The following is a 288358-nucleotide window of genomic DNA, read 5'->3' as shown; positions in this document are numbered from 1 at the left end:
ACCTGCCAGGAGGAGAACCACCGCAGCCGTCTCTGGGACCCGTCCATCCAGCCGTTTGTTTGACCAGAGACTCTGTGTGGAATACTGGCTGAGTGAGTACGACCGTGCCGTGCGGCAAAGCGCTGCCCCGCGACCCTGCACCTCACCAGGCCCCGTAACCCGCCTGCATCCCTACCCCTCACCAGGCCCCGGGACAACCAATCCCCCTACCCACGAAGGGGAGAACCAATATCCAAGCTGCTCCCTGTCATCGCTCCCGGGATCCCCGTCCAGAGGAGCGGTGGTGTCACAACCTCACTACAACCGTGGGTGGCGTCACGGACAATACATCCCTTAAAACCATTCCCCTTTTCACTCACGGGCGAGGAACGCCGCTCGAGTCCCCGGGATCCGGCCCACCGCTCGAGCCACCACCGAGCAGCAGCAGCAGCCGGACCTGAGCAGTGGGTGAGCGCAGCGTCCCCTCCTCCGCCTGCGACAACTTGGCGTCATGAACAGGATCTTACCACTCTGCCGTCTGGAAGAGGTGTGCCTTGTGACCACCGGAGGTGTCCGGCTGAAAATTTGGAGAAGCCGCCATTTTGGGCGCGAAAAGTCCCCGCTCGAGCGTCTACCCGAGTAGTAGAGGCACGAAAGCTGAAACCCCGCCCCGATAGAGGAGGAGTCGGAAAAAGACTAAGGGGGACAGATGGCGTCTGGCCGCATGTAGCCCGAGGCTATAAAAGCAGGGACGCCAGGACCCTGCGGCCATCTTTTTGTTCCTGGAAAAGGCCGCTGCAGCGATGCACCAACCGTCTCGCAGCACCGTAGCCCCCGCACCCGTGACCGCGGCGTGGGTGGAGGTCCGGACCGCCCAGCTACAACAACGGCTGCAGATCCGCGTGCAGCTCCTCCTGGAGGAGTGGGAGGCCAACATGGCGGAGGTGGTGGCGGCTATAAGGAGACGTGAGGTGGAGGAAGATTTGGAGGAGCGGGTAAGAGACCCACGCCCCTGTATTCCGGAAGGATCGGCCACTGCGGCTGAGGGGCCCGGCCCGCGCCCGCTCACCCTGCTGCCTCCCCCGCTATCCGCGTTAGTCACTACCGCCCCGCAACTAGGCCCGCTACCCGCCCAACCGGTAGCGGTACCCCGCCTGTCCACCCAAGCGGACCGATCTGCAACCGAGGCCCGTGACCGTGCAGCACCGCTCCCTTGGAAGACACCAAAGGCCGAGCCTGTCGGTGAAGCTGTACCGGAGGCACCGGTGACCGTGCCTGGCCCCGTACCGGCCCCGGCAGCCCATCTCGTGCAGGAGGAGGCGGAGGCTCAGCGGGAGAGGATCCCTGTGCCCGTTCCCCACACCTCGGCTGAGGTTGCGCCGGGTCGCCGCTGTAAGGCAGCACCCCAGGCCAAGTCACCGCGGGACCTTCCACCCAGATTGCCAGTGGTGGGCAGCGAAAAGGAGGTCTCGCGGGGCCCGACCCGTGCGCAGGGGCCCGCAGCAGCCCCGTATTGGGACAGGGAACCGACACCGCTGGGCCTGGAGATTGCCGAGAGGGAAAGGAGGAAGGTGGAGCTGGTGGCCCGCACTATTGAAAAGAAAGAGCGTCTCCGAAGAGCCACCTTCCGGGTACGGGGCCCGAGGTATGAAGGACAGGTGCGGAGATTTGATACCCGAAGGGGGTATGGCTTCATTTACGAACCGGGCCTGGAGGCCGAAGTTTTCATGGCCCGGAGAGATGTGAATGATCACTTACCGGAAGACCATCACAGCCGCAACCTGCTCCCCGATGACCTCGTTAACTACACCCGACATTGTGGGGAGAGGGGATGGTACGCCCTGGGTGTCCGGCTGAGAATAGGCCAGGGGCTTCAAGCGCCCGCTCAGCCCTCTACCCCGGTCGGTGAGGTGGACCTAAAGTGAAGCCGGCGGTCCCCCGCCAAAAAGTTGTCCCCGTTGGGACCATCAGCACCGTTGTTGTTAGAAAAGTTTGAAAGTTCGAATGATAAGTGAAGAACAAATCAACCGAAGAAGTTCACCTGATTGCACCGTGATTGAACCGGCTGTTGCCGGCAACTGTTGTCCCCGAAGGGACTGTTTGCAAACCGTTGCATAAGGAACTGCTTACGGACAAGCCCGAGAACTTGCAGGGCAACCACAAACTTAGTGGAATGTAAATAAAAATGTTGATGGCTTGACACCGTTACCGCCTCTGGAGAGGCTGATTTGGGAGGATGGGCCTGGAGGAAAGGGATGGCCCAGGCCCGCCACTACCGTAACAGGTGGCAATCCTCCGGGGGTTCAGGGGTCCCCTTGTACGCGGGTCCCCTGAAAGAGACAGAACCCGCTCGGGCAACTTGGTGCTGGACTGGGGTCAAGGGGTGCTGCCCGCTTCTTAGGGGTAGCATCAGGGCCAGGTTGTTTCGGTGGGAGAAGAGCGGAATCCGCACAGTTGAAAATTGTTTATGATGTTTTTACATGTTTTTACTCTTTTGCAGTTAAACAAAAATAAAACCGGTGATGGACGGGCAGCCCGCGGACCGTCTGCATTTTACTAAGGGGGAATGTGGCGCCCTGGACAAGCCAGGTCATCACAGGTACTACACCAACACACCCCACACCCCGGCTAGGCACACCTAAGTCAAACAAAAATCCTTGTTGCCTTCATCCAGGGGCTGATGTCCACACCAGGGGGTGGGCCAGGCGGTTGGTCCCGCCCACCGAGGAGTTCACAGTCCTGGAGGCGGGAAAAGTAGGCAGTTGAGTTTTGGAGTGAAGTGGAAGAGGAGCAGCCTGACTGTGTCCGGGTGTGTGGCCCGGGCACATACAGCAAGGTTGGCAGACGGTGGTGACCGTCTGCAGGAGAGGCTGATTGAAGTGAACCGTAAGGAGCGGGGATGGGCGGTGGCCCGCCGGTACCGGATCGGGGAGTGAAGAGAAACCAGCACCATTCGGCAGGGCCTACGGACCCCGACCAGGCTAGGAGTCGCCGTAAAACTGGTCAAATCCGTTAGCGAAGGGAACCTCCGGGGTTTCCCAGCAGCCAAGACCCGATTGAAGGCAACAGCTCACACCGTGAGGGGAAACACAGTCACCGCCAAGGCTACAGTTCCCAGGGCCAGAGCCTGCAGGCAAAAGGGGCTCCCTCAGCATCCATCCAAGCTGGGGCGCGGGTTACCGGTGGGAAGCCATTGGAACCGTAAACACAACACAGGTGCAGGGAAAGACAGTCACCATCAACCTGCCGGGAGGAGAACCACCGCAGCCATCTGTGGGACCCGTCCATCCAGCCGTTTGTTTGACCAGAGACTCTGTGTGGATTACTGGCTGAGTGAGTACCACCGTGCCGTGCGGCACAGCGCTGCCCCCGCGACCCTGCACCTCACCAGGCCCCGTAACCCGCCTGCATCCCTACCCCTCACCAGGCCCCGGGACAACCAATCCCCCTACCCACGGAGGGGAGAACCAACATCCAAGCTGCTCCCTGTCATCGCTCCCGAGATCCCCGTCCAGAGCAGCGGTGGTGTCACAACCTCACCACAACCGTGGGTAGTGTCACGGACAATACATCCCCCAAAACCATTCCCCTTTTCACTCACGGGCGAGGAACGCCGCTCGAGTCCCCGGCATCCGGCCCACCGCTCGAGCCACCACCGAGCAGCAGCAGCCGGACCCGAGCAGTGGATGAGCGCAGCGTCCCCTCCTCCGCCCACGACATAAGCCCCTGCATAAAACCAATCCCACGAAGGGTTAAATCAGCCAACCTGAAACCCTAGTCACGCCCCCTCAGGAGGACGGACATACCAGTGGGCGGGACCAGGTGGTTGGGACACGCCCACCTAGGGGTCTGGAGAGCCCGGGGCGGGAAAGCAGTGAGATAAGATCAGGTTGAGTTCAAGTGTGGAGGTGAAGTCTGGCAGGTGCCAGGGTCGGAGCCCTGACACCTTGGCTAGGTGGCAGACGGTAGCCAGAGTCTGTAGGAGACGGGAAGACGGCTGCCGGAGATCCGAGGTGGACCGGGATAGGGTTTGAGCCCACCGGTACCGACACCGGAGAAAAGACCCGGAAACTGTGTGCACAGAGGGGGTACTTGGACCCTGAAGCCAGGACCGGCACCGACGGCCTAGCTAATTAACCAATTGAGGGCAGGATTTTAGGTCCTTTCCCAATCTAAGTCCCGAAAAGTAGACAACCACCGACAGAGAGGGATAGGGCCACCGCCTGGGCCTGTAGATCCCAAGAGTCAGCCTTAGACGGACACGGCTCCCAACCAAAGGACCGGGAGCAATCTCCCGCGTTTCACACCGGGAAGTCCTCCCTACAAAACACTGAGTGCAGAGAAGAGAGACTTTGACTACCATCCCTGGTGTGGGATCAGATACACCCGTCTGCGGTAGCCGGCCACCATCACCTTGGTTTACCACAGAACTTGTGTGCTTTCTTCGACCGTAACACCCCCAGCCTGGCCGGGTGCGCCGGCTCCTGCACTCACGATCCTCATCATAGAGACACTGGGCCCCGGGACATCCATCCCTACCCACGGAGGGGTTAACATACAGCTGGCAGCCCAACGTCCCCGGGAGCCCCGCAACGGCAGCGGTGGTGCTGCATCTCACCACACACCGTGGGTGGCATCACAGACATCTTATAAACAATCCCGTATAAATATGTCCCCCTTTTTTTCGGAGTGTCTGCGCGACCCCTGGGTCCGGAGAACCCCTCGAGCCGCACCGTAGATCCGGATCCGAGCAGCACTGACTGCTGGCGCGGGGCGGCACACCCCGAAACCTGGTGTCACAAACAGGATTCTTACCCATTCACCTACCTGGTGAAAGTGCGCCTTGTTCTGGACTGTCAGTGGTGCTCCGCTGCAAAAATTGATGAAAACCGCCATCTTTGCCGCCATTTTTGGGTGCGAAAACAACAATAACCCAGCGTCTTCATCCCCGAGAAGGGGGGTGAAGCTGAAGCCCCGCCCCCTGGGAACAAGGCCGGAAGGTAAACCCTGAGGCCGAAATCGAAACTAGCAAGCCGCATCAGAGGACTGCTCCCGAAAAACCAGGGGGGTGGGCGAGAATAGTGCCATGTGATCCGAGGAAATAAGAGGCAGGGACACCAGGACTCTGCCATCTTCCGTTCCTGGACACCACCTTGAGAGGATGTCTGACCAGTCCGGCAACCCGAAGATGGAAGCATTTGCCCCCGGGACTGCCGACTTGGTGGAAGCCCAGACAGAACGGATGTGCCGAAGAATCCAGGCCCAGGCCAACTTTCTACTGAAAAGATTGATGGCTGAGATGCAGGAACTGGCTGCAGCTGTCCGAGCCCGTGAAGTGGAGATGACCTTGGAGGAGCGGGTAAGCGACCCATGCCCCTATGTCCCATCGGGACCGGCCCAACAGGCTGAGGAGCTCGGACTGCCCCCGTCCGCCATGCTGCCTCCCTCGCTGCCTGTACCTGTAGCTGGCGCCTCGCTCGGTCCGCTGCCACAAGCCACGGCAGCGGTACCCGTTCCATCTGCCTGCAAGGACCCGGCAACGGGGTCCTCGGGCTACGAACACACCACCACTCCGGCACCTGTAACAGCCCCGCGAAAGACCAAAGCCTGGAAGACATCCCCTTTGGCCCCGAGCTCGGCCGTACCAAAGATGACATCATCCCCGATCCTGGAGAAGGCCGCTCACTCAATAACGTCTGCCCCGGCAATCCACCCGGTCGCAGCAGGGGCGATGCCCGACCGGAAGTCAGCAAGGACGCCGGCCGCTCCCCAGTACCCGGTCCGGCTGAAGCGCAGCCGGGATGCTCCTGCAGGACGGCAGAGCAGGCCACGGATCAACGGAGCCCTCTTCCACTTCACGTGAGCCTGGTCGTAGCCGGCAGTGAGGGCATCCGGATGGTCCAAGCCCCTGAGCAGGAAGCAGCAGGGTGGAAAACCCGTACTCCGTATTGGCAGCGGCAGCAGCTGAAGACGGAGATCGCGGCCAGGGAGAAGCGGAAGGCCGAAGTAAATTTGTGTAAATTTGTCTTTTCTACTTTTTCAGTTCCCATTAAAAAAATAAATGGTGGTGGTCGGACAGCCCGCGGACGGTCTGTATTCAACCAAGGGGAAATGTAGCACCCTGGAAAACCAAGTAGTTGAACATGTAAGCCCCCGCATAACACCAATCCCACAAACGGTTAAATCAGCCGACCTGAAACCCTAGTCACCCCCCCCCCTCAGGGAAGGACGGACACACCAGTGGGCGGAACCAGGCAGTTGGGACACGCCCACCTAGGGGTCTGGAGAGCCCGGGGCGGGAAAGCAGTGAGATAAGATCAGGTTGAGTTCAAGTGTGGAGGTGAAGTCTGGCAGGTGCCAGGGTCGGAGCCCTGACACCTTGGCTAGGTGACAGACGGTAGCCAGAGTCTGCAGGAGATGAGAAGACGGCTGCCGGAGATCCGAGGTGGACCGGGACAGGGTTGGAGCCCACCGGTACTGACACCGAAGAACCAACCCGGAAACTGTGTGCACAGAGGGGGTACTTGGACCCTGAATCCAGCACCGGCACCGACGGCCTAGCTAATTAACCAATTGAGGGCAGGATTTTAGGTCCTGTCCCAACCTAAGTCTCGAAAAGTAGACAACCACCCACAGAGAGGGATAGGGCCACCGCCAGGGCCTGTAGATCCCAAGGGTCAGCGTCAGACGGGCATGGCTCCCAACCAAAGGACCGGGAGTGCACTCCCGCGTTTCACACCGAGAAGTCTGCCCTACTAAACACTGAGTGCAGAGGACTGAGACTTTAACTACCAACCCGGGTGTGGGATCAGATACACCCGTCTGCGGCAGCTGGCCACCATCACCTTGGTTTACCACAGGACTTGTGTGCTTTCTTCGACCGTAACACCCCCAGTCTGGCCGGGTGCGCCGGCCCCTGCACTCACCATCCTCAACATAGAGACACTGGGCCCCGGGACATTCATCCCTACCCATGGAGGGGTTAACATCCAGCTGCCAGCCCAACGTCCCCGGGCACCCCGCAACGGCAGCGGTGGTGCTGCATCTCACCACACACCGTGGGTGGCGTCACAGACATCTTAGAAACAATCCCGTATAAATATGTCCCCCTTTTATTCGGAGTGTCCTCGCGACCCCCGGGTCCGGAGAACCCCTCGAGCCCCACTGTAGATCCGTATCTGAGCAGCACCAGCTGCTGGCACGGGGCAGCACACTCCTATTCCCCTAGCACTTCTATCAACATTCTTAATCTTATATGAGGACCGAATACCGGACCGAAAACGGATTTTTTTAAAAAAAAAAAGAGAACAGGGACCTGTCGATCCCGGTTATCTGCGAGTCCGCTCATCTCTACTGCCTAACCATGGGAAGACAGTTGTCAATCAGCATGATTGATGCCAGCAGTCATTCCCCATTGACTCAGCAGCCCAGAAGAAGAAGAGCTGCTGTGCTGACATGGAGCAGCTGAATTGCTGGCAAGAGTGGTCAGCGACCGATCTGTGCTGGCGCCGGATACAACAGGCAGGTAGTTGCCTATGTTATTGTGACGCCCCTGACCCTATCAGGGTGTCACAGGGAACTGCACTCCTTTCTCTTATGGTGCAGAACTCATCCTCCATGGTTCTGGGATCCTAACTCTGGTATTGTTTCCCATGAGCACTCAAATCCTAACCACACCTCACACCGCACCCTGTCAGGCACACCGGTGGGTGGTCTAGCTGGAAAAGGGCCAAATGCCTAGGGGTCAGGCAGACTGGTGAGAGGGACATAGTCAGTTTTAGTAGTATCCCTCAGAGAGTGAGGAGCTGAGGGAGTTGTAGCTCCCTGAGAGACTTTGGTTAGGTCGCAGGGTATTGGAGAAGGGTGCCCAGACTTAGTTTTGGAGAACGGTTGGCACCGTAAAGTCCAGTAACCGGACTGGTACCGAGCACGGCGGGGTACAGGACCCTAGATCAGGGAGTGACTTCACGCAACCTGGTAATTCACCTGTGGAGGATAGTCTCTTTATGAACTTTCCCCAAGAGCTCAGAGATCAAAGGCACCAACACAATGAGGGGCATAGGGCTTTCCAGCTTATGCGGCCCACTGAAATCCCAAGTGTCAGCCATCAAGAGCACAACTTCCCTATTTAAATATAGGGATCAGGACCCCGACCGCTTCAAGCCGAGGGGTCACTCAGAAACATCTATCTACATGTGCATGGAAGCAGGCTCCAGACCACTAAACAATATCAGCCGGGACGGATTCCCGGACGAGCTCCCCCGAGTGGCAGTGACACCCAGAGACTTGGTTTACTTCTGTGTCAGATCCTGCTTAATGGTCGCACCAACATCCACACAGCCTGAGTGAGTACACTGTACACCCTGCGTCCTGCCCGCACCACGCCATCCTCCACCTACTTTCTAGAGTCCTGGGGTCTCCCCTACCCGTGGAGGGAACATCATCTGGCTGCCCCGCTCCATCTCCCCCGGGTACTCCCATCGGCAGCGGCGGTACTCCCCTTACCGCGAACCACAGGTGGCGTCACGAACTCTCCCTTGTAAATATTCCCCCCCTTTACACTTTGAAGTGGCCACAAGCCCCTGGGTCCGGAGACCCTCGAGCCACAGCAACCCCGGATCTGAGCAGTTCGACTGCTGCGGGGGCGGCAAATTATCATCTACCTGCCTTTTAGTTTTTATGCACATAGCAAAAAAAGAAAGTCCAGGATCACCCCTTTAAGGACTGCATGCTGATATTACTTATATTATTGGACAGTGTAGGCATAATAGCATCTATCAGATATGCAAAAGGACAGTAGTGTCATTAGTTACCGTTAGCATATTTCCCATTATTTGCCTACAAGAACATAGCTGCTTGCACTGTGTGTTTAGACTTCAAAGACATAAAAGAAAAATCTGGTTGTCATAGATCCTGTAAACATAAGGACAAAAGAAAGTATTCTGCTTCCCCCTCCCTCGCTGTGCTCCAATCTACTGAGCTAGAACCTATTATGCATTAGGCAGGCTCACAATCACGTCAACTTTGTTAATGGTTGTGACAGGCTTCTTGACTAATGCCTTTATGTGTATGAAATACAAATTGCTTCTTACAATGTAAAATGATGTTATTAATAAAATGCTATAGGTGACTACATTGAAATGCTATTGACTGAAAATCTGAGTTAGCAATATATTAAAGAAATACAAATAAAAAAGTACAAAATAAATAAAATAATAATAAAAATCACTATTATAGTGTATTGGGTTTTAATAACTCAAAACTGTTTTTGCTTATTTTTCCTAAAGCCATAAGATGCCTTTATTTAATCCTGCACATGAAAACTAGATTTATTATGCAGTGCTGTAATTACATTTCTATAGAAAGACTTGTAGAGTTTTCTTACAAAAATACTATTAATTGAGAAGCTTTGCATGGCCAATAAGTCTCCTTACACTGGCAGGTCAGGCCTGTCGCTCTTCACGTAGAAACATACCCACTTAGGCTCTCACCTAGCCAAATCAGATCGTCTGCTTTGCATTGAGGAAAGGCAACACCCTGAAACACGTGTCTGCAAAAGGAGTTTCGGGTTTTAGTTTTTATTCTAAATCAGGCCTGCACAATATATTCAGCTGTATTTGCACCTTTCAGACACCAATACAGTTGAATAGTTGAGTGTCGGGACTATGGCAGGAGAGAGGAGCAGTCATTAGACCATGCCCCGGCATGCAGAGGTGATGTCATCATCCTGTGATCTCATCACACCGCTTCTCAGGCAACACAGCGCAGATAGAGCAAAGATGTGGCCAGAAACATTAAGCTTCAGGAGGAGCTAAATATTATATATAGAGAGGGAAAGGAAGGGGGTTGGTATTCCTCTGAGGACACCTTGTGGGGCACCAGGGGTTTTTGAAGGAACAGTATGTTGAGGGGCAATGTGGGACATATTTTGAAGAGGTGCAAGGTGTGGGTGAACATTATTGAGCAGTGCAGGGTGTGGGTGAACATTATGGAGCGGCACAGGGTGTGGCAGAACATTGTGGAGTGGCGCAGGGTGTGGCAGAACATTGTGGAGTGGCGCAGAGTGTGGGGGAACATTATGGAGCAGTGCAGGGTTTGGATGAACATTATGGAGAGGCACATGGTGTGGTGGAACATTGTGGAGCCACGCACAATGTAGGGGAACCTTAAGGAGCCATGCAAAGTATGGAGAAACATTATGGAGCAGTGCAGGGTGGTGGGGAACATTAGGGAGCGGTGCAGGGTGTTAGATATTATGGAGAAGTTCAGTGAAGGGGGGCTATTATAGACAGGGGCAGTGTGGGTGGGGGGATATTTTGTGCAGGTTGCACAGTGAGGGTTAATTATTTATTTAGGGGTGCAGTATGAGAGATATTTTTTTTATGGGGCAGTATAAGGATACTTTTATTTTTAAAGGCACCATGTCGGGATGTGCTGTAGAAGAGAAGAGATGAAGCTGTGGATGTGACACATCATGGTGTCGGTACTGTTACAAAAGGGTTGGAAACAAAAAAGATGAGAACAGCTCCAATCAGAGATAACGTCACCTTTAAGGTACATGGATGTAAATGTTTGTTTGTGATACTGACCTTATCTCATCAGTACTGTGATTCCTGCAGTCTGATGACAAAAAAACCCAACTCCCAGTATCTCCTTACTATTGTTAAGGACATAAAGGAAGTTGAAGGTTCATATGATACAAGTGTATCATTGAACTGGCATGGAACTGCAATTGATCACTGTACTTAGCTAGACAATGTACAGTATTCCTGTACTGACAGTGGTTCTGATCATGTAGCAATTCATAACATGCTTCATGTTACGCTGAAAAATCTTCAAAACTTGGTTTTGAGATTATGAAGAGGCTTAAGTTGAGTTTCTGCACAAAAAAATCTTACTGTAATTTGGATGTGTTCACACTGATTTTTTTTATTTATTTTTTTATCATAAACTCTCCATATCCTTCTCAAATGCTCAAAACGTTGTTCGGCTGATGTATTAACATAAGTACCCCTTTAAATTTTTTTGTAGGATTTCGGATTAGTTCAGTATGACAATGTAGCCCTTGGACCAAGAAATGTTGTGCACCCCTGTCCCAAGTTATGTGGCAAGGCGCATTAAGATATTGAATTTTAGGATTGCTACATCCATTAGGTGGCACCAGAGATCAAGTTCTCATCCTTTTGAAGAGGCTATTTGCATAAATAATTAATAGTCATTATTAATGTATGATGCATGATATTCAATGTCAAAATATAGCTAAAGTATATGTAATTACAAATTAGCGTACTTCTCAGTAAATGTATGCAATGGGCTGAATCTGTTCTTGGTCTTTCTACTTCATTTCATCTAGTTGTCAGCTTCATAAGAAATCATTTTCAGATGTCATGTTGTCGCACGCTTAGGAACACTGTTGCAATGGTTTGCTTGCGTCTAATAAACAAGCACAGGATTCTGTGATCAATTTTCTAGGTCATGGTTCTATATCTATGCAATTTGTCTTGAGAGCTAGCAGCTTGTTTGCAGTTCCCTCCCTATTCCACAGAGACGCAGCAGCAAAAGGGTATTTAAGACATTAGAAACTAAATCTTACATTAAAAAGATGCACAGTGATTATTGAAGGGCGGATGTGGACTGTAAAAGTTCAAGGGTACCAGAGTGCTGTGCCCGGAATTCTCAGGGAATTCCAGGTATTGACCAGATCTGGCACTCAGGTAATAGAAAAAATAAAGGAAAAATAAAGAAAAATATAATAAAGCAAGCGGGCTGTACTTACTGAGTCACCGGCGCGGCTGTAACTGCTCCCATGGTGGCTCATTCACTTCCAGGGCCACTCATTACCTTTATTGCATATGCATTGCTTTCCCTGCCCACCGGCGTCTGTGATTGGTTGCAGTCAGACGCACCCCCACGCTGAGTGTTGGACTGTCTGACGCTTCCAATCGCAGACACTGTCTGTGTGTCACTATCATACAGTAAAAATAAATACATAAAATATTTGGTCCCCCCATATTATGATACCCAGCATAGAAAAAGCATATGGCTAGAGGTTGCAGCCCCCAGACGTGCGCTTATTTTGGCTGTGTATCAAAATAAAATGAACTGAATGCAGTTTTTTTTACAATTTTTAAATGAATAATTTTTTAAAAAATGGCGTGCAGTCCCCTTCAGGGCCGACATAATCTACATGCAGTAACGTCACCGGTGATATCACTCAGGTAAGTTGCAGGCACAGCTGGAGGTTCCCACTGTCCTCCATCTGTGACTGCAGGTCACTTGACCTCAGGTGACTTCATTAAACTCAGTAACTCCATCTGAGGTGGGGTCACTGAGTTCTCTGAGATCCCCTGAAGTCAAGTTACCTGTGGTCACAGGTGGAGGGCCATAGGAACCTCCAGCTGTGTCTGCAACAGTAAACAGTATGGAAGTTATAGTTCATAAGGGGTGATGGTGTGGTGCCAATATTTTATAGCAAAATACAGTGTGAATACCATGTACCATAAGATGGACAATGTAGGTGTTATATTTTGTCCAGGGTTGACAGCGAGGGGCAATTATTTTTTCAGGGGCAAAGCATAGGCCAGATATTTCTATTTAGGGACATTATAATGATACCTATTTTTAAGGCACTGTGTTAGTATGTGCTGCTGAAAACGAGAGAAGAGGGAAAGCTACAAAGGCGCAAAGTCAATGTGAAAAGTCTCCATTGCATCAGGACCAGATGAAGAAAATAAGAATGAAGAAGGACTCATTGACTAGAGAAGAAGAACTAGCATGATGATTGCTAGTAATAACAACTTCTAGTATCACCTAGGGAACTTATCAGGTGCAATATGCACCCAGAACTACGAGCAGTTCTGGGTGCATATTGCTAATCCCTGCCTAGCAGTCCCAGCCTATAGTAGCACAGATAAAGAGATATTTAGAAAAAGTATTTCTAAAGATCTTTTATCATATGCTAATGAAGTCGCAATGGCGTTAGTTCCCTTGGCTAGTCGGCCCCCTTAGCATGTAAGCACACCCCTGTGGGCGTACTAACCTGCTAATGCAGTGTCAGAGGCATGGTTGCACTCACCTCTCAGCTGCCACCACTGGTTTTCGGCTCAGTGCGCATGATTAGAAGTGCCAAACTTCCAGTCATGCTTACTATCAAGCCGAGTGTACGCTTCCTGGCTTCAAACTGGTGTACTGTGCATGATCGGAAGTGCCATGGACGTTCTGATCTTGCTCACTGAGCTGAAAAACAGTGGTGGCAGCAGAGGTGAGAGCAACCATGCCTCTGACACTACGAATTCATTAGCATGTTAACACGCACACAGGGGTGTACTAAAATGTTAAGGGGGTCAACTAGCCAAGGGAACTAACACCGTTGCGACTAGTTCCTGGCCTCATTAGCATATGATAAAAGATCTTTAGAAATACTTTTTCTAAAGATCTCTTTCTGTATGCTACTAGATTTAGGGACAGTTAGTCAGGGATTAGCAATATGCACCCAGAACTGCTCATGGTCCTGGGTGCATATTACACCTGACAGGTTCCCTTTAAGGACATAATTGGAGTTGTAGGTTTATGAGATACAAAGGGATATGACAGGGACTGGCTTGACACTGCCATCACTATATTAAAGGAGTAGTCCCCTATCAGAAAATTCTGGTTCCAAAGACCAGTTGGTTATTATAAAAAAAAACAAAAAAAAACAACAAATAACTACACTGCCAAATGAAAATTTTAATAGTGCCCCTTCTTAGATTGCAATAAAAATATGTAGTGAATGAATGTATTTCCTCCATTGATTTTTTTGGGGAGAGTATATTGACATTTTTTCCTTAGTGTTCAGAAAAAAATCAGGAGTTAAAAAAATATATGTTTGTGTCAACCATTTTCTGAGACCCATTAAGTTTCTACTTTTCCATTGATGGAGATGAGTAAAAGCTTGTATTTTTATGTGGAGAGCTAATATACTGTATTGATATCATTTTGGAGTACATAAAATCTTTTGATCACTTTTTATTGAATTTGTTTTAGGGCAGTGTAGTGACTGCAGACCAACAATTCTGGCGTTTCAATAATTTTTCTCTTTAAGGCCTTGTGCACACGCTGCGTTTTTTATGCGTTTTTTCCAAAATCTGCACCCAAAAACTGCATGCTTCTCCTGAAGCCAGCAGAGTGTATGAGATTTCTGAAGCTACGCTTTTTTCTCCTTGCAGATTTGGGGCAGATTTTTATTCAGAAAAAATCTGCAGCATGTCAATTATTAGTCCGGATTTCTAGCATTTTTTCACCCATTGACTTCAAGGTTTATGCGGTTTTGCTGCATTTTTGAACACGAGAAATGCATGGCTAAAAAAGGATGTGACGTCAGCAGGAGCAGGACAATGAAAATGTTTGAATGTTTCTTTTTTATTAACCTAGCTTTTTTGACAGTCTTTTCCTTGTTACTTGCAAAAAAAAGCGGTGTTCTACTGCAGCTCCTGTCACCTTCATGTAGCAGAGCTGAGAGCGTCGCGGGACCTCCATGGATTACGCCGGAGCTGGAGGGGTGAACGAGGGTGTTTTTTTTTCTTTATTATTTCAAAAAAAGGATTTTTCATTGTGTGTGCTTATTTTCTTTAACTTACAGGTTAATTATTGGAAGGTGTCTCGGGGAGACGCCTGTCATGATTAATCTTGGACTTAGTGGCAGCTATGGGCTTACCCCCGATTGCCAACGCACCAGGACAAATCGGGATGAGCCGGGTACAGTCCCGGGACTGTCGCATCTAATGGATGCGGCAATTCCGGGCAACTGCTGGCTAATATTGTTAGGCTGGGAGACTCCCCATAACGTGGAGCTCCCCATCCTGAGAATACCAGCCTTTAGCCATTTGGCTTTACCCTGGCTGGTATCAAAATTGGGGGGAACCGCACATCGTTTTTTTTAATTATTTATTTTTTTTACTGCTCGATATTGACACGCTCACCGGCGGCTGTGATTGTTTGCAGTGAGACAGCTGTCACTCAGCATGGGGGCGTGTCTCACTGCAACCAATCATAGGCGCCGGTGGGCAGGGAAAGCAGGGAATACGAGATTAAATAATGAGCGGCCGGCTTTTTCAAAATAGTAAAAGCCGCCGTAGTTTTTTTTAACAGCTGCGTAGCACCGCGGCAGTGATCGGGGAATGGTGAGTATGAGAGAGGGGGAGAGACTGACCAACAGACTGAGAGAGGGACAGACAGAGAGAGAGAGACCGACCGACGGACTGAGCGAGATTGACTGACATACACAGAAAAAAAAAGATTGACCAACATCGCTTCAAAAAAGCACAAAACGTACACGGACCACACGGAGATGCATCCGTGTCACGTACGTGTGCTCACAGACCCATAGACTTTTATTGGGTGCGTGTGTGCATGTTCCGTGCAGAAAACGGACATGCACGGACATGCATCCGTGTATTACGGACAAACAAACGAATCACGCACACGGACACACGCACCTTATGGAAAAACGCACGTGTAACTCCATACATTGAATAACATTGGAGTACGTGTGTCGGTGTCTCCGGTACATACGGAAACGGACCTAACACGTACCGGAGACACAGATGTGTGAAGGGGGCCTAAAGCTGAACCTCTTCCACTGCCCTTTCCAGACACAGGAGTTGGATTGATCTTTCTGGAAAATAATTGCAGCATATTAGGCAGAGATTTTAGCATGGAATGCAATCAGATGTCACCCTGTAATCCACATCTACATTTCAAAGCCTGAACATTTTGAAATCCATTAAAGATGTACGAGTTGGTCCCCTCCCCTTTCATTGTGTAGTTATGTCCCCCTTCCTGGGCCACTTCCTGATAAACATGTCCCCCATAATAATACATATTTCCTACATTCTGGTATATTTGTCTCCATCATGGCCCTATACTGCTAAATGTACCCCATCCCGGCATATTCCCCATCCTGGTAAATATTCCTCATCCTGGTAAATGTTCCCGCATCCCAGCATGTATCTCATCCTGGTAAATGAACCCATTTCTGCTAAATGTTCCCCAATCCTGGTAAATGTACCCTATCCAGGTAAATGTACCCCCATCCTGGTAAATGTCCCCCTTACTTGCATGTTCCACTTTCTGGTAAATGTTCCCCTTCCTGGTAAATGAATCCTATCCTGGCATGATTTCCCCATCCTGGCATGCATGTTTTTCCCATCCTGCTATGCATGTTTTCACCATCCAGGCATGCATGTTTTCCCCATCCTACCATACATGTTTTTCTCATCCTGCCATGCATCTTTTCACCATCCTGCCATGCATGTTTCCCCCATCCTGACATGCATGTTTTCCCCATCCTGCTATGTATGTTTCCCCCATCCTGCTATACATGTTTTCCCCATCCTGGCATGCATGTTTTCCCATCCTGGCATGCATGTTTCCCCATCCTGGCATGCATGTTTTCCCATCCTGGCATGCATGTTTCCCCATCCTGGCATGCATGTTTTCCCATCCTGGCATGCATGTTTCCCCATCCTGCTATACATGTTTTCCCCATCCTGCTATGCATGCTTCCCCATCCTGCTTTTCATGTTTTCCCCATCCAGGCATGCATGTTTTCCCCATCCTGCTTTTCATGTTTTCCCCATCCTGGCATGCATGTTTCCCCATCCTGGCATGCATGTTTCCCCATCCTGGCATGCATGTTTTTCCCATCCTGGCATGCATGTTTCCTCCATCCTGGCATGCTTGTTTTCCCCATCCTGCCATGCATGTTTCCCCCATCCTGACATGCATGTTTTCCCCATCCTGCTATGTATGTTTCCCCGATCCTGCTATACATGTTTTCCCCATCCTGGCATGCATGTTTCCCCATCCTGCTATACATGTTTCCCCATCCTGCTTTTCATGTTTTCCCCATCCAGGTATGCATGTTTTCTGCATCCAGGCATGCATGTTTTCCCCATCCTGGCATGCATGTTTTCCCCATCCTGCCATGCATGTTTCCCCATCCTGCCATGCATGTTTTCCCATCCTGCCATGCATGTTTTCCCCATCCTGCCATGTATGTTTCCCCCATCCTGGTATGCATGTTTTTCCCATCCTGACATGCATGTTCCCCCCATCCTGGCATGCATATTTCCCCCATCCTGCTATGCATGTTTCCCCATCCAGGCATGCATGTTTTCGCCATCCTGCCATGCATGTTTTCACTATCCTGCCATGCAAGTTTTTCCCATCTGCTATGCATGTTTTCGCCATCCTACCATGCATGTTTCCCCATCCTGCTATACATGTTTCCCCATCCTGCTTTTCATGTTTTCCCCATCCTGTTATGCATTTTTTCCCCATCCTGCTATGCATGTTTTCCCCATCCTGCTATGCATGTTTCCCCATCCTGCTTTTCATGTTTTCCCCATCCTGCCATGTATGTTTCCCCCATCCTGGTATGCATGTTTTTCCCATCCTGACATGCATGTTTCCCCCATCCTGGCATGCATATTTCCCCCATCCTGGCATGCATGTTTTCCCCATCCTGCCATGTATGTTTCCCCCATCCTGGCATTCATGTTTTTCCCATACCTGGCATGCATGTTTACCTCATCCTGCTATGCATGTTTTCCCCATCCTGCCATGCATGTTTTTCCCATCCTGCCATGCATGTTTTCCCCATCCTGCCATGCATGTTTCCCCATCCTGCCATGCACGTTTTCACTATCCTGCCATGCATGTTTTCCCCATCCTGCCATGTATGTTTCCCCATCCTTGCATGCATGTTTTTCCCATACCTGGCATGCATTTTACCTCATCCTGGCATGCATGTTTCTCCCATCCTGCTCTGCATGTTTTCGCCATCCTGCCATGCATGTTTTCACTATCCTGCCATGCATGTTTTTCCCATCCTGCCATGCATGTTTCCCCCATCCTGGCATGCATGTTTTCCCCATCCAGGCATGCATGTTTTCCCCATCCTGCCATGTATGTTTCCGCCTTCCTGGTATGCATGTTTTTCCCATCCTGACATGCATGTTTCCCCCATCCTAGCATGCATATTTCCCCCATCCTGGCATGCATGTTTTCCCCATCTTGCCATGTATGTTTCCCCCATCCTGGCATTCATGTTTTTCCCATACTGTACCTGGCATGCATGTTTACCTCATCCTGGCATGCATGTTTTCCCCATCCTGCCATGCATGTTTTCACTATCCTGCCATACATGTTTTTCCATCCTGCCATGCATGTTTCCCCCATCCTGGCATGCATGTTTTCCCCATCCTGCTATGCATGCTTCCCCATCCAGGCATGCATGTTTTCGCCATCCTACCATGCATGTCTCCCCATCCTTGCATGCATGTTTTCCCCATCCTGGCATGCATGTTTTCCCCATCCTGCTATGCATGTTTCTCCCATCCTGCTATGCATGTTTTCCCCATCCAGGCGTGCATGTTTTCCCCATCCTGCCATGCATGTTTTCCCCATCCTGCCATGTATGTTTCCCCATCCTTGCATGCATATTTACCCCATTCTGGCATGCATGTTTTTCCCATCCTGCTATGCATGTTTCCCCATCCAGGCATACATGTTTCCCCCATCCTGGCATGCATATTTCCCACATCCTGCCATGCATGTTTCCCCCATCCTGGCATTCATGTTTTCCCATACCTGGCATGCATGTTTACCCCATCCTGCTATGCATGTTTTCCCCATCCTGCCATGCATGTTTTTTCCATCCTGCCATGCATGTTTCCCCCATTCTGGCATGCATGTTTTCCTCCATCCTGGCATGCATGTTTTCCTCATCCTGTTATGCATTTTTTCCCCATCCTGCCATGCATGTTTTCCCCATCCTGGCATGAATGTTTCCCCCATCCTGGCATGCATGTTTCCCCCATCCTGCCATGTATGTTTCCCCCATCCTGACATGCATGTTTCCATCATCCTGCCATGCATGTTTCCCCATCCTGCCATGCATGTTTTCCCCATCCTGGCATGCATGTTTCCCCCATCTTGCCATGTATGTTTCCCCCATCCTGACATGCATGTTTTCCCCATCCTAGCATGCATGTTTCCCCCATCCTGCTATGCATATTTTCCCCCATCCAGGCATGCATGTTTTTCCCATCCTGCCATGCATGTTTTTCCCATCCTGACATGCATGTTTTCCCCATCCAGGCATGCATATTTTCCCCATCCAGGCATGCATGTTTCCCCATCCTGCCAAGCATGTTTCCCCATCCTGCCATGCATGTTTCCCCCATCCTGCTATGCATGTTTTCCCCATCCAGGCATGCATGTTTCCCCATCCTGCCAAGCATGTTTCCCCATCCTGCCATGCATGTTTTCACCATCCTGCCATGCATGTTTTCCCCATCCTAGCATGCATGTTTTCCCCATCCTGCCAAGCATGTTTCCCCATCCTGCCATGCATGTTTTCACCATCCTGCCATGCATGTTTTCCCCATCCTGGCATGCATGTTTTCCCCATACTGCTATGCATGTTTTTCCCATCCTGGCATGCATGTTTTCCCCATCCTGGCATGCATGTTTTCCCCATACTGCTATGCATGTTTACCCCATCCTAGCATGCATGTTTTCCCCATCCTGGCATGCATGTTTACCCCATCCTAGCTTGCATGTTTTCCCCATCCTGCTATGCATGTTTACCCCATCCTAGCATGCATGTTTTCCCCATCCTGGCATGCATGTTTACCCCATCCTAGCTTGCATGTTTCCCCCATCCTGCTATGCATATTTTTCCCATCCTGCCATGCATGTTTTCCTATCCTGCCATGCATGTTTTCCCCATCCTGCCATGCATGTTTTCCCCATCCTGCCATGTATGTTTCCCCCATCCTGGCATGCATGTTTTCACCATCCTGCCATGAATGTTTCCCCCATCCTGCTTTTCATGTTTTCCTCATCCTGCCATACAAGTTTCCCCCATCCTGACATGAATGTTTTCCCCATCCTGCTATGTATGTTTTCCCCATCCTGGCATGCATGTTTTTCCCATCCTGGCATGCATGTTTTTCCCATCCTGGCATGCATGTTTCCCCATCCTGCCATGCATGTTTCCCCATCATGCCATGCATGTTTTACCCATCCTGCCATGCATGTTTCCCCCATCCTAGCATGCACGTTTTTCCCATCCTGACATGCATGTTTCCCCCATCCTGGCATCCATGTTTTCCCCATCCTGCCATGTGTGTTTCCCCATCCTGGCATGCATGTTTTTCCCATCCTGGCATGCATATTTACCCCATCCTGGCATGCATGTTTTCCCATACCTGGCATGCATGTTTACCCGATCCTGGCATGCATGTTTCCCCCATCCTGCTGTGCATGTTTTCCCCATCCAGGCATGCATGTTTCCTCCATCCTGCGATGCATGTTTTCCCCATCTTGCGATGCATGATTTCCCCATCCAGGCATGCATGTTTCCCCCATCCAGGCATGCATGTTTCCCCATCCTGCTTTTCATGTTTTCCTCATCCTGCCATACAAGTTTTCCCCATCCTGCTATGCATGTTTCCCCCATCCTGACATGAATGTTTTCCCCATCCTGCTATGTATGTTTTCCCCATCCTGGCATGCATGTTTTTCCCATTCTGGCATGCATGTTTTTCCCATCCTGGCATGCATGTTTCCCCAATCCTGCTATGCATGCTTTCCCCATCCAGGCATGCATGTTTCCCCCATCCTGGCATGCATATTTACCCCATCCTGGCATGCATGTTTTCCCATACCTGGCATGCATGTTTACCTGATCCTGGCATGCATGTTTTCCCCATCCTGCCATGCATGTTTTCCCCATCCTGCTAAGCATGTTTCCCCCATCCTCCTGTGCATGTATTCCCCATCCAGGCATGCATGTTTCCTCCATCCTGCGATGCATGTTTTCCCCATCTTGCGATGCATGTTTTCCCCATCCTGCCACACATGTTTTCCCCATCTTGCCATGCATGTTTCCCCATCCTGCCATGCATGTTTCCCCCATCCTGCTATGCATGTTTTCCGCATTCTGGCATGCATGTTTACCCCATCCTGGCATGCATGTTTCCCCATCCTGCTATGCATGTTTCCCCCATTCTGCTATGCATGTTTTTCCCTATCCAGGCATGCATGTTTCTCCCATCTTGCTATGCATGTTTTCCCCATCCTGCCATGCATGTTTTTCCCATCCTGCCATGCATGTTTTTCCCATCCTGCCATGCATGTTTTCCCCATCCTGCCATGTATGTTTCCCCGATCCTGGCATGCATGTTTTTCCCATCCTGGCATGCATATTTTCCCCCTGGCACGCATGTTTTCCAATACCTGGCATTCATGTTTACCCCATCCTCGAATGCATGTTTTTCCCATCCTGGCATGCATGTTTTCCCCATCCTGGCATGTTTCCCCCCCATCCTTGCCATGTTTCCCGCCATCCTTGCCATGTTTCCCCCCATCCTTGCCATGTTTCCCCCGTGCTGGCACTGTTTCCCCCGTGCTGGCACTGTTTCCCCTGTGCTGGCACTGTCTCCCCCGTGCTGGCACTGTCTCCCCTGTGCTGGCACTGTTTCCCCCGTGCTGGCACTGTCTCCCGCATGCTGGCATGGCCTCCCCTCACCTTGATACAGCCGCATACAAGTTAGAAAAAAAACAAACCACAACTCACCTCCTAGCACCCGCTTCACCGCTGCGCGCTGCTTGGTCCTCAGTTCCCGCACGGCCACAAGACGTCACGCCGGCGCCACTTAAGGCCACTTTACACGCTGCGATATCGGTACCGATATCGCTAGCGTGGGTACTTGCCCCCATCGGTTGTGCAACATGGGCAAATCGCTGCCCGTGGCGCACAACATCGCCCAGACCCGTCACACTACTTACCTGCCCTGTGACGTCGCTGTGACTGGCGAACCCGGTTCGTTCAGCGTCACAGCAACGTCACAGCTGCGTCACTGAACCGCCGCCCAATAGAAGCGGAGGGGCGGAGATGAGCGGGACGAACATCCCGCCCACCTCCTTCCTTCCGCATTGCGTGCGGGAGGCAGGTAAGGAGAGGTTCCTCATTCCTGCGTTGTCACACGTACCGATGAGTGCTGCCGAAGGAACGAGGAACAACTTCGTTACTGCTGCAGCAACAGTATTAGAGAATGGCCCCCCATGTCACCGATGAGCGATTTTGCACGTTTTTGCAACGATGCAAAATCGCTTATAGGTGTCAAACGCAACGTGACCCCAACGAGATCACTTGAGCTATGTCGCAGCATGTAAAGCGGCCTTTAGGCTAGGTTCACATTTCCGTTGTTTATTATCAGTTACAATCCGCCGCTCTGATAAACAACGCAATCCGTTTGGCGGATTCCGTTGTTTCCCATATACTTATATGAGTGGCGGATTGTGACTTTTGTGTTTCATCCGCCGCCCGACTTATCAGTCATGGAACGACTGACCGTCGGGCAGCAGGAACGCAGCTTGTAACATTTTTTAGAGCAGCGGAATCCTTTTGATTTCGCTGCGCATGCTCTCTCTTGGCGGCCGAACGATCAGCTGTTCGCCCTGCGGCCGCCTTCTGTGAGCGATCAGCTGATCTCCCGGCCGCCGACTTTTGAGAGCGATCAGCCACTCTCAAAAGTCGGCGGCCAGGAGATCATCTGATCGCTCACAGAAGGCGGCTTATGAGATCGATCAGCTGATCTCCCGGTCACCGGCTCTTGAGAGCGATCAGTCGCTCTCAAAAGCCGGCGGCCAGGAGATCAGCTGATCGTTCACAGAAGCCATTGGGAATGATCACTCGTTTTACAACGGAATCCCCTTTCTAGTGACAATGAATTCCAATTCTTGTCACCCGTTGTACAACGCATCAGTCACAAGCGTCAAGCAACGCATGTGACTGATGCAAAACAACGGAAATGTGAACCTAGCCTTACTGACGCTCCTCCGTCTCCTAGGCAACAGACCTGCGACCTAGGAGGAGGAGTGTCAGAGCTCCAACACAACTTTGAACTGCAAGCGCGACCACGCCAGCAGATCAAAGCGGCAGGATAAGGCGACAGCGCGCGTGCCAGCAGAAAGGGCTCCATGTGCCCAGTCTGGCACGCGTGCCATAGGTTTGCCATCACTGCCCTAGGGCATTTTCTGTAAGGGTTAATTAGCTTTAGATTTTCATACACCTGACTTTCACAGATGTGACGATACCAACTATGTTCATTCTTTTAATTGCTTTACTTTTAATGGGTGAGAAGGTAATTTGATGCATCAATTTTTTTCTCATGCCGTATCAGCATGAAAGGTGGGCACTTAATATAACATTAGTCCAAGTGCTATCCAATAACACACCGGATAGCACTCGTCCAATGTATACGCCAGTATGAGTGAGCGCTAACGCTCAATGAGGCCCCCTTCACACGTCCGTGAAAAACACGCACGTGTGTTACGGGCCGTTTTTCGGGTCTGTGTCCCGTTTTTGTGTCCGTTTTTTTGGTCCGTGTGGCACCTGTGTGAATTGCGTATGCTAGCCGTGTTTGTGTGCAGAACGTCCGTGTGTGCGTGTGGAATTAACGTGTATGTGTACGTGGAATGTCCGTGTGGAATGTCCGTGTGTGTGATGCACAATGTCGTTTATAAATGTCGGCTGACAGCAGACAGAGTTGCGCGATGAGAATGAACTCGGGTGAACTTCACCCGACTTCATCCTCATACTGCGGCTCTGTCTGTGTCGACTACTGATTAGCGGTCACCTGTGAAGGATTCACCGGTGACCGCTAATCCCCCGAGTGACTGAAGTTTCCCCCCCTCTCTCATACTCACCGTTCCTCGATCCCCGGCGCGGCCCTGCACGGCATTCACACTGCTGCGGCGGCTTTTACTATTTTGAAAAAGCCGGCCGCTCATTAAACAATCTCCTATTCCCTGCTTTCCCCGCCCACCGGCGCCTATGATTGGTTGCAGTGAGACACGCCCCCACGCTGAGTGACAGGTGTCACACTGCACCCAATCACAGCAGCCGGTGGGCGTGTCTATACTGTGCAGTAAAATAAATAAGTGAGCTGTCACTGAGGTTACCCGCGGCCACCGCTGCATCCACCGCTGGATCCAGTGACAGCGGGTATCCTCAGTGACAGCTCAGCTGATCGCCGGCTGTCTTCATTAGCTGCGTGGAGGTGACCGGAGCGGCTGTGTCTGCTGCAGCTCCTGTCACCTCCATGCAGCAGCGCTGGAAGCGACGCTGGACCATCCTGGATTACGCCGGACATGGAGGGCTTTTTGGGGCTGATTAAAGTGGTGAACCAGGGTATATGTTTGTGTTTTTTATTTCTAATAAAGGATTTTTTCTGGTGTGTGTGTGTTTATTTACTGTAATTTACAGATTAATCATGGAGGGTGTCTCATAGACGCCTGACATGATTAATCTAGGACTTATTGGCAGCTATGGGCTGCCAATAACTCCTTATTACCCCGATTTGCCAAAGCACCAGGGCAAATCGGGAAGAGCCGGGTACAGCCCCAGAACTGTCGCATCTAATGTATGCGGCAATTCTGGGCGGCTGCTGACTGATATTGTTAGGCTGGGGGGCTCCCCATAACGTGGAGCTCCCCATCCTGAGAATACCAGCCTTCAGCCGTATGGCTTTATCTGGCTGGCATTAAAATTGGGGGGAACCGCACGCCGTTTTTTTTTAATTATTTATTTATTTATTTTACTGCACAGTATAGACACGCCCACCGGCTGCTGTGATTGGGTGCAGTGTGACACCTGTCACTCAGCGTGGGGGCGTGTCTCACTGCAACCAATCATAGGCGCCGGTGGGCGGGGAAAGCAGGGAATAGGAGATTGTTTAATGAGCGGCCGGCTTTTTCAAAATAGTAAAAGCCGCCGCAGCAGTGTGACTGCCGTGCAGCGCTGCGCCGGGGATCGAGGAACGGTGAGTATGAGAGAGGGGGGGAAACTGACCGACAGACTGTGAGAGAGGGACAGACAGACAGAGAGACCGACAGAGAGACAGAGAGACCGACCGACGGACTCAGGGAGATTGACCGACATACACAGAAATAGAAAGAATAGCCGACATCACTAGAAATAAAAACACCAAACGGACACGGACTATAGGTAGATGCATACGTGTTTACTAACGTGTGTGCACATACCCATAGACTTTCATTGTGTCCACGTGTGCGTGCTCCGTGCAGATAACGGACATGCATCCGTGCAAAACGCAAACACATACGGATCACGGACACGCACACACGGACATAATGAAATAACGCACGTGTGACCACAATCCTAGATTAACATGGGTGCACGTTTGGCCGTGTCTCCGGTATATACGGAAACGGACCAAACACGCACGTGTTTCACGGACGTGTGAAGGGGGCCTAAAACAAAGAGGTAAGTGCTCCTATGTCAATTTGTAGCATAAGGTGTGAGGTGCAGCGGTAATTCCACTCACCTCCTCCATTGTGCTGGCAAGCACAACTCTGGAGCAAAGTGCGATAGTTGTTTCTTTTCACCTCCATTCCTCTACGTGGTCAGTCCAGTGGAGCAAAGTCCCCAGGAATCATCACATTCACCACTGCTGCTCACCAAATAGCGCGGCGTGAGGACCTATGTCCAACCAGTAGTCTCCAGATCGTGCTACCGCACCAGCCGCCCTCTCCCTGACCCAGAATCAATAGGTAATGTACCAGAAAGAAGGACGGTATTCTTGGCGCGGCACTAATCCAGCACAAACCACAGAGAGGAGTTTAACTCTTTATTTCACAACGTGTTTTTGATCTGTCCCCTTCCCGGAAATGCGTTGTGCAATCAAGGGTTAAACTCCTCTCTGCGGTTTGTGCCGGATTAGTGCAGCGCCCAGAATACTGCCCTTCTTTCTCGTACATTACCTAACTCTCAATAAGACTTTTGCACCTATCCACAGGTATGTTGGCCCACAACTCGTGAAAAAATTGGACCAGTTGTCTCGGGTGTGAAGGTGCCATCTCCAAAATGCAGGTTTCCACATATATTCAATGTATAATTTCCTCCTTTTTCATTGTCTTTCTTTTTTAAGTCTTTTTTTTGTTTCCTTGACAACTTTGCATATCCAGGTGATTTAGACTGAGTAATTAAATGTGACTTTTACCAAGTGTCACATTTTATTTGTGCTTCTCACTCCAGTCCTCTCCAGCTGTAAGGTTTCTGGTGGAGTTTTCAATTTGGAGTATTTTAGGAAAATGTGTAACTTTTTAATGTGCTTGCGACTTATGGTACTGAAAGGTCACCAAAATAAATACCTGTTAAATGCAAAAATAAAGAGTATATTTTATTTTGTGCCAAATTCATGAAGCACATGCGCTTCTTCATGAAGACTCTGGCTGAAAAAATAACATTAAATACCCTAAGACAAAAAAGAAGAATTATTTTAAGAAATCACAAATGATGAATTAGGACCTATGAGTTCAATAGGAAAATAATACAGTTAGGCGGGCTTTGCACACTACGACATCGCAGGTGCGATGTCGGTGGGGTCAAATCGAAAGTGACGCACATCCGGCGTCACTTGCGATGTCGTAGTGTGTAAATCCTAGATGATACGATGAACGAGCGCAAAATCGTCGTCATCGTATCATCGCTGCAGCCTACGACATTTCCATAATGCCGGGGGAGCGACAGGTACGATGTTGTTCCTCGCTCCTGCGGCCGCACACATCGCTGTGTGTGAAGCCTCAGGAGCGAGGAACTTCACCTTACCTGCCTCCCGGCTGCAATGAGAAGGACGGAGGTGGGCGGGATGTTTACATCCTGCTCATCTCCGCCCCTCCACTTCAATTGGCCGCCTGCCGTGTGACGTCACTGTGACGCCGCACGACCCGCCCCCTAAGGAAGGAGGCGGGTCGCCGGCCAGAGGGACGTCGCACGGCAGGTATGTGCGTGTAAAGCTGCCGTAGCGATAATAATCGCTACGGCAGCTTTCACTAGATATCGCCCGTGCGACGGGGGCGGGACTATCGCTGCAGCATCGGTAACACATTGTTACCGATGTTGCAACGTGCAAAGCCCGCCTTAGGTCCAGAAATATTTGGACAGTGACACAAGTTTTGTTATTTTAGCTGTTTACAAAACATGTTCAGAAATACAATTAAATATATAATATGGGCTGAAAGTGCACACTCCCAGCTGCAATATGAGAGTTTTCACATCCAAATCGGAGAAAGGGTTTAGGAATCATAGCTCTGTAATGCATAGCCTCCTCTTTTTCAAGGGACCAAAAGTAATTGGACAAGGGACTCTAAGGGCTGCAATTAACTCTGAAGGCGTCTCCCTCATTAACCTGTAATCAATGAAGTAGTTAAAAGGTCTGGGGTTGATTACAGGTGTGTGGTTTTGCATTTGGAAGCTGTTGCTGTGACCAGACAACATGCGGTCTAAGGAACTCTCAATTGAGGTGAAGCAGAACATCCTGAGGCTGAAAAAAAAGAAAAAATCCATCAGAGAGATAGCAGACATGCTTGGAGTAGCAAAATCAACAGTCGGGTACATTCTGAGAAAAAAGGAATTGACTGGTGAGCTTGGGAACTCAAAAAGGCCTGAGCGTCCACGGATGACAACAGTGGTGGATGATCGCCGCATACTTTCTTTGGTGAAGAAGAACCCGTTCACAACATCAACTGAAGTCCAGAACACTCTCAGTGAAGTAGGTGTATCTGTCTCTAAGTCAACAGTAAAGAGAAGACTCCATGAAAGTAAATACAAAGGGTTCACATCTAGATGCAAACCATTCATCAATTCCAAAAATAGACAGGCCAGAGTTAAATTTGCTGAAAAACACCTCATGAAGCCAGCTCAGTTCTGGAAAAGTATTCTATGGACAGATGAGACAAAGATCAACCTGTACCAGAATGATGGGAAGAAAAAAGTTTGGAGAAGAAAGGGAACGGCACATGATCCAAGGCACACCACATCCTCTTTAAAACATGGTGGAGGCAACGTGATGGCATGGGCATGCATGGCTTTCAATGGCACTGGGTCACTTGTGTTTATTGATGACATAACAGCAGACAAGAGTAGCTGGATGAATTCTGAAGTGTACCGGGATATACTTTCAGCCCAGATTCAGCCAAATGCCGCAAAGTTGATCGGACGGCGCTTCATTGTACAGATGGACAATGACCCCAAGCATACAGCCAAAGCTACCCAGGAGTTCATGAGTGCAAAAAAGTGTAACATTCTGCAATGGCCAAGTCAATCACCAGATCTTAACCCAATTGAGCATGCATTTCACTTGCTCAAATCCAGACTTAAGACGGAAAGACCCACAAACAAGCAAGACCTAAAGGCTGCGGCTGTAAAGGCCTGGCAAAGCATTAAGAAGGAGGAAACCCAGCGTTTGGTGATGTCCATGGGTTCCAGACTTAAGGCAGTGATTGCCTCCAAAGGATTCGCAACAAAATATTGAAAATAAAAATATTTTGTTTGGGTTTGGTTTATTTGTCCAATTACTTTTGACCTCCTAAAATGTGGAGTGTTTGTAAAGAAATGTGTACAATTCCTACAATTTCTATCAGATATTTTTGTTCAAACCTTCAAATTAAACGTTACAATCTGCACTTGAATTCTGTTGTAGAGGTTTCATTTCAAATCCAATGTGGTGGCATGCAGAGCCCAACTCGCGAAAATTGTGTCACTGTCCAAATATTTCTGGACCTAACTGTATATTTGTTTAGTCATTGAAAATTTCATTCTAAAATATTATCCAGTTAAATACACAGAACAAAAATATAAAACACACTTGTTTTTGCTCTTATTTTTCATGAACTGAACTCTAAGATCTATGACTTTTTCTATGTTCACAAAAAGCCTTTTTTTCTCAAATATTGGTCACAAATTTGTCTAAATCTGTGTTAGTGAGCACTTTATATTTGCGGAGATAATCCATCCACCTCACAGGAGTGGCTTATCAAGGTGCTGATTAGACCGCATGATTATTGCACAGGTATGCCTTAAGGTCCAGTCACACTAAGCAACTTACCAGCGATCCCAACAACGATAGGGATCGCTGGTAAGTTGCTAGGAGGTTGCTGGTGAGATGTCACACTGCGACGCTCCAGCGATCCCACCAGCAACCTGACCTGGCAGGGATCGCTGGAGCGTCGCTACACGAGTTGCTGGTGAGCTCACCAGCAACCAGTGACCAGCCCCCAGCGCCGCGTGGAAGATGCTGCGCTTGGTAACTAAGGTAAATATTGGGTAACCAACCCGATATTTACCTTGGTTACCAGCGCACGGAGCTACACGTGCAGAGAGCAGGGAGCAGCGCACACTGAGCGCTGGCTCCCTGCTCTCCTAGTTACAGCACACATCGGGTTAATTACTCGATGTGTGCTGCAGCTACATATGCACAGAGCAGGGAGCAGCGCACACTGAGCGCTGGCTCCCTGCTCTCCTAGTTACAGCACAGATCGGGTTAATTACCCGATGTGTGCTGCAGCTAAATGTGCACAGAGCAGGGAGCAGCGCACAATGCTTAGCGCTGGCTCCCTGCTCTCCTAGCTACAGCACACATCGGGTTAATCAACCCGATGTGTCCTGCAGCTACATGTGCACAGAGCAGGAGCCAGCACTGACAGTGAGAGTGGCGGAGGCTGGTAACAAAGGTAAATATCGGGTAACCAAGGACAGGGCTTCTTGGTTACCCGATGTTTACATTGGTTACCAGCCTCCGCAGAAGCCGGCTCCTGCTGCCTGCACATTTAGTTGTTGCTGTCTCGCTGTCACACACAGCGATCTGTGCTTCACAGCGGGACAGCAACAACTAAAAAATGGCCCAGGACATTCAGCAACAACCAACGACCTCACAGCAGGGGCCAGGTTGTTGCTGGATGTCACACACAGCAACATCGCTAGCAACGTCACAAAAGTTGTTCGTTAGCAGCGATGTTGCTAGCGATGTTGCTTAGTGTGACGGGGCCTTTAGGCCAGGGTTCCCCAACTCCAGTCCTCAAGGGCCACCATCAGTGCTTGTTTTCAGGATTACCTTAGTATTGCACAGGTGATAATTTATTCACCTTCACAGGTGATGATTCCAACAGCTGTGTAATGCTAAGGAAATCCTGAAAACATGCACTGTTGGTGGCCCTTGAGGACTGGAGTTGGGGAACCCTGCCTTAGGCTGACCACAATAATAGGCCACTGTAAAATGTGCAGTTTTACCAAACAGCATAATTCCACAGATGTCACAAGTTTTGAGGGACAGATTTAGACATATGTGTTTGTGTCTTAGGCCAAAGACACACTTTCAAGTGACTCGAACGAGTCTCGCATCGGCATCACCCGACACGGCCTGCAGCTGTCAGGACTGGAGCGTCTCAGTTGCATAGAAATACATGCAGCTGACCTGCTTCTGTCAGGAGAGTGTGCGGCCGTGCCGGGTGATGCCGATGCGAGACTCGCCAAGTCACTCGCAAGTGTGACTTCGGCCTTAGTGAGCACTTCTGCTTACTAACAGATTTAGACACATTTGTGAACAATATTTGAGAGCAAAGGCCTTTTGTGCCAATGAAAAACACTTTAATCTTTGAGTTCAGCTCCTGAAAAATGGGAGCCGAGCCAAAACTAAAGTGTTGCTTTTATATTTTTGCTCAGTGTAGATTACTCTTCTATATTGCGCAGTTAATGTGTACATAACATAGATTAGATAGACTGTTATTTTGCATGCAGTAGGCAACCTTTTAAATCATGGTATACACTCCTCAACACTGAATGTTCAACGTCAAGTAGAAAGGTCATGGAATTATGGAAATCATAAAATAAATAGACATGTTAATGATATTCAAATAATGAAAAAAATATTTAAAAAATTCAAAATATCTGTATTGAGTATGAGCGCCATGTGCACTTACATGCTTTGGCATGGTATTAGCAAGGTTAGTAATGGTTATCTGAGGAATATTCTGCCATACTGAATGTATGTGGTCATACAATCAACAAGACCTGCTGCAGCAAGCTCACTTTGCAATTGTCGGCCAATGAAGGCCCAGATTTGCCCGATGGATGCCCAATAGGAGATAAAGTTGGAGACACTGTTGAGCTTAGTAGTATATTTAGCCCACACAGCCTTGAAGCAGTAACATGGTCATGTTGAAAAATGGCTTATTTGACACTTTCACATTACCTCGTGTAGGCCTCTTCTGGCATTGCCCACATCACCGTCAGACTGACTGTCATTGCATCCAAAATAAAAGCATGACTTATCGTTAAAGAGTATAAACCTTCATTACATCGTGCTGTACACCATGATAGTTAGGATTGTCTACTTCCCGTATGTTTAATTTCACTTGCAGCACAAATTGGATGACTATGCATTATTCTCCGAATATGACAAGACCTCTTTGGCAACACCAAAACCTTCACCATGGAACACTACAGCCATCTTACCCTCGTGGATATGGTATGTGATGGAATAATGTACAATAGCTGGATCTCTTTAGTCTTCAATCTTGGTACACCAACAGCTCAGCGCTATGCTGAATTGGTGGAACCAGTGGTATGACCACTTCTCCAAAGTGTCCATGGACAACACCATGCTGTAGGTATAGGTATACTCCTCAACAATGAAATTGCAAAACCAAGTTGTGGAATTATGTAAATTACAGGATCGATAGATATGTTAATGATATGAAAATGATGAAAAAATGAAACAAAATTTCAAAACATCTTGATTTATTCATCATCCAGTATGAGTGCCACCTGCAGAAATACCGCACTTACATGCCTTGGCTGCTATTAATAAGGTTATTAATGCTTGTCTGAGGAATGTTCTGCTACGCTAAACGCATTTGGGTACACACATTAACAAGATCAGTTGCTGGCAGCTCTCTCTAAAATTACCAACCAACGATGTCCCAGATGTGATGACAGATAAGTATGGAGACACTTCGCGAAGTAAGGAGGCTGCTCACAGTGGCACAAGCAACATGCAGCTTGCCGATCTCATGTTGAAAAGGAGCTCATGGGAAACTTTAGAGAAATTACCATACAACAGAAGTATGTAAAAACACAAACATTTTTTGCTTTGTGTTGGCATTTTCAGAGACCTGTATCATTTATAACATTGTTTTTTGCAGTGGAAACTCCAATTTGTAGTACATATGATGTTTTGATCACTTATTTATTTTTTTTTTAGGGGGGGAGGAGTGATGGCCGGAAAAAATTGCAATGCTGAAGTTTTATTTTTTTTTCTTCTTAATAAAGTTATTACTGTATGGGTTCATTAATTTTATATTTAGAATTGATTTTTATGTTTATTTTTTTATCTTCTTTATTTTTAATGAGGGAAAAAAGAGAGCAATTCATTTCTTAAGGTTTAAAAAAACAAAAAAAACAAGAAAAACAAAAAACTATTTTTTAACCCCATTATGGGACCTGAACCTGCAATCATCTGATTGGTATTGTAATACATACTAAAAGTAAAGTATTGCAGTATAAACTGATAAGCAAAAGGGTAACAATGTTTTGAACTTTTGACTTCCAGACTCCATATTTCCCCACCCACTACAGTTTTGAGCGTGAGACTACCATCATTTTATACACAATAATCTTGGTAATCTCATACATAAATTTAATTTCCAACTATTTAGCATATGATTAATTATGCAATTCTTGTCATGTCACTGGATTGTTACTGTTTTGCTCTTGGTAGTGGAAAAATATTTTCCTTCCTGTATACTGCAAATAGCAACCCAATAGCTCAGTGTGTTATTAGGTTTATTCCCAAGCAATAGGTCATTGGTTTGAATCAAGGAGAAGCCATGAAGAAGATTTCCAAAGAAAAGAGAAACAGCATCAAGCTCCTCAATAGCAGTCTCTCAGCCAAGAAAATTGCCAAACTACATCACGTGGGTGCCATGACAGGTGGAATACGAAATTACGGCCATCCAGCCATTCAAAAAATGCCAAAAGATGCATGTCCAGGCAAAATATCAGAGTCAACTCATCAAAAGGTCCATCAGTTAGGCGGACTTCACATCAGCGGTATTCTGCCGCAATGCCGGATCCGGCACAAATGCAGTACAGTTCAATGAAATCACGGAAAGATAATTTCACATGCGGTCACATGCAGTGGACATGGATCGTATGTGTCGTAATAGTGGGATCACAGATGTCCATGCAATCAGCGTGTGACCTACATTACACAAGATTAGAATGGTGGCCTGAAAAAAGGTGAAGAAGCCTCAACATCAATACTGTTATAAGAATAGTTAGCTTAAGTTTGCAAAGAAGTGCGAAAAGTGGACAGTAGAAGATGGGAAATGGGTGATTTGGAGCAATGACTAGGCTCTGATGGGTGCAAATAGGTCTCGAAGAAACAAGGGAAAAAAAGGCTAACTGATCAGGAAATTGAAGAGCTGTCAATTTCAGTGGAGGAAGCCTGATGATATGGGGTTGTTTCAGTCAAAGGCATTGGATACTTGACCATTGATTGAGGTCTCAGTACTTAGCTGTATGTGAATATCCTACACGACGAGTTACTTCATACTATGGGTATACTATGAGAACTATGTGTATAATAAGTATAACTGTGTTATAAGTGTAATAAATATAATATACTATGAGTACTTCATACTATAGATATACTATGAGTACTATGGGTATAATAAGTATAACTGGGTTATAAGTATAAAAAATGTAATATACTATGAGTTCTTCATACTATAGGTATACTAATGAATACTATGGGTATAAAACGTTTTCCAGCAATACAATGACCTGAAGAATATGTCGAGCTTGCCAAAGAAATGGTTCAATGACAATGAAGTTGAGGTACTCAATTGACCCACATGGTCCCCAGACCTCAATGCAAATGAATACTTTTGGGTATAGTTGAAGAAAAAGTTGTATTCATACCAAAATGAGTCGACCAGTATGCACCAACATTGGAACGTACAGAAGAGACGTCGTATCAGATTTGGGTCGAGACTTGCTTGATTTTGATAGCGAGCATGCCCAGAAGGATTCAGGCAGTATTGAAAGCCAAAAGTGGATTTACAAAATACCAACAAAATAATAAAAATAAAAATGTTGCCTTTTAAGAGCAAAAGAGTAACAATACAGTGACATGACAACAATCTGCATAATCACAGGCTAAATAGTTGCAATAATGATTGTCTATAATATTAAGGTAGACCCATGCTGAAAGCTGTAGTGGTTGTGAGATGTAGAGCCTGAAAGTCAAAAATTGAACACATTGTTACCCTTTTGCTCATCAGTCTATAGTGAAAATCGTGGACTCATATGAGGTTATTCCTGTGGCTGAGTTTCACAGGAGCACCAAGATAGCAGCAATAGACTTCTTCAGTACTCCTGCAGCTGCCATGGTTCCACATCAATGCTCAGCAATCACATTGTGGGGGGGGGGGGGGGGCGTGATGGGAACCAGTGCTTGCAAGCATTGGCAATTGCTCCATTTAAACATCTCAGAGATAGATATGAGCATTTAGATTGTGAATAGCAGCAATCAGAGCTCAGCACTGCTCGCTGCTGTGAGACAGCTGGTGGCAATGTAATATGGCTAGTATCTTCTATGTGGACATTCAGCTCCATAGCAGTCTTCACACATGGGTTCTCCAGCAGTCATATACGGTTACATCATATTGCTTTAAGGGTTAAAAATTTTGTTTCTAGGAAACTATAGTTCTAGTGACGTTGGGATTATAGTTGTGCAACTTGTGCCTTTCACCACACCAGTGTTGAGAACTGAAGAGAGATGTTCAAAATGTAGCCCACATGAAATCTGGAGGGGATCTTCAAGTGAACCTGCTGAGAACTACAGAGAACGGTTTTAAGAAACTGCAGGGAATTTTAAGAATCACTTGCTAAGGTGATAACCACACAGTGTGAAGCTTTAACTGTATATTCCCTGTAGACATTTGGCGAGTGACCTCTACCTGTATATACTCAGTGTCACATCTTAATATTTTCAGATCTAGTGCAGTGCTACTTCCAAAATAAAAGACCAAACTACGGGATATTCTAAGTCATTTTTATCAGTAGAAATATCATATTATGGCTTTTTAGGGGCATTGCAGCTATAAGTCCCCTTACCTGGCAGCCAGACTGGCTTGCAAAGTCTCCTTAAGGAGAATAGTGTTCCCCCGTGGTCCCCACATAGCTTTCTCATGAGCCAGATCAGACACCCCCATACTTTGCACTGACGAGGGGCAAGCACCCCGAAACACCGTGTCTGCAAATTGGGATTCTGATCTGGCTTATATATCCTGAGTCATATTGCAAAGGATTGTCGAAAATCCACTTGTGACTTTTAGGATCGCTACTTCCAATAGGTGGCGCTGTGCTAGAGTTTGTCTCCTTTACTGGAGAGACAATTTGCATATTATGGCTGTAAGCCTTGATGACTAGTGCGATTACATAGTGGGAGATTTAAGGATTTTCATTGGCTTTTATTATAAGACATGAATCAGTAAGATTCCTGAACATATGTGCCACGCACCGTTATAACATGTGGAGAATGTGTGAAACAAAACCATGCATCGATTTTAGTTTTGGGTGAAATAGAAGGTACATTTTAAAAGACATATAAGAGATGAATTGACATTTCCCGGAAATACTTTGTTGCACGCTTTAGCAACATATTTCATAACAGTTTTACATAATCTTATTTCCTTTTTAAGTAAAGGTTATGATATACTTGTTTGATTTTTCAGGAAGTTTCTAAACACACTGTACAAATTATATTACTACCAAAAGGCAAAACAAGACTTGTGTCGGGCGCCCTGTTAGGAAGGAGCCAGAAACAGTATTTAATATTCAGGTTAAGTGTGCCCTCTCCCTTTGGGTCCTATACCTGTTGGGAACCATAGTTTTATCTAAATCTTTACATCTATTTTTTTCAATTACAGTTGCTTTTATATTTAAAAAAAAATCCCTTGCCATACACTGTGTGCAGAATTATTAGGCAAATGAGTATTTTGATCACATGATCTCTGTAATGAGGAGAGGTGTGGTGTAATCACATCAACACCCTATATAAGATGTGCTTAATTATTAGGCAACTTTCTTTCCTTTGGCAAAATAGGCCAGAAGAGAGATTTGACGGGCTCTGAAAAGTCCAAAATTGCGAGATGTCTTGCAGAGGGATGCAGCAGTATTGCCAAACTTTTGAAGCGTGATCACCGAACAATCAAACGTTTCATGGTAAATAGCCAACAGGGTCGCAAGATGCGTGTTGGGGAAAAAATGCGCAAAATAACTGCCCATGAATTGAGGAAAATCAAGCATGACGCTGCCAAGATGCCATTTGCCATATTTCAGAGCTGCAATGTTACTGGAGTATCAAAAAGCACAAGGTGTGCCATACTAAGGGACATGGCCAAGGTAATAAAGGCTGAAAAACGACCACCTTTGAACAAGAAACAAGATAAAACGTCAAGACTGGGCCAAGAAATATCTTAAGACTGATTTTTCAAAGGTTTTATGGATTGATGAAATGAGTGACTCTTGATGGGCCAGATGGATGGGCCAGATGGATGGGCCAGAGGCTAGATCAGTAAAGGGCAGAGAGCTCCACTCCGACTCAGACGCCAGCAAGGTGGAGGTGGAGTACTGGTATGGGCTGGTATCATCAAAGAAGAACTTGTGGGACCTTTTTAGGTTGAGGATGGAGTGAAGCTCAACTCCCAGATCTACTGCCAGTTTCTGGAAGACAACTTCTTCAAGCAGTGGTACAGGAAGAAGTCAGTATCATTCAAGAAAAACATGATTTTTATGCAGGACAATGCTCCATCACATGCATCCAACTACTCCACAGCATGGCTGGCCAGTAAAGGTCTAAAAGATGAAAAAATAATGAACCCCATAGATAACCTGTGGTGCCTCATAAAATGTAAGATCTACAGGGAGGGAAAACAGTACACCTCTCGGAACAGTGTCTGGGAGGCTGTGGTGGCTGCTGCATGCAATGTTGATTGTAAACAGATCAAGCAACTGACAGAATCTATGGATGCTAGGCTGTTGAGTGTCATCATAAAGAAAACTGACTATTGGTCACTAATTTTTTGGGGTTTTGTTTTTGCATGTCAGAAATATTTATTTCTACATTTTGTGCAGTTATATTGGTTTACCTGGTGAAAATAAACAAGTGAGATGGGAATATATTTGGTTTTTATTAAGTTGCCTAATAATTCTACACAGTAAGTTACCTGCTCAAACAGATATCCTCCTAAGATAGACAAATCTAGAAAACAACCACTCCAACTTCTAAAAATACCGTATTAAGCTTTGATATTTATGACTCTTTTGGGTTGATTGAGAACATAGTTGTTGATCAATAATAAAAAAAATCCTCTAAAATACAACTAATTCTGCACACGGTGTACATTTACTGTAGTATTTATAGAATAGGTCATTGGGTGGCACAGTGGCTCTGGTTAGCGCTGGGGTCTTGGGTTCAAATCCCACCAAGGACAACATCTGTAAGAGTTTGTATGTTCTCCTGCGTTTATGTGGGTTTTCTTTGTGTTCTCTGCTTTCCTCCCACACTCCAAAGACATACAGATAGGAACTTTAGATTGTGAGCACCAATGGGACCACTGTTACTGATGTACAGTGGGTACGGACGGAAAGTATTCAGACCCCTTTACATTTTTCACTCTTTGTTTCAATGCAGCCATTTGGTAAATTCAAAAAAGTTATTTTTTTTCTCATTAATGTACATTCTGCATCCCATGTCAGAAAAGAACAGAAATGTAGACATTTTTGCAAATTTATTAAAGAAGTTAAACTGAAATATCACATGGTCATAAGTATTCAGGCCGTTTGCTCAGACACTCATATTTAAAGCTGGTGTCACACACAGCGACAACGACAACGACGTCGCTGCTACGTCACCATTTTCTGTGACGTTGCAGCGACGTCCCGTCGCTGTCGCTGTGTGTGACATTCAGCAACGACCTGGCCCCTGCTGTGAGGTCGCCGGTCGTTGCTGAATGTCCAGCTTCATTTTTTGGTCGTCACTCTCCCGCTGTGACACACACATCGCTGTGTGTGACAGCGAGAGAGCGACGAAATGAAGCGAGCAGGAGCCGGCACTGGCAGCTGCGGTAAGCTGTAACCAGCGTAAACATCGGGTAACCAAGGGAAGACCTTTCCCTGGTTACCCGATGTTTACGCTGGTTACCAGCCTCCGCCGCTCTTGCTGCCAGTGCCGGCTCCTGCACTGTGACATGTGGCTGCAGTATGCATCGGGTAATTAACCCGATGTATACTGTAGCAAGGAGAGCAAGGAGCCAGCGCTAAGCAGTGCGCGCGGCTCCTTGCTCTCTACACTGTGACATGTAGCTGCAGCACACATCGGGTTAATTAACCCGATGTGTGCTGCAGGAGAGCAAGGAGCCAGCGCTAAGCGCGGCTCCCTGCTCTATGCACATGTAGCACAGCGACGTTATGATCGCTGCTTCTGCTGTGTTTGACAGCTAAGCAGCGATCATAACAGCGACTTACAAGGTCGCTGTTACGTCACCGAAAATGGTGACGTAACAGCGACGTCGTTGTCGCTGTCGTTTAGTGTGAACCCAGCTTAAGTCACATGCTGTCCATTTCCTTGTGATCCTCCTTGAGATGGTTCTACACCTTCATTGGAGTCCAGCTGTGTTTAATTAACCTGATAGGTATGTGCCTTTCCAAATCAAGTCCTGTCTAATTAAGACCTCATAGCTCACAGTGCATGTCAGACCAAATGAGAATCATGACGTAAAAGGAACTGCCCAAGGAGCTCAGAGACAGAATTGTGACAAGGCACAGATCTGGCCAAGGTTACAGAAGAGTTTCTGCAGTACTCAAGGTTCCTAAGAGCACAGTGGCCTCCATAATCCTTGAAGGGAAGGGGTCTTCCAAAAAAAAATTTCAATAACTGAAAAAAATTATTAAAAGGTATAATAAAGGTATTAATGTTTTGTTTAATTATTATTATTTGTTTTTAGTTGAGCAAAATATAAAAAAAAATAAAAAGTTTGATATTTTCCTCTCTTAAACACTAGGGGGAGCAGCTGCTAAAATCCTACAGAAACCCTACTGTAGAAATATCTCACAATACAGCTGCAGTAAAAGTTGTCAGAATCTGCTCTCCTGTGTGTGATGTCACCTCCCCCTCCCAAGCTGGGTGTTTCCAACAGAATAAGGGAAGGTGAAGTGTAGGGACACAGTGCGGAGCCATTTTGTTGGAGACCACAAATGTCTAAAGTGTCACCAAGGACAGCTGCATAGTGCTCCCCACATAGCGCTCTGCATGCCCCAGTCCAGCAATGCTCTGCCGCATGCATGACCACCCAAAATGTTCTGCCACATGCGCGCTCACAATGCTCTGCCATGTGCACGCCCGCAATGCTCTGCCACATGCATGCTCGCAATGCTCTACCAGGCGCACGCCCGCAATGCTCTGCCAGGTGCACGCCCGCAATGTTCTGCCCCACGCACGCCCGCAGTGCTCTGCCACACACAATGCTCTGTCAGACGCCCGCCAATAATGCTCTGCCTGCCTCTCTGCTGTAATTGGAGATGGTAGCAGCAGTGGCGGCGGGGGGAGGGACGCCAGTACTCACACAGGCTGACAGGTGACAGGCTGGGGGTAGGGAGTGGGGGATGTCATTGGAGATGGTAGCGGCAGGAGAGGGGCACCGGTACTCACGCAGGCCGACAGGTGACAGGCCGGAGGGGGGGAGCTGGTGGTGTCATTGGAGACGGTAGCAGCGGCGGAGGGGTGTCGGTACTCACACATCCCGAGCAGGTGATGGGGGAAAGTGCAGCTCATAGTATTCGCTGTCTGTGAACGCTCCACAAAGATGGTGCCGATCTCCTCCCTCTGCTGTGATCTGGATAGCCCAGGGGGCGCGTCCAGGTCACAGTAGGTAGCTGTCCTGTATTAAGTATAGGGGTCAGAGCCCAAATATCAGAGTCTATGCCCTGTTGGCTGCCATAAAGGAGGTGAGTAACTGTCATTACAAACACCAAATCCATGATGGCAGCCCCCAGTGCTTCAGTAACACTAGACTTAAATAAAAACTAAATAAATAGTGAGTTTAATTTTGTATTAAAAATATTTGATTTCATAATCACTATTATTAATACAAAAATAAAAAACGCGGCACCTTCCCTTTAAATGGAGGAAGTTTGGGGCCACCAGAACTCTTCATAGATCTGGCCTTCCAGCCAAACTAAGCAATCGTGGTTGAAGAGCCGTGGTAAGAGAGGTAAAGAAGAACCCCAACATTACTGTGGCTGAGCTCCAGAGATGCAGTAGGGAGATGGGATAAAGTTCCACAAAGTCAATGATCACTGCAGCCCTCCACCATTCAGGCTTTTATGGTAGAATGGCCCGATTGAAGCCTATCCTCAGTGCAAGACATATGAAAAAAAACAAAAAGCCAGCACCAAATGTGCACTACAGCACTAAACATTCCAAACTGTACTTATTATAAAAATTTTTTTGAGATTTTTGGCAAAAAATTGCAATTTCTTGAGCTGCTTCGCCACGTCACGGCAAATCTCATTTGAAGCAGTCCTACACTAAAATATTTTTATAAAATGTGCCATACGGCCTCACATATGAATAGTAGAACTGCTCTTAGCAGCACTCACCTGGTCTATTTCAATCCCGTACCCATGACTGAGTCATGGCTGTGGGCGGGACAGGTCCAAGCAAATGCTGCATGAAGTAAATAGCCTGTGGACAAAGCCTGATGACTTAATGTGAACAGTCACCAACCGCCAAAATCCAGACAGATGGAATACATCCCAAATTGGGGTGCATAGCAAGGTGGAGGTCAACCACCGACCAATTCAATGAAGAAAAAACAAAAAGCCAGCACCAAATGTGCACTACAGCACTAAACATTCCAAACTGTACTTATTATAAAAAATTTTTTGAGATTTTTGGCAAAAAATTGCAATTTCTTGAGCTGCTTCGCCACGTCACGGCAAATCTCATTTGAAGCAGTCCTACACTAAAATATTTTTATAAAATGTGCCATACGGCCTCACATGTGAATAGTAGAACTGCTCTTAGCAGCACTCACCTGGTCTATTTCAATCCCGTACCCATGACTGAGTCATGGCTGTGGGCGGGACAGGTCCAAGCAAATGCTGCATGAAGTAAATAGCCTGTGGACAAAGCCTGATGACTTAATGTGAACAGTCACCAACCGCCAAAATCCAGACAGATGGAATACATCCCAAATTGGGGTGCATAGCAAGGTGGAGGTCAACCACCGACCAATTCAATGAAGAAAAAACAAAAAGCCAGCACCAAATGTGCACTACAGCACTAAACATTCCAAACTGTACTTATTATAAAAAATTTTTTGAGATTTTTGGCAAAAAATTGCAATTCCTTGAGCTGCTTCGCCACGTCACGGCAAATCTCATTTGAAGCAGTCCTACACTAAAATATTTTTATAAAATGTGCCATACGGCCTCACATATGAATAGTAGAACTGCTCTTAGCAGCACTCACCTGGTCTATTTCAATCCCGTACCCATGACTGAGTCATGGCTGTGGGCGGGACAGGTCCAAGCAAATGCTGCATGAAGTAAATAGCCTGTGGACAAAGCCTGATGACTTAATGTGAACAGTCACCAACCGCCAAAATCCAGACAGATGGAATACATCCCAAATTGGGGTGCATAGCAAGGTGGAGGTCAACCACCGACCAATTCAATGAAGAAAAAACAAAAAGCCAGCACCAAATGTGCACTACAGCACTAAACATTCCAAACTGTACTTATTATAAAAAAATTTTTGAGATTTTTGGCAAAAAATTGCAATTTCTTGAGCTGCTTCGCCACGTCACGGCAAATCTCATTTGAAGCAGTCCTACACTAAAATATTTTTATAAAATGTGCCATACGGCCTCACATATGAATAGTAGAACTGCTCTTAGCAGCACTCACCTGGTCTATTTCAATCCCGTACCCATGACTGAGTCATGGCTGTGGGCGGGACAGGTCCAAGCAAATGCTGCATGAAGTAAATAGCCTGTGGACAAAGCCTGATGACTTAATGTGAACAGTCACCAACCGCCAAAATCCAGACAGATGGAATACATCCCAAATTGGGGTGCATAGCAAGGTGGAGGTCAACCACCGACCAATTCAATGAAGAAAAAACAAAAAGCCAGCACCAAATGTGCACTACAGCACTAAACATTCCAAACTGTACTTATTATAAAAAATTTTTTTTTTTTTGAGATTTTTGGCAAAAAATTGCAATTTCTTGAGCTGCTTCGCCACGTCACGGCAAATCTCATTTGAAGCAGTCCTACACTAAAATATTTTTATAAAATGTGCCATACGGCCTCACATATGAATAGTAGAACTGCTCTTAGCAGCACTCACCTGGTCTATTTCAATCCCGTACCCATGACTGAGTCATGGCTGTGGGCGGGACAGGTCCAAGCAAATGCTGCATGAAGTAAATAGCCTGTGGACAAAGCCTGATGACTTAATGTGAACAGTCACCAACCGCCAAAATCCAGACAGATGGAATACATCCCAAATTGGGGTGCATAGCAAGGTGGAGGTCAACCACCGACCAATTCAATGAAGAAAAAACAAAAAGCCAGCACCAAATGTGCACTACAGCACTAAACATTCCAAACTGTACTTATTATAAAAATTTTTTGGAGATTTTTGGCAAAAAATTGCAATTTCTTGAGCTGCTTCGCCACGTCACGGCAAATCTCATTTGAAGCAGTCCTACACTAAAATATTTTTATAAAATGTGCCATACGGCCTCACATGTGAATAGTAGAACTGCTCTTAGCAGCACTCACCTGGTCTATTTCAATCCCGTACCCATGACTGAGTCATGGCTGTGGGTGGGACAGGTCCAAGCAAATGCTGCATGAAGTAAATAGCCTGTGGACAAAGCCTGATGACTTAATGTGAACAGTCACCAACCGCCAAAATCCAGACAGATGGAATACATCCCAAATTGGGGTGCATAGCAAGGTGGAGGTCAACCACCGACCAATTCAATGAAGAAAAAACAAAAAGCCAGCACCAAATGTGCACTACAGCACTAAACATTCCAAACTGTACTTATTATAAAAAAATTTTTGAGATTTTTGGCAAAAAATTGCAATTTCTTGAGCTGCTTCGCCTCGTCACGGCAAATCTCATTTGAAGCAGTCCTACACTAAAATATTTTTATAAAATGTGCCATACGGCCTCACATATGAATAGTAGAACTGCTCTTAGCAGCACTCACCTGGTCTATTTCAATCCCGTACCCATGACTGAGTCATGGCTGTGGGCGGGACAGGTCCAAGCAAATGCTGCATGAAGTAAATAGCCTGTGGACAAAGCCTGATGACTTAATGTCAACAGTCACCAACCGCCAAAATCCAGACAGATGGAATACATCCCAAATTGGGGTGCATAGCAAGGTGGAGGTCAACCACCGACCAATTCAATGAAGAAAAAACAAAAAGCCAGCACCAAATGTGCACTACAGCACTAAACATTCCAAACTGTACTTATTATAAAAAATTTTTTGAGATTTTTGGCAAAAAATTGCAATTTCTTGAGCTGCTTCGCCACGTCACGGCAAATCTCATTTGAAGCAGTCCTACACTAAAATATTTTTATAAAATGTGCCATACGGCCTCACATATGAATAGTAGAACTGCTCTTAGCAGCACTCACCTGGTCTATTTCAATCCCGTACCCATGACTGAGTCATGGCTGTGGGCGGGACAGGTCCAAGCAAATGCTGCATGAAGTAAATAGCCTGTGGACAAAGCCTGATGACTTAATGTGAACAGTCACCAACCGCCAAAATCCAGACAGATGGAATACATCCCAAATTGGGGTGCATAGCAAGGTGGAGGTCAACCACCGACCAATTCAATGAAGAAAAAACAAAAAGCCAGCACCAAATGTGCACTACAGCACTAAACATTCCAAACTGTACTTATTATAAAATTTTTTTTTTTTTTTTTGAGATTTTTGGCAAAAAATTGCAATTTCTTGAGCTGCTTCGCCACGTCACGGCAAATCTCATTTGAAGCAGTCCTACACTAAAATATTTTTATAAAATGTGCCATACGGCCTCACATATGAATAGTAGAACTGCTCTTAGCAGCACTCACCTGGTCTATTTCAATCCCGTACCCATGACTGAGTCATGGCTGTGGGCGGGACAGGTCCAAGCAAATGCTGCATGAAGTAAATAGCCTGTGGACAAAGCCTGATGACTTAATGTGAACAGTCACCAACCGCCAAAATCCAGACAGATGGAATACATCCCAAATTGGGGTGCATAGCAAGGTGGAGGTCAACCACCGACCAATTCAATGAAGAAAAAACAAAAAGCCAGCACCAAATGTGCACTACAGCACTAAACATTCCAAACTGTACTTATTATAAAAATTTTTTGGAGATTTTTGGCAAAAATTGCAATTTCTTGAGCTGCTTCGCCACGTCACGGCAAATCTCATTTGAAGCAGTCCTACACTAAAATATTTTTATAAAATGTGCCATACGGCCTCACATGTGAATAGTAGAACTGCTCTTAGCAGCACTCACCTGGTCTATTTCAATCCCGTACCCATGACTGAGTCATGGCTGTGGGCGGGACAGGTCCAAGCAAATGCTGCATGAAGTAAATAGCCTGTGGACAAAGCCTGATGACTTAATGTGAACAGTCACCAACCGCCAAAATCCAGACAGATGGAATACATCCCAAATTGGGGTGCATAGCAAGGTGGAGGTCAACCACCGACCAATTCAATGAAGAAAAAACAAAAAGCCAGCACCAAATGTGCACTACAGCACTAAACATTCCAAACTGTACTTATTATAAAAAAATTTTTGAGATTTTTGGCAAAAAATTGCAATTTCTTGAGCTGCTTCGCCTCGTCACGGCAAATCTCATTTGAAGCAGTCCTACACTAAAATATTTTTATAAAATGTGCCATACGGCCTCACATATGAATAGTAGAACTGCTCTTAGCAGCACTCACCTGGTCTATTTCAATCCCGTACCCATGACTCAGTCATGGCTGTGGGCGGGACAGGTCCAAGCAAATGCTGCATGAAGTAAATAGCCTGTGGACAAAGCCTGATGACTTAATGTGAACAGTCACCAACCGCCAAAATCCAGACAGATGGAATACATCCCAAATTGGGGTGCATAGCAAGGTGGAGGTCAACCACCGACCAATTCAATGAAGAAAAAACAAAAAGCCAGCACCAAATGTGCACTACAGCACTAAACATTCCAAACTGTACTTATTATAAAAAATTTTTTGAGATTTTTGGCAAAAAATTGCAATTTCTTGAGCTGCTTCGCCACGTCACGGCAAATCTCATTTGAAGCAGTCCTACACTAAAATATTTTTATAAAATGTGCCATACGGCCTCACATATGAATAGTAGAACTGCTCTTAGCAGCACTCACCTGGTCTATTTCAATCCCGTACCCATGACTGAGTCATGGCTGTGGGCGGGACAGGTCCAAGCAAATGCTGCATGAAGTAAATAGCCTGTGGACAAAGCCTGATGACTTAATGTGAACAGTCACCAACCGCCAAAATCCAGACAGATGGAATACATCCCAAATTGGGGTGCATAGCAAGGTGGAGGTCAACCACCGACCAATTCAATGAAGAAAAAACAAAAAGCCAGCACCAAATGTGCACTACAGCACTAAACATTCCAAACTGTACTTATTATAAAAAAATTTTTGAGATTTTTGGCAAAAAATTGCAATTTCTTGAGCTGCTTCGCCACGTCACGGCAAATCTCATTTGAAGCAGTCCTACACTAAAATATTTTTATAAAATGTGCCATACGGCCTCACATATGAATAGTAGAACTGCTCTTAGCAGCACTCACCTGGTCTATTTCAATCCTGTACCCATGACTGAGTCATGGCTGTGGGCGGGACAGGTCCAAGCAAATGCTGCATGAAGTAAATAGCCTGTGGACAAAGCCTGATGACTTAATGTGAACAGTCACCAACCGCCAAAATCCAGACAGATGGAATACATCCCAAATTGGGGTGCATAGCAAGGTGGAGGTCAACCACCGACCAATTCAATGAAGAAAAAACAAAAAGCCAGCACCAAATGTGCACTACAGCACTAAACATTCCAAACTGTACTTATTATAAAAAATTTTTTGAGATTTTTGGCAAAAAATTGCAATTTCTTGAGCTGCTTCGCCACGTCACGGCAAATCTCATTTGAAGCAGTCCTACACTAAAATATTTTTATAAAATGTGCCATACGGCCTCACATATGAATAGTAGAACTGCTCTTAGCAGCACTCACCTGGTCTATTTCAATCCCGTACCCATGACTGAGTCATGGCTGTGGGCGGGACAGGTCCAAGCAAATGCTGCATGAAGTAAATAGCCTGTGGACAAAGCCTGATGACTTAATGTGAACAGTCACCAACCGCCAAAATCCAGACAGATGGAATACATCCCAAATTGGGGTGCATAGCAAGGTGGAGGTCAACCACCGACCAATTCAATGAAGAAAAAACAAAAAGCCAGCACCAAATGTGCACTACAGCACTAAACATTCCAAACTGTACTTATTATAAAAATTTTTTTTTTTTTTGAGATTTTTGGCAAAAAATTGCAATTTCTTGAGCTGCTTCGCCACGTCACGGCAAATCTCATTTGAAGCAGTCCTACACTAAAATATTTTTATAAAATGTGCCATACGGCCTCACATATGAATAGTAGAACTGCTCTTAGCAGCACTCACCTGGTCTATTTCAATCCCGTACCCATGACTGAGTCATGGCTGTGGGCGGGACAGGTCCAAGCAAATGCTGCATGAAGTAAATAGCCTGTGGACAAAGCCTGATGACTTAATGTGAACAGTCACCAACCGCCAAAATCCAGACAGATGGAATACATCCCAAATTGGGGTGCATAGCAAGGTGGAGGTCAACCACCGACCAATTCAATGAAGAAAAAACAAAAAGCCAGCACCAAATGTGCACTACAGCACTAAACATTCCAAACTGTACTTATTATAAAAATTTTTTGGAGATTTTTGGCAAAAAATTGCAATTTCTTGAGCTGCTTCGCCACGTCACGGCAAATCTCATTTGAAGCAGTCCTACACTAAAATATTTTTATAAAATGTGCCATACGGCCTCACATGTGAATAGTAGAACTGCTCTTAGCAGCACTCACCTGGTCTATTTCAATCCCGTACCCATGACTGAGTCATGGCTGTGGGCGGGACAGGTCCAAGCAAATGCTGCATGAAGTAAATAGCCTGTGGACAAAGCCTGATGACTTAATGTGAACAGTCACCAACCGCCAAAATCCAGACAGATGGAATACATCCCAAATTGGGGTGCATAGCAAGGTGGAGGTCAACCACCGACCAATTCAATGAAGAAAAAACAAAAAGCCAGCACCAAATGTGCACTACAGCACTAAACATTCCAAACTGTACTTATTATAAAAAAATTTTTGAGATTTTTGGCAAAAAATTGCAATTTCTTGAGCTGCTTCGCCTCGTCACGGCAAATCTCATTTGAAGCAGTCCTACACTAAAATATTTTTATAAAATATGCCATACGGCCTCACATATGAATAGTAGAACTGCTCTTAGCAGCACTCACCTGGTCTATTTCAATCCCGTACCCATGACTCAGTCATGGCTGTGGGCGGGACAGGTCCAAGCAAATGCTGCATGAAGTAAATAGCCTGTGGACAAAGCCTGATGACTTAATGTGAACAGTCACCAACCGCCAAAATCCAGACAGATGGAATACATCCCAAATTGGGGTGCATAGCAAGGTGGAGGTCAACCACCGACCAATTCAATGAAGAAAAAACAAAAAGCCAGCACCAAATGTGCACTACAGCACTAAACATTCCAAACTGTACTTATTATAAAAAATTTTTTGAGATTTTTGGCAAAAAATTGCAATTTCTTGAGCTGCTTCGCCACGTCACGGCAAATCTCATTTGAAGCAGTCCTACACTAAAATATTTTTATAAAATGTGCCATACGGCCTCACATATGAATAGTAGAACTGCTCTTAGCAGCACTCACCTGGTCTATTTCAATCCCGTACCCATGACTGAGTCATGGCTGTGGGCGGGACAGGTCCAAGCAAATGCTGCATGAAGTAAATAGCCTGTGGACAAAGCCTGATGACTTAATGTGAACAGTCACCAACCGCCAAAATCCAGACAGATGGAATACATTCCAAATTGGGGTGCATAGCAAGGTGGAGGTCAACCACCGACCAATTCAATGAAGAAAAAACAAAAAGCCAGCACCAAATGTGCACTACAGCACTAAACATTCCAAACTGTACTTATTATAAAAAATTTTTTGAGATTTTTGGCAAAAAATTGCAATTTCTTGAGCTGTTTCGCCACGTCACGGCAAATCTCATTTGAAGCAGTCCTACACTAAAATATTTTTATAAAATGTGCCATACGGCCTCACATATGAATAGTAGAACTGCTCTTAGCAGCACTCACCTGGTCTATTTCAATCCCGTACCCATGACTGAGTCATGGCTGTGGGCGGGACAGGTCCAAGCAAATGCTGCATGAAGTAAATAGCCTGTGGACAAAGCCTGATGACTTAATGTGAACAGTCACCAACCGCCAAAATCCAGACAGATGGAATACATCCCAAATTGGGGTGCATAGCAAGTTGGAGGTCAACCACCGACCAATTCAATGAAGAAAAAACAAAAAGCCAGCACAAAATGTGCACTACAGCACTAAACATTCCAAACTGTACTTATTATAAAAAAATTTTTGAGATTTTTGGCAAAAAATTGCAATTTCTTGAGCTGCTTCGCCACGTCACGGCAAATCTCATTTGAAGCAGTCCTACACTAAAATATTTTTATAAAATGTGCCATACGGCCTCACATATGAATAGTAGAACTGCTCTTAGCAGCACTCACCTGGTCTATTTCAATCCCGTACCCATGACTGAGTCATGGCTGTGGGCGGGACAGGTCCAAGCAAATGCTGCATGAAGTAAATAGCCTGTGGACAAAGCCTGATGACTTAATGTGAACAGTCACCAACCGCCAAAATCCAGACAGATGGAATACATCCCAAATTGGGGTGCATAGCAAGGTGGAGGTCAACCACCGACCAATTCAATGAAGAAAAAACAAAAAGCCAGCACCAAATGTGCACTACAGCACTAAACATTCCAAACTGTACTTATTATAAAAAAATTTTGAGATTTTTGGCAAAAAATTGCAATTTCTTGAGCTGCTTCGCCACGTCACGGCAAATCTCATTTGAAGCAGTCCTACACTAAAATATTTTTATAAAATGTGCCATACGGCCTCACATATGAATAGTAGAACTGCTCTTAGCAACACTCACGGGTACGGGATTGAAATAGACCAGGTGAGTGCTGCTAAGTGCAGTTCTACTATTCATATGTGAGGCCGTATGGCACATTTTATAAAAATATTTTAGTGTAGGACTGCTTCAAATGAGATTTGCCGTGACGTGGCGAAGCAGCTCAAGAAATTGCAATTTTTGCCAAAAATCTCAAAAAAATGTTTATAATAAGTACAGTTTGGAATGTTTAGTGCTGTAGTGCACATTTGGTGCTGGCTTTTTTGTTTTTTCTTCATTGAATTGGTCGGTGGTTGACCTCCACCTTGCTATGCACCCCAATTTGGGATGTATTCCATCTGTCTGGATTTTGGCGGTTGATGACTGTTCACATTAAGTCATCAGGCTTTGTCCACAGGCTATTTACTTCATGCAGCATTTGCTTGGACCTGTCCCGCCCACAGCCATGACTCAGTCATGGGTACGGGATTGAAATAGACCAGGTGAGTGCTGCTAAGAGCAGTTCTACTATTCATATGTGAGGCCGTATGGCACATTTTATAAAAATATTTTAGTGTAGGACTGCTTCAAATGAGATTTGCCGTGACGTGGCGAAGCAGCTCAAGAAATTGCAATTTTTTGCCAAAAATCTCAAAAATTTTTTTATAATAAGTACAGTTTGGAATGTTTAGTGCTGTAGTGCACATTTGGTGCTGGCTTTTTTGTTTTTTCTTCATTGAATTGGTCGGTGGTTGACCTCCACCTTGCTATGCACCCCAATTTGGGATGTATTCCATCTGTCTGGATTTTGGCGGTTGGTGACTGTTCACATTAAGTCATCAGGCTTTGTCCACAGGCTATTTACTTCATGCAGCATTTGCTTGGACCTGTCCCGCCCACAGCCATGACTCAGTCATGGGTACGGGATTGAAATAGACCAGGTGAGTGCTGCTAAGAGCAGTTCTACTATTCATATGTGAGGCCGTATGGCACATTTTATAAAAATATTTTAGTGTAGGACTGCTTCAAATGAGATTTGCCGTGACGTGGCGAAGCAGCTCAAGAAAGTGCAATTTTTTGCCAAAAATCTCAAAAATTTTTTTATAATAAGTACAGTTTGGAATGTTTAGTGCTGTAGTGCACATTTGGTGCTGGCTTTTTTGTTTTTTCTTCATTGAATTGGTCGGTGGTTGACCTCCACCTTGCTATGCACCCCAATTTGGGATGTATTCCATCTGTCTGGATTTTGGCGGTTGGTGACTGTTCACATTAAGTCATCAGGCTTTGTCCACAGGCTATTTACTTCATGCAGCATTTGCTTGGACCTGTCCCGCCCACAGCCATGACTCAGTCATGGGTACGGGATTGAAATAGACCAGGTGAGTGCTGCTAAGAGCAGTTCTACTATTCATATGTGAGGCCGTATGGCACATTTTATAAAAATATTTTAGTGTAGGACTGCTTCAAATGAGATTTGCCGTGACGTGGCGAAGCAGCTCAAGAAATTGCAATTTTTTGCCAAAAATCTCAAAATTTTTTTTATAATAAGTACAGTTTGGAATGTTTAGTGCTGTAGTGCACATTTGGTGCTGGCTTATTTGTTTTTTCTTCATTGAATTGGTCGGTGGTTGACCTCCACCTTGCTATGCACCCCAATTTGGGATGTATTCCATCTGTCTGGATTTTGGCGGTTGGTGACTGTTCACATTAAGTCATCAGGCTTTGTCCACAGGCTATTTACTTCATGCAGCATTTGCTTGGACCTGTCCCGCCCACAGCCATGACTCAGTCATGGGTACGGGATTGAAATAGACCAGGTGAGTGCTGCTAAGAGCAGTTCTACTATTCATATGTGAGGCCGTATGGCACATTTTATAAAAATATTTTAGTGTAGGACTGCTTCAAATGAGATTTGCCGTGACGTGGCGAAGCAGCTCAAGAAATTGCAATTTTTTGCCAAAAATCTCAAATTTTTTTTTATAATAAGTACAGTTTGGAATGTTTAGTGCTGTAGTGCACATTTGGTGCTGGCTTTTTTGTTTTTTCTTCATTGAATTGGTCGGTGGTTGACCTCCACCTTGCTATGCACCCCAATTTGGGATGTATTCCATCTGTCTGGATTTTGGCGGTTGGTGACTGCTCACATTAAGTCATCAGGCTTTGTCCACAGGCTATTTACTTCATGCAGCATTTGCTTGGACCTGTCCCGCCCACAGCCATGACTCAGTCATGGGTACGGGATTGAAATAGACCAGGTGAGTGCTGCTAAGAGCAGTTCTACTATTCATATGTGAGGCCGTATGGCACATTTTATAAAAATATTTTAGTGTAGGACTGCTTCAAATGAGATTTGCCGTGACGTGGCGAAGCAGCTCAAGAAATTGCAATTTTTTGCCAAAAATCTCAAAATTTTTTTTATAATAAGTACAGTTTGGAATGTTTAGTGCTGTAGTGCACATTTGGTGCTGGCTTTTTTGTTTTTTCTTCATTGAATTGGTCGGTGGTTGACCTCCACCTTGCTATGCACCCCAATTTGGGATGTATTCCATCTGTCTGGATTTTGGCGGTTGGTGACTGTTCACATTAAGTCATCAGGCTTTGTCCACAGGCTATTTACTTCATGCAGCATTTGCTTGGACCTGTCCCGCCCACAGCCATGACTCAGTCATGGGTACGGGATTGAAATAGACCAGGTGAGTGCTGCTAAGAGCAGTTCTACTATTCATATGTGAGGCCGTATGGCACATTTTATAAAAATATTTTAGTGTAGGACTGCTTCAAATGAGATTTGCCGTGACGTGGCGAAGCAGCTCAAGAAATTGCAATTTTTTGCCAAAAATCTCAAAATTTTTTTTATAATAAGTACAGTTTGGAATGTTTAGTGCTGTAGTGCACATTTGGTGCTGGATTTTTGTTTTTTCTTCATTGAATTGGTCGGTGGTTGACCTCCACCTTGCTATGCACCCCAATTTGGGATGTATTCCATCTGTCTGGATTTTGGCGGTTGGTGACTGTTCACATTAAGTCATCAGGCTTTGTCCACAGGCTATTTACTTCATGCAGCATTTGCTTGGACCTGTCCCGCCCACAGCCATGACTCAGTCATGGGTACGGGATTGAAATAGACCAGGTGAGTGCTGCTAAGAGCAGTTCTACTATTCATATGTGAGGCCGTATGGCACATTTTATAAAAATATTTTAGTGTAGGACTGCTTCAAATGAGATTTGCCGTGACGTGGCGAAGCAGCTCAAGAAATTGCAATTTTTTGCCAAAAATCTCAAAATTTTTTTTATAATAAGTACAGTTTGGAATGTTTAGTGCTGTAGTGCACATTTGGTGCTGGCTTTTTTGTTTTTTCTTCATTGAATTGGTCGGTGGTTGACCTCCACCTTGCTATGCACTCCAATTTGGGATGTATTCCATCTGTCTGGATTTTGGCGGTTGGTGACTGTTCACATTAAGTCATCAGGCTTTGTCCACAGGCTATTTACTTCATGCAGCATTTGCTTGGACCTGTCCCGCCCACAGCCATGACTCAGTCATGGGTACGGGATTGAAATAGACCAGGTGAGTGCTGCTAAGAGCAGTTCTACTATTCATATGTGAGGCCGTATGGCACATTTTATAAAAATATTTTAGTGTAGGACTGCTTCAAATGAGATTTGCCGTGACGTGGCGAAGCAGCTCAAGAAATTGCAATTTTTTGCCAAAAATCTCAAAATTTTTTTTATTATAAGTACAGTTTGGAATGTTTAGTGCTGTAGTGCACATTTGGTGCTGGCTTTTTTGTTTTTTCTTCATTGAATTGGTCGGTGGTTGACCTCCACCTTGCTATGCACCCCAATTTGGGATGTATTCCTGTATTCCATCTGTCTGGATTTTGGCGGTTGGTGACTGTTCACATTAAGTCATCAGGCTTTGTCCACAGGCTATTTACTTCATGCAGCATTTGCTTGGACCTGTCCCGCCCACAGCCATGACTCAGTCATGGGTACGGGATTGAAATAGACCAGGTGAGTGCTGCTAAGAGCAGTTCTACTATTCATATGTGAGGCCGTATGGCACATTTTATAAAAATATTTTAGTGTAGGACTGCTTCAAATGAGATTTGCCGTGACGAGGCGAAGCAGCTCAAGAAATTGCAATTTTTTGCCAAAAATCTCAAAATTTTTTTTATAATAAGTACAGTTTGGAATGTTTAGTGCTGTAGTGCACATTTGGTGCTGGCTTTTTGTTTTTTCTTCATTGAATTGGTCGGTGGTTGACCTCCACCTTGCTATGCACCCCAATTTGGGATGTATTCCATCTGTCTGGATTTTGGCGGTTGGTGACTGTTCACATTAAGTCATCAGGCTTTGTCCACAGGCTATTTACTTCATGCAGCATTTGCTTGGACCTGTCCCGCCCACAGCCATGACTCAGTCATGGGTACGGGATTGAAATAGACCAGGTGAGTGCTGCTAAGAGCAGTTCTACTATTCATATGTGAGGCCGTATGGCACATTTTATAAAAATATTTTAGTGTAGGACTGCTTCAAATGAGATTTGCCGTGATGTGGCGAAGCAGCTCAAGAAATTGCAATTTTTTGCCAAAAATCTCAAAAATTTTTTTATAATAAGTACAGTTTGGAATGTTTAGTGCTGTAGTGCACATTTGGTGCTGGCTTTTTTGTTTTTTCTTCATTGAATTGGTCGGTGGTTGACCTCCACCTTGCTATGCACCCCAATTTGGGATGTATTCCATCTGTCTGGATTTTGGCGGTTGGTGACTGTTCACATTAAGTCATCAGGCTTTGTCCACAGGCTATTTACTTCATGCAGCATTTGCTTGGACCTGTCCCGCCCACAGCATGACTCAGTCATGGGTACGGGATTGAAATAGACCAGGTGAGTGCTGCTAAGAGCAGTTCTACTATTCATATGTGAGGCCGTATGGCACATTTTATAAAAATATTTTAGTGTAGGACTGCTTCAAATGAGATTTGCCGTGACGTGGCGAACCAGCTCAAGAAATTGCAATTTTTTGCCAAAAATCTCAAAATTTTTTTTATAATAAGTACAGTTTGGAATGTTTAGTGCTGTAGTGCACATTTGGTGCTGGCTTTTTTGTTTTTTCTTCAAGACATATGAAAGCCTGCATAGAGGTTGCAAATAAACACACGAAGGACTCCCAGACTATGAGAAATAAGATTCTCTGGTCTGATGAAACGAAGATAGAATTATCACCAAAAAGTTCTAAGAGGTATGTGTGGAGAAAACCAAGCACTGCTCATCATCTGCCCAATACAATCCCAACAGTGAAACATGGTGATGTTTTTGAGCTGCATTGACAGGACGATTGGTTGCAATTGAAGGAAAGATAAATGTGGCCAAGTACAGAGATATCCTGGAAGAAAACCTCTTAGAGTGCTCTGGACCTCAGACTTGGCCAAAGGTTCACCTTCCAACAAGACAATGACCCTAAGCACACAGCTCAAATAACAAAGGAGTGGCTTCAGATCAACTCTGTGACCATTCTTGACTGGCCCAGCAAGGGCCCTGATCTAAACCCAATTAGGCATCTCTGGAGAGACCTGAAAATGGCTGTCCACCAACGTTCACCAATCAACCTGACAGAACTGGAGAGGATCTGCAAGGAAGAATGTTAGAGGAGCCAAATCCAGGTGTGAAAAACTTGTTGCATCATTCCCAAGAAGACTCATGGCTGTACTAGCTCAAAAGGGTGCTTCTACTCAATACTGAGCAAAGGGTCTGAATACTTATGACCATGTCATACTTCAGTTTTTCTTGTTCAATAAATTTGCAAACATTTCTTCATTTCTGTTTTTTTTCTGACAAGATGGGGTGCAGAGTGTACATTACTGAGAAAAAAATGAACTTTTTTGAATTTACCAAATGGCTGCAATGAACAAAGAGTGAAAAATTTAAAGGGGTCTGAATACTTTCTGCACCCACTGTACGTAAAGCGCTGCGGATTGTTAGCGCTATATAAAAATATAGATTATTATTATTATAACACACATGAAATTGGTATGAATGGAATCCCTTTAGATAAACAGTTAACACTATGTCATCTCACTGTTCCCTTACTACACAATAGCAGGGTGCCCATGTAAAGCCATTGCAGCTAGGTGCTTAAAGAGAGCCCCGGTGTACCACCGGCAATGTTATCATGCCTATTAAGAGAACTTAATAGGAGGGCACTTGTAGAATATTTTGCAAGTGAATGATCAGTCTCAAACCCACATGGAGACAAAAAAAACTATTGAATATAGTTTACAAATGTTTCACGTATTTAATAAAAAAAAAAAAAAATAGTTTAATTAAAATTTGCTTCCCCAAAACTATAACGCCATGAAAAAAACCAAACCTGTTTCACGGAGCAAAAATCTACCGAATAAATGACAACTCACCACACAGAAAACACAAGCCCTCAAAAATAATAAAAACACATACAACTATACAGTATATCACAAAAGAAAGTACATCCCTCACATTTTTGTAAATATATCGTTTCATGGGACAACACTGAAGATATGACACTTTGATACAATCCTTGATACAATCTAAAGTAGTCAGTGTACAGTTTATAACAGTGTAAATTTGGTGTCATCTAAATAATTCAGTATACAGCCATTATTGTCAAAACCACTGGCAACAAAAGTGAGTACACCCATGTGAAAATGGCTACATTGTGCCCAATTAGCCACTTTTCCTCTGCAGTGTCATGTGACTCATTAGTGTTACAAAGGTGTCCGGTGTGAATGGTGAGTGTTAAATTTGGTGTTATCACTCACACACTTTCTCATACTGGTCACTTGATGTTCAACATGGCATACAATTCTCTGAGGATCTGAAGAAAAAAAAGTATTGTTGCTCTACATAAAGATGGCTTAGGCTCTAAGAAGATTGTCAGCACCCTGAAATTGAGCTACAGCATGGTGGCAAAGACCATACAGAGGTTTAACAAAACTGGTTTCACTCAGAACAGGCCTCACCATGGTCGACCAAAGATGATAAGTGCACATGCTCAGCGTGGTTGTCTTTACAAAATAGAAGTACGAGTGCGGCCAGCATTGCTGCAGAGGATACAGAAGTGGGGAGAAGGGGTTAGCCTATCAGTATTTTCACAATATGCGGCACACTGTAACAAATTGGTCTGCATGGCTGTGATGCCACAAGGAATCCTCTTCTAAAGATGATGCCGAAGAAAGACTGCAAACAGTATAATAAACACAAGCAGACAAAGGACATGGATTACTGGAGCCATGTTATATAGTATCGAGACCAAACTAATCTTATCTTGTTCAGATGTTGTCAAGCGTGTGTGTGGTGACAACCAGATGAGGAGTATAAAGACAAGCGTGTTTTGCCTATAGTCAAGCATAAAGGTGGAAATGTCAAGTTTTGGAGCTGCATGAGTGATGCCGGCTGTGGGGAGCTACAGTTAATTGAGGAAACCATGAATGCCGACATGTACAGTGACATACTGGAGCGGAGCATGATCCCCTCCTTTCAGAAACTGGGCTGGAGGGTAGTATTTCAACATGGTAATGACCCCAAACACCTCCAAGACTACCACTGGTAAAGAAACTGAGGGTAAAGGTGCTGGACTGACCAAGCATGTCTCCAGACCTAAACCCTACTGAGCACATATGGGGCATGCTCAAACGGAATGTGAAGATGTGTGAGGTCGCAGCTCCACCAGCTCAGTGATGCCATCATGGAGAAGTGGAAAAGGCCTCCAGTGGCTCCTGTGAAGCTCTAGTGACCTCCATGCCCAAGAGAGTTAGGCAGTGCTTGTAAATAATGGTGGCCACACAAAATATTGACACTTTGGGCACAATTTGGCCATTTTTACTTAGGGGTGTACTCACTTTTATTGCCAGTGGTCTACACATTAGTGGTTGTGTGTTCAGTTATTTAGAGGACACCAAATTTACACTGTTATACTAGCTGTACACTTTACATTGTATCAAGTTGTCATATCTTCAGTGTTGTCCGATGAACAGATAAAATATTTATGTGAGAGGTGTACTTCTTGTGACAAACTGTATATATTAGAAAATATAGAAAATGGAACTAATTCAGCAAAAAAAACCCCTTCATACTAAAGTTAAAGTGGTTGTCCGATACCTAAAACGCCATTAATAAATATCTATTTTTAACTCTTAACCACTTTTGTACCTTGCTTTATTTAGAATGACCCTACTCTTCATCCTATATGTGCTTTTTGACTTATTGCAAAGTTCTTTTTTGAGGGATCAGGGTGCAGCGCTGCAGTCACTTACCATAGTTTCTATTATCGCCGCTCTCTGATGATACAAACACTCCTCTCGGAAGAAGGGGATATTGTACCGCAAAGTGGCCGTCGGTCATCCTACCTGGTCCCCCTCAATCTCTTTTCTGTGCTGGGGTAAGTTATCTCTCAAGGCCTTGTGTTTCTTTATGTTACGCGGTATTGACACTGGTCACTATTTTGATTGCATTTTTATGCATATTGGCACTTTATCCTCACCCCACTGAGTTAGGTGTTTTTCCTAGCAGTGGTTTAATGGCCCTCTAAGATACCTGATACCTTTACCCCCTGTTGTGTCCCAGACAATTATAAATTCTATTTGGTCTATTATTGTAGAGACACTCACATTGGCACATTACCGATATTTTAATATACTCATATGTTGTAATTTCTCTTGGTGATTCGTGGGATCATTGTGTCCTTTATCCTATGCAATTTTTATGTCCCTATATGATGTCGTTATTATACTAAATAAAATATATTTCTTATTGCATTTTAAACTCCTCTTCTCAGTGTGGTTTCGCTTTTTGATGATGTCTGGAATCAATAGCGCTGAAAGGCTGTGGTAAAGGTGACACAAAACTGGCCAACAGCTTGATTGACAAACAGGACACCATCAATAGGCAGTGAACAAAATAATGTGAGTGGCACCAGGGCTGCCCCGGATGAAGATTCATTTCAGGGAGGCGATAGTAGAAGCTGTGGAGCAATGCTGCTGTCACTAACACTGAAGAAGCACGCAATCATGGCTCTCATAAATACTAGGTTTACATGATCTTGGGTCTCTTTTTCTAGTTACTAGGGCTGAGCGGTTCCAGACTGTAAAAGTCCAGATCCGCGCGGCTGCAGGCTGAGAATAACAGCCCCCAGCTGGCTTTACCTTGGCTGGGGAAAAAAAAACCCGCATGCAGTCTCTCTTAGGCCAGAGTCACACTTGCGAGGGATTGCATGAGTCTGACATCGCATCACCGGCACAGCCGCACAGACAGACAGAAGCGTGCATGTGTTTCTAGGTTTTTATGCAGGCTCATTTTCGGAGAGTGGCAGGCCATGCCGGGTGATGTCATGCCAGACTTGTACGAGTCTGACATCGCATCACCGGCACTGCCGTACACTCTTCTGACAGGAGCATGCATGTGTTTCTGTCTACATGTATGCTCACCATACTGATTCACAGACACTTGCACTGCTTTCCCCACCCACCGGCCGTTCTGGCGCCTGTGATTGGTTGCAGTCAGTTGACACGCTGACACTGAGGGTGGGGCGTGTCTAACTGCAACCAATTACACGTGCCGGTGGGCGGGCAAAACAGTGAATATTGAATTGTCGGCTCCGGAAGGGAAAAGCGTGATCTGGAAGAGTTTGCCGCCATGACACAGCCTGGGTGAGTACAGCGCGCGCGCTCCTACCCTCCTATCCTTCCACCAACGTTTTTAATCTCCGGATTCTGGTACCCATTGATTTATATGGGCACCGATTCCGGAGCGGATGGATTTTTTTTGTTTTCTTTTTAAATTGAGCAGTGATCTGCCGGTCCCAGTTTTTTGCCAGTCCGATCAGCTATACTAGTTACATATTTAATTAACTCAAAACTGAATACATCTAGAAAAAAAAAGAAAGAAAAAAAAGCTTTTGATTTCAATGACCGCCATGAGAATAAAAACATCTTATTGTACCGCCCAAGGAGCAGGCAAACTACTCGGATCCGGGGTTTGCCGTGGCTCGAGGGTCCCCGGACCCGGGGCTCAGCGGCCACTCAATTAAAAGGGGAAATATTTACAAGGTAGAGTTCGTGACGCCACCCATGGTTCGCGGTAAGGGGAGTACAGTCGCTGCCGATGGGAGTTCCCGGGGGAGACTGAGTGGGGCAGCCAGATGGTGATCCCTCCATGGGTAGGGGAGGCTCCGGGACTCTGGATGGTAGTTGGTGGATAGTGTTGTGCAGGCTATGCAGGACACAGGGAGGAGCAGTGTACTCACTCAGGCTGTGAAGATGTTGTTGAAATCATTAAGCAGACTCTGACACAGGAGTAAACCAAGTCTCTGGGTGCCGCTGCCACTCTGGGGAGCCCGTCCGGGTGTCCGTCCCCACTGGTATTGCTTAGTGGTCCGGAGCCTGCCTCCATGCACAATTGTGTAGGTGTTCCTGGGTGACCCTTCGGCCTTAAGCTATCAGGGTCCTGCTCCCTATATTGAAATAGTGGAGCTGTGCTCTCGATGGCTGACACTTGAGATTTTAGTGGGCTGCATAAGCTGGAAAACCCTATCCCCCTCGTTGTGTTGATGCCTTTGACTTAGTTTTTGGGAACTTAGTCTTAGGGAAAGTTCATAAAGAGACTATACTCCACAGGTGAATTATCAGGTTGCGTGAAGCTACTCCCTGATCTAGAGTTCTGTACCCCGCCATGCTCGATACCGGTGCAGTTACTGGACTTTCTGGTGCCGACCGTTCTGCAAAACTAAGTCAGTATACCCATTTCCAATAACTTTCAACCAAGTCGCCAACTCACCTGGTCCCGGACCACCGTCTGCGACCCAACCAAGGTCACACAAGGAGCTATAAGTCCCCCAGCTCCTCACTCTCTGAGGGTTACTACTCAACTGACTTCCTCCCTCCCACCAGTCTGCCTGACCCCTAGGCAGGTGGACCTTTTCCAGCTAGACCACCCACTGGTGTGCCTGACAGGGTGTGGTGTGAAGTGTGATTAGGATTTGAGGACTGATGGAAGCAATACCAGCAGTTAGGATCGCAGAACCATGGAGGGCGAGTTCTGCACCATAAGAAACAGGGGTGCAGTTCCCTGTGACACCCTGATAGAAAAATACACCTAACCCCTAGATATACAGTTTATATTTCATTTTACTAACATTTCTTAATCAGAGATTGTCACTGTCTTGTGCTTGCTGGTCCAAGCTCGCTGATTAGCAGCTCTCTGTCAAAGTACTTTGTGTACAGAGAGCTAACAATCAGGTCTCAACAGATTAGGGTACCCACACATCAGCGTTTTTCTGCCGCACTCGCAGAACCGGCATAAGGGCAGTACAGTACATTAAAGTTCACTGGCAAGCTCCGGGCACATAGGGTCATGTGACAGCATGTGACCGGGGCTTGCCGCACTGTCTGTGAACTGTAAAGTACTGTACTGCCCTTATGCCGGATCTGCGAGTGCGGCAGAAAAACGCTGATGTGTGAGTACTCTTAGCTCTGCTAAAATCTGAAGCAGAGAGAACTTTGGATCTGTCACAACTACTGCAACTGATTCCAACTAGGTGATACCTCATTGGAATCAGGGTCTCACCCCCTATATCATGCTGATATCATATGCATAGCAAAAGTCTTCTGACAGATTCCCTTTAAGGGCTCTTTTCCATCTGCGATTTTCTGCCGCAAGTGCGATCTGAGAGAAAAAAATAGTATTGCACTCGCACCAGTGTTAATCAATGAAGCAGTTTCATTTGTCTGTTTTTTCTCCACACAAATCGTTCTCTCGGTACAAACGCAGCATGCTGCGTTTTGTACCGAGTCTCAGTTCTCGCACCCCCATGCAAGCCAATAGGAGCGAAAAACCCCCCCAAAAACAAATGCACTACAAATGGCATACGCATGTCATACAGATGGCATACGCATGTCACACGGATCCTTGGTGTTAAAAACTATAGACTTAAATAGCACTCACATGACACTCATGTCATACGAATGCTAGGTGAGGAAAAAAAACAAACCGCACACCATATACATGACACTCACTCCACTTTACTGGGCGAGTATCGCGTATCGCAGTGCTTATTTAATCGCAGATGGAAAAGAGCCCTAAAGCTTTGTCTAGCAACATTTCTAATATTCGTATAAAAAACAAAAACTGAAATTTTTTTTACACATACTACAAAAGCACACAGTATATGAACTTTTAGATTTTATTTTTCAGTTTCCTTTTTTTTTTCATGGTATAAAATAAAATATGCCTTTTAATACATATATGTATCACACAATTTCAGAATTGCTGTATGTTAGATATTCTGCTATACTTTACAATATTCAGATTATTTTCAGTATCTTTCAAAAATATCCACTCAGCAGCCCATATATGTGCCTACGCAGGTACACATATACAAATCTTAACATTTAGTTGTGAGCAGGATTTTCCTGAAACACTATACAGAGTTTGTGCTGGTTCATGATCAGTGCAAGCTGCTTTATGGCACAATTCGACATACAATATTATCTACAGATTGACCGATACTCACACGGCAATTAGAAAGAATGCACACAGTACAAATGAGATTTTAGGCAAACTAAGTCAGTGTGCTCATTATATGACATCGCATCCAATGACAAAAACAAAAAAGTGGCAAGAAGGGCTTTTAGATTGTGTTGATATGCTACACATAGGCATTCGCGGCTTAGAATAAAATCTTGGAAGATAAGTTTACGTTTACAAAATGTAATGGACATAAAAGTGCATTTTATAACCACCCAATCTGGATGGGCTCTGTTCTACCATGCCCCCCCCCTCTATATTCAGGATAGCTCCGAAAATACAAATGCTAAATGTGTCCATATGCGCAAAGGCCAAAAGTATGAGTATAGCTGATAGGTAAAGAAAAAAAAAAGTGGGAGGGAAAATAGGATTTGAAGACTATGCTATTCTATGCAGCAAACACTTTATTTTTACATCGAAGTCTATAGTTGACAGATGCGGTTTGGTGTCCGAGATGTTTTTTGTTTTTCATTTCCTCCTCCTTGTCTTCCAAGACTAATACGCATTTAATTTTTCCATCAACATTGCGGTATGAGAACTTTTTTTTTTTGTGGGAGGAGCTTTAGTTTTGAATTACAATTACAATTGGTCATATAATATATTAAAACAAATTTAAATTGTGAGAAAAAAAAAAAAAGAAAACAGCAATTTGGTTGTTCTTTTAAGGTATGGGGTGTTGTCTTTACACCATTTAATTTGTGGCATAAAATACCTGGTCAATTTTTTTGTTATGCTACTTTATAATAAAAAACAAAAAAAACAAAAAAAAACCCCAAGAAAACAAAAATTGCCAAACTATATTTTAATTGATACAGCTTTATCATGCCATCTTTTTTTAGGCGTAAGGCGAGAATAACACTTGCGCAAGACTCGGCAAGTCTCGCATCTGCATCACTCGACATGGCCGCACACTTGCTGGACAGGAGCGGGTCAGCTGCACAGAAATACATGCAGCTGACCTGCTCCTGTCCAGCAAGTGTGCGGCCATGTTGGGTGATGCCGATGTGAGACTTGCAGAGTCTTACGTAAGTGTGATTCTGGCCTAAGCTGTAGAGTTTTTTTACGTTCTCTCTCTACCATTTTGAGTCTATGCGACTGATCTTTATTTCCATTTTTGGGGGGGGAAGTGAAGACAAAAGACCCCAAAATAATTCTGCCATTTAGATTTTCTTACAGTTTCAACGGACAATGTAATTAAAATTTGTGATATTTTATTAGTTCTCATAAAACATACAGCAATACTAAATGTTAATTTTTCTATATTTAGGTTTATCCTATGAAAAGGAGCAGTGAGGTGGGGTTGGGATGATGGCTGGTCCCCCGTCCTATTTTAACCTCTTAAATGCTGTTGCAACATCTGAAAAGGGTAAAAACTGTTGCGTTTGGAGCTAGCACTGATTGCTGCAGTTACTCAAGTGCTGCCTGTATTACACTACGAACCAGCTCCATGCGCTAAATCCGCAAATTAGATTTTGCCAAAGGGTTAAAGGCCATGTTAAAAAATTGTGAACAATGTATCTGTTAAATGGATCCCTCCCATATTAGTCTATTGGTGATGATTACCACACTAAAGCCTGCTTTACACGCTGCAATGTATCTTACGATGTGTCGGCGGGGTCACGTCGTAAGTGACGCACATCCGGCATCGTAAGGTACATTGCAGTGTGTGACAGGTACGTGCAATTGCGATTGAACATTAAAACGTGCATCACATACACATCGTACCTTTCTCTAGAATTGCACGTCAGATTGTTCGTACCCGGGGTAGCACACATTGCAGTGTGTGACACCCCGGGAACGATGAACAGATCTTACCTACGTCCTGCGACTCCCGGCCCACACTGCGGAAGGAAGGAGGTGGGCGGGATGTTTACGTCCCGCTCAGCTCCGCCCCTCCACTTCTATTGGCCGGCTGCCTCGTGACATCGATGTTACGCCAAACGTCCCTCCCACTCCAGGAAGTGGACGTTCGCCGCCCACATCGAGGTCGTATGGAAGGTAAGTACGTGTGACGGGGGTTAATCGTTTGTGCGGCACGTTCAACAAATTGAACATGCCACACATACGATGGGGGCGTTGCAAATCGCATACGATATCGTATACGAAATTGCAACGTGTAAAGCAGGCTTTAGGCATCTGTCACATCGAAGTTTTACAGGGTGTGTGTTAAAGGCAAAACAAAAAACATTGTAAACCCAACCTTTCATGTATTGTGAAGCAACAAGCTTAAACTTTTATTTAGAATATTTTTCACCAGTGTTAGCATCAGAATATGAGAATGCATTACACTTTTAAAAAAAAAGTTAACAAAAACAAAACAAAAAAGCAGCAAGACGTACCAAGTAAATTTCTAATGAGGAGAAAAAGGTTGATAGCAGCAAACCAACATTTATACGAAGTTGTATATATAACTTTAATATGAAAGACTGCTCCAAAATATCAGTGACATAGATAGGACAGCTCCAGTCACATCAGCACATACCTACTTGGACAAATACATGATCGGAAGGAATTTTTCACATGTTAAAGAGAATCTGTCATCAGGATCAGGCATGATAAAATAAAGGCGCTGTTATGCTGATTTATTATGTACCTTCACTGTAGAAATCCACAGCCTAGTTATTCCTTAATTACCATTAGATGTTTACGTGCAATGGGCTGTTCATGCATTGGGGCAGGACTGTGTGTGGGGTCTTCATCTCTGCTACAGCCTCTCAGCTGCCTCTGGTCTAAGTATCTTCATGCAGCCTTAAATTTTGGCCCGATGCAGTCCTTACCCGTGGGCGGAGCTTGCGCAGATCGATCTAGTTGCAGGAATCAGTAAAATTGCACTGTGGCGGCGCATGCGCACAATAATCTCCCAGCAGGCTTCAGGAGAAAGGCACTTGCGCAGAATGAGATCTGGGCTCATTATTGAGCCCAGATCTCAATCTGCGCATGTGGCACCATTAACCTGAAGCCTGCTGGGAGATTAATCTGTGCATGTGCCACCAGAGAGCCATTTTACCGACACCTGCAACTAGATCGATGAGAAAGCGTTGCCCATGGCGCCGAGGCACAGTTTTAAACAGCATGAAGATACTTAGACCAGAAGCTAAAAACACTAAAAACACAACACACTCAGTGACATATACATGTGCAGTTTGCCATATTATGCCTATCCGCCCTATGCTCATTGGTATCTGTGGGCCATGCATTTATACAATTTCTTTTATATGCTGCCCCATTTGTTGTTTTCCTTTTTTCCCTTTCACCTCCTTGTTATGCACTTTTTTTCACTCCCCCTTTTATATTTGACTTATTTTTTGTCCCCATGTTTGTTACATTTGTTATTTCTCCTTCTTTATCTCTATCTTGAATTATGGTCTATTTTCCATATATAAGTCTATTTTTCCTCTGTTATTTATGCATGTGACCTGCACTTATGCGCGTCTTTTTGTAACATCTCGCCTGTTCATCCACTATGCGAGTGTGGTCTCTTTAAGCTGGCACATCTTCTATACTGCATGTGCTACGTTCTCTAAGATGGTGATAAGCCTATTTCGGACTTTCCACGCATGCGCGGAATTTCCACGCATGCGCGGACTTTCCAAGATGGCTGCGCCCATCTTTCATTATTACAGCTGCTGTAATACGCACTTCTCCAGCTTCTTAGCCGGTCCGGACCACCATCTACTCTCCGCACAGGTTATTTACTTTTACTTCATTGTATTAGGCATATATACTTCACTTTCTTGTTCCCTTTCTGGTTAGCTGAGCCCACACTTGCCCTAAGGAAGCTGCCGTTGCGGCGATACGTGTGGGTCTCTCCCACGGGATCCTTGTTCCCACTTCCTCCCCCCGTCTTGCCTGCTGCAATTTTGTCTGCTCCGGCTCATCTATGGAGAATTGTCATTACAGACTCATTTGAGTATGCTGAGAACTCTTCTCTTCTTATTTCTGGTGGCTTTCATCAGTACACATTAGATTCTATAGGATCTTTTGTATTATTTCGACCTATAGCCATCTAAGTTTTACATATGCACAGTATATTACCTTGTTGATGGGTGTTGGTTATTAATTTAATTGGTGCATATAGACACCAGATTGCAATAGCGCCGATTACTGTTATTTACGTATATTATAACTATGTGCTTTTTTCATGTAATTTTATTGCACAATTGTTTTTGCTTATATTGCCTAATTATGGGCTGTGTAGGGGGTATCTTGCCGTGTCACTGAGTGTGTTGTGTTTTTAACCTTTTTTTGCTACAATAAAGGATTGCCTTTTATATTTTATTATATTGTGGTTATGCTCCCCATTCTTTATGCAGTTCTATACTACATTGTTCTTGCAGTTGTTTGATGCATGGGTGAGCACCCATCCATTATAAATATCTTTGGTGGTACACCCGCTCTTGTCTTTTGTACTTAGACTAGCAGCAACTGAGAGGCTGTGACAGAGTTGAAGAACCTACCGACAGTCCTGCCCTGATGCATGAACAGCTCATTGCACCAAAAGTTCTAATGGTCATTAAAGAATTACCAGGCTGCGGATTTATACAGTGAAGGAACCTAATAAAACAGCAGAACAGAGATTTTACGCCCATACCTTTAAATTATCGTGCCTGATCATGATGACAGGTTCTCTTTAAGGCAGCTGACTAGAGACATAACATCAGCAGCTTCACTCGCCTCCACATGCAGAGGTGAGTGGTGCCGGATAATCCTTTTACAAGCTACATACCATTCTACTGAAGCTATCCATTATTCCAACCACCCTCCCCTTGAAATGTTCTGTTATTTATGAAAAATTCTTTAAAAAATATTTTTAAAGCACACAAAGGATGTTGTATGTATAAAAATAGAGTATAAAATTGTCAAGGATGCAATCTTTAGAGAGAACAACTGATATGTAACAACAAAACACAGCTTTTACAGGAATTACAAGTTTGTATTTTGCAGAGCAACTAAGATTAGCGAGCACTGAGCCTACTGCTGAGCAGATTTCCTCTTCCAACACCGCGGAAGGCTAAAAGAGGAAGAAATGCAGAACACGGAAGGGCTAAGGCTTGTGTGAAATGTGAATATTCAAATGGCAGTCTACTCAGGAGATATATTTAAAATGTAAGAATCAGTGGCAAGAACATTTAGATCAATGACATAACATTTTCATATTAACTTCTCAGTCTACATATCCTTTAGGCTTTTGACTTCATTGGCTCAATTCCAATGCATGCTCACGGTCATTAGCGACCTTATTCATTAATGCATTTGCACTTTTTTGTTAAGTTTTTAGTGTTTTACACTTTTCGTTTTTTTGTTGCACCAAATTCACCTCTCCACTTACACTTTTTCCAAAGTTTACTTTACGGGTTTAAGGAGTTTAAGGATTGCAGATTGTGACATTTCAAAAGGTTTTGAATAATGAATGGGGTGAAAACAAAGTTTGTCATAAATGTACTTTGGTTCCCTCTGGAGTGATGTTATGTACAACATAGTTTGGTGCATTTTTAACACTAAAAAGAACCAAAAAAAATATAAGACAAATATAAAGGCCATTTTTAACTATGTTCAAAATGTAAAAACCACTTGCGCCATTTTGAAAAATTTGGCATAAAAAAACCCTAATGAAAACAAGACAAAAAACAAGACAAAAAAAAAAGGGACTTAAAAAATGCCAGTAGTAAATCGTGGCCTTCTTAATTGCAAGAAAGGTCCAAGACTGGGTTCATGTGTGGAGCAGTAGTATGCCATGTGGCCAAAACCTCAATATTTAATGAGTTTTTTCAGCAGATACATGTAAAGCACATAAAAATATGCTTCACCTGTACTTGCCATGGATGGGTGGCATTTTGCAATACACACCATGCACTTGCATAGCACACTACCACAACCTTTCAACACAGCCCAACTGGATTATAACCCGTTGACCCTCTCCTAATGCCTCAAAGATGGATTAAATTTAAAGACATTTATTTGATCTTAAAAAGAAGTAGTCTCACTGTTACATATGCTCCATTAGGGCAGACCGATGTCATATGGGGCTCCATTTATGAGCCAAAGTGAAATTCCAGTGACTCCTACCATCTCAGGCGCAGCCCCACATTATTAAATGTGCAGCCACTTATTAGAATAGTTGTAATACTAAGTTGCTTCAAAGTAATGGTAACTTATTCCTGTGACATAAGTTCTTTTCTGAAGCCAAACCTCCGTTGATCTGCAGATAGCCCGGCCAGCCTATTGGCGATATTAAACCACCCCTTTAAAGCAACCCAAGCTCTTAAGTGGTTTTGCATCAATAAGAAAATAATGAATGTGACTGAAAAAAAAAGGTTAAGAGCTTTAGTAAATTTTTGGAACAGCAAGAGATGGGTAAAGTACTTAATAATACCTGGCCCTAAAGATAAAGCTTAGCACAGCTGTGTTACTAAGAACATGTAGACCGACACAAAGCAATCCACTACAGGCAGATATGGCAATCATGTCTGGGTTTCTCAACTCCAGTCCTCAAGTACCATCAATGCTAGTAAAAAGTTTCTTTTAAGGTGCTTGTCTAGTTTAGAAAACCAACACAACCAGTTAGGGAAGTCTAAATTTTTAAAGAATGCTGTAAAAGTTTACATGCCGTTTACAGCCAGCTGTCTCTTATTTCAAAGTATGTTTTTTGTTTTGAAATGTTAGTTTAAGCGCTTAGCTTTATCATTAGTGTGTCTGAGGAGGACATGAACTGTAGTCCGATGAATAGTGATCTTTATTTTTCTACGCATTTCGGGAAAAATGTCTTCAGGATATATCAGATTTTTTTTTATCCTGAAGGAGACAGTCTACGAAACGCATAGAAGAAGAAAAAAAAAAAATCACTATTCATTTATCCTGTCTGGTCTATTGCTGTGGCAGCGCGGTGCTTAACCCCTTCAGCTGTTCATCTACGATTAATTATGAACAATTTGTCATATAGAGACTGATTATGTAAGGGCAGATAATTATGATAAGGTCTTGATGGGCCTGTTTTAGTTGTAAGAATAATGCATTGCATAGAGAGTTCAGCGAGTACCTAACTATTCGTACTCGCTATACTCATAACAAATACTGTCTAATACTCGTATATTCATTCCGAATAGTGTGTGCAATGCAAGTCAATGGGGAAAACTCGCAATGTAACGAGTAACCCAAATGCCGTATTATTCGCACTAAAAGTACGGCATTCGGGTTACTCATAACTTTGCCAATTTTGCATTGCACATGCTATTTGGAATGAATAGGCGAGTATTAGACAGTATTCGTTATGAGTATAGCGAGTACGAATAGTTAGGTACTCGCTCATCTCTAATTGCATATATCAGTTCTCATTTTTTTACCACTGAGGGGGAGGGGGCATAGTTGGGTGTACCTACCAATAGACCTCAGGTATGAAACAAATAGAAGACTATTCCCTTTGTGGAAATATCCCTGTGAACATAACGGTTTGATGCTACGATGGTGAAAATACACAACATCAATCTTTACAATGCTAGATAAGTAATACGATGTGATTGCATTCTTTCTAAGTTTTGACCAAAATGCTGTTCAGATTAGTGACCTGTAATGAAGGTCACCGGTGCCTCCTTTGTGGCAAGATCCAATAACTTGACCTATCGAAGGTTTTTGAGAACTGTAGTTGAGAAAAAAAAATAAATAAAAATAAAATAAACTTCTAAAAACAGATATATGCATAACCAGTGAACGTCAGCAGTTCCATACATCCGTGCTGTTCTACGCACATTCATAGAGCTTCATTAAAGCACAAAACGCAATGGTTTCTGAAGGCTTGGACAAGTCGTGGACTGACACACAAGTGTGACTACACTCGCCAGGAACAGCCTACCTTCTTTGGTACTCTACTACACTTTATTTTTTATTAAAACACATGAAAAAGAGAAATGTGCCAATGAAAATAAGCAAATGTATTTACAAATGTAAAATTATAATACATTAAAATCTACCTATTGGGTGCGACCTTTTTTTTTTTTCTTCCATAAAGTATTATGCACATCTTTTTGTATATTTGTTCCAGACTTCTTTAAATTCAATCAGAACCCTGCTTATCTTTACAAAATGTATAATTCCACTCCCCTACCTCGCTTATCACTTACAGTATATATATCAAGTAGACGTGGGTATATTTGATAATTTATACTAGTTTTTTCTTTTTTTTTTTGAATATTAAAAAAAAGCAACCTCACAAAAATAATACATTATGTACAGCTTTTATCTAGATATAAAAGGCTATGCAATTACTCCCATCCCAAATTATAATGCTCTGGTAGTGTAACCTACTATACGCATATATATATATTTATTTAAATATAAGTAATAAGCCACATCTCACCATATCACCAATTTGACATACATTATATACAGCAAAATTATTACATCAAGATGATGATGCGTTGATAAGTAGAAGGGCTTGTTATTTTCCACATTGTTGGTAAAGCGGGCGGCTTGTAATATTGCTGTAGCTTTGTGTGGTTTCCAGTAAGGGTTTTTCTATAGGATTTTGCCTTAGTCAGAGGTTATATGATCAAACATAGGGTAGGATGCCGTACTGAAGGATGGCCATCACTCCAGCGCTAAAGAGCCCAGCCACGGGCACCGTCACAAACCAGGCCAGGAAGATGTTCCTAAAGAGGCGCCAGTCTACAGCTTTACGGGAGCGGATCCAGCCCACTGACACCACCGATCCAACCTTTTGTTATTGGACGTGAAAGAAAAAAAATAAAAACAATACTTAGGATATTCATGTAAAAGAACACAAACAGATCCAGAATGTTAAATGTTGGTAGTACAATTACAGTTGTTTTCTCAATGAATAGTTAAAATAACCGCGGTTTCTTCTACAGCTTTAATACCAATGGGTATGCAAATGAAAATCAAATTCTGAAATAAAGTGATGTTCAGCATCTATTAGGCTAATGATTGGATGTTGAGAGCATTGGTGCTAACTAATGACGAGCCTACAAGAAACATTGGAGGTTTATGTTAAGCATTGGTTAGATATTAATAATGGAAAAGGAGAAGAAGCAGTTATGGAATGAATTAGTGACCAGTGAGAAGCATCAATATAGCGATCGGAGGAGAACTACACATTGGATCACTTTGACTTCAGTCGATTATACATGACATGTAATGAGCATGCTCAGAAATTAAGATTTGGGATCTCTGCTCAAGCCACAGCCACTTCTAGCCTTGTAAAAATAAAAAAAAAAAAAAAAAACCAAAAATATACCGTATGAAAAAAATCAGAAAATATTTAAAACAGGTGGTTCACTACCATGTTTCCCCGATAGTAAGACACCCCCGATAGTAAGACGTAGTGGGGGTTTGGGGGGGGGGGGGGTCGGCTAATGTAAGACGTACCCCGAAAGTAAGACGTAGTAAAAATGTATTTATTTTTTTTCCCTCTTTACAGTACAGTTACAGCGGCCGAGCGCTCAGCTGAGCGCCCTAACATGCCGGCGGCCGAGCGCTCAGCTGAGCACCCTGACATGCCGCCGGCATGTGACAGCTCTCAGCTGAGAGCCCTGACATGCCGGCGGCAAAGCGCTCAGCTGAGCGCCCTGACATGCCGCCGGCAAAGCACTCAGCTGAGCGCCCTAACATGCCGGCGGCCGAGCGCTCAGCTGAGCACCCTAACATGCCGCCGGCATGTGACAGCTCTCAGCTGAGAGCCCTGACATGCCGCCGGCAAAGCGCTCAGCTGAGAGCTGACACATGCCGGCGGTCGGGCGCTCAGCTGAGCGCTCGGCTACCGAGAAATGTTGAAATGTTGCAGTAATGTTGTCCGTGGTCCATCAGGACCATGGACAACATACAAAATCACACAGCCTCAGTGCCCTCATGTGTAGCCGCTGGTGGTTAACTTTCCTTAACTTGCGGTACACTTAGGGTGCAATCGCGGCAAGTCCCCATACGGTACATTGCATGGAGACTTGCTGCGATTGCTGTGGGATTTTTTCCAATATAAGACATACCCCGAAAGTAAGACATAGTGGCACTTTTGGGGGTAAAAAGAAAGTAAGACACTGTGTTACTTTCGGGGAAACACGGTACTCAGCATTAGTGGCCACATCGCTGTAAAACTCATAGGGAAGGCTTTTGTCAAATACCTTGTGTAGTACATTCTGCCTCTAAGCAGTGCTATTGCGGTCCACTCATCCACATCAAGTGATCCCCAGGCTCCGTGACCTCTGGGATCTAGTGATGTCGGGTCATCTTTCAGTTGACCCGACATGCCTGAGGCGGGCCCCAGTGTACCCGAGCGACTGGTCTCTGGGCAGAGTTTTGCCGCTCGTCACAGCCCTGCATTGCTCCTGCTTGCAACGTTCTGCAGCGGAGAGCGTGCATGAGATGCTGGGCTGTGACGAGCGGTGAAACTCCGCTCACAGCTCAGTCGCTCAGGCTGAAGCCAGGCTCGGGGTAATGTCAGGTCAACTGGAAGTTGACGTGATACCATTGGATCTCAGAGGTCACGGAGCCCAGGGGTCACAAGAAGGGGGTGAGTGGACCGCAATAGCACCGCTCAGAGGTAGAATGTACTACCAAAGGTATATGACAAAAGCCTTCCCTATGAGTTTTTTACAGCGATGTGGCCACTAAGGCTGAGTAGCGAACCACCTCTTTAAAGTTGTATATTGTGTGCTGCACGTCATCTCTGCAGCTCAGTGTTCTAAAACCAGCAGGACAAATACACTGCGGGACAGAGACTGAACTTCGTGGCAGTGTTATTTATTAGTATACACATGTCAAAGTAAAGTTTCCTAAAAGGTCAGGAACCCCCTGAATTTGGCATGTTGTCACAAATAACTATTAACCAAATGTACGGTAAATTGCAGATTAATGTGCATCACCGCAAGGCCCTTGATATTAAAGCGTTAGCCTTCACAAAAAAAAATGTCCCTTCATGACCTTCACTTGCAAACAAGATTTTAGGAAGCTAAAAGAAGCAAATATAACATTTACACTCAAGATTTTACTAAAGGTAGTTGGTTCCATTGAATTTCTAGTAAATTTATGGAGGGTCCCCAAAGTACCCAAAGTCATCTACCAAGGCACGTTAAAGGGTCGATATTGACTTTTAGGAATGCTACATTTAATAGACAGCAAAAGAGTTAGGTAATGTGCACACACTGCAAATTTTATGCGTTTTTTTTGGTGCAGATGTCACAAAATTGCATGTCTATCCCTATGCCAGCAAAGTCAATGGGAATTCTTAAGTGTAATGCACATTGCTTATTTTTCCGCTTACAGATTTGGTGCAGAAAAAAAAAAATGTAGCATGTCAATTACAGCAGTTTTTCCACTCCAAATGCATGAAAAATGCATTGAAAAAGCGCATCAAAACCAAGTCAAATGTGCATTTTTTTTCTGCCATGAGATGCAGATTTGATGCACAAATGTCTGCAACCAAATACTCAGCGTGTGCACATAGAGTTAGTCTTATTCCTCTCTGTGTGCATATATGTTTATTTAAAATTCCAGAGGATCATTGCATGGCCTAATTGTCTCCTTACAAGAACTTGGCACTCTGCGTAAAGGAAAAATGTTCTCCCTTAGAACCCTTGTTAGAGGCCTCTCACCTAGACAAATTAGATCTCTACGCCTTGCAATGATAAGAGGCAAATGTCCCACAAAACATTTGTCAGAAATGGGCGAATAGTGAAATATTTAGGTTTGGCTTATACTATCTGAATAGAGAGTACTATTCCAGTATTCATCACTGTGACAGAATAATCCTTCTTCGATATCACACAATCAACAGAGCGAGAGATGAGTGAACAATCCAAAGCATATTTATTCCATGCAGTACAGAATGACCATCAAATAATCCACCACACAGAGGGTAAAATATTTTAGTAATGGCCTAAATGTCCTGGGGATGAGTCACAATCCTCCAGCAGTCCTTTTCCAGGGAAATCAGGGTGTCTCAGACTCTCTGGGGTGTCAGCCTCTCCTCAGAGGATCAATCTTGCTTCTCTTTTGTAAGTCTGACCCAGAATCACTAATCCCCCCCGGTAAGTAGAGTTTAGGTGGATTCCCGGCCCCCTCCTCAACACCTAGGGAAAGAAGCGCTTCAAGAAGCTATAACCCTGCAGATAGGATAAACAGTACATCGAATAGGCAGACCACTATGCCCAAAACATGAAAACACATAAAATGGTACATGACCCACAATATCCCACCATCACAATCACTAATAACGAACCTAATGCAAGTCAATGGGGAACCTCAGCATTTTTCTGGGAAATCTTTAAGAAAAATGCTCGGGTTCCCCTTTGACTTGCATGAGATTAGTTATTTAAGACAAATACTAGAATAGTACTAAGTATTCGGATCGCATAAACTGAACTCGAATATTTCACTAATCGCCCATCTCTAGTATCTGCAAATAAAGTGTCTGGTTTGGCTTCTTTTCCTAAAGCTGGGTTCATACATAGCGACAGCGACAACGACGTAGCTGTTACGTCACCATTTTCTGTGACGTAACAGCGACCTTGTAAGTCGCTGTTATGATCGCTGCTTAGCTGTCAAACACAGCAGACGCAGCAGCGATCATAACGGCACTTGTCGTTGTGGAAGCGATGCTGCGCTTGGTAACTAAGGTAAATATTGGGTAACCAACCAAAGTGCTTCTCTGGTTACCCGATATTTACCTTGGTTACAAGCGCACAACGCTTAGCGCTGGCTCCCTGCACTCATAGACACAGTACACATCGGGTTAATAAGCAAACCTTTGCTTATTTCCCGATGTGTACTCTGGCTGTGTGCAGGAAGCCGGCACTGGCAGCGTGAGAGCGGCGGACGCTGTAACTAAAGTAAATATCGGGTAACCAAGGAAAGGGCTTCTTGGTTACCCGATGTTTACCGTGGTTACAGCTTACCGCAGGCTTCCAGATGCCGGCTCCCTGCTCGCTTCAGTTCGTCGCTCTCTCGCTGTCACACATAGCGATGTGTGCTTCACAGCGGGAGAGCAACGAGCAAAAAATGAAGCAGGACATTCAGCAACGAGCGGCGACCTCACAGCAGGGGCCAGGTCGTTGCTGGATGCCACACACGGCGACAGCGACGGGACATCGCTGCTACGTCACAGAAAATGGTGACGTAACAGCAACGTCGTTGTCGCTATGTGTGAACCCAGCTTAAGTCATGTGGCAAGGTCTGTTAAAGGGTTGATGTTGACTTTTAGGATTGATATATCCAATAGGTGGCATTAAAGTTCAAGTTCTTTTGCTCTCTGAAGAGGCTATTTGCATAGGGTAATTTATGAAACGATAGTGACACAAACCCTTTTTTCACAGTTAAGTGGAATAAATAGTAATTTGGTTTATGCTTTAGTATCAATAGCTTTCAAATTAATGCCAAGTGGGAGATATTGTCAATATTCTATCACAGATTTATCGAGCAAGCAATATCAATGTAACAACACTGAAGTCAAAAGATAATGTGACTATTGTATCATATTCTGATTGTGGCACAGAAAGACAAATTTTCGATTGTACCACTGCAAACCCAATACCTTGCAATGAGTGGAGCTTATGGGTATACCAACATTAGAGGCAAATAATACAGTTAGCCCAGACATTACTTCAACGCAAAATCCACTGTGGGGAAAGAACAACAGAAGACAGTTTGAAGGGTGAAAAACTTGCATGAAACCACAAGCCGTGCACAGAGGAGAGTGGATGGTAGATGGCGGGATAGGATGAGGCTTTGTGAGTGACTTGCTTTAGATCAATTTTTAGTGGCACTAGTGGACCTATCTATAGAAGGCATAAGGCTCCAAGTATTATTCAAACCTGTTAGTATACCATAACAAAGGCATATTTTATATAGCAGATCACAGGGTTCTCAGAACATAGGTTTCCTAATGGGAACGATGGGAAAACAATTTCCCATATGGAGTAGTGAGCATGTCTTTAGTAGACACATAGCGTAATCTGTGCCAGTAAACATTGATCTGAACCAAAGGTAAAGCAACTGGATAGCCTTGACTACCCCAAATGCAGTCACGTGCAAAGGGCATACCTTGCAGTGTGTGGTACTGATAGGGAGTCCAATATTGGAAGCTACCACAACTGTGAACGCCGAAGCCAACTCAATAGTGAATCCACTGCGGGAAGTATAAGAAAACACTTGATAGTCACAATTGTAACACTGTCACCCAGCGTGCAGGGCAACACAAAATCTTACCAGAAAAGCCTTCATCGTCTGCTCCAGTGACCGGCAGACAGCATGCAATCATATACTTCATGAAAGATAAGACTGAGAAACAGCGACTTCATGCTTTTCACTTACAAGGCTATTACATTTTACTAGTATTTCATGAGAACATACTTAAATATTGAGCTCTATGAGAAATAAAACATTTTACCGAACCTCATCCTTTTGTATTAAACCTAACCGTTAGGGGTTTGATTGCTTTGGTATTGTAAAGATTTGGAGACTGCTAATGTTAACCCAGAGATCTTGTGCGTATAATCATTAATAATGATAGTTGTCCGCTCTACGGAGTCAACTAAAAATGTTCTATTTTGCAGGGGACTATAAGGCCTAAGCCACACGGCGAGAAAAACAGTGCGAGTGGAGTGCGATAAAACATCGCATTCCCCTCGGACCAATTCTAGCCTGTGTGTCAGCACACATGAGCGATTATTTTCACAGCCCTAATCGGACTGAGAAAACAATCGCAGCATGCATGCAATGCGATTGTAATGCGAGACTCTTTCTCTCGCACCCATTCAAGTGAATAGGGCGAGAGAAAAAAAAAAAAAAAAAAAAAAAAAAAAAAAAAAAAAAATCGCACTGCACTCGCGGTACACCGGTGTACCGCTAGTGCAGTGCGAGAATGGCAATAGCCGGCTACGCAGGAGAGAAGGAGAGAAATCCCTCCCTCCCCTCCTGAGTGCCAGCCCGCCCCCCGCAGCTGAGGTCTGCTCGCACGAACGGACCTCAGTTGCAAGGACACACGCATGACACTCGGCTCTGCTGTACTGCCAGCACGAGCAGAGTGTCATGCAAGTGGATCGCAGTAGTCCCAGTGTGGCCCCAGCCCAAGACTCACTAGCTTTCCTGGGTCGCTCTGAACTTAGTTGCTGGAAACTAATTACGATTGTGATCAGAAGTTGGGGATAATTCAAACACTATAAAAAACTACATTACTTTTTGATGTCCATTCTGTCAACTTCTTAGACTGTGGGCTTAAGAGAAGGACAGGGTCCAGTACAACTGACCACAAAAGTGTCAAACATTGAGACGGGAAGGTACTCCAATCCATGACTGAAGAGCAATTCTTACACTTGTGCACGGCAGCTGAAAGATGCCTCAATTTCATTAGGTCATGTGCACATGTTGCGTATTTGGTGCGTTCTTTTTTGCTTAACCCCTTCACCCTGGGGCGATTTTCCATTTGTTTCCTCCCCTTCTTCCAAGAGCAACAACTTTTTTATTTTTCCATCAATATAGCCATATGAGGGCTGTTTTTTTGTGGGACGAGTTGTACTTTTGAACTACACCATTCATTCAGCCATATATTGTACAGGAAAACAAGGGGAAAAAAATTCCAAGTGTGGTGAAATTGCAAAAAAATAAATAAATAAATAAATAAATAAATAATTGCAGGATTTTTTTTGTTTGTTTTTTATTTACCATGTAGACTGTGTGGTAAAACTGACTGGCAGTATGAATCCTCAGGTCATTATGAGTTCATAGGCACCAAACATGTGTAGTTTTACTTTGATGTAAGGGTGGAAAAAAATGCTGAAGTTTGGATATAATAAAAAAAAAAAAAAAAGTGCTTTTGTCGCCATTTTCCGAGACCCTCAGCGACTTTAATTTTTTGGGATCTGGGGTTTGCATCTTGAGCTGTCATTTTTAATTACACCATTCTTGCAGAGATACGAGGTTTTCTTCGCCTGTTATTGCATTTAATGCAATCTCGTGGCGACCAAAAAAACAATTCTGAAGTTTTTATTTTTTTTCTTGCTACACTGTTTGCCGATCAGATTAATTGATTTTATATTTTGATAGATCGGGCATTTCTGAAGCCGGCAATACCAAATATGTTTATTTATTACTGCTTTAGTTACAGTGGCGCATGATTTGAACTTTTAGGTTTTGTTTCTTTTCATGCATCTTTTAAAACTTTATTTTTTTACATTTTTTTAAATAATTTTACCAGTCTCCCTAGTGGACTTTATGCCTACACAGTCTGATAGTTTCTCTTGATCAGAGCAGTGCTTCAGCATTGTGCCCTGTGATTGTGTCATGGGTCCGCCTATGGCGGCGGGGAACAGCGCGATCCCCCCAGAGGGCGTTTGAGCTAAGGCTTGACCCGCGCCTGATACCTGAGCATGTCTGCTGATCAGATCAGCAGATGTGCGCGGAATAATGCGGGCTCACCGGGCAAACAAGCATTTAAAAAGGGACAGACAACCAAGGATGAATCAATACATCCTTTGTCGTAAAATGGTTAAGTATGTGTAAGCAAAATCCAGGAGTGGGTAAAAAAATGCAGAAGTGGTGCCTGAGTTTCTATTATACTTTTCCTCTGATTGTTCCACTCCTGGGTTTTGGCTTACAAATACTTAGCTACTAAAGCTAAAAATCTCACCAAATACTCAATGTGTGCACGTGGCCTTAAAATGCTCCTGTCTCAATGAACTCAGTATCTTACACCAATGATGTTTGGAGTACAAAATGCCAGTCTTGTTGTATCCGCACCTTTTTGATTTTTGGAGGCACGAGAAGCCTCGAGTACACTTCTGTCATGTCTTTTTTTTTTTTTTAGCTCTACTGGTGGCCAACATATAGTCATTAGTACAGTACCCACAATATTGAACAATATTAAATCTTTGTGATACAGCTTTGAGGCATCGTGGCAATAATGGTATGGGCTCTGTTACTATAGGATCTACTGCCTGTGGTTTCCAATATGGTTGTGTTCTTACACATTCCCAGGCAGTAGGGCATACTGTGGATTTCCATTTCTCGAACACATCCTAAAACCAGTACAGATCTTTGCCATAGCATCCCAACAGGATTACAAAAAAAACCCAACAACTTGAACATAACTTGCAATATGGAGAAAAGTCTCATTTCTTCTCTATACCCCAATAATGGCACATCTGTCCTTAGATCTGAAGACCTGACTAGTTTGAGACTGGCATCTACAAACAAGCAATCTGACAACCTCACATCAAAGACTGGTTAGTAGAGATACTTGGGCTAACAACCACAGCTGACAGATGAAAGCTGGATTGTCCCTATGCTGTGACGGAGAAGAAAGGCTCGTCAGTAGTCACACTGCGCCATGTATTACCTCATTTCACAGGGTTAGTTAGAGATTTCTAAAATAATTAAAGGCTGGTTAAGTACTCTTTTAAAGGGGTCTTCCATCTAATGAACATGAGTTAGATATATTGGCGTTGGTCTGACCAGCAGAACCCTCACCGACCTCCAGATGGGACAAGGTTTCCATTCCTGGTGCATAGCTGGCCATGTATTAGGTTGCTCATCAGTGAATTCTATGATCTGGGGTCTAGGCCTCACATATTTTCTGAATTTTATTGATCTGACTAAAGCTTTCATGTGGGAAAACCTCTTTATTATGCAACTAAGTGAAATGTAAGCTGTTAGAAATGGAAGGAGGAAACATTATCCACTGCTGGATTGTCTTGAGAAGACTACAGAGCACACTTTGCACTTATGATTTCCAGAAAGGTTATAGTCAGATGCCAGAATCTAAATATCTACCATATACATTGTTAATATCAAAGGGGTTTTCCAAGAATTAACTTATTTCCTCCAAAAGCTCTCACTGGGTGATATAAGCTAAGCATTACCTACCCTCCCGCTCTTCTCTTCACCACAGCCTCCAGATATTATTCACTAGCTGCAGTGGTGATGTCACCATTACAGCGCACATCACTGCTGGGTTCAGCGGCTCATACAGGAGGCCGAGTATAAGAGTTGGCGTAGGAGCAGGGGTGGATAAGAGATGCTCGGTTATTTTCATCCAGTAAGATACATTGCAAGGAGGACAAAAAAAAAAAAAAAGTTAATTCTTAAAAATCTGGCATCATAAATGCAAAATGGCTTGTTATTAATCAATACCATTCAAAAATACATAACAATTACATTACCTGGATGGGGTAATTGGGGTTAGGTCTTTTCCCATTGTCTGGATTACTCGTCGACCCCATACCCAAAGGCCAGCACAGATACCCACTCCTCCGTACAAAAGCAACCACACTGGTGTTGACGCATCTTGCATGACTCCTCCTTGCTGGTAAATCAACCACAGAGCAACAAGAGGACCAATGGCATTGCTGTGTGAGGGAAAGAAATCAGAATAATAAAGATTGACAATACTGGAACCGGTCACTAGAGTCAGAGAAAACGGTTTATAAAGCTAGCCGGGGACGATAGAGCGAGTCCTGACTAATTTGGCCTGGTCCCCTGCGCAAATAGGACGATACCTGTCAACCAACTGGAGTAAGACTGGGCAAAGCCAGTCGGGGACTATCGGGAGACTCAAGACTATTTTTTTTTTTTTTTTTTCATATTTGGACGTGCATACCACCCTATACTGTCATTTAGTTCCGTACATGCGCCATCTGGTGAGCGCCTTACCGCACATATCTTTTTACACACTACACATTCTTTTGACAGCAAGCACATCTACGCCACTATGCGTTTCACCTACTCCTTGGATTATATATTGACCCCTTATATTTCAGTTTTTTGCTATATTTCTGGATATTACTTATCATAACCTCATTGTACTTAGTGGATGATGATCTTCCCTTACATATATCCATACTGTTCATTGTATACAATAATTGTTGCATTATTACATATGTTTTGATTTATCATTAATTGGGTGTCTTTGTTTATGTTTTATATATTACTCTGTATTTAGATGGTCCGATCTGATGAAGGCCAATAGGCCGAAACATCACTTGTGGTGAACTATGACAAATGTACAGCACCTCTCACTGATTTTTTTTTAAACCAACTGGAGCAGGGCTGGGCAAAGCCAGCCGGTAACTATAGGGAGAGTCCTGACTAGTTTGGCCTGGTCCCCTGCGCAAATGGGGAGATACCTGTCAACCAACTGGAGCAGTGCAGGGCAAAACCAAATGGGAACTAAATGGGGACCATGCTGGACTAGTAAGGTATCGGTATAGTCCTTGGCTGGCTTTCTCTGAAACGCCATGGAATTTCAGAATAAAATGTACATGGCAGCAATCGCTAGCCAAGCTCTGGTCTATGCGGGCTTGTGATTCGGGCAGAATCTATTGAGTGACAGATTCCTTTTCAGATAAAAAGAACAGCAAATTAAATGACAACCATTAAAAGAAAATACAGGTAAACTAGGCTGTAATTTGTAACCTTTTTGCACAGAACATTTACAATCTACAGCCCACCAGGCCATTCTAAAGAAAGCCTCAGCAGGAGGAAGAGTTATTGTGCACGCTGTCAAGGGAAAATTCCAGGTTTATACTGCTCCCCTCCCACCCCAAAAAATATATATGTGCTTAATCACTATGTAATGAGGTCTTGCAGCTTTCTAATATGCTTTGTGTATTAATCCTACACAGTTTGCAAAATCTGTTTGCGTCATTCATGGTTTATACCGAGAGGCTGAAAACGTGTGTACCAAACTGCACGGTGTCCAGACATTCCTCTGACCGGATGGTTACAATGTGACATTGTAAATAGCATGTATTAGGGGTACTTTGCACGTTGCGACATCGCTACTGCGATCTCGTCAAGGTCAAATCAAAAGTGACGCACATCCGATGCCGGTAACGACGTCGCAACGTGTAAAGCCTAGAAGCACCGATAAACGATCGCAAAAGCGTCGAAAATCGGTGATCTGTGTAGTGTCGGTCATTTCCATAATTTCGCTGCAGCGACAGGTACGATGTTGTTCCTCGTTCCTGTGGCAGCACACATCGCTGTGTATGAAGCCGCAGGAGCGAGGAACATCTTACCTGCGTCCCGCCTGCAATGAGGAAGGAAGGAGGGGGGCGGGATGTTTACGTCCCACTCATCTCCGCCCCTCCGCTTCTATTGGCCGCCTGCCGTCGCTGTGATGCCGCACGACCCGCCCCCTTAGGAAGGAGGTGGGTCGCTGGCCAGAGCATCGTCGCAGGGCAGGTAATTGCGTGTGAAGCTGCCGTAGAGATAGTGTTCGCTACGGCAGCTATCACAAGATATTGCATCTGTGACGGGGGCGGGGACTATCGCGCTCGGCATCGCTACAATCGGCTAGCGATGTTGCAGCGTGCAAAGTACCCCTTAGTCTATTCCAGGTTGGTGATTGTCTAGACTGGACAAAGTACAGCTGTACCCACTACTCAGCTGTGAGCACCAGTATGAGCAAAGCCTCTGGTTGGAATAACAAACACTCATTAAATGACAATTTTTTGCATAGAAATGATAATCAATATGGAACAGGTGTATTGTATATGACCTAGGAATATTCTGTGACCTCCCCATCTCTAACCAAAAGGTAAAGATCTACTGGGCAAGAGGGGACTAGGCCTTAAAGGGGGTGTCCACTACTTTTACATTGAAGGCCTATCCTTAGGACAGGTCAATGGCCAACATCCTGCCTATCAGCTGTTCTCGGTCCTGGCGACGGCAGCTGGAAATGCTCAGGTTTGGAGCTGCTCTGCCTTCAGATAGCGGCCATGGCCAGGTACTGCACATCCGCCTCCCATGCTAAACAATAGCAGAAATCACAGTTTCCTATGAACGCCAGCTCGCAGCCAGAGACGCAAAGACACTGGGGTCATCAGCTAATCCCTGGCTGTTATGACAACCCATTGGTGTGCTGTGATCATGTCACGGGAGAACCAAAGAGAGCAAGGAATGATGGACTCCCCACCGGCGAGTATTAACCCCTTCACCCCCGGCCGATTTTCCTTTTTTTGCTCCTCTACTTCCGAAAGCCGTAACTTTTTTTAAATTTTTCAGTCAATCATGACATGCGAGGGCTTGTTTTTTGAGGAACAAATTGTACTTTTAAATGAAACCATATGCTTTACCATCTAGTGTACTGGGAAACGGTAATAAAATTTCAAGTGTGGAAAAATTGCAATAAAAATAGATTGTTTGAGGTATTTTATTCACTTTATGGTAAAAACTGATGTGTTGGTGTTATTTCAAAGATCAGTACGAGTTTGTACCAATCAGATTAATTGATATTATATATTGATAGAGATATATATATATATATATATTTGATAATATATTATAATTTTGATAATATATATTATATTTTGATAGATCGGGCATTTCCAAATGCGGCGATACCAAACGTGTGTATATTTTTTTTTTAACCCTTTAATTTTCAATGGACGAGAGGGGGGTAATTTGAACTTAGGTTTTTTTTTTTAAAAAAAAACTTTTTTTTTTTTTTTTTTTATACTAGTCCCCCTAGGTGGCTATAAAGATCAGCTCTCTGATCGCTCATTCATTTCTCCCGATCAGAGCAGCACCACTTAGACCGGGAGAAATGCTGATCTCTTGTAACCTGCAGTACTCGGCTGCTTGTTACAGGACCTGAGTCATGTGAGCTACAGTACAGGAGTCATCACGTGACCCTGTGCTACAATGACAACCATCAGATCCACGTGATCACGTCATGTGACTTCCGGTGGAGGCCAGTGAGTATGCGATTACCGCAATCACATTTTGACAGCGCCATTAAAGGGGTTAACAGGTACGGGTGGATAGCGATTCCACTTGTGACTGTAAGGCACACGTCAGCTGTACAAATCAGCTGACATGTGCGTTGATCCACCCTGGCTGCCCGTGGGGATTAACACTGACCGCAGGGGTGTAATATTACTGCCCGTGGTCGTTAAGGGGCTAAGTCCTGCTGTCAAGAGATTGACAGCAGGATTTAACTGATCAACAGCCGCAGGCAGATCTCTGATCCACTCGCGTCTCTGAGACACATGTCAGCTGATCAGATAATGACCCACTGCTTATCTGACTGGCTGCAGCGGTCTCATGCCAGCATCAGAGTCATTACTACTGGAGCCAAAAAATGGACACTAAAACAGCATTGGATGGAGTATGCTTTCTATAACATTTTTGCTTGTTTGGATATCCTTTTAACGTGGCAGCTGCTGGTGTATATAAACTACAGCTATATGGTGAAATGTATGGCATATGGACTTAAGAGGATAGTATTTTTTTTTCTCAAACTTACCCTACATATATTATAGGCAAATAAAAAAGGTTACTCAGTCTGTTCATTATAGTCAATTGTCGATCATGTGACAGCCCTAAAAGAGTTAAACCTATAAAAGACAAAAGTGGTTTCATACCAATGTATGGGACAAACCATTAAAGGAACGTTCGGTCTTCTAAGTAACGTCACCGTGACTGCAGCCTTTCAAAATCCTTACAGCATGCATGATGCACAAGGTCAGGATTCTCTAGTGCTGGCGACAAGAGCGGACAGTCATGTGACTGCAAGTATACTATTTGCGTACTTATGGCTATATTCTGACCTGACGAACGCGGCCTTATTAATTCACTTGTAGTCAGCAAAGCCAAGCACTGTCTAGTCAGCAGTCAACATTTGACCACATGCATGTAAATACCATACTAGTGTTCACGTGACCGCTCGCTCTTCCAGTCAACACCGGAGAATCCCAACAGTGTGCGATGCGCGTGCTGTAAATATTCAAAAGGCTGCAGTCACAAAGGGTGACGGCAGACTTTCATTAGAAAGCCAGACAAGTAATGCATTCTTTACTGGCTTCCGCTTTGTTCTATGGATTCACACATTCCCGTTTCATGTCCTGAATGTGCTCCGCATTGCAAGGATTGATTGATCGAAAGCTTTATATATGCCTGTAAGGTTGGCGACCTGGACAACGGACACCTTTTACCAGTCTGTATTTGGACCATGAAACACGGATGAATGAATATGGCCTTACTGCTATGTAGACATCGTCCTTAGATGCACTATAACACATCATAGTATCTCCAAAATAAAGAAAGGAAAACACAATAATAATGCTAACAATAATCGCTCACCTGACGTCGTTTCCTCCGTGAGCAAATGATCCAAAGCAAGCCGTTAAAATCTGGAGGAAGTGGAAAAGTAAGTGGACTTCTGACTTGTCCTTCTCTTCTTTGTCTTCTTCCAGCGAGTCATCCTGGGGGGGATTGGGATCCGCTAGTTCGGTGGCAAGTTTCATCTCTACACCCCCTTCTTCTGCCTCAATTTCTGCTTCTGCTACCGCATTGCAGTAGCTGGAGTAACTGTCGTACCGTATACGTTTTTTGGAGTAGGCCACAGTATCGCCAACTAACTTTTCGCTGTCCTCTGGAGTTGCAGTGTCAGTGGCTTTGAACATGCTGTGCACAGGCATACCGCAAATAGCAGCAGTATAGCATGTGTAGCTGTTATTGCGTCTCAGCACTCGGTAGTTGTTTTCATGAGGGCGATCATCGGTCACTCGATCTAGATGGATTTTGTGCAACAAGTCCTTGTACAGCCCTGAGTCCTTGTGTACTGTATGATACACATGAACATCACTTTTCATGCTATGGCCTTCGAAACTAAATGTACCATTTGAAATTGGAGATCTAATGGAGCCATTGGTCATTGAAGCCGCTCTTCCTATAAAAAGATCATCCACAGTAGATTAAAGTCACAAAACGCAAAGAAATCTATTTTATACACATTTTATATAAGAAACCAATCAAAGTGAATCTGTCACCAGGTTTTATTTTTACCTAATCTGAGAGCAGCAAAATGTAGAGACCCTGTTTCCAGTGATGTAACTTACTGGGCTGCTTGCTGTAGTTTTGGTAATCTTCTGCTGTGAAAACATTGATATCATAAAACTATCTGCTTTGTAGTCCTTGATATTCAGGAGCCCAATATAACCCCGCCCACATCACTGATTGGCAGTTTCCTGCTTATGCACAGTGTACAAGGCTGCCAGTGTGGTGGGCGGGGTTACATAAAGCTCAGCCTTTAGAGAACTGGTAGATCTGCAGCAGATAAAGCAGTAATTTTATCAAAACTACAAGAAAATAAGTCCACACAATGATAATCACTGGAATGAGGATCTCGGTCTCTAAATTATGCCACTTTCAGATTGGACAGCAAAAAATGGGTGACAGACTCCCTTAACAATATTATAGCACATTAGTATATAGGAATATAAACTGCTAAGTGTAATTTAAATATTTTTATTAGCCTAAATGAGTCTCTCCTATGAATGTCAGCTAGTGGTCTTAAAGAAATGCTTAAACATATACATGGCTGCAAATTGATTTAGCAACCTAGAGAAAAATCAGCTTGGTGTAAATGACCTGGCGAGCTCCTAGACTGCCTCCAATTTTAAAAATGACCAAATGAGTTGGCAAGCTTCCAAAGTTGATTTTCTATATGTACCAAATCAATTTTAGCCATCTGTAGATGGTTCAGTAGGTATAACTTATGTCAGGCTCCCATTAATGTAATGAAAAGTAATAACTCAGAAGTGCTAGAGAAGGAAACTGCTGAACGTCTAATGCACACTATATGAGGTGTACCTAGTTTCCTAAGGGTAAGTGCACACGGAAAGTATTTGGTGCAGAAGTTTCTGCATCATTTCTGAATCTCTTGGCAGGAAAAACGCGTTTTTGCCGCAGATTCTTTCCCATTCATTAGTATAGGTGAAATCTTTAAGCAAAACCGCTTAAAGAACTGACATGCTGCAGAATAAAAATCTGCAAGGAAGAAATACTCAATACTTCAGGATTCTCATTCACTTTGCTGACATCAGAAAATACTTACAAAATAATCTGACAGATTCATTTTTAGTACAATACTAATGTTATCTTTAAATAGAGCTTAAGGAGACCTTTCATGATCAGTAAGTTTTATTGCTCTACCTTATCCTAATATCTTGTAGTAAGCTCAGGAGAATTTAAGAAACTGTTACACTTTAGCGACGCTCCAGCGATCCCACCAGCGATCTGACCTGACCAGCCGGCTCCTGCTCATTCAGATCGTTGCTCTCTCGCTGTCAAACACAGCGATGTGTGCTTCACAGCAGGAGAGCAACGTCCAAAAAATGAACCAGAGCAGTGTGTAACGAGCAATGATCTCACAGCAGGGGCCAGATCGCTACTCAGTGTCACACACAGCGAGATCGCTAATGAGGTCACTGGTGAGTCACAAAAACCGTGACTCAGCAGCGATCTCGCTATGTGAGAAGTACCCCTTAGTGTGACCTAGTAACTAGTCAAGCATATGTAAATACAAAGTGTATATGCACTGCTTCCACCTCCCATCTCTCAGCGTTGGCATCAGTGAAAGTAAATATGAACTGCATTTGCACTGCTGCCTCCATCCATACTCCCTGCCACCTCTCAGCAGTGATAGTGAATGCACTGGGAGGTGGGGGGAGGGGGGAGCAGTGAACATGCAAACTTTATTTACATACACTTGACTGGTGTGCAAGAGACACTGAATTCTATGGAGCTTACAGAAATATAACAGGATAAAGTAGAACAATAAAACTTACTGATACTGAAATGTCTCTGTAAGCCCTATTTAAAGAGAACATTAGTATTGTACTACAAAATAACTTTCAATTTTGAATAATTTATATATAAAAACAGGACTAATTTATCAAAACTGTGTAACAAAAAATGTAGCCTTAAATATTAGAGGTTTTTATTGCCAGGAAAAAAACAAAAAACATCCTATACACACACCAAAAAAAATCCCCTTAGTTGGAAGCTAGCTTTTAAGAAGCAAAAAACATAATTTTGTCGTTTGGATTTTTTTTTTTTGCCGCTATGCAGTTTACTGATCAGATTGATTGATTTTATATTTTGATAAATCGTGCATTTTTGAATGTGGCGATACCAAATGTGTATATATTTTTTTAACCCTTTAATTTTCAATGGGGCGAATGGGGAATGATTTGAACTTTCAGGTATTTTTTATTCATTTATTTTTTTACTAGTCCCCCTAGGGCACTGTAAGGATCGGCAGCCCGATCGCTTGTTCTTTTAGGTAGATCAGAACAGCATTACTCTGATCTGCAGAAAAGCTGCTTTACTCTCACACACGGCGCTCTGCTGGCTGTGAGAGGAACTGACTCATGATAGCTACAGGAGTTATCACAGGACCCTGTGCTACCATGACAACCATCGGAAGTCACGTGATCACGTCATGTGACTTCCGATGGCGCCGGGTAAATGAATGTTTACCGCGGCCGACATGTATAGCGCGCTGTGACATCTGTACAGCGCACTGTGATATTCCACAGCGCGCTGTAAGGGGTTAGCAGGCACGAGTGGATAGCGAATCCACTTATGCCTGATAGCCGCACATGTCAGCTGTTCAAATCAGCTGACATGTGCGAGGATTGCTGCCAGCTGCACGTGGCAGGCGGCAGGGATTAACCTGACACAATCCATGACATACTCAATATGTCATGTGTGGTGAAGAGGTTATATTTTACATATTTAAATTGAAATCCTGCCATTTCTATTGTGGCCACGGATTCTTGTTGTGATCTCAATATCATCACAAGCAGAATTACAATTAAAAAATAGTTACGCTGAGGAATGGGAGAGGCGCAGAAAATCACAAGGTCATGCAAAGCTTGTAGTTTCTAAGTTGACCATTAAAAAGACCCTTTTAATTGGCTGTTGAATGATGAACGCTGGGCGGTTACAGCAAAGCAATTATCAAACATCAATTAACAATGACTTAATACCAGATAGGAAAAAATGGCAGCTCAGACTAGAGCGCTACCACCACAATCATGTACAAAAATAAAAATTTATATATATATATATATTATTTTGTGCGTATATATAATATATATACACACATATATATATATACATATATATCTCTATCTTTACAATCTTTGCCTTTATACATTTTGCTGCAGCATCAATTAAAATAAAATATGCAGGGCTTTTGTAAAAATGTAGAGATTTAATAAATGTTGCAGATTAAGCTGTAAATTGTATAGTAGTTGCATGAAAAAATCCTACCAAACAAACGGCTACCACTGCACCCGACTTTCTTCTTGGTCTTTGAAATCTAGTATTAATCAAGAATAAGTACATAACCCACATACCATATGGTATCCTTGTGCTTCCATTTGCTACAGACTCCGATCCAACAGCAGCTTCAGTAGTAGCGCTAGTTAGAGGCACCACGCTTTCATCATTGCCCTTAGCACCAGGCAACTCTTTAAAGACAGCACTGTCCTCATCTGGAATTTTATCAAGGCTTTCCTCCGATATCCGCGACAAAGCATCTTTCTTTAACCGACCTATAGAAACATCAAAAAGGAAATCCTTCATAATCACGAGAACGTTTGTTCATACAAAGGATTCTGGTTAATACATTTTTAAATTGAAATAAATCATAACATTTTTCTTATACAGAAGCAGGATTTAGGGACAGCAATATCCATAAATATGTTGCCTTGGTTAATAATACCTGCACCCGATTAGGGGATACAGATGCTCAGAGTAGCATCGAATAACAAATCCACAGATGGTAGCCTATATTTACAGTCTAAACTCACAATGGTATGGTGATATTCATTAATACTCTTCTTGTGATGGTATTGCTGAAGCAAACCATATACACTAGATGGCTGTCGTTTGGCAAGCAACCATTCCAGCCAGCTCTTTTATACACAGGAGCGCTCATTTGGCCATGTGTTAACCTGTGTACTCCATGATAGAGCCATTGCAAGACAAGTCTAGTGGCTTGTCTTCGGGAGAAGCGGTTAACAGTCCGAAATTAGACATGTCCAATCAACATCTCCCTTGACAATGAGTTGCCCAGGGACATCATACACATTAGAACATTGGCTCAACCCATCAGTATATGGGGGTAAGGACAAACCTAATTCAATGTATATGGGGGCTCAAAGAGTGTTTTGACAACATCTGGCACTATAAATTTGCTGTATGAGTCGGATAAGCTATCTGATGAAGGCCAAGAGTGTCTTCAGTTTTAGTCAGGTCAATATACATTAGTATACACTAGTGGTGCCCCATTTCATGTTCAGGCCTTTAAAGAAGTACTCCCATCCCTCCAAAAAATTATCCTCTTTAAATACGGCAGTCATATTACAGTATATAGCGTTGTGTACTTACAACTGCTTATTGTGCCCTTCTTCGTTCTTTTCCATTAGGTCTATGATATAGCGTGATTAAAAACAGAGCTTAGAAGGATTCAGCTACTCTATGTAGAAACAAGAAGACTCTTTTCCCTTTAGAAGTCATCACTGCAAAAGTCAAAAGCAGGGATGAGCAGAGGAGCAGCTGGGTCAAGAGGTGAAGGGGATGACTTATGAAGGGAAGAGAGACTTCCTGTTTCAACGCAGAGCAGAGAAAAGAGAAGAATTAACTGGGTAGAAAGTCAAAATGAGCAATTGTAAGAACATAATGCTATATAATATAGTCTTTGCAATATATTAAGACGATAACATTTTTGATGGAGTGCTTCATAAAAAAAAACAAAAAAAAACAAAACACCATACAGCGAGGGTATAGGGTTTGTTTTTAAAATAAGAGCCTATGGGCATGATGCAATGTCATCTATTGGAGGTGTACGTTGGGAAATCATGAAATATACCTCTTATGGACTCTGCAAAATGCAGCATTAAAGACATTTAATTTTTTGAAAATGTGCAATTTGCTAAAGTACAATATTTAGTCTTCTTTCATAGTTTATTGAAATACTTATGATTACAAAGGATACTGAGGAATTCTGGAATTTGAGGTGTAGACATTTACATACAGAAATATCTTAAATATTTTCTGTAAAAACACAACCAAGAAAAAACAAAAACATACTTGCTATTTTCTTTCTCATCCATGGGCAAACAAAAAACCACACTAACAAAGCAAATAAAATGGCAACGCCTATTGATAATAACGCGGTGGCCCACACAGGAAAGGTCTGAAGTCCTAGCACTGAAGATAGAAGGAGAAAAAAAAAAAAGGAAATGAAAATATTAAAATGATTGCCGACAGATTGCTAGAACAACATAGTGTACCTTCTGCATACACATTCGAAGCGGACAGAACAAGGAAATAAACATTGGTTACACAATTATACCAAAGTAGGTAGACTATCGGAACTTCTAAAAAGACAAGTTAAATATAAATCATATAAAATAAATAGATTTGTGTGTTTTATTGACTATGTACACTGATGCAAGGCTGTACAAAATGCAGTGGGTAGGGTCAAATTAATGGAGCTCAATACTGGATGTAGTTTTCCTGTCCTAATCAGCCATTGTTACGATATTAAAGGGGTTGTCCACTACTTGGACAACCTCTTCTCATCCCCTGTTTGCCCGCTGTAAAAATAAATAAGTCTATACTCAGCTCTGGTGCCAGCAATGTCTGAAGCTGCGTTACCAGGGCCCACTTGACACTTTTGACACATAAGCACTGCGAACAATCACCGCTGGCTTCCTTCACCCCTCCGTTGGACGTTTGAGCAGAAGTCAGCACAGTGCTCACATCCTGCTAAAACAAAATCGAAGGCGGGGAGACAGATGCCAGGCCTGATGGGTCGCGGGGCCTGCAGGTCATAATGTCACAAGGGCCCCAGGAACGTGGCTTCAAACATTGCTCGAACAGCAGCAGCAGCACCGGAGGAGAGTATAGTCTTATTTATTTGTATAGGGGGATGAGTAGGGATTGTCCAAGTAATGGACAACCCCTTTAATGGTACAGGATTATTAAATGTGCAACCATTACTTACATGGGGCCCCAGTGAATAAAATGGAAAATACATTAATGGCAATTGTAGCAGCATAAAATATCGGTAGTGCCCGTAGTCCATTGGGAACTGGATCCTCCTGCAAGAGCAAAAAATACAATTTTACTGTGTAAATAAAGCAAATATTAAATCAGAAAAGGCACACAAAGTAAACATTAGTCAAGCTAGTGGAACATGGGGTGATCCTCATCATACACATAAGGGCAATTCTATATGTTCCATATATTATATGACACACAATGTTGCAATAGGGATCTAATGTGTCACGAAGCCAACATGGTGCAGCAAGGCAGAGACGTTATTATGGTTTCACCATGCATTTTTTTGACAGGACAATTTGGTTTTCAATGTGCTTCATCTGTATACGTTGTGAGAATGCAAATTGGGACAAAACAATGTTTTGCATGCCTAGGAAACACACTATCACATGATTGCCTATGACGAACATCCGAGTATCCAAATAATAGATGTTTACTGGAGTAGATTGTTCCTAGGCTGACGGAAACCTATAGAGAGCCTGTCAGGTGTAATATGCACCCAGCACCATGAGCAGTTCTGGGTGCATACTGCTAATCCCTGCCTAACCATCCCTGTATACACTAGAACCACGAGCAGTTCTGGGTGCATACTGCTAATCCCTGCCTAACCATCCCTGTATACACTAGAACCACGAGCAGTTCTGGGTGCATACTGCTAATCCCTGCCTGACCGTCCCTGTATACACTAGAACCACGAGCAGTTCTGGGTGCATACTGCTAATCCCTGCCTGACCGTCCCTGTATACACTAGAACCACGAGCAGTTCTGGGTGCATACTGCTAATCCCTGCCTAACCATCCCTGTATACACTAGAACCACGAGCAGTTCTGGGTGCATACTGCTAATCCCTGCCTAACCGTCCCTGTATACACTAGAACCACGAGCAGTTCTGGGTGCATACTGCTAATCCCTGCCTGACCGTCCCTGTATACACTAGAACCACGAGCAGTTCTGGGTGCATATTGCTAATCCCTGCCTAAATGTCCCTGTATACACTAGAACCACAAGCAGTTCTGGGTGCATACTGCTAATCCCTGCCTAACTGTCCCTGTATACACTAGAACCACGAGCAGTTCTGGGTGCATACTGCTAATCCCTGCCTAACCGTCCTGTATACACTAGAACCATGAGCAGTTCTGGGTGCATACTGCTAATCCCTGCCTGACCATCCCTGTACACACTAGAACCACGAGCAGTTCTGGGTGCATATTGCTAATCCCTGCCTAACCGTCCTGTATACACTAGAACCACGAGCAGTTCTGGGTGCATACTGCTAATCCCTGCCCAACCATCCCTGTATACACTAGAACCACGAGCAGTTCTGGGAGCATACTGCTAATCCCTGCCTAACCATCCCTGTATACACTAGAACCACGAGCAGTTCTGGGTGCATACTGCTAATCCCTGCCTAACCGTCCCTGTATACACTAGAACCACGAGCAGTTCTGGGTACATACTGCTAATCCCTGCCTAACCGTCCCTGTATACACTAGAACCACGAGCAGTTCTGGGTACATACTGCTAATCCCTGCCTAACCGTCCCTGTATACACTAGAACCACGAGCAGTTCTGGGTACATACTGCTAATCCCTGCCTAACCGTCCCTGTATACACTAGAACCACGAGCAGTTCTGGGTACATACTGCTAATCCCTGCCTAACCGTCCTGTATACACTAGAACCACAAGCAGTTCTGGGTACATACTGCTAATCCCTGCCTAACCGTCCCTGTATACACTAGAACCACGAGCAGTTCTGGGTGCATATTGCTAATCCCTGCCTAACCGTCCCTGTATACACTAGAACCACGAGCAGTTCTGGGTACATACTGCTAATCCCTGCCTAACCGTCCCTGTATATACTAGCATAGATAAAGAGATCTTTAGAAAAAGTATTTATAAAGATTTTTTTATCATATGCTAAGGAGGCTAGTGAATAGTCGCAAGGGTGTTCGTTCCCTTAGTTAGTCAGCCCCCTTATGTTGTGGGCGTGCTTACATGCTAAGAAACTGGATTTTGGCTCAGTGTGCATAATTAGAAGTCCTGAACTTCCAGTCATGTGTACTATGATGCTGGGTGTATGGGTCCCGGCTTCAAACTGATGTAGTACGCATGACCGGAAGTCTGGGGACATTCTGATCATGCGCACTGAGCCGAAAACTAGCGGTGGCAGCAGAGGTGAGACTGACCATCCTCTGACGCTGAGCATTCACAAGCATGTTAGCACGCCCACAGGGGTGCGCTAACACGCTAAGAGGGCCAACTAGCCAAGGGAACTAACACTCTTGCGACTAGACCCTGGCCTCATTAGCATATTATAAAGAATCTTTAGAAACACTTTTAGATCTCTTTATCTATGCTAGTGTATACAGGGACGGTTAAGCAGGGATTAGCGATATGCACCCAGAACTGCTCGTGGTTCTAGTGTGTACAGGGACGGTTAGGCAGGGATTAGCAATATGCACCCAGAACTGCTCGTGGTCCTAGTGTATACAGGGACGGTTAGGCAGGGATTAGCAGTATGCACCCAGAACTGCTCGTGGTTCTAGTGTATACAGGGACGGTTAGGCAGGGATTAGCAGTATGCACCCAGAACTGCTCATTGTCCTGGGTGCATATTGCATCTGACAGGTTACCTTAAACTCTTGTCTATGTTAATGCTACTCTATGGGAAAACAATGTCTTACTACAGACTATGGCCCAGCTTCACCATTGCCATTTCGCCAATTTTCTGGAGTCATTCTCTCTATTTCAATGGCTTTAGTATTTGTGCCTTATTCTCTATATGTGCAACTTTACAAAAGGATTTGCAGCATTTGGTGCTGAAAAGTCGCAAAAATCAGCTAAAGACAAAAAATTAAGAACATTTTTTTTTTCTAATTTTGTGCCAAAAGTGACTTCGTGAAACCGTAAAGGATGAATCATGCCCATTGTGTATTGCTAACACTACTTTGGTCGCTTAGTCACAATGCTGCAGAAAATAGAAAGCCGTGAAGAGGGGAAATGTAATCTGTATCCCGAAACACCATTTAAACCATTCCGGTTAGCAATTTTGTTTTTTAATATGCCATAACTGATACAAAAGTAGAAGGACCACAGACGATCGCACATGTATGAGGTAGGGGAGGACATCCCAAATAAACACCATGTTTGCATAATCTGTCAAACTGGGGAATGATTCCTCACTCCAGAGAACAGGCTTTCCCTGCTCAGTGGCAGCGTGGTATTCTAGGCTGCTTGGGGTAACTGCTCGGTCACGAGGACCCATTCACAAACGCAGCTTACCCCCTATATCACTACCGCAGGCAGTTTGGAACTTGTAAGTGATGCAACATAAATACGGAGATTTTTTTTAAAGGGGTTGATCCATGAATAAAGTACATTATAAATCAATAAATAATAAGTTTCACAATTTGATGCATTAAAAAAATGATTCTGTGCTGAGAAAACCTCATACATAAGCTCCGGCTATGTACTGTGTAATGGCGGGTCTAATTATAGGAACATTGGGTCTGATCATACTGCATCTCCTGGGCCGCGGCGGGGAGGAAGCAAGAGTATATAGATAGGACAACATAGGATCGTAGCTCCTGCTTTCTGTGAGGTAAAACATTTCCTGGTTTGTCTTAAACAATGTTTTACCTCATAGAAAAAAGAAAAAAAAAATTATCAGCTGCGACTCCATGCTGCCCTGTCAGTAAATTCTTTTGTATTCTTCTCTGGTCAGCAACTATATGTTCCTGCCCAATCGGACACAACAGCCATTACACAGAACATAGCAGGGGCACCTTTATAACCTTTATAAGATCTATCACAGATTTTATTTTTTTTTTTTTAAACTCAAACAATAGTGGAACTTATGATTCCAAGATCTAATGATTAAATGATAAATGAAGAAAGAAAGGGGTTAACACCGCACTGCCAAATTGAGTGAAGCTGGAGGTTGTTGAAGAAATGATAGTGATTTTATTCTTCTACACATTTCATAGCTCCTTCTTCAGGACAAATCACTGATGTACCTTCTCAAGCCTGAAGAAGGAGCTGTGAGTCTGAAACACGTAGAAGAGTAAAATCACTATAATTTCATCAATGAATTCCATCTTCATTCAATCTGGCAGCACGGTGTTAACCCCTTTATCAGTTATCACATCATTGACAGTCATTATTCACACAGTAAGCTTTCTATAGTGGTTCTGGCTTTTCACAACTACATCAGGTGAGCAATTCCCTGTATTCTACTTATCCGTCCCCACCGAGATAAGACCCTTTTCTGCTCCTTTGTCTTTCTGGCATCTGCACTTAAAATCTATTGATTTATATGTACTTTGTATGTGGGCCAACCCTTTAAAGCGCCACACTCGAGGGCTCTACGGCCATGCTTTGATAAGATACATCTAGGCAAAAAAATGAAATTACAGCTTGCATTATAGACTGGAGCTATGATTAGTTTTACCGTTGGCATTGAAAACTGCTGAAAAATCCCCTACGGCTCAGGTGTTTATAGCAGTGTCATTGACATTTCAGATTCTGTCATGTTAAGTGGTCCCCATGCCAGAAGCCAACAGATTTCAAGTCAAAAGATACAGCGGATCCTGCAGTGTTTTGTGGCCACGGATTATAGCAGAAACCACAAAGCAAGTATGAACAGTCTGAGTTCCATTATAGTCATTACAGAAATGCTAAACTTATAAATGAATGATGAACGTAAACATAACCACACGGATCAGTCTGCTGGATTTTCTGCAGAACTGATGAAATGGATGGAACCAACAATATTGTAAATGCAGTTCTGTGCTCAAATTTGGGCAATAACTCAACATCAGTGCTCAATTTTTTAAAGGAGATAATTATATTTCTAAAGGGTAAAATGGTGTCAACAACAGTTTGAAGTGCAAAAAGAACTGGGTGGTCAAAAATGTAAACAAATATATTTCTGGAGGCCAATAAATTCAGCTGATCCAACAGAGTCCAAAAATGCAGCAGTGACCTGGTTCACATGTCATGACATCTTAAAGTGGGGCAATTCGCAGAATTAAACAATTTAGTATGTCTGCCATATATCACATAAAAAGATTTATATGTGGTTATTTAGATATTGTAAAAATACGGAAGTTCATACCTTACTTAATAGATCTTAGACCTGAAGAGACTGAAGGGTACCTTTGAAAATCTATGCAGGAATAGTAGTATAATTGTTATTTAAGGTTTTCCTGTCAGCAGGGGTGTCCATAGAAATCATGGGGCCCCATAGCAGAGGTTCTAATTGCCCATATAGTATGCTGCACAGCCCATAGTCCTCCATATAGTATAATGCACAGCCCATAGTCCTCCATATAGTATACTGCACAGCCCATAGTCCTCCATATAGTATACTGCACAGCCCATAGTCCTCCATATAGTATAATGCACAGCCCATAGTCCTCCATATAGTATACTGCACAGCCCATAGTCCTCCATATAGTATACTGCACAGCCCATAGTCCTCCATATAGTATAATGCACAGCCCATAGTCCTCCATATAGTATAAGGCACACCCCATAGTCCTCCATATAGTATACTGCACAGCCCATAGTCCTCCATATAGTATACTGCACAGCCCATAGTCCTCCATATAGTATACTGCACAGCCCATAGTCCTCCATATAGTATACTGCACAGCCCATAGTCCTCCATATAGTATACTGCACAGCCCATAGTACTCCATATAATAGAATGCACAGCCCATAGTCCTCCATATAGTATACTGCACAGCCCATAGTCCTCCATATAGTATACTGCACAGCCCATAGTCCTCCATATAGTATACTGCACAGCCCATAGTCCTCCATATAGTATACTGCACAGCCCATAGTCCTCCATATAGTATACTGCACAGCCCATAGTCCTCCATATAGTATACTGCACAGCCCATAGTCCTCCATATAGTATACTGCACAGCCCGTAGTCCTCCATATAGTATAAGGCACAGCCCATAGTCCTCCATATAGTATAAGGCACACCCCATAGTCCTCCATATAGTATAAGGCACACCCCATAGTCCTCCATATAGTATGCTGCACAGCCCATAGTCCTCCATATAGTATACTGCACAGCCCATAGTCCTCCATATAGTATACTGCACAGCCCATAGTCCTCCATATAGTATAATGCACAGCCCATAGTCCTCCATATAGTATAAGGCACACCCCATAGTCCTCCATATAGTATACTGCACAGCCCATAGTCCTCCATATAGTATACTGCACAGCCCATAGTCCTCCATATAGTATAATGCACAGCCCATAGTCCTCCATATAGTATAAGGCACACCCCATAGTCCTCCATATAGTATAAGGCACACCCCATAGTCCTCCATATAATGTAATGCACAGCCAGTAGTACTCCATATAATAGAATGCACAGCCAGTAGTACTCCATATAATAGAATGCACAGCCCATAGTCCTCCATATAGTATACTGCACAGCCCATAGTCCTCCATATAGTATACTGCACAGCCCATAGTCCTCCATATAGTATACTGCACAGCCCATAGTCCTCCATATAGTATACTGCACAGCCCATAGTCCTCCATATAGTATACTGCACAGCCCATAGTCCTCCATATAGTATACTGCACAGCCCGTAGTCCTCCATATAGTATAATGCACAGCCCATAGTCCTCCATATAGTATAAGGCACACCCCATAGTCCTCCATATAGTATAAGGCACACCCCATAGTCCTCCATATAGTATGCTGCACAGCCCATAGTCCTCCATATAGTATACTGCACAGCCCATAGTCCTCCATATAGTATACTGCACACCCCATAGTCCTCCTTATAGTATAAGGCACACCCCATAGTCCTCCATATAGTATACTGCACACCCCATAGTCCTCCTTATAGTATAAGGCACACCCCATAGTCCTCCATATAGTATACTGCACAGCCCATAGTCCTCCATATAGTATAATGCACAGCCCATAGTCCTCCATATAGTATAAGGCACACCCCATAGTCCTCCATATAGTATACTGCACAGCCCATAGTCCTCCATATAGTATACTGCACAGCCCATAGTCCTCCATATAGTATAAGGCACAGCCCATAGTCCTCCATATAGTATACTGCACAGCCCATAGTCCTCCATATAGTATAAGGCACAGCCCATAGTCCTCCATATAGTATACTGCACAGCCCATAGTCCTCCATATAGTATACTGCACAGCCCATAGTCCTCCATATAGTATAAGGCACACCCCATAGTCCTCCATATAGTATAATGTACAGCCCATAGTCCTCCATATAGTATACTGCACAGCCCATAGTCCTCCATATAGTATACTGCACAGCCCATAGTCCTCCATATAGTATACTGCACAGCCCATAGTCCTCCATATAGTATACTGCACAGCCCATAGTCCTCCATATAGTATACTGCACAGCCCATAGTCCTCCATATAGTATACTGCACAGCCCATAGTCCTCCATATAGTATAAGGCACACCCCATAGTCCTCCATATAGTATACTGCACAGCCCATAGTCCTCCATATAGTATACTGCACAGCCCATAGTCCTCCATATAGTATACTGCACAGCCCATAGTCCTCCATATAGTATAAGGCACACCCCATAGTCCTCCATATAGTATACTGCACAGCCCATAGTCCTCCATATAGTATAAGGCACAGCCCATAGTCCTCCATATAGTATACTGCACAGCCCATAGTCCTCCATATAGTATACTGCACAGCCCATAGTCCTCCATATAGTATAAGGCACAGCCCATAGTCCTCCATATAGTATAAGGCACAGCCCATAGTCCTCCATATAGTATACTGCACAGCCCATAGTTCTCCATATAGTATACTGCACAGCCCATAGTCCTCCATATAGTATAAGGCACACCCCATAGTCCTCCATATAGTATAATGTACAGCCCATAGTCCTCCATATAGTATACTGCACAGCCCATAGTCCTCCATATAGTATACTGCACAGCCCATAGTCCTCCATATAGTATACTGCACAGCCCATAGTCCTCCATATAGTATACTGCACAGCCCATAGTCCTCCATATAGTATACTGCACAGCCCATAGTCCTCCATATAGTATACTGCACAGCCCATAGTCCTCCATATAGTATAAGGCACACCCCATAGTCCTCCATATAGTATACTGCACAGCCCATAGTCCTCCATATAGTATAAGGCACAGCCCATAGTCCTCCATATAGTATACTGCACAGCCCATAGTCCTCCATATAGTATAAGGCACAGCCCATAGTCCTCCATATAGTATAAGGCACAGCCCATAGTCCTCCATATAGTATAAGGCACACCCCATAGTCCTCCATATAGTATACTGCACAGCCCATAGTCCTCCATATAGTATAAGGCACAGCCCATAGTCCTCCATATAGTATACTGCACAGCCCATAGTCCTCCATATAGTATACTGCACAGCCCATAGTCCTCCATATAGTATACTGCACAGCCCATAGTCCTCCATATAGTATAAGGCACACCCCATAGTCCTCCATATAGTATACTGCACAGCCCATAGTCCTCCATATAGTATAAGGCACACCCCATAGTCCTCCATATAGTATACTGCACAGCCCATAGTCCTCCATATAGTATAAGGCACAGCCCATAGTCCTCCATATAGTATAAGGCACAGCCCATAGTCCTCCATATAGTATAAGGCACAGCCCATAGTCCTCCATATAGTATACTGCACAGCCCATAGTCCTCCATATAGTATACTGCACAGCCCATAGTCCTCCATATAGTATAAGGCACAGCCCATAGTCCTCCATATAGTATACTGCACAGCCCATAGTCCTCCATATAGTATACTGCACAGCCCATAGTCCTCCATATAGTATAATGCACAGCCCATAGTCCTCCATATAGTATAATGCACAGCCCATAGTCCTCCATATAGTATAAGGCACACCCCATAGTCCTCCATATAGTATAAGGCACACCCCATAGTCCTCCATATAGTATGCTGCACAGCCCATAGTCCTCCATATAGTATACTGCACAGCCCATAGTCCTCCATATAGTATACTGCACACCCCATAGTCCTCCTTATAGTATAAGGCACACCCCATAGTCCTCCATATAGTATACTGCACACCCCATAGTCCTCCTTATAGTATAAGGCACACCCCATAGTCCTCCATATAGTATACTGCACAGCCCATAGTCCTCCATATAGTATAATGCACAGCCCATAGTCCTCCATATAGTATACTGCACAGCCCATAGTCCTCCATATAGTATACTGCACAGCCCATAGTCCTCCATATAGTATAAGGCACAGCCCATAGTCCTCCATATAGTATACTGCACAGCCCATAGTCCTCCATATAGTATACTGCACAGCCCATAGTCCTCCATATAGTATACTGCACAGCCCGTAGTCCTCCATATAGTATAATGCACAGCCCATAGTCCTCCATATAGTATAAGGCACACCCCATAGTCCTCCATATAGTATACTGCACAGCCCATAGTCCTCCATATAGTATACTGCACAGCCCATAGTCCTCCATATAGTATAAGGCACAGGCCATAGTCCTCCATATAGTATAAGGCACAGCCCATAGTCCTCCATATAGTATACTGCACAGCCCATAGTCCTCCATATAGTATACTGCACAGCCCATAGTCCTCCATATAGTATAAGGCACAGCCCATAGTCCTCCATATAGTATAAGGCACAGCCCAAAGTCCTCCATATAGTATACTGCACAGCCCATAGTCCTCCATATAGTATAAGGCACACCCCATAGTCCTCCATATAGTATAATGTACAGCCCATAGTCCTCCATATAGTATACTGCACAGCCCATAGTCCTCCATATAGTATAATGCACAGCCCATAGTCCTCCATATAGTATAATGCACAGCCCATAGTCCTCCATATAGTATAAGGCACACCCCATAGTCCTCCATATAGTATACTGCACAGCCCATAGTTCTCCATATAGTATACTGCACACCCCATAGTCCTCCATATAGTATAAGGCACACCCCATAGTCCTCCATATAGTATACTGCACACCCCATAGTCCTCCATATAGTATAATGCACAGCCCATAGTCCTCCATATAGTATAAGGCACACACCATAATCCTCCATATAGTATACTGCACACCCAATAGTCCTCCATATAATATAATGCACAGCCAGTAGTACTCCATATAATAGAATGCAGCCCCCATAGTACTCTATATAGTATAATGGACGGCCCATAGTCCTCCATATAGTAGAATGCAAAGCCCATAGTCCTCCATATAGTGTATAACACAGCCCAAAGTCCTCACAGTATAATCCACCCTCCATAGTCCACCATATAGTATGATGCACAGCTCATAGTGCTCCATATAGTATAATGCACAGCCCATAATCCTCCATATAGTATACTGCACCCCCATAATCCTCCATATAGTATACTGCACCCCCATAATCCTCCATATAGTATACTGCACCCCCATAGTCCTCCATATAGTATAATGAACCCCCTTAGTCCTAAATAGATTATAATACACAGCCCATAATCCTGTACCATGCACACGGGCCTCAGAAGAAGGAGGATGGAGATCAAAGCAGAGAAGAGGCGCCAAATCTGAGAGCAGCGACAACCATCGCACCGGACCGCCCTGCTAGGTGAGTATTATAAAAAAGTGTTTTTTACGTTATACAGAGTGACTTGGGCTCATATATAGCATTCTGGAATACTGTGTATAAGAATTAACTGGTGGTGGCCACAACTTACAGTTGCCAAATCTGGTGACAAGTTCCCTTTAAATCACCACTCCAGTGTTTAGGTTTCTTTTCAGCACTTGAGTAGTGCTTTAAATGTAAGTCCCATGCCCACTGTCATATACTCACCTTCCGGTGGTTTCACCATTTTTTGGTGCCGCTCCTCCCGATGAATCCATGACATCACCATCACAGGACTCTTGCAAGCAATCCGCTAAAGCCAAAGATTAGCTGCAGCAGTCACATGTCCGTGTGACAGGGTGTCATCACCGCAGCATTAAGCCCAGATCAGCAGGTTACCGGGCACTGAAACAAGCAGCAGGGAAGCAGTGAGGCGAACAGTGTGCTTTCCAAGCTTTTAAAGCCTGAGCATTGTCTCAAATATGTCACCTCTTTAAATGTTCACTTTGACATGGATTGCAAAATTGTGCACTTGTCAACATGCTCAATCAGATTCTGAGAACAGAAATCAATGCTGACAACCTTTGCTAACATTTGGTCAATATTTTAAAACATGACCCAATTTATGCTTCTATTGAAAATCTTTACTTTATGTGGCGTCTGCCAACAACCTAATATGTCTGAATAAAGCCCAATTTATAGTTCTTGGAAGGTGATTGTGTCAGACAGCTATTTGTGGCCAGAGTTAAGAGAAAAGCTAAACTTTCTCCCTATAAAAACTGTTACCATCACAATATTAACATTTCTTTTATTCTCTACAAGAGATATATATATAGCGCATTAAAATCACCTGAAATTGTCCCTCTGAGTGATTAGGCTGTCATTGCCTACATCATCCACACAACCTGTGAAATCTAGCCAGGAGCTCCAAATACTAGAATCCAAATCTTTCCAGAAATGTTGTAGAGAATCAAACATACAATACTGCAGTGTAAATTACCTCTCCAAAAGCGCAAAATAAACCACTATATACCCTCTTTAAAGCGCCAAATATAGCACTGCAGCCTAAAATTTCTTACAGGAGGCACCAAAACACCAGTGTGGCACAAAATACCTCCAAAGAGGAACCAAATCCCACAATAGTGTTAATTACCTCCCTAGAAGCAACAAATACCACATTGCAGCACAACATACCTCCACAAAAACATCGCATGTATACCTCAGTGCAGTATAAATTCCTACCTAGAAGGGTCAAAACAACATTACCCCCCCCCCCCCCTTTTACAACCATTCTCCATCAGCAGCAGTGTCACCCTCACCATCTCCAACCTTGCTCTATGGAAGCAACATTATTTCCCCTTTCCCAAACATTCCCCATCAGCAGCAGATTTGATCTCACCATTTCCAACCTCGCTCCACTGGCAACAACATTATATTTCCTTCCCAACCATGCCCCATAAGCAGTGTCGACCTTTCTATTTCGAACCCTACTTCTGTCAGCAACTGTATCCCCAACATCGCTCAATTGGCAACAACAGTATCCCCTTCAGCAGCAGTGTAGACCTCACCATTTCCAACCGCGCTCCACTGGCAGCAACGGTATTTGCCTTCCCAATCATTCATCGTCAGCAGCAGTGTCAACCTTCCCATTTCCAACCTCAGTCCACTGTCAGCAACATTATCTCTCCTTCCTAACCATTCTCCACAGCAGCAGTATCAACCTTTCTATTTCCAACCCCACTTCACTGTCAGCAACTGTATCCCCAACATCGCTCAATTGGCAACAACAGTATCCCCATCAGCAGCGTAGACCTCACCATTTCAAACCGTGCTTCACTGTCAGCAACAATATCCCCTTCCCAACCATTCAACAGCAGCAGTATCAACCTTCCTATTTACTTCACAACCCCGCTCCACTGTCAGCAACAGTATCCCCTTCCCAAGCATTCAACAGCAGCAGTATCAACCTTCCTATTTACTTCACAACCCCGCTCCACTGTCAGCAACAGTATCCCCTTCCCAAGCATTCAACAGCAGCAGTGCCGACCTATTTCCAACCCCGCTCCACCGTCCGCAACAGTATCCCCTTCCCAACCATTCAACAGCAGCAGTGTCAACCTTCCTATTTCCAACCCCGCTCCACTGTCAGCAACAGTATCCCCTTCCCAACCATTCAACAGCAGCAGTATCGACCTTCCTATTTAAAACCCCGCTCCACAGTCAGCAACAGTATCCCCTTCCAACCATTCCCCATCAGTGGCGGTGTCTTTCTCCTCATTCCAAACTCTGCTGCACTAGAAGCAACATTATCGACCTCTCTAACAGCAGCATTTTCTCCACTTTCTACTCTTGCGCAACTGGCAGCACAATTGTGCTCCTTTCATAGTCTACTCCCCCACTGGAAGCGGCATGGTCAGCCTTCCCACCCATTCCTCACTATAGATTGCAATGTTCATCTTTCGTTTGGTAGTGGAATTGTCCTCCTTCCCACCCTTCCCCAGAAGACAGCAGCACTGTACGCCATACGACCCAACGATTGTATTTCGGTCAATACCTTGCATTACAATTTTTTAATTATAAGATGAACCAAACAGGAACAAGGAAACTGTATATTGGAAGGATCTTGTGGGCCCACGCTTGTTTATTTGACAAGCATTTAACCATTTGGAACTTATTCTTGGCCACTCTACATCATATTGATTGGGGAATTACACACTGCAGTGTTCTGTGGACATTGTGTAAGTGTTCGCATGTTAGTTACACTTTCTGACCGTCATCACCCCTTTACATAAATACAATGGTGGGAGAAACATTTTAATACATTATCATTAGCACATTTCATTCTTCTTTTGTTGACACCCGAGACTTTGCTTGGTGCATCTGTGGGGACATCACATGTTAATAATAGGATTTACCTTATTCAAGATGAAATATTTAATCAACATAAAGAGACCACCAGACATCAGGCCGGAGAGCAGTGGTGAAATGAACCAAGAGGCAACTGCAATGAAGAATTAAAAGCAGCGAGATTAGAAGAGGATTTTTACCAAATACATGAGGTACATAATATAATAGCACACCTCGGAAAATAAAATCACTAAAAGCATCCGCCAGACAGATATTCTCAAGGGTAAAACATATTACAAAAGGGCGATGTGGCTAGTTAGATGCACATGCATTGCAATGAATATACGTATGCAGCTCACACCGCAGTGTACTGTATGTGCTGAAACACTTTGTGGATAAAACTAATAACAGTACCAATAAATCATGACTGTACTAAAAATTATCATTGAGAAACTAATGGTTTATGTTAATGGATACAGGCTCCAAAGGACATCTGTCTTGCTATGATCCTAACACTTAAAGGGAATCTGACACAAGGTTCTGCTATACCATCTGAGAGTAGCATAATGTAGGGACTGAGACCCGGATTCCAAAGATGTGTCCCTTACTGGGCTACTTGCTGTTATTTTGATATAATCACCCTTTTATCTGCTGCAGATCTAGCAGTTCTCAGTGTTGAACTCTGCATAACCCCGCCGACACCACTGATTGGCAGGTTTCTGTCTACACTGTACAGGTTACCAATCAGTGGTGGGGGTGGGTTTACAAAGACTCATGAAGGACCTACCTGGCAGCTGGTTTATTAGTTCTCTAATGATAATCTCCTCCTAATAAAACAGTGATCTTATCCAAACTACAGCAAGCAGCCCAGTAAGTGACACATCGGGTTTCTGTTACTACATTATGCTGTTCTCAGATTAGGTTGCAAGAATCTGATGAGATTCCATTTAAATATATCTATCTATCTATCTCTCTAGAGATAGAGATATATGTGTATTATATATATATATATATATATATATATATATATATATATATATATATATATATATATATATATATATATATATATATATATATATATATATATATATATATATATAAATATATAAAATAATATAATCTCTAGAGATATATATATATATATATTACACACACACATATACCTCTCTCTCCCTCTCTCTAGAGATACCTCTCTCCCTCTCTCTAGAGATACCTCTCTCCCTCTCTCTAGAGATACCCCTCTCCCTCTCTCTAGAGATACCTCTCTCCCTCTCTCTAGAGATACCCCTCTCCCTCTCTCTAGAGATACCCCTCTCCCTCTCTCTAGAGATACCCCTCTCCCTCTCTCTAGAGATACCCCTCTCCCTCTCTCTAGAGATACCCCTCTCTCTAGAGATACCTCTCTCTCTAGAGATACCTCTCTCTCTAGAGATACCTCTCTCTCTAGAGATACCTCTCTCTCTAGAGATACCTCTCTCTCTAGAGATACCTCTCTCTAGAGATACCTCTCTCTAGAGATACCTCTCTCTAGAGATACCTCTCTCTAGAGATACCTCTCTCTAGAGATACCTCTCTCTAGAGATACCTCTCTCTAGAGATACCTCTCTCTAGAGATACCTCTCTCTAGAGATACCTCTCTCTAGAGATACCTCTCTCTAGAGATACCTCTCTCTAGAGATACCTCTCTCTAGAGATACCTATCTCTAGAGATACCTATCTCTAGAGATACCTATCTCTAGAGATACCTATCTCTAGAGATACCTATCTCTAGAGATACCTATCTCTATCTCTAGAGATACCTATCTCTATCTCTATCGATACCTCTCTCTAGAGATACCTCTCTCTAGAGATACCTCTCTCTAGAGATACCTATCTCTAGAGATACCTATCTCTAGAGATACCTATCTCTATCTCTAGAGATACCTATCTCTATCGATACCTATCTCTAGAGATAATATAAATATATAGATATATAGATATATAGAGATATATATATCCCAAAATGGTACCAGCAAATTTATTCTCATTGTAAAAGACTTGCAATAAATGCCCTTTTAAAGAAGTTTTCCAGAATTTTCTGAAGTTGCCCTAGTACACACTCTTGTCTGATCCCACATTGACATCACCGAGCCAACAGCAAAATCCCAATTCTCAACACTTCTTATTAAGCAGAATGAGACCTGTGCCGCCCAGTGTACAATCCTGTCTCCCTACCACGCCTCACCTACCACGCCTCACCTACCACGCCTCAAGCAAGTTATTATCTAGACCAAAAGCTGGAACCTCGGCCAGAACAGTTCCAATGACATAGATAGCAGTACAAAATGGGGGCATAGATAATTTAAAGGGAACCAGTAACCAGGATTTTCGCATATAATCTAAAGCCAGTGCTGTACTGGCCCCATCAGGCTGATTCTCTACATAACTGTAGTGGTAACCTCAGATGTTTAGGTTTTGAAATCCAAGAAAGTAAAATTTATAAAATTAGCTGCTTGTTGAGTGACAGGAGCTGAGGATCAGATAATATCTGAGAGGTATTCATTAGTTATCCCTTCCTCCTGTTAGAATTAGCATAAGTATTATACAAAATGATTCACTTTGTCTCTTGCAGGACCTGTGTGAGGTCATACCCATGTGACCAGAAGGGGCGGGGCCTCAGCCACCAAAGCTGGATACCAGGTCACATGGGTATGACCTCTCAGGTCCTGCAAGAGACAAAGTGAACTGTTTGTAGAATATTTATGCCAAGTCTAACAGGGTGAGGGGATAACTATTAATACGCCCCAGATATGATCTGCTCTTCAGCTGCTGTCACTCAACAAGCAGCTAATTTTATAAAACTTCCCTTTCTTGGATTTCAAAACCTAAAAATCCGAGCTGACCACTAATGGTATGTAGATAATCAGCCTGATAGTATAGCACTGGCTTTAGGTTATATAGGAAAATCCTGGTGATTGGTTCCCTTTAAGCTGCCCAGATAAACCAGGACTCACAATAACACACAATAGGCTTATGCAAAATTGGACATTTCATGAAAAATGGAAGATTCTTTTGTCAAATCTCTTATCTTCAAAGGGATTGGATTCCAAAAAGGTTCGGAACCATACTAAATGTATCAAATAGGAAACCCCACATTTGTGCCTGACAACCGAAAGAGGCATTTAATACAATCCTTCTCCTCCTCAAATACTTTGAAGAACAAAAATAAAATAAAAAAAATAAAAAAAGGAAAGAAAACCGTTGGCCATCAACATTTTGGATGAAAGCGAGAGACCAGAGGACGTAAGAACTGCTGAGTTTTTACACCAATTAAGATTTATAAAACGGGACATGAAACCATAAACTGAACTTTAACTAGCAGTCCCAAGATTAAATTAGGCATAAAACACAGGAAGAATTAGTGAGGAACATGACCACTAATAGACAAGAAAGAAGGAAATGCTCAATACATAAAAGGTCTTTTTTTCTGCCAGCATTCTGCAAAATAGAAAAACCACAAATTATGTTTTGATAAAATTACTTCTGTAGCTAATGGATCTTACCTAAAAGTCCGTAGTGCCTAATAGCACGAAATGTACAACTGGATCGGGTGTAAATAACCGAAACTGCAATACAATAAAACTACCCACAGATGACGTTCATTCTTCCCTTTCATATGTCTTGTCACTTTGGAAGCCATAAGTAGGTTACAGAAGGCCTAATTCATACCCACTTTATAGGCTGTCGGCATGCCTTTCACAGGTTAATACTAAAATACGTTTCACTTTTACTATAGAGAATCTTGGCCTGCTCTCTTAGGGGTACTTTCCACGTTGCGCCATCGCTAGCATCGGCTAGCGATGCAGAGCGCGATAGTACCCGCCCCCGTCGCACATGCGATATCTTGTGATAGTTGCCGTAGCGAACATTATCGCTACGGCAGCTTCACACGCACTTACCTGCCCTGCGACGTCGCTCTGACCGGCGACCCGCCTCCTTCCTAAGGGGGTAGCTCGTGCGGCGTCACAGCGACATCACACGGCAGGCGGCCAATAGAAGCGGAGGGGGGGGAGATGAGTGGGACGTAAAACATCCCACCCACCTCCTTCCTTCCGCATTGCAGACTGGACGCAGGTAAGGAGATGTTCCTCGCTCCTGCGGCTTCATACACAGCGATGTGTGCTGCCGCAGAAACGAGGAACAACATCGTATCTCCTATTGGTGCGACATTATGAAAATGACCGACACTACACAGATCACCGATTTTCGACGCTTTTGCGATAGTTTATTGGCGCATCTAGGCTTTACACGTTGCGACGTAGTTACCGGCGCCAGATGTGCGTCACATTCGAATTGACCCCGACGATATCGCAGTAGCGATGTCGCAGCGTGCAAAGTACCCCTAAGTCAAATGGTTTGTGCCAGTAGTGTTTTTCTTTGTCATCTTTTTATGTGATTTGTTTTCTCATTTTGTCTGTCTCTCATAGTTGTGGCCTACCTGTGATGTCAATTACAGGCCTCTCATCTGTTTAAGTGGGAGAATTTGCACAATTTGTGGCTGGCTAAATACTTTCCCCCCCACTGTAAGTCACATAAGTTTTCAGGAGAACTATACTATATTTTTAACTGGAAGAATTTGCTAAAATTCTTATTGTTACACCTAGTACATATTAGGATAGTATCTTGGGAGATAGAAGACCCCTTTAAAGGCAGTACTCGAAAGTAAGGGTGGCCATATAAAATATTGACACTTTGGGCACTATTTGGCCATTTTCAGAGATTTACTCACTTTTGTTGCCAGTGGTTTAGACATTAATGGCTGAGAGTTGTTTAGAGGGCACACCAAATGTACACTGACTTCTCTATATTGCATCAATGTATATCAAAAAACCTTTAGATACAATAAAGGAAATAATGAAATTGATATTAAAATTTAAAAAATTTAATATTTTTATTCAATCTCAATTCAATTTGAGTACCCTCTGAGGAAAGGATCGCTAAAACGCGCGTCGGGGAATAGCGACATGCCTGGATTATTTTTGACCACACAGAAGGTATAATCCCCTTTATAAAATTAGCACATCTTAGCACTTTATATTTGTTCTTATTGAAGGTATTTATACCATATCTTATTCATATATACCATATCATTTTGATACTTAAATTTTGCACTGTGCACTTTGCTATATATGATTAATATATATATATATATATATATATATTATATATATATATATATTTATTTTTTTTTTATTACTATAGTGGTCATTGCATTAAGCGCTTTATTTTCCGATAAACCGCTGCTATAATTTATGGGACTTTCTCCTGCCTAGTATTTCTATGAATTTGTAATAAATATTTATTTTAAAGATTGAATAAAAATTCAATTTTTAATATCAATTTCATCATCACCATTAATGGTGATTGTTATATGGAATTTTTGATTATTATCTACATTGCATCAGTGTTATATCTTAGGTGTTGTCCAATGAAAAAAGATAAAATATTTATAAAACTGAGGGGTGTACTCACTTGTGACATACTGTACATACACATACTGTATGCACAAATACATACGCATAACAAAAGCCACTTGAAGTATGAAGCAGTCATTTCCTATAGGTTCTCCATAGACTTTCGAAGTCTGTAGCAGTGAGAAGTTACAAAGGAAGGAATACATGCACAGCAATGTGGAAACGACTTGCTGTGCATATGTCCATTGTTTGTTAAGTTTTTTGTGCTTTTTCAGGCAGGTACAGCAATGCCATGTGCACAACACGGGAATATTTTCACGTATATTTCACACAAAAAAGTGCTCAATAAACGTGAAAAAGAATGAACATATCAGTTGCAATGTCATATGTATCTGTTCAGTTTTTTTCAACATTTTTTAACTGCTTGAGATCTGCAAAGATGTGAAGCGCTTAAAAGTAGTCACCAGGCCATTGTTCAAGTAGTCACCGCTTAGAAGAATTTAATATTTTATACTTCAAAAGACAATGCTTAAAAAAATAACACTGCTGGAGTTTTCCCGAAACGTTGAGATGTAGCAAAACTCGGTGGGTATACCGGCGTTTGAGTGCACATACCCTAATATGAACATTTCTGTGCAAAGCTGACTCGCTGTTATTAAAGGGGAGATCTGGATGCAATTCACTATACGTATATATAAACACTTCTATTCATGCCAATTATGAAGGCCCTTAGGATCTACAAAATGTCTCCACTACATGGCTACTGCAAAAGAAGTTGTACAAATGTCGTTCTCATTGGAAAACAAAGCCAAACAAGCTGCACGACTAGAACCTGAAAGTGTAATACCTTCTAAAGCAGATCTGTCAGGAGATTTCACATTACACTCAATCCCCACTGAATAGATCTCCTTGACCCAATTTACTTACTTTGAGGACCCACCCATCCCAGAATACCTGTAACATCCTTTCAAAGTTTAGGCTAAACCCTGGCTCACCTGGCTTGATTGACGGTCCTCAGTGTCCCTCCTCTCCCGCTGCAGATCTCATACTGCTCAGAACAAGCTGCAGTTGTCTGTCATGCGGGGAGGGCAGATCTGAAGACATTTAGACTCGTTAACGCTCACTCTTTAGCTGGACTCTGAAAATTAATCTCAGCATGGCTGTGTAGTCCTGATGTTAAAGTGAACATTTTGCAATGTGAATCTGGTGACCGATCTGCTTTAGGAACCTTCTAAAAAGGAACTAGTTGTGGTATTTTATGCATTTGGCAGTATTTCTTACCTGTAATTTGAGAAATATCATGTAGTTTTGTAATTTTAAAGGGAAACAATTTAAATATTTCCCCCTTTCGTTATAGGTTTTTAAAGAAAGTCTACTATATTTTGACCAGATATTTCTAGAAACTTTTTAAACATACCCTCACTCATAAAAGGAAATGTCAATTACCAATCTTGACAAGCTGCATCCACTGTACACTGTGTGAGCCGATAGCAACAAGGGAGAAGCCAATTGTTGCTCCCACTATACAATGTGTCCCGGAGATTGGAAGCTTCAGGAACGATGCAATCAACTGCCACACAGCCGAACCTGCCAAGAGAGGGATACGGTTAGAGGAGTACATACAACTATGACATATCACAGGATTTCATTACTGATAACCGGTATCTTTCACATTCATTGTCATCCAGTTTGCGCTTTATACACTCCATAGAAATTGCCTCTAATAAAAATATGTTGGTGCTATATAAATCAAATTATTAATTGTAAATAAATATTTCATGAGCATAATTACTGTAATTAACTTAAGATCCACTTCCTATTAGACAGTAATAACCTAAAAATGTACACTGCATAGGCAGCATTTTAAATTAAAGGTAACCTGTCAGGTGCAATATGTACCCAGAACCACGAGCAGTTCTGGGTGCATATTGCTAATCCCTGCCTAACCGTGCCTGTATACACTAGCATAGATAAAGAGATCTTTAGAAAAAGTATTTCTATTTAATCATATGCTAATTGGCGCTGTGACTAGACCGCCCTCTTAGCATGTTACCACGCCCACAGGGGTGTACTATCATGTTATTTAATGCAGCGTCACCAGCGGTGTCGCGCATACTGGGTTCACAAGTCTGAATGCCGGGCACTTCCGGGCATGTGCAGTATGAAGCCAGGTGTACGCGTCCCAGCTTCAGAAAGGTCTACTGCGCATGACTGGAAGTGCCCGGCATGCAGAAGAGCGGTCACAGCGAACACAGGTACGCTTGGCACCGCTGGTAATGCTGCTTTGAATAGCATGTTAGTACACCCCTGTGGGCGTGCCACCATGCTAAGGGGGCAGACTAGTTGGGGGATATAACACTCTTGGGACTAGTCCCCGCACTCATTAGCATACGGTAAAAGATCTTTAGAAATACTTTTTCTAAAGATCTCTTTATCGATGCTAGTGTATACAGGGATGGTTAGGCAGGGATTAGCAATATGTACCCAGAACTGCTCGTGGGTCTACTGTATACAGGGACAGTTAGGCAGGGATTAGCAGTATGCACCCAGAACTGCTCGTGGTTCTAGTGTATACAGGGACGGTTAGGCAGGGATTAGCAATATGCACCCAGAACTGCTCGTGGTTCTAGTGTATACAGGGACGGTTAGGCAGGGATTAGCAATATGCACCCAGAACTGCTCGTGGTTCTAGTGTATACAGGGATGGTTAGGCAGGGATTAGCAATATGTACCCAGAACTGCTCGTGGTTCTACTGTATACAGGGACGGTTAGGCAGGGATTAGCAATATGTAACCAGAACTGCTCGTGGTTCTACTGTATACAGGGACGGTTAGGCAGGGATTAGCAATATGCACCCAGAACTGCTCGTGGTTCTACTGTATACAGGGACGGTTAGGCAGGGATTAGCAATATGTACCCAGAACTGCTCGTGGTTCTACTGTATACAGGGACGGTTAGGCAGGGATTAGCAATATGCACCCAGAACTGCTCGTGGTTCTAGTGTATACAGGGATGGTTAGGCAGGGATTAGCAATATGCACCAAAGAACTGCTCGTGGTTCTACTGTATACAGGGACGGTTAGGCAGGGATTAGCATTATGTACCCAGAACTGCTCGTGGTTCTACTGTATACAGGGACGGTTAGGCAGGGATTAGCAATATGTAACCAGAACTGCTCGTGGTTCTACTGTATACAGGGACGGTTAGGCAGGGATTAGCAATATGCACCCAGAACTGCTCGTGGTTCTACTGTATACAGGGACGGTTAGGCAGGGATTAGCAATATGTACCCAGAACTGCTCGTGGTTCTACTGTATACAGGGACGGTTAGGCAGGGATTAGCAATATGTAACCAGAACTGCTCGTGGTTCTAGTATATACAGGGACGGTTATAACCGGCATCACGTTGTACTCCCGCTGGTGTCTGACAGGTGCGTGTGTGCAGGATTAGGGCGTCAATGTGCCAGGGAGTGATTGTAGCACAGTAACTATAGTGGGTGGTCACTGGATCAGCACTCGGTGCCACCCCAATGACTAGAAGCAATAGGCTACAAGTAGAATAGGATCAACTTATTTTCTCCCTGTAGTCACTCCCTCATTTAGTGCTAAACATGCTTAAAATTGTATTTACCAGCAGAATATCATAATATCAGCAGATAAATGGTTTACTTTTTTCTGACATTTGGTCAACAACAGTTTTGCAGAAGCATCTGTACACATTCTACTTGTTATTGGTTGTTAGACATTTAATTTAAACAAATTTACTGGTACTTATGTCCATAAAATGAATGCTGGGGGAAGAACCGGTGACCAGGCCAATATGTCAGCCTTTAACTTCCCCATCCTCATACACCGTGTACACAAATATTAGGTACTTTATTTTAGATGACTAATCTTATTAATGAAGAAATACAGCGCTGATCGTCAATCCAAAAGGTTAATAAACCAGAAAATGTAAGAATGTAGAAGTGAGGTTTTGTCTTTCATATCTGTGTGCGCACAATTATAGGGCAACCCAATGAAGGTTTACCCATATTAATTGTTTTGTTTGCAGCAGAGAACAGGGGGGCATAGCGGGGGACATGGCAGGAGTGGGACCGGCGGCTGCATGCTCCCCCTACCTGCCACAGCCCCACCACACCCCCTGTTCTAAAACTGGATAGGATTAAAGAATTGGTTCACCCATATTTTTTATTGTCTTGATCGATGTTATATTGACAAACAATGTTTCTATCAAATACCTTATGTTGGCAATAGTGCCTGTGAGAGGTGCTATTGCGGACCACTGTTCCCGCCTCAGTGACCTCTGTGATCCGGTGACGTCACGTCAAGTTTCTGACACCGCGGCCGGCCGCAGTGTCCATGAGTGATGGGCTGTGGGCGGTGTTTCACTGCTCGTCACAGCCCATCAGCTCCCTCCTCCCTCACAGCAAAGTGCTGCAAGCAGGAGACATGCTGGGCTGTGACAAGCGGTGAAACACCGCCCACAGCCCAGTGAGTCAGGAAGACTGTGGCCGGCCACAGGGATGTGACGTGTTCGGAACTTGACGTGACGTCACCGGATCGCCGAGGTCATGGAGCCCAAGGGTCATGGAGCGGGGAACAGTGGTCTGCAATAGCACCTCTCACAGGCACTATAGACAACATAAAGCATTTGAGAGAAACATTATTTCTCAATATAATATTGATCTAGAAAATAAAAATTATGGGTGAACCACCCTTTTAAAGTATCAGAGGGCTGTTCGGTAGGAAAAGCATGGAGCTGCCAGTCCCACTCCTGCCACGTTCCCCGCTACGCCCCTGTTATCTGCTGAAGCGCGGAGCTTACACGTCCCATACAGGAGCGGTGAGCAGCATCTACTATATTATTGACTTTCAAATTATCTAAAGATACTAGAACTGCAGTGGTCAGCTCAGCTTCATAGTGTATGAGGACAGGGACAGTAAAAAATATTTTAACTCCCCAGAGTACCCCTTTAAAGTGAGAACAACAACCAAGCATCCTAGAATGTACAAAAATACATTGCTGGCATCATATATCACTAACCAGTATTGGCTACCTTCTTTTCAATAACCGTTGCAACCTTCCATTCATGGAGGCTGGCAGTTTCTTAACCTGCTGATTGTCAACCTTTTGGGCAGCACCAAGCACAGTGTGGCGCCCCAGGACCTGGTCGCCACAACAGCATTGCCCCTCCAAAGGGTTAATGCTGAGCCTGGAGGTAATTGGGGGAATCATTGGCCAGTAAGTTCAACATCCAACGTAGTTTCTCCCTCAGGCCAGCAGGGGGAGCTCTGAACCTGGAGTTCCAGGGAGCATTCCTTAAGTCTGACCCGAGGGAGGAGTTAGAGTTCAGTCTGGAGAGAGAGAGAGCAGAGAGAGCAGACACAGAGTAGTGCTGTCCTGCGGACTGGGGCCTGGAGCTTGAGTAGCTTGGCCCAGTGAAGCAGGAGGAGCAGAGAGGCACAGAAGAGACTCGGACATCGGAGTCTGTGGTTGCCAGGGTTTAAAATCCTTCCCTGGTAGCCGAATCCGGAGGGCAGGAGAGCTGCAAGCCCCCTGGCCCAGAAGCAATCTGAAGGTACAGCTGCATCCCAAGGGCCCGGTGTGGACTCCAGCAGAGAAGCACCAGAGGGCCTGCGCAGCCTACTACACAGAAAAAGGGACGAACCACCGGTCCCAGCAGCTAGAGGGCCATTGCCAATCCAGAGAGCAGGGTCCTATAACAGTAAGGAAAGAACAAGAGTAGGCCTCATACTCATCTGGCCAAAAAGATACCTCAGTTACTTCCAGGCCGGCCGGAGCCCTCTACCACCTGTAACGGTCCCCCAGGACTAACCGTTTGCAAAGTAAAAGAGAAGGTAAAGAGACTGTTGTTTGTGTCCGGTCCTTTCACCGCCTGTCGGCCCTGCACTACACCTTACACCATAGACTCTCACGAGCACCAACAGTGTCCCCGGGGCACCGCTCCACCTGTGGGGAGCAGTACCACCATTGCTGCCATTCCATCACCCCGGAGGCCTCATACAGCAGCGGCGGCTTAATAGCCGCAAACCACAGGTGGCGTCACGACAAATATAAACTTTAATCACCCCCCAAGTCACCAGCCATATTAATTGACCCCACCAGGGCACGGAGTCGGGCCCAGCCACCACTGACGACCCCTGGACAGGACCGGCCCGGCACCGGGTGTCCCATAGCCCTGGGGTGGGTGAGTCAACAGCGTCCCAGACACTGTTCAGAGAGGGTACAGTATGGTCTTCACTGTAAATCTCCCGTTTAAGAAGGGCTCACAAATTCTCAATAGGGTTTAAGTGAAGTGAGAAAGGTGCCCTGTCATTCTTTCATCTTTAAGGCCTCTACTGGCAAGCCAAGCATTGGATACTTTGATGCATGCAAAGTAGTATTTCCCAGCATAAAAAAAAAAAATCATGATTTTCTTGAACGATGAAGACTTTTTCCTATACCACTGCTTGAAGAAGGAATCTTCTAAAAATGATCAGTGACTTTCAAAGTTAATATTGAGAACATCTCAGATGAAACTAGCTCATCTTGGAGAATACCAGCCCAAAGCAGTACCCATATCAACCTTTCTAGTATCTGAGTCAAAGTGGAGGTCTGTGTCCTTCACTGACCCAACCACGAACCCATCCACCTGGTCCATCAAGAGTCCCTCATCTCATCAGTCCATAAAACCTTTGCAAAATGTGTCTTCAAAACTATTTCTTGGCCCAATCTTGACATTCACACTTCTGTTTCTTGCTTAAGGATGGTTGTGTTTCAGGCTTCCTTACCTTGGTCAAGTGTCTGAGCACTAAAATATAAATATTCATAGTTGCATAGTCCACCCAGTTCAATTTTTGTGATTTTCTATGTAATATCTCTGTTTTTAGAGATCAACTATTCCAAATGTTGAATGCCTAATGTCCGCCACAAGAGCTAAACATGTTATTATCTGTTGATATATCAAGCTAGCACACATTGATTGTCTTTCATTACAAATGTCAGTAGCTACTTATGTATATGCATGCATACTTGCTATAAGTTTGCCTGCACATATATATTGTTTTAGGTAATATGTACTGTATGTGTTGCCTTATTTATTGAAAATTTATAATATATATATATATATATATATATATATATATATATATATATATATATATATATATATATATATATATATATATATATATATATATATATATATATATATATATATACACATACATACATACATACATACATACATACATACACAGTGGCTATCATTACCTAATAATTACTGTACAGACGCCACTAGCGCCCTCCATCTTTGCAATCTGCCTGTTAATGTTGGCCTATAACTAGCATCTTGATTAAATCATAATTGCAGGCTATATTAATTTCTACTATTTTGCACTCATATTAATTGCGCATGCGCAGTAGTATGCATGTTACTGTGCTCCACGATGTGATTCCGTGGGCTCCATTGTGGAACGCGGAAGTCCGACGCGTCATTACCATGTGACCTAGTATGTGAGCTTAGACATTGCCGCATCTTGTGACTCCACACGCTCCACCGTGGAACGCGGAAGTCAGACGTCAGATACTGGAAGTGATCTCAGACGCGTCAGTATCATGTGACGTTCGGCGCTCCAGGCCGACTGCGGAAGCGTTTGATACCGGACAGGTGTAGGTAATTATAATTTGCTGTATTAGGTATAAAATTTGGGGTGGGCTAATTATCAGTGTACCACTATATCTCCACACACACACACAAGTTTCTTTACTTGTAACTAGTCTACCAATCCCTGCCATTGCAGGTTGATAGCCTTCTCGCCTGATGAACTCTCTTTGAGAGGGAAACACGTCGGGGTGTGTTTCTTTGATGAGGTTGCGGGGCAGACAGCTAACTAGGGTGCTGCCCTTGTCAGGGTGGAAGTCTATACACGGGGCACGACAGGGGCGGATATAAACCTGACTGCTGACCCCGCTTTTTCCAGCCTGATTCCTCTCCTCATGATTGGTGCTCATTCCTGCCTGTGGAGAAGGATCGGGTGAGATCTATCTATATTTTTGCCCTTCTGGCATTTTTGTATAATGCACTGCACTTTTTGATACTCAATTTTATATGTTAGATTAAGGGTTAAGTTTAAGTCCCTGCTATTGTACTTGCAACCTACTTGAGTATTTGCAACAAAACCTTTGATGGCCCTGTGATTATGCCACAATAGCTTTACAATGTCAAGCATGCTGCATCCCTTTGCTAGACTTTAGCAATTTTTGACTCAGTTTTTTGTACCATGTTACCTGGGGAAAACAAGTGGCCTAATAATTCTGTGCACCTTGATAAGGATTGCTGATGTGCTTAGTCCACATCCCACCTCATTACACAAATACACATCACCTGATCTGCTTCATCAGAGAAGCATTCAAGTTTATACACCTTGGAGTGGGAAAATGTGATTATATAGTCAAAATACCTACTTGTCTAATCGTGTACACAGTGTAAAGAGCAGCATGTGAGGTGTACTACAATTGGTGCTGATTGACTGTTCTTGTCCCATGCTCCACCAGTAGTCATTTTATGGACAGTAACAACAGCGTTATCACATGTAGCGTATACAAATAAAAAACCACCGTCCCTCCCCCGGAAGTGTTCAGTTTATGGCTGGCAGTATCTGGGCAGAGAACCGAACTGCCCAATCAGTGACTTCCATTGGGGTTCAAGTCAAGTCTGGGTCCAGAAAAGAACTTATATAAAGTCCGGCTGAACCCATTGAACTGAACTTCCACAGATCTGCTCATCTCTAAAGAGGAGTATCAAAGATTGTCCAAATTTCTTTCAGAAAGCTTAGACGACTGTCCTCTGTATGGTCATCCGTGTGTTCAGTTTTTGCCACCATATTTATATATCAACAATTCAAAATATACACAATTAAATATATTTGTCTATGTTAATGGATCTGGAAAACGTGGATACAACATGAATGATGTGTATGGGATCCAATTTTTGGCCCACCCATAGACTTTTATAGGAGAGTCTCATCCAACATATGGAAGACTTAGGCTAAGTTCACATTTCCGTTGATTTGTATCAGTCACATGCGTCGCTTGACGCATGTGACTGATGCGCTGTTCAACGGATGACAAAGAACAGAATTCTTTGTCGGATTCCGTTGTGTGCGGGGGGCGGAGTTCGGGGGGAGGGGAGCCGAGCGGGGCCGTGGCACTGAGGACGTCAGTGCCGCAGGGACTGCAGGACAGGTAGGTGAGTGAGTGAGTGAGTGAGTGAGTGAGTGAGTGAGTGAGTGAGTGAGTGAGTGAGTGAGTGTGTGTGTGTGTGTGTGTGTGTGTGTGTGTGTGTGTGTGTGTATATACACACATGCTGAATGCGGGAGGGGGCGAGCCGAGCGGGGGGCGGGGCCAGGCGCTGAGGATGTCAGTGGAAGTGCTGCGGTCTGCATGGCTGGGGACAGGTGAGTATGTGTGAGTGAGTGAGTGTGTGTATGTGCATGTATGTATGTATGTATGTATGTGTGTGTGTGCACATGCAAAGTGCGGGAGGGGGCGGAGCCGAGCGGGGGGCGGGGCCAGACGAGGGTGTCAGTGGCAGTGCTTGTCTGCATGGCTGGGGACAGGTGAGAGTGTGTGTATGTGTACATATATGTGCGGGAGGGGGCGGGGCCGAGCGGGGAAGTGTCGGCCTCCCTGCACACATAACCAGCCTAAATATCGGGTAACAGCAAAGCACCCGATGTTTACCTTGGTTACCCGATATTTACCTTGGTTACGGGCCTACACCGCTTAGCGCTGGCTCCTTGCACCGTAACCAGGGTAAATATCGGGTAACCAACCAAAGCTGGTGACGTGTGCAGAGAGCCAGAGAGCATGCGCAGCGAAATCCGACGGATCTCGCTGCTCAAAAAACGTTACATGCTGCGTTCCCCCCACCCGGCGGTCAGTCGTTCCACGACTGATCAGTCGGGCGGAGGGTGCAACGCAGCATTATCAGTCACAATCCGCTGCTCATACAAGTCTATGGGAGCAACGGAATCCGCTAAACGGATTCCGTTGTTTACAAGAGCAGCGGATTGTGACTGATAGATTTTAGCGGAAATGTGAACTTAGCCTAATCCATGCTGCGCATTTGTTTTGCAGACACTAAGACCCTATGAAAAACTCCCCAGAACAGCAATATTGTTAACACTGATCAGTGTGCGGTCTGATTTTACCTTGGACAGCACATGTCCATATAATACACTTGTCTAAATGATCCCCAAAGTGGACAATGTCAACCAAAACCAATGTAAGTCCACAGAAACTTCATAACAAATGATCATTTTAGCCAATATATGAGCTGTCCATACCTTTGCAGAATATTTAGTGTTCATATGATCTCTTACATATTCCTGTGTAGCAGCCAGCTGTGACCGAAAGTCTCTCACTGTCCCAGTCAGCTCTTCAGTGCTGACATTCTGCAGAAGAGAGGACTGGCACAGTGTGAAATATGTCGATATGCAGAGGGGCTATGATTCCAGGATCGAAGGATGGGCTATGGGATTCTAGCTAATGAGCCAATGAAAGAAACATTAAAAGTTGATTCTGCAAAGATATAACTGCTCATCAGGGACAATGGATGCTGAGATACAAGATTCAGCCTATGTAACTATATGATGGCAGTATGGAAGACTTGGCCCCGATAGCAGGGAATGCACGAGACTTGCATTACGTCATCGTTCAGAATCTTAGAGTATAACAAATGAGAAGTGGGAGACTAAGGGCGGAGTTCCACGAGACGATATATCGTGCGATCACACCCGCCCCCATCGTTTGTGCGTCACGGGCAATTTGTCGCACAAAGTCGTTTACCCCCGTCACACGTACTTACCTCCCGAACGACCTCACTGTGGGCGGCTAACATCCTCTTCCTGAAGGGGGAGGGACGTTCAGCGTCACACCGACGTCACACAGCGGCCGGCCAATAGAAGCGGAGGGGTGGAGATAAGCGGGACGTAACATCCCGCCCACCTCCTTCCTTCCGCATTGCCGGTGGCCGCAGGTAAGCTGTGTTAGTCGTTCCCGAGGTGTCACACGGAGCGACGTGTGCTGCCTCGGGAACGATGAACAACCGGTGTACAGAAGGAGGAACGACATTATAAAAATGAACGACGTGTCAACGAGCAACGATAAGGTGAGTATTTTTGCTCGTTCACAGTCGTTCGTAGCGGTAAACACGCTACGATATCTCTAATGATGCCGGATGTGAGTCACGGAATCCATGACCCCGACGACATATTGCCCGATATATCGTACCGTATGACGCCGCCTTAAGACATCTGCGGCCACAACTCAGCTTTCAGGTTCTGTGTTGGGCCAAGCTTTAAAGTTATCAAAGTTAGCAACTTTAATTTCACTGATACACAAATCACGCATCCGTGGACTCTGAAATAAAAGATCTTATTTTATGGATTGGTCAACCACGGGGCATAAATACAGCACAGTAATGTGCAAAAGAGCTCAATGCACACAATAAAAACCTCAAACTTCAGGAATATTCAGATGATTGCCTGACTAGCTCCTGGGATTTGTCTAACAAATGGATGGGAGTTGAAAAAGACCTTGTTATACAATGTGACTGCGGTCATGTCTGAAGTATGTTCATGGATTTCAGATGAGAGACAGTCAAAAGAGATTTGGAACAAACCAAAAAGATAACATCGGTTATTAAAAGTAATTAAAATGTTTTTTGTAATTCTTCATATAACCACATTGATCAGAATCTTAACATTTTCTAGTTATTAATAGCAGGTAACATTAGGGTATCTGCACAGGATCAGGACCCGTTGTGTCATGAACACGGCAGGTCCTGACCTGCGGGGCCACCAGTCTCCTCTTCAGTAGACCTGTAGAAGTCTGGATCCGTGCGGTTCAAAGATTTCCGGGTCCCGGATCCAGAATTCCAGGTACATGATCCGGATCAGTTACTAGGGAAGATAATTGAAAAAAAAAAAAAGAAAAACAGAAATAAAACAGCTTCATACTTACCGAGACTTGGTGTCATGGTGGACTACTGCTTCCGGGTCGCGCATTAACTTCCTGTACTGTGCATTGTATACACACAGCTTTCAGTGTTTTCCCCGCCCACCGGCCATCCTCTCGTCTGTGATTGGTTGCAGGCGGACGCACCCCCAGCCTGTGACAGTGTCTGCCTGCCATGCAGTCATCACGGCTGTCATTGTCTGCACAGCCAGCGGTCGTGCCCTATGGCCGCTGTCTATGTAGCAGAGCTGAAGCGGCGTGGGACCTCGTGTGGATCACACCGGACCTGCAGGGTGTAGGGGGTTAATAAAGTGGTGAAGGAGGGTGTGTGTTTTGTACTTTAGTCCAAATAAAGGCTTTTTCTCTGTGTCTGTGTTTATTTACTTTCATTTACAGGTTATTGTGATACAGGTATCTCAGACGCCTGTGCCATTACTAACCTATGGCTTAGTAGCAGCTGTGCGCTGCAATTAACCCCTTAATACCCCGATTGCCACCGCTCCAGGGCAATCGAGAAGAGACGGTATTGGACTGGGATGGTCACATCTAATAGATGCGGCAATACTGACACTGAAAAGCTTACACACTGCTACTCAGGGTGGGGACACGTCTAGCTGCAACCAATTACACGCGTCGGTGGGCGGGCAAAACAATGAATATTCAATTGTCGGCTCCAGAACGGAAAAGCGTGACCCAGAAGGAGTTTGCTGGCATGACACAGCCTCGGGTGAGTATATCGCGCGTGCTCCTACCCGCCTATCCCTTCCACAAATGTTTTTAGTCTCCGGATTCTGGTCCCCATAGACTTATATGGGTACCGAAATCCGGAGCGGATCTTGATTTTCTTTTCAATCCGGCAGGGATCCGCCAGTCCCAGATTTTGGCGTATTCGATCAGCCCTACTCCTCAGGAGATCGCAGATGCTTATGACCACGATCCGGGCTGAGGCAGTTGCGGTCTCTTTTTTTATTCTGCCTGTGGAGAGCAGGATTAACATGCTGCGGCTCAGGAAGCCGCTCCGCAGATCAGTTTTCGCTGTGGAAAAAACAAGCAGAGTGGGCACGGGATTTTCAGAAATCCCATCCACTGGGCTTGTACTGTACAACGCAGCGTTTTGGAAACAACTGAAACACTGTATGTCCAAAACACTATGAACCCGGATTGCGGGCACGCATGGTTTAGGCTGCGTGCCCACTATCAGGGTTCACTGCTGCTGCAATGCCCTGCACATGAGGTAAGTGTCATAGCTTTTCAGGAGAACTATACTACATTACTAACTGGAGGCATTTGCCATTATTATTATTAGTACACTTACTACGTATTAGGATAGGATTTTGGAGATGGGAATACCCCTTTAATACAGTGTTTCACAAACTCCAATCCTCAGGGCGCCCAACAGGTTACGTTTATAGGATTTCCCCAGTATTGTACAGGCGAGAAACAAAATGTGGCAATTTCCGATGTCTTGATAATGATTCCATCACCTGTGCAATTGCTAAGTAAATCCTCAAACTGTGACTTGGGGGCACTGAGGACAGGAGTTTGGGAACCATTGCCTTTATGAATATTGTTTTGATCCATTTGTAAGGGATCCGTTTGGTACTAGAGGTGAGTAACAACAACTCTAGTGTTTGGGCACGCACTGTGCTTTAAAAAAATGCTAATTTGATAGCATATGCCCATGCATGTATTATGGATCATTTACCATTAGCTTCAGTGAAAAAACACTTCCAATTGTGGTTACTTTTTTTTTTGTTCCTTTGTTTGGGGGGGGGGGAACGGCTGGACAAAAAAAAAAAAAAAAAAAAAGTATCGAATCAAGAAAATAATTGCTGAACATTTAAACAGAGCTTTAGAAAGATGAAAGCTGAAGTTGGCATAAACTGGATGGCTATGTGTCGATCGTTCAGTCGCCATCCATCTCAGCCTACTCTCCCATACAGTCATGTCATGTGTTCTCTGGAAGAAGCTGTGAGCTTAGGCCGGGAACACATATCCGTTTTTTTCCGCCGGTTTGACGGATGCGGCGCATGCCAGTACACTGATACAGTCAGTGGCAGCGCCGCAACTTCCGGGTCACAAGCTCCGGTCACATGACAGCATGTGACCGGCGCTTGTTGCGTTGCCAGTGTACTGTATACACTGTACTGGCGCGCACCGCATCCGTCAAACTGGCGAAAAGCCGGAATATGTGTACCCGGCCTTACTTATCGCTAGGAAAGCAATGAGGGCGGCAGTCCGATATTGCAGATGCCCATACAATACCTCCCAGAGTGATCAGTTGGCCAACGCATCCACAAAGATCCCAGCTAGGGCCACATTTGTAAGGGTAGGTGCCCACGATCAGTATTTGCAGCGTTTTGGACGCAGCATGCTTCAGCTGCGTCCCAAATACTGCGGTGTACAGTACAAGCACAGTGGACGGGATTCCTAGAGATCCTGTGCCCATTGTGCTTATTTTTTCCGCAGCAAACACTGATCTGCGTTGCGTCTTTCCAGACCGCAGCATGTCAATTTTTTGCTGCAGAATCGCATGCTCCTCCGTAGGGAGAACACAAACAGGAGACTGCAGCGCACTGAACCCCGATCATGGGTACGCGAGCAGCTGCGGTTTCCTGTGGAGGAGACTCAAGGCCCCACAGGTCAGGACCCGCTGCATCCAGGACGCAGTGAGTCCTGATCGTGGGCACATACCCTAAGGCTGCTTTCACACTACGTTTTTTTTAACATGCGTCATGAACGTTTTTTTATTGCAAAAACGGATCCAGTGCAAATGCGTTTTCATTTCAATGCATTTGCAATGGACTTGCGTCAACATGCGTTCACATGCATTTGCATGTGTTATAGTGAGGATCCAGCGACTTGCAGTTTAACTTTTTTCAAAAACGCTACTTGTAGCGTTTTTGAGCTGCGTCCAAATACTGTTTTTTCACTGGATCCTGACTATACTGCAGGCAAACGCATATGAACGCTGGCATGCTGATAGACAGGATCCTGCTTGCTCTACTGAGCATGCCCAGAAACCAGCCTGGTGTGATCAGTCTCTCTCTACCCCCTCCCTCTCTCCCCCTCCTGAGAGCAGCGGACGCTCGAAACCAAGGTAAATATCGGGTAACCAAGCAAAGCGCTTCGCTTAGTTACCCGATGTTTACCTTGGTTACCAGTGTCCGCAGCTGTCAGATGCCGGCTCCCAGTCTATCACGTTCAGTTCCCCTCACTCCCGATCACATGACTTCAATGCCCGCCCATAAACTTCAAGTGGCAGGATCCTGCAAAATAACATGCGTTTGCATGCGCTTTTCTTTGTAAAAACAGGATCCACTTTTACAGCAAAAAAACGTTCATGACGAATGTTAAAAAAAAAAAAACGTAGTGTGAAAGCAGCCTAAGGCTAGTTTCACACTTGCGTTGGACGGCTTACGTAGCTTTGCGTTGTGTGACGGATGCAGCAGATGCATTGCATATAGTGGCACAACGGATGCTACGGATCGTACAAAACAACGGAAAGCTTTTTTTTTTTTTTCTCTTCTTTACAGTTTTACCGGCAGCAGACTATTGTGAACGGTCAGCTGATCGCTCTCAATAGCCGGCGGCCGGTGGCTCAGTTGAGCGCTGTCACATGCCGGCGGCCGGGCATGCCGGCAGGTGAGCGCTCAGCTGTTTGTGATTTAAAAAAAAAAAAAAAAAACGCATGCGCAGTGAAATCCTGAGGATTCCGCTGCTCAAAACAACGTTACAAGCTGCGTTCCTCCCGCTGGGCGGAAGCAACGGCGCGTCGCCCAGCGGAAGCAACGCAGGTCCTTTTGGCACAATCCGTCACCCATACAAGTCTATGGGAAACAGCGGAATCCGTTAACGGAAGGAAAACAACGCAAGTGTGAAAGTACCCTAAGGCATCTGTATGTTCTCCTGTGTGTGTGGGTTTCCTCCAGGTATTCTGGTTTCGTGGAACACTCTTCAGACATGATGAGGTCTACAAAGCGTTGTTGAATATGATGGAGATATATATTATATATATATGAATAATAAATAACCTCTTTATATGGGCACGTTCTTCCAAAGTTTGTCTAATGTGTATGGGGGCCTTAAAAATACATTACTAGAAAGAGTTTATATCATATTCTACCCCCATGGAAAATAATTTTCAACCATAGAAGAAAAAGAAAAGAAAATCAGGTAAAAACAACTGAAGGAAAAATATGCCTTCAATAAGAAGCGATCTCGGAAGAGTAAATCCCAGACATCCTTTAAAACATTTATCCCTCCACACATTTTTCACTTCTAGGTTCTTTCAACCTAGCAGCATGTCTCCTGAAAGCTGTCGGCCAAAACTCCCACTCTTTTTTTTGTAAAAGTTTCCATACTGACTGCTTTCTGTGTTTTTTAGCACTTCCAAATAAAACTAATAGCATTTTTATACTTTAATCTCCATACTTTCATACACCAAGGAAGGCTTGACTTTGAAGCTAGGTCAAACATGATGGAAGAGTATATACGGTACTAGCTTCAAAAAACAAACAAAAAATCCGTAAACGCTTAACAAGATCATTTTTTCCCCCAGAGATTATGGAAATCAAGAATAGTGTACATATTCCTATACAATTACTTACATGTCATCTGTCCATCATACGCAGGGCTAACAGCAAGGACACGACTGGCAGATTCTTTACCATATTTAATTTGCATTTTTAAACTAGGTAAAATTTTGCAATGTAATATAAATGATTGGCCGCGCAATGATGCACCGAGCGCCTGTACTTGGTGTGTACGGTCATTCTGTCCCCTTTACCGGCTGTCACAGCAACCCTAGATTCCCTGCTATGGTGTCGCCGGGAAGCTGATGGCCGCCCAAACTAACATCCGGCCAGATTACTGTGTTTAAGGGCTGCTGTCAGCAATAGACAAGCCAATGGCTGCCGTTATATACTTTGAAAAACCGTCACAGGACTATGTGCCTCAGCTGACTAGTCCGAGGCAGGTCCCCCAAGGGCTTCTCCCTGCCATGATCCCTTTGACTGACATCTGCTTGTTGATTCGGGTTGCAAGGCTCAATGACAGGTTCCCTTTGATATGGATGGAGAGTCTACACAGTGAAATGAGAAATCTTCACGTGAGACGGACATGTGATAAAAGAAGACATTAGAAAACGGTTTTAAAAAACGGAACCTGTCTGGTGATTTACAACACGCAAACCACAGGCAGCATGAATTGCAGCCAATCTATTATCAGAATTTCTACGGCATTTTAGAGCAACTGTGTACTATATCTTAGACAAATCTGCTTCTTTCTCTGCCAGAATTGATCAGTTATCAGAATTCTCATTTGTAAGGCTAGTTTCACACATCTGTCATTTCGCCAGAATGGCTGTTCCAGCGCACGCCAGTACAGTGTATACAGTATATTGGCAGAGCGACAAGCTCCGGTCACATGCTGTCATGTGACCGGAGCAGGTGACCCGGAAAAGACGGATGTGTGAAACTAGCCCAAGGTAAAATCTGTATTCAGTGAGCACTTTTCCATTACTGAGATAGGAGATGACATTCTATGATGTGGCAAAAGGAAGGGCAGCCAGAGGGCCCATGGGGAGGTCGCAGCCAGAGGCCCATGGGGAGGTCGCAGCCAGAGGCCCATGGGGAGGTCGCAGCCAGAGGCCCATGGGGAGGTCGAAGCCAGAGGCCCATGGGGAGGTCGAAGCCAGAGGCCCATGGGGAGGTCGAAGCCAGAGGCCCATGGGGAGGTCGAAGCCAGAGGCCCATGGGGAGGTCGAAGCCAGAGGCCCATGGGGAGGTCGAAGCCAGAGGCCCATGGGGAGGTCGAAGCCAGAGGCCCATGGGGAGGTCGAAGCCAGAGGCCCATGGGGAGGTCGAAGCCAGAGGCCCATGGGGAGGTCGCAGCCAGAGGCCCATGGGGAGGTCGCAGCCAGAGGCCCATGGGGAGGTCGCAGCCAGAGGCCCATGGGGAGGTCGCAGCCAGAGGCCCATGGGGAGGTCGCAGCCAGAGGCCCATGGGGAGGTCGCAGCCAGAGGCCCATGGGGAGGTCGCAGCCAGAGGCCCATGGGGAGGTCGCAGCCAGAGGCCCATGGGGAGGTCGCAGCCAGAGGCCCATGGAAGGGGCAGCCAGAGGCACAGGGGAGGGGGCAGCCAGAGGGCCCATGGGAGGGGGCAGCCAGAGGGCCCATGGGAGGGGGCAGCCAGAGGGCCCATGGGAGGGGGCAGCCAGAGGGCCCATGGGAGGGGGCAGCCAGAGGGCCCATGGGAGGGGGCAGCCAGAGGGCCCATGGGAGGGGGCAGCCAGAGGGCCCATGGGAGGGGGCAGCCAGAGGGCCCATGGGAGGGGGCAGCCAGAGGGCCCATGGGAGGGGGCAGCCAGAGGGCCCATGGGAGGGGGCAGCCAGAGGGCCCATGGGAGGGGGCAGCCAGAGGGCCCATGGGAGGGGGCAGCCAGAGGGCCCATGGGAGGCGTTAGAGGCAGAGCTCCGCCCCCTCCTGAATTTTCAATCTACATAGAATCTCATCAGTAAAAAAATCACCATCTCAGATCTCAGTAATGGGAAAGTCTGCCATAAAAACAAATTACACTTTACGAATCATTCACTAAAAAACATGAGGCTTTTTTGTTTAGGCTTTATAAATGGACATACAAATGCTTAACCTTACAAGTGATACAAGAGATACCTGAGGAAGGCGGTTGTTCCCGCCGAAACGCGTTGTATCCGTTTTTTATTTCCGTATGTTTGAGTAATAAATTCCATTTGAGGACAAGAGTTTTTAAAATCATTACTACGGGGAGCGCGGCCACTACAGAATTGGTTTACTTCATTTTTACCCTTACAAGTGTAAGATTTGCTTACTGTGATTTCTGCTACGTTTTTCAGTGTTTTCATGGAGATCAAGAAAATTAAAAATCACTATTCCTAGCAATGTCACCTAAAATGCATATGTGCCACTAATCTGATATGTAGCTTTGATTTGTGACCGTCATTTTAAGGGACATTGCTAGTGACAGGGAAGCAAACCCCGAAATTATTTAACGGGAATCAGAACAGTGAAAATCTGAGGCAGCCTCAGTCTTTACACTGTACTATAGAAACATTTTCATGAGACAAACCGGCTATATTTGAAATGTTATCTATTTTGCCTTATTAATTGGGTTCTCAATGCAAAGGCTGCACATGGGTGACAATGCATGCAACATAATACCTTAGCACAGAGCTGGTGAAGTGTGGACCGCATCCAGCCCTCTGGCTCTTCCAATGCGGCCAACGGACCAAGGTAGTAGAAGGGCTGAAACCAGTGGCCCACATGCTCCATACCCCTAACCTACCAACGGTTTACCACCACTCACTTTCTGATGTCACAGATGCAGATAGCAGTGATTACATTGGTGGAGGAAGGGCCACTGGCTCTGCCTTCCATCAATCAACATGAGGCACAGCAGACGCGATGACGTCACATCATCGCATGTGCTGTGCAGAGCGTTTGTGCATTAGAGACCTGAACAGAGCGGCAGGAGAATGGGAGCAAGGTGGGTATGTGGTATTTTTTCCCCCCCAAGTGTATGGGATATTTACATGTATGTATGGGGGGGGGGGGGGATGGGCTTCATACTGGATATAGAGGCCGAGTGGGGGGCTTCATACTGGATATAGAGGCCGAGTGGGGGGCTTCATACTGGATATAGAGGCCGAGTGGGGGGCTTCATACTGGATATAGAGGCCGAGTGGGGGGCTTCATATTAGATATAGAGGCCGAGTGGGGGCTGCATATTGGATATAGAGGCCGAGTGGGGGCTTCATATTGGATATAGAGGCCGAGTGGGGGCTCATATTGGATATAGAGGCCGAGTGGAGGCTCATATTGGATATAGAGGCCGAGTGGAGGCTCATATTGGATATAGAGGCCGAGTGGGAGCTCATATTGGATATAGAGGCTGAGTGGCGGCTCATATTAGATATAGAGGCTGAGTAGTGGGCTCATATTGGATATAGAGGCCGAGTGGGAGCTCATATTGGATATAGAGGCTGAGTGGAGGCTCATATTGGATATAGAGGCTGAGTGGAGGCTCATATTGGATATAGAGGCTGAGTGGAGGCTCATATTGGATATAGAGGCTAAGTGGAGGCTCATATTGGATATAGAGGCTAAGTGGAGGCTCATATTGGATATAGAGGCTGAGTGGAGGCTCATATTGGATATAGAGGCTGAGTGGAGGCTCATATTGGATATAGAGGCTGAGTGGAGGCTCATATTGGATATAGAGGCTAAGTGGAGGCTCATATTGGATATAGAGGCTGAGTGGAGGCTCATATTGGATATAGAGGCTGAGTGGAGGCTCATATTGGATATAGAGGCTGAGTGGAGGCTCATATTGGATATAGAGGCTGAGTGGAGGCTCATATTGGATATAGAGGCTGAGTGGAGGCTCATATTGGATATAGAGGCTGAGTGGAGGCTCATATTGGATATAGAGGCTGAGTGGAGGCTCATATTGGATATAGAGGCTAAGTGGAGGCTCATATTGGATATAGAGGCTAAGTGGAGGCTCATATTGGATATAGAGGCTGAGTGGAGGCTCATATTGGATATAGAGGCTGAGTGGAGGCTCATATTGGATATAGAGGCTGAGTGGAGGCTCATATTGGATATAGAGGCTGAGTGGAGGCTCATATTGGATATAGAGGCTGAGTGGAGGCTCATATTGGATATAGAGGCTGAGTAGAGGCTCATATTGGATATAGAGGCTGAGTGGAGGCTCATATTGGATATAGAGGCTGAGTGGAGGCTCATATTGGATATAGAGGCTGAGTGGGGGCTCATATTGGATATAGAGGCTGAGTGGGGGCTCATATTGGATATAGAGGCTCAGTTGGGGCTCATATTGAATATAGAGGCTGAGTTGGGGCTCATATTGGATATAGCCTTCCAAAGTGTGGGAGTGCAAACTTTGATGATTCCACTGTGTGAGTGGACAGTCACGACTCTGCAAGTATGCGATTTGAGAACTAGACTCTTGTGCTTCTACCAAAGTCCTCTCGAGGGACGTGCAGGACAATCAAGTAAACAGGTGACCACAACTATAAAACTGCATACTTGCAGCCTCGTGACTGTCCACTCAGGGGGAATACAGTGGCATAGTGAGAGTGCACATCGCAGTCAAATAAAGTGGTAGTAAACATTTCTTCTCAGCTGAGAAAACCATCTTTAAAACAATAGGTTATTTTCTGATAACATGTTTCCTTTAAAGCAGCATTAAAACTATTCCCGGTGAGGGGAGTGAAATCTTGCTATAAATTGGATCTGGCGAATGCCCAAAGTTCTGATCTTGCATTTGAGAAGTGGCATAATGGCAGACGATAGGTCTTATCCATTTTATACAGAAATGCCTCGTTTATTAATATTGCACTATAAGCGGTGGGATGAGATTTCAAACACTTCATTGCTTCAAGTACAAACCACCAGGACCAGCAAGCACCATAATAGGTAACCGGACTAAAATATTGAAGCGGAGACATCACTGACATCTCTTTCCACATTCCAGACCCAATTACTTACACATATAATGAAAGCAAAAACAAAAACGGACAATCTACTTACCAACCATAGCGCTAACCTCTCCCGCCATCAGTAAATTCACAGAGTTGTTATAAAGGTTTACATCGACAATACCCTTCCGGATGGTTTCTCCAACTTTAGCGCCAAGCAAAACCGAACCAGTCGTTTCAAAAATTGAAGCCAAGATGCAGGCCTGCCGTAGGGTCACCACTCCAGAACCCACCGCCGTGCCAAACGAATTGGCCACATCATTTGCACCAACAGAAAATGCCAAGATGAAAGCTATGATGAAGCCTAGTATAACCATCCACAGATACTCCTCAAGAACCATTTTGACGGTTTCTTTTTCCTTTCCTTTTTCAGGTAAAAAAAACCCAGAAAAAACAAGTGTTGGGAGGAACAGTAAAGATTAATCGGCAGGTTCCAGAGTGTGAAAACCTGTCGAGCAGAGCTGTGTAAACAGGGATCAGCTCTAGCTGGAAACTGCTAGATAGTGTTCAAGAGAATGAACAAACTGCTAACTGAGGATTTTACAAGTACGGTCTATAAAGTTCCTCTGGGCGCGCTCAGTCCACAGTGAAAAACATTCCATATTTTTCTCACAAATGAGTCTTCTCTATTTTCCGGTGTCCTGTAAAAAACAAAAAAAAATAATAATTAAGTAGTAGTAGACGTAACAATATGATCTTTGGCAGGAAGAAGAAAGAAAAATGGGAGGGGAAACTAAATCTGCTAGCTGGATCCTAGCTTCAGCATGTGACACTTCACCGGTAACACACAAAGAAATAAGATTATTATAAGACCCAACAAGCTTCGTTACATAAGCATGTCTGAAATTCAGGACTTACTGGCCGGTACACAAGCTGCAGACGGTCCACGCCGATTACTACAAAAGTGGTAAATGTCCTGGAACAACAAATCTATACTTATTAACCGATTCGGAGGAACATGGCCATCACTCCGCTTCTGCCTGGTTCTCAGTACACATTGCCGCACACAGCAGAGACGTGAAAGGGCTCATCGACAGGTGAAGCGACACCCCATTGATACTGTGCCTGTCGTACTGATCACCTACTAAGCGCGTTTTTTTTTAGTATAAAGCTTCAATGACACACCAGAAAGACATTTTAAACAAGGTCATCTGTAGGACACACAAAAAGGGTTAATCTTCTGGCGGTTATTAAGAGCTCCCACAACTGTTCTTCTCACAGTGCTCATCCTAAATGTCCTTTTCAGCTGGATGACAGCCATAGTATAATGCACTCCCTGAGCTTGTCACATTTTTAGTTTGCAAATAACTTTTCCAGTAGATAGGGGACAATGTGACCCATCCCACCCATCGGTGCCACTCAATTGACAAAATGGGGAGCATAATATTATATATACAAACACATACATATACACACACACGGTACATGAAAAAGTCCAAAGAAAAAGGGGCAAAGAGAAGAGTACATACTCGCACTCTGGTTCAAGACGTTGCCCAGACTTAGACAGACACCTTCTCCTGAGTATAGGTCATCAATATCAGATTATGGAGGATCCGTTCCCTGGCGCACACACACACACACACACACACACACACACACACACAACCAGTTGTTTTTGGCAAACAGTGAATGGAGTCAGAACATGGCTGTTCCCTGATTTAACAGCTCCGATCCTATGGAACAGAATAGGAGATGAGCGGGAGTCTCGGCAACAGCACAAGACAGTGAACAGAGCAGCCTTCTGGCTCCATTCACCATTTACTACTTCACGACCTGGTCAGAGCTGAAAGCAACTTATCAATGAGGGTGCCACTTGTTGGACCACTAGGAATTTAATATTGGGAACCGAAGAAAAAAAGCCCAACATTTTAAAGGAAGCACATTTTACTTTATTTGCTCACATGTCAGATTTAACATTTGAACAATGATTGTGCAAAAAAAAAAAAATCCTCATCAACTGGACAGAAAACCTTCATGCCATGCACATAAACAAGATTTCTGCTGAGCCCCCAGGGCCACATTCATGACTGATAGATCATGTTGGATGAGTTCACATTTATCCAGTGCTCTATGCTGAGCACTAACATTAGGCTGAGGTCACATGGGGATTTGTGCGAGTCCTCACATGACACTCTGCTCACGCTCGCAGCACAGCGGGAGCTGAATGTCATGCGACTGTGATCCGATCGTGCGATCAGACCACAGTTGCGGAGGGGAGGGCGGCACTGTGGAGGGGAGGGAGAGATTTATCTCCCTATGTCCTCCAATGCCAGCTATTGCGATTCTAGCACTGCACTCGCATTACACTGGTGTAACGCGAGTTCAATGCAATGTTTCTCTCGCCCCATAGACTTGTATGTATGCGCGTGGAACAGGATCGCATTGCACCCACAGCATGCGGTGACTGTTTTCTTGGTCCAATTAGGGCTGTGAAAATAATCACTCATGGGAGCGGCTCCATAGAGTAATATTGGTCCGAGTGGAATGCGATTTTTTATCGCATTCCACTAGCACTGTTTTTCTTGCCGTGTGTCCTAGGCCTTAAACGGGCTTTACACGCTACGATATTGCTAGCAATTGCTAGCGATATTGTACGCAAAAGCACCCGCCCCTGTCGTGCATGCGATTTCGTGTGATCGCTGCCGCAGCGAACATTATCGGTACGGCAGCTTCACACGCACTTACCTGGTCGGTGGCGTCGCTGTGACTGCCGAACAATCCCTCTCTCAAGGGGGAGGGACGTTCGGCGTCACAGCGACGTCACACAGCAGCCGGCCAATCGAAGCGGAGGGGCGGAGATGAGCGGGACATAACATCCGCCCACCTCCTTCCTTCCGCATTGCGGCCGGTAAGGTGAGGTTCCTCGCTCCTGCGGTGTCTCACACAGCGATGTGTGCTGCCACAGGAGCAACGAACCACATCGATAATCAACCATTACCGATTTTTGGTTTTGGGACGACCTCTCTATGGTGAACGATTTTCACCATTTTTGAGATCGCTTAAGGTCGCTGGTGTCACACGCTGCAATACCGTTAATGACGCCGGATGTGCGTCACTAACAACGTGACCCCGACGATAAAACATTAACGATATTGTAGTGTGTAAAGCCCCCTTTAGAGTTTCCATCTACATCTGCAAAATAAGTTGAAAAACTCCAACAGATCGATTCACTAATGAGACAGTAGAGTTCCTCCGAAAATCCGTTTGGCCTCTGTATAGTGGTGTTATCCTTTTCAAAAGGTGCAAAAAACTGTTGCTGGTCACACTTTCGTTCACACCTAAAAAGATGTGTAAAAAGATGGACACCAAGAAAATTTGGAACCTCTGATCCAAAATTTAGAAAAGGAATTGGGAAGATATGAAAAAATATCATTGTCCTGGATGGCCAGGATACAGTCCTTTAAAATGGTTTTCTTACCCAAAATATTGTATGTGCTCAGATGCCTTCCCATCAAAATTTCTCACAAAACCCTGATGAAACTTCAATCGTTGACTAACAAATTTGTCTGGGGTAATAAAAGGGCTAGGGTCGCAGGTAAAGTGTTATACCCCCCATATGACTTAGGGGGATTGGGCACCCCAAACATAACGGCATATTATAAAGCCTTACTAATTGAATCACTAAAGGAATGGTGGCGTCCAGGTAATTCACATAGATGGGCTCAGATTGAAAATTTCCTGTCCCGCCAGGGCTCGGTCAGAAGAATGATGGAAGCAGAATATTTGAGCCGTTCACGGTTCTCCCCGTGTGTTCCCACCATGTCAGCCTCCCTGGAGGTCTGGCGAAATGACTTGATTCATAAGATTCAGATTCCTCTTTCAGAGATTTCCCTCAAGTCGTTGGAATCTCAAATCCCCTTTTTGAATCTGGCCAGGTGGGAGGGATCGGGCATTACAGTGCTGGCGGATCTATACTCTGATTTGGGTGTTAACCCCTTTAATGAAATAGTATGGGAACACCCCTCTTTAAAGGGCTGTTTCTATCAACACATCCAAATTAGTCATTTTCTGGCCTCTAAATTTCCTCCAAAGTCAAAGCCTCTGTTACCTACAACAAAAGCTTTGGTATTTAAAAAGATAATTAAATCCAAAGGTATCTCCTCGACATACAAATGGCTCAATAACCCCCCCGAAGAGCAAAAATCTCCTTATATGAATAAATGGGATGTGGAGTTGAGTGTCTCTACCTCTCCTTCAAACTGGCACTCGGCATCAGCAAATATCCAAAAATATTCCAAGTGTATAAATCATCTGGAGCAACTGAAAAAAGTACACCTGCGATGGTATCGGTCCCCAGCCAACTTAGCACAGTTCCTCCCAAATTATTCGCCACATTGTTGGAAGGGCTGCCTCCAAAGGGGTACTCTTGGTCACTGCTGGTGGGCTTGTCCCAAGGTTTTCTCGTTCTGGTTGGAGGTGTTTGGCCTGATGGGTGAGCTGACAGGCAATCCTATTAATCCGAATCCAGGTCTGACAGTGCTAAACGTGGGTATAGAGGAGTTCTCTTGGGAATCCAGGGGTTTATTAGTTCACATTCTAGTAGCTGCCAGATATTGCATAAGTTTGCACTGGAAATCCCCAAAGACGCCTACATTAGTTGAACTATATAACCGAATTAATCTCCAATGCCAATACGAGTTCTGTCTGGCTCACTCCATCCGCGCCAAAAACAAAATACTTCAGATTTGGAACACGTGGCTAAACTCTGTATATGCATCCCCTGTCAGGCATCTGTTTCCAGGGAAACTGTTGATAATTAAAAAAACGGGTCAAATAGGCTCAAAGTGTGTGTTACGCAGGGAGTTCACCCATACCACATGTCAATATTCAAGGTGTTTAAATCTCTGTTGTTGTTACTGCTCGGGCTGCCCCAAAACGCCATCCAAATTCCCTCCCTCCCCCCTCCCCCTCCCTGGTTGCCTCCTTGCAACCATCCATGGTTCTCCCCCTCTCCCCCACCTCTCTCTCCCCTCCCTTTTCTTATCTTCCTTTCTTACTCTCTGGTTCTGGTTGTTTGGATCCCTCATTTTGAGGATTAAAGAGTAAATTGGTAGGTTGATTCTATACGTATTGGGTATTGATTAACCTAAAAAAGTTGCAACTTGCATCAGACATGATTGGTGGTGGTGTGACAGGAAATGTGAATCATAATCAAAGGTGACACTACCACATGTTACAGCGTTGTTTTCTTTGTGTATTATTCAGGGCTGTGGAGTCGGTAAGCCAAACCTTCGACTCCGACTCCTCAAATTCTCTTGCACCGGCTCCGACTCCGGCTCCGGCTCCGGCTCCTACATATATTGCTTATAGTTAGGTGAAAAATTTATTGTAGTACATGAATATGTGTATGTGAACATCAGACATTTAATAATTTTTATGATACAATAATCAAGATATTTGGATAGAACATAAAATATATTTATTGGAATACAACTTTAGAACACAAAAAACTGTAATAAATTGTAAATATGTAATACACTATGTAATATACAGTAGATTACATATATATCTTGTGTGTGTGTATATACACTGTATATATATATATATTATATATATTACATATTTACAATGTATTAGTTTTTTTGTGTTCTAAAGTTGTATTCCAATAAATATTTTATGTTCTATCCAAATATCTTGATTATTGTATCATAAAAACAATTAAATGTCTGATGTTCACATTGTACTACAATAAATTTTTCACTTAAATATAAGCATTATACTAAATGTTGTTATTTAGTAAAATATTCAGCACATTCTGCATTGCACTCCTGTCCCCAATTTATTATATATTTTAGGAGTCGGAGTCGGTGCATTTTATACCGACTCCGACTCCACCAAAATGAGCTCCGACTCCGACTCCGACTCCACGACTCCGACTCCGACTCCACAGCCCTGGTATTATTGCCAATGATACCTGAATTTCTCCTTTTTTTTGTAATGTAACTTCCTACAATAAAAATTGATTGGATTAAAAAGATGGACACCGCAAGAGCACAGGCCATACAGAAGTTCAAAGTGATTCCTTCTACCTCATTACCGTGAATTTTCTGTTGGGAATTTTTTCTAAATAATGTTTTCACAAATTATAGGCAGCACGTTGGCTCAGTGGTTAGCACTGCAGTCTTGCAGCACTGGGTCCTGGGTTCAAATCCCACCAAGGACACCATCTGCAAGGAGTTTGTATGTTCTCCCTGTGTTTGCGTGGGTTTCCTCCGGGTACTCCGGTTTCCTCCCACACTCCAAAGACATACAGATAGGGACTCTAGATTGTGAGCCCCAATGGGGACAGTGTTGCCAATGTATGTAAAGCGCTGTGGAACTAATGGCGCTATATAAGTGAATATTATTATTATTTACATGAAAACCCATAGAGCGCTGAATGTCATCTGAACATTACTGCGGATCTTTGGGAGGTAGAATAAACAAATCAACAGCAGTTGAAGAATTGACATTATTACTATTTTCCACGCCATTCACCTTGCAGGATAAGTGATAAGATATATTTATTCTTCTAGTCAGTATGATTACAGTGGTACCACATTAATTTTATTTATTTTTTTATATTTTGATGCTTTTACACAATAAAGGACAGTTTTTCCAGTTTTTTTTATATTTAGGTTTTTTGTACAGTGTTCACTGAAGGGGTTTACTAATGTGACAGTTGTATAGATGGGATTGTTACGGACGCGGCGATACCAAATGTCATTTTTTTGTTTTTACATAAATATACATAATGGTATAAAATTTTTCTTCATTTTTTTTGTTCTTTTTTTTATATTTTGCGCCACTTTTTTTTTTTTTACACAGTCCCTATATGAGACATTAACTTTTACTACTCCAATTGCTGGTATGATGTATTGCAATGCACCAGCAGTGTCCGTGTGACATTGAGAATTCTAAAGGGTGCTTTACACGCTGCGACATCGCTAGCGATAGCACCCGCCCCCGCCGTTCGTGCGAGATTTGGTGATCGCTGCTGTAGCGAACATTAACGCTACGGCAGCGTCACACACACATACCTTTTCAGCGACGTTGCTGTGACTGCCGAACAATCCCTCGCTCAAGGGGAAGGTGCGTTCAGCGTCATAGCGACGTCACTAAGCGGCCGCCCAATAGCAGAGGAGGGGCGGAGATGAGCGGCCGGAACATGCCGCCCACCTCCTTACTTCCTCATTGCCGGTGGACGCAGGTAAGGAGATGTTCGTCGTTCCTGCGGTGTCACATACAGCAATTTGTGACGCCGCAGGAACGACAAACAACCTCGCTACTGACCAGACAACAATTTTTGGTAAATGAACGACATGTCACAGACCAACGATTTTTACCTCTTTTGCGATAGTTTTAGGTCGCTCATAGGTGTTACACGCTGTGATGTCGCTAACGACGCCGGATGTGCGTCACAAACACCGTGACCCAGACGATATATCGTTCGCGATGTCGCAGCGTGTAAAACACCCTTTAGACCATACTCCAGGCATGGTCTACCAGGCCATCACAGATGGCAGGCGGCCCAGAGGTCATCATGGCAACGATAAGATGTAATCCCCTTACAAGGGCCCTAATCGGGTGGGAGAAAGGGGGTTCAGATCAGGTGCACTCTATCGATTGGTCATTTAAATCCCTAAATGCAGCAAAGGAGGTACGGAGACAGATCGAGCTTAACTATAACTTACACTGAGCTCCCGGTGGAGACCTTTATTACAGTGATATCACTTACTTGGCTGTGTTGCTTTTTCAATAAATCCCACAGACCATGAATCATCCTCCCTTATGGACAGTATTAGAACGAACACGAGTTCCCACCTTGCCCCTACCAAGTGTGGAGGGAGTGCTTGATGCAAGAATACCATCACATCCAACTTCCAGCAACCCTCCAACTGGCAGTATCATTCCGTCACCAGCTTACAATATTACCTATCACCCTCATACCCAGGATACGACCATGTAGATCTGTTCTTTGCCAAGCTACGTGTAAAGGTCGCCATCTGAGAACTGGTCTTCACAGTTGTTTGCTCGATCAGAGAGCAATGCACCAAGTTAGCAGACAACTGCGAGCTACACATTATGGACCTGTGAACCACAGTTTGAGGACTCCCTGCTCTAAATCATGATCTCAGATTACATAGCAAAAACCTGGTGAAATATTCCCTTTAATTAGAACTATATCCCTGAAAGACTAAATAATACTACAATATAGCAGTTTCCTAATGTTTCTCGAGCTTCAGTGCCGCAGTTTACAATAGTACAGAAAAATCCATGCCACGTCCACTACCCTATGGATCCCATATCACAGGTTCATGCATGAGACCCCATTTCACATCTCAAACCTTTGAAGACATCTATTAGCGGTCTTATTTTTCTATGACGTGTGCATGCTTCTGTCATTGGAGCTGAACTACTTTTTCATTTTTTTCCCCACTTACAGTATATAGATTTAAGACAAAATGAAAACGGAGAAAAGTCATTTAGACACAAGCGCAGATGAAACAGTCAGAAGTGTGAGGACACCATCAGATCTGCCTGTCAGAAGAAATGTTATATCCGTCATCAGCTCCAATTACTCAATGCGTCATACTCCATTAGATGGTGAGCGCACCCGAATAAATGCCTTTGTAAAGTGCGCCATGTTCTGAATGAACTATATCATGGTGTAGAGCACCCATCCAAATTTCTATTCTCGATCGTTACAATATAAGCTATTTTTATACATTTGGAGTAACCATTTTGAAATCGTATACTATAATTCCCGCTATCTAAGGGTTCTTCAATGTGTTTCACTCAATAGATGATCATGATCAGCTTCAACCACCAACATCATTAGGATCTTAGCTGTGGTTGCTGACCCCATCCAAAACTGTTCCCTGCCCACCTGTCCCCATCCAAAACTGTTCCCTGCCCACCTGTCCCCATCCAAAACTGTTCCCTGCCCACCTGTCCCCATCCAAAACTGTTCCCTGCCCACCTGTCCCCATCCAAAACTGTTCCCTGCCCACCTGTCCCCATCCAAAACTGTTCCCTGCCCACCTGTCCCCATCCAAAACTGTTCCCTGCCCACCTGTCCCCATCCAAAACTGTTCCCTGCCCACCTGTCCCCATCCAAAACTGTTCCCTGCCCACCTGTCCCCATCCAAAACTGTTCTCTGCCCACTTGTCACCTTCCAAAGTTCTCTACCCCCTTGTTTTCAGTGGTGAGGTGGTCACATGTTTTTTTTTATTGTAATGGCCTTCAGATTGATCCCGAGCCATGGTAACTTGATGGATGAATGCTCTGTAGGAAGATCCATCTTTTGCAAGCCTAGATAGGTCCACCAGGGTCTTCTCTACCATTATCTTGAGAGTATCAAGCCCTCGGGATGCTGGTCTACCTCATTGCCTTGTTTCTTCCGAACATGATGTCCTTCTCCTGTGACTGCTCTCTTGATATGACATGCCCAAAGTAGGCAAATCGTAACTTGGTGATCCTTGCTTCGAGTGACATGTCTGGCTTGATTTGTTTGTTCCCATATGTGATATCACCCTCTATTACACTGAACAGGAGACATGGGCATCAGGACGCTTGGCTGCATCACTCATTTTATTGCCTTTTTAGGTGTTTTTAACACTTGCAGAAGGCTGGAATTACAAACTGTTTTCCTTACAGTTTTGGGTCAAACAAAAGTGGACATGAGATGCTTCAGTCTATTTTTTATACTTCTTTTTGGATCCATTCCTAAGTTTATCTCATAAAACTGCAATGTTTTTCCTACGAGTACATTCACACAGGACGGAATTACTGTGCAAAATATAGCCAGAAAGCTAGGGGCATTTACCACATAGTGTGGTAAATCCACACTAAATCATGTGGATTTTGGTCAATCTGCCAACGACACCAGAGCTATATGCCCACCTTCTCTGGCGCTTTGAGCCCCGCCAGTCTGTGTATAATGGGCCTTCTGTGAGACCTCTTGTGAAGGCAGTGACAAACCATTCTGTGACAACAGCTTCCACAGAGACCGTAGGGGCATAAGGCAAGAGTCATGGAAGCACCGGAGCAGCTTTGTATACCCCCTGACCTCCGCAGCCACAAATGGTGGGGTTGTTGTGGATTTTCACTTCCACATTCACCCCAAGCCTGCATGGGCATCCTGCAGTAAGGAATCCACATGGATTTTTTTCCACGGCACGTAGATGAGAGTTGGTTAAATCTCATCCACTTTGCTGCAACTAGGGATTTTCCACCCAGAAAGTCCACAGCGTATCTGCCACAGAACATCCTAATAGAATGACAGAAACAGGCTGCAAAGACCGTAACGTCAAAGCACCTCATCCAGCAAAAGCTTACCTGCTTGTCACATGCCCTCCCCTACGAAGCCCAAGGCTGCCACATGTGGAGCTTCAGGCTTCCCAGTATATGTATAATGACATGTCCTAACACACCACGCAGACTAGCAGCTGGAAGCCTCCCATACACTAGACTGGACCAGCCACAGGGCCCCTTCCCCCATAATCTCCGAAGAGGAAGCAGCATCAGTGAGCGCTGCTGCCACCTGCTGGCTGCATCAGTAACATCTCAGGGGACAGTTACAGAAGCTTGTCAGTCTGGTACTCTGCAGGAAGAAATAAGGAAGCCGTGGGGGGGGGGGGGGGGGGGGGGGGGGTTACAGAAGGGGGGCCCCACATCCCAACTGCCCACCATGCTGACCACTTATCGCCTGACCTCATTTCCTCCATTTATGACCAACAGCAGAAGCAGCATGAGGAGGAATATTTTATCCTGATGTGTGGGGTTCCTTACACATATACATTATATATATATATATATATATATATATTATATATATATATATATATATATATATATATATACACACACACACACATACATAATATATATATAAAAGTACAACACGTTATAAAGTCAAAATATATACACATGTAGCATGCTTACCACCTGTCTCCCAGGACCTAGCAACCCACAGGACTACTCACAAACAGAAGACTAGGAAGACTATAGGGCAGCAACATAAAGGCCATATGTATGGGGCACTACAAATGGAAGACAGCACTATCTCCAGAAGACAACACACCCTGCATAGAGGTGTCACTACAGATGGTGCATACCACTATGCCCAGCAGCAATATGGCACTACACATGGCACACACCATGCCCAGCACGTATGTGGCACTACACATGGCACTACACATGGCACACACTACAATATCCATCAAAATACATGCCTAGCAGGTATATGGCACTACTGACGACACACACCACTACGCCCAGCAGGTATATGACACACACTAATATATCCAGCAGATTACATGCACAGCAGGTATGAGGCACTACACAAGACACACACCACTATGCCCAGCCGGAATGTGGCACTACATACGGCAAACACCCCTATGCCCAGCAGGTATAGAAGGCAAAACCCCCTATGCCCAGCAGATATGTGGCACTACAGACGACACACACCACTATGCCCAGCAGGTATGTGGCACTACACATGGTACACTAAAATATCCAGCAGATTACATGCCCCGCAGGTATGTGGCACTACAGATGGCACACCCCGCTATGTCCTGCAGATATGTGGCACTACAGATGGCACACCCCGCTATGTCCTGCAGATATGTGGCACTACAGATGGCACACCCCGCTATGTCCTGCAGATATGTGGCACTACAGATGGCACACCCCGCTATGTCCTGCAGATATGTGGCACTACACATGGCACACCCCGCTATGTCCTGCAGATATGTGGCACTACACATGGCACACCCCGCTATGTCCTGCAGATATGTGGCACTACAGATGGCACACCCCGCTATGTCCTGCAGATATGTGGCACTACACATGGCACACCCCGCTATGTCCTGCAGATATGTGGCACTACAGATGGCACACCCCGCTATGTCCTGCAGATATGTGGCACTACAGATGGCACACCCCGCTATGTCCTGCAGATATGTGGCACTACAGATGGCACACGCCGCTATGTCCTGCAGATATGTGGCACTACAGATGGCACACGCCGCTATGTCCTGCAGATATGTGGCACTACAGATGGCACACCCCGCTATGTCCTGCAGATATGTGGCACTACAGATGGCACACCCCGCTATGTCCTGCAGATATGTGGCACTACAGATGGCACACCCCGCTATGTCCTGCAGATATGTGGCACTACAGATGGCACACCCCGCTATGTCCTGCAGATATGTGGCACTACACATGGCACACCCCGCTATGTCCTGCAGATATGTGGCACTACAGATGGCACACACCGCTATGTCCTGCAGATGTGGCACTACAGATGGCACACACCGCTATGTCCTGCAGATATGTGGCACTACACATGGCACACACCGCTATGTCCTGCAGATATGTGGCACTACACATGGCACACACCGCTATGTCCTGCAGATATGTGGCACTACACATGGCACACACCGCTATGTCCTGTAGATATGTGGCACTACAGATGGCAAACACCGCTATGTCCTGCAGATATGTGGCACTACAGATGGCACACACCGCTATGTCCTGCAGATGTGGCACTACAGATGGCACACACCGCTATGTCCTGCAGATGTGGCACTACAGATGGCACACACCGCTATGTCCTGCAGATATGTGGCACTACACATGGCACACACCGCTATGTCCTGCAGATATGTGGCACTACACATGGCACACACCGCTATGTCCTGCAGATATGTGGCACTACAGATGGCACACACCGCTATGTCCTGCAGATATGTGGCACTACAGATGGCACACACCGCTATGTCCTGCAGATATGTGGCACTACAGATGGCACACACCGCTATGTCCTGCAGATATGTGGCACTACAGATGGCACACACCGCTATGTCCTGCAGATGTGGCACTACAGATGGCACACACCGCTATGTCCTGCAGATATGTGGCACTACACATGGCACACACCGCTATGTCCTGCAGATATGTGGCACTACACATGGCACACACCGCTATGTCCTGCAGATATGTGGCACTACAGATGGCACACACCGCTATGTCCTGCAGATATGTGGCACTACAGATGGCACACACCGCTATGTCCTGCAGATATGTGGCACTACAGATGGCACACACCGCTATGTCCTGCAGATGTGGCACTACAGATGGCACACACCGCTATGTCCTGCAGATATGTGGCACTACACATGGCACACACCGCTATGTCCTGCAGATATGTGGCACTACAGATGGCACACCCCGCTATGTCCTGCAGATATGTGGCACTACAGATGGCACACCCCGCTATGTCCTGCAGATATGTGGCACTACAGATGGCACACACCGCTATGTCCTGCAGATATGTGGCACTACAGATGGCACACACCGCTATGTCCTGCAGATATGTGGCACTACAGATGGCACACGCCGCTATGTCCTGCAGATATGTGGCACTACAGATGGCACACGCCGCTATGTCCTGCAGATATGTGGCACTACAGATGGCACACACCGCTATGTCCTGCAGATATGTGGCACTACAGATGGCACACGCCGCTATGTCCTGCAGATATGTGGCACTACAGATGGCACACACCGCTATGTCCTGCAGATATGTGGCACTACAGATGGCACACACCGCTATGTCCTGCAGATATGTGGCACTACAGATGGCACACGCCGCTATGTCCTGCAGATATGTGGCACTACAGATGGCACACACCGCTATGTCCAGGCAGCACTTGTAAATCCTTGTCCGCCGTCCTCAGAGACCCGGTCCCCTCCATTTCCTGTGCCAGTCCTTCTCGTCCTCCACATGACAGGCACTGTACGTCTTCCCCGTATCTCCACAATACAGAGGGTGGGAGCGGTGCACACACAGGAGACCCGGCTCTTCTGTGCGCCCGGGTGCAGCCGTCACCCACCATTCTCCCCACCACTCACGGCCGAGGCGCCGGTCACTCACCTGGGCAGATCAATGGGACGGAGCGCAGCACTCGCCTCCCTCGCAGCCGCTGCTGATTGCAGTGCACTCAGACTGGAGAGGGGCTGAGCTCTGCCATTGGTCCGCCCGGCGTGAATGACGTCAGCGCGCTTCCCGGCGCTGTGAAAGGCGTCGTGCACGCAAGGTCCTAGTGCTCTGCGCAGTCTGCGACTCGACATTGGCACTGAGAGCGAAGAGATGAGCGGACAGGGATACAGAGATATTCGTCGCCATGTATACAGACGTCTGACAAGGACGCACACGGCAAGAGGGAAGAACCATATGGTGCCATGTATAGAGATGTGACAAGGACACACTGCATGAGGGAAAAGCTGTATGGTGCCATGTATAGAGATGTGACAAGGACACACACGGCATGAGGGAAAAGCTGTATGGTGCCATGTGTAGAGATGTGTCAAGGACGCACACGGCAAGAGGGAAGAACTATATGGCGCCATGTATAGAGACGTGACAAGGACGCACACGGCATGAGGGAAGAGCCGTATGGTGCCATGTATAAAGACATGACAAGGACGCACACGGCAAGAGGGAAGAACTATATGGCGCCATGTATAGAGACGTGACAAGGACGCACACGGCATGAGGGAAGAGCCGTATGGTGCCATGTATAAAGACATGACAAGGACGCACACGGCAAGAGGGAAGAACTATATGGCGCCATGTATAGAGACTTGACAAGGGCGCACACGGCAAGAGGGAAGAGCCGTATGGTGCCATGTATAGAGACGTGACAAGGACGCACACGGCAAGAGGGAAGAACTATATGGCGCCATGTATAGAGACTTGACAAGGGAGCGCACGGCATGAGGGAAGAGCTGTATGGTGCCATGTACAGAGACGTGACAAGGGCGCACACGATGTGAGGGAAGAGCTGTATGGCACCATGTATAGAGACATGACGGGCGTACACGGCATGAGGGAAGAGCCGTATGGCACCATGTATAGAGATGTGACGGGCGCACCCTGCATGAGGGAAGAGCCGTAAGGCACCATGTATAGAGAGAGATCCGACTGGTGCACATGGCATGAGAAAAGAGCCATATGGTGCCATGTATACAGACGTGACGGCTGCACACGACATGAAGGAAGAGCCGTATGATGCCATGTATTGAGATGTGGCACAGGCGCACACAACATGAGGGAAGAGCCATATGGTGCCATGCATAGAGACGTGACAGGTGCACACGACATGAGGGAAAAGCCGTATGGCGCCATGTAGAGACGTGACAAGGGCGCACACAACATGAGGGAAGAACCGTATGGAGCCATGTATAGAGACGTTACAGGGCTGCACACGGCATGAGGACAGAGCTGTATGGCGCCATATATAGAGACGTTACAGGGCTGCACACGGCATGAGGACAGAGCTGTATGGCGCCATGTATAGAGACGTTACAGGGCTGCACACGGCATGAGGACAGAGCTGTATGGCGCCATGTATAGAGACATTACAGGGCTGCACACGGCATGAGGACAGAGCTGTATGGCGCCATGTATAGAGACGTTACAGGGCTGCACACGGCATGAGGACAGAGCTGTATGGCGCCATGTATAGAGACGTTACAGGGCTGCACACGGCATGAGGGAAGAGCTGTATGGCGCCATATATAGAGACGTTACAGGGCTGCACATGGCATGAGGGAAGAGCTGTATGGCGCCATATATAGAGACGTTACAGGGCTGCACATGGCATGAGGGAAGAGCTGTATGGCGCCATATATAGAGACGTTACAGGGCTGCACACGGCATGAGGGAAGAGCTGTATGGCGCCATATATAGAGACGTTACAGGGCTGCACATGGCATGAGGGAAGAGCTGTATGGCGCCATATATAGAGACGTTACAGGGCTGCACATGGCATGAGGGAAGAGCTGTATGGCGCCATATATAGAGACGTTACAGGGCTGCACATGGCATGAGGGAAGAGCTGTATGGCGCCATATATAGAGACGTTACAGGGCTGCACATGGCATGAGGGAAGAGCTGTATGGCGCCATATATAGAGACGTTACAGGGCTGCACATGGCATGAGGGAAGAGCTGTATGGCGCCATATATAGAGACGTTACAGGGCTGCACATGGCATGAGGGAAGAGCTGTATGGCGCCATGTAGCAAATGTACAGTATACTGCTCTGTAACTTACTCCATGGCAGGGCCATGTTTGCACACTGCTGCCCAGGCACTGTGCACAACTCTACTACATGAAAGCTACCATGCAAGGCCAACTCTCACTTGGTGGGCCCCAAGGCTCTTGTGTCTGCCAATGTTTTGCTTCTATAGAAAATAGTAAAATTTCAATACACTGCTTGCCTAATACTGGAAATCTTAACCCCTCGTGAATTTGAACATAATTGTGCGTCCTTCACTGGAGTGACAGTGTAACGGGGCCTCAGGAGCTGAACTCTCGCTACATGTGGCTGATGCCAGCTATTTTAACGGGTAGAGCAACGTTTCAGCCGTAGCTGTAATTTTCAAGTTGCTTTCAACCTCTGATATTTAAATGACGTCACATCTGGTTCGCCCCACGATGACGGCACACTAGTGGTTTTACTATAAAAGCTGGGTGACATGGCTGCCATATTAGTCAGCCTCTAAGGCTGGGTTCACATGACCATATGTTCTTCATCCGAGAAAAATGGTCCATAATATTAATCAGTCTCTGATAAGAATGGGTTCTGTTTTTTCTCGGAGGTGGAGAAAAAAATGAATGTAGTCAGCGTGCAGTCCGATATTTCCCACGGACCCATAGACTTGGATGGCCAAGTGTGATCCGATACGCGGAGGCAAATCTTGAATGCTGAATAATATTGGTCCGAGGGCAATCTGATTTTTTGTCGGATCACACTCTGACCAAAAATACGATCCTCTGCACGAGTCCTAAAGCTGAGTTGTATGTTTATATTCAAAAGAGAAGGGGATTTACACTATATACTACAATATAATGATATAAAGTAACACTGATCAGATAATAGCAGCTTCAATTACCTAAGAGAATGAAAGTAAAATATATTTTTTTTACAGATGTTAAAAAAAATAAAAATGGGAGTCATCCCCCCAATACATATAAATAAAATAAACATATGATATCCTTGTATTTGTAAAAGTCCAATATATCAAAATATAAAATCAATCAACCTGATCCTCCAGGGCACAGCTCAGTTCTGAGACCCCTACTGAGGGCACAGCATAATTGTGAGACCCATACCGAGGACACTGGTCAGTCCTGAAATCCCATCCTAGGGCAGGGCTCAGTTCTGAGAGATCTAATCATGGCACAGCTCTGAGATCTCTACCCTGGTAATGGCTCTGATTGCCCTTGTCAAAGTACAGCTCAGCTCTGACACTCCTCCCCAGGGCACAGCTCTGGGAACCCTAGTCAGGGCACTGCTCAGTTCTGACACTCCTACCCAGGCCACAGCCCTGAGAACCCTAGTCAGGGCACCGCTCAGTTCTGAGAACCCTACCCAGGCCATAGCTCTGTCAGATGTTTTCAATAATGAATCTAAACAAGACTAAGCACAGATTACACATCATCGATGATAACCTCTACTTTACAGCTCTGGCAAAAATTAAGAGACCACTGCAAAGTTTTCAGTTTTTTTGATTTTTCTCTTTATAGTTATATTTTTGAGTAAAATGTAAATTGTTCTTTTATTCTATAAACTACTGAAATGTCTATGAATTTCCAAGAAATAAATTTTGTATGTATTTTCTAAAAATGAGAAATGGTAGAAATGGTCAAAATAACAAAAAAAAATGCATTGCTTTCAGACCTCAAATAATGCAAAGAAAGCAAGTTCATACTCATTTGGAAACAACAATACTAATGTTTTAACTCAGGAAGAGTTCAGAAATCAATATTTTGTGGAATAACCATGATTTTTAATCACAGCTTTCATGCGTCTTGGCATGCTTTCCACCAGTCTTTCACACTGCTTTTGGGTGACCTTATGCCACTCCTGGTGCAAAAATGTAAGCAGTTCTTGTTTGATGACTTGTGACTATCCATCTTCCTCTTGATTACATTCCAGAGGTTTTCAATAGGGTTCAGGTCTGGAGATTAGCTCGCCAGTCCAGGGTTTTGATGTGGTAGTCCTTCATCCACACATTGATTGACCTAGCTGTGTGGCATGGCACATTGTACTGCTGGAAAACCGGTCCTCAGAGTTGGGGAACATTGCCTGAGCAGAAGGAAGCAACTATTTTTCCAGGATAAGCTTGTATGCGACTTGATTCATACGTCCTTCACAAAGTTTAATCTGCCCAATTCCAGCCTTGCTGAAGCATCCCCAGATCAATACTGATCCTCCACCACATTTCACAATGGGTGCAAGACACTGTGGTTGGTACGCCTCTCCAGGTCACCGTCTAACCATTAGACCACCAGGTGTTGGGCAGAGCTGAAAATTAGACTTATCAGAGAAGATTACATTATTCCAGTCCTCTATGGTCTAATCCTTATGGTCTTTGGCAAACTTCATCCTAGCACTCCTTTTGCTTCTCATTGACGAAAGGCTTTTTTCTAGCTTTACATGACTTGAGCCCTGCCTCTAGGAGGCTGTTACGAACTGTTCTTGCCGTGCACTTCACCCCAGCTGCCATTTACCATTCCTTTTGTAGGTCACTTGATGTCATCCTGTGGTTGCTGAGTGACATTTGAATAAGGTGATGGTCATCCTGGTCAGTGGAGAGTCGCTTTTGCCCTCTGCCGGTCTGTAGCTTTGTTGTCCCAAATGTCTGCTGCTTGACCTTGTTGTAATGGACTGCCATCTCAGAAATTTTAAGGATGGAGGCAACGTGACGCTCACCATATCCCTCTGCTAGTAAAGCCAGAATTGAGCCCTTCTTTTCCTCGCTCAAGACTTTTCAACTCCTTTGGCATGGTTAAAAGTTATTTTTTTAATTCCTATTACTTTTGGGATATTACTACCACTTGTTTTGCCATCCAGCTTGTCCTATTGCAAGAGGATTGTGAATACCACAGCAGTGTTTTTTTATACTTTCTCTAGTTAGATAAGATTTGGTTCAGGTGATCACCTAATCAGAAGCACATTAAGTAGAATGAGGTGTACTCTGGTTGGAATTCAACTGACACTGAAATGGAATGGCTGTCAGACATGTAGAGAAGCTGAATTTGATAAAACCTTGCAATGGTCTCTAAATTTTTGCCAAAGCTGTATCTTACGGATTGCTACAGAACAAGACCTAAAACTAGGCATAGACATACTGACCATGGAAAAAGGTTTTGAACATCTGGCTAGAATATAAACTAGATATTTTTAAAAACCTTAAAAATATAATGAAATGTATTTCAAACAAAAAATCTAGTTAAATTACATTTAACCTATACAATTGAGTTGTTCTTGCATTTTGTTTTGTATTAGTTATTATTTTCAAAACATGATGAATGGATGCAGATAGTGTGTGATTTAGATTTTCAGCTTTTTTAATAGTATGTTAAGGAGTAGAGTGTCGATAGTACTTTGCGCACTTTGTCAAAAAAATTTTGTCCTGGTACCCATCTTTTTTTTTTATTTTTTTTATTGGTACTCATCGCTCAGTTATTGTCTCATGACCTGCTACTCTTTTTCAGCCGATCACGTTAGTCATGTGGTAGCTCTTTATGCACATCCCCTTGCGATCTTATTAACTGTAGTTCTAAGAAAAGGAGCAAAGATGATGCAGAGAAGAATAAAAATTACTTTTGCACCATCACTGACAAAAAAAATACAATAGGTAAATATGAGATCAGTATACGTATTGCTGATCTTGCCAGGATATGACTATGACAGCTGTCTACCATCATTAAGAATAGAGAAGAGATAAAAATGTCAGATGTTGCAAAAGGAGTTGAACAAATTGGACAAAATTTCACACAAAACCCGAAAACTGGGCCAGACAAAATTGTTGGCACCTTTCCAAAATTATGGGTAAACAACTATGTTTCAAGCATATGATGATCATTCAAACTCACCAGTGGCAAATAACAGGTGTAGGCAATATGAATATCACACCTGAAACCAGTTAAAAAAGAGAGAAGTTGACTCAATTTTTGCATTGTATATCTGGAGAACAGAAAGCGGAAAAGAGAACTGTCTGAGGACTTGAAAACCAAATTGTGGAAAAAATATCAACAATCTCAAGGTTACAAGTCTATGTCCAGAGATCTTGATGTTCCTTTGTCCATGGTGCACAACATAATTAAGGCGGGCTTTACACGTTGCGACATCGCTAGCAATTGCTAGCGATGTCCAGCGCGATAGCACCCGCCCCCATCGCAAATGCGATATGGTGATTGCTGCCGTAGCGAACATTATCGCTACGGCAGCTTCACACGCACATACCTGTTCGGCAATGTCGCTTTGACTGCCGAACAATCCCTCCTTCAAGGGGGATGTGCGGTTGGCGTCACAACGGCGTCACCGCATCGTCACTAATGGGCCGGCCAACAGAAGCGGAGGGGCGGAGATGAGCGGGACATAACATCCCGCCCACCTTCTCCCTTCCGCATTGCCGGCGCGACGCAGGTAAGGAGATGTTTGTCACTCCTGTGGGTTTACACACAGCGATGTGTGGAGCTGCAGGAACGACAAACAACGTACCTGCGGTTGAACCGACATTATGGAAATGAACGACGTTACACAGATCAGCGATATTGTATGCTTCTGTGCTCGTTCATCGTCGCACCTAGGATTTACACGTTGCGATGTCGCTACCGGCGCCGGATGTGCGTCACTAACGATGTGACTCCGACGATATATCGGTAGCGATGTCGCAACGTGTAAAGCCCCCCTAAGACCTACAACTTATAGCACTGTAGCTAATCTATCTGGACATAGACGGCAGAGAAAAATTGATGAAAGCTTGCAGCACATGATAGTCCAGATGATGGATAAGCAGCGCCCATCAAGTTCCAAAGAAATTCAAGCTGTCATGCAGGCTCAGGGTGCATCAGTGTCAGTGCAAACTCTCCGTTGACATTTGAAATAAAACGCTATGGCAGGAGGACCCCACTGCAGACGCAGAGACATAAAAACAAGCTGCAGTTTGCCAAAATGTACGTGAGTAAGACAAAATCCTTGTGGGAAAGTATCTATCTGACAGATGAGACCAAGATAGAGTTTTGGGTAAACCACATCATATCACTGTTAAAGGAAAATGGAATGAAGCGTACAAAGAAAAGAACAGGGTAACTAGACTCAAATATAGTGGAGGTTCAAAGATCTTTTGGGATTGTTTTGCTGGCACTAGGTGCCTTGCCTGTGTGCAAGGCATCATGAAATTTGACGATGACATAAGGATTTTGGGTTGCCATGTAATGCCCAGTGTCAGAAAGCTGGGTTTGCGTCCTAGGTCATGGGTTTTCCAGCAGGACAATGACTCCAAATATACTTCAAGAAGCACCCAGAAATGGATCAAAGCGCTGGAGAGATCACAAATGAGTTTGGATCTAAATCCCATTGAACACCTATGGAGACATCTTAAAATTGCTGTTGGGAGAAGACACCCTACAAATATGAAAGTCCTGGAGCAGTTTGCAAAAGAAGAGTGGCCCAAAATTCCAGCTGAGAGTTGTAAGAAGCTTGAGGATGGTTATAGGAAGCGATAGGTTACAGTTATTTATTCCAAAGGGTGTGCAACCAAATATTAAGTTGAAAGTGCCAATCATTTTTTCTGGCCCATTTTTGGAGTTTTGTGTGAAATTGTGTCCAATTTTCCTTTTTTTCCTATTTTTTTTTTATTATTTTTTTTTTTTCCAATTTTCCTAATTTTCTGGGAAAAATACATAATTTTCTGAAACAATATCATGGATGCAAACACTATCGGCCATGACTGTATATGACAAATAAATTGTTACATGCTGATCTTTTGAAAAACAAATAAAGACCAAGTAATGAAAGCATTGAAGTTAACTGCCACCACAACGGGTTTGTTAATTTTAAGAAGAGGACTGACATCCTTAGAGTTGTGTAGCATGGTGAGGCAGTTAGTTCTAATAAAAAGGCTGCTATTAAATTGTCAGTGAGTTTCATGTCTACATAGAGGCTGAGGGGTTTATTCCCCACAAAGTTTTTAACCTGAATTTTAGATTCTTCTTTGAACCTATATTACAAAAGATGAAAATTCAAGTATGAGAGAAAAGGGTTAATACTCCACTCTGTTGTTAAAACCGAAGATCCAAATAAAAGGAGAATGATTTATTTGTCAACGCGTTTCAAAGCCATAAGGCTTCTTCCTCAGGACACTTCCGTATGGTACTGCTGCATTCGTTTTTATGCCATTACAGTGATTGTGACTATCACAACCATGCCAGGTGAGCCTATCCCATACAGCTTTGCTGATAATTTTATAGAATAAGACCCTATTTGCGCTTACTGTGTTTTTTGGCAATTACCGATTGACAAAAGATGAAAAGGCTGTTTTTGAGGAAACCTAGTGGGGACTTCAATCGCAAGACTCTATTAGGCTATCGTAATGAAAACCTGCAAGTTTTCAAGAAGCATAATGTCATAATAAAATAAACTGATTTTGAGGACAAACAGCAAAGCTTGGGTCACAAAGCAATATTTACCAAGTGGATAAATGAAGTGTTTGGTCCCTCAGTGTTTGCTGGACAAAGATTTGCCTCTGAAAGCCCTCCTACTTTTAGACAATGCTTCTGCCCTCGTCCAAGCCTTAAGGATGATTTTATATTCATCACTGTATTCCTGCCCCCCATCACTATTTCTCTCATACAGCCCATGAATTATCAGGTCATTTCAAACTTCAAAAAGTTGTAAACCAAGGAGCTTTTCCAGAGATGCATTGAAATCGCTTCTTACACCCAGTTGTCCCTCAAATTTATGGAAGAAACCGTTCAATATCCTGCACTGCCTTAGCCTTATAGATAATGGGTGGATCAAAGTCTCTTATAGGACAATGTATTCAGCATGGAAGAATTTTTGGCCAGAAGCTGTTACTCAGAAAGACTGAAGAGTTTGAGGTTGACCGTATTACTGCAGGTACTGAGAGTACAGTTGTGCAGGATATTCTGTCTTCGGACAAATCCATGGCTTCCAATGTTGATCATTTGAGGAGTTTGTTGAGGAATATCGCAAACAGCTAAGCACTGAAAAGCTGCAAGAGCTGAAGATGGATCTTCAAAAAAAGGTGGCCCAAGAGATTTCTTCAGGTGAGGAGGAGATAAGAACAAGAAGCTCTCAGTTAGTTGATAAAAGAAATGTGTCCAAAATGGGCAGACATTCAAAATTATGTAGGAAAGTACTATCCAGACAAAATTTTGACAAACCCATATGTGAGTTTATTAAATGACCAAAGAATTTCATACTTTCATTGAATTCTAAAGAGAAGATTGAATCGTTTTTTATCGGATACTTTTTTGTCAAGGTGACAAAGAGTGTGTCAGAGCCTGTGGTGCAAATTGAAACAAGGCAGGATAGTAAAAGGACATCTGACGTGTAAGGCCATGTGCTCACTGGGAAATGGAATTTTCTTGAGAAAATTCCGCATGCTCTCAAAGATTACCGCACCCACGGTAAAAAACCGCGTGAAACCGCACCCGAAAACCGCATGCGGTTTGCCGCGGTTTGCTGCGGTTTTACCGCGGTATTATTCGCGGTATTGCCGCGGTTTTGCCGCGTGCGGGTTGGGATGTGCTTTATTGCATTCAATGCAATAAAGCACATTGAAAAAAAAAAAAAAAAAAAGTCATTTAATTCTGAGATAGTAGATAGAAGAATAGATAGATAGACAGACAGATAGAGGGATAGATAGATAGATAGATAGAGGACAGATCGCTGCATTTCCCACGGTCGGCAGTGAGTTCACATTACCGGCCGTGGGAAATGACCGGTAATTACCTCTGCTGTCTGCTGCATTCAGCGCTGTGTCTGTGACAGTCGCGGCTGGATGTCAGCAGTGCAGGACGCCGGAGCCAGAGCTGTGGATTATGTCGGAGCGGTGGATTACGCCGGAGCTTTGGTGCGGGAGGGGTTAATAAAAGGGTTAACGAGGCTTGTTGGTTTTATTTAAAATAAAGGATTTTTCGGTGTCTGTGTTTTTTTCACTTTACTTACGGGTTGATCATGTCAGCTGTCACATAGACGCTGCCATGATCAAGCCTGGGGTTAATGGCGGTGATCCCCCACCATTAACCCCTTGTATTACCCTGCCGCCACTGCTACACGGCGGCAGGAAGAGCCGAGGACACTCCCGGTGCTGCCGCATAATGTATGCGACAGTCCCGGGGCAGCTGCGGCTGATATTCTCGGCTGCCGGAGGGGGAGTGAGGCGGGGGACATTACCCCTGCCCCTCTCCCTCCCCAGCCTGAGAATACTGGGCCGCCGCTGTGTGCTTACCTTGGCTGGACGGTAAATATGCAGCGGAGCCCACGTTCTTTGTTTTCTATATTTCCGTTTTCTTTCTGTGTGTTCTATGTGTCTGTGTCTGTGATCTATGTCTGTGATGTGTGTGTGTGTGTGATCTGTGTGTGTGTTTACTCTGCACGGCTTCCTCTTCCTGTAATGACATCACTTCCCTGCAAAACCGCAGACAGGCGATGTACATTACCAGAGGTAAACCGCGAAATACCGCAGGGAATAACGCAGGAAAACGCAGTGAACCGCACAGAATTTGCTACCTGCGTTATTCCCTGCGGGATTTCATGATTAACATTGGAGTCAATGGAGTGAAATCCCGCAGCGATGTGCGGAAAAGAAGTGACATGCACTTGTTTTTGCTGCGGGAATCCCGCAGCAAAACATGCAGCTGTCAAATTCCGCCCAGTGCGCACAGGATTTTTTTTCTCCATAGGATTTGCTGGTGATTCACTGCAGAGATGTTATGAACATTTTCTGCAGCGAAACATGCAGCAAATCCGTGAAAAATCCGCGGCAAAATCCGGTAAGTGCGCACATAGCCTAAGTGTCCAGTTTAGGACTGCCCTTCGAGGCAACAGTCCATGTGACCTCTCATCCCTCTAAGCCATAGAGATTTCTCACTGCAGATAAAAAGAAGGTTTTTTTTTCTTTAATCTAAGTAGTGTACAATATTTATTAGTTATTAGGTTTATTTCTCCTGCAAAGTGCAATAATGATATACAGTACAGCTCTTCCTTTTTACATATTTTCTTAAAAATGTGTATTATTTATTTTTTTGGAAAGTATTAAATTGATTTACCTTATTTCTTGTGAGAACAAGTTTGGTACTCATCGTATTTGGATTGGTCAGTCATACCGGAAACAGTTAATGCCAAGTATTGAGGTACCTTCTAATGTAATAAAATTTATTTAGTCTTACAATGACAAATAGCACTTTGAAGCCATAATGCTGATGTGGCCCACGGTGAAAATAAGTTTGACAATTCTGGTCTAAAGGAAGACTAAATATTCTCTCTGAGTGCTTCCCCATTAACAATTAAATGCTAATTTTCAGGTAAAGTTCACTGCCCATATGTAGATTGGCTGTCTCCAACCCACACCAGGGACATCCCAAGTACAGTCTATTGCATAATAAAGACAAAAGTATTGGGACACACTTCAAATCATTGCATTCAGGTTTCTCATTGAGTTAGGTTGACACAGGTGTATAAAATCCAACACCTGGCCATGCAGTCTGCTTTACCAATATTTGTTAAAGAATTGCATTTGTTACATTATCACAGTAGTATCAGTGAGCTCTTTAACAGGATGTCACCATTGTAACAAATCTGTTTTTAAAATTACTTCCCTCCTAAATATTCCACAATTAGCTGTGAATGCTAGTAATGAAAAATTAAAGCGCAGCCTCGTCAAGTGCATAAAAGTTGCCAAAGTTCTGCTGATTCAAAAATAGCAGAGCATCAAACGTGCTCCTCCTAACTGTCACTCGGAGTTTTGCACAAACTTCACCGACTGTCATGGCGGCATTGGACTCTGATTGCAGATTCTGACTATTTATACTGTTGGAATCCTTCCACCCATGCCAGATATAGTGTATTCTGTGTTGGTCTGTGAGGTGTGGTGTCCCTGACTCTCTCTGGTGAAAGTTGTGTTTAGTTGTGCTTTTTGCTTGGTCCGGTTGTGGAGTGTACCCTGTTGTTTTGTACTTCCTTCCTGCTTTTGTTTTTTCTCCTGAATCTCTTATACTGTGTGCATGCTGTGTGACATTTTTGTTTTTTCCCTTTTATGTCTTTATCTATGGTTTCAACACATTCTTGTCCCATCCCTCCCTAGGGGGAGGGGAAATTAGATCAAGCCTTGTCAGGAGCAGGACCAAATAGGAGACTCGGGCCTCTCCACCATTAGGAGTATCCCTGAGGATAGGGATAGCATAGGGTCCCTTAGCTTAAGAGACAGCTTAGAAGCCCTGATTCCCCGCTATCCCAAAGTCATCGTGACACTGACAGAACCAATAGAAGAGCTTCATGACTTAGGTTTACATAGCCCAATATCTTCATGTAAGCCTTACATCACCAAGCACAATGCCAGGCATCATATAGAGTAGTATTAAAAGAGTTCCTCGGGAATAAAATTTTGATGACCTATCACATTAACAAGTCATCAATATCAGATTTGTGGAAGGTTCAACACCTAGTACCCATATCAATAAGTTAACTACAGAGATGGCTGGATGGAAACATTGAACAGAGGTGAATAACAATATGTAGCCGGCTGCAGAAAGTCTTATTCAGATGGCTGGATGTTTCATTCTAGAAAATTCTGAAAAACATCCTATATGAAAAAAATACTCTGATAGTACCTGGTAGTACCTACTGTTTTGATTAGTCAATATTTCCCACAACTGGTGATAGAAAAGCTCTTCTTATGTCTGAGAAAATTCTGAATGTATTGGTAAATTATTTGTTTTTCTAATTCTGGTAAAAGCTGGCTTAAGCAAATTGCTTGCTTAGTGCATAAAATGCTACAGATAACTGATAAGGACTTGGGATGATCAAATACCTCTAACATTTGGCTTCGCGAATATTTTCCGAATAGGTTGCCGCTATGCGAATATTCGATGCGCAATCTAAGTCTATGAGAAACCCGAATAACAACTATTCGGAACTATTCGGGCTTCCCATAGACTTACATTGCGCATCAAATATTCGCACAGCGGCGACCTATTCGAAAAATATTTGCGAAGACGAATATTTGAGGTATTCGATCATCCCTAATAAGGACTAAACAAAAATCAGATTCTATGCAGATGAATGCCATACTAGGAACCTTTAACAAAAAAGTTTTATTTCCACCAGTCATCTATTTTTATGTTACCATCATTCATTCATCCTTTAAGCTTCTATTTCTGTGCTGGAGCTGTAACACATTTCGATAGACGAGGACTGAAATTAGAATTTGACTGATTAAAATAAATGGTTGATGCCAAGCGTTTTTTTCTCCTTTGGCAGACGGCAGCACGTGTTTGATAGCAGCTATCTCAGACGAGAACTTAAATCCGTACAGTAATTACAGATTGTCAATATTCTTAGTGAGCATTTAACAAGGCATTGTATTCAGCTTTCCAGTAACTACACAGAAGCCTTTCTTATTCCTCATCCACTTATATTGTTGTCTGTAAATTCTACTATAATTAGTATCTGTACATATTCAAAGAAGCAGAAAATGAATTGGAATATATTGATGTGCCCCTGTATTTTGAAATGTATCATTGTACTAGCCCATTAGTTCCTAGTGCATACAAATTTAACACACGGCATACCAGTCTCTTTAGTGACAAGTACAACCAGTGCCACTCTGTTTGCCAGTGCTACTAGATTCTTTGGTGTGAAGCCACAACCTGGAAAAGGGCCAAGACTTCACGTTTCAGTAGAGGGCTCCCTTTCTTGCCAATTATGGCACACAAGTAAAGCACTTCTTTGTGCATTTTAGATGCTGAACTTCAGATAACCCAGCAGGAGTCTTGAAGTACAAGCAGGTTGTAGTATTCTGCCATCCTATTTATGCTGTCTGTTCAGAAGTGCGCTGATTGCTGCCGCCACTCATCTTAATTTAGGCGAAAGGTCACAGTTCAGCTGAGCATTTGAAGGTCTGCCAATGTCTTTTTTAATAGCTCATGAAGTTCTATTTTAACTACAGAATGTGACAGTCAAGAGCCAAGGAATACATAAAGATCTAAGGGAATGAAAGATAGTTCTAGGATTTATAACATTGTCTGTAATGAAAATGAAATGCCCTTCAGCCATGAAGTCGGCAGGGTTTGGATTGTTTGTATTAATTGTGATTCCATCAGTTGCTGTTTCTTTTTAACTGACTTCTCAGATGTACTTCCTATTAACGCCAAGCTTGTTTTACACTGATCTAGTTGTTGCATAGGTTTCTGTTAGGTCATAGAAAAGAGACTTTATTACGACTATTACTAATACCATAGTAGCAAACAGATGCTTTGCAAATTCTACTGTTAAAATGATCCAGTGAAGCATTTTATGAAAAAGAAAAAAAAAAAAACGTCCAGCGTAGTCCTCAGTTTGTAGAACAGGGGTGGGGAACCTTTTTTCTGTCGGGGGCCATTTGGAAATTTCTACCAACCTTCGGGGGCCGCACAAAATTATCAATGTTTAAATGACCCTGCTATATTGGGTGAAGCAATTAATTAACTGGGGGCATGGGGCTGGGGGCACAGACACCACACGCGGGGCTGGGGGCACAGACACCACACGCGGGGCTGGGGGCACAGACACCACTGGAGGGGCTGGGGGCACAGACACCACTGGAGGGGCTGGGGGCACAGACACCACTGGAGGGGCTGGGGGCACAGACACCACTGGAGGGGCTGGGGGCACAGACACCACTGGAGGGAGGCACAGACACTACTGTGGGGAGGCACAGACACCACTGTGGGGAGGCACAGACACCACTGGGGGGGAGGCACAGACACCACTGGGGGGGAGGCACAGACACCACTGGGGGGAGGCACAGACACCACTGGGGGGGAGGCACAGACACCACTGGGGGGGGAGGCACAGACACCACTGGGGGGGAGGCACAGACACCACTGGGGGGGAGGCACAGACACCACTGGGGGGGGAGGCACAGACACCACTGGGGGGGGAGGCACAGACACCACTGGGGGGGGAGGCACAGACACCACTGGGGGGGAGGCACAGACACCACTGGGGGGGAGGCACAGACACCACTGGGGGGGAGGCACAGACACCACTGGGGGGGGAGGCACAGACACCACTGGGGGGGAGGCACAGACATCACTGGGGGGGAGGCACAGACATCACTGGGGGGAGGCACAGACCGGACTGGGGGGGCTCAACACAGGACGGGGGGGGCTGAACACAGGACGGGGGGGGGCTGAACACAGGACTGGGGGGGGCTGAACACAGGACTGGGGGGGCTGAACACAGGACTGGGGGGGGCTGAACACAGGACTGGGGGGGGCTGAACACAGGACTGGGGGGGCTGAACACAGGACTGGGGGGGGCTGAACACAGGACTGGGGGGGCTGAACACAGGACTGGGGGGGGGCAGAACACAGGACTGGGGGGGGCTGAACACAGGACTGGGGGGGGCTGAACACAGGACTGGGGGGGGCTGAACACAGGACTGGGGGGGCTGAACACAGGACTGGGGGGGCTGAACACAGGACTGGGGGGGCTGAACACAGGACTGGGGGGGCTGAACACAGGACTGGGGGGGGGCTGAACACAGGACTGGGGGGGGCTGAACACAGGACTGGGGGGGGCTGAACACAGGACTGGGGGGGCTGAACACAGACCTGGCGTGGGCTGAACACAGGACTGGGGGGGGCTGAACACAGGACTGGGGGGGCTGAACACAGGACTGGGGGGGGCTGAACACAGGACTGGGGGGGCTGAACACAGGACGGGGGGGCTGAACACAGGACGGGGGGGGCTGAACACAGGACTGGGGGGGGCTGAACACAGGACTGGGGGGGCTGAACACAGGACTGGGGGGGCTGAACACAGGACTGGGGGGGGCTGAACACAGGACTGGGGGGGGGCTGAACACAGGACTGGGGGGGGCTGAACACAGGACTGGGGGGGGCTGAACACAGGACTGGGGGGGGCTGAACACAGGACTGGGGGGGGCTGAACACAGGACTGGGGGGGCTGAACACAGGACTGGGGGGGCTGAACACAGGACTGGGGGGGGCTGAACACAGGACTGGGGGGGGCTGAACACAGGACTGGGGGGGGCTGAACACAGGACTGGGGGGGGCTGAACACAGGACTGGGGGGGCTGAACACAGGACTGGGGGGGGCTGAACACAGGACTGGGGGGGGCTGAACACAGGACTGGGGGGGGCTGAACACAGGACTGGGGGGGCTGAACACAGGACTGGGGGGGGCTGAGCACAGGACTGGGGGGGGCTGAACACAGGACTGGGGGGCCTGAACACAGGACTGGGGGGGGCTGAACACAGGACGGGGGGGCTGAACACAGGACGGGGGGGGTGCACACAGGACGGGGGGTGCACAGGACTGGGGGGGTGCACAGGACTGGGGGGGTGCACAGGACATTGGGGGGCACACTGCGCTGAGAGTTTCATGCAACTCTGGGGGAGAAGGTTTACAGAACTGGTGTGGGGAGGCACAAAGCATTGGGCATGGCACATAGCAGCAGAGGGTCGGCGCTGGACTCAGCAGCATTGCTTTCACATCACCGGAGTGCAGGAGCCGGACACACTGCATCAGAAGGAGAAGGCAGGCACTGATCTCCGGAGGGCAGGGGGCGGACCCACAAGGCTAGAAGCTGTCAGGCTGCTGTAGACCCGCCCACAATTGGCACTGGCCGACAGGAGAACACATTGGAGCACAAACAGCAATGTGTGGATTTAAAGGGCCGGCGGCAGCAAGACCGCGGTGACAGCACGAGCACTGCCTCCCCCGGGAATCTGCCCGGGGGCCACATAAAAAGTCATGGCGGGCCGCATGCGGCCCGCGGGCCGGAGGTTCCCCACCCCTGTTGTAGAATAAAAGCCAAAAATGTATTGAAGGTAATTCCATTAAAATATAGTTGTCAGCAGAATGAAAAAAGTACCGTCGAAAGTGTGAAAAAAGTGTGTCGAAACATGACTAAGACTATTGCGGGCTTTACACGAGACGAGCTATCGTGCGATGCATCGTCGGGGTCACAGTTTTCATGATGCACATCCGGCATCGTTCACGACGTCGTCTTGTGTGACACCTCCGAGCGACGCAGAATCGCTCACAAATCGTGAGTCGTGTACTCGTCGCTAAGTTTTAAAAAATTGTTTATTTAACATGGTGCCGGTTGTTCATCGTACCCGGGGTAGCACACATTGCTCCATGTGACACCCCGGGAACGATGAACACAGCTTACCTGCGTCCTGTGGCTCCCGACGGCTATGCGGAAGGAAGGAGTGGGCGGGATGTTTACGTCCCGCTTATCTCCGCCCCTCCGCTTCTATTGGCCGGCGGCTGTGTTACGTCGCTGTGACACCGAACATCCCTCACCCGTCAGGAAGAGGAGGTTCGCCACCCACAGCGAGGTCGCTCAGCAGGTAAGTACATGTGACGGCGGTTTAACGACTTTGTGCGACACGGGCAGCAATTTTGCCCGTGACGCACAAACAACGGCGGGTACGATCGCTCGGGCAATCGCACGATAGATCGTAACGTGTAAAGCCCGCATTAGTGTCGAAACGCGTAGTTTGATGGAGTACTAGATAAACCCTTTTTCATTCTGCTGACCACTATATTTTAATGGAATTACCTTCAATACATTTTTGGTTTTTATTCTACAAACTGAGGACTTCGCTGGACGTGTTTTTCTTTCTTCATTTCTGAATATTCGGCAGCCAAGCTTTCCATGCGCTCGGTCCAAACAGAGAGCGGTGAACAGCAGGATCGATGAGCTGAATTTTTCTTTCTTTTCCTAGTGAAGCATTTTACTTACACCGTATGATGCTACCTGTTGTTCAAAGTTAATAGCAAGAAATCCACTAACACCATCATCAATAGCACAGGTAGCCACATAACTAAATGTGCCAGTGGAGCTTATGCATAAACTCCATAATCATACATAAACACAGAGGACAAGGAGTATAACATGCTAAGGTAAATGTATTTGTGTATCATACAAAAAAAATTGTAAAATATATCCAAGTGGTACAAGCACATATCAAGAATTTATATAAAACAGGACAGAAAATTGCTTTGCAGTAGTGAATACACATGACCTGCATTAAGACATACATGTATGGTCACATAAGAGTGCAAGGAGGTAGGTAAAGCATTGGTGGGTATAACAATAAGATAGACAGAGATGGTCCAGTAAACAAAATCACTCTATACTATGTTCCCACATAAGGTGTAAGGGTCTATATTGCAATTTTAATGTGGACCACATCTAAACTATCAAAGAATACAGCCCTACCACAAACCCATTCCAAAATGATAAGGACCCCAATGTACAGTTTTCTTTTCTTATGTAACATATGCCATAACTGGTGTATTAGGATAAGGTGGTGTATATCCCAATCGCCAGTCGGGGTCCACCGTGCTCCCAGATGGTAAAGGGGCTGCTAGCAACCCGTAGGTCAGGTAGATAATACAGAGCTTGGTGGCTCAGAAATAATATGAACCTGGCCCGAGTTAAACGTCACTCGGATCAGGATAACTGTGAACCCTGTTCACACCACAGGGTCCACACACCCCAGACAGGAACTCCCCTGTTAGCACTACAGGGGTCCTGGGTACACTGTCCGTGTACAAAGGGGGCAAACCCAGACAGTAGGCGCAGCAGTCGCAGCCCAGTTAACTCCACTGGGCTGTTACAACAGGACTGGGACCATAGGAGGGGAGCGCGGCGCCTGCCCCTTAAGTACCGAGCCACGAATCTTGGCGTGACAGGCACTGAATGCTTAACCCTATCTACTGCTTCCAGAACTAGTGGCTATAGCTGCAATGAGGCTCTAAACAAGGGCAAGTGCATATGTAGAATGCATGTGAAGACTGCGCATCTCCATGCAGTTTCCTTGCACTTTTATAACCTAGGGTCTGCCCCAAACCCATGGTGAGCCACAGTGGCTCCTCCAGAGGCCAATAGCGGAGTGCCACATCATCAGTGACGTCACCAGCAGCCTATCCGGAACCGCCACATCACTGATGACAAAATGGCGGCACCGCCCCAAGCACCCTACCAGGCATCGTCTGATGACCAATGATGGGGTACCAGGTCATAGGGGCAGGCCTCTGCGAGCCAGTCCGGAGTGGCCACATTATCAGGACACCTGACATTATCCAGCTGATTAGGGCCTGCCACCTCACGAACATCCCTAGTGAAGTCCTTACTGGACTTAACCTCTGATGCGCTAAGTGCCTGAACATGCTCAGTAGCCTGAACAACCGACTTAGTCTCGGAAATCAGACTGAGCATGCTCAGTAGGCACAACACAGGAATTGGACACAGAACAGAGTCCAAGTACCTAACCAAAGAGGCCTTTCGCACTGTGGGAGCATGCTCAGTAGCCTGAACTGAGGGCTTAGCCTCAGAAATGGCACTATCAGGCTGAGCATGCTCACCAGGCGAAACAATGGACTTAGGCTCTGGCTGGGGCAAATCGGCATGTGCATGAGCCCTAGCCGCCTCTCCACACTTAGACTTGGAGGAATAAGCAGCAAGCTGGACAACCCAAGGCACGGCCAAAAATGGCGGCCGGCGCCTGGGTGTAGCAGGAACCACAGCAGGCTGCTTGCGGCTACGGCGGCACCAATTTGTAACACCATGTCGTCTGAACCGCTTTCTCAGATGGATCTGCCTATATAGGTGTAATAGCATATGTTACATAAGAAAAGCGAAACGTATGTTGGGGTCCTTATTTTGGAATGGGTGTGTGGTAAGGCTGTATTCTTTGAAAGTTGGATGTGGTCCACATTAAAATTGCAATATAGGCACATGCACTTTATGTGGGCATATAGTATAGAGTGATTTTGTTTACTGGACCATCTCTGTCTATCTTATTGTTATACTGACAACTGCTCTTCTCAGATGGGGTAATAAAAAGCTTGTTGACTGTTTCCAATGACAATCAGAATAAATGTGAATGCTTAATTGTACTATATTATAGCCCACATTTGAAGTTTAATACGAGAAGGTAATGTGCTGTTTTTTTGTGATATATATATATATATATATATACACATATATATATAAAATTTATATCTTAATTTACATGAAAAAAAATTACTAAGCTTTTATGTAATTTATGTCTATGTATAAATCAGAAGATAGTTCTGAGGTTTCCCCCTTGTTCCTTACTAGACTTTAAAGACTATTTTCATTTTACCAGAAATGTATTACTTTTTTTAAGCAGGGACCTTAGTGTTTGCATGATACTAATTAGCTGCCCATTTGGCATTTACTGCTGGTGTACTACCCATGAGCCACCGTTTAAAGGGGTTCTCGTCTACTTTTATTGATGGTCTATCCTTAATATAAGGCATCAATACCAGATCGGTGGGGATGCGACACCTGACACCTCCACCTATTAGCTGTTCTCGGTGCCTTTGACAGCTCAGTGTGCTTCGTTGCGGAACGCCACAAATCTGTGAACTGCATAGTCACTGCACAAGGGTACCTCTATTGATTCGAATAGGGGCCGATGCGCAGTACTCGCCAGCAGACACTAAGCAGTTGATGGAGATATGCTGTGCAGCTCCGCAAATAATCACATTTAACTGCTAAAATAATCACCGAAAAACCAAATAAACTATTAGATATAAAATTTGACAAGAGTTTTATCCTCACTGAGGGATCATGTTACAAAGTATAGAGTGACCAAGACAGTGTGTGACAAGGAAGAACAGAGATGCTGTTTAGATACACAGTTATTTTTCTTTTGATCTTCTCTTTTAACCCTTTCACGTGTACTGCGCAAGTTGGAAGCATCATATTCAGCAGGTAATGGCCAGTACCTGCCTCTATCAATCACTGATTGAGCTGACAATCACCAATAGCAGGATTTAACATAGGCCGGCATAGGGGTGTGCCACTGTAAGCACCCATCAGCGCGCCCAATAAGTTGCTGTGACAGCAGGGGGTCTGCTAAATACCTACGTGCTTTTCAGAGCAGCACTACTTTGCAATCCAGCCTGTGGCAAGGCTACAAAGAAGACTGATTTTCGCTATATGCAGCAATGCTGTAGTATTACTGTATATAGCACAGGGGACCAGACGATCACAGCTTCAAGTTCCCTGAGGGGACTATTAAAAATTGTGAAAAGTAAAAAAATATGTTTTAAAGAAAAGCATAAAAGTGCAAATCACCCCTCTTTTGCCCCATTAAAAATAAAGATAATAAAAAATACACAAGTGTGGTATCACTTCGTTTAAGAAAGTTTGATCTATTAAAATATAAAATTAATCTAATTGGTATACACTGTAAACAATAAAAATTAAAGAGTGTAAAGACTATGTTTTTTTGGTCGCTGCAATACCCCAAAAAATGCTGTAACAAGTGATCAAAACCTCATATCTAATCCAAAAGGGTATCAATAAAAACAACATCTTGCCCAGCAAAAAATCAGCCATCACACAACTCCATAAACCAAAAAATGAAAATGTTTCTAATCTTGAAAAATTGCAACACAACCAACAATTTTTTTTTTTCTCCAAATTTCTGATATTTTTCCTCCATTAAAATAATTTAATAAAACTGGAGATGTTTGGTTTCGCTTTAATTGTTCTGATGAGAATCAAACTGCAAGGTCATTTTTAAAACAAAATGTACACCATAAAAACAATTCTCAAAAAACCATGTCAGAATTGTGTTTTTTGTCCCACAATTTTTCCAGATTTGGATTTTCTTTCCCTTTTTTGCAGTACACTATTTGGTAAAATAAATGGTGTCATTCAAAAGTACAACTTATCCCGCAAACAACAAGCCCTCATATATTAGGAAAATAAAAAAAAAAGTTCTCTCTCTGGGAAAAAGTGAAGGAAAAAACGAAAATGCAAAAATGCAAACTGGACCTATTCTTAAGGGGTTAATAAGTCAGGGGGTTAATTGGTGGTGGCGGGGTCGACACAGTCTATCTGTATTTAATTATAAATAAATCTCCATTCTGTTTGCTATAAGAAGGATGACCTACATGATCCTCAGCTGTGAGTCACTATTTCAGAAAATGACAATCTTTAAACTACTATTTACTTCATGCAGCATTTGCTTGGACCTGTCCCGCCCACAGCCATGACTCAGTCATGGGTACGGGATTGAAATAGACCAGGTGAGTGCTGCTAAGAGCAGTTCTACTATTCATATGTGAGGCCGTATGGCACATTTTATAAAAATATTTTAGTGTAGGACTGCTTCAAATGAGATTTGCCGTGACGTGGCGAAGCAGCTCAAGAAATTGCAATTTTTTGCCAAAAATCTCAAAAAATTTTTTATAATAAGTACAGTTTGGAATGTTTAGTGCTGTAGTGCACATTTGGTGCTGGCTTTTTGTTTTTTCTTCATTGAATTGGTCGGTGGTTGACCTCCACCTTGCTATGCACCCCAATTTGGGATGTATTCCATCTGTCTGGATTTTGGCGGTTGGTGACTGTTCACATTAAGTCATCAGGCTTTGTCCACAGGCTATTTACTTCATGCAGCATTTGCTTGGACCTGTCCCGCCCACAGCCATGACTCAGTCATGGGTACGGGATTGAAATAGACCAGGTGAGTGCTGCTAAGAGCAGTTCTACTATTCATATGTGAGGCCGTATGGCACATTTTATAAAAATATTTTAGTGTAGGACTGCTTCAAATGAGATTTGCCGTGACGTGGCGAAGCAGCTCAAGAAATTGCAATTTTTTGCCAAAAATCTCAAAAATTTTTTTATAATAAGTACAGTTTGGAATGTTTAGTGCTGTAGTGCACATTTGGTGCTGGCTTTTTGTTTTTTCTTCATTGAATTGGTCGGTGGTTGACCTCCACCTTGCTATGCACCCCAATTTGGGATGTATTCCATCTGTCTGGATTTTGGCGGTTGGTGACTGTTCACATTAAGTCATCAGGCTTTGTCCACAGGCTATTTACTTCATGCAGCATTTGCTTGGACCTGTCCCGCCCACAGCCATGACTCAGTCATGGGTACGGGATTGAAATAGACCAGGTGAGTGCTGCTAAGAGCAGTTCTACTATTCATATGTGAGGCCGTATGGCACATTTTATAAAAATATTTTAGTGTAGGACTGCTTCAAATGAGATTTGCCGTGACGTGGCGAAGCAGCTCAAGAAATTGCAATTTTTTGCCAAAAATCTCAAAAAATTTTTTATAATAAGTACAGTTTGGAATGTTTAGTGCTGTAGTGCACATTTGGTGCTGGCTTTTTGTTTTTTCTTCATTGAATTGGTCGGTGGTTGACCTCCACCTTGCTATGCACCCCAATTTGGGATGTATTCCATCTGTCTGGATTTTGGCGGTTGGTGACTGTTCACATTAAGTCATCAGGCTTTGTCCACAGGCTATTTACTTCATGCAGCATTTGCTTGGACCTGTCCCGCCCACAGCCATGACTCAGTCATGGGTACGGGATTGAAATAGACCAGGTGAGTGCTGCTAAGAGCAGTTCTACTATTCATATGTGAGGCCGTATGGCACATTTTATAAAAATATTTTAGTGTAGGACTGCTTCAAATGAGATTTGCCGTGACGTGGCGAAGCAGCTCAAGAAATTGCAATTTTTTGCCAAAAATCTCAAAATTTTTTTTATAATAAGTACAGTTTGGAATGTTTAGTGCTGTAGTGCACATTTGGTGCTGGCTTTTTGTTTTTTCTTCATTGAATTGGTCGGTGGTTGACCTCCACCTTGCTATGCACCCCAATTTGGGATGTATTCCATCTGTCTGGATTTTGGCGGTTGGTGACTGTTCACATTAAGTCATCAGGCTTTGTCCACAGGCTATTTACTTCATGCAGCATTTGCTTGGACCTGTCCCGCCCACAGCCATGACTCAGTCATGGGTACGGGATTGAAATAGACCAGGTGAGTGCTGCTAAGAGCAGTTCTACTATTCATATGTGAGGCCGTATGGCACATTTTATAAAAATATTTTAGTGTAGGACTGCTTCAAATGAGATTTGCCGTGACGTGGCGAAGCAGCTCAAGAAATTGCAATTTTTTGCCAAAAATCTCAAAAAATTTTTATAATAAGTACAGTTTGGAATGTTTAGTGCTGTAGTGCACATTTGGTGCTGGCTTTTTGTTTTTTCTTTAAACTACGCTGTTGATTTGGATGGAAGGATCATCTAAGAAACTAATTGTCTTGTTAATGAATATATACTACTCAGATCATGTAACATTTAGATGATTGGATGCGAGGAGAGAACTAATGCTCTTTTATTTATTTACTCATGTTTTCTTTTTTCTTTTTTGGTTTTACATATTTGAAAATATTTCAATAAACAACCTTTTTAAAAGAGTATATACAATTTCTTATTTGAGGGCAGCACTGTTCAGTGTTCTCACAATAGAATTTGAGATAATAACATCCTGCTGCTTGTATTAGTGTATCTGGAAGGAGCAAATGACTGATAAAGCTGGTAGTGCAGGGGGATCTTATTCTGAAAATTCACTTGAAATAATAGGTGCCCTTCAAATAAATTATTTGTATAGAAATGGTAAAGTAAGTGCTTGTGTCCTATTATTATTGTACAGTGTAAATTTATACCACACAGTAACTTAAAATACAATAAAGAATACATACACACATGGACAAAACTGTTGGTACCTTAAGAATAACCCTCAATGGGTACTGAAATACTGTATCTTGAAATTGAATTTTCAGTCTAAATTTATTGACCATCAACTAATGAAAACCAGACAAAAACAAATGAAAATGGACTGGTCAAAATTTATGGGATCCTTAACCTAATATTTTGTAACAAACAATTTCTATAACTCCTAATAAGACTTGTGCACCTGTCACACAGCTTTTATAGCACACTCCCCATGAACAAACTGCCCCAGCTGTTTCAGGTGTGAACGATACATTCTCCAGACTAGATAAAGTCCGCAAGAGAGATCAGACCGCACTCTCTGATGTAAAGCAGAAAGTCTTCATTATTCAAAAACGGTCCATGATAAAAGGGCAGGAGAGGCGCAAGGTGCAGGCGCCCTCAAGGACGACAGCTGTTTCGCTTCTGATTACACTTTAACGGGTCCATCAATGGACCCGTTGAAGCATAATCAGACGCAAAACGGCCGTCGTCCTTGAGAGGGCATGCACCTAGCTCATCTCCTGCCCTTTTATCATGCACCTTTTTTGAATAAAGAAGACTTTCTGCTTTACACCAGAGAATGTGGTCTGATCTCTTTTGCAGACTATATATCGGATATTTTCTCTTATCTGATGAGCACCTCTGAGCTGAGACAATGGAGTACCTGAGCTGATTTTTCTCCCCCATGTGACACCCTTCCCAGGTAATGCTTGGTGGTGCGGGACTTTTCCTTCTATGTTTGTTGTATTCTCCAGACTTGAGATCCTTCCACAGAAAATCAATAGGATTTTGATCAGGGCTCATAGAAGGGAACTTCAGAATAGCCCAATGCTTTGTTCTTAGCTATTCTTGAATGGTAATAGCTATGTGTTTTGGGTCTTTATCTTGTTGGAGGCCAGATGACCTGCAACTCAGACAAAGCTTTCTGACATTGGGCAGTACATTTCGCTCCAGAATGCCTTGATAGTCTTTAGAATTCACTGTGACCTGCATAGATTCAAGACACCTTGTGCAAGATGCAGCAAAAGAGACCCAAAACCTAATCGAGCTTCCTCTATGTTTCACAGTAGGTACAATGTTCTTCTTTTTGAATGCTTTATTTTCCCATCTGTGAACATAGAGCTGATGTGACACCAGAAAGCATCAGTTTTATCTAATCTGTTCAAAGGACACTCTCCCAGAACCTTGTAAATATGTATTTTGAGCTTTAACACATTGGATTGTCGGTTTATCCTTAGAACAAGTATAAACTATTTGCAAAAAATATGTTAAAGACGTTTTGCAAACATATATTACATTTCTGTTATATCAAGCAAAACAGTGATTTTTCAGTTGGAATATATATTTATATATATAGAATCGATTACCGCTGTTACATACTGAGACTTGTGTTACATGGCAACTTTAGCAAAGTCACTATGCAAAGAAAGTTGCTATAATGCACTTCTGAATATGATTATGTTTACACTAAATCACGCAACTTGCTGCAAACATGATATACCAGTCACAGAAAGTTCAGAAGTGAATTGAGAGATGCAGAGTACATCTGGTCGGCATCCATATATGTGAATCGCAATACTGGTGAATCCTGATTGCCAACACAGTCGACGCTGTTATGACTCAGAAGTATCATGAAAAAGAAGTTCACTACACAGTTAGATATCAAAATACTGTAGTGTGCATGCGCAGGCGGTCTTTTACTTTTCCTCATGTCTGCGCATTACAGTACTATGTTTCAGCTACTGTTGTCACAAGATGAGCCTTCGGTTTTGGTGGTGTTACAGTGTGGGCAGGTGTCTAGTCAATACAGAACTGCCCTACACTTTGTGAATGGTACAGTGACAAGCCCCTACTACTTGAATTACCTACTGTAATTAAGTCAGTTATTGTGCCTCTGCAAAAGCAACACATGTATAATTTCATCTTCATAGACGACAATGCTCCAGCTCATCAAGATCACATCATTAGAGAACGTCTGCTGGAGAATGGGGCACTTCAAATGGAGTAGCCCGCATTTTCTCTAGACCAATGGATCAGCTGAGTTGCCATGTAGAGGCTCATAACTATGTACCTCAGAACTTCAATGACCTGAGGCATGCCCTTCAAGAAGAGTTGGATGCAATGTCTCAGCAGACAATAACTCAGCTTTTGAACAGCAGGATATGTTGTTGTCAAGCTGTAATTGATGCCCAAGGCCACATGACAGGTTATTGAGACATTGACATTTTTGGGGGATACACCCACAACTGTTGTTGTTTTTTGGATCAATAAATTATTTGAGATTAGGAAATCACTGTTGCATACTTCTACCTTCTATCAAGATTAAATATCACTGTAGTATGAACGTTTTACATTTTCTATAAATTGCACTCTAAAGCCAAATATCCCTAACTTCTTGTGAGTAGTGTATATCTGAGTGTGCAGTGAATTCTTCTTCATAAAAAACTAGGGTAATAGACCACATTTCACTGGCATCTCCCTGGATTATATTGACTACACTCCAATATCACAGGACTCAGAAGTAAGCAATAGTAGCTGCAGACTATCAAAATTTATCAGAAGATAAATCATATTTACCAGTAGACTAGACAACGCTTTAAACTTGTGCTGCTAAAGGGGGCTTTACACGCTGCGACATCGCTAATGCGGAGTCGTTGGGGTCACGGAATTTGTGACGCACATCCGGCCGCATTAGCGATGTTGCTGCGTGTGACACCGATGAACAATTTTGCATCGTTGCAAAAATGTGCAAAATCGCTCATCGGTGACATGGGGGTCCATTCTCGATTATCGTTACTGCAGCAGTAACGATGTAGTTCGTCGCTCCTGCGGCAGCACACATCGCTCCGTGTGACGCCGCAGGAACGAGGAAGCTCGCCTTACCTGCCTCCCGGCCGCAATGCGGAACGAAGGAGGTGGGTGGGATGTTACGTCCCGCTCAGCTCCGCCCCTCCGCTGCTATTGGGTGGCCGCTCAGTGACGTCGCTGTGACGCCGCACGGACCGCCCCCTTAGAAAGGAGGCGGTTCGCCAGTCACAGCGACGTCGCCGGGCAGGTAAGTATGTGTGACGGGTCTGCGCGATGTTGTGCGGCACGGGCAGCGATTTGCCCGTGTCGCGCAACAGATGGTGGCGGGTACCCTCACTAGCGATATCGGGACCGATATCGCAGTGTGTAAAGTAGCCTTAAGGCTTTTAAAGTATGAAGATCTGTATAAAACGGATGAAACATAGAACATTCCAAGTCCACCTTAGTTTTAAAAAACGGATGAGAAAAAAATCGATGCAACATAGTTGTCAAATGGATAAAAATGTTTTATTTTTCCCTGTTGTAAAAATTGACATGGATGTGCAAATACATAAAAATCTGATAAAACTTGCAACAGAATAGAACATACTGTAAATATATTTTCAAAATGCAAATTTTACTGAACTTGTATTATTTATATTGAACATAAATTACTATTTATCAGTGTATAAAAAAGAAGGGATAAACCTCCATTATACATTGAAGATCAAAATTAGAGAACAATGTATGATCACTTTGTTTTTTCAGAAATAATGTAATCCACATTGATCAACATTTGAAGGTTCTTTTATAAGGGGTACACCATGCCACTAGAACAGTGTTTTACAAAAGATCCAAAGTTTATCAACATAAAACCTTTATTCTGCACAAAACGTGATGATCATAATTAAAGAACAACAATGGCTATAGTACAGAGAAAGATTATAACTAAATTTTCTGAAGGTAACAACAGACATCAATCAGTAGGAAATGTACAGGCCTTTGATTTAAATTATTTCAGCACATTTGTGGCAACAGAAGACTACTAGTCTCTCACACGGCCCTGGTGTGATTTTGGTCCACTCTTTTTCCAGTCTCTCCCACAATTCTTTGACTGTTGTGGATTTTTTTTGCCATAACTTTGTCACCAAGGATTTTCCAGAGGTTTTCTATTGGGTTTAGATCAAGACTCTGTGCTGGCCATTGCATTGTTTCAATGTTTTCTGTTTCAAGGAACTGCTTTACCCATTTTGCTATGTGACAGGGGCCATTGTCCTGAATGAAAATTGCTGGCAGATTGAGCATTGAACATAAGTAATGCGGGCGTCACACGAGACGATCTATCGTGCGATCTTTAAAACAATGCGGCACACCCATATTGTTGATACGATTTGCCAAGATCGAACATAGGTTGTTTACTAGGCGTCACACGTATACATCTCACCCACGACACAACAGCGATGGGCGATATATTGTTTGATCCTGCGGGTTGTGCAAACCCCGTTACACAGCATTCCTTAAAACAATTTCGGCTGCGACATAGGCGTATCTTTGTTCTCTGCATACACCCCACCGTGTCCTGGCCTCTCCCTCTACACGCCCAAAAGGTTTAAACTTGTCAATAGTGTGTATGTAATACGTTTCTTGATTGGTTGTGTGTGATATAAAAGGATGCATTTGCGAACACCTATCACAGCAGGGGAGGCGTGTACAATTCGTACAGCAGACACGCCCGGGTTGCTGATGACGGATGGCCAAACAACGTTGTTGGTCATTGGCAGGGTGTCACACAGAGCAATATGTCGTCTGCAAACTCCAAAGCAAGCAATTTTTTAAAAATGACCGACGTGTCAACGATACACAATTTTCATCCGATTTCAGATCGTTCAGAGTCGCTCGGAGGTGTCACACGCAACGACGTCGCAAACGATGCCGGATGTGCATCAAGAAAACCATGACCCTGACGACATATCGCACGATAGATCGTCTCGTGTGACGCCCACATAAGGAAACACTTGTTGTTGAAGAAGGTTCTGATACACACTTGTATTCACTTTGCTATGCAGCTGTATGAGAGGTCCAACTCCTGCTGCAGAAAACATTCTCCAAACCATGACACTTCCTCCACCACCTTTCACTGACTTCTTGACACACTTTGGGTTCAGTCTTTCCCAATGTTTCCTATCAGACCCAAATAAATTAAACTTATTTTCATCACTAAAATGAACTGTGGACCACTTCTCCTTTGTCCACACAACATGTTTCTCACTAAAAGTGAGTCTAGCCTTTTGATTATTTCTGCTAATGAGAGGTTTGGTCACTGCAGAGTGGGCTTTCTGTCCAAATGCTCTTAAACATTGTGACACTCAATGACGAGATATATCCATACCCTGTTCAGTGATAAACTGGCGAGCAATTCCAGCTGCAGTGTTGAAACAATTACCCATTGAGATTCTGCACATTATCCTGTCCTCCCTTGCGAGGGTGATGTGCCTTCTTGGGGGTCTTGCAAGAGTTTGTGATGTTGTAAAGAATCAATATTCTCGAAATCACAGACTTGAAACGACCAACTTCTCTTGCTAAGGCTGATATGATCACCCCTTTGGCCTTCATCTTTACAATCTGCTGCCGGAGGGTGTCAGTCAGTTTGGACCAGCACACCATTTTTGCAAAGTCAGGGCAAACTAAAAAGTTAGACTGGCAGTTAAATAGGGTTTGTCAGATAATTAAGGAAATTCTAACCAGGTGTCAGAATAACACCAATAACATACAGGTATCTGAAATTGTTCTCTAATTTTCATTTGCATTTCTATGCAGCTGAGACGCTCATGTCCGGCGAGCATGCCGGGTGATGCAATGCAGACCTGTGAGTCTGTGTGTGACTCTGGTCTAACATTTAGGAAATTGTGTGTTACTCTCTAATTTTGATCTCCACTTTATGTTAAGATGTAAACAATCTGGAAGTAATATGCAAATAAAACCTTGATTACATTTATTTAAACATAAAATAAAGAAGATTAAGATTTTTTAAACACTGTGATTTTAAATTGTTTTCCCATAAATCGACATTACTCGTGAAAATAGGAAACTTTATAACATTTCTTATTAAACAAATCTTCTTAAGGGCGCTTTACACGCAGCGACATTGCTAGCGATGTCGCTCGTGAAAGCACCTGCCCCCGTCGTTTGTGCGTCACGGGCAAATCGCTGCCCATGGTGCACAATATCGCTAGTACTCGTCACACATTCTTACCTTCCTAGTGACGTCGCTGTGGCCGGCGAACAGCCTCTTTTCTTAGGGGGCGGTTCGTGCGGCGTCACAGTGACGTCACACGGCAGGCGTCCAATAGAAGCGGAGGGACGGAGAGCAGCCGCATGAAAGTCACACCCACCTTGTTGCCGGAGGACGCAGGTACGGTGTTGTTCGTCATTCCCGGGGTGTCACACGTAGCAATGTGTGCTGCCTCAGGAACGACCAACAACCTGCATCCAAAAGCAGCAACCATATTTTGGAAATGGACGACGTGCCAACAATCAACGATTTGGTAAGTATTTTGCATCATTAGCGGTCGCTCGTACGTGTCAAACTCAACGACGTCGCTAACGAGGCTGGATGTGCGTCACGAATTACGTGACCCCCAACGACATCTCGTTAGCAATGTCGTTGCGTTTAACGGAGCCTTTAGACTTCTTGCTCCTCCTGGTCTGATTAATTCTCAGAATTTTCAGTGCACAGCTAAAATCTGTCTTCAGTGATTTTCTCATTACTGAGATAGAAGAGAATTGGTGTTCATAAAGTTCTATGGAGAATTGTAACTGTCGTTACATCTGCCTGTAGCACTTTCCCACTTCCTTCTCCATAGAATTTAAAAAGTACTTCTCCTTTCTTAGTGGTGTGAAAATCTGTCAAATAGCATAAGCTCACTTAGGAAATCCTTCGCCTAAGCTCTCTTGGTCCTGCCAGTCTTATTGTTTTATCTTGCAAAAATTTTGTACAGACCAGCTACAGTCAAGCACCATTGGTGAAACTTATGATCGGCTCCAACAGTTTCTCTTGCATGGTCGGCACACCATCCCCGCAGTAGAAGTCATCAATACCATCTGTATTTACCGAGTGAGTGTATGATGTCTGACCACATTCCTCGACACTAGCCAAAGTTTTTGAAATTCTGGAAACCTCCTATAACCTTATTTTGTAAATATAAGTATGACAACAGTAAGTTTGGCAATGTTACATGCTCTTTTATTATCAAATGCACTCTTAATGCAATATGTTCTTGACCTCAGCTTTACTAACAACCTATATTAAGACAAGTATACCACTCTCATACTTTTCCTATCAAATTTTTCTACCAAGAAAAAAGTGTACATAGAGTTTGGACTTTATTTAATTAGTGTGTGAAAGGCTAAAATGACTGTTGCAGCACTCACAGAAAGAGTGGTTAATGAGTACTGAATTATTGATCAGCCAAACATTGTCAGGTCACGCTGATCTTTTTTAGCTTGCTTCCACCTAATAACTAGAGCGCTTTAAAGCTTGTGCCTTTTTTTTTGTTTTCTCAGGAACATACAGTATGTATGAAAAGTTAAGATGACAGCAATAAAATACAGTATATATATATATATATATATATATATATATATATATATATATATATTACATTTGACATTGTGATGTGATCACTGGTGATGTGCACGAAGGGAGATATGTGTCGCTGCGACTGCTGCAATTAGTGATGTGAACCCGGATGTAGTACTCTAGCACATTAGGTGCTGAGAGGGTTAATTTGTATTACCTGGGCCGGGTTTGTTGTGGACAGCTAAAGAGATGGGTGGGATGGCTGTTCACCATATCTCCACCTCGGGGTGTGGTCCCAGAGTTAAAAGCCAGGCCTCTAGACACACTCATGGTCTTCTGTTTGGCTCTGTATGTTCCTGTGCTGGAGGGGAGGAAGTAGTGCTGTCTTTTAGTCAATGGATTGTGACTGATGCTAATAAACCAGCTGAAAATCGACACGTGAGGTGTTCCTGCATCCATCCCCTACTGCCGAGAGAGTGGCTCTACCACAACATCTATGATGAAACTCGCAACTTTCCTCAATATATATATTATGCTATAGAGAGATTCCCTTTAAAACCATGGGATCACAAATAAGAATTTATTTTGGGCAAGTGGTTGTAAAATGTAACAGAGCGACGTGTAAGTTTTAAACAGCTTTTCAAGTGATCCCTGGGCTCCATGACCTCTGAGATCTGGTGATATCATGTCAACTTCCAGTTGACCCGACATCACTGAGGTGGACCCCAGTCTCCCTGAGTGACTGGGCTGTGGGTGGAGTTTCACCACTCGTCATAGCCCAGCATTGCTCCTGGTTGCAGCACTCTGCAGCGAAGGAGAGTGCGTGTGAGATGCTGGGCTGTGACGAGCGGTGAAACGCCACCCACAGCCCAGTCACTCAGAGAGAATAGGGCCTGCCTCGGTGATGTCGGGTCAACTAGAAGTTGACGTGACATCCCTGGATCTCAGAGGTCACGGAGCTTGGGGGCCACTTCATGGGGATAAGCGGACCGCAATAGCACCGATCAGAGGCAGAATGTACTACACAAGGTATTTTGACAAAAGCCTTCCGTATGAGTTTTACAGTGATGTGGTCACTAATGGTGAGTAGTGAACCACCCCTTTAACACAGGCTGTACATGCACACTGAACAATCTGTAATAAATCAGCCAGTGTGCATAAGCTGCCTTTGTTTTTGGCAACGAGTCCTTTTTACACAGGAACATGCGCTGCCAAGAATGATGAACTTTTGTGCAAATCATCATTTCTCCTGAAGGACAAGCATTTTAGTTGTTCAGTGAGTGATCGGCACCTTGTTTAGACTGAATGGTTATAGTGAAGCGAGCTTTCCTAAGAACGCACATTCATGATAATAGTCAGTGTAAGTGACCTTTAGAGAGTTACTGCACTTTCAGGTAACATATCAGGATGTTCTGGCCTGTGTATGTAAGGGTGCCAGAGGCGGTAGTGTGAGTGAAGGGCTCTGCATCCGCACCCCAGCACCCTTCAGACAAAGAGGGGACTGTGGACATTTTACCTTGTCGCAGCGGTACTTCTTGGCCACAAGCCAGCTGTACATTGTCTAGCTCAGACTATGCGGTTCTATGTTTAGAGTTATTAAAGACAAACCCAAAACAGTTATAAACTCCACGTACTTTACTTGTAATACGTTTCAAACACCGTTTCAGTGCAATTGCAACAGATTTCACTTTTGATTTCTTACAGGGCACTGACATCTTAGTACAGACCGTCTCCTGCATTACGGTTGTAGACAAGATCACATTTGGTACCAAGGAGGATGGGGATGATTGGTGCATAGCTGTCCCTATGGTATTCAACCACATGGGTCAATGTGTGTCGCTGTGATTAGTGTAATCTGCACAGCTATTCTACTTTTTTGGGATAACTCCTCGAGTCTGTTCCCCAATGTCAGTGGCCATCAGTCAACACTGACACTGCACTGTTCACACTCGCCTGCATGGTGGGTGGGTCACTCTCTGGTCCCTCAAATTGCCTCCCAGGAGCATAAGCTACAATCCGGTCCCACTCACCTTTACTTCATCTTGTCTGTTACTTCTTTCTTGGTTTATACTACACACTCTATTGTCTCTCACCCAGGAAAACTCTCAACACTGCCCTTCACTTTGGGCCGGCTTCTCCAGTTAACTCTCTCAGCCCTGTAACTATACATGAGGTCTAAGCATACCTTTCCAACTAGGGAACCCAGGACTGGTAATGTGACGCCCCTGGACTATTCAGGTCATCACAGGGTACTGCACAACCTATCCTAACCATGCAGTATTCAACCCCTCATGGTTCTGGGTATCTATCCTGAAGCAGGAATAGGGCCGCGCACCTAGGGGGTCAGACAGGGAGGTGGGAGGTGTCAAGGTCAGTCAGTTGAGTGGTAGCCCTCGAGCTCTGAGGAGCTCTGATGAAACTGGGAGTTGGAGCTCCCAGGGGAGAGGAAAACTAGGTTGCAGATGGTGGTCTGGACCCAGAGGAGTCGGACCCCCGGTTGCAGGGGATTGAGGCTAGGTGCCTGGGACCTGTCGAGAAGGACAGTCAGCAGCCAGGTCCTATCATCGGTCCGGGACTGAAGGCACAACGGGGTACGCGGACCCTAGGTTGGGGAGAAGCTTCAGACAACTCGGCAATTAACCTGAGGACAACGGGCCTTTATGGACTGTTCCCACTAGCTACAGAATCGGGGGACTAGCGCAATGAGGGGGATAGGGCTTTCCAAGCTAGCAGCCCACTTAAATTCCAAGCGTGAGTCCTGAGAGCAGGCTCCTCCACTTAGCCACAGTGGGGAGCTTGGCCCAGATAGCTCCAAGCTACCGGACCACAACGGATACTCTAAAATGTAGTGCAGGTTACAGACCACCAGCAGTGCTGGACCCGGACGAGCTCCCCTTGAGAGGCAGCGGCATTCAGAGACTTTGTTTACCCTGTTTTCAGCGTCTGCTTCATTGCTGAGTGAGTACCCGACTGACCCCTGAACTGTGTCCTCGCGTCACCATCCAGAGTCCCGGGGCCTACCACTACCCTTAGAGGGCAACGTCACCTAGCTGCGCCACTCCATCACCCCGGGTGCTCCCATTGGCAGCGGCGGTACTCCCAATTACAGCACACCACGGGTGGCGTCACGAACTACACCAAATCCCCTGTAAATACCCCCTTCACATTTGAGAGGGCCCCTAAGCCTCCAGGTCCGGAGACCTTCGAGCCATGAACGGACACTACCCCCAGATCCAAGTGGTTCGATCCGCTGCTGGGGCGGCACAGGTAACATCTAATGGCGGCTGATAGCACTGTGCTCATAGATACACACACAGGGAATTTAAACATATTACTACAACTAAACACATATATACACATTCCCATAAAAGCAATGACATCTTTAGGTGAGTGCAGGTCGCAGTCCACTCCTACATGTGTACATGAAGCCATCATATGGCTTTTATGACAGCAGCCATTCCTTTTTATGTTCTTTACCTCTTTCTCCCTCCTGCTGCTTACCCCTCTCATTAGACTTAAACAAAGGATGTAATTTGATCCCTAATGAATAAGACAGGTGTGTGATACTTGGTGCTTAGTTGATATATACAACTTTCTAATATAATTTGTGTTTGAATTTTAGTTTACATTGAGAGTCTGGAAACAGATGCATAGCTAGTTCTGCTCTTAGTGGAGATCTGAGTATAATTTATCCAATGTGATGTAATGCTCTGTAAGCTAAACACCATACATTGCAAATTAAAGCATTGTAGCAAACTAGCTGAGCAATAAATCTGCTGCTGATCCACATATCCAGTTTTAACTTACATAGCTCAAATGACCAAGTTGGACCATCGCGCACAGACTCTTGACCCAAACTCGACTGTATCATATATGCCTATGAAGCTGTCGAGTTTGGGACGAGACTTGCAGCCTTTTTTGTGCATAATGGTCTGTACTTGGACCATGGCACACAAATGTGTAAATTCTGCCTAAGGATCATTGCCTAGATTGAATACAGCTAGATTTAACTCTCAGCTGAGAGCAGGACTAACAAGTTTTTTCAGCCTCTGGATGAGACAGAGTTATGAGTCCCCGTCAGCAAAAGAATAAAAAATGAGTAAAAGTTTTGTGGAGCTGAAATATATATCAGAAAGTTGAAAAACTTGACTAAGCTTCATTTATATCAAACCAGTAATTGAACAAACCTTTCTTAAATGCCCGAATCCCCCAAGTAAAATAAAAAAAACTGATACCCACTGGTTACTGTCACGAATCAGCCATTCACTACTGTGTAACAAGGGCACTGTGAGTGACAACTCAGCTGCCCAATAGATGGCAGGGATAGTCTGGGCTGTCAAGATTCTGAGTGACAGCAGAGCTGCTCAATTTGGGACTGGAGCAGGCTGGGCCATTCCCATGAAAATTAAGGATTTCCTTGTAGGCTTATCACAGGATGGGGCTGCTGGCTTTCTCCAGGTGTCACCCTTTATGGTGTTTACCTGGCTATATAGCTGGCTGGCAGTGGTCAGATAACTGCCAGCTGTAGCTTAAGCTTGGTGGTGTTTGCTTGCCTTGTTCTTGTGCTCAGTCTCTGATCAGTTGTTGGCTGACTTTTGACCTGTCTTTTGACTTCCCGCTTGCCTAGCCCATTTTTCTTTATCCACTACTTTCCTGGAATTCTGACCTCGGACCATGACCTGACTATAGCTTTGTCTTACCCATTTCGTTATTATGAGCCCTCCTGGTATCTGACCCCACACCACTTGACTACGCAGCCTCACCACTACACCCATGAGTAGTGACTGAGTGTCACAGTCCCATTCCAGCAGAGTTGGCTCCAGTACTCCCGTGAGATTGTTATGTCATGTATGTGCTGCACCCAATCAGTTTACAGGGGAAAAGATAGCCATGCTCATTTGAATAATATGGGCAAAACCTTCAATTTTGTTTGCGATGGTTTTCCAAATTTCAACTGAAAGTAGACGTCTCTAAGAAGAGATATATGGTCACCAGAAATGTAAGCCAGGTACTTACTTTCCTCCTCACATTCAGAGTAGGTTCATGCTAAGCCGATTTGAACATGCCTCTGGTTTGGGTGTGGAGGGGGGTCCTGCAGGGATAGCTGTCTGACAAACAATTAATTAGACTAATAAACAGATTGCAGTATGTTATAGTACTGTGGTACTCAACCTTTCTTAATTGAAGAGCCCCATTCAGCTCTAAAAGAGGTTCTAGAGCCACCTCCTCACCCCCTACCTCACCATAGTCACATCCTGTTTTGCCCTCTTAAACTAGCAACACGTAAAGCATCCATTACCAATATAATAACAAGTCGAAGCTTTCCACCAGAAATCACAGTGAGGCAGTATATGTACAATAAGCTGGTTCCCAGCTTTCCCTCCACTCAGTATTTGCGCATCAAGCATTCCCATCACAGTATAATTTCTAGCTTCAAGCACCTCCTCCTACTGGCAGTATCATACTATCTCCAAATTACTATGCTTAATTTATCTCTCTGCCGTAAAGTCAGTTTATGAGCATCCAGATTTGCTCTTCCTAGTAGGGCTATTCACAAAAGTCACCATCTAAAGACCCGCTTTTCATAGCTGTTTCTTATACCCGGCGGTAATGCACCAAGCTGGCAGACAGCTGCGAGCCACACATTATGGGCCCATGAGCCACGTGTGGCTCCAGAGCCATAGTTTGGAAGCCCTGCTATAGACTATATTAGATAGTTGCATGTATTACATATTGTTGATTGACAGCTAGACACAAGTTAGATTTATGAAAAATGTCCTTCTATGCGTATTCTTTGTATTCTTCAAGTAAATATATCTTCGTACCGTGTTAGCTAGTAGAGATAAAAAAATTGTTTAAAAGAACTGAAGTCCTCAGTGGTTGATACCTTTTAATGGCTAACTTAAAAGATGGTAATAATAGCAAGTTTTCGAGACTACTCAGGTCTCAGGCTCAGTATATTATAAAATCTGAAGAGTCACATATTTATACACAACAGGACATAGAATGGGGCCGTAAATAAGACAAGTTATGTGAAGCAGAACTATCACTATGGCAAGGGGGCAAACTGTTGTGGCCGTAAATATTGCAGCAGTTCGTAGATAAGCAGTGTGAAAGTTTTATTGTCCTTGGATTGGGGTCTGGTCCGGGCTGTGATGCCCCCTGATGGTATGAGGAGCACATCTCTTAATTGATGTAAAAAGACATAAATCCATGTGACACATTCATTCCTGGTCTGAATGTGTCAAAGGGCATCATAAGTTTGTACTCCCATAGACTTATGTCTCTCTGGGATTTGAAATTTAATTTCAGTACCAGCAATTTCATGTCCATGATTCTATGGTCTGGGTTACAAATATGTTTGGCCACAGGTACTGCACTATTCTATGTCCTGTTGTGTATAAATATGTGACTCTTCAGATTTTATAATATACTGAGCCTGAGACCTGAGTAGTCTCGAAAGCTTGCTATTATTAACATCTTTTCAGTTAGCCATTAAAAGGTATCAACTACTGAGGACTCAGTTCTTTTAAACAATTTTTGTATTCTTCAAAACATGTTCAGCCAAACGATGTCTTATTACACTATGCACTGTCAGACAAGATAATGAGGATTATAAATGATCACAGCAGATCCCACACTGGTGTGTCTGTTCTGTATATTTTCAGATTTAAAATCAGATTAGAAAAGCAACAGTACAGCTAGAATATGTGACTGTTAATATATTGATTAGGAGAGTAATAATGTGGAAAGAGAAGTGTTTGCTTTAACTGAGTGTAATTGGTTTACATGAATACAATCATGGTAATTTTTTTTATCCCTCCTTGTTGCTACTTCAGTACCGTGAAAAGCTATAAGATATAACCGTAACCCCTTCACCCCCGGATGATTTTCCGTTTGTTTGTTTTTTTACTTCCCTTCTTCTGAGAGCCGTAACTCTTTTATTTTTCCGTCAATCTTGCCATATGAGGGCTTGTTTTTTGCGGGACGAGCTGTACTTTTAAATGAAGCCATAAGTTTTACCATATAGTGTACTGGAAAACAGCAAAAAAATTTCAAGTGCAGAAAAACTGCAAAAAAAGTGTGATCGCACAATAGTTTTTGGGATATTTTATTCACCATGTTCACTATATGATAAAACTGATGTGTTTGTGTGATGTCTCAGGTCGGTACGAGTTTGTAGATACCAAATATGTATACTGTAGGCTTCCTTTTATCTAAGGGAGTAAAAAAAATTCACAAGTCTGTCCAAAAAAAGTGGTGCACTTTTTGCGCCATTTTCCGAAACTCAAGTTCTCATGTTTCAGGATTTATGGCTCAGTGATGGCTTATTTTTTGCGTATGAAGCTGACATTTTTAATGGTACCACTTTTGCGCAGATTCTACATTTTTTAGCGCCTTTTATTGCATTTTGCGTAAACTTTGTGGCAACGAAAAAAATCTTAATTTAGGCGCTTTGAATTTTTTTGCCGATACACCATTTACTGATCGGATTAATTAATTTTATATTTTGATAGATCGGGCATTTCTGAACGTGGCGATACCAAATATCTTGCACCTCACTTTAGTCTATACTCTACACTTACTAACGTCCCCAAACCGGTCCTTCCCTATGTCTTCATCACGTGCCTGGACCTTGCTTGCCCTCATCTCACTCCGGCTGGTGAGAAGGCTGGTGAGAACACTAGTTTCTCCACTGCAATAATCCAAGACAAGGTAAGGGAGACAGATAAAGGAAAAATGGACATAGAAAGGAAAATAGTCCAAAATCTTCCAATGCAGTTAAACACCACAACTGCAATAGTCATGACTCCTCAGCTTCTTCCAAAGACAGACTCCTTCCAAAGTGATAAGCCTAGAATGAGAATCTGTAACTGGCATCAGATGGTAACACATGAGACTTTTTATAGCGAATAGGTGTAGTCACAAAAGAACTGCACCTGAGATTAAGGCTACAAAGAACAGCCAGATAGGATAGAGTCCTTAACCCCTACAGCACTAAACGAAATAGATTCACTTATATACAAGTTGTAGACCTGCGCATAATAAGGAATTGTGAGTTTCTGGTCCCAGACTCACCAAAGGTCTACCCACAGCTCGACACACTCATGACAAAAGCATTTCCACTAAGTTTTTTATTCATTAAATGTATATATGTATGCATGTAATGTAATGTGACTGTATTAATATACTCATCTCCTGCTGCTTTCTCCTGTAACCAACACTGTTCTGCTCCTCTTCTCAGTGACATCACCCCTGAGAAGACTCTCCGGATCACACTGTGCTCTGCGTGATCCAGAAGTGACTTTTACAAGTAATCCTATGGAGTGTAAGGAGTGGACAAGTTCTCATAGCCTTACATTGTAAAAGAAACTTCCAGCTCACACATAGAGCATAGCGTGTTCTGGATAGTCTCAATTGCGGAGACGTCACTGAGTAGAGGAGAAGAGCAGCGCTGAATACCAGAGAGAGCAGCAGTAGGCAAGTATACTAATATACTTACACTATATTATATGCATATATACACAGATTTACTGCATACAAAACTTAATGGGAATGGTTTTTTAAATGAGCAAAGTTGTATAATATAATATTCTTGTGTTACAATGCTCTACACACACACACACACACACACACACACACACACACGTACAGTATATATATATATATACATATATATATATATACATATATTACAGATCAAAAGTTTGGACACACCTCATTCAAAGAGTTTTCTTCATTTTCATGACTCTGAAAATTTTAGATTCACATTGAAGGCATCAAAACTATGAATTAGCACATGTGGAATGAAATACTTAACAAAAAAGTGTGAAACAACTGGAAATAAGTCTTATATTCTAGGTTCTTCAAAGTAGCCATCTTTTTCTTTGATTACTGCTTTGCACACTCTTGGCATTCTCTTGATGAGCTTCAAGAGGTAGTCACCGGAAATGATTTTCCAACAGCCTTGAAGGAGTTCCCAGAGATGCTTAACACTTGTTGGCCCTTTTGCCTTCACTCTGCGGTTCAGCTCACCCCAAACCATCTCGATTGGGTTCAGGTCTGGTGACTGTGGAGGCCAGGTCAAATAGCCCTTACACAGCCTGGAGGTGTGTTTGGGGTCATTGTTCTGTTGTTGAAAAATAAATGATGGTCCAACTAAACGCAAACCGGATGGAATAGCATGCCGCTGCAAGATGCTGTGGTAGCCATGCTGGTTCAGTATGCCTTCAATTTTGAATAAATCCCCAACAGTGTTACCAGCAAAGCAACCCCACACCATCACACCTCTTCCTCCATGCTTCACGGTGGGAACCAGGCATGTGAGTCCATCCGTTCACCTTTTCTGCGTCGCACAAAGACACGGTGGTTGGATCTAGAGATCTCAAATTTGGACTCATCAGACCAAAGCACAGATTTCCACTGGTATAATGTCCATTCCTTGTGTTCTTTAGCCCAAACAAGTCTCTTCTGCTTGTTGCCTGTCCTTAGCAGTGGTTTCCTAGCAGCTATTTTACCATGAAAGCCAGCTGCACAAAGTCTCCTTTTAACAGTTGTTCTAGAGATGTGTCTGCTGCTAGATCTCTGTGTGGCATTGACCTGGTCTCTAATCTGAGCTGCTGTTAACCTACAATTTCTGAGGCTGGTGACTCGGATAAACTTATCATTCGCAGCAGAGGTTTTCCTTTCCTGGGGCGGTCCTCATGTGAGCCAGTTTCTTTGTAGCGTTTGATGGTCTTTGCCACTGCACTTGGGGACACTTTCAAAGTTTTCCCAATTTTTCGAACTGACTGACGTTCATTTCTTAAAGTAATGATGGCCACTCGTTTTTCTTTGCTTAGCTGCTTTTTTCTTGCCATAATACAAATTCTAACAGTCTATTCAGTAGGACTACTAGTTGTGTATCCACCAGACTTCTGCACAACACAACTGATGGTCCCTACCCCATTTATAAGGCAAGAATTCCCACTTATTAAACCTAACAGGGCACACCTGTGAAGTGAAAACCATTTCCGGTGACTACCTCTTGAAGCTCATCAAGAGAATGCCAAGAGTGTGCAAAGCAGTAATCAAAGCAAAAAGCTGACTACTTTGAAGAACCTAGAATATAAGACATATTTTCAGTAGTTTCACACTTTTTTGTTAAGTATTTCATTCCACACGGTTTAATTCATAGTTTTGATGCCTTCAATGTGAATCTACAATTCTCAGAGTCATGAAAATAAAGAAAACTCTTTGAATGAGAAGGTGTGCCTAAACTTTTGGTCTGTACTACATATATATATATATATATATATATATATATATATATATATATATATATGTATATATATATATATATATATATATTCAGTAGACAGGAATTCACTGATAAAAAGTCTAATTATGGCTATGAGCATATGGAGCATTTGAGCAGAAACTGAGCGGAAACTCAAAATGTTTAAGCAGTTTTGAGATTGCAAGAGTTTCTGTTCCAAAAACTCCTTGAAAAGCTCCATGTGCAACATGGTATAACATATTTTTCTACTCCCATGCCTATCGCAGTCTTATTAGTTTTTGTTGTTTTCTGGGGCACGTCTAACCAGCTTCAGCTACCCCAGGTTGGGCAATACTACCCTAATACATAATCATTGCTCTATTTGTAAGCTGAAGCGTTCTAATAATAAGTTCACAGGGAGTCCTGCAAAACCTGAAGATCAGCAGAACCAGGCATGAAACATGCTGTGCCTGCTGATAGGTTAAAAAAGACAACATTTGAAGTTTTTCTGCTTTTTCAAATTAGAATATTTACATTTCTCAATTCTAGTAATTTTATTTTTTATATATCATACCGTAGTTATTTTTAAATTTTTTAACTGTTGATTAACTATAACAAAACATTATTAAGGAAGGGTAAAGATTCAATGTCATTTATATACAGTTGAGGATGTAAGGGGGTGGGGCATTTTAAGGGTAGATTAAAGCTTCAAGAACTGTACGATTTTTAGGTTTTTTTGCAATTTGGGTTTTCCCTTTTTTCTATCAAGAGTCATATATTTTTTATATTTTCCATCAACAAAGTCATATGGGGACATTTTTTGTGGGTTGAGTTGTAGTTTTGAATGACATATACCGAAAAATGGGAAACAAGTGAAATGATGAAACATATTGGGCTCCGCTTTTACCAGCTAATTTTGCAGTAAAAATGACATGACAACCTTATCCTTCTGGTCAGTAAAATTATAACAATACCAAACATAGTAGTTGTTAAAACAAATTCTGAACTCTATAAAAAAAAACAGACCAAAAAACAGAATATTTTTTAGGCAGATTTAATGACCAAAAAAGACAATTCTGACATTTTAATTTAATTATTATTATTTAGTTTTTTTCATTTTGGCATTCAACTTATAGGACAAATATTGTTCTATTTTATTAGTATAGGCAATTACAGTCACAAAAATACTAAATATGTTAACGTTTTAAACTTTTTTACATTTTTCGATTTGCATTTAAGGAAAAGAGGGGGTGATTTAAATGTATATATTACTGTTTCTTTTTATACTCTTAAAAATATTCTGTAATTTTTAAGACCGTTTTTATTAATTTCCTAAGGGGACTTGAGCTTCTGATCCCTTGTTCAATACACAGCAATACTACAGTATCGCAGTGTATTGAGAAATTGCCAATCTCAGAGTTATGTTGCAGACACTGCATCAGAAGAGTTTAAAAGGTCACTCTCACGTTTGACAGTGGCATTCAGGGGGTTAACCTGCTGCCATTAGATCAATCAGTCACTAGAGTCGGCTATGTTAGAGCGGGCGCTCGTGCGTCACAGATTGGGCATAGTTCCCGAGCTTGCTCTATGCAGTGAGGGCATACAGCTACCGTATTTGTGCCGTCACCCAATAGGTTTAGGGCGATGTTCTCAGCCTGAATTTATAGACCTGATGGAATTATTTACAGTATTTATTCTAGATTCATTTTACATGACTTACTGTATTATAATGATCATTTTTATTTCTATAGTGCCGACATAGGCACCTTACGCTTCAGAGTGGGTGTCTGTAAATGTTGTTAAAGGTACATACTTTATTGGCTAAAAGGGATTTCTTAGGCTGCTTTCACATCAGCGTTTTTTTGTCTGTTGTTAAAATTCAGCAAACCGCATTTGACCGTATCCTGTGCATTGAAAGTGCACTGCATACATCCGCAATTCACTGGACATTATTTTACCGGATCACAGGTACAAGAGAGGGAGACCGCAAAACAACGAATCCAGTGTATGACACACGCAGCCGTATGTGACCGCATCTTGCCACGATTCCATTGAAAATCAATTCAAATGACAACGCATTTCTAAAAAAAAATCCGGTTTTGCGGCAAAGAATCCACGTTAAAAAAACGCTGATGTGAAAGCAGCCTTATAAAGATTTCTTTATAAAGATTAAGTCAAACTCTGTTGTCAAAATCGAATAAGTAACTAAAAATGTGTCCATCTTTTCCTTTCCACATACTTCAATAAGAGCTCCAATTTCTCATGATACAATTTACATACATAGATGCATAGGTTGAAAAAAGACCTAGGTCCATCTAGTTCAATGTAGCATAAACATTTTTTAAAGCTGGTTATCTCGCGCCAAACATCTTGGGATAGTTCAAGCCAAAAGGAAAAGTATATATATTTAATTTATATATATATATATATTTCTCAAATTCAGAGCTCATTTCTTAGTTTTGTTTGAGTCACTGACGGGCTCATAAAAATGAGTTTGGGTTAACATAGAAATTTGGTCTAACTGCTAAAGCAGCGGAAATAGATCAGCACTCATGGTAATATAGCCTAAAAAGGATGTATCATCCTGTTAAGCTGAGATCAAGGATACTGCTCCATTTTTAAGAACAAAATTGAAATTATACATTGGTTCTTAAATAAATCAGTCGACTTTCTTAACAGCAGTCTTAAGACATGTTATATGCCAGTATAAATGTTTATTTCTTGCTATATAAAGATAACTGAACACAAATGTACAGGCTGAAAGATAATCTAGGCAAATACTAAAGCTATGACGAGCTTTCTCTTGCCAATACATCCTGTCCTTATTTGTACAGAGATGTAAGAATACATTGTCATGGCCCGATTGTGATTAAAAAGGAAAGGAATAAACATTGCATAACACAAAAAGCTCTGCACTTATTTATGCTAGCGACAGAAGTTGTACGGTGGAAGAGGTATTGTGATTCAGCCTACTATTGAAACAGACGATACCTTCTAAAGCATATGTAATGTTGAGTATTAGCAGAATCCATGGGTGCCCAGGATAAATCCCGCGTTGGGTCAGTGCACAAACAATTGATGTGATTACCTGTATGCCACTTTTGCGAGAGCCTGCTGCTGGGATGGCTGCAATGTCACACACTGGTTCTTACTGGTTGCACTTCTAAAGCAGCTGCTATAATTCCATCCTAAGGCATCCCAGAAGAGCACCATAAATAACATAATCGTATGGGGGTGGGACCTGTAGGCAGATCATTTCGACAGCGTTCGTGAACTTGTCTCCCAGAAAGAAAAAAAAAAACTTTCTCTACACTCTTTATTGTCAATCAAGGGCATAATAATTTCCCAAACCTGGAATACAAACAAGCAGCTGTATACAAAGTAAGCAATTGGACACTGCATAGGTAATATAGTAGGGTAATTTATAATCAGCTAAACTAATTAACTACTAAAAATTTACTTTATCTGGACATTTCATGGGGTTATACAAAACTTGCATTGACACATGAATAAAGAAAACTGCAAAATTATCAAGTTTGTTTTTTACAACAGTACTTTTGTTATTAGGACATTTTTGGTTGCCCACCTTAAAGAGGATGTCCACTACTTTTACATTGATGGCCTTTCATTAGGATAGATCATTAATGTGTAATCGACCGGGTCCGACACCTCACACCGCCGCCAATCAGCTGTTTTCTATGCCGACAGTTGTAATAGGCAGCCAGAAAGACTCAGTTACAGAGCTGCCCCGTCTTCTGATAGTGGCCGGGTACTGCACATCCACCTCCCATTCAAATTAATAGGAGGCAGGTGTGCAGTACCCGCCCGTGGCTGCTGTCATAAGACAGGGCAGCTTCGGAACTGAGGATTTCCGGCTGGCTTCTACCACCACCATCACTACCAAGAACAGCTGATCGGCAGGGGTTCTGGCCATTCAACATTGTTAAATATAAACAACTCACTCCTAGATCCAGTGAAAAATTATTTTTTATTATTTAGTGCTCAGTGTAGTTAGACGTTGCGGCCCAAACATGGCCTTCATCAGTAAAATATCTCACTTCTAAAATGTGCAGTTGTGGGAACGCTGGCAAGTAAACAGCTATAGTCTGCAGTTTTCACACTAAAGAATTATGCAGTTGTAGTAGCGCAAATGAGGGTACTCAGAGACTTGTCACTGCTGCATTATGTGGTTGAAAATAGCGCTATTCAGGGAGCTTCTGTAATAACAGCCTGTGAGTAGCAGTATGCACTGCTGTATGTCAGGATGTCCACTAACTCGTACCTGTCACCTGTTCCCTGCTGTACCTTCTTCACCAGTCTGTCCAGTCTGCCTCAGCGGACCTGCATGCGCCATCCAGCACTAATGACTCTGCCAGTCTGTCCTGCCATACTGTCTGTCTCAGCCATACCGGCTGCATTTGCCCCAGGGGTCAAATGTCACAGTTCCGGACACTGCCTTGGGAGTGACACCCGGCGTCTACTCGGAAGGCGCTTAGTCAAGCCCCTCCTATGTCTGGATGAGCCGGGTCAACTTCCGCTCGCCACCTCACCACCAGCGGGCGTTATAGCTGTAAACAAAAGACAAGTGTTAATATGTTAAGAATGCAAATTTTAATAGGCAGTTAATTGCAAAAGTGCTTCTATTTAGGTAGTGTACTACAATAGCCATAAAGGTAGGAATAATCCTTTTATTAGTGAAATTAAAATAAAAAATAGCAGACATTTTGCTTGTAGAAAAATGACAATTAGTTCAAGAATGCAAACTGGCAAAAAATTTAAGGGACATACTAGGTTTTATTCACATGTGATTTGGAGAATCTATTAGATCCCATTGTATGTCACAGAAAATACAGTGCAAAATGCAGCACTTGTTTTCCGAATATAACTTATGACACTGTATGACAGCTTCCATTATAAGCCAGTTAGGCATAGCCCATGTTCACTATGTGATGATCTGGATCTACATTGTGTAGTTTTTTTTATCACAAATGTGAATCCGAATCTTACTAAAACGTATATGCGTGTCTTCTGCTTGTAGGTGAGAACCTTGACACCCTAGTGTGAAGACAATGTTATTTTTATTTTTGGAAGGTGTGGAAATTAGAATTCGGCAAGAGGTCAAGGCAACAGCCAAATATTTTACAGCATTTGAGTTTATTGACAAGGCCGTGCTGTGTGATCTACAGCAGTTGCAAAGGCCCGTAGTGATAGTATTAGAAGCAGTAGCTTGTTTCTAGCTGTATTTAATTGGTTGAAGTTAATCCTATCTATTTTTAGTGGGAGAGGCCATTTTGGCAAACTATTTGTGATGCAGTATGTTAAAACAGAAGTCATTGAGATCTAAGTTGTATAGTACTCCTGGCGTTCATGAAGTCAACACTAGAGATGAGTGAACCAGAGGTTCGGTTTTCAAACCGAGCACTAACTTAAGAAAACAGAGCTCGGGTTCGAAGTTCGGATGCTTTACGTGCAAAAAGACTTGTGCAAGCTGTGCTGTGCCTAGGTACTCTTGGTGCTCAGCCCAGTGCAAATTGCTTGCAGTGTTTGAACAGCGCCTACTGGGGGTAATAGCGTTATCAGATGCAGTTTGTAACAAAAAATTTTGAAAAAGCCAGCCCATTCTTCCCCGAAGTGATCTGCTTATGGCTGGCTGGATGTGGGTAAAGACTCAAACTGCCAATCAGTGATTTGGAACCTCCTCGGGCCAAGTTTGGACCAATGGAGGTTCAGTTCATCTGCTGTCAGAGAACCAAACTTCCAAAGGTTCGCTCATCTCTAGTCATGACATGCTCTAACCATTGGATCCAGTGTTAGCATGTTGTACAAGCTGTCGGTCTCAGTGTTAGTGGGCAGTGGAAAGTATACATACATTGTTTTTACAAACTATAGCTGTTTGTGTTGCATTTTTCTGGTTTATTTATCCTTTCTGGCCATGATATATCCCATGCAGTAAAATAAGCTCAGATACCACATAGGTTGATGTCAGTTGTGTGATCTTAGAATTACTTGGGTTCCAATAGGTTGCGGCAGTGAGTGGCCTAGATAGTGTACAAGTTGGGGTAAATATTTGCCCATTTTGCTTTTAAAATCAGAGTCCAAAATAGTCTTTGATGTCTGAAGTACAATTATTATGATGCAAGACATGCTTGCTACAGATTTTACTTTACATAGTGGATAGAGTAGTATAACTATTTTTCTCGGATATCATTGTAAGAATCTTTCCTTTACTCAATGTTATATAGTTACCCAAGACTGCTCTTGTGCTGTGGCTTTTTATATAACTCTTCCCCAATGTGTCAATGCCATTGGCAGTTATTCAAATGGAATATTACCCTGTGTATTATTATAGGATTGAGCTTTTGTATTCTGATCCCACTGTGTTTTTGATAGTTCCTCTAATTAACCACCAGATGCCGGTTTGGATTACTCCTTGGACTGCATAACCTATCAATGTGCTTGTTGTTATTGCCTAACCTCCGGGACTCTCACCCGACTGCCCATGACTACAATTTGATACTGATTTTATCTTTATGTTTTTTTCTGATTTTGACATGACTGTTATTTTCCCTCAACTCAGTTCACTGGCAAGCAGCTATTCTGTAGCTGAAACCCAGGGACAATGAATTTCTGTTGTCTGGTGTCCTTTATGCACAGCTAAGCGAATAGACCAATCTGACTCAAATTTAACACACAGGTAAGCCAGGAAGGTTTTTGCTATATTTCAGATCTCTAGGGCCTACAGTTCTTGAGATAGTCACCAAAAAATGGAACACAAACATTAATTTATGAACAGATGATTGCACTAATATGCCCCAAATTTGGCAGATAGTTGGACCAGGCACTTCAGAAGATTTTAGACTGGCTTTCAGCTTTCTCTTTGACCTACTGTCCTAGAGATATTCACCAAATAAACTAATTTACAGCCAAGTAACTGGACCAATCTGCTCCAATTTGCCACATAAGTAAATCAAGACCTCAGAAGGTTTTACATCAGATTTCACCTCTATAAGATGTACAGTTATTGATATATTTGCCAAAAATGTAATACAATATAGTTCTTGAGATATTCACAGAAAAACGGAACATAAATTTTCGGCCAACCGATTGGTCCAATGCTCCCCAAATTTGCCATATACCAGTAGGTAAATAAGGCTCTTCGGAAGGCTAAGCTTTCTTAGACCTACCATATCTCACAATAGGGAAAACAAAAGCAGTTATTAATTTCCAACCAAAAAATGGGACCAGTCTCTTCCAAATTTGTCATATAGGTAAATCAAGTGCTTTTTAATGTTTTACACTGGGCTTTCGCTATCTAGAACTTACTGTTTTTGAGAAATTTGCCAAAAATAGGACACCAACAGAAATATTTATTTACCCATCAAACCACTGGGCCAATCTGCCCAAATTTACCATTTACATAAATCAGGCACTTTGAAAGATTTTACACCAGTTTCTGTTCTCTTAAAACTAAGGGGCACTTTGCATGCTGCGACATCGCAGGCCGATGCTGCGATGCCGAGCGCGATAGTCCCCGCCCCCGTTGCAGGAGCGATTTCCTTGTGATAGCTGCCGTAGCGAACATTATCGCTACGGCAGCTTCACATGGACTCACCTGTCCTGCGACCGTCGCTCTGGCCGGTGACCCGCCTCCTTGTTAAGGGGGCGGGTCGTGCGGCGTCATAGCGACATAGTGTCGCTATGACATAGCGTCATAGCCAGGCGGCCAATCGGAGCGGAGGGGCGGAGATGAGTTGGATGTAAACATCAAGCCCATCTCCTTCCTTCCGCATATCCTACGGAAGCCTCAGTGACGCCGGTAGGAGATGTTCCTCGCTCCTGCGGCTTCACACACAGCGATGTGTGCTGCCGCTGGAGCGAGGAACAACATCGGACTGTCGCGTCAGCGTAATCATGGATTACGCCGACGCTGCACCGATGATACGATTACGACGCTTTTGCGCTCGTTAATCGTATCATCTAGGCTTTACACACTACGATGTCGCATGCGATGCCGTAAGTGCGTCATTTTCAATTTGACCCCACCGACATCGCACCTGCGATGTCGTAGTGTGCAAAGCCCACCTAACTCTTCTCAAGATATTCACCAAAAAATGTAACACCAACGGGTTCTAAAAATATTCACCCCCAAAAAATGGTACACAAAAGCAAATATAAATTTACAGCCAAAGGACTGGATCAATCAGCACCAAATTTGGCATATAGATAAATCGGGCTCTGTGGATGGTTTTACACTGGGGTTTTAGCTCTCTAAGATATTCCATCCTCTATATTTACAAAAAAAGAATAACAAAATAATAATTTAGGGACAAACCACTTCACTCGTCTGCTTCAAACTTGGCACATTGGTCCTTGATAGCTGAAGGCCAGTGTAAAACTTTCCAAAGTGACTGATTTACTTACTGCTCTCTGCATATTTACAAAAAATGGAACACAAAAGCAAATGTTAGTTGAAGTTTTTTCAAGACATTATAAGAAAGATGCAAAATTTCTTTGCATAACAACTCAATTATGTTCACTTCATATCATTAGCAAACAACTCAGTTATGTTGGCATCATATCATTAGCAAATACATTTTTTTATCCACACTCACAAGCAACACTTATATGAAATAGACCCATGCGAAGCCTGGTAATTCTACTAATAGGGTATAAGGGTGAAAGCCAGGAAGGTCCTATATCCATGGATTCCCAATTTTGCAGTTGATAGATTCCAATCCCTATAACAAAGTTGTAATGCTACATGCAATATTTCTTCCTCCTACTCCTGGAGAAGTATATTACTCATCTCCTCCAGTCCCTTCTACGCAGTTGTCCCTTGACCTGGTTTCCAACAGCAACATGGGGTAAAGTCAAACATGGAATGATGTCTTCTTCCTCAGTTTGCAGTGTGAAAGTAAGAACTATTTTATGGAAGTGTAGTGTTCTGTGCCAACTTCACAGACGTAAGAACCCTTGAATGCAGCAGGTACAGAGCACAGAAAGGATACTAATTATTTATTTGGCAGTAAACTTTTCTAGTGTCAGAAAGAGAGATGAACAAGCGTTTGCCAGAAAATTATTTAGTGCAGAGCCATATTCCTCTAATATATAAGACTCGGGCTGACATAGGGATCTGTATTACATTTTCCCAACTTGTAATGTCTTTTATGCCCAAAATAAGGTACTTGCCTTGTAGTCACGTATGAAAAAATAGGTTGTGAACACAGTTTTTACACAACACCACCTAATCCATCATAGAGAAAAACTGGAATGCTGTGAACACAGGGCATGTACCACAAGTGTAAAAAAATGGGATCAAGGCCCGGACTGGCCATTCTGACAAATGCTCAGAATGCCAATAGTGTTCATGACTATAGTGGAGCAAAGAGCCATCGGCACCCTGCTCCACCACCTCCATAGACAGGCCGCAGGCGGCCTCCAGCCTCCAAGAGGCCAGCACCATGCATGGGACATTGGATGGCATGATGACATCATTGCAGTGAGGAGCATCTCATCATTGATTAGTGTAGGGCAGGGTGAAGCGAGCATTCGCTTCTTTTTATGTTTTGCCAGGCATAAAGAGGCATTATTATTCCTACTAGGAGGCACAATAAAGGAACTGGAGATCATTATAAGGAGGCACAAAGGGGACCTTGAGGGCTTTATAATTAGGAGGCAATTGGGCGGGCTGGCATTTTAATAAGGAGCCTCATAATAATGTTCCCTTGTGCCTCTTTAATGTAATAATGACCCCTTTTTATATAAGAAAAAACAGAGGATGTTATTATTTTTTCAAGTGGGGATGTGGGGACATTATTATAAGGGCTTACTATAAAGGGGCTAGAGTATATCTGAAAAGTGTGTACACCCCTCACAGTTTTGTACATATTTTATATCTTTTCATGGGAAAACACTGAAGTGTTGTCCCAGGAAAAGATATAATTAAATATTTACAAAAATGCGAGGGGTGTACTCAGTTTTGGGATATACTGTATAAGGCCTCTTTCACACGTCCGTGTCTCTGGCACGTGTTTGGTCCGTTTCCTCACGTACCGGAGACAAGGGCACACGTAGACCCATTTAAATCAATGGGTCTGCGCTCACGTGCATATTCTGCCATGGACCGTGTGTACGTGTGGAGCATACGTGTGCCCGTGTGCTCCACATGTAGACATGTCCGTTTTTCTCCGGCATCACGGGTGTCACACAGAACGCAAACGGACCACACGGAGGTGTTCTGTGTGACACGCGCCGAAGAAAACACACGTCTGAGAAAATAGTAAAAAAACTTTACTCACCTTCTCTAGCCCTGCAGTGTCCGACGCTGCTGTCACTTGCTGCCAACCGCTGCTCATTATGCTAATTGAATATTCACTTCACTGCGGCCGGAAGCAGCAGCAGCGGGGAGTCGGCAGGATCGGAGACCAAAGCTCAGCACCACGGATAGCAACACCAGGGACGGGAGAGTAGAAAGTTCCCGTTCTCCGTGTGTTATCACGGATAACACATGGAGAACACACGTAGGCCATAAACACGGCTCACGGGGGGCAAAACGCACCTTTGACACGTCCGTGAAAAACGTGCGTGGTTTTTCACAGACGTGTGAAAGAGGCCTAAGGAGGCACAGGTGAGTATTGTTACTATGAGGAAATATTGAAGGAGGCGCTATTCTTATGCAAAGGTACAGGAGAAGTATTATTACTGTGCAGGGGCAATCTGTTATGCACAAAAGGAGGCCTCAACTTCTATGTAGGGGCACAGAGGTGCGCATGATTACTGGTTATATTATAGTAATATACGGTTTGTTTAAAGGTGGGGGATTGTTAAGATGGTGCTTAAAAAGCAATAAGCCAAAGATGTCTGTGTGTTTAGATTCTACAGGAACGAGTTATGGACAGAAACAGTGATCACAATGATATGGCCAAAGGGACTTTGAATACTATGATCAGCAAAAACGTTACCAGTGAGACACTAAATATTTCTGTACAGTACATAGTACCTTGTACATAGTACCTTGAAAAAGTATTCGTACCCTGTGAATTTTTAAGCTGGGTTTACACACTGCAACATCGCAAAGGACATCGCTGTAACGTCACCGGTTTTGTGACGTAACAGCGACCTCCCTAAGTCTCTGCTAAGTCTCTGGTGAGCGTTCAAACAGGCAAACCTGGCCAACAACGCAACAGCGATCCGGACCTGCAGAGCGACCTAGCTGGTTGTTGGGGACGTTGATAAGCAGCCTTTTGAAAGGGAAGTTGCTAACAAAGTCGCTGCAAAGTCTTCACACACTGAAACTTCATGCTGCACAGCGGGAAACAAAGGACCTAGGAATGGTCCTGAACGATTTGTAACGATTACAACTTCACAGCAGGGGCCGGGTCGCTGATAGGTTTCACACACTGCAACATCGCAAACAACATCGCTATTGCGTCACAAAACCGGTGACGTTACAGCGATGTCGTTTGAGATGTTGCAGTGTGTAAACCCAGCTTTACACTTTTTCACGTTGCATCCACAAACTTAAATGTATTTTTTGGGGATTTTATATCATATAACAACCCTCAGTAGCAAGCATTTGTGAAGTGTAAAGGGATCAACATAGCATAGATCTATTTTCAATTGAGAATCTCTGGCAAAATTGCAGATTGCTGTTCACAAAGAAGAATGGACAAAACTTTCAGCCTCTAGATATGCAAAGCTGGTAGAGGCATACCCCAAAAGACTTGTAGAAGTAATTGCAATGGAAGTGTCACAATGTGACTGTAGGATAGCGAGGGACAGGGGGTTCCTATACTGTGAGCAAAAAATGGAAGGGATCCAGCAACTGCCAATTGAAGATTAAAACATGACTTTCAATAGAAAATCATTAAAAACAGAAAAAAGTCCATCATTACAGCATGAGAAGACCAGGTGTCCATGTACGCTATTCAGGCAGGTCCCCTGCCTTTAATCATGACAATCCTCTGAACATCTCACGGAGCACTGTTCAATGAATCATTCAAATGGATATGGCACCACTGCAAATCTACCAAGACCTGGAGATCCACTTTAGGCTGGACTCACACGAGCGTATGGCATCCGATTCGAGAGCATCGGATGCGATATGCTAATGACCCCCGGCTCAGGCTCTGCTTCGAGCGTGAGCTAAGTGTCATGCGACTGTAACCCGATCTTGTGATCGGGTCACAGCTGTGAAGCTGAGGGCAGGCACTGTAGAGGAGGGGGAGGGGTTAATCCTCCCATCTTCTCCATTGTCAGCCTGTGCATATATCGCACTGCACTGGGATAACATCCGAGTGCAGTCCGATGTATCTCTCGCATCCATTCACTTGAATGGGTGCGAGGGATACGGCTGTAGCAGAAAATCGCAGCATGCTGCCGCTTTTCTCGCATCCAGAATTTGGATGCGATAAAAGCTGCCCAACTGCTCGCCCTCATTGCCAAACATTGGTCAGAGTGCAATGCGAGAAAATCTCGCATTGCACTCATCCGACTTTCACGCTCGTGTGAGTGTACCCTTAAACTGACATCCAAAGCAAGGAAAGCACTAATTAGAGAAGCAGGCAAGAGGCCCATGGTCATTCATTAGGAGGTGTCAAGATTAACAGCTCAGATGGGAAAATTTATCCACAGGTCAACTAATAATTATATACTCCACAAATCTGGCCTTTATGGAAAGCCATTTTTTTAAAACAAGCTGTAAGAAGCCCCATTCACAGTTTGCAAAAAGCCATGTAAGAGACACATACTGTATAGTATGTGGAAGAAGATGCACTTGACATATGAGACCAAAGTTGAACTTTTTGGGCTAAATGCAAAGTGTTATGTGTGGCGGAAAACTAACATTGCACGTCACCATGAAAACACCATCCCCACCATCAAACATGGTGGTGGCAGCATCATGCTGTGTGGATGCTTTTCTTCACCAGGGACAGGGAAGCTAGTCAGAGACGATGGGAAGATGGTTGGGCTTAATACAATGCAATCCTGAAGGATAACCTGTTAGAGGCTGCAAAAGACTTGAGACTGGGGCCAAGCAGTGCTTTTATTGCGGCGGTACGTACCGATACGGCGTACCGGAAAATCTGAAGAGCGCTGAGGGCCAGCACCTCTGGCTCTGTCCACATGGCTAATTTGTAAACTATACAAATTAGCCATGTGGGGAGCAGAGGCACAAACAGAGCAGCTACTGGAGCTGCAGGACCTGTGATGATGTCACGTACATGTGACTCAGGTGGGCGGAGCCATGGAGTTTTGCCCAGCGGGAAAGAAGCTGGAGAAGATGGAGGAGTGCAAGATATGTGAGAGAGGGGTGCAGAGGGCAGCAGGCTGTGCAGGGGGAAGAAGGATGCAGGGGGGATAGAGTGAGATCAGGGGTATGGAGAATTAAGAGACGAGGGGGATGGAGGATGGAGAGATCAGGGGGATTGAGGATGGAAGGATCAGGGGGATGGAGGAAAGTACGTTGACTCTTGGATACTTCGAGGTCGGCGATCAGCCATTGCCAGAAACAGTAAAGAACGAACTCGAGACGTCGTGGCTGATGAAAATTTGGTTGAAATTTGGTGTTTCTTATAGAGTACAGCCTAGGTAAGTCGAAAAACATATTTTGCAAGTGAAAAAAAACGATTATAAAGTATTAGTCATTTTTTATTTTTCTTTTGAAATCTGAATTGCATAGTTTTTGATTGAAATTAGCGTACAGACTACAAAACTGAATAATGAGAAACAGGGCCGCAACGTCCACTGCACAAGTTGAGCAGTTTGCTCAGGCGGCACTGTATTCAGGGGGGCGGCAATACGGCCGGGGGGCGGAGCTGTATGGGGACTGCCGTTTTCCGCCGCCCAGTGCCTCAACAGGTAAAGTAAACCATGCACAGGATCTCCTGGCCGCCCGACAGCACGACAGCACCCCTCCCCGCTTCTCAATGTCGGCCACCGGCTCACTCCTCAATCTCGGCCACCGGCGCCTGACAGCACCCCCCACTCCTTGCCTCAGAGATGCGTATCGGCAAATATTTTTTTACAAAAAAGCGCTGGGGCCAAGATTTACCTTCCAGCAGGACAACAACTCTAACTACTACCAGAGCTACAAGATTAAACATATTCATGTGTGTGAATGGCTCAGTCAATGCCTAGATCTAAATATCATTGAGAATCTGTGGCAAGACTGGAAAATTACTATTCATACACGCTTTCCATCTAATCTCTCTGAGGTAGAGCTATTTTTCAAAGAAGAATGGGCAAAAATTTCTGCCTCTTGATGTGCAAAACTGGTAGAGACATACCTCAAAAGACTTGGAGCAGTAATTAAAGTGAAGGTTGACCCTACAAAGTATTGACTCAGGGGGCTGAATAGAGATGCACATTTCAGATTTATATTTTTAAATTATTCAGAAAACCATGTATCATTTCCTTTAGAATTCATGAGTACTTGGTACCTGATGTTGGTATAACGCATAAAATCACACAAAAATATATTTAGGATTGTTGGTGTAACGTGAAAACATGTGCAAAAGTTCACGGGGTATGAATACTTTTTCAAGGCACTGTGTACGTTAATTGTAGTACTATTAAAATAGGTTTCCACCCATGATGTTTTATGTCCTAATGAATTACTTGTATTTTAACAGCTTGGACCTCAATCATCTTGTTCCTAGCATGAAATTGGCCCTAGTGTGCAGACAGGAAGACAAATGTTCTATCTTGTCTAGGGGTCATAAAACATTCTTCCAAGAGCCATAACTTTTTTATTTTTCCACATAGGGGAAAAAAGTCCAAGAGTGGTAACATTGGGAAAAAAAGTATAATGCTGACTGTTTTTTTTTTAGGGGGAATTGTTTTTACTGTTTATATAGTGTGATAAAATAGACTTAAAATCATGATTGTCCAGATCATTGTGAATACGGGAATGCCAAACTGTGCAGAATTTTCATTCTAGTGGTGAAAAGAAAATTGGACATTGGGAAAGAAAGAAGGCCTGGTGCTGGAACCATAACAAGTAATAAGTGTTTCCTACTGCACTACACAATCAAGGAGTTGTATGTTTTTAAATCATATATATACGTACACAATTAAAAATTTATTATTTTCCTTTAAGCAATTTACATGTATTTGTATATAAAACCAACTTTTCCAAACCTGACTAAAGCTAATTTAAAAGCAGATTTTTTTGTTTTCCTTTAGGCTATGTGCACACTATGTCTTTTAATGCTGCCGTTCCTGTCAAGTTTTATAAGCAGAATTATCTTCATTCTTCAGGAAAGGGAATTGACCTGAAGTATGGTTAGGTCACTGTGGAGACACGGGGGTCAGTGGGTGCTCTCGTCCGCTGGCCCGGCCGCCTTTAGAAAGACAGCGTGGCTCAGGGCTCATCCCCACTGAACGCCCGACCTCCTTAACCGTGGGCGGAACACTACTCAGACAACACAGGGTGAGGGAATCACAGTCACTTATTTTATCCACCATCTTTACAGAGGTGAAGCATTTAAAAGAAGCTCAAAAGACTACAGTGGTACCTCGCATAACGAGTAACCCTCTTAACGAGAATTTTGCTTAACAAGCAAAGCTTTCTGTAAATTTGTAACCCGCTTTACGAGAAAGCTTTGCTGTATGAGCGAAATTCTCACCGCACACACTTCCGGTTTCGTCCATCCACCACACTCTGACCCGCACTTGCAGTCCACACAAACACACACATGTACGCACAAACACACATGCACGCACACACATACAGTATTATGCTCACCTTACCTTCCGTTCCACCGCCAGTCTCATGGTTCTTGTAGTTCCCGGGTACATCGCGACGTCCTCGCGGCGAACTACAAGACCCAGGAGGCCTGCCATGGAACGGAAGGTAAGGTGAGCATATAATATAACATAATATGTTTACCTTTCGTTTCTTCGCCGGCCTCCTGGGTGCTGTAGTGCGCCGCTCCGCTCCAGTCCACGCTGTGTATCTGTATCCATAGCGACGAGGGAGGAACATCCTGTCATCGCTAATGAAAGGCAGAGCGCTGGCCAATCAGAGGCAAGCGGCTCTGCCTTTGACGTCAGCGCTCTGGCCGGGAAGTTCCTGCCTCGTCGTTATGGTAACGCGTTACACAGCCCAGCCCCGTACCAAAGAACAGCAAGTCCCAGCAGACCGGCGATGGAACGGAAGGTAAGGTGAGCATATAATATGTGCGTGTGCATGCGTGCATGTGTGTTTGTGTGTGTTTGTGTGTGATTGTGTGTGTTTGTGCATGAGTGGAATGATAGAATAGGGGACCAGGATGGGACATTTTATAAGTTGTGGAACGGATCGTCAGCACTGCAATGATTTCCTATGGGAAATCTTGCTCTGCTGAACAAGTACCTTGATTAACAAGCACAGTCCCAGAACGGATTGTTCTCGTTAAGCAAGGTACCACTGTACTCACAAAAAGCTAGGGATATTTCGCTTTCTGCTGAAATTAATATAAAAGCTACAGTGATATTTTATCATGAAAAAAGGGCATTTCAGTAGAAGCATGCAATGGTGATTTCCTCAGCTCAAACTATTTATTGAAACAAAAGCCAACAATGGTGGTGGGTATATTTTTCCAAAATATCAGTGTCTCAATAACTTGTCATGTGGTCTTGAGCATCAATTACAGCTTGATAATGAAGTTTCATGCTGTTCACAAGTGGAGTTATTGTCTGCTTAGGCATGGCATCCCACTCTTCTTGAAGGGCGGCCCTTAGGTCATTGAGGTTCTGGGGTACAGAGTTACTAGCCTCTACGCGGCGACTCAGCTGTTTCCACAGGTTTTCAATAGGATTCAGGTCTAGAGAAACTGCAGGCTACTCTATTTGAGATACCCCAGTCTGCAGCAGCCATTACCTAAGCTTGAGCTGGAGCATTGTCGTCCATGAATATGAAATTATGCTTGTGTTGTTCGTTCAAAGTCACAATTACTGGATTAAGTATATTATTGAAGTAGTAGGAGCTTGTCACTGTACCATTCACAAAGTGTAGGGCAGTTCTGTATTGACTAGACACATCTGCCCACACTGTAGCACCACCACCGCCAAAGGGTCTTCTTTTAACAACAATGGCTGATGCATAACACTATCATCAAACACCTGTTATGATTTTTGCTATTAAGCTCCTTGTTAGAAGACAGCAAGTTGTGCAAAAAGGAATGAAATTTTGAACAGTTGGACATGTGCATTCAAAAGATTAGACAAGGTAACATTACGTTCACCTGAAAAGGTTAGAGCGCATTTTAGATCATCCTGAAATTTCATCCTAAAGTCAAATTTCCTTAACTTTTTTGACTAGTGTATGAACTGCTGGTCGGTTTTACATTGCAATGCATATGTTTATTGTCTTCAATCACGCAAGTTATGGAGAGTATGTACCTGAAAAAGATGTTGTGTAGATAAACCCTTACACTTCTAAGTAAAGTAATCAGGGAGATGTGGGTGAGTGACATCATGAGCTTGTTTAAAAAGCCACTTATGACTTATACGATTGCTACTTCCAATAGGTGGCGCTAGAGTTTGTCTCCTTCCTCTCTGGAAGGACAATTTGAATAATTCCCAGAGGGGAATTGCAGCTATAAGTCCCCTTACTGACAGCCAGACTGGTTTGTCAGGTCTCCATAAGGAGAATAGTCTTCCCCGTGGTCCCCACTATAGCTTCTCATAAGCCAGATGAGATACCCACACTTTGCACTGACTAGGGGCAATCACCCCGAAACACCGTGTCTGCAAATTGGGATCAAGCAACTGACAGATCAACATTGCGTGCAACAGCCACCACAGCCTCTCACACACTGTTCCAAGAGGTGTACTGTTTTCCCTCCCTGTATATCTCACATTTTATGAGGGACCACAAGTTCTCTATGGGTTCAGATCAGGTGAACAAGGAGGCCATGTCATTATTATTTCATCTTTTAGACCTTTACTGGCCAACCACGCTGTGGAGTAGTTGGATGCATGTGATTGAGTATTTGTTAAGGCCAGATGGACGGGCAGACCCGGGAGGTGGATCCACTGGGCCGAACTCCCCGATGAGGGAAAGGAGTCCGGTAGCCGGAGCACTTTAAGTAGCAGGACAGTCCGTGCACTGGAACACAATGGAGAAGTCCCTGGGACCACGAGGTCACTGATGGTGGTCCGGGTGACGGAGCTCAGGTTCGGAAGCCGTGATGATGTCAGGCGGGGTCCGGAACCGTTGGAGCGAGATGACGGGTCACCGCAGGGAACCGAGATGGTACGGACTGTCAGGATGGCAGATGGGCAGCGTTCGGGGTTCGAGATACAGCAGGACCGGATGGCGATGCAGGATCGGCTCTAGAAGACAGAGAGGTAAGTATCTCACAGAACACAAGGAGACCTGACTCCTAGCTTGGGAAAACACGAAGAACAGGCCCCGCTCCCTTGGACATTAACCCCCTTTATACCCTGTACCTGTGTGCATCATTTCCTGTCAGTGGACACTGGCCCTTTAAGAAAGGGTCAGTGACCGCGCGCGCGCCCTAATGCACATGCGCGCGGCCCGGGTGCCAGAAGCCAGGGCAGGAAGCTGAGAGGAGGACGCAGCAGAGCCGGCCAGGGACTGGGAAGCCGACGGGCGCCGGGAGCGGGGACCAGGAGGCCTGGGAAGCGCGGGCACTGGAGGCTGAAGAGCGGGGAGCGTGGCAGGTGAGCTGGGGAGCGGAGCAGAGGACCCGGGGAGCGTGACAGTACCCCACCCCCCACGCCCCCCTCCCCGCAACCGGGACAGGAAGGCACGGATCAGAGGAGTGCCCACGTTCTCCCTGGGCTCCCAGGACCTATCCTCAGGACCATACCCTTCCCAGTCCACCAGGAAGAACTGTCGACCTCGTACGGTCTTCATGGCCACGATATCCCTTACCGCATAGATGTCGTCCTCAGCAATAGGAGGAGGAGCCGGACTGGCGGCAGCGGAGAAGGGACCAAGGACAACCGGCTTGAGCAGAGAGACGTGGAAGGAGTTGGGTATCCTCATCGTGGCCGGGAGCTGCAGTTTGTAGGAGACCTCATTGATCTTGCCGAGGACTTTAAACGGTCCGATGTAGCGAGGTCCCAGCTTGTAGGATGGTATCTTCAGTCGGATGTATTTGGAAGCAAGCCAGACGAGATCTCCCGGAGAGAAACACGGAGGATCCAGACGTCTCTTGTCCGCGTGTCTCTTCATCCGCAGGGATGCACGTGCAAGGGAGGCCTTAACTGAGTCCCAAATGGTTGTAAAGTCACGGAGTACTGCATCAGCAGCAGGGATGTCCGAGGAAGAGGATACAGGCAATGGGACAGACGGCTGAAGTCCGTAGACGACATGGAAGGGAGAACTGGAGGAGGACTCACTGACGTGGTGATTATGGGAGAATTCAGCCCAAGGAAGAAGCGTGGACCAATCGTCATGATGGGCGTTGACGTAGTGTCGTAAGAAAGAGGTCAATATCTGATTGACCCGTTCCACTTGGCCGTTCGACTGAGGGTGGTAGGCCGAAGAAAAGTCCAGAGTCACTCCCAGATGTTTGCAGAGAGCCCTCCAGAAGCGGGAGGTGAACTGAGTTCCTCTGTCGGACACTATGTGTGATGGAAAGCCATGCAAGCGGAAGATGTGATGTATATAGGCGTCCGCGAGTTCCTGGGCAGAGGGTAGTCCAGCCATAGGAACGAAATGGGCCATTTTAGAGAACCGATCCACCACGACCCATATGACTGTGTGTCCGGAGGACAATGGCAAGTCCGTAATAAAGTCCATCGCTATGTGTTGCCAGGGAACTGAGGGTATGGGCAGAGGCAGAAGACGGCCATATGGCAGGTGTTTGGGAGTCTTGTTCCTGGCACAGGAGGAGCAGGCAGAGACAAAAGAGGCGACGTCCGTGCGAAGAGATGGCCACCAGTAATGACGTACAATCGCACTCCATGTTCTCTTCTGACCTGCATGACCGGCTGTTTTCGAGGCATGGCCCCAGTGTAACACTTTTTGCCTGTCAGTCTCAGAGACATAAGTCTTCCCAGGCGGTATCTGGGCCAGGGTGACAGGAGCCACCGGAATGATCTTGCTAGGGCAGATGATGGGTTGGGATGTCTCTTCCTCCTGCTCCATGGGCATGAAAGACCTAGACAAGGCATCAGCGCGTACATTTTTGTTCGCGGGTCGGAAATGGAGCTGGAAGTCGAACCGGGCAAAGAACAAGGACCACCTGGCTTGCCGTGGGTTCAGTCGCTGAGCAGTCCGCAGGTATTCCAGGTTTTTGTGGTCCGTGTAAATAATGACTGGGTACACAGCTCCTTCCAGAAGATAGCGCCATTCCTCCAGAGCCAGTTTGACTGCCAATAGCTCTCGGTCACCGATGGTGTAGTTGCGTTCAGGCGCTGAGAAGCTCTTGGAGAAGAAACCGCATGTCACCATCTTCCCGGAGGAGGACTTCTGCATGAGCACTGCTCCGGCTCCCGAGGAGGAGGCATCCACCTCCAAGGTGAACTGACGGTTTAACTCTGGACGGTGGAGTACAGGAGAGGAGGCAAAGGCTCGCTTTAGAGAGCCAAACGCGGCGTCGGCCGCAGGTGACCAGTCCTTTGGATTAGCCCCCTTCTTGGTCAAGGCGGAAAGAGGAGCAGTCAGGGCCGAGAAGTGAGGAATAAACTGGCGGTAATAGTTGGCGAATCCCAGAAAGCGTTGGATTGCCTTCAGTCCAGAAGGAGGAGGCCAGTTGAGAACGGAAGAGACCTTCTTTGGATCCATCTGCAGTCCGGTATCGGTGATGAGGTATCCCAGGAAGGGGAGAGAAGACTGTTCGAAGACGCACTTCTCGTACTTGGCGTAGAGACGATTCTCTCTCAGTCTTTGTAGAACCAGTTGCACGTTCTCTCGGTGGGTCTGGAGGTCCGGAGAGAAGACAAGGATGTCATCCAGATATACCACCACACAGACGTAGAGAAGGTCCCGGAACACATCGTTCACTAATTCTTGGAAGACTGCTGGTGCGTTACACAGGCCGAAGGGCATCACGCAGTATTCATAGTGCCCATCGCGAGTGTTGAACGCGGTCTTCCATTCATCCCCTGAGCGGATACGGACCAGGTTGTAGGCACCCCGAAGATCCAACTTGGTGAACACACGAGCTCCTCTGAGCCGATCAAACAATTCGGGGATGAGCGGCAGGGGGTACTTGTTTTTTACGGTGATTAGGTTCAATCCCCGGTAGTCTATACATGGGCGTAGGTCGCCCTCTTTCTTCTTTACGAAGAAGAAGCCTGCTCCAGCAGGAGAGGAGGATCTCCGAATGAATCCCTTAGCCAAGCTCTCTGTGATGTACGTAGACATGGCCCTTGTTTCGGCTGGAGACAGTGGATATATCCGTCCTCGAGGTGGTGTAGTTCCCAGGAGCAGGTCAATGGCACAATCGTAAGGACGATGTGGCGGAAGTACTTCGGACTCCTTCTTATCAAAGACGTCCACGAAGGACCAATAGGCTGAGGGCAGCCCCGGTAGGGACTCGGGAACCGGAGGTCGCCGGATAGGTTGTATGGTCTTCAGACAGTTCTCATGGCAAGAAGACCCCCATCGAGTGATATCACCAGTGCCCCAGCTGACTGAAGGCTCGTGTGTCCGCAACCAAGGAAGGCCCAGCAGGATTTGATGTGACATATGTGGGAGGACGTAGAGAGCGATGTTCTCGGTGTGCAGAGCACCGATACGCAGTTCAAGCGGCTTGGTGATCCAGGAGATGGTGTCAGAGAGGGGTCTCCCATCCACAGAGGCAATCACAAGAGGTTTGGCGAGTGGAGTAACAGGCACCTGGTACTTGTCCACCGTGGCCTGCTGGATGAAATTGCCTGCTGCCCCCGAATCGAGGTACGCCTCAGCCGTAAACCGCGTCTCTCCCGTTGTCACTTGCACAGTCCATGTAACTGGGTCTGAGAGAGTCCCAGCACCTAGGGTGGCCTCTCCTACCAACCCTAGGCTTTGAAGTTTCCCGGCCTCTCTGGACAGGCGCGTAGCAGGTGTGTGCCCTCTCCGCAGTAGAAGCAGAGACCCTTGGCGAGCCGCTCTGCTCGACGTTGTTCAGACTGTCGCACACGGTCGATCTGCATGGGCTCATGGACGGAGACACCAGAGGCCGTTGACTGGAGTACGGCGGGCTTCTGTGGAGGAGAGGAATGCCTTACCGGACGTCTCTCACGGGACACCTCTTTGGACCGCTCCTGAAAGCGTATGTCCACTCGAGTCGCTAGGGTAATCAGGGCGTCCAGGGTGGAGGGTACGTCACGTCCAGCCAGCTCATCTTTGATTCGACCCGAGAGTCCTTCCCAGAAGGCGGCGGTTAGGGCCTCGTTATTCCACCTGAGTTCTGAAGCCAAGGTGCGGAAACGGATGGCGTATTGACCCACCGTCAGAGTTCCCTGACGTAACCGGAGAAGAGATGAAGCAGACGCGGAGGCGCGTCCGGGTTCGTCAAAGGTGCTACGAAAAGCCTGCAGGAACTCCTGGAGGTTCTTGGTCATAGGGTCCTCCTTCTCCCACAAGGGGTTCATCCACGCCAGTGCCTCGCCCTCTAGGTGAGACATGATGAAGGCGACCTTGGCTTGGTCGGAGGCAAACAAATGTGGCAGCTGCGTGAAATGGAGGGAGCATTGGTTTATAAACCCCCTGCAGGTCTTGGGATCTCCGGCGTACCGGGGTGGTGAGGCCAAACGCAGTCTGGAAGCATCCGAGGAGGCTGCCACGGGAGCGGGAGCCGTGGATTGACTAGTGGAGGCTCGGGATGTTGAAGACGTGACTGCCGCTTGTAGCGTGGTCAGGCGGGTGTCCACGGAAGTCATAAAGTTCAGCATGCGGGTCTGGACTTCACGCTGGCGTTGGAGTTCCTCATGCAAGGCCGCTAGTGCTTTGGCGGGATCCATGGCCTGTTCTTACTGTTAAGGCCAGATGGACGGGCAGACCCGGGAGGTGGATCCACTGGGCTGAACTCCCCGATGAGGGAAAGGAGTCCGGTAGCCGGAGCACTTTAAGTAGCAGGACAGTCCGTGCACTGGAACACAATGGAGAAGTCCCTGGGACCACGAGGTCACTGATGGTGGTCCGGGTGACGGAGCTCAGGTTCGGAAGCCGTGATGATGTCAGGCGGGGTCCGGAACCGTTGGAGCGAGATGACGGGTCACTGCAGGGAACCGAGATGGTACGGACTGTCAGGATGGCAGATGGGCAGCGTTCGGGGTTCGAGATACAGCAGGACCGGATGGCGATGCAGGATCGGCTCTAGAAGACAGAGAGGTAAGTATCTCACAGAACACAAGGAGACCTGACTCCTAGCTTGGGAAAACACGAAGAACAGGCCCCGCTCCCTTGGACATTAACCCCCTTTATACCCTGTACCTGTGTGCATCATTTCCTGTCAGTGGACACTGGCCCTTTAAGAAAGGGTCAGTGACCGCGCGCGCGCCCTAATGCGCATGCGCGCGGCCCGGGTGCCAGAAGCCAGGGCAGGAAGCTGAGAGGAGGACGCAGCAGAGCCGGCCAGGGACTGGGAAGCCGACGGGCGCCGGGAGCGGGGACCAGGAGGCCTGGGAAGCGCGGGCACTGGAGGCTGAAGAGCGGGGAGCGTGGCAGGTGAGCCGGGGAGCGGAGCAGAGGACCCGGGGAGCGTGACAGTATTGTCCTGCATGAACATTTTTTAATTTTTATTTTAATTTAAAAAAGTTTTTTTTAACGATACCGACTTCTTCCTGTACCACTGCTTGAAGAAGTTGTCTTCCAGAAACTGGCAGTAGGTCTGGGAGTTGAGCTTCACTCCATCCTCAACCCGAAAAGGTCCACAAGTTCATCTTTGATGATACCAGCCCATACCAGTACCCCACCTCCACCTTGCTGGCGTCTGAGTCGGAGTGGAGCTCTCTTCACTTTACTGATCCAGCTTCTGGCCCATACATCTGGCCCATCAAGAGTCACTCTCATTTCATCAGTCCATAAAACCTTTGAAAAATCAGTTTTAAGATATTTCTTGGCCCAGCCTTGACGTTTTATCTTATGTATCTTGTTCAAAGGTGGTAGTTTTTCAGCCTTCCTTCCCTTGGCCATGTCCCTGAGTATGGCACACCTTGTGCTTTTTGATACTCCAGTAACGTTGCAGCTCTGAAATATGGCCAAACTGGTGGCAAAAGGCATCTTGGCAGCTTCACACTTGATTTTCCTCAATTCATGGGCAGTTATTTTGCACCTTTTTTGCCCAACACGCTTCTTGCGATCCTGTTGGCTATTTGTCATGAAACACTTGATTGTTCAGTGATCATGATTCAAAAGTTTGGCAATTTCAAGACTGCTGCATCCCTCTGCAAGACATCTTACAATTTTGGACTTTTCAGAGCCCGTCAAATCTCTCTTCTGACCCATTTTACCAAAGGAAAGGAAGTTGCCTAATAATTAAGCACACCTTATATAGGGTGTTAATGTCATTACACCACACCCCTCCTCATTACAGAGATGCACATCACCTGATTTACTTAAGTGGTAGTTGTCTCTCAAGCCTATACTTCTTGGAGTTGGACAATATGTATAAAAAGTATCATGTGATCAAAATACTCATTTGCCTAATAATTCTGCACACAGTGTAGAAGCTGATGCCATTTGCTAACAGAATGGGTATCAGGAGACCCTGATTGTCTTGATAGATGGAGATGGAGATGTAGATGTCCAAAATACAGCTGTCTTTAGGATCAGGATGGACACCACCCAGTTTGCTGGCCCTGCAACTTACAGAAGCCGTGCTCCAGAAAACTCCTTAGGCTCCTTATGACAGAGTAGAGTGCTTATGAAGCAAAAGCTAAATGTGCAGCTTATCAGTTACATCAGTTGTCTGTCCCTGCCCCACATTCTTTTGTATTCACATATTTACATAAGCATACAGTGGCGTATAACTGTATATTGAGCTTTATATGTTTTTTGTACAGTGGTCTGCATACCTGGATGCATCAGGAGCTCCCGTAGCATACGCCGATTGCTGTTTAAACATGCTATAAGAATTTTACACTAATTAAAGCTATCAATTAGCAAAGGTACAAGAGACACCAATCTATGTGCAAGCTGGAAGAAAACTAAAATATTATAGAGGTGTAGTTTTTGGTATAATATGTATTATGTTGTACTCATTAGAGAAACTAAAGAATGTTCTTCAGTGGTGAAAATATTATTTGTTACCATGGTTTTTTATACAGATTTCTGAGTCACATACTGTAGACTGTTGAGGAAAGACTGTTCTGCCTTCAGGCATTCCCACACCCTTTTGGAACGCACCTAAACTACCAGTAATTCTATGATATTCTCTAGACGTGGGTAGCACATGCAGAGAACAAAACTGAGTCACAGGTCACCAGATCATGAAAGGAAAAACTTTCACAAAAAAGAAAATCAGCAGGTTAACCATTCAAATATTTTAAAATCACAAACAAAACAATTGTAACCAGTTTGTTGGGGTTTTTTTTTTTCGTTTTTTTTTTAAATAAAATAAAATAATTTAATTTTTAATACATTGGTTTTATATACTAATTCTTTTAGTGAGCATAAATCCTATTTTGCTGTATATTTGCAGAAGCTATTTTTTGCAAGCATTTAATCAGCTATAAAATGTGTTTATTTTGTGACACAAGAGTAATTAACCACTTTACCCCCAAGGGTATGGTTCCACTTGCGCATAGCTTCTGATGCGAGAGCATCAGAAGTGATAAGCTAATGACCCTCTGCTGCGAGCGTCAGCTGGGGTTCATGCGACTGTGATGCGATCTTCCCATCGGATCACAGCTGCGGAGAAGAGGGAAATTCTGGGAATTTCCAGAGGGGCATTGCAGCTATAAGTCGCCTCACCACTGACAGCTAGACTGGTTTAAAAAATAGATAACAGAACAAGCGCACTATGAGAAGCATCCGTGGCAACCTTTTAGCATTTAGATAATAAGAACTGCTCACCTTTGCTGGTTGTGCGCCCCCGCACAACTTCAGTGAGAGTTTAAACAGTCTGGGTTTCCTCCGATCTGAATCCTGTGTTCAGGCTTAAAAGATCCAGGCTTGGGGTATCGTTGTCGGCTACTGAGTTCCACCGGCACCATGGAATTCAGGTTTTTAATCCTCGATCCTCCAGCTAGCCAGCTGGATTCTTTAATGGGTCAGCAGGTCCTTTGCAGCTATTACCGATTCCCAATAGGGAGAAGGTATATGGATAGATTGCTCTCGGTCTGAATATAGCGCAATAAGGACGTCTGCTGGTAATATTTGTTGTACTTTATTATTTAAGTACTCCTATTAATACAACGCGTTTCAGCATACCTGATGAAAGCATTTCTGCTGAAACGCGTTGTATTAATAGGAGTACTTAAATAATAAAGTACAACAAATAATACCAGCAGACGTCCTTATTGCGCTATATTCAGACCGAGAGCAATCTATCCAGCTAGACTGGTTTGTGAGGTCTCCGTAAGGAGAATAGTCTTCCCCCGTGATCCCCACTATAGCTTCTCACAAGCCAGATCAGTTACCCACACTTTTCACTGACAAGGGGCAATCACCCCGAAACACCGTGTCTGCAAATTGGGTTCTGATCTGACATATATCATAGGTCATATGAAAAGGCCAGTTTTTACTTTTAGGATTGCTACTTCCAATAGGTGGCGCTAGAGTTTGTCTCCTTTCCTGGAGAGACAATTTGAATAATTCCCAGAGGGGCATTGCAGCTATAAGTCCCCTCACCACTGACAGCCTGACTGGTTTGTCAGGTCTCTGTAAGGAGAATAGTCTTCCAACTGTAGTTTAGGCACATTGTGGGGCTCAGAAGGGAGGAGGGCATTTGGGTTTGGGAACGCAGATTTTGCTGGATTTTTTTTTTCAAGGGGGGTAGCCATAGTGTTTTTTTCCAGAGCATTTGTGCTATCAGTAACGTGGAAGTGTGGCGCCCCAGGACCTGGTCGCCACAACAGCATTGCCCTCCCAAAGGGTTAATGCTGAGCCTGGAGGTAATTGGGAGATCTATTGGCCAGTAAGTTAACACCCAACACAGTTCTCCCTCCGGCCAGCAGGGGGAGCTCTGAACCTGGAACTTCAGGGAGCATTCCTTAAGTCTGGCTGGAGGGAGGAAGTAGTGGTTAGTCTGTAGACAGGAGTGAAGGAGGACAGACGCAGAGTAGTGCTGCCTTGTAGAACTGGGGCCTAGAGCTGGGATAGCTTGTCCCAGTGAAGCAAGAGGTGCAGAGAGGCACAGCAGAGACTCGGACATCGGAGTCTGTGGTTGCCAGGGCATAAAATCCATCCCTGGTAGCTGAATCCGGAGGGCAGGAGAGCTGCAAGCCCCCTGGCCCAGAAGTAATCTGAAGGTACAGCTGCATTCCAAGGGCCCGGTGTAGAATCCAACAGAGAAGCACCAGAGAGGGCCTGCGCAGTCTACCACACAGAAACAGGGACGAACAACCAGTCCCAGCAGCAAGAGGGCAATTGCGAACTCAAAGTGCAGTGTCCTAAAACAGCAGAGGAAGATAGGGAGTAGGCCTCATACTCAACTGGCCAAAGATCACCCCAGGCACTTCCAGGCCGGCCGGACCATCTTTACCATCTGTGACGGTCTCCCTGGACTAAAACTTCTGCAGAGTAAAAGAGGAGAAGGTAAAGAGACTACTGTTTGTGCCTGGTTCTTTCATTGCTTGTCGGCCCTGCACCGTGTTAGTCACACAACACCATAGACTTCCACAAGCACCAACTGTGTCCCGGGGTACCGCTCCACCTGTGGGGAGCAGTATCACCATTGCTGCCACTTCATCACCCCGGAGGCCTCACACAGCAGCGGCGGCTTAATAGCCGCATACCACAGGTGGCGTCACGAATACAAACTTAAAGTCATCAGCCACATATTCTACTGACACCCACCAGGGCCACGGAGCCGGGCCCAGCCACCACTGACTACCACCGGACTAGTCCGGCCCGGCACCGGGTGTCCCATAGCCCTGGGGTGGGCGAGTCAAACTTTGGCGTCACGAACAGGATTTCGTGCCCGGTCACACCGGGTACTGTGCGCCTGCAGGAATTGTGCTTAAAAGACGGTGTACTGTCTGCAAACCGCCGCCGCCATTAGCCTCGCCGAGCGCAGGAAGAAGGGGGGCGTGCCTGACAAAGAGCGCGAAGGGAGCGCGCCATCAGAGCAGAGCGCTGTTAACCCCGCGCGACCCGGAAGAAAATTTGAAAAGTGAACGGAGCCTGGTAAGGTTCACTAAGGGGGAGGAAGATGTCCGACTCAGAGGGAGAGCAGGTGGCTGCCATAGCCCGAGACGCCGCAGCACCAGCCGAAGCAATCCCAGTCGTCGTCGCCCCAGCCCCCGCTGCAGCGCCGGTAATGCCGATCACAATGCCGTACATCCCGGGAGCAGAATGGCTACCGCAGTACTCCGGGGAGTCCCATACCTTGAGCGACTTCAGGGAAAGCCTGCACAGCTTGGTCCGGGTGTATCCTCTGACTGAGAGCCAGAAGGTGGGCATATTAATGGGACAGCTAGCCGGCGCAGCCCAGCGTGAAGTGAAGTCCTGGCCTGATACAGATAAAGGGACAGTAACCCAGATATTGGCCAAGCTAAAGAGTACTTTTGACACCCGCACCGCAGCAGAGATAAAGATGAGATTCTTTGGGTGCAAGCAACGGGCCACAGACAGCATAAGGGACTATGCCCTAAACTTGCAGGAGGCCCTGAAAGCAGTTAAACAGGTGGACCCAGAGAGTGTACGTGAAGAACACAAACTCCTAACTGAGCAGTTCATAGAAGGGCTCCTGTCAGATGCCCACAGGACACAGCTGCGTATCATGGTCCTGCAGAACCCTGCTCTGGACTTTGCAAAGTTTAAGGACCAGGCCATCCGGGTACTGAGAGAATCTACACCGAATGACCCAGTATCCCTCCGGCCTCTTGCTATCACGTACCCCGGGGTGGTGCCTGCAACACGAGCCGCTGCAGGGGCTGAGGCGCAGTCCCTGGATAAGGACCCCACTGCAGAGCTCAGACAGCAGGTCCAAGAGCTGACCAAGACTGTAGCTGCCCTGGCCAAGACCGTGCAGTCTCTACAAGTGACCCCATCGCCTGCAAGACTCGAGTTGGCCTCCAGCCCAGATGACGTCCCCTGGATGCGACAGAGGAGGATTCCGCCGACCCGAGGCAGAGACACAGACCGGTATGATTCAACGGGACAACCGATCTGCCGCCGCTGCAGCCAGGCGGGCCACATTGCACGACGCTGTCCTTTAAATGGGCCAAGCCTGGGGCCAGGAGCCAACCCCCAGGTGTGAGGAAGCCCGGCTCAACCCCCAGCCGCAGCAAGTATGTGGGAGGACGCCCGGTCCTTCCTATTGTGCTGGACGGGATCCCTTTGAATGCCCTCCTGGATACGGGGTCCCAGGTAACAACCATCCCCTAAAAACTGTACAAAAGATATTGGGCTGATTCAGACATGGACCATGGCCCAGATGATGATTTAACAATTGTGGCCAGTAATGGTCAGCCCTTACCCCAAATTGGGTACAAAGAAGTAACCATTAAAGTGGGGCGGGTAGAATTGCCATGTCAGGGGATGATAATTGTAGATATAGATCGCAAAGAATCTGAACCACTGCTAACCATTGGTACAAATGTGATAGAAAATTGTATTGCCGAAGTGATAATTTTGTTGCAACAGGCGTCTGAAACCGCCAGCTCCGGGCAGCAGCGTGCCCTACAGAGGGAGATCAGAGCCCTGATGAGGAGGCAGCAGGTAGAGCTGGCCGGAGGAGAAATTGGCAGTGTGAGGGTAAGTGACCCCCTCCCCATTGCAATACCCCCAAGAAGTGAAATGTTGATATGGTGTCGGGCAGCAATAGGCCTCAAGGGTCAGGATTACCATGCCTTGGTAGAACCGGTGTATTCAGACAGTAGGCCGGGAGTCCTGATAGCCAGAGGGGTAGCAGACGTCCGCAAGGGGAGAGTGCCCGTCCGTGTCCTGAATTGTGGGGATGAGGAGGCCAAATTGCCCCGGTACGCCACTGTAGCAAAACTGTACACTGTCAGCAACAATACCATTAAAGCAGTGGAACCCTTGATCCCGTCCGACCAGGCGGAAGACAATGGCTCCAAGGGGCAGCTGGAAGACTGGTGCCAAAACTTACATGTGGGCACCGACTCCACCCCCTCACACCAAAAGCATGGGGTTTACCGGGTGGTACAGGAGTACGAGCGGGTCTTCAGCAAACACCCCCTAGATTTTGGCCAGGTGAAAGGGGTTAAACATCAAATCCCCACGGGTGATCATCATCCCATCAAAGAGAGATACCGCCCTGTGCCCCCCACACAGTATCAGCGTGCCAAAGAAATGTTACGGGAAATGAAGGAGGCTGGGGTTATCAGAGATAGTTGTAGCCCATGGGCAGCTCCCCTAGTGCTCGTAAAGAAAAAAGATGGTACAATGAGAATGTGCGTAGATTACAGGCAAATTAACCGCATTACACATAAAGATGCTTATCCACTGCCCAGAATAGAGGAGTCACTAACAGCCTTAAAGTCAGCTAACTATTTCTCCACCTTGGATCTCACCAGTGGGTATTGGCAGGTTCCCGTGGCAGAGGCGGACAAAGAGAAGACTGCATTCACGACACCAATGGGCCTCTGTGAGTTCAACTGTATGCCATTCGGGCTCTGCAACGCGCCAGGGACATTCCAAAGGCTGATGGAGTGCTGCTTGGGCCACCACAACTTTGAAACCGTGCTGTTGTACCTGGATGACGTTATAGTCTACTTCAAGACGTATGAAGACCACCTGAGGCACTTAGCAGAGGTGTTTGAGTCCTTGTCGAAATACGGCCTGAAGATAAAGCCGTCCAAATGTCACCTCTTGAAGCCAAAGGTACAGTACCTGGGTCATGTGGTCAGCGCGGAAGGTGTGGTACCTGATCCAGAGAAAGTCACCGTAATCAAGGACTGGCCAAGACCCACCACGGTAAAGGAGGTGCGGCAATTCCTTGGGCTGGTGGGCTACTACCGAAGGTTCATTGATGGTTTCACCAAGATAGCAGCGCCCCTTCAAGATCTCCTGGTGGGCCAGCCAAAGCAGGCTAAGAAGCAGAGCCCTCCATTTGAATGGAGCAGCCAACTAGAAACATCCTTTGTCCGGCTGAAAGGGGCTCTCACGGGAGAAGAGATTCTGGCCTACCCTGACTACAGCCAGCCGTTTGTACTGTATACGGACGCCAGCAACGTGGGACTGGGAGCAGTTCTGTCCCAGGTGCAGGGAGGCAGAGAGAAGGTGATAGCTTACGCCAGTAGGAAGCTACGACCCACAGAAAGGAATCCAGAAAACTACAGTTCCTTCAAGCTGGAGTTCCTCGCTATTGTTTGGGCAGTGACTGAACGCTTCAAGCACTATCTGGCATCGGCTAAGTTCACCATCTTCACGGACAACAATCCGTTGACACACCTGGCAACAGCCAAGTTAGGTGCGTTGGAACAGTGATGGATGGCCCGGCTGTCTAACTTTGACTTTACCATCAAGTATCGGGCTGGCAAGAAGAATAGCAATGCTGATGCGCTGTCCAGAATGCCGCACTTACCCGAGCCTGGAGAAGACCTGGATGAACTCGAAGAAATAGAGTTACCGGCTTTCCATCACCAAGGTGTGTCCCAGTGTGAGCATGCTGTAGGAGTGAAGCGCTCGAACCAGCACGAGGTCTCGGTCAACCCATTACTCCACCATAATTGGGAAAAGACGCAGAACGGTGACCCGGCCGTGCGATTGGTCAAAGAAAAGCTAGCACAAGCTGAGACTCATCTTGGCCCAGATGCTCCAGAAGAAGCCCAGCAGTTGTGGAAGGAGAGGGGACGGCTGTTCACCTATCAAGGCAAGCTCTGTAAGAGATATGTCAACTGGCGAACGAATGAACTCGTCTGGCAGATAGTGGTTCCGCAGAGGGATGCTCCAATGGTCCTAGCAGCTTATCACGATAATGCAGGACACTTCGGGTGGAAGAAGTTGGAGACCCTACTCCGTGATCGGTTCTACTGGGTGAACATGAGAAAGACAGTCGAGAAGTGGTGCCGAGACTGTGGTCCGTGTAACCTGAGGCGGAAAGATGATGCGAGCCAGAGGTCTCCCCTACAGCCAATTGTCACAAAGCAGCCCCTGGAGTTGGTGGCTCTGGACCACGTGAAGTTAACACCAAGCCGGTCAGGTTATGTGTACGCCCTCACCATTGTGGACCATTACTCTCGTTTCCTGGTAGTAGTGCCCGTGAAGGACCGGACAGCCCGAACAGCAGCGAGAGCATTTCAGGCCTACTTTTGTCGACCTCACGGTTACCCTGAAAGGGTACTGACTGATCAGGGTCCTGCATTCGAGGCAGAAGTGTTTCAGGAGTTCTGTAACCTGTACGGTTGTAAGAAAATCAGAACCACACCGTACCACCCCCAAACCAATGGATTGTGCGAGAAGATGAACCATGTGGTTATTGACATGCTCAAGACTCTACCTCTGGAAGAAAGGAACCAATGGCCAGAAAAGCTACCAGATCTGGTAGACTTGTACAACCATATCCCGGTAAATTCGACCAACTGCAGCCCTGCTTACCTGATGCGAGCCAGACCTGGCAAGTTACCTGTAGACTTTGAGATGGGGACTGTGTCACCTGAGGCGGTTCAAGAAATGGAAGATTGGGATACGGAGCGGCAGCAGCGGTACCGTAAGGTCCAGGAATGCGTAGAGAGGGCCCTGTCTCAAGCAAGAACGAGACAAGAGCAGCATTACAATCAAACAGCCCCAGCAACTCCCTTAGCACCTGGAGAACAAGTCCTCAATAAGAAGCGGAGGACGCATAAATTGGATGATCAGTGGGAAAACGAGCCCTACACCATTATCCCCTCCAACTTTGACAACAGTAAGGTATGCCTCATAAGCAAGGATGAAGGCAAGACCTATCAAGCAATCTCTCGAGACCGCCTGAAAGCATGCCCTGAACGGTGCAGAATCCAAAGAGAAATGGAAGAAGTACAAGGAAGTCCCCAAAGTCAAGAGAAAGAGGGGGAGATGATCCAAACAATCCTTGGAAAATTCCCCAAAACTTGGACCCGAATAAACAATGCCATAGTGGTACCAGTTTTGACGTTTCCGCAGTTGGTCGAGCCAAAAACAGAAGAGGTTCCGAATCCACCTAAAGAACCGTCTGCTCCAACACGAGATGACACGCCAGCAGTGGAGCAGGAGGATCAACCCCCTGTCAGTGGCGAACCTGTCATACCCTTGGCGACTCTTGGACCACATAGGCAATCATCACGCTTACCTATCGGGGTTAGGCCTACCTGTAGTGCTGAGGTAGAAGACACACTAAGTAGTCAGGGGCAAACACCAGAGCTACGCAGGTCTCAACGCAGCACCCGGGGACAACCCCCTCTAAGGTATAGAGAGTCAACTGTATAAGGGAAAGAGTACTTATTAGAATGTAAATAGTTATGCAAAATGTCTGTCATGTTGTGTACAAAATGTTTTCTTTTTCTTTGATTGCGAAAATGGACAATTGGGCCACTGGACTATGGGTGGCCAACACCTAAATTGTTCATAGTTAGCACCAGTGTGCTCAACACCCCTGAAGAAAAACCCGTCCGGCGTGCATAGAGTGGGGTCATCAATGCTCTGACGCACGCCCAGAGCCTACGTTGGGGGTTTGAACGCGGTGGGTCCCCCATGGAGCAGTGTAATGGACACCCGGCAGGGAGCCACACTGGACTCTTATAGAAATGTTTAAGGTTGTAACGTTCAAATAATGCGCCTCCCATAATGGGATGAAATGTTTTAACATGTCATGTTTGTTTCTACAGTCCGGGAGTACTGAATTTAACTAAGGGGGAGTGTGGCGCCCCAGGACCTGGTCGCCACAACAGCATTGCCCTCCCAAAGGGTTAATGCTGAGCCTGGAGGTAATTGGGAGATCTATTGGCCAGTAAGTTAACACCCAACACAGTTCTCCCTCCGGCCAGCAGGGGGAGCTCTGAACCTGGAACTTCAGGGAGCATTCCTTAAGTCTGGCTGGAGGGAGGAAGTAGTGGTTAGTCTGTAGACAGGAGTGAAGGAGGACAGACGCAGAGTAGTGCTGCCTTGTAGAACTGGGGCCTAGAGCTGGGATAGCTTGTCCCAGTGAAGCAAGAGGTGCAGAGAGGCACAGCAGAGACTCGGACATCGGAGTCTGTGGTTGCCAGGGCATAAAATCCATCCCTGGTAGCTGAATCCAGAGGGCAGGAGAGCTGCAAGCCCCCTGGCCCAGAAGTAATCTGAAGGTACAGCTGCATTCCAAGGGCCCGGTGTAGAATCCAACAGAGAAGCACCAGAGAGGGCCTGCGCAGTCTACCACACAGAAACAGGGACGAACAACCAGTCCCAGCAGCAAGAGGGCAATTGCGAACTCAAAGTGCAGTGTCCTAAAACAGCAGAGGAAGATAGGGAGTAGGCCTCATACTCAACTGGCCAAAGATCACCCCAGGCACTTCCAGGCCGGCCGGACCATCTTTACCATCTGTGACGGTCTCCCTGGACTAAAACTTCTGCAGAGTAAAAGAGGAGAAGGTAAAGAGACTACTGTTTGTGCCTGGTTCTTTCATTGCTTGTCGGCCCTGCACCGTGTTAGTCACACAACACGATAGACTTCCACAAGCACCAACTGTTTCCCGGGGTACCGCTCCACCTGTGGGGAGCAGTATCACCATTGCTGCCACTTCATCACCCCGGAGGCCTTACACAGCAGCGGCGGCTTAATAGCCGCATACCACAGGTGGCGTCACGAACACAAACTTAAAGTCATCAGCCACATATTCTACTGACACCCACCAGGGCCACGGAGCCGGGCCCAGCCACCACTGACTACCACCGGACTAGTCCGGCCCGGCACCGGGTGTCCCATAGCCCTGGGGTGGGCGAGTCAGAAGCCTCTTATATTTCCGTTAACAGATAATGGACCTAAGTGGGGACTCGTGTTTTTGTGGCTGGAGTTGCATGCTATTTAGTGGCGATTTGGGTATAGAACAATTTGGATCAGTTCACATTTATTCTGTGCTCTATGCTAAACACTTACATTGGGGTTTCTTCCTGCATCGAAATATGTGATTCAGGTGAAACCCACACTGGACCCATTCACTAATGAGGCAGCAGAGTTACTCTGGACTCTCTTTGGCCTCTGTTCAGTGGTGTCGCCTTTTCAAAGGTGAAGAAAACTGTTGATGACTGCACTTTTGTGCACGCCTAAAAAGAGGCATAAAAAGATGGACACTACAGCATCACAGACCAGACTTGAGGTCAAAATAACTCCCTCTGCCTCATTACAGAGAATTTTCCTTTGGGAATTTTGTCTGAATAACGTTTTTCAGAGATTTACATGTAATCTGTGGTCTATGCACTCAGCGCTAGAGCACAGGACAAATGAGCCGCTCCATACTGCGATCTTTGAGAGTCAGAATGAACAAATCAACAGCAGATGAAGAATTTACTTTATTTACTTTTTACACGGTTCAACCTTGCGGTATAAGTGATTAGACAGGTTAATTCCTCTGGTCAGTTTGATTACAGCGATACCAGAATTATATAGTTTTTTAGGTTTTGACTACTATCACGCTAAAAACAGTTTTTTACAAAATAAAAGATTTTTGCATCACCGGGTTTTGAAAGCTATAGCTTTCTTATTTTACTGCTGACAGAGTCATATGAGGACTTGTTATTTTGAGAACGAGTTAGAGTTTTTAGTGGTATCATTTTGGGCCACATAATATTTATGATCACTTTTTATTCTGCTTTTTCTAATGCAGAAGCATGAAGAAACTGCAATTCAGGAATTGTTTTTTTGTTTGTTTTTTTTTATACACCGTTCACCATGCCATAAAAGTGATGACAGTTTTTTTCTTCAGGTCAGTACGAATACAGAAATACCACATTTACAGTATATAGTTTTTTTGATGTTTTTCCGCTTTTACACCATAAAAACAATTTTAGAGAAAAAAATGGTTTTTGCATTGCTGTATTCTGACAGCTCTATGATTTTATTTTTTGGCTGACGCAACTATATATTGGCATTATTTTTGCAGGACAAGATGACCATTTCAGTGGTACCATTTTTATTTGACTTTTTGATCGCATTTTATTCCACTTTTTTTGGCAGCTGTATGATGAAAAGACATACGGTAGTTTTTGCTAAATTTTTATTCATTTTTTTACTTAATGTGACAGTTTTATAGCTCTGCAATACTAAATATGTATGCTTTTTTTTCATATAATGTACATATTTATTGGAGTATTTTATTTGTTTTTTTTGTTTTTTTTAATTTTTAAATATTTGGTCCCTTTAGGGGACATTACTTTTTACTAGTTTGATTATTCATATAATCCACTACCAGGCTCGATCATTAAAGTGGATTATGTCAGTGCTGCACTAGCAGCATTGACACTTTGCCATGCACACCATGCATCTGGCATGGTGTGTGAGCCTTTTTATAGCTGTGTAACCTGAGGGCTGTCATAGTGACAATCCAGAGATACCATGACAGTGATCGAGTTCCTGTGATCGCATTACAGGGACCCGATCGCTCGGGAGAGGAGCGCGATCCTTTCCGTTTCCACCTAAATGCTGCCATCGCTATTGATCGCTGCATTTAGGGTGTTAAACTGACCAAATTGGTGGGCACTGTTCCTGGCAGTGAATTCAATTCACATCAAATCGATGATCTTTAATCATTTCACTAATGGAACAAGGATTTTGCAACAGGTTTACACTGCAAAATTATCAAGAAACAAGTGTTCCTAGGAACACTTAAAGCCCCGTTACACGCAACGACTTATCTAACGATATGTTGTTGTGACGCACATCCGGCGTCGTTAGTGACGTCGTTGCGTGTAACAGCTCAGAGCGAGTGTTAACAATCAAAAATACTCACCTTATCGTTGATCGTTGGCACGTTCATTTTCAAAATCTCGTTGGTCATTGTGGACGCAGGTTGTTCGTCGTTCCTGAGGCAACACACATCGCTACGTGTGACACCCCGGGAACGACGAACAACAGCTTACTTGCATCCTCTGGCAATGAGGTGGGCGTGTCGTTAATGTAGCTATTCTCCGCCCCTCCGCTTCTATTGGTCGGCCGCTGTGTGACGTCGCTGTGACGGCACACGAACCTCCCCCTTAACGAAGAGGTTGTTTGCCGCCCACAGCGATGTTGCTAGGAAGGTAAGTACGTGTGACGGGTGTTAGCGATATTGTGCGCCACGGGCAGCGATTTGCTAGTGATGCACAAACGACAGGGGCGGGTACGCTCGCTAGCGATATCGCTAGCGATATCGTAGCGTGTAAAGCCCCCTTTACACATAATACTTTTTAACTGTAGGTGCACCTTTTTACATATAAAGTCTTAAAGAGGTTGTTTGTGACTTTTTAGAGGATAGGTGATCAATGTCTGATTTGTGGGGGTGCGACACTAGACACCCGCGCTGATCAGTTCTTAGTCAGAAGTTATGGGCCCAACATGGCAGCTAACCCCTAATTGAAGTGAATGGGACATGGATGACCTATATAAAGATTATACGGAATCACAACATTCACAGTCAGTAAGAGTCACAGCTCACATCTTCCCTGCCCACTGTCTTCGGCACATATCAGATGACATCCCTAGAAAACTTTCACATAGAAATCAAAAACCTCCAAGAATGGTTCACAATTAAGTACATTTACCTTATTGACCCCCACAGATCCACTACTGACTATGTTGTCTTCTGGTCTCCAAACTAATTTTGCTGACATAATGGCCTGTCACTGCTACAGTCAATCGCTGGTGCCATGGTTGCAGCCGTCACATACAGTGGATATAAAAAGTCTATACACCCCTGTAAAAATGTCATTTTTTTGTCATGTAAAATAAATATACCAAGAAAAATCATTACAGAACTTTTTTTCCCTTTAATATCTCCCATGATGTGTACAATTCAATTGAAAAAATAAACCAAATTCTTTTCTGGTGGAACAATAAAACTAAAGAACTAAAATAGTGTGTATAAATATTCATACCCTTAAACTAATACTTTATTTAAGTACCCATTGAATTTATGACAGCATTCAGTCTTTTTGGGTTGGGGGGGGGGGGTCTATCAGTATGGCATATCTAGAATTGGCAAACTTTGCCCACTTTCTCATGCACTAGTGCTACTAATCTGTCAAATTGCAATGGCATCTCCTATAACCAGTAAAGGCAGTGGCAAACAAAGAAAGAATCAAAAAACAAAAAGTACAAAAAAAAATAAAAAAATTAACAAACAAGTAATCATGCGGTAGCACAAAGCAGAGAGGCATACACACATTAATTAAAAAACCATAAAGTGTTATAAAAACAGTGTAGTTACACTTATATGAGGTCAATGTACTGTATAGTTGTGATTGGAAATGTATATGTATATATATATATATATATATATATATATATACATATACAGTATAGACCAAAAGTTTGGACACACCTTCTTATTCTAAGAGTTTTCTTTATTTTCAGGACTCTGAAAATTGTAGATTCACATTGAAGGCATCAAAACTATGAATTAAAGCATGTAGAAGGGAATACTTAACAAATACTCGTTTTTCTTTACTTAGGTGCTTTTTTCTTGCCATAATACAAATTCTAACAGTATAATCAGTAGGACTATCAGCTGTGTATCCACCAGACTTCTGCACAACACAACTGATGGTCCCAACCCCATTTATAAGGCAAGAAATCCCACTTATTAAACCTGACAGGGCACACCTGTGAAGTGAAAACCATTTCCGCTGACTACCTCTTGAAGCTCATCAAGAGAGTGCCAAGAGTGTGCAAAGCAGTAATCAAAGCAAAAGGTGGCTACTTTAAAGAACCTACAATATAAAACATATTTTCAGTTGTTTCACACTTTTTTAAGTATTTCATGCCACATGTTTTCATTCATAGTTTTGATGTCTTCAATGTGAATCTACAATTTTCGGAGTCATGAAAATAAAGAAAACTCATTGAATGAGAAGGTGTGTCCAAACTTTTGGTCTGTACTGTATACATATACACAGTATATATGCACAGGGCAAATAAAATGGTACAAGATAGATAATGGTGTCTACAGTAATGCTGGTGCATACACATGCATTGTAAACTGGTATAGCAAATAATGTCACCAGTGTAATTATGCAAACATTGCATCAGTATGTAAACCTCATATGACTCACATAATGTGGGGAAAATGCAATGTGCACAAAGGTTAGGTGCAATAGAAAAGGTATAATATGAGTCCAGATGGTTAGACTACCTCAATACAGATTGTGGCACTCAACCCTATGCATATTTAGGCGTGCCTTTATGTACTAGCAAGAGAAAGTGGCCAACCTCTTTAACTCAGCAGCCATCAGTGAACTCATTCTGCCACTCTACTTGGAAAATTTGTAAAGAAATAGTAACATTGACAATGGACGGGTAGCGAAAATGGAAAAAAACATATACCCCAAGTAATTATTTCTAAGCTGCTAGCAGAAGCACCATAACCAGTGGCACCATGTGTCTGGGCAATACTACTATCGAATGATTGCCAAAATTGGCCTCCGAACAAATTCCAATAAAGGAATATAAAATTCAGCAGCATAAGGACATAAAACTTGATTTATTTCTGATTCCTTTATTGGAATTTGTTTGGAATCTGTTGTTGGGCTCAAAGAAGGAGCAAAGTCTGTGCAGGATTGCTCAAAGAATATGTGAGTCACTGCAATATTCTCTTTGTTGCTACACAATTGACCTCCTTTGCTAGCAAGCTTGGAGAGAAAATTAAGGGCATTATGAAATATATGACGCACCACTCATCTCAGGCATAGCAGTATGTTACCTCTAAGGCGGGGGCCACACAAGCGTATGGCATCCGATGCGAGTGCATCAGATACGATATGCTAATAACCCTCGGATCCTACTGTGCTGTGAGTGTAAGCCAACTGTCATGCCACAGGGATCCGATCCTGCAATCAGATCACAGCTGCGGAGGAGAGAGCGGGAGCTGTGGAGGAGAGGGAGGAACTAATCTCCCTATGATCTGCATCCTGCCAGCTGATGCGATTATCGCACTGCACTCCAGTGTCATTCGAGTGCAGCCTGATGTTTCACTCGCATCCATAGACTTGTATGAGTGTGAGTGAATAGGGATCTGGTTCCACTCACAGCACTCTGCGACTGTTTTCTCAGTCTAATAGGGCCTGAGAAAATAATCGCAGATGGGAGCGGACTAATAAAGTTACATGGGTCTAAGTGGAATGCGATTTTTGATTTTTCTCGCCGTGTGTCCTAGCGCTAACAGTGACACCATTAGTTTGAGTCAGTGTTCTACACAGTATGGTCTGGATGACCACAAATGACTAAAAGAAAGAATTTCTGGTCAGTATTTTTAAAAAAAAAAACCATGAAAACCCAATCTGTACACTTTGATATTATATGGGCTGGCTAGTTGGTTACTATCGAATTACCATCCATCTCTATTGTGAGGTCATGTTAATATTGCTAAGGCTGTTTTTGCATTGAGGAGATTGAAAGAGGTTGGATAGAGTCATGGGAGACCTCAGAGCATTCTACACTTTTCAGAGTAAGGGGTACTTTACACGCTGCGATATCGCTAACGATTTATCGTCGGGGTCACGGTGTTTGTGACGCACATCCGGCGTAGTTAGCGGCATCGCAGCGTGTAACACGTACGAGTGACCTTAAACGATCGCAAAAGAGACAAAAATCGTTGGTTTTGGAGAGGTCGTCCAAACACCAAAAATCGTTGTCTCGTACGTAGCAAAGTTGTTCGTCGTTCCTGCGGCAGCACACATCGCTAAGTATGACACCGCAGGAGCGACGAACATCTCCTTACCTGCCTCCACCGGCAATGCGGAAGGAAGGAGGTGGGCGGGATGTTACGTCCCGCTCATCTCCGCCCCTCCGCTTCTATTGGCCGGCCGCTTAGTGACGCCACAGTGCCGTCGCTATGTCGCCAAACGCACCTCCCCCATGCGGGAGGGATTGTTCGGCGGTCACAGCGACGTCGCTGACAAGGTATGTGCGTGTGACGCTGCCGTAGCGATAATGTTTACAAAGGCAGCGATCACCACATATCGCTGGAACGACGGGGGCGGATGCTATCGCGCTCGACATTGCTAGCAATCGCTAGGGATGTCGCTGCGTGTAAAGCACCCTTAATTGTAGTACCTGCGATTTGTGTCAAATTTATTTGCCACAACTCAAATTTTCCGTAAAAATTTGCTGAACCCGTCAAATTCGAATTTCAAAAGAATCAAGTACCAATAATACTTAAGAAACTTGGAAATTACATGTTTTACACAACTATAATTCCATGGGGACTTTTAACTACAGAAATTTGTTCTTAACTCTGAGTTACGTATACTCTTAGGGATCAGATCCTAATTCTATGAACATTCTTCCATATTTATCTATTCACTCCAGTATTAACCACTTTATACAGCTTTTAGAAAAGTGGAAAGTGCTCACTGACTGTTTACTTATCATCTCCTGAGGAATGCATTACATACTTTGCTACTGTACTCCGATTTTACTATACTACTGCTCTTTGTTGAAGCATTCATGTTCTATTTTGAAATGCCTCAACATATGGATCATGACCTGGACCTTCTCTGTATAAATAAACTATTTCATGACAACCAGCACAAAAAGATTCAGCGTTCATCGGGTTACTTCATATCAATGCCTCGGAAACTTGTAAACTCTGTCACTAGAGGCTTTAAATAGTATGTCAGACTATAGGAAACCATAACACCTTCTTTAATGCTTAAACATATTTAAAGGCACTGCTAATAAATGTGAGATGGTAGGACAAAGAGAAAATTGTATTCCCCTTGTTGTGACAACATGGAGTCTCAGACTACCATAAAAAATAACTTTGCAGCACCAGGTTTGCGATTCATTGTTTCAATGTCACGGGTTGTCTTTTCTTTTCTTTCCAGCCAGGACCCATTTTACTAATATCCGGATTCATTGTTTAGGTTTTTAGACAATTCCTCTTTAAGAAATTTCTTAATACAACTCATATTTTCAATTAAAATTGTTAAACAGTCTAAGATGTATAGAAATCAGGAGAGGGCATGTTCTAAATAGACAACGAACATTAACAAAGTAAGTGCTTACAAGCAAAAACCTGTTTGTCAGTGAACCTTATTCACCTTTTCTGGGTCATTTTCAAGACAATCCACTAGAGACTTTACTTGTAGAAAAAAACTGTATTAGTGGAGCCTAAGTATGTCATGATAAGCCTGTCTCACGAACATGTTCCAACTAAACAAAAATCTGTCAATAAATCTGCCAGCTGCAAGACGTTATCCAGTACTTTAACATTGATGGCCTATCCTTAGGATAGGTCATAAATGTCTGATCGCCCGGGGTCTAACACCCAACACCCTAGCCAATCAGCTTGTCATGGTGCTGGCGGCGGTGGCAGGCGGCTGGAAAAGCTCAGTCCCAGAGCTGCCCCATCTTCTGATTATGTCCGGCTACTGCACATCCTCCTCCTATTCAAAACAATATTAGGTGGATGTCCAGTATCCGGCCATGGCCGCTATCAGTCGATGGACAGCTCCGGAACTGAGCATTTTCAACCTCTTGCTGCCACCGCCAGCCCCAACAACAGCTGATTGGTGGGGGTGCCAGGTGTCAGACCCCAGCCAGACATTGATGACCTATCCTAAGGGGTACTTTGCACACTACGACATCGCAAGCCAATGCTTGCGATGCCGAGCGCGATAGTACCTTCCCCCGTCGCAGCAGCGATATCTTGTGATTGCTGCCGTAGCGAACATTATCGCTATGGCAGCTTCACATGCACTCACCTGCCCTGCAACGTCACTCTGGCCGGCAAACCGCCTCCTTACTAAGGGGGCGGGTTGTGCGGTGTCACAGCGACGTCACACGGCAGGTGGCCAATAGAAGCGGAGGGGCGGAGATGAGCGGGACGTAAACATCCCGCCCACCTCCGTCCCTCCGCATAGCCAGCGTGAGCCGCAGTGACGCAGGTAGGAGATGTTCCTCGCTCCTGCGGCTTCTCACACAGCGATGTGTGCTGCCGTAGGAACGAGGAACAACATCGTACTGTCGCTGCAGTGCAATTATGAAAATGTCGGACCCTGCACCAATGATATGATTACGATGCTTTTGCGCTTTTTAATCGTATCATAAAGGATTTACACACTACGATATCGACTGCGACACCGGATATGCGTTACTTTCGATTTGACCCCACCGACATCTCACCTGCGATATCGTAGTGTGCAAAGTACCCCTAAGGCTAGTCCATCAATGTAAATGTAGTGGCCAAGCTCATTAATTTAATGGATTTCATTATGTGACCTTAGAGGACAATTTTATCTGTAATGTTTGAGTGTCATCACATGTCTGTAATAAAAGTTTGATTTTAAGAGATAAAGAGATTTTGTAGTGAAATGTTCTTCTGTTAAAAAAAATTGAGCTACAATTATACAGTGGAAAGCTCTAATTTACAAGAAAAACCCTACATAATAGGAATCTAAAGTGCCTTGAAAAACGCTTCATAGCTCATGACCCTTTCCACATTTTTTCACGTTTATACCACTACTAAGTAGCAAGTATTTGTGAAGTCTAAAGGAAATGATACATGGTTTCCTAATATTTTAAAAATAGAAATCTAAAAATTGTGAATTGCATTGGTATTCAGCCCTGAGTCAATACTTTGTAGGACCACATTTCGCTGCAATTACTACTGCAAGTCTTTTGCGGTATGTCTCTACCAACTTTGCACATCAAGAGGCTCAAATTGTTGCCCATTCTTCCTTGGTAATAGCTCTAGCTTGGAGAGATTGGATGGAGAGCATCTGTGACCAGCAATTTGCAGGTCTTGCCACAAATTCTCACTGGAATTTTTGTCTGGGCTTTGGGCCATTCAAATACTCATGAATATGTTTTGATATAAACCATTCCATTGTAGCTCTGGCAGTAAGTATAGGGTCATTTTCCTGCTGGAAGGTGAACTTACGCTCCTGTCTCAAGTCTTTTGCAGCCTCTAAAGCCCGCTTTACACGCTGCAATTTCGCATACGATCTTACATGCAATTTGCAACGCCCCCATCGTATGTGTGGCACGTTAAATTTGTTGAACGTGCCGCACATACGAGTAACCCCCATCACACGTACTTACCCGTCCATACGACCTCGCTGTGGGCGGCGAACGTCCACTTCCTGGAGTGGGAGGGACGTTCGGTGTCACAGCGACGTCACACGGCAGCCGGCCAATAGAAGCAGAGGGGCGGAGCTGAGCAGGACGTAAACATCCCGCCCACCTCCTTCCTTCCACATTGTGGGCCGGGAGCCGCAGGACGCATGTAAGATCTGTTCATCGTTCCCGGGGTGTCACACACTGCAATGTGTGCTACCCCGGGTACGATGAACAATCTGACGTGCAATTCTAGAGACAGGTACGATGTGTATGCGATGAACGTTTTACCATTCAATCGCAATTGCACAAACCTGTCCCACACTGCAATGTACCTTACAATGCCGGATGTGCGTCACTTACGACGTGACCCCGCTGACACATCGTAAGATACATTGCAGCGTGTAAAGCAGGCTTAACAAGTTTTCCTCCATGAATGCCCTGTATTTATCTCCATCCATCTTCCCATTAATTCAGATCAGCTTCCCTGTCTCTGCTGAAGAAAGGCATCCCCACAGCATTAGAGGTTTTCATGGTGATGTGCAGTGTTAGCTTTCCATCACACATAGTGTTTTGCATTTAGCCTAAAAAGTTCTACTTTGGTCTCATCTGACCACACCACCTTTTTCCACATGCTAGCTGTGTTCCCTACATGGTAAGTAGAAGAAGATGCTCTGGTCAGCTGCTAGATGTGCAAAGCTGGTAGAGACATTCCCCAAAAGATTTGTAGCAGTAATTGCAGCAAAAGGTTGCCCTACAAAAAAATTGGCCTCGGAGGGCTGAATACAAATGCACGTCACCATTTTCAGATTTATATTTTTTAAATATAATTTCCTTTACATTTCATAAATACTCCCTTCTTTGTGTTAGTATATCACATAAAATCCTAATAAAATAAACTTGTTTGTGGGTGTTAAGTGAAAAAATGTAGAAAAGTACATAAGGCATGAATACTTTTTCAAGTCACTATAAATAGGTGACTTGGCAGAAGTTTTATTACAAACATATTGGAAACCAACATCAGTTCCTCTAGTTATACTACAAATAACTGAGATTGGAATAGACATTGGTGGCTTTTACTATAAATAAAGACAATTAGCTTCACATATTAGCTGAATACATTTATTTTATCACTAGAAAAGACCAAAAACCTTCTTTTAGATTGTGGATTCAACATGACGTTCTCTTTGTCCATTGCTTTAACCTTTTATCTGATTGGAACAAAGCATGCTACAGCCTTTTTTTGACTGCACGTATTATTAGATAAGCAAAATGATGTAACCTACTCCTACTTCTCATTTAACCCTGCATTATCTGTATGACACCAACCAATTATTTTATGCTAAAGAAGCCAACATGTGTTGATGCAAATCCACCAGAAATGTTATGTCATACAATACAAATAATATATATTCCTTAACCTTATCGGGCAGTATGTACTTTGAAATGCTGGCGGAACATTCCTGTATATATGAGCGCACACGTTCTGAGCACCATCGGTATATAGTATAAGTACATTTTGACAAGTCATGCATTTCTCTATCACATCTGTAGATGTCATGTGCATTACAGCTTATCATAGTATATGGCTTACTGCCTGTTGTGTGCTGAAATAATACACAGAAATGATTTATTGTACAGTTTGTACATACTGACCTGTACTTGTTTCTGTGTCTCTAATGTGCAGCTCTCACAGATTTCTCAGGGTCTGTGCTTTTCATTCTAATCCCTTCCTTTTTCTCTCCAGTGTGTGAAGTCACATTGTGTAACAGCACTTCTATGCACATGCTTTCCTGAATACTTTAGATTGGTTCGGTTGGCTGACCCTCAACTTGAACTCAAATCCATTCACAGTCTGTTCTGTTCAGTAAAATAACAGTACCCATGTAACTACTGTATCGCCAGCGCCCCTGTGGCAAGGACTCCAGTATACTCACCCTTTCGGCTGCTCAGCAGTGCCTCCGGCCCTCACTCTTCCCTGCTCCCCAGGGCCTGCGAACGCCGCACAGGTCTCCTGAGAGCGCGCTTAGGATATGAGCGCGCCTACTCCCCGCCTCCTAAAGGGGCACTGCGCGCACTCTGTATGTGTATAGATAAATAGGAAGTCTGGCTCAACCACCTGATTATGGGTGCTCTAGAGTAAGATGTCTCGTAGCAATAAAAATATAACTCTGGCACTCCGGATATGAATATGAGATGTCCAGAATAAAGAGTATGGGAAACTTGCTTTCTTTAGTGATGCTTTAATGTGAAAAAGTTAATAACAGATACAGTCCATTCAGTCCAGACTGTTTTGTTATTAACTTTTTCACATTAAAGCATCACTAAAGAAAGCAAGTTTCCCATACTCTTTATTCTGGACATCTCACATTCATATCCGGTGTGCTAGAGTTATATTTTTATCACTCTGTATATGTGGCACCCTCCCCCTTATGTTGATGCATGTTTGCTACTTTTCAGGTCCAGCATCCTGTGCCTGTACCTTGTGTCTGCTAACCTGTACTTGTGTTCCTGTACCCGTCCAGTGTACCTGTATCTGCTAGTAACTACCATCCTGTCAGTGCCTGCTTGACAGTACCAGCCTGCCTGTCTGTGCCAACCTGCCTGCCTGCTTCAGCCATTCTGTTTGCACCTGTATTCTTTACCTCTGGGGTCAGCTGCTACAGTACCGAGACTTCCCTTAGAGTGGTACCTACGGATACCTGCAGCAGCAAGCCTATCCTCACCATCAGAGGCTCTAGTGAAGAACCAGCTAGTCGCATAGCTATGCCACTCCAAAGTGAGCTATGTCCCATGGCACACTGGACCCCACTGATCCCAATACTGCTCCTTTAACAGAGTTGTTCAAGGAGATTGCAAGGAGACTTGCCAATGGGAGCAGCAAAATCAGATCCTGACATTCTTGCACTCAGTGAATATCCAGTTGACTGCTATGATGCCAACCACACCATGCATACCTTATCCCACAGATGCCCCAGCTCCTTGATCCAGTCTAAATTTGTCTGCTCCACCGCGGTTTGACAGCAACCCTAAGCAATGCTGAGAGTTCATTAACCAGTGCGATCTTCACTTCAAACTATTGTCTCACCAGTTTGCCTCAGATCGTGCCACAGTGTCCTTTCTGATGTCTCATCTGTGAGAAGCCCTCGCCTGGATTAATCTCCTATGAGAATTAAGCGATTCTGTAATCTTTGACCTGCAGTCCTTCCTAGGTGTGTTCCATAAAGTCTTTGATGAGACTAGCCAAGTCACCTCCACCGCATTTTTTCTCCTCAGACTGCACCAGGGAGATCTTACAGTAGGCTAGTATGCCATTAGTTTCTGTATCCCGTCATCTGAGCTCGGCTGGAATAATGAGGCACTAGTAGCTGCATTCTTGGAAGGTATATTCAGTAGAATTAAAGACGAATTAGCAGGCCAGATGTTTCCACCTCCTTGGATGACCTGGTGTCCCTGGCTATTTGGATTGACCTCAGTTTGTCAGGAACACTCCAGAGAGGTGATCCATGAGAAGAGGTCAACATGCCTGTGTCCAGCTTTTTGGAGGCTGATCGTGCCACAGTCCTCACCTACTACAACTTCTCCAGAACTCATGCAGGTGGACCGTGTGAGGCTGGTAAAGCATTACCAGGAGGCCCTTCGTATTCAGGTGAAGTGATCCTACTGCAGTAGTCCTGAGCACTTAATCCGTTCCTGTCCTGAGAAGCCAGAAAACTCTAAAGCCTAGAGTCTGTTGGGGAGGCTACTTTGGATAAGAGCAAGTCATCTGCACTTCAGACTTTGTGAGTGTCCGTATGTAGTAGTAACATCCAGTTTGTTGAGTAGGCCTATCTGGACTCCGGTTCCACAGGAAATTTCATACAACAGGTCATGGTGGATCAGTACCAGATTCCCATCTAATGTCTTTCAAGTCCTTTAGTGGTATCGTCCGTTCATGGGAGAACCATATCGAAAGTCGTCCTTTTCATTACATTATGGAGCAAGTGGAGCTTCAGGTGGAAATGCTGCACTTGGAGAAGATCGCTCTCTATGTGCTACTTGGTCTGTCCTATTCCCTGCTCCAGGGACTGCATGAACTACGAATTCATGAACCTGTCTTGGACTGGATAGCTGGTGAGGTGCTTGTTTGTGGTCAGTCCTGCCATGAGAAATGTCTCATTCCTGTCATTCCTGCTGACCGCTGGCAACTACATAAATTCCTGGCCTGCCACCTGCCTATTGGTCCAACGCGGACCTCTTCAACTGGAATGGAGCAGAGACGTTACCCCACATAGGCCGTATAATTGTCCTGTTGACCTATTTCCGAGTTCCTAACCTCCTCAAGGCCGAATCTATTCACTGTTCCAGGCGGAGACCCAAGCCATGTCCGATTATATCAAACAAAATCTAGCAAGGGGATTTATCCAGAAGTCATCTTCTCCAACCGTTGTTGGATTCCTCTTTGTGAAGAAATGCTGCCACTTATGCCTGAATTGTTTAAATGCCTCAGAGGCTCCAGAATCTTCTCTAAACTCGACCTTCGTGGAGCGTATAATTTTATCCATTTACACCAAAGGGATGAATGGAACACCACCTTAAATGCTCGGGATGGCTACTATGAGTATCGGATAATTTCATTTTTGCTCAGTAATGCTCCTGTGGTCTTCGAGGAGTTTGTTAATGTCATCTTTTGGTATCTTGTGTACTCTTGTGTGGTAATGGATGACTTCCTGGTGTTTTTGCCTGAAGTGCCCACACATAGGAGGAATGTTCGGCTGGTTCTGCAGAGACTGAGGGAGAACCGTCTGTATGCCAAGTTTGAAAAGTTCATTCTCAAATAGACCTCTCTTCCTTTCCTGAGGTATATAATCTCAGATACCAGGTTGAAGATGGATCCTGAGAAAGTGTCTGCGATCCTGGAATGGCCTCGCCCTGATGATGTGAAAGACATCTAGTGGTTTTTGGGATTCGCTATTTAATACCACCATTTTATACCTCACTTCTCATGCCTAACCATCCCAATCACTGCCATGATCCGTAAGGGTGGTAATCCGAAGATGTGGAATCCAGAGGCTGAGAGCGCTTTCATCTCCCTAAAGCAGGCCTTTTCACCTGTCCTGGTGCTGTACAGACTTGAAATAGCTAAGCAGTTCTTTTTGGAAGTGGATGCTTCTTTCTCTGGGGCTGGGGGGTTCCAACACAGAAACCTCCTACCAGCCAATGGTAACCTGCGGTTACTTTTCCAAAGCCTTTTCCGCTCCTGAACACAACTATGTGATTGCTGATAGAGAGTTGTTGGCGATTCAGAATCATCCTGGAGGAGTGGCATCACTTACTGGAAGGGGCAGTTCATCCCATTGTCATCTACACCGACCACAAAAACTTGGCATACCTGCAGTCGGCAACCCATTGGTTGCTGTTCTTTGCCCGCATCGACTTTGTTCTCCATTTCCGACCGGCTGACAAGAACGTTAAGGTGGATGTGCTCTCTAGGTCCTTTTCATCTACTGACCAAGAGGAGGCATCTCAGCACATTATCGAGCCCTAAAAAATGCTCATGGAGGCTCCGGTAAGCTTCAATTGTATACCACCCAGAGAGACTTTCAGCACAGAGGTGGACAGGAGGATAGTGCTTCAGTGGGGTCACTCCTCTAAGCTTGCAGTTCACGCTGGAAAGAAGAACACAATGTTTCTCATTTTATGGCATCACTGGTGGCCAACCCTGTGCAAAGATGTTATAGACTAATGCGGCCGTCACACGGGACGATAAATCGTGCGATCACATAAGCTATTTCACCCGCCCCCGTTGTTTGTGCGTCACGGGCAATTTGTTGCCCGTGGTGCACAAAGTCATTAACCCCCTGTCACACGTACTTACCTGCCGGACAACCTCTCTGTGGGCGGCGAACATCCTCTTCCTGAAGGGGGAGGGACGTTCAGCGTCACAGCGACGTCACACAGCCGCCGGCCAATAGAAGCGGAGGGGCGGAGATGAGTGGGACATAAACATCCCGCCCACCTCCTTCCTTCTGCATTGCCGGTGGGACGCAGGTAAGCTGTGTTCGTCATTCCCGTGCTGCCACGGGAACGACGAACAACCGGAGCACAGAAGGAGGAACGACTTTTTGAAAATGAACGACGTGTCAACGAGCAACGATAAGGTAAGTATTTTTGCTCGTTCACAGTCGTTCCGAGGTGTCACAGGGTACGATATGTCTGGCGATGCCGGATGTGCGTCACTAACGACGTGACCCTGACGACATATCGCCTGATATATCGTACCACGTGACGCCCGCATTAGTTTCTGCCTGTCTTTCATGTGTCCACAATAAGAACCCTAAGAAACTTCCTTCTCTTCTAGGCAACTATTACCACTACCTGTGCCATCTACTCCCTGGCAACATATCGCTATGGACTTCATCACATACCTTCTGGTGTCCTCCGGTTGCCCCATCATCTGGGTAGTAGTGGATCGTTTTTCTAAAATGGCCCACTTTCCTCCCTTGTCTGGTCTTCCATCTGCTCCAGTAACCGCTGAGAAGTTTTTACAGCATATCTTCAGCCTGCACGGACTACTGCTCTACATCGTATCTGACAGACGCATCTAATTTACTTCCCGATTCTAGAGGGCTATCTGCAAACTGCTGAATGTGTTCTTGGACTTCTCTTCTGCCTACCATCCGCAGTCTAATGGTCAAGTGTATCGGATCAGGTCCTGACTAATTTCCTACTGCACTATGTCAATTCTCATGACAGTTACCAGGTCAAGCTTTTGCCTTGGGCAGAGTTCTCATACAACAACTATGTGAGTGAAGTTTCTGCGTGTTCTCTGTTCTTCAATGTGTATGATGCTCAATATCCCTTTTCCTTTGGGCATCACTTTGGACATCCCTACGACTGTCGCTCTCATTAAAAGTTTCTCCAAGATCTGGCAAGGACATCTGGTAAGGACATCGGCTCACTCACCTTGTCAGCTTCTCAGCTTCTCAGCTGTGTCTACTTCTTCCTGCTCCTGAGACCTCTACACACTGCACAGTGTCTCCCGGGAGCATGCTTTGGATGCTCATGCACTCCCTGCCTCTTAAGGGCCTTTTAAGGGGTCAGTGCGTGTATTCTGTAAGTCTCCCAAGTCTGGTTCAGTAGGCTACACCATCATGTGGAAGGCAACTGACTTGACACATCTGCAGAAGACAGTCATTGACACACTCCACATGGAGGGTAAGCCACTAAAGGTCATTGCTAAAGAAACTGGTTATTCACAGAGTGATGTATCCAAGTATATTAATGGAAAGTTGAGTAGAAGGAAAAAGTGTGGTAGAAAAAGGTGCACAAGTAACCTGATAACTGCAGTCTTGATGGGATTGTTAAGAAAAGGCCATTCAAAATGTTTGGGGAGATTCACAAGGAGTGGACTGCTGCTGGAGTCAGTGCTTCGAGAGCCACCACACACAGACGTATCCAGGACATAGGCTACAACTCTCGCATTCCTTGTGTCAAGCCACTCATGATCAATAGACAACACCAGAAGTGTCATACCTGGGCCAAGGAGAAAAAGAATTGGACTGTTGCTCAGTGGTCCAAGGTGTTGCTTTCAGATAAAAGTAAATTTTGCATTTCATTTGGAAATCAAGGTCCCAGAGTTTGGAGGAAGATTGGAGAGGCACATAATCCAAGCTGCTTGAGGTCTAGTGTGACGTTTCTATAATCAGTGATGGTGTGGAGAGGCATGTCATCTGTTGGTGTAGGTCCACTGTGTTTTATCAAGACCAAAGTCAGCGCAACCGTCTACCAGGAAATTTTAGAGGACTTCATGCCTCCCTCTGCTGAAAAGCTTTTTGGAGATGGAAATTTCATTTTCCAGCAGGACTTGGTACCTGTCCACACTGCTAAAAGTACCAATACCTGATTTAATAACCACAGTACCACTGTGCTTGATTGGCCAGCAAACTCGCCTGACCTAAACCCCCATTGAAAATCTATTGGGTATTGTAAAGAGGAAGAAGAGAGACACCAGACACAACAATGCAGATGAGCTGAAGGCTGCTATCAAAACAATCTAGGCTTCCATAACACCTCCATGTGCCACAGGGTGATCGCCTGTATGCCATGCCACATTAATGCAGTAATTCATGTAACAGGAGCCCCGACCAAGTATTGAGTGCATTTACTGTACATACTTTTCAGTAGGCCAACATTTCTTAGTTTAAAATATTTTTTTTAGTTGGTCTTATATAATATTCTAATTTTCTGAGATAATGACTTTTGGGTTTTCATTGGCCTGTAAGCCATAATCATCAACATTAACAGAAATAAACACTTGAAATAGATCACTCTGTTTGTAATGACTCTACATAATATGTTTCCCTTTTTGTATTGAATTACTGAAATAAATTAACTTTTTGATGATATTCTAATTTATTGAGATGAACTAGTATAAATATCTTCCATGCTACACTCCTGTGCTTCCTGCACAAAAAAATCCCCCCCACACCGACCGTCTTCATAATACTGTATATCACCTACACCGGCCCTTTTTATTGTATATCCCCTACACTGTCCCTCTCGATAATATTTCCTCTACACTGCCCCTCTCCATAATATCCCTCCCACACTGCCTCTCTCCACAATATACCTTTCTCCACAATATACGTCCCACACTTTCCCTCTGTATAATATACCTGCACACACTGCCCCTCTCTATAATATATACCCCCCAGACACTGCCCCTCTGTATAACATACCACCCCACACACTACCCCTCTGTATAACATACTCCCCACACACTGCCCCTTTGTATAATATACCCACATGCTGCCCCTCTATAAATCATATACCCCACACACTGTCCCTCTGAATAATATACCCCACACACACTCTGCCTATCTGTATAATATACCCCCACACACTACCCATCTTTAAATTATATGCCCCACACACTGCCCCTCTCTATAATTTTAACTTACAGATTAACCCCATATCTGCAGGTTAATAGAGTTTTTTTTATTTTCCCTTTAATTATCACATCTCTGATGACAATGATCACACATCGCCTCCAAAAGCACCACATGTTACAGATAGATACATTTACAGCTAGATCAAGAATTATACTGCAATTAATTCCAAGAAGTTTCACATTGTACCAAACATTACACCACACCCTCTTCATTCTATTCCACACCCTCAGGGCTTGTGGAGAGCAAGTCAGATTTTACTGAATAGATCACATTAATTAGAAAAAAAATAGCCAGAAATGTAAGACAACTTTCTTCCTGCCAGTTTCCCACTGTTGTTCTTCAGTAGCCATGTAGCCTTGTAAGGCCCGTTTCACACGTCAGTGAAAAACAGTGACGTTTTTCACTGGCGTGTAAAACACGCACATGTCCCTGCGTGTGCCGTGATTCACGGCACACGTGGGTTGTCTAAGTGCAATCCGGGCTCCGTTCTCCGTGGCCCGTGATTGCACTTAGAAAACAACTCACCTGCGCCCGCTCCCGCTGTCCATGGTGCTGATCGCTCCCGCAGTGCAGCATCCGGCCGGCGGTGACCCCTGCAGCAGCTGCTTCCGGGTCGGCTGTGTCGCGCATAATGAATATGCGCGACAGTAATGAGCCGGCTCAGAAGCAGCAGGGAGAACAGGCGGCAGAGGACATCGCTGGACGCCGGGTGAGTAAAAATTATTTTTATTTTATATGCACGTTTTTTTCTGGCACGTGTTTCACGGACCACACCACTGCGTGGTCTGTGGAACATCAGTGATGCCAGAAAAAAATGGACATGTCTCCGTGCGGCAATCACGCACACGCGGGTACGCCGCACGGAGACACGTGCAGTGAAAAATCACTGACGTGTGAGCAGACCCATTCATTATAATGGGTCTGCGTATGTCAGTGATTCTGGTACGTTTAAAAAAAAAGCACAAACGTCCCAGAATCACTGACATGTGAAAGGGGCCTAAGAGGGTAGGATTAATGGAGTTGTATCAAAAACAAGTACATGTTGCAATCTTTAAAATTACGTTTTCCATCAAGTACTTCAGGCGGATGCACCCATAGTTTGAATCCCGCTACCAAACTGATCTTTGCTAATTTTATTGCCTTTATATTTCATTTTAATAATCAGTTAAATTGCTCACTATATTCTAAATTTCATTGTTTTTTTATTGTCAAATACATGTAATTGATGCATCATTACTGGAATAAATCTAAACTTTAACTTTCTTCACTAAAATAGAATTTGGGGTAAAGTTGAGGCTCTCTTGTTCTATACTGTCCTGGAAAACCAAAGCAGATCAGAATTTAATTTACGCTCCTCACGTAGCCTGGACTTGAGCAGCGGACTGGTGGAGTAAGGCTACTTTCACACTTGCGTTGCACGGCTTCCGTAGCATTGCGTTGTGTGATGGATGCAACGGATGCGTTGCATAAGGTGGCACAACGGATGCTATGGATCGTACAAAACAACGGAAGCTTTTTTTTTTTCTTCTTCTTTACAGTTTTACCGGCAGCAGACTATTGTGAACGATCAGCTGAGCGCTCTCACATGCCGGCGGCGACAAAATAAAGTTTGTGATTTAAAAAAAAAAAAAAGCATGCGCAGTGAAATCCTACGGATTGCACTGCTCAAAAAAACATTACATGCTGCGTTTCTTCCGCCCAACGCAGCGTCAAAATAACGACGCTGCGTCGTCCAGCGGATGCAACGCTGACACTTGCATTACAGTGCGTCGTCCATACAAGTCTATGTAGAATAGCGCAGTGCGTTAACGGACTGCGCTATTCTCCATAGTGACGGACTCCGCTGAACGCAAGTGTGAAAGTACCCTTAGCTCAAAAGTCGGGAAACTCCTGCTGAATCCAGGACGTTTGGGAGATATGGTACAGTTAATGTAGTAGATGTCCTATGTAACACCAAAGATCACACTGTGATAACTCTAAGTACAGATAATGTAGTAGATGTGACCTGCAGTCCTATGTAACGCCGCAGATAATACAGTGATCTCTCTCTGAATACAGATAATATAGTAGATGTTACCTGCAGTCTCACAGATAATACAATGATGTCTCTGAGTACAGATAATGTAGTACATGTGACCTGCAATCCTATGTAACGCCACACATAAGGCCTCAGCTGCATATGCGCATTGCTTTCAATGCGAGAGCATTGGATGCTATATGCTAATAACCCTCGGCTCAGCCTCTGCTGCGAGCGTGAGCCAAAGGTCATGCGACTATGAGATTAATCTGTGCTTGTCTCTGCATACATCACACTGCACTCTGATGACATCCCAGTGCAGTGCAATGTTTCACATGCACCCATAGACTTGTATGGGTGCATGTGAGCCAAGACTCGCTACCAAACGCAGCATGCTTTGATTCTATTCTCATGCCGACATAAGAAAAAAATAGCAAATGTATACTGCCTCATTGATTAACACTGGTGCGAGTGCACTAGGATGTTTTATTGGATTGCACTCGTCCATGATAATCGCAAGTGGAACTGAAGCCTAACAGTGATAACTCTGTGTATAGATAATGTAGTAGATGTCACCTGCAGTCCTATGTAACACTGCAGATAACACAGTGATATCTCTCTGAGTATAGATAATGTAGTAGATGTCACCTGCAGTCCTATGTAACACTGCAGATAACAAAGGGATATCTCTCTGAGTACAGATAATGTAGTAGATGTCACCTGCAGTCCTATGTAACACTGCAGATAACACAGTGATATCTCTCTGAGTATAGATAATGTAGTAGCTATCCCCTGCAGTCCTATGTAATTCACCGCAGATAACACAGTGATATCTCTCTGAGTATAGATAATGTAGTAGATGTCACCTGCAGTCCTATGTAACACCACAGATAACAAAGGGATATCTCTCTGAGTACAGATAATGTAGTAGATGTCACCTGCAGTCCTATGTAACACTGCAGATAACACAGTGATATCTCTCTGAGTATAGATAATGTAGTAGCTATCCCCTGCAGTCCTATGTAATTCACCGCAGATAACACAGTGATATCTCTCTGAGTATAGATAATGTAGTAGATGTCACCTGCAGTCCTATGTAACACCGCAGATAACAAAGGGATATCTCTCTGAGTACAGATAATGTAGTAGATGTCACCTGCAGTCCTATGTAACACTGCAGATAACACAGTGATATCTCTCTGAGTACAGATAATGTAGTAACTATCCCCTGCAGTCCTATATAACACTGTAGATAACACAGTGATATCTCTCTGAGTATAGATAATGTAGTAGCTATCCCCTGCAGTCCTATGTAATTCACCACAGATAACACAGTGATATCTCTCTGAGTATAGATAATGTAGTAGATGTCACCTGCAGTCCTATGTAACACCGCAGATAACAAAGGGATATCTCTCTGAGTACAGATAATGTAGTAACTATCCCCTGCAGTCCTATGTAACACTGTAGATAACACAGTGATATCTCTCTGAGTATAGATAATGTAGTAGTTGTCACCTGCAGTCCTTTGTAACACCGCAGATAACAAAGTGATATCTCTCTGAGTATAGATAATGTGGTAGCTATCCCCTGCAGTCCTATGTAAGGCTATGTGCACACGCTGCGCTTTTTTAACGCTGCGTTTTTGGCCGCTAAAAACGCACAGAAAAAGGCACAATTTGGTGCGTTTTTGGCTGCGTTTTGCTGCGTTTTTGATCTCTGCGTTTTTCTGCATTTTTCCAATGCATTGCATGGGGGGAAACGCAGAAAAACGCAGGAAAGAATTGACATGTCCATTTTTTTTTAAAGCTCAAAAACGCAGCTTAAAAAAAAAAGTTGTGTGCGGACAGCAAAAATGAAAACTCATAGACTTTGCTGGGGAAGCAAAGTCATGCAGTTTTGAGGCCAAGAACGCACCCGAAAAACGCAGCAAAAAACACCGCGAAAAACGCACTGTGTGAACTTACCCTTACATGGCAGATAACACAGTGATATCTCTCTGAGAGTGATATCTCACTGAGTACAGATAATGTAGTAGATGTCACCTGCAATCCTATGTAACACTGCAGATAACACAGTGATCACTCTCTGAGTAAAGATAATGCAGCAAATGTCACCCACATTATTTATATACTAGAAGGTGGCCCGATTCTAACGCATCGGGTATTCTAGAATTTATTGTGTAGTTAATATAGGATTTTTGTTATATATATATATATATATATATATATAGATGTTGTGTGTAGTTGCCAGTGTTTGTGTAGGGTGCTGTAAATGTTCTGGGTGTTGTCTGGGTGTGGGGGGGTGAGAGTGGTGTTGTTTGTGTGTTGCGTTGTGTGTGTTGCGTTGTTTGTGGAGCGCTGTGTGTCTGCAGCGTTGTGTGTGTGTGGTGCTGTGTGTGTTGCGCGGTTTGTGTGGGTGTGTATGTGTTTTGGGGGGAGGTATGTTTTGTGCAGTGTGTGTGTTGGAGGAGTCTAATAGGAGGAGTAGTCCTGGGTGGAACGTGTCTAATAGGTGGAGTAGTCCTGGGGGGAGAGGAGTCTAATAGGTGGAGTAGTCCTGGAGGGAGGTGTCTAATAAGTGGAGTAGTCCTGGGGGGGAGGTGTCTAATAGGTGGAGTAGTCCTGGGGGGAGAGGAGTCTAATAGGTGGAGTAGTCCTGGGGGGAGGTATCGAATAGGTGGAGTAGTCCTGGGGGGAGGTGTCTAATAAGTGGAGTAGTCCTGGCGGGAGGTGTCTAATAAGTGGAGTAGTCCTGGGGGGGAGGTGTCTAATAGGTGGAGTAGTCCTGGGGGGAGAGGAGTCTAATAGGTGGAGTAGTCCTGGGGGGAGGTATCTAATAGGTGGAGTAGTCCTGGGGGGAGGTGTCTAATAAGAGGAGTAGTCCTCGGGGGAGGTGTCTAATAATTGGAGTAGTCCTGGGGGGAGGTGTCTAATAGGTGGAGTAGTCCTAGGGGGAGGTGTCTAATAAGTGGAGTAGTCCTGGGGGGAGGTGTCTAATAGGTGGAGTAGTCCTAGGGGAGAGGAGTCTAATAGGTGGAGTAGTCCTGGGGGGAGGTATCTAATAGGTGGAGTAGTCCTAGGGGGAGGTGTCTAATAAGTGGAGTAGTCCTGGGGGGAGGTGTCTAATAGGTGGAGTAGTCCTGGGGGGAGGTGTCTAATAGGTGGAGTAGTCCTGGGGGAAGAGGAATATAATAGGAGGAGTAGTCCTGGGGGGAGAGGAGTATAATAGAAGGAGTAGTCCTGGGGTGGGAGAGGAGTATAATAGGAGTAGTCCTGGGGAGAGAGGAGTATAATAGGAGGAGTAGTCCTGGGGAGAGAGGAGTATAATAGGAGGAGTAGTCCTGGGGGGAGAGGAGTATGATAGAAGGAGTAGTCCTGGGGAGAGAGGAGTATAATAGGAGGAGTAGTCCTGGGGGGAGAGGAGGATAGTAGGAGGAGTAGTCCTGGGAGGAGAGGAGGATAATAGGAGGAGTAGTCCTGGGTGGAACGTGTCTAATAGGTGGAGTAGTCCTGGGGGGTGAGGAGTCTAATAGGTGGAGTAGTCCTGGCGGGAGGTGTCTAATAAGTGGAGTAGTCCTGGGGGGAGGTGTCTAATAGGTGGAGTAGTCCTGGGGGGGAGGTGTCTAATAGGTGGATTATTCCTGGGGGGAGGTGTCTAATAGGTGGAGTATTCCTGGAGGAGGTGTCTAATAGGTGGAGTAGTTGTGACGCCCTGGGCAAGCCAGGGGTCACAGGTCATAACACCACCACACCCTACACCCCAGTTAGGAACACCAAAGCTAACCCAAAAATCCTTGTTGCCTTCCTCCAGGAGCTGGTGTTCACACCAGGGGGTGGGCCAGGCGGTTGGCTCCACCCACCGAGGAGTTCACAGCTCTGGAGGCGGGAAAACCAGGCAGAACAGTTAAGGAAGTGAAAGTAGAAGGAAGTGAAGTAGTAGTGGAGCTAAGGAGAAAAGCTGAAGTGACAGAAAAGTGAGAGTAGTAAAGCCTGAAGTTGGTCCGGGTGTGTGCCCCGGACTGTGACAGCAAGGTCAGCAGACGGCGGTGATAGTCAGAAGGGGGACTGCTCGGAGGTTGCTGGAAGGACCGCGGACGGGTGGTGACCCGGCGGTCTGGAGCAGTATACGAAGAACAGTCAGCACCAGGGCAGGGGCCTTTCGGATCCCGGCAAGGCTAGGAGTCACCATAATTTGCCAAATCCGTCAGTGAAGGGGACGACTGTCTCCCAACAACCAAGTCCCGATTGAAGGCAACAGTCCAACCGTTACAGAGAGACACCGCCACCGCCAGGGCAGCAGTTTCTCAGGGCCAGCGCCTGCGGGCAAAGTAGGGCTCCTCCGGCCCATATCCAAGCCGGGGAGCAGGTTACCGGTGGGAACCCATCGCAACCATCATCATCTTAGGTGCAGGAAAAAGGGACCGTCACCGTCACCTACTGGGGAAAGCAAGTGCAGCCGTCCGTGGGAACCGTCTTTCCAGCCGTGTGTTTTACCGAGAACTGTGTCATCGTCTCAGGCTGAGTGAGTGCCGCAAGGCACAGAGCTGCCCCCGCATCCCTGCATCCCACCAAGCCCTGCATCACCCACCTCATCACTGGGCCCCGGGACTACCAAACCCCCTACCCACGGAGGGGAGGATTAACATCCAGCTGCCCCATACCATCACTCCCGGGATCCCCATACGGAGCAGCGGTGGTGTCTACAAATCACCACAACCGTGGGTGGCGTCACGGACAATAAACAATTCCCACACCCAAAAACCCCCCTTTCACTCACGGGCGAGGAGCGCCGCCAGAGTCCCCGGGATCCGGCCCATCGCTCGAGCCACCGAGCAGCAGCAGGCCGCAGCAGCTGCGGCAGCCGGACCCGAGCAGTGGGGAGAGCGCGGCGTCCCCTCCTCCGCCCGCGACATAGTCCTGGGGGGAGAGGAGGATAGTAGGAGGAGTAGTCCTGGGGGAAGAGGAGGATAATAGGAGGAGTAGTCCTGGGGGAGAGGAGTCTAATAGGAGGAGTCATCCTGGGGGGAGAGGAGTCTAATAGGAGTAGTAGTCCTGGGGGGAGGAGTCTAATAGGAGGAATAGTCCTGGGGGAGGAGTCTAATAGGAGTAGTAGTCCTAGGGTGGAGGAGTCTAATAGGAGGAGTAGTCCTGGGGGGAGAGGAGGATAATAGGAGGAGTAGTCCTGGGGGGAGAGGAGCATACTAGGAGGAGTAGTCCTGGGGGGAGAGGAGTATAATAGGAGGAGTAGTCCTGGGGGAGAGGAGTCTAATAGGAGGAGTAGTCCTGGGTGGAACGTGTCTAATAGGTGGAGTAGTCCTGGGGGGAGGTGTGTAATAGGTGGAGTAGTCCTGGGGGGAGAGGAGTCTAATAGTTGGAGTAGTCCTGGCGGGAGGTGTCTAATAAGTGGAGTAGTCCTGCGGGGAAGGTGTCTAACAGGTGGAGTAGTCCTGGGGGGAGGTGTCTAATAGGTGGAGTAGTCCTGGGAGGGAGGTGTGTAGGTGCCCAATGTGTGCGGGGGGTGGGTGGCCGAGCGGGCAAATTGTGCGGGGGCCGTGGCCGAGCGGGCAAAGTGTGGGGGGGCGTGGCCGAGCGGGCAAAGTGTTCGGGGGCGTGGCCGAGCAAGCAAAGTGTGCGGGGGCCGTGGCCGAGCGGGCAAAGTGTGGGGGGCGTGGCCGAGCGGGCAAAGTGTTCGGGGCGTGGCCGAGCAAGCAAAGTGTGTGGGGGGGCATGGCCGAGCGGGCAAAGTGTGCGGGGGGCGTGGCCGAGCGGTTAATGTGTGCAGGGGTGTGGCGGCCGGGCTGAGCCGAGCGGCCAATGCATGCAGGGGGCGGGGTCAGGCCGAGCCGAGTGGCCAATGCGACGGTTGTCACTGTAATGACGTCATTTTGGAGCAAGACAGACAGACAGAAAGACAGACAGACAGAATAAGGCAATTATATATATAGATGATTTGGGGCTCAAGCCTGTGATATGTTCTGACCCCAGGAACGCCCCTGCTATATAGTATACAGTGGTGTGAAAAAGTGTTTGCCCCTTCCTGATTTCTTATTCTTTTGCATGTTTGTCACATTATATGTTTCAGATCACCAAACAAATGTAAATATTAGACAAAAAAACACAAGTAAGCTAAAAATGCAGTTTATAAATGAAGGTCTTTATTATTAAGGGAAAATGAAATCCAAACCTACAGGGCCCTGTGTGAAAGAGCGATTGCTCCATTAACCTAATATTTTGTTGGGCCACCCTTTGCATCAGTAACTGCAATCAAGTGTTTGCGATAACTGGCAATGAGTCTTTTACAACGTTCTTGAGGTATTTTGGCCCATTCATATTTGCAGAGTTGTTGTAATTCAGCCACATTGGAGAGTTTCTGAGCATGAACCGCCTTTTTAAGGTCCTACCTCAGCTTTTCAATCGGATTAAGGTCAGGACTTTGACTAGGCCACTCCAAAGTCTTAATTTTGTTTTTATCAAGCCATTGAGAGGTGGACTTGCGGGTATGTTTTGGATCATTGTTCTGCTGCATAACACAAGTGGGCTTTAGCTTCAGGTCATGAATAGATGGCTGGACATTCTCCTTCAGCATTTTTTGGTAGACAGCATAAGTCATGGTTCCATTTACCACAGCAAGTCTTTAAGATCCTGAAGCAGCAAAACAGCACCAGCCCATGACACCACCACCTCCATATTTTACTGTTGGTGTCATGTTCTTTTTCTGGAATGCTGTTACTTTTACATCAGATGTAAGGGGACATACACCATCCAAAAGTTCGACTTTTGTCTCATCATTCCACAGAGTATTCTCCCCAAAGTTTTGGGGATCATCAAAATGTTTCCTGGCAAAACTGAGATGAGCCTTTGTGTTCTTATTGTTCAGCAGTGGTTTTCGTCTTGGAACTCTTCCATGCAGGTTATTTTTGTCCAATGTCTTTCTTAGGCTATGTGCGCACGTGTGCGTAATTCATGCAGTTACGCTGCGCTTTGTAGCGCAGCGTAACTGCATGCGTCCTGCGTCCCCTGCATAATCTATGGAGATTGTGCAGGGGCCGTGCGCACGTGGCGTCTTAGAGCGCAGCGCTTCGGCTGCTGCCCGAAGCACTGCGTTCAAGAAGTGACATGTCACTTTTTCCGTGCGCTTTGCCGGCAGCTCCTGCTCTGTCTATGGCAGGAGCTGCAGGCAGAGCGCATGGAATCGGCTTTTTTTTTTTTTTTCTACGGACATTTTCTGCAGAGATTTGAAGTGCACGTGTGCTCTTCAGATCGCTGCAGAAATTTCTGCAGTGACTGTACGCAACGTGCGCACATAGCCTTATGGTGAAATAATGAACACTAACCTTAGCTGAAGCAAGTTAGGCCTCCAGTTCTTTGAATGTTGTTGTTGGATCTTTTGTGACCTCTTTAATGAGTCGTCCTTTGGGGTAATTTTGGTTGGCCGGCTACTTCCAGGAAGGTTCACCACTGTTCCATATTTTCGCCATTTGTGGATAATAGCTATCACTGTGGTTTGCTGAAGTCCCAAAGCTTTAGAAATGGCTTTAGAACCTTTTGCAGACTGATAGATCTCATTTACTGTACTTTGTTTCTCATTTGTTCCTGAATATCTTTGGATCTCGGCATGATGTCTAGCTTTTGAGGATATTTTGGTCTACTTCACTTTGTCAGGTAGGTCCTATTTAAGTGATTTCTTGATTGATAACAGGTGTGGCAGTAATAAGGGCTGGGTGTGGCTATTAAGATTTAACTCAGCTTCCCAAATATGGGATAGACAAAGTTAATTTATGTTTTAAGGCAATTACTTTTTCACACAGGGCCTTGTAGGTTTTGATTTATTTTCTCTTAACAACAACGACCTTCATTAAAAAACTGCATTTTGTATTAACTGGTGTTATCTTTGTCTAATATTTAAATTTATTTGGTGATCTGAAACATTTAAGTAATTTTTGTGACAGACATGCAAATGAATAAGAAATCAGGAAGGGGGAAACACTTTTTCACACCACTGTATTTACATCAGCCTCAATGTATACCATATGTTATATATACATCAACTTCAGCATTTCCTATATGATGTATATACACCAGCCCCAGTGTATGTATGTGTATATACTCAAGCTCCAGTGTATCCTATGTGATGTATATACTCCACCCCTGTGTATCTTATGTGATGTATATACATTAACCCTAGTGTGTCCTGTGTGATGTATATGCATCAGCCCCATTGTACCCTATGTTCTGTATATACTCCAGCCCCAGTGCATCCTATGGGATATATACTCCAGCCCCAGTATCTCCTATGTGGTGTATGTACATCAGCGTCAGGGTCTCCTAGGCGGTGTATACATATCAGCCCCAGTGTGTTCTACGAGATGTATATACATCAGCCGCAGTGTACCCTATTTGATATATATATATACTCCAGCCTTTAGTGTATTCTATGTGATGAATATAGATTAGCCCGAATGTGTCCTATTTACTATATATACTCCAGCCCCAGTGTATGCTATGTGATGTATATACATCAGCCCTAGTGAGTCCTGTGTGATGTATATACATCAGGCCCAATGTACCCTATGTTATGTATATACACCAGCCCCAGTGTATGTATGTGTATATACTCAAGCTCCAGTGAATCCTATGTGATGTATATACTCCACCCCTGTGTATCTTATGTGATGTATATACATTAACCCTAGTGTAGAAAAAACAAAAAAGCAGCACCAAATGTGCACTACAGCACTAAACATTCCAAACTGTACTTATTTTAAAAATTTTTGAGATTTTTGGCAAAAAATTGCAATTTCTTGAGCTGCTTCGCCACGTCACGGCAAATCTCATTTGAAGCAGTCCTACACTAAAATATTTTTATAAAATGTGCCATACGGCCTCACATATGAATAGTAGAACTGCTCTTAGCAGCACTCACCTGGTCTATTTCAATCCCGTACCCATGACTGAGTCATGGCTGTGGGCGGGACAGGTCCAAGCAAATGCTGCATGAAGTAAATAGCCTGTGGACAAAGCCTGATGACTTAATGTGAACAGTCACCAACCGCCAAAATCTAGACAGATGGAATACATCCCAAATTGGGGTGCAAAGCAAGGTGGAGGTCAACCACCGACCAATTCAATGAAGAAAAAACAAAAAAGCAGCACCAAATGTGCACTACAGCACTAAACATTCCAAACTGTACTTATTTTAAAAATTTTTGAGATTTTTGGCAAAAAATTGCAATTTCTTGAGGAGCTGCTTCGCCACGTCACGGCAAATCTCATTTGAAGCAGTCCTACACTAAAATATTTTTATAAAATGTGCCATACGGCCTCACATATGAATAGTAGAACTGCTCTTAGCAGCACTCACCTGGTCTATTTCAATCCCGTACCCATGACTGAGTCATGGCTGTGGGCGGGACAGGTCCAAGCAAATGCTGCATGAAGTAAATAGCCTGTAGACAAAGCCTGATGACTTAATGTGAACAGTCACCAACCGCCAAAATCTAGACAGATGGAATACATCCCAAATTGGGGTGCAAAGCAAGGTGGAGGTCAACCACCGACCAATTCAATGAAGAAAAAACAAAAAAGCAGCACCAAATGTGCACTACAGCACTAAACATTCCAAACTGTACTTATTTTACAAATTTTTGAGATTTTTGGCAAAAAATTGCAATTTCTTGAGCTGCTTCGCCACGTCACGGCAAATCTCATTTGAAGCAGTCCTACACTAAAATATTTTTATAAAATGTGCCATACGGCCTCACATATGAATAGTAGAACTGCTCTTAGCAGCACTCACCTGGTCTATTTCAATCCCGTACCCATGACTGAGTCATGGCTGTGGGCGGGACAGGTCCAAGCAAATGCTGCATGAAGTAAATAGCCTGTGGACAAAACCTGATGACTTAATGTGAACAGTCACCAACCGCCAAAATCTAGACAGATGGAATACATCCCAAATTGGGGTGCAAAACAAGGTGGAGGTCAACCACCGACCAATTCAATGAAGAAAAAACAAAAAAGCAGCATCAAATGTGCACTACAGCACTAAACATTCCAAACTGTACTTATTTTAAAAAATTTTGAGATTTTTGGCAAAAAATTGCAATTTCTTGAGCTGCTTCGCCACGTCACGGCAAATCTCATTTGAAGCAGTCCTACACTAAAATATTTTTATAAAATGTGCCATACGGCCTCACATATGAATAGTAGAACTGCTCTTAGCAGCACTCACCTGGTCTATTTCAATCCCGTACCCATGACTGAGTCATGGCTGTGGGCGGGACAGGTCCAAGCAAATGCTGCATGAAGTAAATAGCCTGTGGACAAAGCCTGATGACTTAATGTGAACAGTCACCAACCGCCAAAATCTAGACAGATGGAATACATCCCAAATTGGGGTGCAAAGCAAGGTGGAGGTCAACCACCGACCAATTCAATGAAGAAAAAACAAAAAAGCAGCACCAAATGTGCACTACAGCACTAAACATTCCAAACTGTACTTATTTTAAAAATTTTTGAGATTTTTGGCAAAAAATTGCAATTTCTTGAGCTGCTTCGCCACGTCACGGCAAATCTCATTTGAAGCAGTCCTACACTAAAATATTTTTATAAAATGTGCCATACGGCCTCACATATGAATAGTAGAACTGCTCTTAGCAAAAAGGAATTGACTTGGAACATTCTGCAATGGCCAAGTCAATCACCAGATCTTAACCCAATTGAGCATGCATTTCACTTGCTCAAATCCAGACTTAAGACGGAAAGACCCACAAACAAGCAAAACCTGAAGGCTTCGGCTGTAAAGGCCTGGCAAAGCATTAAGAAGGAGGAAACCCAGCATTTGGTGATGTCCATGGGTTCCAGACTTAAAGCAGTGATTGCCTCCAAAGGATTCGCAACAAAATATTGAAAATAAAAATATTTTGTTTGGGTTTGGTTTATTTGTCCAATTACTTTTGACCTCCTAAAATGTGGAGTGTTTGTAAAGAAATGTGTACAATACGTACAATTTCTATCAGATATTTTTGTTCAAACCTTCAAATTAAACGTTACAATCTGCACTTGAATTCTGTTGTAGAGGTTTCATTTCAAATCCAATATGGTGGCATGCAGAGCCCAACTCGCGAAAATTGTGTCACTGTCCAAATATTTCTGGACCTAACTGTACTAGATCCTTGGTTATGATATGTCTTTGTCCTCATAGTCAGAATTATGCAGCCAGCTAATGGTCTAGGATCTTAGGTTGGAATACTGTGTATTTGATGATAACACAGCACCTCTTATATACATCTCTTGGATATATCTATTTGGAGGTCTAGGCCTTTATTTAACTGTGTATGGTGTTATTATCCCCTTTATCATCTGTGGTGGATATAACTGATCAGTTATTTTGGACAAATTAAGCAGCAATGTAACATTTGTATGGTGCATTAGGAAAGGTTATTAATATTGTATTGATATACATTTTTTTCATAATTATATGCATTGTTTCCCAACGTGACAGGTCTTATATGCCATAGGCTTTTTAAGTGTTTTTAATTATCTTCTGTGTGTGCTACACTCCTGGTGTGGACGTGTGGTTTTTTGTACAATAAAGTAATTTCTTATATAAATTGACCTTGTGGTGATCCCGTTTTTGGTATACTTCCTTTCTCTTACGCTATTTGGCTTAGTTTTCTGTATACCGGGAGATCCCACGGGTAGTGCCCTTCCTCTCTCTGTGTTCTATGTGATGTATATACAGCAGCCGCAGTGTACCCTATTTAATGTATATACTCCAGCCTTTAGTGTATTATATGTGGCGAATATACATTAGCCCCAAAGTATCCTATTTGCTGTATATACTCCAGTTCCAGTGTATACTATGTGGTGTATATACATCCACCCTAGTGTATCTTATGTGATGTATATACATCAGACACAGTATGTCCTATGGAATGTATATGCATCAGCCCCAGTGTAACCTATATGATGTACAGTACAGACCAAACGTTTGGACACACCTTCTCATACAAAGAGTTTTCTTTATTTTCATGACTCTGAAAATTGTAGGTTCACATTGAAGGCATCAAAACTATGAATTAACAAATGTGGAATGAAATACTTAAAAAAGTGTGAAACAACTGAAAATATGTGTTATATTCTAGGTTCTTCAAAGTAGCCACCTTCTGCTTTGATTACTGCTTTGCACACTCTTGGCATTCTCTTGATAAATTTCAAGAGGTAGTCACCGGAATGGTCTTCCAACAGTCTTGAAAGAGCTCCCAGAGATGCTTAGCACTTGTTGGCCCTTTTGCCTACACTCTGCGGTCCAGCTCACCCCAAACCATCTCGATTGGGTTCAGGTCTGGTGACTGTGGAGGCCAGGTCATCTGGCGTAGCACCCCATCACTCTCCTTCTTAGTTAAATAGTCCTTACACAGCCTGGAGGTGTGTTTGGGGTCATTGTCCTGTTGAAAAATAAATGATGATCCAACTAAACGCAAACCGGATGGAATAACATGCCGCTGCAAGATGCTGTGGTAGCTATGCTGGTTCAGTATGCCTTCAATTTTGAATAAATCCCCATCAGTGTCACCAGCAAAGCACCCCCACACCATCACACCTCCTCCTCCATGCTTCACGGTAGGAACCAGGCATGTAGAGTCCATCCGTTCACCTTTTCTGCGTCGCACAAAGACACGGTGGTTGGATCCAAAGATCTCAAGTTTGGACTCATCAGACGAAAGCACAGATTTGCACTGGTCTAATATCCATTCCTTGTGTTCTTTAGCCCAAATAAGTCTCTTCTGCTTGTTGCCTGTGCTTAGCAGTGGTTTCCTAGCAGCTACTTTACCATGAAGGCCTGCTGCACAAAGTCTCCTCTTAACAGTTGTTCTAGAGAGGTGTCTGCTGCTAGAACTCTGTGTGGCATTGACCTGGTCTCTAATCGGAGCTGCTGTTAACCTGCTATTTCTGAGGCTGATGACTCAGATAAACTTATCCTCCGCAGCAGAGGTGACTCTTGGTCTTCCTTTCCTGGGGCGGTCCTCGTGTGAGCCAGTTTCTTTGTAGTGTTTGATGGTTTTTGCCACTGCACTTGGGGACACATTCAAAGTTTTCCCAATTTTTCGGACTGACTGACCTTCATTTCTTAAACTATGTGGTGTATATACATCAGTGTCACGGTCTTCTATGCGGTGTATATACATCAGCGTCAGGGTCTCCTATACTGTTTATATACATCAGTGCCTCATGCGGTGTCTCATTCCTGTATATTCCTCTTAGTGGAATTTTTAAGAATGGATCTCAACTTATGTGGATTTTTGTATGTTTGTCTATTCCATGTATACACTGTTTGATTATTGTAGTCACGAGTGTCTCTATCAAATTTCTAACGTTTGATCATCATAATAGACTCCTCTAGCTTAGCTAGAGTAGAACTCAGCTTATCTTGTAGTGTATTAAACTCAGTCATATTAGAAAGGAGCTTACATTTTTCTTGCAAGGGTCAAATGGACTCCTCAAGATTTTTGAGATTTTTGTCTTCATGCTTTTTTATCAGATCCATTTTTATTTTTCACCAAGTATACAAAACATGTGTTATATTTTCAGCAATAATGAGCAGAACAACAAACATTCCCTCCCCAACATCCCCTCCCCCTCCCCCCTCAGCGTACATATTACCCAATCAATATCAAAAATCTTACATTTTAACCCTTCAATAGCATATATTGGAACGTATAGAACTAACTATCTCTGCCCCTAGTCCAACATCTCCCAACTCTAATATTTATCCATATTGCAACCACGGATTCCACAATCTATCAAAAAGTGCAAGTTTTTTCCTTTTCCCATATATGCTTCTCTCTATTCGAACAATATGATTAACATATGCGTCAAATTCCTGTCTAGTCGCGGGGTCCCCCTGCATCCAGTGTTTGGCAATTACCTTCCTTGCCGCATACAGCAGTCTGGCTATCACTATTTTAAAATTGTTGTCTACTCTAATTTCCTCCATGTAACCTAGAAGACATACCAGGGGTTGTCTGGGAAGTTTACATCTATAAGCTCCTTCTAGTCTATTAAGAACAGTTATCCAAAAGGGTGCCAACCTGGGGCACATCCACATCATGTGGAAAATGCCGGCACCTTCTCCATTACATCTAGGACAGTCGGAGTTACTCCTCAATCCCATTTTACACATAATTAGCGGGGATCTATATGCCCTATGCACTATGTAGAGGTGGGATAATCTTGCTGGTTCACTCATTGATAATTTCGGTATGTATTCCAAAACACTATCCCATACCTCATTAGTGATCCCATCTATCTCTGCCTCCCATTTAGTCCTAGTATTTACAGGGTGATCAAGCAAATATGTATGCAGTAGGTCCCTTTATATAGTAGATAAGATTCCTCTTGTGGGTCCACTACTACACACATATTTCAGTACTAGGTCAACCTGTACCAGCAATGATTGCTTAACCCCCTGAGCCACCACTGCATGCGTCAACCGTTTTTACTGGTACCACCCAAGTGGGGATACCCCAAACTCATCCTGTATTTGTGTAAACGATTTCAGACGTCCCTGGCTAAGAATTTGCCCCATATACCATATACCTTTACGTCCCCATTCCTTAATTTTGCCTATCTTGTATAATTCAGAGCAGTTTTCATTGTCCCACAATGGAGAGAATTCAGTTATTGCTGTAATCCCTCTTATTTGCTTGATCTTCCTCCAGATTCTATTCATCAAGCTAACTGTGGGGCTCGTTTTTGCTACTCTCCCAAATGATCCGTCCTCCAGTCCGAACACTAATGGTTTCCGATGTAAAACATGCCCTAACAGTCTGGATGCTAGGTCCACCACCCCTAAATCTGCCCATCCCCTGAAATGTTGACTCTGAGCTGCCACATAATATATTCCCGGATTAGGTAGTGCTAGCCCCCCCTCATCCTTCGGTCTCTGTAGCGTCTCGAGTTTAAGTCTGGCTTGTTTGTTCTTCCATATTAGAGCATGGAACATGGAATCAATCTCCTTAAAGTGACTCTGAGGGATCCAAACAGGAGAATTGTGCAACACATAGAGTATCTTGGGCATAAGCACCATTTTAATAAGATTAATCTGTCCTATTACTGATAAATAAAGCTTATTCCAAGCAGTTATCTTACTTCGCAGTTGCTTCAGCAAAGGGACTAGATTAATAGTAATATAGTTCCCAATTGGCATGGATACCTGAATGCCCAGATATCTAAACTGGTCCACAACCCACAGTCTGTTGACCTCATCACCCAGGATCGACCTATCCACTCCCGCGTCCACCTGAAACAGATTTGATTTAGTCCAATTGATAGTCAGTCCAGTGATCCCCCCGTACTGCTTGATCACCTGCATGGCACAGCTCAACGATGCCCCTGGGTCTCTCAGAAACAATAGAATGTTGTCTGCATAGAGGGCTATCTTCACTTCTAGATGGCCATATACAAATCCCTTTATGTCTCTGTTCTGCCGTATAGCAGCCGCCAGTGGCTCCACAGCCAGAGCAAAAAGGAGAGGCGAGAGCGGACATCCTTGGCGAGTACCCCTTTGTAAATCCACCATCTGTGACAACATTCCATTAATCCTCACTTTAGCTACTGGTCTAGCATATAACAGCTGTATCCAGGATATACAGTTAGGTCCAGAAATATTTGGACAGTGACACAAGTTTTGTTATTTTAGCTGTTTACAAAAACATGTTCAGAAATACAATTATATATATAATATGGGCTGAAAGTGCACACTCCCAGCTGCAATATGAGAGTTTTCACATCCAAATCGGAGAAAGGGTTTAGGAATCATAGCTCTGTAATGCATAGCCTCCTCTTTTTCAAGGGACCAAAAGTAATTGGACAAGGGACTCTAAGGGCTGCAATTAACTCTGAAGGCGTCTCCCTCGTTAACCTGTAATCAATGAAGTAGTTAAAAGGTCTGGGGTTGATTACAGGTGTGTGGTTTTGCATTTGGAAGCTGTTGCTGTGACCAGACAACATGCGGTCTAAGGAACTCTCAATTGAGGTGAAGCAGAACATCCTGAGGCTGAAAAAAAAGAAAAAATCCATCAGAGAGATAGCAGACATGCTTGGAGTAGCAAAATCAACAGTCGGGTACATTCTGAGAAAAAAGGAATTGACTGGTGAGCTTGGGAACTCAAAAAGGCCTGGGCGTCCACGGATGACAACAGTGGTGGATGATCGCCGCATACTTTCTTTGGTGAAGAAGAACCCGTTCACAACATCAACTGAAGTCCAGAACACTCTCAGTGAAGTAGGTGTATCTGTCTCTAAGTCAACAGTAAAGAGAAGACTCCATGAAAGTAAATACAAAGGGTTCACATCTAGATGCAAACCATTCATCAATTCCAAAAATAGACAGGCCAGAGTTAAATTTGCTGAAAAACACCTCATGAAGCCAGCTCAGTTCTGGAAAAGTATTCTATGGACAGATGAGACAAAGATCAACCTGTACCAGAATGATGGGAAGAAAAAAGTTTGGAGAAGAAAGGGAACGGCACATGATCCAAGGCACACCACATCCTCTGTAAAACATGGTGGAGGCAACGTGATGGCATGGGCATGCATGGCTTTCAATGGCACTGGGTCACTTGTGTTTATTGATGACATAACAGCAGACAAGAGTAGCTGGATGAATTCTGAAGTGTACCGGGATATACTTTCAGCCCAGATTCAGCCAAATGCCGCAAAGTTGATCGGACGGCGCTTCATAGTACAGATGGACAATGACCCCAAGCATACAGCCAAAGCTACCCAGGAGTTCATGAGTGCAAAAAAGTGGAACATTCTGCAATGGCCAAGTCAATCACCAGATCTTAACCCAATTGAGCATGCATTTCACTTGCTCAAATCCAGACTTAAGACGGAAAGACCCACAAACAAGCAAGACCTGAAGGCTGCGGCTGTAAAGGCCTGGCAAAGCATTAAGAAGGAGGAAACCCAGCGTTTGGTGATGTCCATGGGTTCCAGACTTAAGGCAGTGATTGCCTCCAAAGGATTCACAACAAAATATTGAAAATAAAAATATTTTGTTTGGGTTTGGTTTATTTGTCCAATTACTTTTGACCTCCTAAAATGTGGAGTGTTTGTAAAGAAATGTGTACAATTCGTACAATTTCTATCAGATATTTTTGTTCAAACCTTCAAATTAAACGTTACAATCTGCACTTGAATTCTGTTGTAGAGATTTCATTTCAAATCCAATGTGGTGGCATGCAGAGCCCAACTCGCGAGAATTGTGTCACTGTCCAAATATTTCTGGACCTAACTGTAAAATTAGGGCCAAATCCCATATGTCTTAGCACTCCCCACAGATATCCCCATTCCACACTGTCAAATGCTTTATGAGCATCTAATGAAGCTATTACTCTCTGTCCCGGATTGTCCACCGGCAGTTGCATGTTAAGGTATAATCTTCGGATATTTTTTGCCGTGGATCTATTAGGCATAACACCCGACTGATCCTGGTGGATTAGGGTAGATATCACTTCTGTTAATCGATTAGAGAGTACTTTGGCCAAAATTTTAACATCCGTCGTTAACAGTGAGATTGGCCTGTATGATTCGGGGAGTTTTGGATCCTTATCTTCTTTAGGTATTACTGTTATTATCGCCTCCCTCATAGACTCTGGCAGTGTCCCCCTCTCCCTTGCCTCCTCCAAGACACTCAGCAAATTGGGTAAGAGTATTTCTTCCAGAGATTTGTATACCACCACCGGCAGACCATCTACCCCCGGGGGTTTTTCATTTGCCATACCATGCAAAGCTCTCTCTTTCTCCTCAAGTGTGATAGGGCCCTCGAGACTGTGTTTCTCTGTCTCTGTGATTTTGGATAATGTCATTGTACCTAAGAAAGCTTCTAGGTCGCTCTGTCTCGTCTCCCCTCTAGTGGAATATAATTCCTCATAAAAGGCTGCGAACGTGTCCAGAATATCTACCCCCTCCGTAACCAAATCTCCCGTTGTGGTGCGAATGCAATGCACAAAGGATGATTGTCTCTGGGCTGCCGTCACCATTGACAACAGATGTCCCACCTTTTCTCCTTCCGCATAAAAGTTCTCTTTTTGAAAAGCCTGCTTCCTAGCTACTTTCTCCAATAGCACCTTATTAACTTCTTCCTGAGCTGTTTTTAGCTTCTGCCTATTCTCTGGTGTGGGCTGTGTTACCATCTCTGCTTCTGCTCTCTTCAAGGCCTCTAAGCAATCAATTTCCCCCTGTCTACTACGAAACTTACACCGGCAAACATCTCTAAATAAAAGGCCTCTCAGGTATGCCTTCATGGCGTCCCAAACTACCAATGGATCCGCACTACCTCTATTAAGGGTAAAATATTCCAGAATCTCACTGGTTATACCGTCCATTTTAATACTTTTTACCCAAACCGGATGTAGCTTCCATTCTCTTGTTAGCCTCTCCCCTACTCCCCGTTTTTTAATAGATATCAGTATTGGACTATGATCCGATATTACTCTAGCCAAATATTCAACATTTGAAATTCCAGAGTCCATCAGTTCATTTTCCAAGGCCAGGTCTATACGGGAAAGCGTACCATGGGTCGCTGAGTGACAGGAAAAACAGGTCACCCCTAAATTCCTTATCCTCCAAACGTCTACCAACCCTAATTCTTGAATAAAGATACCAAATGCTGTCGCTCCGTCCCTCATCGTTTCCCGTGAGTTTCTGCTCCTGTCCAAATATGCATTTATGACATTATTAAAGTCACCGACCAACAAGAATGGCAAATTCCCCCATTTAGCCGAACACTCTGTCACCTCTCTAATTTTGATACTAGTGTAAGGCGGTGGAACATATATAGCAGTAATGCATAATAATTGACCATACACCTTACAGATCACCATTACATATTGTCCCTCTGTGTCTATCCATGTCTCCACTTCTTCATATAGGGCGGATCTATGGACCAACAGAGAGACCCCTCTAGCATAAGTAGAAAAATAGAGTGATACGCCTTTTGCACCCATCGCTTGTTCAGTACATTTGTCGTTTCGCTCGTCAAATGCGTCTCCAATAAACACATTATTGATGGTCTCTGGTCTAGCATATATTTTATCATTGCGTCTCTTCTACCTCTATCTGACAGTCCCCTTACATTCCAACATAATATTTTAATCTCCTCTCCCATGTTGAAAATTACTGGTTATATTTAAACAAACATCCTGTCCCTTTGTACGCTGAGTCTTTCCCTTCCCTAACCCGCCCCTTAGAACCACCCCAACAAAACTCCTCCACCTCCGATTTACATCTTTTAATTCCCTTATAGGGAATGAGGTCTGTCTCTCCCAGACAAGTCAACCTCCTTCCTCCTTTTCTCTCATACCAAACCTGTCTCATCCCAGTGAGCAGAACCCCCTAACTCACCTCCCGCCTTCACCATATTCGTTTTCATTTGCATATATCATATAATGTAAACTGCTAACATATGAATTTTTGAAAACTTAAGCATTTATCAATCGCCGCCGCACGGCCAGAAGAAAAAAAGAATTATTATCCTCCTTCTGTCATTGTCCAGCTTAGTGTTCGGAAACTTCTCCGTGCCCCATCTAACACTCAGGAACAGAAGCAAGAGATCAAGAATAATAACCTGGAAGAGAAAGGGGAGAAAAAAAAAAGGGAAGGGGGGGAAGTGTACTGTCACTGCCATAAAAATGGGCTTATGAAGTCTCCTTCTCCTCTAGCATATTCAAATGCTTATGAGTAGCCAGTCCTGTAGTCCAGGAAGATCACGAAACTGCAGTGTCACTCATAGCCAGCTTCTATCCTTCTCCTGATGTTTGCAGCTTCCTTGCATTGATGTCTATCCATTTCATGGCCTCCTCTGGATCAAGAAAAAAGTGCACCTTCTCCAGTGCTGCTACTCGAAGTTTTGCTGTTAACATCATGGAATATTTAACCCCCAGCTCACGGAGTCGTCTCTTTATTCATGTAAATTGCATTCTTTGCTTCTGTACCGGCACAGGGTAGTCAGGGTATATAGCCACTGGGTGTCCATCAATTGTCAGGGTCTCCAAATCCCACGCCTTGCGTAGAATAATATCCCGGTCCCTGTAGTTAAGCAGTTTCACCAGCATCATACGGAGCCCCTTGCCAGGTGGTTGCGTTTGCATTGGGACTCTGTGTGGCCTCTCAATTGCATATAACTTCGTCAAATTATCAGCGCCAATCTTTTCTTTAAGCCACGTTTCTATGAATTCAGTAGGTTTTCTTCCCTCTACTTTTTCCGGAATGCCCACCAGTCTTATATTGTTCCTACTGGAATGGTTCTCCAAGTCATCCGTTTTTGCGGACAACTCAGATATCTGCTGCTAGAATTTTTTCTCTGCTTTTTACAGAGTAACTATATCATCCTCAGCTGCCCCCAATCTTTCCTCCACAGCACTGGTTCTCATATCAGTTTTCTTCTGATATTTTTTGAGAGTAGCTATATCTCCCTGTATTCCCAGCACCTGCTGGGTTAATGTTTTGAGGGCCTGTTTGCAGAAGGAGACCACCTGAAACACATCCTTAATAGTGGGGTTCTCCTGTATTTCCTCTGCTGCCTGCTGCTCCCCTGAATCCTTCTCCTGTTTGTCTTCTCCTGGTTCTCCCTCTATTCCTTCAGCCTCCTCCATATCTTCCTCCTCCTCCCCGTTCTCCTCCACCATCTTACCGGGCTCCTCCAGAGGTTCCTCTGATTGTCTTGCAAACTGTGCAAGCTTTGCAGCTGCTTCCGTGCAACGCCGGCAGGCTGTGTTTGCTTTCTCCGCATCCTCTCTGACCTTGGTGCCATCTTGTGATCCAGGCCCTCTCCCTGCTCCCACTTCCCTCTGTCGCCGCCGGGACATGCTGCCGGTTCAGGAGCTGAGACTTCTCCTGCTGGATGCCGGTACCTTCCCCTGCCCTCCGGTGTCACTATGATCGTCAGCCGTACGGCGGCTCTAGCGGTATCACGGTGAGTCAGCAGGATAGTGTCTCCCTGCGTGTGCTCACATCCAGGTCCAGGCTCCGCCCCCTTGTCTTCATGCTTAACAATTTATTGCATGAGTTTAGAGGAACACATCAACAAAATGTTATTCCATTCAACAGAGAAATCATCTCCAAATTGAGTGTTGCAAAACTTTTTAATTATAAACCCTTGGGGTATCATATATTTTTGAAGATATAGTTCTAGGGTTGTAATATCCCACATCACTTTCATTCTCTGTGAGTAATTTGTCTAAATCCAAGATAATTTGGTTCCTGATCCACTAACGGAAAAATTCAAGGAAGTAAACACTTGTGCAACTTTATCAAGGCGATGTGCATGCGCAACAAGACAACAGGTGTATCACTCAAAGAATGTCATGTTGATAATATAAAATGAAAAGGAAACAAGTTCAAAAGACAAATAAAGAAAAATTATTTCACCTCTGTAGTGTGTGTTCTATGGCAGGGTTCCCCAACTCCAGTCCTTAAGGCCCACCAACAGTGCATGTTTTCAGGATTTCCTTAGCATTGCACTGCTGTTGGAACCAGCACCTGGGCAGGTAATTACATTAACCTGTGCAATACTAAGGAAATCCCAAAAACCTGCATTGTTGGTGGGCCTTGAGGACTGGAGTTGGGGACCTCTGTTCTATGGGATCCAACCCGGCTTGGAGCACGATAATCTGGAAAGGATACAATGCATATTGTGCTCGGTTGAAAATGCGTAAGAGATCGTGTTTCATTTTTTATCTATTTTAAACATGCAATAATAAAATTTTGAATTTTTTAAGAAGAGACCCTCTATTTTTGCGAATTCTGGATACCTATCTAGTTACCTTGTTTGCATTGCTACCTGGGAACCTGCTCTTGGATTTATCCGCGCATCGCTAATCCATCATTGTGGCATAATCCTACAGGACATGATTAGATGATTTTTTTCCTTTTTCTTGCTTTTTATCCATCAGGAAAGATTGAGGTCATCGACCATTACCTTGAAAACAAGGCCAGAAGCTGACTGTGTAACTGATCATGAACTTTTAAATGGACTAGATAACAGGTCTGTTTCAACTTCAATTTGGCCCAAAAATCTGAAGTGTTTTGGAACGGTTTGCACACCCAATTTATAACACTGGACACAGATGAAAGAAACTGCAATCCCAATCTGTTGAAAGTATGAGGTTATTGATAAGGTTAATTTGGGTATCAGAGGTGGGAACATCAGTAGAAGTTTGGGTCAACTAGAAAGTAAGTGGATCTTTAGGGGTGCTTTGCACGCTGCGACATCGCTAGCTGATGCTAACGATGCTGAGCGCGATAGCACCCGCCCCTGTCGCACATGCGATATTTTCTGATAGCTGCTGTAGATAACATTATCGCTACGGCAGCTTCACACACACTTACCTGCCTTGCGACGTCGCTCTGGCCGGCGACCCGCCTCCTTCCTAAGGGTGCGGGTCGTGCGGCGTCACAGCGACGTCACACGGCAGGCGGCCAATAGAAGCGGAGGGGAGGAGATGAGCGGGACGTAAACATCCCGCCCACCTCCTTCCTTCCGCATAGCCGGTGGAGGCAGGTAAGGAGATGTTCCTCGCTCCTGCGACTTCACACACAGCGATGTGTGCTGCCGCAGGAACGAGGAACAACATCGTATCTTCTATTGGTGCGACATTATGAAAATGACCGACACTGCACAGATCACCGATTTACAATGCTTTTGTGATCGTTTATCGGCGCATCTAGGCTTTACACATTGCGACGTCGTTACCGGCGCCGAATGTGTGTCACTTTCGATTTGACCCCGACGATATCGCAGCAGCGATGTCACAACGTGCAAAGTACCCCTTAGATTAAATAATATTGTTCCTTGTAGGCTTAATGAGAGCTTTCGGTTTAACACCTTTCTGTAAAAGATTCTGTGACTATGGTTCATCGGAGGGTAGGTAGTTATATTTTGATTTTATTTTTATTTATATTCTTTTAAAGTTTGTCCTAATTTACAGTTTGTTTGTTTTTATTATTACTAGAGTTTGACAATTGCTGCTATTTTGCTTACCGGGTGGAAAGGGATGAGGAAATGAGGATCTTGACATGGATTTGGGGTTTTCAAACGGTGATGGCGTTGATTCTGTAAAAAATATCAAGAAAGAGCTTACAATCAAGAAAACATTTGAAAAATACTAAGAATCCTTAGCTATATTGCTGTAATGGGACTGGGCTTACAAGTTTACTCCTGATTGGAATTTATGGAGTTTAGTCTGTATAAAATTATTAGTAAAATTAATATCTGTCATTCGGAGTAGTATAGAGTGTGGTGTTTATTAATGGAAGGTTTATATATTTTACTGAGGGAGTTAACTTTATGGATGTATGTTGGGGATAGTTATTGGCACTTTATATGGTGTTATTATTATTTTTGTCGGTATTGATACTGTATGTATAAGTGTTGGGTTTTGTCATATGTTCTTTTCCTTGGATTAGCTATCTGCTTTTGGAGTTTATATTGATTATTTTTTGTTATATATAGGGCATTTCCTGATGCACTTATACACTTCATAATATGAATATAATTTTGTGTTTTCACCCCCCATTTTTTTTTTATATTTTATTGTTATATTTAATAAAAATATTTTTTTCTATCTACATTATACTTATATATTCATCATTCACTATTTTTTTACTTTTGATATCACTTTTTACACATTATATTTAATATTTTTATGATCTAGTTTTTTATAATTTATTCTGCACTAGTATTTATTTTTATAGTAATAAAGAATACTGTTTATATTTGGATTGTATTTATATATGTATTTCTAAATTTATATTTACAAATGTTTCACGTTCACTTGTATATTTCACTATTGGTTTTACCCTTATGATTTTTTTCCCCTTATGATTTTTTATGATTTTTTAAACTTGATGGGTTTCTATTGTGTAATAATTTTTCTGGCACTTTGTAATTATTTACCCCATTAATCTTTTTCATTTAGTGCACTTTTAAGATTGATTTTATATGGAGAGCACCTATTTTTGTATATAAGGTATACAGTATATGTTAATGATGGTGGTTCATAGGTCTATTTACTTTTTTCCTCTTTATTATATACTGTATATCTCAGCACATGCACTTCTTAATATTGATAGTTGCTGTAAATATATATACCTGTTAATATAGATTTCTTCCTTCTGTGTACACTGTCAGGGTTACGATCTTATACAGCCCCCCTAAGTATTTTTAAGTACTATAATTAGTGCTCTATGCTGTGGTGCGCTGGATGCCTTGGTCTCCGCTCTGACTTCCATGTTCTGGTCACATAAGGCTATGTGCGCACTGGGAAATGGAATTTTCTTGAGAAAATTCCGCATGCTCTCAAAGATTACCGCACCCGCGGTAAAAAACCGCGGCAAACCGCACCCGAAAACCGCATGCGGTTTGCCGCAGTTTGCTGCGGTTTCACCGCGGTATTGTTCGCGGTATTGTCGCGGTTTTGCCGCGTGCGGGTTAGGATGTGCTTTATTGCATTCAATGCAATAAAGCACATTGAAGAAAAAAAAAAAAAAGTCATTTAATTCTGAGATAGTAGATAGACAGAAGAATAGATAGAGGAATAGATAGATAGACAGACAGATAGAGGGATAGATAGATAGATAGATAGATAGAGGACAGATCGCTACATTTCCCACGGTAGGCAGTGAGTTCACATTACCGGCCGTGGGAAATGACCGGTAATTACCTCTGCTGTCTGCTGCTTTCATTCAGCGCTGTGTCTGTGACAGTCGCGGCTGGATGTAAGCAGCGCAGAACGTCGGAGCTGTGGATTACGCCGGAGCTTTGGTACGGGACGGGATAATAAAATGGTGAACGAGGCTTGTTTGTTTTATTTAAAATAAAGGATTTTTCGGTGTCTGTGTTTTATTCACTTTACTTACGGGTTGATCATGTCAGCAGGACATGGCGGCAGGAAGAGCCGAGGACACGCCGGTGCTGCCGCATAATGCATGCGACAGTCCCGGGGCAGCTGCGGCTGATATTCTCGGCTGCCGGAGGGGGAGTGAGGCGGGGGACATTAACCCTGCCCCTCTCCCTCCCCAGCCTGAGAATACCGGGCCGCCGCTGTGTGCTTACCTCGGCTGGACGGTGAATATGCAGCGGAGCACACGTGTTTTTTTTCCTATATTTCCGTTTTCTTTCTATGTGTGTTCTATGTGTCTGTGTGTGTGATCTATGTCTGTGATGTGTCTGTGTCTGTGATGTCTGTGTGTGTCTGTGATGTGTGTGTTTACTCTCTGCACGGCTTCCTCTTCCTGTAATGACATCACTTCCCTGCAAAACCGCAGACAAGCGATGTACATTACCGGAGGTAGACCGCGAAATACCGCAGGGAATAACGCAGGAAAACGCAGTGAACTGCACAGAATTTGCTGCCTGCGTTATTTCCTGCGGGATTTCACGATTAACATTGGAGTCAATGGAGTGAAATCCCGCAGCGCTGTGCGGAAAAGAATTGACATGCAATTGTTTTTGCTGCCGCAAATCCCGCAGCAAAACATGCAGCTGTCAAATTCCGCCTAGTGCGCACAGGATTTTTTTTGCCCATAGGTTTTGCTGGTGATTCACTGCAGAGATGTTATGAACATTTTCTGCAGCGAAACATGCAGCAAAACCGCAAACAATCCGCAGCAAAATCCGGTAAGTGCGCACATAGCCTAAAAGTGCTGACATGCATCGCTGACAGTGCTGCCTGTGTGCGTCATGATCACATGATGAGGGATAGATCAGGTGATCACAGCACCAGATTACGCGACCATTGCGCATGTGGTGTTAGAACCCAGTAGAAATCAATTATCCAATCCACCACAGTATAAATAAGCAGCTTTGTTTCCCCCTCTGGACACGTACCCCGAGGAAGTTACGTGTACGAAACGCGCGTCGGTTTTAGGAGGCTTGCTGTGAGTGTATACGAACATCTATTATTAGGTATGTAACTTTTTACTCACCTATTAACAATTGTGGCACTATTATTCTTAGCATTTATCGACCCAGGATATAAACAGGTTATCAGTATATAGCGTCTTTAGCTGGGAGATTATATTTTGTGTGAATATTCATTACCAATGTGACTAATGGTATATACCTTAGCCTCTCATGTATTGCTGGAGTATAATTAGCTAATGTAGCTGTTTATGCTTTATATTTTTATAAGTGCCTTAGGGAGATTGGTTATTTTACAAATCCTTTCAGCTGCCTCATTTGTGTGTGTTATTTTGCATTGGAGGCTCCTAAATTCGACATGTATTTTTAATGTAATACATTTTGTTAATAGAAAAAAACATTTCTTTAAAAATATTTTTAAGAAAAAATTTGGATTTGTCTTTAAAGTCATTTCTTCTTCTGGTGAACATTTTCTATAGTATATTTTTTGATTGTAACAGATGAAAGAAAGTCTGAGAAATTATGGACACATATAAGTACTGGATTTTTCGGATTCTAAGATGCACTTTTCCTCCCAAAAATTTGGGAGGTAAATGAGGGATGCGTCTTATAATCTGAATGTAGCTTATCGGGGGGTAGTGGACAGTGGTCACAGGAGGCAGGACAATGTTGTGCAATGTTGTGCAATGCGGATCTCTGCGGCGCTGCTCTGTGCGGCAGGTGGTGCTGCTCTGTGCAGCAGGCAGTGCAGCTCTGCGTGGCCCTGCTTGGTGCAGCTTTGTCCGGCAGGCGGCCCTGTTCTGTATGGCTGGCGACCCTGCTCTGTGCAGCAGGCGGCTCTGTGCGGCAGGCAGCGAGGCTCTATGCGGTGGGAAGTGAGGCATGGGCCATTTTGAAGATGTCAGCTGTAAGAGCTTCAAATAATGCCGTCCATAGTCGGTGCACGCCAATGAAGCTCTTGGCTCAAGCTCTCATCAGCTCGTGCGCCGACTCCAGCCGCCATTTCTTTAAAGACTGCACTGCCGATATCTTCAGAATGGCCAATGCCTCACCACCCGCAGCGAGCACCATCATAGAGCAGCACCAGCTGCCCCAGCAGAGAGTAGCGCTGACTGCGAGACACCACTGGATTATAGAACGGATCCCTTTTTTTTTTTACCTTTTCTTATCTCTAAATTTGGAGTGCGTCTTATAATCTGGTGCGTCTTATAAAATGAAAAATACGGTACTATTATTACTGAAAAAAATCAGACACTAAACAAGAGGCAGAAGAGACCCCAGCGGCCATCATGAAAATGAAAATCATGTAGTCAACCTTAAAAATAAGACAAACAAATGAATGGGTTCTCCAGGAAGAGAAAAAGTAAAAAAAATAAAAAGTTATTTTTAAACATTTTAAAATAACTTTAATAAACAATTCTACTGATTTAATTTAGCTGTTTACACATTTTTATGTTAAATGCATTGGAGCAAAGAGAAAATGGCTAAACAAAAAGTGTATATGCCCTTTATGTAATCTTGTAATGAGCCTATTCCAGCCAACGCTAAATCTGCCTGCTAAAAGAAATAAATTAAATAAAAAAAATCTTTTTCATAAATGTGTCAGCTGGAACAATAAATTCCGTAATAGTTCTGGTCACTAGAAGTCAAGGTCGTCCTTAAAAAATGTACACTACCCGTGAGCAAAAAATAATAAGAACAAACTGTTCTGCATAGCAATTCATTTGCTTGTTTTTAAATAGTATTACAGATGACCCTGATTATTAAGGGGTCTCCATTTCTGTTGACTGTCTCGAAATCATTACATGTGGCACAGGTTATAATTCATAATAGGTGAGGGCTAGAGACATGGCCTGGAGGGGGCTTCTCCAAAATACCTTGCAGTTACGATCACATATTGTTTAACAGCCAATCAGGAAGTACTATAGCAGAAGAGCCATCATAGCCAGAATAAAAGTAGAAACAGGGAATGCATCAGCCATTTTCTTAGGAGGCGGAAAGCAGTTAGGATCTCAAAACGTTAACTGATAGTGAATTTAGGTTGTGAGCCCCAATGGGGACAATGATAATATTGTCTGTAAAGCAGTAGAGAAATTAATGTCTCTGTATAAGTGAGTACAATAAATAATAAAGTAGGGAAAGAGTGCCATAATGCACAGAATATACAAATACAGTGACTTGGAAAAGTGTTCATACTTTTTTTTCACATTACATCCACAAACTTTTTTTGTTTTATGTGATATACTTAGCGACGGGCAAATATTCAGGTTCAGATTATTTGTCTAGAATGCTATTCGTGTATTCAACACGAATAATGAATCTAATGCAAGTCAATGGAAAATTAATAATTTTCTGACGGACTCTCCCAGGATAACAGAAAACGCGTTTGCTCAGTATAGTGGTGGACACCACAGGAAACACTGTAACGCTTGCCTCTCATGGGAAACAGAGACACTCTACCACCTCTGCACACTGAGGAAGGTCCATTATGGACCAAAACTTTTGTGCTTGGCAGTGTCTTTGAGTAAAAATCACCGTTCTTTCACATCAACTGCTGAGTGTCAAGTTTTCTGTTATATTGATTATGGGATTGGATCCTACTTGTGCACCATCAACAGAAGTGCCGTGTTTTGCTAGAATCTGTGGACTTTCCCAGGATATCTGGCGTGGCTCTGAAAATGCTGAAATGGATGGAAAAGTGCTGAAATTGAATAGGAACAGCGTGGAGAAGATGCGTGAATGCATCTGTGAAACACAGGTTGCTTCTGGAACAATGTTGAACTGCATCAACAACAAAGTTTCTCCAGATGAATACAAGCCGACTGCTTGCACTGAAGACTTGTTGAGGGTATTAGACATATCATCAGCACAGAATAAGGGAGAATGATGGTATTTAAAGACACAAAAGGAAGTGCTGAAAATTAATAGCTGAATAGTCCTAAAGAGAAAGGTATAAATCCCAAGCAGGGAAAAGGGAAAGTCAGAGAGTAGCTTGTGTAGTCAAAAGCTGTGACCTTCTACAGCAGGAAGCTACAGGACTGTCTGTCATGTGTGACACACCAGAAGCTGAAGTGATGGAAAATGTAAATGATCACTGCAGCTCCTGGGACACACTGAGGTCAGCAGGGCACAGAGCTGTGAGAAGCGGTGGCGTCAGTCAGTTCACCGCCGGGTTCACATACTACCAAACGTGAACACCGGTGAACGCGCTGCCAGATTACCTGACTGCCGGATTGCAGGACAATGCAACACATCAGTCCAGCAGTCAGGTCACCAGAGTTCACAACTGGGTTCTCCCCCACTGCCCGCAGTAACCTCAATTGACCCCGCTACCAGATTGGTGGACTGCTGTGCCGCCTCTTTCCACAAGCCGACAATACAGCATCCGGCAGCAGGTTCAATGGAGTTCACTGAGAGCAAAGAGCAACCCCCAACTGTGAACTCCGGTGACCTGACTGCTGGATTATTGGACTATCAGATTGCAGGACATGGCAACACAGCAGTCAGACAGTCCGGTAGCTGTGAAGCCCAGAAACCTTAAATGAGCCTTTAAGGTTCCAGCAGTTCACAGCTACTGGAACATCTGGAGGCTGTGAACTCTTACCACACTGCACAGCCTCCAGGTGTCCCAACAGCTGGGAATGCCCAGAAGCTTAAAGGCTCCCTTAGGGTACATGCGCACGCTGCTTCTTTTTCGTGTTCACAAACTGCAGCCAATACTGCAGCCAAAACTGCACCTTGTCAGAGAGAGCCTGGAAATGTCACAAAAAATGTAGGTGCTTTTTTGGTGCGTTTTTGCTGCTTTTTTGGTGCGTTTTTGGCAGCAGTTTTGTCAACAATTGTTTCATGTATTTTTCAGTTCAAACAAGCCCATAAAGCTTGTTGAATTGAAAAAAAAAAATTAGAAATAAATAAATAATTAAAAAAAACGGTGTGCGGTCCCCCCCAATTTTAATGCCAGCCAGATAAAGCCATACGGCTGAAGGCTGGTATTCTCAGGATGGGGAGCTCCACGTTATGGGGGGCTCCCCATAACGTGGAGCTGCCCATCCTGAGAATGCCTAACAATATCAGTCAGCAGCCGCCCAGAATGGCCGCATCCATTAGATGCGGCTGTTCTGGGACAGTACCCGGCTCTTCCTGATTTGCCCTGGTGCGTTGGCAAATCGGGGTAATAAGGAGTTATTGGCAGTCCATAGCTGCCAATAAGTCCTAGATTAATCATGTCAGGCGTCTCCACGAGATACCTTCCATGATTAATCTGTAAATTACAGTAAATAAACACCCACCTGAAAAAATCCTTTATTAGAAATAAAAAACACTAACAAATTCCCTCGTTCTCCCATTTAATAAGCCCGACAAAGCCCTCCATGTCTGGTGTAATCCAGGATGGTCCAGCGTCATTTCCAGCCCTGCTGCATGGAGGTGACCGGAGAAGCAGCAGACACCGCTGCTCCGGTCAGCTCCACGCAGCAACTGAAGAGAGCCGCGCGATCAGCTGAGCTGTCACTGAGGTTACCCGCAGCCACCACTGAATCCAGCGGTGGCCGCGAGTAACCTCAGTGACAGCTCAGCTGATCGCGCTACTGCGTGGAGCTGACAGGAGCCTGGAGGACGGGACTATCAGCGGCGGCGGTGGCAGCGAGAGGGGTCCATCATCTCCCCTGTTCGAGCTCCCCCCTTAAGTCCCGAAAGAGGGACAAATGACCATTAGTCCAAACTTACAACTCTGATGGCTCCAATTAGCATCCTTTCATTTGTAAATGTGGCTATTGCCTGAGGAATCTGCAGGGGGCAATTGTGTTGATCCACCTCAACAAAGGTCTTGTAAGAGAGTGTAAATCCTTCAGGTCATTCGACCCGTCTCTGGGTTTCAAAGGTAGAAATGTTAAATGACCCCTCTCTGGGACTTCTAGTGTTAAAGGCTCATTTATAGTTTCCAGGCCTCACAGCTGTTGAGAGACCTGGTGTCTGTGAATTCTGGCAACCTTTTAGGTTACCAGCGCTGACAGCCACAGGGTCTTATGGCAGCTGTCAACACGGTAACTTTAAGAAAGTCTTTAAAGGGAATCTGTCAGCAGGTTTTTGCTATGTACCGTAATCTGTAGACAGCATACTGCAAGGGTTGGCACAGATTACAGTCAGGTGTCTCTTATCACAAAGTATGTTTTTGTTTACCTGCATTGTTAGTTTAAGCTCCAGTAGCTTGAATGAAAAAACAGAAAAAAAGTGAAAGTAATTATGGAAAAAAAGAGAACCTTAAATATATGACGTGACAAAATGAGTTTTGAACTCTAGGACTCGCTGGGAATTGTGGTAAAGGATCAGCTGGGAATTTTATCCACGGCCCTACAGAGAGAGTTGTGGTAATGAACATGAAACATATATTTGTGATGTTGATAGTGTTAGTGATCTATAAAGGAGAACCTTGTGGTGAAAAATTTTAAATATTATTAATGAAAGAATGAAAAAAAAATAAAAAAAATGAAGCATTAAAAAATGAAAATAAAATTGAGGAATGAAAAATAGGAGTGTAAATAAGTGCATTATTTTGATAGAGGAAAAAACTGTTGAAAGGAGTGTGAATATAAATGGTGCATCACCTTCACTGTCCTGATGAAGGAGACTGAGTTTCTCTGAAATGCGTCGACCTGAATAAAAAGAATTTGAAACAATCAACATCTGGACTTGGTTGGTGATAGTGTGGCGCACACCCGATTCCTCTACTCTGATGTTTATCTACCTCTCCGAGATTGCAGCAGTCGCCATATCTGATTCATGATTAGTAGGGATGATCAAATACCAAAATATCCGCTTTGCCGAATATCCGACGAATAGGTTGCTGCTATTCGCGTATTCGCAATGTAAGTCTATGGGAAGCCCGAAAAATTTCACGTTGGACCTAACGGCGAGCTGTGGTGACTGAGGAAAAGACTGAAAAGGATGGGAAAAGGCAGAAACAGTATGGGCGCAGCCTGTAGAAAGTGCTTGACTGCATTTCTGCCCAAACTCCCCCCAACCCCCTCCCAATCATCCAAGATGGCAGCGCGCACACCACCGCGTCGCCCGCATGCACCCTCTTCCTCTGCCATGATACATGCGACAGAAAACTCCTCCCTGGGTCCAGTCACTCCCCATACCCCCTCAGTGTTCCATGGTGTTCCCCGGTGTCTCTGTACCTGGTGCAGCGTTGATCCCACGCGATCCCTCCTCCTGCACAATAAACGCTGGCCACATGAGCATAGAGCGGCTGTGATCGCAGCTTCCTGCTTTGAGATTGGCTGTGCTGGAATCATGCCTGGCCTCTCTCTCTCTCTCTTTCTCCTTTCTCTTTCCCTTTACACTGCAGCTCTGCTCATTCACATTTCCTTTCCCATGCTTTACACTGCAGCTCTGCTCATTCACGTTTCCTTTCCCATGCTTTACACTGCAGTTCTGCTCATTCACATTTCCTTTCCCATGCTTTATACTGCAGCTTTGCTCATTCCCATTTCCTTTCCCATGCTTTACACTGCAGCTCTGCTCATTCACGTTCCCTTCCTCATACTTTACACTGCATGTGCGTTTCAAAAAGCATCCAAAACGCTACGTTTTGGATGCATTTTGAATGCATTTTGGATGCATTTTTGACAGTGCGATCCCACTCGGCTCTGCTATATTCCCATAGAGCATGGCTGGCTGCGAGACAGAGCCGCGCGATCAGAATGAACTCAGATGAATTTCACCTGACTTCATTGTCATCCCGCGGCTCTGTCTTTGTGCTGTGACCCTGATTTGCGCTCACAGGTGAAGGACTCACCGGTGACCGCAAATCCCTTGAGTGACTGAAGTGAGCCGCGCAATCAGCGGTGCCGTCACCCAGGTAACCCGCGGCCAGCTGGAGTCCTCCACCTGAGAGCGGTGGCCGCGGGTAACCTGAGTGACATCACCGCTGATAACGTGACTCACTTCAGTTGCTGCGTGGAGCTGACAGAGAGCGGATGCGTCGTGGGACCTAGTGTGGGTATTTAGGGATTTTAATAAAGTAGTGAAGAGGGTGTTTTTTTCGTCTTTTATTCCAAATAAAGGATTTTTTTGGGTGTATGTGTTTATTTAATTTCACTTACAGGTTACTCATGGGGGGGTGTCTCTCCCTGGAGCACGGACAGGCACTGCCACAGCCCAATATTGCAAATAGAAGAAAGAAGGAACATCCAGCTCTTCAGGCGAGGAAAGCCATGGTCTTTATTTTAGCATGCAGACAACAGATGACATGACCAGCACAGCATACTGTACTGCTTCTGGAAACTTTACTATACTCAGTGTAAATATAAGAAACCTGAAAGTGCTCCCAAAAAGGCTAAATGTGGACAATTTGTTAAGAAAGCAATGATTTTTCACTTTCCCAACAATAAACTGTCTTCTACTACCACAATGGGGATCATTTTTGGATGGCTTGTTAAAAAGTAATTGATTCTTCAATTTTAAAACAACAAACGTATATCTCATCTTCAATGAATTAATATTATTTGAGAGTTAAAGGGAAGATACTCACCAGCCATCACTATTTCTTCAGGTTTCTGTTCTGTACTCTCACATGGCGGAGACTGTTATAGTCTACCCCTTGTAATTTCCATTGTGTGCCATGTATTACAGTATATACATGGAGCTGCAGTAAGGGCTAGGGAATAGTGATGAACGGACCTGGACTGTAAAAGTCAATCCCCGCGGGTTCAAAAGTACCTATCCAGATCCAGCAACTTGGGTAATTAAAAAATATAGGAAAAATAAAGAAAAAAGGGAAAAAGAGGTGTGTTACACTTACCAGTCTCTCATGCGGCTGTAACATAACTTCTGGGGCCGGTCATTATCCTTCATAACTTATAGTTTCCAGTCTCCCAGGTGGCTGTAACGCTCATTAACTGCCTTCTCTGCCCATTAGCAGTCCCAGCGTCTCTTATTGGTTGCAGTCAGACTGTGCCCCCAACCTGTGTGACAGCGTGTCTGACTGTTTGCAAGCACATACACTGTGTGTGTTCCTGTCGTGGTGTAAAAATAAATAAATAAATAAATTGGCATAGGGTCCCCCCATATTATGATACCGAGCACAGATAAAACATGCTGCTACAGGCTAAAGCCCCTACTTGTAGTCCCTCCTATTTTGATACAAAAGCCAAAATAAGCACACAACTGGGGGCTTCACCCTGTAGCTGTATGTGTTATCTGTCCTGGGTATCATAATATGGGTGGACCCTATGCCAGTTTATATATTTATTTTTACACCACGATAGGGACACATGTCGCGCTCAGGTATATGGGGTACTCGGTCCCGGGCAGTGTTTATCTTGGGAATGTCACGGTGGTGGCAGTTGCCCGGTTTCGTGCCCTGGGCCCTTTTTGTAATGGGGGTGTATTTAGAGGGGAATTAGATTAGTGTTCATACTGTACGTGATGCCACTTGCTGTGTTGCGGCTATATGGATGGGGCCGCCTCTGTAAAATGTCACTACTGGGGCTGGTGTTAATTGCAGCCTGGATGGTAGGACCTCCGCAAGCAGGGCCGGGCCAGAGGATGGGTGATGTGACGGGCGTCGGAAGAAGGTAGTCCACACAGTAATTCAGTGCAACTGGTCTTTACTCACTGCTTGTTAGTAGTAAATAGTCACCCGAGGCTGGCTGGTTTCACCTCCAGGTCCCCTTCATTCCAGTCCCAGTGTAGTAATCTCGTACCTTCTTCCCCTGCACCTTTCTCTGGTTAGAGCAACTGGGGGTCCCCGTCCAGTGGTTTGTCCACTTCTGTTCGCCTGACGGTAGCATGAACCCTGTGGGGTGGGAGTGTCTGGTCCTGTCCCCAGTTCTCCCTTTGCTACTGAGTCTCGGATTTTTAGGGTCAGCGAAGTCCTTGATGGTCCCCTCGCTGTGCATGTGTTAACAGGCCGGCTTGGAGCTTCTACCTATCTGTACCCCATCGGTGCATAGTTCCGGGAGTACTCCACTGAACTCCACCGGCAACTACCCTCCTGGGCACCAGGTTACTGTCAGCCCCGTGTCAGTGCGTCTCCTTCGGTCCACCTTCACGCCTCGATTCTGTACTCTGTACTGACTACTGTTCACAGTCTGCCCCTCCCACCTGGTCAACTAGTGGACTAGACTGGGTCCACTTCTAGGTGGCCATCCATTGATCCAACCCTAGCCCTGTACCATTGTATGGCGGATTGTTGGGGAAAACTGAGATTACCTGGAGTTTTTGTGTGTTACCGGCTCTGGTCTTCTGGGGACCTAGGGGGTAAGCCCTGCATCCTGGTGGGGATGCAGAACCTTGTAGCACCCTAATGGCTTCAGGGGTGCCATACACACACACCATGTGCGATTGCATGCAATCAGACACGCTGTCACACAGGGCGGGGGTGCTGTCTGATTGCAACCAATCTGAGATGCTGGGACTGCCGGAGGGCGAGAAAAGCGGTGCATATACATAAGATTAATGAGCGTTACAGCCGCGTGGGAGACTAGTAAGTATAACGCACTTGCTCTAATCCCTATCCCTTCTACCACCATTTTACAGCATGTCATTTGGGTCCCCATATATTTATATGGGGACCGACATCCAGGCAGATATCTTGGATAAATTCTGGGCCTGAACCGTGTATTAGCAGTGTCCACCCATCACTACTTGGGAGTAATACAGTACATGTTTTTTTATGACCCACTTGGTCAAAATTTAGACAAACCGCTGTGACAATACACTACCTCAACAAAACCAGGTTGTAGTAGGGACAACCACAATTTCTTTGTGCAGGGAGTCAAGAAATCTTTATATTTTCTCCAATTAAAGGTGTCCTGGTATCACAACATTTTTCAATGTTATTGTCATGGTCCAATGAAATAAGCCATAGTTTCATCAACATTTTTAGTGAAAGTGAGGATGACCATACTGGCATGGTGGAGCGTTGGGTCACTGGAAGAGGTTGTGGTTCTGATTGTACAATCTGGCTTTGATCTAATTTTTTCTCAAGATTTTGCTTTTTAAATATGTGTGAGACATTTGTGAGTCCAAAAACTCTGATATCTACAAAACCCGCAATTGCCATTAGAATGTTCAAAAACTATTTCTTATAATTGATGTAGCCTAATCCACTAATAGGAGGTTTGTAATTTCCAATATTGTATACTGACAAAAGTGTTGGGGCATCTACACAATACACCTACTGGAGCTGTTATGACATCCCATTCTTAAAGGGAACCTGTCATGTGAATAAAAACTATTAACTTGCAGATAGGTTAATCTGCAGGCTAATAGGATTCTGAATCTGCCCAGTAACCACACTTAAAACGCCACGCTGGAAGGAAATTACCGTAACTTTATCCCTCCTGGCATCATTCAGCTTCCAGTCGGCGCCGGCGCAGATTCAGTCAACGGCCAGTTATAGCAGCAGCTATAACTGTGCCCTTGGCACTGACTGACAGCTGGTTCTAATGCGATCGTACCCGCCCCCGTCATTTGTGTGTCACGGGCAATTAGTTGCCTGCGGTGCACAAAGTCGTTAAAACCCTGTCACGCGTACTTACGTGCTGAGCGACCTCGCTGTGGGCGGCGAACATCCACTTCCTGATGGGGGTGGGACATTTGGCGTCACAGCGACATCACACAGCTGCCGGTTAATAGAAGCGGAGGGGTGGAGATGAGCAGGACGTAAACATCCCGCCCACCTCCTTCCTTCCGCATAGTCGGCGGGAGCCGCGGGATGCAGGAAAGCTGTGTTCATTGTTCCCGGGGTTTCACACGGAGTGATGTGTGCTGCCCCGGGTATGATGAACAACCGGCGCAAAGAAAAATAAACGACTTTTTAAAAATGAGCGACGTGTCAAGAATACACAATTTGTTACCGATTTGCGAACGTTCAGAGTCACTCGGAGATGTCACACGAAACGACGTTGCAAACGATGCCGGATGGGCATCATGAAATCCATGACCCCGACGACATATCGCACGATAGATCATCTCGTGTGACGCCCGCATAATGCAAAGCTGGTAGTCAGTCAGTGAGAGGAGCCCGATTACAGCCCCTACTCACTATGCTCTGAGTGGTGAGTGAACCCGCGTTGGTGCGACCCTGCGGACTGAAAGTCAAATGCTGCTGGGAGCATTTTTACACATTACAGGTTCCCTTTAATTTCCAGCCATTAATATAGAATTGCCAGTTTGCAACGATAATAGCTTTCAATCTTCTTGTAACACTTTCTACAATATTTTGGGATGTGCTTTTGGGACTTTTTGCCTTCCGTTCTGGTTCATCGCAAAGATGTTTGATGGAATTGAGGTCATGGATCTGTGCAAGGTAGTCACCGAATAATTCCTTTATGCATCCAAATTTTTGCTCGCGTGGCACAGTTATGCTGTAACAGAAATGGGGCTTCCCCAAACCCAGCAATGCCCTAATGGACCATATTTTTGGGCTCTGAGGAATAGTCATACTAGAACAGAGGAAGAACGATCGCGGTCGCAGGGATCGCAACCGCAACCCGGCTCAGGGGTGCACGGGCCTGCCAGCCCCAGCCCCTGCTACAACTGGATGTGCATCTGAGGCTGCCAGCCAAACAGAAGGCGGCAGCTGTCATCGGTGTCCCAGTGACTGAGAGCTGCGCATGGCAATGTGGCCACTGTGCGCTGGCTACGCTGCATGATGTGGTAGCCAGGGATGGTGAATACAATATTGTTATTTTTTGCATAAGACAAAACAGAGACATATTTACCAGGATGGGGGCATATATTCCAGGAGGGGGACAGTATATACCAGGAAGCACACAGCAGGGGGACAGTATACACCAGGAGGGGGACATTATTTACAATGAGGGGGACAGTATATACATAAACCAAAAAGACTAAATTACCTAAAAAACCATTTTATTCACATATATGCCACAAACAAGGTACACATATTAAAATTAGTGATGAGAAGAAAGGTGGGAATCAATATCCTCTAATCCTCACCCTTCCTGTCATACAGGGGTCGGCGTCCTAAAGTTTGTTGACGCCTCTGTTCCTCGACGACTTGAGTCCTGTGCTGACCCTCCACTCACTCTAAGAGAAATACCATGTGTCTTAATTAGAAGTGGGTAAGGTGAACACCCAAAGTCAGAACCACAGAGATAGTATGTGACATCAAATAATAAAGATACTTAATTTCTGTCAGTAGATGTCATGGAGTATCTATGGGAAAGGTTCTGACTCAGTCGACTGTCAATCAGAAAAAACAATAAAAAGACTGTTGCTGCATTTTTGTCCAAGATGCACCCTACGCGTTTCGCCCTCTTATCAAATCATTAGGGCTCATCAGGGGTATGGCAGCATAGATCCTTGACATTTATGTAACAGCTACAACCATTAATATTAGGATGATACCAGGGAACTCATATTGTTAAAAGAGTTCCTCCTCCAGGATCAGGACCAGGACATCAATTGTATCTGAACATCAATAGCATATATATCAGCACGTCAAAGGGCCTATCCAAAGGTCCAAACTCATACACATGCGTATCTAATATAGATGAGCATATCTGAGGACTCAACCAATGGTCCATGCTCATTCACATGTGTATCTCATACAAATGATATAATCCAGCACGTCTGAAGACTTAACCACCAGTCCAGGCTCATTCATGCGTGTATAAATGAAGTCCATTCACAGGAGACAATACAATCAGTGTATCCTGGGTAACGATGTGTATCCAGTGCGGGTGTCCGCACTGGATACACATCGTTACCCAGGATACACTGATTTATCAGAGGTGTTTGTCTCACCATTAATTGGCCGCACTGGATCAGGATTCACCATAGTGGTATTCTTATATTGGGGAAACGTATTCATCTCCTAAAGGGGTATTGTCTCCTGTGAATGGACTTCATTTATACACGCCAGACCTAAAGCGTCCCCCTTCCATCTGGGTTACCCCTTTTCCTGTGTCTTTCTTTTCTTTTGGGGTACCCTCGCTCAGGACGTCGGGCCTATGTTATTTCTAGCCCTTCTTTCAGTCATCAATTTACTCTCGTCTCTTCTTGTCACTCCTTTCTGACTGACTATTACCTGACTGTCACTCAGTCGTCCTGTCAATCACGTCGCGTCTCACGCTCAGCTAGGCTCCACCCCCCTATGGACCTACTATATAAACAGTCCCAGGAATATGAAGGTAGGGGCTGCTGAGTCAATGTTACTCAATCTAATATAAGACTCTGCATTTCCTCTCTCTTTCACCTGTGACCAAAGGGCACTGCAACTTGATGTTAAGGTGCTGTATTCCCCTGTCGCGCCTAACCACAGGGGCACCACATATACATACATATGTAATACCGCAGGTAACGGGATACGCAAGGACTGCACGGAACCACGGGGGTTAATCAATGCAAATTTAATAATGTATTGCACAACACAGGTGGAGGAATAGTGCGGGAAAGGAGGGGGAAGAAAAGCGGGAATGTGCACAGCAGTAGATATAATGCAATATACATACAACCACTTTGAATAACTTGTCAAGGATAGGAAGCCTCAGATTGTACTCCCAAAAGCAAAACACAAAAATCCTTATTAAACAAAAAAACGCAGAGTCCTTGTTATCTTACTCGTATAACACAGTGCAGTCTTTTCCTATCTGTCCCTAACTAAAAGTAGTGTGCACACTTAACTGCAGGTTTCAGCGTGGGGTACCTCGTCACCGTTGGGGCCCGTATTCCGCTGGCAGACACCTCTAAAGTTCAGTCTTTGTCCCGGGTCTGTAACTTGCACGTGCTGCCTGGCTCCTCGCTCCACATCCAGCCTCTTTGGATCTGTGTCTTGGGGGAGACACCACGCAACACTCTGAGGTACTTGGACCTCGGAAAAACAGGGCAGACTGAGGCCTTCTATCTTACAGCCCACTACAGCACACTCCTCTCAGCAAAACACAGCCACATGTAGACTCCTCCTCCTCCTGTTCCAGACTCAATCTAGTCACTTGAGCAGCAGGTGGCAGCATAACACAAGGAAGTCCACCAAACAGTCTTTTAACCTATATATATATATATATATACATATAAATGTTAACAGGTCTTACATTTCCCCCCCTCTTTAACCTCGGCCGTCCCGGCCGATACACTCCTGAGGCACTCTGCAAAGGGGCACACGGTGGCAACTCCTGCCCTGCTTCACAACCTGTTGCTTGGGAGCCAATGTCGTAAAACAGGATTCAGTGACAGAACACACAAATTCATCTGCCAAGTACCGATCAGGGGGAATACCAGCATTAGCCCGCTCAGTCCGGTGTGGCACCACAGCTAACTCGCCAGATGTCGGCGCCGTATCAGGGAGTACAGTATTCTCGTCCCCATCTCTGGAGATTAGTGACTCCTGCTCTGCAGGGGTGGCACCTGTGTCTTGAACGGATGGGGGTGTGGATCTCTCCCAGTCTGTTGGGTTGGTCGGGGCCCGCCACCATTCTTCATCATCAGAGCCCTCTTCGAAGGTAACAGGAACAGGCACAGGCACCGTCTCCGGGGTACTTTGTCTGGTCCTGTCTTCTGAATAGCAGGGCCTCAGCATATTACGATGCAGGATGAGGGTGCCGCCTCTTTGCTCGCCTCTCACTTCGTATACTGATCCATGGGGCGAGATTCTTCTGATCACAATGTACGGCTCTGTTTTCCAGCGCTCGCTCAACTTGTGTCTCGGGTGTTTCTCTGCAACTAGTACTCTGTCTCCTGGTAAGAACGGGGTTTCACACACAGGTTTCCGCTGCGGGTGTGTCTTTTCTTGCAACCGCTTGGTGACAATTCGATGGATAGTCTCCAGCCGTCGACGGTGACAATCAACCCAGGAACCTACGCTCTGACCTTCACTGATCTCGGGGGGAGCTAGGTTCAGCTCTTCAATGCCTCTTCCGGCTCTTCCAAACAGTAGCACGTATGGGGTGTACCCAGTGGTGGAGTGGACACGATTATTGTACGCCCACACGAGTTCTGCGAGATAGCCGGGCCAGTGATTCTTACGATCATCCTCCAACGTGCGTAGCATTTGTAGGAGGGTCCGGTTAAATCTCTCGCAGGCTCCGTTGCCCTGCGGATGATAAGGCGTAGTCCTTGACTTCTGCATTCCGTAAATCCTTTGCAGCTCTCTCATGACACTGCCCTGAAAGCAAGCTCCTTGGTCAGAATGTATTCTTTTGGGGCAGCCGTACACCCGGATAAAGTCATCACTGATGGCTCGAGCAGCTGATTCAGCCGTCTGATCTCTGGTGGGCGTCACCACCGCAAATTTGGAGAAGTGATCTGTCATCACAAGTCAGAACTGATAGCCCCGGTGGGAGTGACCAATCTTCAGATAATCGATCATGAGTACTTCCAACGGCTCTTTGGTTACAATAGTCTGTACTGGTGCTTGCTGTGGAGGAGCCTTACTTAACTCGCAGGAACGGCACAGTTTACAGGCCTTCTCTACTGCCCGAAGCATCTGAGGACAGTATACTATTCTTTGCAACCACTGGTAAGTCTTGTCCGGTCCGAAATGGGCTCCCTTCTCATGCGCCTCTCGGGCCAATGGTACTGCCATCTTCTGGGGTATCACTACTTGCCACCGTACTTCCAACTCTGTAGCTAGGTGCACCTTCCGATACAGCATCCCTTCTTGCACCGACAGCTTATCCCACTGGCTGAGAATCTGGAGGGCCACGTGCGACAGCGTGGCCCGTATTTCCTTTCTAGGCTTGCGCTACTGGATCACCCACTCTTTCACTTGAAGCAGTTCTGGGTCAGATGACTGGATTTTCACCCATTCCTCTCTGGTTTGGCCAAGCAGGCGTGATGTCGTGCCCGACGTAATTTCCAGCATACGAGCCTCTACCACTTGAGCGGTGAATTTACTAAAGTCCGGAATTTCGTCTTCCTCCAACTGTTCATCTCTCTCCCCCACTGGGGCTTCGGTGGTAACACGAGAAAGGGCATCCGCATTCTGATTTTCATGCTTAGAGCGGTACTGCACATTATAATTGTATCTGGACAGTCGTGCCAGCCACCTCTGTTCCATTGCTCCCAGTTTGGCGGTGGAGATGTGAGCCAGGGGGTTATTATCCGTATAGACTTCAATTTGAGCTCCCGTGAGATATTCCGAGAACCTTTCGGTTATTGCCCATACTAGTGCCAGTAATTCCAACCGAAAGGAACTGTAATTCTCGGGGTTGCGCTCGGCTTCTCGCAACGTCCGACTTCCATATGCAATCACCCGTTCAGTACCATTCTGTACCTGGGCCAGTACTGCACCCAGGCCGTAGAGGCTCGCGTCTGTATACAACCGGAAGGGGAGGTTATAGTCTGCATAGGCAAGCACAGGGGCGCTAACCAAGGCCTCTTTCAATCGGTGTAAGGCTTCTGCTTGTCTTGGTCCCCAGCAAATTTTCTGTGCTTTTGGTCCTTTCGCAGTGCCTCGGAGCAATTCGTGCAAAGGTTCTGCCTCCTTCGCGAAATCTTTGATAAAGCGACGGTAATATCCGGCTAGCCCCAGGAAAGCTCGAACCTCCCGCACTGTGCTGGGTGTGGGCCATTCTAGCACTGCTCTCACTTTCCCATCGGAGGGCTGTACGCCGGCTTCCGACACCTTGTGTCCGAGATATTCAATCTCTTCCTGAAAGATCCGACATTTTTTTGGTTTTAGTTTAAGCCCATGGGCCCGTAACCGCTGAAACACTTGGCCCAGGTTTTCTAGATGTTTCTCAAAGGTTGCAGAATACACTACTATGTCGTCCAGGTAAATCAATGTGGCCTCGAAGTTCATGTCTCCAAGGCAACTTTCCATGAGGCGCTGAAAGGTTCCTGGGGCATTATTTAGTCCAAACGGCATGCGGTTGAACTCGAAGAGTCCCATGGGTACAATAAATGCGGTCTTGGCCTTGTCTTTCTCTGCCACAGGGACCTGCCAATATCCGCTGGCCAGATCGAGGGAGGAGAAGTAACGTGCCTTTCCCAACGCCGACAGGGACTCCTCTATCCGGGGCAGAGGGTAGGAATCACGAACCGTGCATCCATTAAGCTTGCGGTAGTCAACACAGAAGCGGGTAGACCCATCCTTTTTCTTGACCAATTCAGCAACTCCTGATGTAGGAGAATAGGCCTCTTCAAATTTAGTGAATATAGCAATCAGAGGTTAAAATTTAACTTTTAATCTATTGTATTAAAATCCTTTTAGACTAAAACATTAACCCAAAGTACTCTGGATTGCTGTCGTTACACAGCCCTCACAGCCCCAGAGAACCTATGACATAACAAACTAATCAAAAAAACACAATAAACACAAATCAAAATTGAGTATGATGGTTAACACTCCAATAAGGACAGTGGTCCAATATGAGTATATAAAAAATCATCAAAAACAACTCAATATAATAAACATATAGTGCGCGGTAATCCTCAAAGAGGAATTTACCAATTCAAAATTTAAAGAGTGAGTTAGGATTGATCTCACCCATTCTTGCAGCTTGGGGTGCAGAAGGCTTCCTCTATACGGGTCCACACAGCGTCAGCTGGCCCTATACTGACCCTAGAAGACCTTCATAATGTCTAACACCCCAAAGCTTCTGCTCTTACAAGAACAGACCACATCTAGTCCTCTCTTGTGCCCCTACAATATTCCTGGCCCTCGTCCCGACGCGTTTCATCAATTCCGACTCATCAGGGGACTTCAGTATTGCATTTAGAGGTAACAGGTCCTACACCCAGACTCACTATGTGGAGGACCTGTTACCTCTAAATGCAATACTGAAGTCCCCTGATGAGTCGGAATTGATGAAACGCGTCGGGACGAGGGCCAGGAATATTGTAGGGGCACAAGAGAGGACTAGATGTGGTCTGTTCTTGTAAGAGCAGAAGCTTTGGGGTGTTAGACATTATGAAGGTCTTCTAGGGTCAGTATAGGGCCAGCTGACGCTGTGTGGACCCGTATAGAGGAAGCCTTCTGCACCCCAAGCTGCAAGAATGGGTGAGATCAATCCTAACTCACTCTTTAAATTTTGAATTGGTAAATTCCTCTTTGAGGATTACCGCGCACTATATGTTTATTATATTGAGTTGTTTTTGATGATTTTTTATATACTCATATTGGACCACTGTCCTTATTGGAGTGTTAACCATCATACTCAATTTTGATTTGTGTTTATTGTGTTTTTTTGATTAGTTTGTTATGTCATAGGTTCTCTGGGGCTGTGAGGGCTGTGTAACGACAGCAATCCAGAGTACTTTGGGTTAATGTTTTAGTCTAAAAGGATTTTAATACAATAGATTAAAAGTTAAATTTTAACCTCTGATTGCTTTTTCTTGACCAGCACGATTGGGGCAGCCCATGGACTCTGACTTTCTCTTACCACCCCGCTCTTCAGCATCTGCGCCAAAAGCTCTTTTACCTCTTGGTAGTACTTTGGGGGTATTTGCCTGTACCTTTCCCTGATCGGTGGGGCATCTCCTGTGGGTATTTCGTGCTGAATCTTGTCAGTACAGCCGAAATCTTCTGCGTGACGGGAGAACGTGGCTTGATTCTCCCAAATAAAGTCCTCTATGGCTTGGGCTTGCTCCGAATCGAAGGGGCTCAGGTCCACTCCCATCTGCCCTAAGATGACGCGACTGTTCCATTGATCAGTGGGTTTCTCTTTTCTTTCCATAGAAAGAGCCCAAGTCCAGGCTTCCCCTGCCATGGGCTGCA

General features: G+C 44.7%; 1 protein-coding gene across 5 annotated transcripts; it reads right to left on the bottom strand.

Moving 5' to 3' along the window:
• Nucleotides 1–69103: 69103 nt before the first annotated feature.
• SLC20A2 (solute carrier family 20 member 2) lies at nucleotides 69104–191717 on the bottom strand. 5 transcript variants are annotated; one of them, XM_075352429.1, is made up of 11 exons: nucleotides 191616–191717; nucleotides 132286–132874; nucleotides 112112–112252; nucleotides 105278–105363; nucleotides 91646–91742; nucleotides 90727–90846; nucleotides 88989–89186; nucleotides 84922–85510; nucleotides 79998–80183; nucleotides 75883–75967; nucleotides 69104–70546 (listed from the first exon to the last, which is right to left on the bottom strand). In XM_075352429.1, the coding sequence occupies exons 2-11, from the start codon at nucleotides 132572–132574 to the stop codon at nucleotides 70382–70384; spliced, it is 1956 nt and encodes a 651-aa protein (XP_075208544.1). In that variant the 5' UTR covers nucleotides 132575–132874; nucleotides 191616–191717; the 3' UTR covers nucleotides 69104–70381. The 5 variants fall into 5 exon arrangements, with proteins under 5 accessions (XP_075208544.1, XP_075208543.1, XP_075208548.1 ...); XM_075352428.1 differs by lacking the exon at nucleotides 191616–191717 and adding an exon at nucleotides 146162–146257; XM_075352433.1 differs by lacking the exons at nucleotides 75883–75967; nucleotides 191616–191717 and adding exons at nucleotides 75374–75458; nucleotides 146162–146257.
• Nucleotides 191718–288358: the final 96641 nt, after the last annotated feature.

The sequence above is a fragment of the Anomaloglossus baeobatrachus genome, chromosome 1 (assembly GCF_048569485.1).
Source record: "Anomaloglossus baeobatrachus isolate aAnoBae1 chromosome 1, aAnoBae1.hap1, whole genome shotgun sequence".
Classification (NCBI taxonomy): domain Eukaryota; kingdom Metazoa; phylum Chordata; class Amphibia; order Anura; family Aromobatidae; genus Anomaloglossus; species Anomaloglossus baeobatrachus.
Note: the sequence above shows the minus strand (reverse complement) of the source record. Positions and strands in the feature narration are given on the sequence as shown.

Coding starts and splice junctions, on each gene's coding strand:
- SLC20A2 (XM_075352429.1), bottom strand. CDS start 132,574: ATGGTTCTTGAGGAGTATCTGTGGATGGTTATACTAGGCTTCATCATA. Junction 85,511..88,988: donor AAGCACAAGGATACCATATG/GTATGTGGGTTA, acceptor ATCTTTTTATAG/GAAGAGCGGCTTCAATGACC. Junction 80,184..84,921: donor CACGGAGGAAACGACGTCAG/GTGAGCGATTAT, acceptor TCCCTCACACAG/CAATGCCATTGGTCCTCTTG.